Below are 285,126 nucleotides of genomic sequence, written 5' to 3'. Positions count from 1 at the left end.
AAACTGAATAATCTAAAGAGACCAGTCCGTGATTATTTTAATGAACCGATTGTAGGACCGAAGAGTAGCTATTTAGGTAACTAGCGAATCACTCGAACAAGTCAGGCGTTGTTGCAAATGAAATCAATTGTGCATTATATTTTTTCTTTTTCATTTTGTTAAGTAAAAATTGCGTTTCAAAGCTGTATGTTTCATATAAGCTTGTTTGTTTAACTTTTAAATGTTAACTTAATATATTAATAAATTTTGAAATATACAAGTAATTTTAAAGCTTTACAAAGCAGTGTGTAATTGCTTAATTTTAATTTCCTCATATATACAGTTTTTATTGACGGATTTAATTCAATAATATCTTTGAGCCTACGTAGACACTTCTCAATATGAAGTCTTGAAACTAATGGAATGTATTATAATTTGAAAAAACTGATTCATAATTATTACAAACATCAACAAAAAAAAAACAACCAAACAACAACAACAACAACAACAACAAAAACAATTTATTTTTCTACATATAAGCATGACCACATGAAATTTATATACATATCATTTCAAATTTCTGGTTAGTCCTCATTTGTTTACGAATGCTTATTTCACGTTTACATGAGAGAAAAATGCTAGAAAACTTTGGAATGAATATACAGAGAGTTGGGTTTGTCAAGTCATACAGTTACATACTACCACATCTTTCTCTCCAAACGTTTCTCTCCTGTGACGTCAAGACATTGTAGTTCTGTGTTGAAGGAACACTTGAAAAATATAAATTTACTGATTGAGATTTTCCTAAAATTCAGATTTTTGTCTTTTTAATACAACACATCGTACATTCTGTGTTTATGTAATTGAAAATTAGAGGCCAGGTTGACAGGATGTGTCATAAAACTGATTACACAGAAATGGCTAGACAAACTAATAGGTGCTAATTCTTTATTTAATCTATATTTTTTTTTACTTTGAAGTTTATCCATATAAAATTAATCAATAATATTGAATTTTTGTATTTAAAAAGCTCTATGTATTTACTCTTGAGAATAAAAGACATAATATATTTGTTACACTTGGAGTGAGTATCCTGAAATGATAAAAATAATAGAGTTACTAATTTCAATTTTCAGATGAGTGTACAACATATATATTTCACCACTATGTGAAAACAATAATATATGGGCATCCCACCTATAAGATAATCAGTTGCCCATCAAAAGGAAGGCACAAAATAATATCAGTCAAAATTCTTTTTATTCCAAACCTAATACTGATCCATATACTTATAAGTACCTTTTAATTTGGTTTATATCAAGTCATTGTTTTATTGTTTTCAATTTCATTTTGAGTACAAATTGGAAAGCCAAAATTTTGATTTTTTTGAACTTTTTAATTAACATTTGAATTTTCCTTTTTAAATTGAATAAATTAAAGCATTTGTATGCTTTGAAAGAAAAGCAATACATACAACCTTATTATGATTATATATTTAATGTATTTTTAACTAAATGATCCAGTATCCTGAACAACAATCCTAGATCAATTCTTACAAAGATTAACAAATTCAATATTCTAGTTACTCTTTTTATTAAAAAACCATTGAATGTAAAATTTCTTCACATTTTTGTGTAGTAAAATACTAACCACAACTCAATAACAATTCAGTAATCACCTCTTGTTCATGTCTAGGTGAACAATTAAAATGTACCACGGATACCACAACTATCTTTCAATCTGAAATGAGTTGAATATCAGAAATTACAGAGGTAAAATTCCAAGAGTTGTGCCAGGTATACCAGGTATTGGAGGTATACAGGGCAGTTATCAGACTACACTGAGAGCTGTACTGTATCTGGCAAATGTGTGGTTATACAAAAAAAACAACCAACTAGCATGCAAAGCTTTATGGAGGCTGAATGTTTTTAACACAGAAAATAAAGACCTAGTGCAATCACTGAGTGATAAACATCTTCCTTGTTGATCATAATCAGTCATAAAGCCCAATATATCAGTATTCTCTTGAAAAAATATTACTTAGTAAATACTCCTTCAATCCATAGACTTTGCACCCCGTTTGTATTGTTATATGAATAGTTTGAGTGACTAACAGACATAGTATATAGGGATTTAACCTTTTTCGGTTCAACCTACTTCCGGTGCAATTACTATATTCGGATGCTTTGTAACGAAGATCAGGGACTGCATGCGTGAATCATACCAATTCATCAACAAGGTCAGGTCAAGAGGTATTTACTGACATATTCAAATTAGCTCAACATTTCATATATAGTAAATAAATATTGCCATCATGATTGACTGACATCACTTAAAACGCATTCAATGTTCGATTCATGTCCTAATATTTATTTTAAACTCCAATAAAAGAACAGAACTATATAATAGTAAGCTATTTAGGAGACATTCTTCATTAAAATCAGATGATAATTAAATGCACGTCCAACAGTTTTGGGGAGCGTCTGGAAATTTCTGGAAAAATTCTTGGGATAGCGTGTATGACTTTTTTGGGAGAAATGATTTCGCTGTTGGAGTCATAGGTACGGTATCAGTAAACATATGCATGTATTAGTAGATTAACTTATCTATCTTTATTACCATATATACATGTAAATATGGATAATACATGTTGTCAGTTTAGTTTTAGAGTTTAGTTTTTTAAGAAAATAATGTTTTGTTCCAGGTTTTTTTTTCATTATTTTTTTATGTTTTTTCCTTAATAAGTGTTACACTTATACACAATATATTAAGTATTCGATAGAGGATTTGATTCGGAGCACTAGGGCTGTTCTTTCCTTATAATTTCTTTTTAAAAAATCTACTTTCTTTTTCTTTAAATCTTGATTTTTGGGAAAAGGATGTATGCCTGGCTCTGTTCACTGTGTCATAGTTTTCCTTTCCTCTTTCGACAAACCCGGACGTGACATTTTATGAGCAACTCGATGGGTGAAAATTAGAAGACGCTTAACCTACCAGTGCACCTGGTCCATGCTCCTTTTTTTTGAGTCCGATTCCTTCTGCGTGTTATTTCGGTAATTAATTTTCTTTGTTGTGTGTGTCTGTTTTCAGTGGCAGATCCATGGGCAGTGTGCAGGGGGTTGGCAACTCCTTTTCTATTGGAAAATGTGCCATTTTCACGGGTAAAACCCCGGCTAGCACCGCCTCTTTTCAAAAGTGTCTGGATCCGCACCTGTTTTCCATGTCTAGTCGTTATCATTGGAAAATATTCTTTTGATTTCCGCTGGAATCATGGTTACCTTGATAACTCTTAAATCTCTTTGCTTAGCGATTATTTAAACCTGAAGTCGCTTACATCAACCCCAGAATAGACAAATTGGGAAATCCGAAATGGTTTCGGAATTATACAGCCCTACTGGACAAAAACTGGTGAAAAAATAAACACACTCTTAAAACAAAACATCTAAAAGTTGGTGGTCTTCCAAAAAGATCATTATCGACGCTTAATTATTATGCATTCCTCATCGTGCCCATGCAAAAAACAAAACAATTTTTGCCGTGGTATTTACTAGAACTTAAGTAAGTCTTTATAAGAAAATCAGATTGGGGGGCATGTAAAAATAATCTTGCATTTCTAACTCAGAAATAGTTACAGACCACATAACCAGACTTAGTTTGTCATTCGGTAGTTGCTCTTTTCAGATAAAAAATATATATAGATTATGTGTAAACTGTCGCTCAGCAAGAGTTCTTGATTTGGTTGGTATATGTGAAAGATCTCCAGACCTTTATGCAAATATGAGCATTCCTCCGTAAAAATATTGTACATAGTCCCATAAAGCATCATTTAGTGGGTTTTTCTGCACTATGATATTAGCCTGAATTTTATATGGATCAGTGCTTAATGCTGTATTGATTTTATGTTGGTCTTAACAGGGGTTTTATGTTTTATTTATCTCTAAAATTTACAATTTTACTTTCAAATATGATTGATAACTCAATCTAAAACACAACAAAAAGTTTAAAGGTTAGTCTCTGTAAGAATCAGGCAGTGGGTGGAACATGGTATGAAAAAACCACCATTTGGAAAGTTTAATTTGACTATTTGCACCATCAGAATCAAGGAGGAAAGGCAAGATTTTCCATGTCACTTTGGTTTACTGATTTATAATTTCATAGAAATGCAATGAAAATGAACATTTCAAGGGCAGATAACTCTGTCAATAACCATCTTTGTTTAACATTCTATCGAAAAAAATCAATGTTTTTGTGTTTATTATCAGAATATATATTTGCATTTCATGTCATTTTTAGTAAATATTGGGAATACATTTCCGCATTTTACCTGTAATTGAACTGCGTAATATATAGATTTTTGACAAAAATATTTAAAAATATTTCTATGGCCTTACATTCTTATTTACATCGCAGGTAGAGGAATGCTTCGTTGAATCTTTGATAAAATACATATGGCAAAAGGCAAGTGTTCGAAATTGGCTGACTATATCCTCACTAGAATACTTAGTTACAAATGATGTTTAGTTTCCACATAGCATTGGTCAGCTTCAGCCCACAGAACCACTAAGGACCACTACTTCCTTCCTATGTCTTTATATATTGTTTCACCCACTGCCCGATTCTTACGAGACTGACACTTAAAATTTATATATATTTGTTGTGTTCTAGCGTGATTTGGTGTACGCACCTTATTCCTATCATGACGGTTATTTACCTATATCAATATATTAGAGTAACTCAAAATAGTATACTGTGCAAACAATTCGCATGTATCACTAATTGCTGCATGATTCTACTGTAGAATTGTATTAAGCTGGTAAATCTGTAACTTAACCATAGAAAAATCACGTCACATCCATCTAAGAAAAAGTCGTCCCTCTTAAAATATTTTGATTTTCAACAAAATCATGAGAAAGTATTTGAAAATCAAAGACTAAGTCTTCGTAAGTTGTTAATCGTAAAACATTCAATGCCACTGATTTAGGCTTGCCTTCAACATTCGAAATGGCAAGAATGCGATATGCTCTAAAATCGGGTAACTACCGCTTGAATCTTGGTTACCTTGATAAGATTATTCTTTCGTAACCGTGATGACCTGAATGTTTTTCTATCGAAACAACTGGTCGCAAGAAAGTGCAGGTAATGTTTTGATTCCACATGGTTTTATCATTTTTAAAGCAATCTTTGGGTCGCTTATGATACTGAACAGGGAACCAGATTTAAACTACTGACAATAGCTGTGTATAAATATATATTGGGCCCTGATAATGTATATGACCTATATAGATAATTGTTCCCAGCCCCTGTGTCTCAATCGAAAACTGGATAATGTTCAATGCTAACCGATCATTTTATCTTTTAATGTAAACTTCCCATTCTCATACCAGCAAAAAAACGTAGAACACATATGTATGATATTTAAGCACTTTAATATGGATTAATAATATATAATTATACAAATCACCTATGAATGTAAAGTACTGAAATTACGAGTACAAGAAATCGCTAACAATAACAGCGACTTAAAAATAAGTTAAGTACATTCTAAACAACATTGATTTGTCAATAGGAACATCCAATATATCAAAACTTCTGTCTTCTGTCAACAAATAATGACTAAAAAGATCAACGTTGGAAATCTTGTCACACTTTCTACTTTCCTTTATTTTCTTGTGTAACATCAGGGTATTGTTGAGACAGGGGAGTGAGACTGAATGACGTGAAGTGACGCTGGTAAGCTTTACTGGCTCGGAAATTATCATTAGTTCCATGGAGGCGGTCCAGGACTCCAAATATACCAAAGCAGTTATTGAACCTTGAAAAGAAAGTAAATTTGGTAAAAAGAACAGTTTAAAATCTGGAAGCAATACGATTCAATATAATTTTTACCACTATGATAACTTGACATAACAGATATGACAACAAAATGAACAAGACTAGCAAACAATATCAAATGACCATGGTAAATGGAGTACTTAGTGAGAACGCTCACATACCCCGCCCCTATTACGTTAGAGGAAGAGCTGGCTTTAATTCAGAGATTTTCATATGATGATGATGCCTAAAATAACATTAGTTTTGCCATATTTAACTGAATAACTAAATATATCTTAGTAAAACAATCAAGAAAACTAAATTAAAATGGGTGTAATTCCCAATCACTTCCTGGTATGAAGCACAACTATGTTTTGTAACCTAACTACATATATAAGTTCAATAAACTCTAAATGGTAGTTTCAGAGGAGTTGTGATGACTAGATGCTTCAGTAGTACATGTCATAAAACTATGTTATAATCATCGCAACTCCTGTGAAACAACCACTTAGATTTGTTTTGAACGTATGTATGCAGTTAGCATATTATACTAAGTTTCATCAAGTTCTAAAATGTTTGAGACAATGACAAAATAGTGATTGACGGAAGGACGGACACGGGTCAAACATTATACCATCCGCATCTTTGCTGCATGGGTAATAACAAGGTTTAAGAATTTTATCACAATTATTACATACATAAGAACTTCTCTGTTACCAAAGCTATGACTGTTTTATCATAATCTCTCGCTTTTTACCAATTAACATTTATATCATATTATCATTATTATATACTGATAAAACGTTACTGTTGGGGTCTATTCGAATCTACAGTAAAATACAAATGTACAAATGTCAATGCGAAAAACGCAGCCATAATATGAAAATAATAATGTGTATTTGAATTTCCTAATTCAGTGGCGGATCCAGGAGAGTTGGAATCCTCCGTTCGGTATATATTCATATTGTGCATTTTTTGCAATAATAATCAATAATAGACTAAAGTCCCCGTCACTCTTAATCCAACAGAGTATACAACAAACCGAAAAACAAGTAACCCAGTGCTATCTCAAATTCATAGTGTTTTAAATAAAAACTTTCAAAAAACTGTGCATTTTGTATGGGGTAAAAATTGACCAATAACATTGAAATCCTAAATATCCTTTCTTGTTTTGCAAACCCTCTTCTTAGGGCCCACCAAAGTAATCACAACCAGTAAAACTAAAAGAACTGTTTTACCTTAAATTTATGGAGATAATTCTGCATGGAGTTATATAAAGACTGAAAAAGACCTTACTTTTGATGATGGTAGTCATGTGCCTCAGGTGATGATAGAAATGGGAAGTGATAACCGCAGTGTGAGATGGTTGTTGATACTATGGCTATGGAATACCACAACCATGTTGTTGCGAGGTGAGATCCCATTATTACTGGTCCCATCAGAGGTGGCAGCAAATTACTCATACAATGCTCTACAGGGTGGCAATAAAAAGTCATCATCCCGATCGGGGCGGTCCATTCGTGATGCATTTTGTGGAATCGTTTGTAGAGATTGTTGCGATGCAGCAATCTGAAAAAAAAGGAAATAAATGGATCTATTTAAAACAACAGAAAGTTGATAACAAATATTCACATTTCAACATGAAAAGGGGCAATAACCCCTTCGGAATCAATAATTAAAAAACAGCAGAATTAACTTTGTATTTTATAATTGTGGTTTTAAAAATTTGAATATAAAAATTTTAAATATAAATTTTAAAACAATAACTTCATGTCGTGTTCAAAAAATATTAACTGCGATTAAAGGCCCTATTTTTTTAATACAACAACATTCTACCTTGATATACTGTCCTCAAAACTGAACAGTTTTTTTGCTAAAAAGAATAGATTCAAACTGTACGAGTTTTATTAATTTCTATTAGGTTAACTTAAAGAGGTAGACCTAGGGTAAGGGACACTACTCTTACAAATCATTGGAAAGTTTGTATTCAGCATTTTACATTAATCTCATGAAAGCATCAAAGTAACTTGGACTGATTTCATTCTGTTTCAAATAAAAGCTTGATAGGCTTTGGTGAAAATGAATATGAAGCAAACATATCACTGATTTCACGAGTTATGCCCGTTACCGTAGGTCTACCACCTTAAACGGCTATGGATAATCATTAAGGGAACAATATAGATAGTGTCATTTTGTGGTAAAATGATTACATGTGAGAATAATAAAATGCTATTTCCAACACTACACAGAATACGGTCAGCTCTAGTATAACCGTCTGGAATGTCGGCATCTCACCGCTGATGGGACATCCCCGCCATCTCATTACGTAATATCCAACCAAATTGACGAAGAAGGATACCACAAAACTATTGAAAATGACAATCTTCATACCTTTCTTCACCCTTTCTTTGTCAACCTATGATTTCAATGTAAACCAGAGTTACTAGTTTTTCAGTAAAGAAACTCATGGTACTTAAGATAAGAATTACAGTCAATGGTCCCTTTCCAAAAAATCAGAAAAAAAATAATTTCATTTACTATGCATATTATTAAAATATGCTAATCTCATTGGATAATCGGCTTTACAAGTGATGTTTTATGAGTCTGTGAAACACATCTACGAACTATTCATATAGGCCGCGCCCACAATTAAGTGGACTACTTTTATTGATCATTGTGCATTGCCTATTCTCTATGTATATCAAAAATATTATAGAAAGATATGAAATGTAATTGTTAGAATTTAATGTTTCATTTTTGACGTTCCATGGGCATGTAAAAGCGTTGTACGTAGAACATCATAGTTACTTTTTTTCTTAGATACAGAGGAAACCCATTTTTAAATGCTAATTGTGCTTAGATGGTAAGCATTGTAAGAATGTAACTTATGTCAATTTTATATTAGTACGTTTGTTTATCATCTCTGATCAATCTTTTTTTTTCGCTGAGGCTTAATTTTTGCACTGACTGGAAAGGCAAACTTGTCCCGGAGACTGTTTACTGACTCTGTCATGTGATTATTTTATATCTTACTGGTACATTTTTATCCTGTTGTATCTTATATTTCAGAAGGAAGCTGGGGTTTCTTGTTGTGTCCAAAATCAAAAGAAGAGCACCTGCTCCCCATGTTACAGCATTGATGAAAACTATTGTCCCTGTAAATATAAAGTTACACAAGGGTTACACGAGGAATGGACCATTCAGGTCAAAGTGTAGTCTTTTCTTTATGCTTTAAGAGGGTGTCCATACAAATAACAGGCAGTGGGTGGCACATGACAAATGTTTTCTATTTCATATCGCAAATGCATCCTTCCTTAAAGTTGACTGTTGGTAATGCATTAACTGCAGCGGATAAAAAGAAGTAAATTACATAGAAAGTATTGAAATTCATTTTGAGCAAAATTTGGTTACTTTCTAGGGAACTTTATAGTCATCTTCTGAGCCACCCATTGTCGATTTATAGAAATCTATTTACTATTTGACATACATATGATATAAACATTGCGTGAGATAAAATTTATCATGTGCCATCCACATCATAAGACTAGCCTGGTTTTTTACATGGACAGTCCCTTAAATACCAATATAAAGTTCAACCACTGCAAATGGTTTTGGTGACTCAAGGTGTAGAAAAAACCATCGAATCAACGATGTCGTTTTGATTTACATATACCATATACTTTCGTTACTACAGTTCTTTTTGCATACAGATCTATAATATTTTGTTTGAAAAAAAAACGATACATCCATCTCAAACTAAAATCAACCAAATCAAGAATGATAACTCTTACAAAGTGCCAATTTCATGTAAAATCTGTATTTTTTATATCAAAAGTAAAACCGTATAAAATAAACTAAGACGGGTTATGTGATGTGTATTTTTTTCAAAAAAAATAATCATGATAAAAGTGAGTTTGGAAGTTTTTTCGCCGTAATGAACTACCTCCCGTCAGATATTTTGTAAGAATTCTTCTTCAACTGATTAAAAATACTTTAGTAGATGTAAGAGACTATAGGTTAGGTTGGAGAATGAAATTAAATAGTAGACACGTTTGTGCTAACTGTGAGGTAGTCGGTGAGCACGCGTAGCGGGTGCACAATATTCACTTTCTACCCAAGCCCTTCCTCGCGGAAGTGTATATTGAGCATACTCATCAACTTACCACAAAAGGGTCTATTGCAAAGCAAGAAAGGGGAATCAATGTCACTAAAATCTGAGAGGAAATCAAAGAATATTTTCCCAGAATAACGACTAGAAAACAAACACATACAACAAAGAATATGAATATGAATTACCAAATCAACACGTACAAGGAAACAGAAGTAAATGAGCAACCCGAACTCCACAAAAACTGGGAGCATGGACACTAGGTGCACTGGTAGGCGTCCTCTGATTTTCTACAAACACTCGCCGAATTGCTCATAAAATGTCAAGTCTGAGTAAGAAGAAAGAGGAAAGGAAAATGGTAACACTATGAACAGAGCTTGGCATGCATTCTTAAAAAAATCAAGATTTTATGAACAAGAAATTACACTATTGAACACGATTTATGGAGGAGAAACCAAGCCCAGTGTTCCCATTAAAATCTTCTATTGAATACCTAATTCATATATTGAATGACGGTACTAATTTATTCATTGTGTGTAAGTGTGACGCTTATTATAGATAAAAACATAAAATAACACGTACATATGCAATAAACTTGAAATGAAATATATCCTTGTTCATAAAAAAACTAAATCCTAACACTTAACCGACTACAAGGATTATTTGTATTTGAGTTAAAAAAACTAAATCCTAACACTTAACCGACTACAAGGATTATTTGTATTTATAGACATACATATTAAAGACAGTTGAGTTTATCTACTAATATATGTAGATTGTTACTGATACGGTACCTATGACTCCAACAGCGAAATCATTTTCCCCAAACAAGCCATAAACGCTATCCCAAGAATTCTTCCAGAAATTTCCAGACGCTTCCCAAAACTGTTGTAAGTACCTATAATAAGTAAAGTCATGTCAAAATTTTAATCCTTAATGTGCTATTAATTAATACAGTGCAGTTTCAAAACCATAGTTTTAATGTGTAGAAAGTCTCGCTCATTCTCGCATTCAGCGAACGATAATTCGCCGATTGCAACATGGTGTTGCACTTTAAACAAAGATCCAATGGCCGTCCACGTGTGTTTTAACGAAACAGTTTTAGGGTGCACATTAAGCTCCGTCAATTATAGGCATAGCCTAGAATCATATCATTGGTATAAAAACAGATTTTTCATTCAAAATATTTGAATTTAGTAGTTTTCATTCAGAATTGTCAACTTTCCTTTCATCTGTGGCAACATCCCTTTGGCTCCCGCGTATGGAGTGTTCATATCACAACGCATACGTTATGCCAGAGCTTACCGAAACTACGCAGACTTTTTGTATCGCGCTAGAACTCTAACAAATAGGCTTCTGGAACAGGCTTATGTCGCTACAAGATTGAAGTCATCACTACAGAAGTTTTATGGTCATCATCATGAACTCGTGGATCGTTATGGTGTATCCAACAGCACCGTGAAAACTGATTTATTCAACGGGTCATAGTTTTCATTTCCTCGTTTGCCTACCCCGGACTTGACTTTTTTATGAGCAACTTGACGGGTGAAAAGCAGAGGACGCTTACCATACCGGTGCACCTGGTCCATGCTCCCATTTTTAATGGAGTCCGAGTTGCTCGTTTACTTTTGTTACTTTGTATGTATGATTTTAGTTACTTTATGTTCTTTGTTGTGTATGTCTGTTTTCCATGTCTGGTCTTTGTCCCTGGATTACATTCTTTTGATTACCTCTATAACCTTGGTTCCCTTGATTACTCTTTCTGCATGTCACTTAGCTCAAAACATTTATGTAGCTTTGTTATTGAAATTTCTATGGATATGATAATTGAGCATTTTGAATTTTAAAAAAATTATAATTTTGTTTTAGTCCTGCCTGTATCCATGCTACATACATATACGGTTTCCTTAGGGCTAACTTATACCTAATATGGCAATTCATTGATTATATAAGGGTACGTATTACAGACAGTAGTATAGTTTACTTCAGGAATAGAATTGCCTTCCCTTGACTGGATGTCATAATTATTGAAAAAAAAATACTGAATTGAAATTATTCAGGTTTCGTGTATACCTCCAAAATGCAAATAATAATACAATGAAAGACTTTGTACTTTACATGTTGCAAATAAAATTGTTGACACACAACAAAACTGTTCACTTCCGTTCAAGACTACATGGTGGATATATTGCAAATGTTTCGCTGTACCTGTGTTTTAGGGACAGCTGCAGCCTGCCCGTTGGTATGAGGGTTTCCTCGTCAGTCATTGAAGACCAATGGTTGAGCTTACAATTTGCACCTTGTACATTTATATACATATCAGTGTATAATTTCTTAACCTTACTTATTTTGGACTTACCTTGATTATGAAACGGATTAGTGTTCGGTAATTGTTTTTGTTACCCTTATTTCCTCATATATACTGGTTAGTAACGAACTTATTTGAATCAAATATTTGAACACCATCTAAGTCTACGTAGTAACATTTTAATACATAGTCTTAAAATTAATAAAATGTATAATTTAAAAAATAAAACAGATTCATAATCATTACAAACAACAAGAAAAAAAATCAAACAAAAACCAATACTGTATATTTTTTACATAAAGGCATGTACACCTGAAACCTCAAACATTTACTTGCTTTTTCTTTTTAATCTCAGTCACTTATATACTTGTAATTTTAAGTTAAATATTTCAACCTCCTCATTTATCTACGAATGCTTATTTCATGTTAACACTAAAGAGAAATGCTAAGAAATCCTTGGAACTTAATGTACAGATTTGTGCTCCACACGTTTCTCTCCTGAGAAGTCAGGAAATTTAAGATCTTTATTGAAGGAACGCTTTACGGATCTTCTGTAATACTTTTGCCCTTCTTACCTTCGAGTCAATCCAATACCTGAAAGACGTAGAACATTTTCCACCATTCTTCTTAATTAGTGAGCCTTTATCTTATCTGAAATAATACAGTTAATGTATTTTTTTTTAATATGCCTCATCCTTTTTATTGTGATCAGTATCTTTAATGACTATGTATGTACGCAAAAGTATTTAATATGGTGTAAAGTTAAAGATTTGACATCGCCTTAATACTTAAAAATTATAATAAGTTTATCGGAAGTCAATTTATGGGGTTACTTCAACCTACTTCTGTAGAAAGCAATCAATCTAAATTAGACTCTTTTTGAAGTTTCTATTTATCAAAATACACTGAAACCTGTCTACACCAAACTCTGAAAATCTCGCAAATCTGTCTACACCAAACAGTAAGTGTAGGTTTAAAAGAATTTTGAACCTGAATAAACCAAATACGTGTCTACACCGAACACGTGTCTACACCAAACACGTGTCTACACCAAACACGTCTCACAACCATACACAGGCAAATTTTAGACGCATGTTTAACGTACGTCTTGAAATGACGTATGTCAGACGTCTATCAAACGTACGTTTAACGTATGTTTTTTTTTCAGACGCATGGTAAACGCGTATCCAAAACGTATATCAGACATATGTTGTGCAAACATATGTTAAACGCATGTCAAAAACATGTCTACCGTATGGTGTACGCAGACATATGTTAAACGCATATCAGAAACATATGTTAAACGCATGTCAAAAACATGTCTACCGTATGGCGTACGCAGACATATGTTAAACGCATGTCAAAAACATGTCTACCGTATGGCGTACGCAGACATATGTTAAACGCATATCAAAAACATGTTAAACGCATGTCAAAACATGTCTATCGTATGGTGTACGCAGACATATGTTAAACGCATATCAAAAACACATGTTGGACATGTATTGAACATACTTATAGATGTTTAACACAGAATCAGTGAACTTTAAATTCAATTACTTGAAGTTTTGAAGAAAAAATAATTAATTTTACTGCATTTTCTCATTGTCATAAGGCAAAAAAAAATATGTCTGTTTCGGGTTTCCCGACCAACCCCAATACATTTTTTCTCTAAAATTGACAAAATCGGTAATTTATGCCAATTTCCGGTATAATACGGATCATTTCCGGTAAAACCGAAAGTACGTTAAAAACCAGGTCACAATAGCGTTTGAATAGGAGACTTTATTTATATCGCGTAAATCCAAGCGTCAATACAGTGTACTTATATTTTGTTCAAAATTCCTGCAAAAAATAAGTGTATTGTAATAAAACTAAGACATGATTAATAGGATTAAACTTTCTACTTAAAACCATAAACTTTCATGACTTAAACATGATGCTATTTTACAAATATAGGCTCAACTTTAGTCGAGAAAAAATAAAATGAAAAAAAAATAAATAAAATGAATATGTCGACCGACCTACCCTATTTTTGGGAGGAATATAACCCTAAACAGATATTTTTTTTTTGGCCTCATAGAATGACATTTAAAAAAAAAACAAATAGGATTAAGGGGATTGAGGTCTAGAAAAACAGCGTCAGGGGGCGATAAGCGATAGCACAAAAAAAAAGCCTGGGCCTAAACATTATTTTCACAACAACAAAAATTTAAGTCTCTAATGCTTAATAAGAAACACTAAGATGTCTATGCTTTCTGGTTATGGTCACTTTGGTATACCATTTCCATTTACAATAACATTAGATTAATAGTGCAGTGTAGATTGCATCCTGTGAGTTTCCGTTATTTGTTGAACTCTCATAAAAGATTGCAAAACCGTCTCTTTATTTGTTTACTTGTGAGAAATATTTGTTTTTTAACAAATTGTCAGAAAGTACTTTATTTGTTCTTCATAAGTTGAATAATTGATGTTTACCCAGGCAGGACCATATTAAAAGTCTAATACAACTTACAGGTTTTCCATGAATTGAGCAAAGTAATATCTAGATTATGATACAGAGCCCCAACAAAAAGAAATCATTCATCATTTATGCATATTAAAGATTTCTGTATCCTGGCTTTAATCTTTCTTAATCTGTTTTTTTTTTACGATTGTTTAAATAAACATTTGTGTGTCACATAATATACATTTGTAGTGTAGCCACTTTTGGGAATAAAAGATGAAGTCCCTATTTATGGTCTTTCAAATAAAAATAAAATAAAAATGATCAAAATTGTGGTTAATTCAGCATAAATCTATCCATGACAAATTAAGGAAAACTACTAGTTGTTGATATTATGCTATTAAAAAGAGCTACATTTTTGTATCATACATCGACATTCATTGTGGAATACAATTTTGATGAGCAGATTGACAAGAGGTGCTTCTGTCTTGAAAATGGCGATTTCTAATCTCCGTACATTTTAATCTTCATGTAAAGCACTAAAAGGTAAGCTGAGAGAAAATTACCAGCATAACTCTATGTTCTCGTTTGATGAACCATGATGGAATACAGAGATGTGATGTCAATATTGTCACCAGGCGCGTAGCTGCCGCTAGGCAAAAAAGCTTTTACCTGCACTTAATTTTGCCAATTTTTTATTATTTTTTTTATTATTATTTTTATAAAATACATCCAGGAGAGGCATAAATGATGCTCTAAAACGCTATCTCCGCGAGCTTCGGGGGGGGGGGGGCTTCACCACACTGGACCCCCTACCAGGGCTCCGTCCTGGACCTGCTGGGGCCTTAAGCGGCCCAGACCCCCTGCTGTAATTTTGCCTACACCTCAAGTTGACCTCAGCTACGCGCCTGGTCACTGTATACTTTCAAGCATTGATGGAGATTCTGTGTAATATCTGAGTACAAACTTGTGCCCAATTTCTAATTTTCAAGGTACGTAATCCGTACTCAGAAATGCACAGAAAGTGAAGGTTTCTCTGTTGTTATTTTTCTTTTTCTCTTTTCATATCCGGAGGGTCTCATTAATTGCCGACAAGAAATTGATTTAGCGAAAAGAAACTTGAATTAGCGACAAGAAACTTTGTCTTTATTTTTTGACATTCATTGTGAAACTATGATTTACATGATTCACAGTAAACACAAAGGTTTGTGCAATTTTTGCCACAATCCCCACAGGGAAACTGCCATTTTGATTCCCTTGCCCAAGGGGAAAATCCTGTACCAAAGGGTTTGTAATACCGATGGCATTATACAACTTCACTCCCTTGCACAAGGGGAAAACTCTTTACCAAAGGGTTTTTAATACCGATGACATTATACAACTTCACTCCCTTGCACAAGGGGAACCCTGTTCCTAAGGGTTTGGACTAACACCGATGGTATTAATCTCACAAAGTTTTTATTCCCTTGCCGAAGGGGAAGCCCTGCTCCTGAGGGTATCTATTTATTAACAATGATGGTATTAATGTCAGCGTAACAAATCGAAACCGTATGCAAATATATACGTAGCAAAGATTCTTACAAACGCACAGAGTCGTACTTTTGCAAGAACCAGAGTGCCTACTTTGGCTTTATGTTAAAGATGAGTAAAAAGTGTGGCTTCTTCAGCTTGGGTGTATTGAATGCATGTATAAGATAAGTTAAGTTTTGGTTTCAGTCAGCTTGGTAGAAAAACAAGTTCTGTGCTAGAAACCCTTTGAAAGTAAATGACTAAGAAAAACAACCACGCTTAGAACCATCAACAGTGTTTTTACCTTACTTAGTTTTCTGGTCTATGGCTTCATAAGATATGATGCTAAGAAAAACTTATTACGGCCAATATTATTTTTAATTTTTACATCAAAAGAATCAGTGTGGTTGATTCTGAAGATTACAACAACAATTCTAGCTACCAAAACTCTTGATTGTGAGATCAAAGGGTGAGTGGCTTCTTTTAGGTAATTAATATCATAATTACCGCAATTAACAATTTAACGACCCACGTGCAGAAGTCAGTGATTAACACCTTATTGACGGGCGCGTGGATGAATGTCACAACTTAATTAATCCGATTGGCTGATATGCGTAAATATACAAATCTATCAGAATTTAGAATGACCTAGAATCCTGACATATCTGCATTCTTTAAAAATGATTTCAAATATTTTTTTTTTAAAAACTCAAATCTTTGCAAATTACGTTGTTTTTTCACCCTTTTCATCAATTTATTTCTTTATTATATTTTAAAATGTCATTTAAAATGATATATTTGATTAATATTAGTTCTCGAAATTTTAAACCTTGTATGGCAAATGTTAACCAGAGACATTAATGTGTATTAATGTCTGTTTTTATCAACTTTGCATGTGCATTTTTTTTAAATATAACCAGGGATTTATAACTTCTTAAATTAAGGCTAGAAACCACTAATTCCACTTCCCATAGGCTTCTATGCAAATTTCACAATATTCAATGGCTTCTCTGGACTTCACCTTAACTTTAACCTGCAGAGGACTATATATCAGCATGATTCTACATGTGCCAGCTCACAATCCTCAGAATGGCATGTGGGGTTAGCAGACTTGCAGTGCAGTACTGGTCACCGGAAGTGAAGTTTCTATAAATAGCATGGGAAATCCCAGTGTTTTCACACGATAGGGGTATATTTAGAAATCATTATGGAGATTAGGCTTCACATCACAAGAAGCAAAATGCACCTATAAAATGTACAGAAATGTTTTTCCTTTCAGAAACTGTTTAAATTTTTTAAATAAGATGAGAACTTTTTTCACAGCACTATGAGGAACAGGGGTAATTTCTGCGTAGGACTATTTTTGCGTACGTTCCAAATGTTCATTGGTTGAATTGGTGTTCTGTAACCTAAAAATTATTTCTATTTTTTAACAGCAAATGGAAATTAAAATGCAAGGGAGATAACTGAAGCGATTGGTCATTTCGCCCCATTTGAAAAAAGATTTTCGTTGTTCTATTTTCCTAGACTGGGCGTTATTTGGTGTAAAACGTGATCTGATTCTGTTAAATATTTTCAAAGGAAAGTGAAATATGAATTCATGTATTCATATACTGGGAATCATGTTTGTAAAACTTCAATTTCTTTTCTGATTTTTTTTATCTTTACATGGACGACAGCAGTAGGGCCGAATCGTCCATTTTTAAATGCACGTGAGCGTATTATAATAACAGAAGACAGACTTATTTATGAAAAAATAACATATAATGAAGCTACCTGTTTGGATGCATACATTCCTGATATTTGAATTAGGCTCTAGTAATAGAATTAGATAAGTATTTTGCTTCTGTAAAGAATTTAAAGGCTTCTAATCAGTCATGTATGAGATTAGTTTACCCACAGATACATGTAGCATACGAACATCGCCCATTACAAGTATATTAAATGATGCAGGACAGCTCACAAAGGCCCATTACAAACTCTGCACATTGTTAATTCGGTACATAACGAACTCGGCATACTATATATTTACTATGTACACAAATTATATTATTATTAGAAAAAAACGCTGTTTTATTAAAAAAAAAAAAAACACGAAAGAAATATCAATTTGGTTTAAATAATTTTTAACGCAATAAGGAAACCAGAGAAACAAAGTTTTAATTAAAGTTGCTCTACTTCATTTCTACATTTTTCCAATATTTTCATATTTGAAAAAAAAAAGAAGAAAAGAAACAAATAAATCTAGCTATCAAGTGACATGTATCAACTGTTTATTTACCACCAGATATCCGTATACCTAGTTGTTATTTGTCAGGTAGATATCGGATGTAGAGCATTGTAAATATGTTATCATTCTGATAACACCAATAATTACCCATTGTTAGAAATTATTGATTTTCATTAATATTCACGCAGAGCAGTGACAATTTGCAAGGTGCTGGCAAATACCATGTCACGCACGTGAGTTGGTGCAGTTGTAATAAAGTGTAAAACGCCCCTTTGTATGATTTATGGCCTTTCGAGAATAAATTGCTCCAAACAATTTAGTATTGAATATTCAGAATTTTAAATTTAATCCTCATGCATACGTTATATTCGCTGTAAAACTTGTTTGAAAATGGAAGCCAAGGAAGAAGATGATCGCTGCATAGAGTGTTCTCGTCAGGTCAAGAAAAGACAACAAGCAGTTACATGTGACAGTTGTAATGGCTGGGTTCACAGAAAGTATACAGGTATTTCATATATATATAATTACAATTTTCATTCCCACTAAAACTAAAAAACAACACTCCACGTTCGAAAAAAAATGCCTAAAAGCGTTAAATAAGCTCTTTGAGTTTAATAGAGGGAAGAATGAGTAGTTGCATATTATTCAAAATATCTTGATACATGCAAGTGTATTACATTATTTTGATTTAATACAATGAATATTCAATTAATCATGAACATTTTAGTATTTGGTATTTGAATTCATTTTACCATGGTATAATGCCATCGATACTTTAGAGACAACTGTATATATAAACATTATCTCATGGTCATCTCTAACTTCTTTTTCATCAAAAAGTTTTGATAGTACTTAAATTCCTTTCGACTGATACAAATTCACACATTAAGCAAATATATGTTATTTTATTTTTCACTTTCTTCATTTTTATTTCATTGTATGATTTATTATAGGGTGGCAATTAATGGTGGAAAAGGTAACGTGAGTTTTTACATTCTTGTACCAGAACTTCAAAGAGAGGCGGACATTGTGCAATTGATTATCAGACTTGCGTCTGAAGTGCAGGTCTTGAGAGACCAGAGGAAGAGAGTCAAGGAAACTCAAGGACGCTACACGAGTATTGGATAGAATATACCAATGACGATAAATCTGTCATGCAACTGCTAAGAGACTGCAGCAGAATTTATGGCCCAGAAAACGACTGAGCACATTTAAAAAATGTAGGAGTTCACATGTACTGCATTACTGTGCATATCATTGAATTACACTAATCTCGTTGGATAATGGCTGATGTTGCTTGAGTTGTTAATGATATATTGTACAGTATTTTTTTGTTTTGTTTTGATTTTTTTTTTGGTGGGGGGGGGGGGTTATTAGCTCATTTGCATGTGAATTTTGGTACGAGTTCTACACAACATTTTGTTTTTTGGGGGATTGGCATGTTATGCAATTTTCTTTATTGTTGTATTGAATGTTTTAGAGTTTTGAATTTTGAAATAGTAGTACTTGGATAGTAATAATAATTCAATGAAAATTTGTACTTTCTTGTTGTCTCTCTTGACCTATCAGCAAAACCCTCCTCTCTGCTTGGTTTCAGACAATATAAATTTACAATGACTGTGTAACTAATTTAAATTTAAAACAACATAAAAAAAACGATCCACAGTTACCCCTAGAAGGTCTATGTCATACTCCCTGTCGACTATATTTCTACCCTTTAGTCAAAGCCAATCGATGTGTTAAATTGAATAGAAATACATGTAGAATACTCTTGGTCATCAGGGAAACTCTTTGTACTTGAAATAGATAAACATTACATAATTACAGGCACAGTATAGTAATTTATGTGTACTAAACTGTAAAATTGACATAAGTAAATAAAAAAACAAAAAACAAAAAAAAAAAGAAGAAGAAAAAAAACAGAAACCCTAAATTCTGAAATTGTACATGGAAAAAACAAGTTATCTTCTATCTAAAAACATTTTCACCCAACAAAGTTTGATTACCCATCATTTAGAAAAATATGAATTTATACCCACAGCATCTTTCTGTATCTGAACATTTTTTAATTGGACAAAACCATAATGAAAAACTTGCAGTTACAGCAGTCATCTACATGTCTACATTATTTTAGAATAAAAAAAAAAAATTAAAAAAAAACTATAAAAAAATAATTGCATTTACCATCTTCACTTGATCTGCTATTTAAGTTAAATACATATACCAAGTTTATACTGTGCCGAGTTTGTTTTGTGCCGAGATGTCCTGGATTCATATTCAACATTTAAACATCAAGATACGTGATAATACAAAACAATAACTTGTACAGAATAGCAACACACAAAAATTTGCTGTGGTGTGGCACCCCCCCCCCCCCCCCCCCATTTGGGATCATACATGTATACCTTATTTGATTTTGATCCTACTGGTTAGGCAAAAATTAATCGATTTTGCCATTTTTTGCAATTTTGCTAGGATGCCTGGGTATTATTTATCATTTCTTGTCAATTTTACACATGAAAATGAAAAATTTTCTGATAAAAAAGGAGGAGTGCCAACTCCTGGCCTTGCACCCCCCCTGGATCTGCTGTGTGGGCAGTCAACTTTGTTAATAGTCCCATACATACATGTGCATGTATGTTTAATTCATTTTCTGGTACTACAGCTCCAAAATAAGGAGCTTGAAATTTTTTATCAATTTTGTGTATATACCATATATGTACAAAAGGTATGTACTGTAGTTCTTTAGTTTTCAGACAGAGCCTCATACAGCTGTTTTTGATAAAATTTGTATTTACAATAGAGTAATACTTTTAAGTCTTTGAGGCTTTTCAGTTTTTATTAGAGCGCTTAATATTCTCAAACTAAAGTCTGGTAAAAACACTCCACAAATATTAACTTATATTTTAAAGCTGTATTTGTTCATGATTCTTTGTGGATAATTGTTTCTCCTTTGAGGATTTTAATAAAACACAGACTTGGAAGACACTTGGGTATTGATATAAAGAACCAGAAACCATCCAGAGGTGAGGAGAGTTCACTCCAGGTTTTTCTTGTATATTTCATTTCCTGCTGCTTCTTAAACTGTTCATTAAACATTTTTAATAGAATGTTATTTTATAGAAATTAATCTTCAGTACATTTGAAAACTAAAGGTACAAAATGTACATGTATATGTAAATTTATACAAGCTTTAAGTAATCACTTGCAACAAAGTTTTGACATGTAACATTTTTTTCTTTTCCATCTGTCTGGTAAAGTTTCACATTTAAAGTTATGTCACAAATGCTAAGAAAAATTTTTAAATTTTTTTTTTCTTTTTATATGCCCCTCTTTTAAGACCAGGTGTATTATGGTATACAATGTACCAGTGTCCGTTTGGCAGTCGTTCACACTTAGATCAATAAGTAAACAATGCTTTCACCAATTTTTGTGAAACTTTGGTGAAATGTTTCTTTTGATTGATGTGACCTGGTTTTAATTTATTTCCAATTTCTGGTTATTGAGTTAATTTGGACTTAATTCATTCAAAAATTGGGCAATTTTCTGTAGTCTTCAAACCTTCTCTGTAATCCAATGAAACTTTAGTGAATAGTATCTTTACATTGATGAAAGTTCTGTGATTTTAAGACTGAGTAATGGGACTAAATAAACAATGTTCCCAGGAGCCTGAATCTCTCACCTGATGAAATTTTTGCATTTCAAGTGCAAAAACTACAACCAAGGAGTTGTCCATCAATTTTGACTCAAAGAAAACTTTATTTTGACTTATCATTATGATCATTTTAGCAACTGAAAGTTTCATTCTATCTATCAAAATGAAATTTCAAGTTATTGGCTGAAAACTTTAAAATAAAATAAAAATGTTATTTTTCACCTTTCAAAGGCAGTAACTCTTACATGGAGTTGTCTGACAACTTTGATTCCTTGTAACTTTTGTAGATCTTATTTTAAGGATCATTTCAGCAATTGAAAGAATTTGGCTAAACCTAACAGTTTTGAAGATTTATGAGAAAAAAAACCTGTGACTGACCCCCTTGTTCTGTTTTTAGTAACAATTAACAGCAACCATGTTTTTCCACAGATCAAAAATCTGAATTATTACTTCAATTTGGTATCATAGTAAGCATGTTGTTAGCAATTTTTGTTTGGTTTCATATGGAGTGGGAATAAGGAATGAATCAGGATATACTTTACATCCTGGAAAATGTACATGTCACCTTATAAACATTAATTGTGTGTTTTTTTTTTTTTTTTTCACAAGACAGCTGGCGTATCATGCACTTGTGGAGCAGCTGTTAATTCTTTTTTTCGTTATGAGACTTTTTCATAAAAAGGTTGGGGGCAATTTACCATATTTGCGCCCCGTGCAGGTCCGGGTGTTAAAAGAATAGGCCTGCAGCAGCGCTAAGCTTGTCGTAAAAGGCGACTAAATAGTGCTCAGAAACCTAGCAGGGGGCTAGGCACTCTGCCCACAGAGCAACTGGGATGTGTGCCCCAGGTGGTGGAATGGGGTACCCCTGGCGTGTTACATGCTGGGGTTGTCAGGCTATAATACGGAAAACCTGATCGCAAACCATAGTGGTGCACCGTGTTGGGAAAGATGCCACGTTCCTCGCACGTTAAAGAACCCTGCTGTGGTATTCGATAGGAGTAGGAACCTTTCAGCTCCGCCACAGGAGGCTAAATTGCCCGACCTTACCCATCCCACCTTTTTCCAGTGGCAATCAAAATTTGTCGACCCTATTATCCTTCTGACCCATCCTTTTTTTTCATTTCATGTTCATTTTATCATCCATTTCATGTTCATTGTCTGAATATAGCTGAAATATTGCTGCTCGGATGTTAAACCCCAACAAACAAACAAACAAACCATATTTGCCCAAAAAAGGCTTCAAGTTTTTTTTTCTTGAAACTTTATTTCTCAGGCTATTAGTGAAAGCTCAGTTTTGATTTTTACATGTTTTTGATTTTACATTTTTGAATTATTGGACTGGAGTCACTGGATACATTCAAATATGGGTCAATTTCTCATTTAGGACTTTAAACTCGAAAAAACATTCACCAAATGCCATGACATTGTGAATTGTTTGGTTTTTTTATCTAGGTTTTTATTTTATGTTCCCGGTAGCCGAATGGACGGGGACATAAAAGTGCTTGTGTACATCGTGCATGCCCCTGTCCAGTCCCGCTAATGAATGCAACTTCTTGGATAGCGCTTGACAGTATGCCTCCTTAATTTTAGTGGGTGGTGACTCAATTCATTGGTGTGATCGGTCATGGCCATAACTTGGTCTTTGTAAGAGCAACTGCTCCTCAACCACTGAAGAGACTTTGATGTTGTTTTTAACTCACCTGGCCAAAGGCCATGTGAGTTATTGCCATCACTTGGCGTCTACCATCGTCGTTAACAATGATACAAAACTCTTCTCCTGTGAAACTACTTGATTAATTAGAACCAAACTTGGTATGAATGTTCTTTGGGGTATCCTGCATAGAACTGTAGTGGGGATTTTTGATTTGTCGAAAAACATGGCCGCCATTACTAAAAATAGAACATAGGGGTCAGACAGTAGTTTTTCACATATATCTCCTAAACTGTTAAGTTTAGCTGAATTCTGACTGGATAAAAGTATTCAGCATGATGAGATCTATCTGGTAAAATTTTGGTTTTCATCTGTTAAGCCATGTTGGAGTTATTGCCCTTTTTCAATGATTTTTGCTATTTTTAATGTTATTTCTTTCAAAAATCTTCTCCTCTGACACTAATTGACCAATTGAAACCAAACTTGTATGAATGTTCCTTGGGGTATACTGCATAGAACTGACGGGATTTTTGATTTGTCAAAAAACGTGGCCAACATCACTAAAAATAGAACACAGGGGTCAGACAGTAGTTTTTCACATATATCTCCAAAACCATTAGGTTTATCCAAATTCTTTCAATAGCTGAAATGATCCATATTATTAGGACTACAAAAGTCTTCTGACTCCTTGTTAGAGTTATTGCCCTTGAAAGGGAAAAATGACTTTTTTTTTAAGTATCATACATGTATGTTAATTTGCAAAAAGAAACACAGTTACTGTCGATGGACTGCAAAGAGAGGTAATCCAATTTAAGGGTTTAGGTCTCACTAACCACTTCTAAAGTTTCCATTTATTTACATGTTAAACAAGTAACTTTCAATGTTTCACTATGAATGTCCAGGACAAATAACATCTTAAAGTTGCATACCATTGCGTGCGAAGCTTGGAAAATAAGGCTTTCAAAATCATTATTCTAATGGTACAATGGCAGTAGAAATTCTTCACAAAATTTACTTAAATAAAAACTACTGAAATCAACATTTTTACCTTTTCTGATAGCATGGAGTCAAATTACTCACACATGTAAACAATATAAACAATATTCATACACTTTTTTAGAATTGATTGATTGATTGTGGGGGTTTAACACCCAAGCAGCAATATTTCAGCTATATTCAGGCGATGAACATGAAGTGGATGATAAAAATGAATATGAAATAATGATGAAATGAAAAATGGGATGGGACACAAGGATAATGGGGTCGACAAATTTTGATTGCCACCAGAAATAGGGAAAGGTGGATAGGGTCGGGCAGTTTAGCCTCCTGTGGCGGAGCCTTATGGTTCCTACATCAGGAGAATACCACAGTAGGGTTTTTTAACATGCAAGGAACGTGGCATCTTTCCTAACATGGTGCACCACTGTGGTTTGCGGACAGGTTTTCCGTATTATAGCCTGACAACCCCAGCATGTAACACGCCAGGGGTACTCCATTCCACCACCTGAGGAACACATCCCAGTTGCTCTGTGGGCAAAGCGCCCTAGCCCCCGGTTACGGTTCTGAGCACTATTTAGTCGCCTTTTACGACAAGCTTAGCGCTGCTGCAGGCCTATTCTTTTGACCTGCATGGGGCCACTTTTGTAGTAAATTATGAATATGATTATAAAGTACCGGTATATGTACACATTCTTAGCTTTATTTTGACTACTTTTGATCAGAATGCACTTACAATGCATATTTCTAGATTCAGTGGGGTTTTTTTTTGTACTATGCAGGGGAATGGCCATTTGACCCGAAAGTGGTTAGTGAGACCTTAACTTGTTAAAACTTCCGAAGTCCAACCAATCCTAAACTCCTTAAGAATCTTTTATTAAATTTTATTGGGAGGTAGGTACAATGTATTATATGTAGATGTACATGAAGGAATATAAAATTTACTGTTGGAGGACTCCAAAAGAGAGAAAATCCAACAGTGTTTTACTTTTGTCATTTGATATGAAGAGAATTTGTTCACAGTATTTCTAGTTTACAATGGTCTAATGTTCTTTAAATTCTAATTTTACTAAGTTTGCAAACTATTGTTAGTTGTTCTAATAATGATATTTGTGTCCCATGTATAATGAACTGTACACCAATAACCACTAGATATTTTTGTTTTTACAGGTACTGAAACCGACATGTTTGTGATTGGTTGCAGTTGATTCTGGTAAATCATTATGGGGAAATTCCTATGTCCTGGATTCTTTGCAAGCTATTTACCTGTGTGGTTATTACTAAGAAAGTCTGAAAGATTTCGCTGCTTTATCAAAATTTGGTAAAACTAAAGGGGATAAAACCAAGTTTTACAAAGTGTTTGGATCAACCAAGGAAGAACAGTCACAGATGAAGTCTCATCAAATTGTTTTCCAAATAGATTGAACAGTGTGGTTTATATTTACCAGACGCCTGTGATTTAAGCTGCAATACAAGAAGTTTACCATTTGTTTACAGCCTGCCTTGATTATTACTTGTGAATCATAGAAGATGAAGTTGGTTTTTGCCATGCAAGTACCAAATATTGTAAAATCAGAAATTACAAGTTAATTTCTATAAATGTAATGCATGTAGATATAGTGATTCACTGTTGTTCAATAGTGACAGACTGTCTGGGTACATATTGTACATGTAAAGCAATCATGTTTGTTTGCTCAATTATGCTGAAAAGGATTTTATTTTTGGGGGGTATAATGTTGGCCTTGTTTGAAAGAAATTAATGTCAGTATGTTTGTTAATTGAAAAGTTTACCTATCAAGAAATTTTTGCACCATTTATTTTTGTTAATACTAGAACAGTTAACATAATGAATATCTATTTTCATTTTTTTTCATTCATAATATTTGAGACCTTGTTATATGTATCTTTTGAAGTAGGCTTTTGATATTTTGCATGTGGGTAGATCACCTATAGACAATGTGTTGTTTACCATGGATATTGGCCTATGAACTTGAACTTTGACCTCAAGGTCAAATTCCTGTTGGTTTTTTTTTGGTGACAAACTTGTGTCGGGGCTGTAACTTCTTGTCTTTCCATTTGGGCTTTTGATATTAGTCATGTGGATTGATTGCTTAAAGATAATGTGTTATGTTCCATTGATAATGGTTTATGACCTTGAACTTCAACCTGGTGTTTTGATTAGCAAACTCATGTCCAGGCTATAACTTTTTTGTCTTTTAATGTGGGCTATATTGATAATTGGCATGTTGGTATAATGTTTTTGACCCATCTGTTAGTGCATCTTCAAATTTTTCACCATAAGTTCACCATGATAGATTACAGGTTAAGTTTGACTTTCAATCTGCTCCGATGATTTTTACCAAAATTACGGGCCTAACCCTTGGACTTAGCAAAATTCACAGAAATATAAGTTTCTAGACTTTTTTCCAAACCCTTGCAGATTTTGACATGATTTTTGGTTTATAAGTTCACAATGATAAGTGACCGGTCAAGTTTAGGTTTGGTTCCACTCCAATGATTTTACTAAAATTACAGTCTTGAACTTAGCTTAATTCACAGAAATAACCGTTTTTGGACCTTTTTCTATATGCTTGCAGATTATTACATGATTTTAGGTATATAAGTTTACCATGATAAGTTACAAGTCATGTAGACGTTTTGTTCTGCTACAGTAATATTTACTTTGGATTAACTAAAACTCAAAGAAATCACAGACTGGAGTTTGAAACTATCATTCTGAATAACAGAATTTACGGTAGTTAGAAGATAAAGTCAAAATCATTTTCAAAAATCTTTTAAATTTCATTTTGTTGCAATCTTTTCTAATGCCTAAAAAAACATTCTGATTCCTTTTTTCCAGGTCCTTTTACTACATGTACATGTATTTCTCTTTCAAACAAATTTACTTGAGTATCCAACATGGAGATGTGTGCAGAATGTGAGGGTGCTCACCAAGGTTCTTTGATTGCCATGGCAGGTCTCATAGAGGTGGAGTCCATCTCAATGATTCCTAGTTTCCATTAAAATTAGCATTAGAATGGAGAGGTTACTTTGTTCAATTGGCTTAAATAGCAATACAATTGGATACAAAACCATAACTTTGCCTCTATATCTGATAGATAAAATGTGAGGAGAGTAGTTTTTAATGGTTAATGATAGGATTTTTTAAAAAAAGAGTTCTCATATCTTCTATCAAAGAACAACCTACATGTATAATTTAGTACCTTATTAGTGAACAATGTATCCATATTAAACTAGCACCCTGCCCTTTTCAAATCCTAGCTAGAACACTGTAAAGGTAGTAAAGTTTAAGAATGTCAATTTGATGATAATACGATAAAATACTTTTAACAAAGGACAATTTGCATACAAATGAATATAAACATTACAGTGGTCAGGAAAGAATGTATTGAAATGGGTCATTTTCAGCATTTATTACAAATATTCAAATTGTATATGAGCCATTTATAAGCATTCTAAGTACAATCCTTTGATGGGTCATTTTCAGCTTCAATGGCCCCCTTCCTTTCCCTACCATTGGATAAATAATAGCAATTCAAAAAAAGAATTCATTTACCCCTATTATCTCACATGCGTTACATATCATGGACTCCATAATGTGTCAGATAGTCAATGAGGAATAAATAGCTAAAAATAGCAATTGAAGGGGGGAATCTTGACAAAAAATATGGAGTTATCTCCTCTTTACAATGTACATTAAAATATTTATTTTAAGTTTGCTTCGATTTAAAGTCTAAGAAACTTTTTTTTTCTGGGTTTATAAGGTGCATTATGCTGTAGATTTGAATTCCATCATTTTTGGTTGTAATTTGTATAAGGTTACAATTTATTTTGACTGGACTATCATTGTTTATGTGAAAATGTACGGATATCCATAATACTTTATGTGACACATTTGTATAATAGATCCTGTCTTGTACAATCCTGCATTTTTGTTTGTATTGAGATTGAAGCTTTTTCGATTCTGTTCGAAAAAAAACAACTTTATTGTGCATAAATTTTAATTGAATGTAAATGTACATTCAATTTTGCATGTTAGGTAAGACAGGATCTATTATGATTGTTTGTAGTTAATGAGCTAATACATGTATATGTACCAACAGTTTGTTATAAAGTCTTGTTGCTACACAAATATGTATAATATTATTATATGGTAGCGAAATTTAAAGGTTTCACTTTTATACTAAATGTACAAAAAATATGTATATGGTATCATACTGGATGTGACATTATTAATACATGTACATGTATATAGAATTGTAGGCAGATCCAGAGGGACAGAGTTTGCCAAAATGTAATATTTATTTAGTTGTAGATTGAAAAAATACTCAGATAGCAATTTACATTTTGAACAATTAATAAAATTTGATTTTAAGTGTAGTTTTAATAGCGCATACAAATTCATTTTCTGTTTTTTTGTTGAAGAAAGATTTTGAGCCCCAGGTAAGGGCCCTTTTGTTAATCATTGGATCTGCCATCAAGAACAGTCTGTTTAAAAGGTCTTGATAGAAATCATCACCATTTATATGTCTTGACCCTCAAAATTGCCTATTTCTCATTTGTAGAACATAAATTTATATACATGTATAGTTGATGTGCATCATGATCTGACACATGTCAATGGATAAGTTGCAGGTATTTGACATAAAACATATGTTCAAGTTATGTTAAACCTATGTTAAACGCAAATCAAAGGCTATACGATTAAGGCGTCTGACGCAAAACATGTTTACCATATGTCTGACATACGTTTAACACGTGTCTGTGACTATATGGTATAGGCATCCAACGCAAGACATATGTTAACTGTATGTCTGACACATGTTAACCTTGTTTTCTGATGCATGTCTGACATACGCGTTTAGAAACGGGAGTCAGACGTATGGCAGTCGACATATGTCTGACGTATGGTTAACGTATGTTTGACATGCGTCTGAATTTTGCCTGTGTAGTCGTGTCTAAACCGAACAAATTCTACCGTCCAACTGGGTTTGGTTTAGACAGGTTTCATTGTAATGGGAATTTAAACCTTTGAAAAACGAACATCTGAGGAAACCGCACCAATTTTCTAATGGAGGTTTGATTTAGACAGGTTTTACAGTACGAAATAACAAATCTTACAACTTTTACAATAAACAAGTGAATGTCTTTGTAACTGTTGAATGATAATGTTTTCTTCCAGCTGTGTAATGTCTTCCGATTTATCATTTAAACTTACATGAGGGGATTAAAAAAAACCTGTTCGGTGTAGGCAGATTTTCGGTATTTTTAGGTTCGGTTTCGACAGGTTTCGCTTTTTTTAGCGATTTTACTTGTACTGTTCCTATGCCTGTATAACAGCAATGTTTATCGGTGATCTGGTTTGTATTTCATTGAGGTACGATTTAAGGAAAGTATCAATTTGAGATTCTTTATGACACTGGACATTGGCGTACACTTGTGAAAGTAATTTGTAACTGCTGACATTACACCATCGCTTTACAAGAGCGGATGATTTGCAGATATGTCCGAAAAATATCTTATTTCTCTAATTCCGACATTTATAAAAAAAAAATATCTGGATATATATTTTTGAGAACGTATAACTAAGACTAAGATTTGCATAATTAAAATACCCATCCTACCACAAACGGAATAGTTTTGTCTATATCCTTCAAATTGAATATGATTACATTCGAACAAAAAGGTAAAAACAAGTATATGATAACAGTCACCATCAAAGTAATTCATGCAGTCAGAGATGGAAATTTTTCAACCAGATTGACACACAATGCATCTGACGAATTAAAATAATGTCAAAAATACACAAGCCTATATGTGCCACGTCTTCTTTTGTTGTTTCTACGTTTCGCAAGTTAAAAATAACGAGTTCCTATTCGGTTTATTCGGTCATTTAACGATCATGAAAAACAGTAATAATAAGTTATAACCATGACTTACTCACGTCGTTCGTCGAGTTACTAAGTCGTTCTCACGAGTTGTGAAGTCGTTTCCACGGATTACTCATGTCATTCCCACGAGTTGTGAAGTCGTTCCCACAAATAGTGAAGTATCGACATAAGTAGCTCGTGGGAACGACAAAGATACTCGTATGAACGACTTCAGAACCAGTTGGAACGACTTAGTAACTCGTGGGAACGATCTATGATAGGAAATGTATGACTGCCAATAAGAGTCATCCACCTACAGCCAAGCAACGAACAGTTAAACTTTTACATGTCACCTCACGGTCTTAAATGATGGTCAAAAAACCATGACATAAAGCAAGCTGTAAAAGTCCCCAAAATAAATTAACTAAACTATTCCAAAAGGTGACAATCGACCTAACTTACAGAAAAAACGGATAACAATGAACATAAAAATCAACGACAACCACTGCACTACAGTTCCTTGCCTGGTATATGCACATAAAGTAATTAGCGGGTTTAAACATGTTTGTGAGCACTCAACCCTCTCTCTAACCTGGAACAGTGGTGGGAAAAATACAACAACAAAACGAACTATAAAAACCCGTTGAATTCGGATTTAACTCGGAAGACCGACACATATACAAACACTTCAACAAATAGGACAAAAGACTACGAGCTTAATCTACCTCGAAGGAGTACTTGCTTTTTCTGTAAGCTAGTTCGACTTCACAATTCACGGAATGACTTCACAACTCGTGGGAATGTGTTAGTCACTCGTAGGTTTGACTGCACAGCTCGTGGGATCGACTTAGTAACTCGTTGGAACGACTTCGCAACTTCACAACTCGTGGGAATGACTTATTTATTTTTTTAATGATCATAAAATGACCTCATAGGTTGCTTAACCCAAATTATGATCTGCTCGCTGATGTCTTAAAATGCAACATTACATAAAAAAAATGATTTCTTTACACTTCATGCGATTTTAAACTACATTTATAGATTACGTGGCGGATAGATGAACACATAAACGAGTTGATAATGCTTTATGTAATCGTAACATATGTCGCATGAAAAGTAAATGCAAATTCATTTAGTGTAATAATGAGTATTAACACACCAGCTAGCAATTTTCGCTCCGTTTTGTTGAGTTGCAAGGCAACAACCCGTTATTTTTAACTCGTAAAACAAAAAAATAGCATACAAAGACATGGCTTATGTATAAACGCATAGTACGGAAGCTCATAAGTGTCATTTGTTTATTTTTAAGTCGTTATATGACCTAGTATCTCGTGATAAAGACTTAGTAACTCGTTATAACGACTTAGTATTTCGTTATATGGACTGAAAATCTCGTTATAACGATAAAACCAACTCGTTATAATGACCGAGTATCTCGTGGTAACGACTTCGTATTTCGTTACATTGACTGAGGATCTCGTTATAACATAGCTTACTCGTTATAACGACCAGGTATCTCGTGATAACCACCTAGTTACTCGTTATAACGATTTCGTATCCCGTTATAACGACTTCGTATCTCGTTATAGCAACTGAGGATTTCGTTATAACGACTAAGCTTACTCATTGACTATACTTATAGCTTATTATAATGACTTAGTATCTCGTTATAACGACTTACCTGAGTTCGTTATAACTAGTTTGTTATTCAAAAGTTTTTGTACTATGACAAACGAAAGTGGACAAATAGTTATTTTCTTTGAATGTATAAATAACAAATTTTGTGAAGATATTTAAATGATATTGAACGAGATGGAAATGTTTCTCGTTGGATATTGCTAAAACCCTTACTTAATGTTCGGCTTGCAAAACATCGTTTTTTTTTTTGTTTTTTTTTTTGCAATTTTAAGAAAAAAAAATAGACGAAAAATGATGAAGTTGAACAAATTCACTGATTTCTTGATACATTTAATAAGAAAGTACTCAAAATTCAAAAAGACAACTGAGTGCCATGTTGTTTTTCCTTTCTGCAAGAAAGTTTGATAGTGGTACCTTTGCAGGCATACCCTCAAACAAACAAACGGATTACATGTATCTTGTACACAGATTGTTCCGAAAACATTTTAACCCAACCTTTGGACCAAAATGAAGTTTATGGGATGATTTTGTTTTGTCTATTAAATCAAAAACGTAAGACTTGCAAACGTAAAATGTAAATATATTTTATGAAATTGGTAGGACGGTAGGCGAAACTAAAGACTCAAAATTATCTGCAACACCTTGAATTACAGCTTAAGATGAATCATTGGCACTTTATAGAGATTGGTAAAATGAATTTAATTGCTTTAGGTAATAGTTTCCATTGTTTAAGGATAAATGCATTAAAACAGTATTAGACATAAAAGATAAAGTAAGTTTGAGTAAACGTAATCTTACATAACCTTGAACATTTCATATACTCAGGCGTTATGAATACATGTATTCATATTTGTTCATTAAATATAATTAAGAGATTTCATTGGTAAATAAAGACAGGTCCGACAGCACGTGATACTGGGTTTTTAAGGGAGCTCAACCCGGCCCTGGTATCACTGTGTACGTTTAGGACAATAAAGAGTTACTCTAAAAACTTGATATCTTTATTTACCAGGTACGTGAACAATTTAAAATTGATATTTTATTTCTAACTTTTATAATTAGAATTTTAGAGGTAAATTTTTAGTTGAAGTTTCATTTAAAGCAACTAAGTAAATAATTCTTATTTATTAAAATAAATAAACGAAAAGTATATTAATCAAATAAATAAAAGTATATATAGTATTGAGCTTAAATTATTAGAAAAATATATTTTGATCACTGTGTACGTTTAGGACAACAAAGAGTAAAAACTTGATATCTTTATTTAGCAGGCCAGTATCGAAAACATGCAGTGTCCGATGGGCCAGGGACACAAAACAAAACTACAAGTATGCCAGACATAGCAGGAAAAAGTCACCACTCCACCAGACTATACCATGAACTAGTTTTTCCCAACAATTAAATGTCACTCCATTCGAAAAGTATAGTGACTGTCCATAATTACGCGTCAGACGGGGAGGCAGTCGGCATCTCGAGGAGCCATGCCATGCCCTCGACCTCTCCGTCCCGGCCACACTTTTTACGACATAACGCTCAGGCCAAAAGATTTTAGAAAATTGTAATTAATTATAGATATTGAAACAAAATTTAACTCGCTATCTCAGATTACCAGCCATCCCAATTAAGACATTATATGTTGTGAAGTGGCTCAAATTAAACGTAAATAAGAATAATGAATAAGTGAACAACAGTCACGTTTTAAAGGTAAAAAGGATTGATTGATTGATTGTTGGGGTTTAACGTCCGAGCAGCAATATTTCAGCTATATTCAGACGATGAACATGAAATGGATGACAAAATGAACATGAAATGATGATTAAATCAAAAAGGGATGGGACACAAGGGCAACAAGGTCGACAAATTTAGGTTGCCACTAGAAAAAGGGAGGGATGGGTAGGGTCGGGCAATTTAGCCTCCTGTGGCGGAGCGCAAAGGTTCCTACTCCTATCGAATACCACAGCAGGGTTCTTTAATTTGCGAGGGACGTGGCATCTTTCCCAACACGGAGCACCACTATGGTTTGCGGTCAGGTTTTCCGTATTATAGCCTGACAACCCCAGCATGTAACACGCCAGGGGTACCCCATTCCACCACCTGGGGCACACATCTCAGGTGCTCTGTGGGCAGAGCGCCTAGCTCCCGGCTAGGTTTCTGAGCACTATTTAGTCGCCTTTTACGACAAGCTTAGCGCTACTGCAGGCCTATTCTTTTGACACCCGGACCTGCACGGGGTAAGGTAAAAAGGAAAACATACCAATAAAATATAAATACAACGTTAAAAAATATACATGGACCTCGTCCTCGGTCAATATAATCTGAACAGTCCACAAATGATAAATATTTAAGAAAATAAATCACGGAAATTCCATTTTATCACTGTTTTACCATGGGCTGGCCATTTATGTCGGTCGCCTTGTTTTACCCCGAGCGACAGCGAGTGGTTAAATAACGACATTGAAAGCCAACCCGTGGTAAAACAATGATTAAATGGAGTTTCCGTGATTTATTTATTTCTATTGTAATAGGACTAGGCTAAAGAGCCTTGAAGCACCTCATATTAGAATTAAAAATCTTCTTTGTAGTATTATCAATTAATCATGACATTTGCCTCTTGTTAGAATTAGAAAGTAGAAACTTTAATTCAAACTTTAAATACACGTGAACCAAATTTAGCACATTTCCCCCCTTGATACGTTCTCTATATGATTTGACGGTTTTTGGCTAATCAGTGTAACCGGTATAATTCTTAGTGATTTTGATTTTCTATCTAAAGCCAGAAAGGCACACTTTTATGGGATATCGGAAACAAAACTTTAAAGTTTCTGAATTTTAGTAATTATTAAAGACCATAAAACAAATGCATTTTAGTGATGAAGATGCGAAACTATCTTGCTCTGTATGAAAAGTTCCACATGACGTGACTTCCTGTCAGAGTGAAATCAGACTCTCAGTGCTTCCAAGGTATCACATTATTTCGCACTGAATACCGTTGTTAGGACTGACTTCGTTCTCTATTTTGTGCCTTAACTCAAATCCTGGATCCGTCCCTGTACCCTGACTTATAAATCATACCAGTATTGACGATTATGAATTTGTGACTATAAAGTACCTATTAAAATCTCAACATTTAGTTTTAAAGAAGAGATATGCATTACTTACCGAAGTGTTAAATGGATCATGTATACTGTAAACACAGTAACCTCTAGTAAATTGTGTATTGTAAATTAATTTACAACACCATAAAACTGAAGAGAATAAATCTGCACTAGTTTATATTCGATGGTCAGTGGTTAACAGCTGATTTATTTGAGATGTCAAATAATGACCCGAGGTCAGAATGTAATATTTGGATAGCTAATCTACCTGTGATAACCTTACCTATGGTCACCTATGATATGCTTCGTATACGCTAGACATATAATACATAGTGTGCTTATATAACAGGGAAAGTATTTATGATATTTCTGATTCAGCCATTGATTTGTATAAGGTTTTCTTCTCGAGAGGGATGGGGTCTAGGATTTTATGTTGAGTTAGAAAGTTTAAATAATTTTGTTTTGTTTTGTTTTGTTTGTTCTGTTTTTGTTTTTGTTTTTGTTTTTTTTTTTAAATCTACATTAATAAGTAATGGGGTAAATTAATTCTTTTTCTAAAATGATCCCTCAATATAAAAATGGTTGCTGTACATTTTGGATGTACTTTCACCTTGCTTTACGTGAGTTTGCTTATTAAGCCAAGATACGCAAGAACCTGGAAGATCATCAGAGAAATCCTGTAGATAACTAGATAGGAGAAATGTTACAGATCCACACCGGTATGGAACCCATGAGTATTATTTTTTTCTTTATTATATTATTTGAAATTTGCTCTGGATGTTAGTACAATTACATGGATTCCTTTATGCTGCATGTTGCTGTAGGCGTAGATTAATTGTCTTGTTTAATTTATTAGGTAGCAGTCTTTGTAAGAATCATGCAAATTCTTTAAAATGTGATGTAGCCATAACAAAAGCTACCAATTTTTATGTTTGGTATTTAGTAGCGTTATGGGAACATATGATGAAATAAATAATTATTCATTCCAATATTGTCTGCTCTTCGGAGATAATTCACACTGAGTATCCAATACTTTCTATTATGTTTCAATGTTATTTTCAGAGTAAGCTCTCCTAATTGTGATTTCTACAGTACATTCTATGTATTTTTAATCTCCTTAGAACAAGGGCTGTATGAAAAACCACACGTTACCTTCTGTTTACTATACCATTTTCAACAAAATGTTAAAAATAAAAATATTTATGCGTTCAAACCATGAATCACATTTTGCTTCATTCTTATCTTGAGTGCTACTTAAAATTTAAACTTGCGACCACAAGTTGGAAAAGAAAAGCAAGCTCAGGCGGCTACCTAACGGCTCTGGGAAGAGCAGTAACAAACCCAGGTCAGACAAGTTAGAACTGGTTCAAATGGTACAGACCAAGTCTTAAAAGAGAGATACTCTCGAGTGGGATGGAGCAGCTAAAGTTGTGATGTCCTCAGTGCCAAGAAAAAAACGAAAGCGTCAGTTTAAACCAGTTCTGTCCAACGTTTGAGGTCTCCTGACCAACTCATCACGTTGTAAATTTTATTTGTCAGTTTACAAACTGTATACCAATATAAACTATTTGATCACATGTGTTTATCCTTATATTTACTATGTTTTAAGTAAATGGTTGCAACAAACTGTTTAAATGTTAATTGAGATAAATCTTGAATTATACATTTTCAGAATTCCAGTACTGTAAATATGACATCTAAGACTAAGTCGTACAGACAATAATAGTTAGCAATATTTTTGCCTCCTTTTAACGGAATTTCTTGATTATAATGAAATGATGAAAGTGGTAGCTACGCCAGCAAGTCAAGGTTGGTCAATGTATTCCAAGAGTAATCGAGGGAACCAAGGTTATAGCGGTAATCAAAAGAATCTAATCCAGGGACAAAGACCAGACATGAAAAACAGACATACACAACAAAGAACATAAAGTAAATAAAATCATACATAGAAAATAACAAAAGCAAATGAGCAACTCGGACTCCACTAAAAACAGGGAGCATGGTCCAGGTGCACCGGTAGGATCATCATCCTCTGCTTTTCTAGAAACACCCGCCGAGTTGCACATAAAAACTCAAGTCCATGGTAGACGAAAGAGGAAAGGAAAACTATGACACGTTGAACAAATCAGTTTTCATGGGGCAGAATGATGCACCGTAACGATCCACGAGTGCATGGTGACGACCATAACACTTCTGTAGTGATGACTTCAATCTTGTAGCAAAATAACCCTGTTCATAAGCCTATTAGAATTCTAGCGCGATACAAAACGTCTGCGTAGTTTCGGCAAGCTCTGGCATATCGTTTGAGTTGTGATATGAACACTCCATACGCAGGTGCTGAAGGGATGTTGCTACAGATGAAAAGAAAGTTGACAATTCTGAATGAAAAGTCACCACGTTTGTCGCAAAGTTTGGTCGATAGTTTTCCTTCACCATCGACTTCTAAGTGTAGGTCAAGATATGAGGCTGACTTCACAGTGTCTGTAGTATTCTTTATCTCAAGTTCTTTGGGGTACATGCGATGTATCAAATCCCCAAAATTAGGATTGTTTAAAGATAATACGTCATCTATGTAGCGGAAACTGAGATTAAAGGATCTAGCTAAACGATATTCTTCTTTCGGATCTGATCAGCTGTAAAGCCAGCGTCATAAGATTCAAGGAATAGGTCAACAAGTAGAGGAGCACAATTTGTTCCCATTGGAATGCCGACCGTTGGTTGAAAAAACGCGTCCACCATACTGGACAAAATCCAGCAAAGGTTTGTCTTAATATTTTCAGAGAAACCGGATGTTAGAAACAAAGGATGGTGCGATACGTGTGATTAAAGAAGGTAGACCTAGGGTAAGGGTCATAACTCCTGAAATCAGTGATATGTTTTATCATATATTCAATATCACGAAAGCGTATCCAGCTTTCATTTGAAACGGAATAAATCAATCTAAGTTACTTTTATGCTGACATGAGATTGACGTCAAATGCTGAATACAAATGTTCCAATGATTTGTAAGAGTTATGTCCCTTACCCCAGGTCTACCTCCTTAAATGATCTTGGAGATGGTTTGTAACACAAAACATTCTGGTTCCTTTTTTGAAAACGGTAATGTAAATAAACAACAAGACCACATGATGTTGTTTACGTGTACACAAAGAAACACAAGAAGATTTCTTTAATTCTAATTCTTTATAAAAGATACAAACATGAGCTATAAAAGTTACCATATAGCAATTTATTTCACAGCCGTCCAGCAGCAAGTGTAAATAAGGAAAACAATCAATATTTCAGTGACGGAGTCAACACCACTCCATCCCTCAATCGTTGGTAAATTTTGTTATTAATAATTGTGTGCATTGCTTCGGCAAAAATCAGCAATAGCTTGGTACACCCTTTTCAAAATCTCTGGCTCCGACCTACAGATAATGAATGAATATTTAAAGCCCAATACTTTTCTGTGAAACTGAAACAAGAACTTTGTCTGTCATTCTTAAGATAAAATAGTTTAAAATCAATCAACTGTTCACTATCTGCATCGTTTGATTTACCGTAGGTCAACCCCCAAAACACGTGACCGGAAGTAACATTTTCGAATATCAGTAATGCACCATAGTAATCTAGGTGTCATTCTACCTTTCCAAGCCCAATTATTTACTATTTTAAATCCTATCATTTTAAGGCTCGTTGTTAATGTAACATTATATCAGTACTGGCGGTTCGAGAAATGTCATTTAGCAATAAGTGACTCTCATTAAAATATTGGCATCTATAAAAGAATGGTAAAGTCAAAGTAGACAGATTGAGAAACCATTTCTTTCGTTTTGAAATTTAGCCAAATCCGGTTTGTACGTACATAATTTACACTGAATTGGCAAAATGAAATTTCTAGACTGTTGATGAATCATTCAGCTTTCAGATGGTACAAAGTGTATACACATAAATAAATGCTGACTTATAAGAATGAAATTTCTACTTTCTACAGTAACTTTTCTTCTTTCAAGAAAAATATATGTTGTTTATTGGTTTCCAAAATAGTGACACCTATATTGTCTAGTTTATGGGCAATCGTGTTCTGTGGCTAAAACCTGGAAGTTGCATCACCGGGAACATGAGGCATATTAATATCACCAAGACTTACACAAAGAGGATTCGGGTCACGGGGAGTGTAAGGAGGTGGAGGAGACGATGGAAGTCTTTGTACAGCATCGAAACCATTGTACGGAGGAGGGGCGGAAGGTTCAGAATATGAAGGCAGGAAAAAGTCACTCGGAAATACTGGGATCGGATTTTCGACCTGCGGCATGTTTGGCACATCCCCGGGACAGACACGATCTGTCCTAGATAAAGCTGTATGTATTCTTCTATGTCCGCTTCCCTGGTTACCTATACTATCTCTTCTATCACTTGAACTTCCGGATCTACAGGTGCATCGCCTTGACGATGCGCATACGCATATAAAAACAACAATTCCTGTTATTAGAACGAGGCCACCTATAATGGCGCCAACTATCACAGTAGTTAAAGAATGTTTTTTGCCTTTTCTGTCGTAGTCATCATCGTCATCTTTGGATGATGACTTAAAATCACCTGTAAATTGAAAACATGTGATATGTCAGTCAAACTTACTACATAACTTTTGTTATTGCATATCAGTAATACATTTTAACACCCTATTGGTATAACGTTGATCAGCTGATGTTTATAAATCCAAAGTATTGAAAGTAACCCTAAATACAAAATATTGGGCCCGCTACTTACTGGTGAGTCATTCCCCTTACAAAGACACACATGACTTTGGCATATTAATGTATGGTTCTCCATTGCAATAAACAGAACAGAAAATGACAGTAAGGACTATAATTTTTATTTTAAAAAATACGGACAGCCCGCGAGTTGCAATATGGACAAGAAAACTGATATTGAGCCTGACCTATGACTCAGACAGTATCATTTTTTTTGTCCATATCACTACCTTAATTTGGTCAGTCTGCATTTTGTAATATTGCCCTTACAATCATTAGCTATTCTGTAAATATTTAAGGCCATTCAGAAAAAAGTTGATGATATGCTGTTTAGAATTTAGTTTTATAATATAGATGGCAGTGACTTATCGAATGTTCACCTTGTTAAAAAATCCATAATTCTCACGCACTGAGAAATAAATTTAAAAAAATCACCCTCGGACTTCCTTCCGCCAAAATATCACAATCCGCCGATCACAAAATTTAAAATTTATGTTGAAAATAATTTGTTAAGAAAAACATATAATAAAAAGGATATAAAAGGATAATCAATTGGCTACGTGAATAACAAAAATTTTGTTACTCGTGCGATGAAAGTTTGAAGTTCCACACACTCGTTAAATATAGTAGGTGTTTACTTGAGCATATTTTGGTTATTCAACTATTCCAATTAATTATTTAATTATTATTCCTACTTGCCTCCTTGACTTTTGTTCTGTTGTGTTTTTTTCACAAAAGCCGAAAAAGGCGTTATTTTAACGATATCTTTTTTTTTTTAAATCGAAAAAAGTAAAAGATAAAAACAGTAGGCTTTTTATAAGTTGGGCAAAATAGAAAACTAAGATTTTCAAGATGGCCTAATTAACGAAATCGTATTTTCATTAATGCATGTGACCCCGTTTTGGCTTTTCTTTTGTCTCAGTGCGTCGCAAGTGATGCACAAATTGAACCCGTATCACCAGCAAATTCTCCGCATCAATTTTATTAACTCACCATTCATAATGTTATAATTTTTTTTTTAATTTTAATTGGCTTTTGGTTTTTCTTTGCTTGTTTGTTTGTTTTAGTTTTTTTTTAGTGTTTGATTTTGTTTTTGTTTATTTTATTATTTTTTTTAATTTTACATTTTTGTACTTAAAAGCATTGCAAATACTGCTAAAACAATACATAATTAAGTAGTAGTCTTTGTAGAAATCATGCAAAATCTGAAAAAAAGGCTACATATTTTTTATTTTTGTAAATTGAATTGTTTTATGGGTGCATATTATGAAATGTGTAATTAGTTATTCAGATCTGTCTGCTCTTAGGAGATAATCAACATTGAAAATCCAATAGATTCTATTGTATTTGAGTGTCATTTACAGATTATCTCCCTTAATTTTGAAATCTACAGTATATTCTATATAATTTTTATCTCCTATGAACACGGGTTATATGAAAAAAACTAAATGCTAATTTCTGTTCACTATGGCAACTTAAACAAAATATCAAAAATAAAAATGTGTAGGCTTTTCACCTATGAATCACATTTTGCATGATTCTTAGCTAGAGTGCTAGTTAAGCAAATCCTTAATTTAGCTGTTTGTTATTAACACAAGTAAGTATGCTTGATGTTTTTTTCACATTTTTTGGGCCAGGTTTGCCATCAATCTAATTAAAATTAGCCCTATACATTGTACCATCCAGTCACTACATGCAGTGACTGAATGGAACAGTTGATATGTCTATTTTATTAGATTTACAAGTCCTTGTTAATATCTGGATCCGCAACTTGAGATTGACCAACCAAGTGTATAAGATGGGCAAGTGTGATCTGCCAATCACGTTGTTGAAATCATGTCAAATTATGACTATTCATAAAAGGGAATAACAATATCGTCCCACGATCTACGGTGTCAGATCTAGAGCTTTCGACATAAGGACTTCAATCTTGAGGTAAAATTACCTAACTTCGAAAGCTTATCTAAGTTAGACACAGTACAGTACTGAAGTTCATAAAACTTCGGCAATCTCTTGAATTTTGTAAGAGATATGTGTAAAAATCTTGCTCTGCAGTAATAGAGAGTGTTCACAAATAAATGGAAAATTTACGATAAGGAATGAAAACTTAGCGCCCTTATCATGGAGCTTGATCGGGGCTTTGATAAAGTTGAAATAGGGAATTGTGTCATAGAAACAACAATTCCACCAAAATATAACACACAAAAATCAAGGGCGGTCTAAGTGCCTTCAATGAACAGTTTGTACCTTCATAGCCTGCTTTATATTCAAATTCGAATCCTTCACGATTTAATGTCCCATCCGATCTAAATTCGAGGTAAAGATGTTCGTCGTCACTGACGATCACTTTCTGAATATCACTCAGGCTCCCACAAAACTTCCCGATGAGGTCTTTTGGATCGTTATCTTTACCTATAAGAGAGAAAAAAATCAGTGATTACTTATAATCTTTCTTTTGATTTTAGATATTCTTGAAAGACCCAATGAGTATGTGTGACATTTACTTCCGTGAGGTAGTGCTAGGGTAAAACAAAATATTTTTTTTATTTATTTATAGTTGTTTTGAACATTTGTGGAAGTCCCGCCCATGCGAGTTCTGAAAGGGTAGTTAAGGTCAAGATTAATCACCATTAACATTAATTGTGTTTATGTGCACATTCTAAAAATAATGGAAAGTTAGTTGATCGCGAAAAATACTGTATTAACAGTATATAAACATCGCAAACGAATAATAATGTTCATTTTCACGACTTTTGTACTCATTGCAGGTATACTAGTTTCATGAAGGATATTTCTAAAAATGTTTTCTTTCAACAATCAAGCGGAAACAGGACAAGTGGGTGGAGACTATTGGACACTGGATAGATTGGCGGAGACTATAAGAGACTGAATAGGTGGTGGAGACTACATGTATTGGAGGCTGGATCGGTTGATGGAGACTATTATAGACTGAACAGATGGGTGGAGACTATTGGAGGCTGGATGGGTTGACAGAGACTATCAGAGGCTGAACATGTGGGTGGAGACTAGTTAGATTGGTGGAGACCATCAGAGACTATTGGAGGCTGCATAGATTTGCGGAGACTATCAGGACTGGACTGGAGGATGTAAAATATTGGAGACTGGACAGGTGAGTGTAGACTATCGGAGATTAGACAAGTGTGTGGAGATGATCAGAAACTGGACAAGTGTGCGAAGATGATTGGGGACTAGACAGTTGAAAAATAACTACATTGTACCGGAAGATAGATGGTGACTTAAAAAGTTGTAGAGACTGGATATTGGGGTAAGACGGGACAAGTGGGCGGAGAATATCGGGGTCACAGAGACTAAAGAGGTGGGTTAAGACTATCGATTACTTGACAGGTAGGTGACGACTATCGGATAATTGACAGGCGGGTGATGACTGTTGTTCATTGCTTGAAATATATGAATGATGTTTGATTGGAAACTTACCATCGAAAACTGTGAGACTATCATGAGAACAATCAGGATTCTTTTCCAACATAAATTTTTTAAATTCTATTTTCAGGACCTTATATGGAGGAGGTGCTACAAACAGCCAACATTTACGGTCCCCGCTGAAAAATTGAAGATAAACTAGTCAGAGTGGAATTCAGAATCGCATACCCAATAAGAACGTTTTTCTTTCGTTTTACAACCAAAAGCTGTTGAATTAAGATAAAGATCAATGAGTAATTTGCATGAAATATGTGTCGTATTACTGGGCGCCGATTATCCACATGCGATTAACAGTAACCACCTCGAAAATTCCGTTATACAGTAATTGTTTCTCAAGTTTTTGTATATATTGAATATATGAAGATACATTGCCCGTACAAAGGTGGACCTACGTACAAAAAAGATGGATTCATTTATGCACTGACCATCTGACCTATACTAGACTACTTTTTTGTTACTTAAATTGTTGGTAGTGTATTATAAATAAACGAGGAAAGTCTTAAGACTGAAATAGGGACAAATATAGTCTCAACATCGATCAAATAGAAAAAAACTTAGTTTCACCGCGCCGAAAATCTTTTTTGTGAAAATACTAATGACAAATACTAGCACTAAATACGAGAACATGCAAAAAAGGCGTCATGCTTTTGCGCAAATTTCTAAAACATATACATTATTTCATTTGCGCCACAAGGTTGTGTTTCATTTACACCAATTTGGATCATTTCATTTCTTTTGTGCTATTTTCCAGGTAACCGTTAGGTTTTTGCCTATACAAAACTGTGAGCCTCGGGTGTAAAAGTTGTATATGATCTCCAAGCTTAGAAATGTCAACATGGACATAATCCAATCTAAGGCATAAAAGGAGGAAATATTTGACGGCTTTTAAAGAAATTGTCAAACATTTTAAAACATGATGATAAATTGTATATGATGACTTCAAGATGAAAATGTTGTAAATACGATTTTAGTGTTTTAACCATTTTAACATTCTTAATTCCACCTCCCTATGGAATCAGGGGTAATAGATAATGCAAGCGAAGTTTTTACAAAAATTGATTTTTTTTACACACCACAAAACATGCGTCAATTTAAGTTTTGCACATGTTACTAAATTCAAATCTTTTTCATTATTTTTTTTGGGAAATTTCTTGTTAGTTCCATATATTGTAGAAAGAATCTTTGTACCTTAACATCGTATAAAGTCACGTGTCGTTAATTGTAATAATTTCACTCATAATACATGAAAGCCCGACTGAATTGCTTAGCATACCAAAACGCTCATCAAGTGCTTACCTGACATAGGTGGCATTCTTGGGGTATCTGAAAGTATGGTTATTTTTGTAAGCTGTCACGTAATCACACGTCATTCTTTTTGAACACATTACTGTAAAATAAACGTAGAAGTCAACAGAAGCCTTATTTTTATAGAAAAGGCTTTAGAAAAAATCCAGAACAATAAACACGACAACGCTTTTTTTTCATCCTTGGATAAACAAAAGCAACCTGAACTGCAAGTCTAAATATTTAATTATAATATGATTTTATACTTTGCCTATGAGGGACGGAGCTATTTGCACTCACAAAACAGTCGGCTTCGTTTATAATGTATCGCTTTGTTGTTATATCTCCACTAACAGCAAGAATACTTATAACAAACGCTGTACGTCTGCGTTTATTTAAAAGTTCAAACAACCACTTCCTTGTGTTACTGCATACATGTTGTACGTCACGTCCGAAATTGTAAATTACGTCAGATTGATTTTCGAGCCAATACATTAGACATATGGTAAGGAAAATAACTCTTGAAATCAGTGATATGTTTGTATTGTAAACAATGTCATCAAAGTCTTTAAAACATTCATTTGAAACAAAATGAAATCAAAGTTCCTTAGATACTTACATGGTTTTTATGTAAAATAGTTTACACAAACAAACTAATAGTCTATAAGAGTTAGTCCCCTTAACTTACATCTACCTGACGTACGTCCATCGACTAAAATGTGGTCAGGCCCATACAACTTACCCTTTTGAAATGCTATGCAAAGTAGAATAATGAAAATGGCTTCGGTTATGTCTGGTCCATCTCTTGCCATACCATCTGTAAAGACAAAAAAATACAAATATTATAAAACATGTTTAAACCTTACCTTGAATAATCTGAGCCCTGTCAAAATCAAAACCTATCTAAACCAGACAGTTCCCAAGGTCCCCTTTCAATCGTATATCAATTTAAGTACTTCATCGTCTAAGAATCAGGAAAAATGTGTATAAGGTGTGGCACATGAAGCAAAAATACAAAGAGATTTTATTGCATTATCCAAGTATTTATACCCCATAACCTCAAGAAATTACTGTCAAAGTGTTTGTAAAGTTTGCCTTTTTAAGATTTGATAGTTCAAATACAATTGACCGAACTTTTTCCTTATATAACAGTCAAAAAATATCTACATCTCCAATACTTCAGGATAAATTTAAAGATCTTTTCAGTTGTTTTCTAGATGTATTTGAGTATATATGAGGCTAAAAAAAACAATTGAGAAAATGATGTGCCACTCATTGCCTTATTCTTACAAAGAATGGTACTTAAATGTATTATTAACATTAGAAAAACCGAACACCCGTCTATACCTAACTTTGAATAATCCGAAAGTTAACCTGTCCAAACCAAATCATGAACAATTCAAAAACTTGTCTAAACCAGACACTTTTCAACGTCCCTTTATAAATGTAATTCAATTTAAATTTAATATCGACTTTGGTTAACAGAACACTTTTCTAAACCGAACCAGTTATGAAGTTTAAACGCGGTACGGTTAAGGAAGTTTCTACACTATCTGTAACACCGATAGCCTTTCAAAATAAAGTATTATTTGTTTTTTTTATCATAAATAGTCATCTAGTGAGACTAGGCTTACTTTTCTTCACATAAAAACATGTCTCCTTTTTAGAGTCATGTGTCAAATTGTCTGAAGTTTTAGTTACATGTGTCTTTCACCTTTCTCCCGCAAGGAGTTAACAACTGGTAAAGATATAAAGGGTGACCATGCAAAATCCGGGCTGTGGACTGCACATGACAAATTTTGTTTTCACAAAATTTTCATCCACGTTATATCACAAATGCATCCTTTCTCTAAGTTGGATGTAGGTTTTTTTATTAAATGCAACGGTTAAAGAGGGAAAAAAATACATAAAAAGCATAGTAATTCATTGAAAAGGGAGATAACTCTTTATTTTTGTACAACATTAATATTTGACATACATATAATACTGTATAAACATTATACTGAAACAGAAAAGTTCAGTGGGATCAAACTCACTCTGTGCCAAGAGTAATCAAGGGAACCAAGGTTATAGCGGTAATCAAAAGAATGTAAACCAGGGACAAAGACCAGACATGGAAAACAGACATACACAACAAAGAATATAAAGTAACTAAAATCATACATACAAAGTAACAAAAGCAAATGAGCAACTCGGACTCTACTAAAAAACTGGGAGCGTAGACAGATGCACCGGTAGGGTAAGCGTCCAACCGTATCATTGGATCTGGCTGATTTTTACAAGGACACTTGGATGATTGGGCAAAGGTCTGCGGTGGTATATATTCTGACCGGACAAAATGATGCTTCATTTAATATGAAAATAAAAGAAAATGTTAATTCTGTGATGTGCATTTCATGTTACTAACATTTTATGACCACCGCTGGATTAAGGTACATGCAGAAAAAAACATTGAAAGAAAGTCCTATATATTTTTTAACGAAATTCCTCACTTAATTTGGCTAGTTTATAACATCTACAAATATTGAAATGATAAAGATATGGAATGTTCAGTATTTATTCTACAATCAGATATGGACAGTGATTATATTATATTAAAATAATGTACTGAACAAGGATTCACAAAACGTGAATATGAAATATCAGGCCTGAATAAAATTGCTTAATCAATGCAAGATCGATTTCGTGTAACCTCTCTGGCCTTCACTGAAGGACGGTTCCTTCTCGGTTTAAAGAAAAACATTTGTCTCAATATTCAGATGTAGGACATTTTCGTGACAATTCTATCTAAAAATAAAAATAGCCCTTTAAAGTAGGATAAACCAAACCAGTATTTTAATTAAAAAGAAGTCACGCTTGACAAGTGCTTCGAGACTTCCTGGGTTTCAAATTATACATTTACATACTTGGTTATCTTTTGTACATGTATATTAAGTTTTGAAAATTTATGGCTAACAGAACGACAATCCAGTAGCGGATCTAGAGATGTTCCGGTATTTGAACATCCCCCTTTTTTTTATTTTTTGTAATATGTTCTTGCAGAACTGGGGCAAAATATTTTAATAAAATATAGACTGAACACCTTTTCGAAATCTCTGGATCCGCGCCTGAAATTAACTAGTAATTTACAGATTAAGTGGTAGATTTTACGTCCTAAAATCTGGCAGGTAATTCACAATTCATACAATTCAAAGAAAAAACCCTGATTTGTACTTGTTCGACATGCTGAATCCGATTTTTATATTGCTAAGTCACAGAGCTGGGTAATGTGTCCATACTATTTACTGTTTCCACCAAAGAGCAGACCATTCATGATTGCAGGCAGGTGCAGATCCAATATTTTATGAAGGGTGGGTGTAATTACGAAAATCAGTATAAAAGGAAACCAGATTATGACATGTTTAATGAATGAATATGATAAATTGTCATATTTATACAATATTTAGCGGATTACGATAGATTTTTGTTTTTTTCTTTGAAAAGTGGGGGCATACGCCATTACGCCCTCACCTGGACCCGGTAAAGGTAACAGAGAGTAATGCAAGTATCATTTAAGTTCATGTAAAGATTTTGACCTTAATAATAACCTTAATAACGACCTCGTTCCTAATTCTTAAGTCTCGTGATTTAAATGAAATAGTACACACGACTTACGCTAAACGGTTGGCAAGATTGTGACGCAAATTTAGTTCGTTTGGTGATGTGAAACTTTTGTATTCGATCCACTCCATTGAAAAAAAAGTAATTTACAAATATGATTAGTATATAATATGGCACCAAATTGAATTTTCACGATATTCTACCTTGACCCAAAAGTAGAACGCACTGTCTCGTATTTCATAAAATGTCACAAAATGATAGCCTGGAACCCCCTTCCAAAACTCTGAATCCGCTTCATGGTGTAGAATCTTGATAGTGTCTACAGTTTGGGATTATATCCAGTATTCTTACAAACGACTTTCTCAAGGGGTGTATTTGTATTCCACCGATTGGATAGAAGTTTTGTTGTATGAATACGTAATTTTTAGTCCGTGGGCCAAATTCTAGAAATTCAATAGAAATGTAATGTAAATTAGGAACAAAAATCTGTCTGTAGAGATTGCCAAAATACGTGCAACGAATTGGTTAAATTCAAATCCCAAATAAGCAACCGAACAAGAAAAATAATCAGGTACATGTATAGTACCACTTGTGTCTGACAAGTACAAGTACTGATTAACTACAATGAAATATACATGTCTTAACAGAACCCACTTTAGCCTTAAAGATTGGTTAGGTTTACCCGAGTTCAAAATACATACACACTGAAGTGAAAGGACTTTGAAAAATGTCTGTTTTCGGATTATTCAGGTTTCGGTTTAGACATGACTGGTTTTCGGATTATTCAAGTTTCGGTTTAGACATTACTGGTTTTGGATTATTCAGGTTTCGGTTTAGACAGGTATTCGGATTAGTAAGGTTTCGGTTTAGACAGGTTTCTTTGTATAACACAGTGCACGTCTATATAGCATGAACAATTAAAAAAAAACATTCTAGTTCGGTCTATTCCCTCCTTGAAAAATCCAAAACCTTGAGCTCCTGTTATTGATGTCCGTGTGTTTGTCGCTCCTAAATTTAACACACACAAACATAATAATATTTTATCCAAACTTAGTTTCTAGGTCAGGCCGGGTTTAATAAAGAATATCAAATGAAGATTTTCGTCAAATCCTTCCTCAACTTAAATTCGACCAATGAAACTCTTTAAGTTAAAGATATGAGGAAAACCTCAAGGGGAAAATCTCAGTTTAAGGTTTTTTTATGAAACCCAGAACCCTAATCACATGGTTTGTCGGACCATTAACGTTCGATACCAGTAAAAGAACCGGTACATGCAGGTATCACGCATATCATGCATAGTCCGGATGCATATATTTAATTTTACAGTACTTCAGATTTCAAGTGGTTCATTTTAAATAAAGTGTTTTAGTGAAAACTGTATGAGACAGTATACATATTTATGAGGCTTAGCCGACATGTTTAATATGAATTTGTACACTACTAAGACCAGTACCAAATACACAATGCAGAATAAAATACGGAGTGTTCATACCGACCTGTCGGAATCCGGATTGGACTCGACATTAAGGCTAAAAACCACTAATTCCACTTCCCATAGGCTTCTATGCTAATTTCACAATATTCAATGGCTTCTCTGGACTTTACCTTAACTTTAACCTGCAGAGGACTATATATCAGCATGATTCTACATATGTCAGCTCACAATCCTCAAAATGGCATGTGGGGTTAGCAGACTTGCAGTGCAGTACTGGTCACCGGAAGTGAAGTGTCTGTAAATAGCATGGGGAATCCCAGTGTTTTCACAAGATAGGGGTATATTTAGAAATCATTATGGAGATTAGGCTTCACATCACAAGAAGCAAAATGCACCTATAAAATGTACAGAAATGTTTTTCCTTTCAGAAACTGTTTAAATTTTTTAAATGAGATGAGAACTTTTTTCACAGCACTATGAGGAACAGGGGTAATTTCTGAGTAGGACTATTTTTGCGTACGTTCCAAATGCTCATTGGTTGAATTGGTGGTCTGTAACCTTAACTATCAATAAACATGTAACGAATTGCATAGGGTCATAGGACTGTTATCTCTGAAAGAGGCGGATCCAAATTTTTCGAGAAAAAAAAAAGATTTCAGGGGGATTCCAGATTCAACTGAAAAGGATGTTAAGCCATTATTTGATCATTTTGCCAAAATTTAGTATGAAATTTAAAAAAATTCCAACAAAAGAATCCCACCTATAGATCTGCTACTTAGCTTATCATCAATCAATGCAAGAAACTACTGTACCAAAAGCTGCTTGTAATTGACATCATTAAATGTTCGTAGGTAATAAGTTCATGATAGCAACTCATTTTTGCTTTAGGATGAGGTTCTCTTTCTCTCAATACAGTGACTTGGATTAAAAGGGTCCATGCATCACTGATCACATTCTAAACAGGGGCTTATCCCGGATTTTTATTATGGGGATACGTAATTACGAGATTCAGTATAAAGGGAAACCAAATTATGACATGTTTAATAATTGAATATGATAAATTGCTAAATTCAATACAATATTTCACAGATTACGTTTGTTTGTTTGTTTTTTATTTTTTATTTTCGGAAAAGGTGGGGGCATACGCCCATTACGCCCTCACCTGGACCCGCCCTACCAACTGACTATGTTCCTCTGAATTCAGTATTTTTCACAAAGGTTGTGAAATAATGGCCCTTTGATAAAAAATGAATATCACTGGTAACGCCAAAGCCAAAAATTTAACACCCATCATTGCATAAAAACTCAGATATTAGTCCAGATATGATTTGGTGAAAAGATTTATTGAGCGGAACCTTTTTAATCCGACGCCTAATTATTCCAGAATTTTACAAAACGTCACCTTTCGCATCCCTTGAAATAAGCAAGTTGTTGATTTTTAAACACATGTATTCAACAACCTGTCGTATCTTGGTTCATTAAAAAATGAAACTACTTTTCCATGCGAGTTACATCGAATTAATATGGGCAGTTTCCACTGGGGAATTGGAGACTACTAAGTACAGCATCTTGTTTGCAAGTTTGAACTCTCTCTCTCTCACCCCGTGCAGGTCCGGGTGTCAAAAGAATAGGCCCGCAGCAGCGCTAAGCTTTTCATAAAAGGCGACTAAATAGTGCTCAGAACCCTAGCCGGGGGCTAGGCGCTCTGCCCACAGAGCAACTGGGATTTTTTCCCCAGACGGTGGAATGGGGTACCCTTGGCGTGTTACATGCTGGGGTTGTCAGGCTATAATACGGAAAACCTGTGTTGCACCGTGTTGGGAAAGATGCCACGTTCCTCACACGTTAAAGACCTGCTGTGGTATTCGATAGGAGTAGGAACCTTGGTGCTCCGCCAAAGGAGGCTAATTTTCCCGACCCTACCCATCCTTCGCTATTTCTAGCGGCAATCAAACTTTCTCGACCCCATTATCCTTTTGTGTCATCCCATTTTACATTTCATCATCATCATTTCATGCACGTTTTATCATACATATCCTGTTCATCGCCTGAATATAGCTGAAATATTGCTGATCAGGCGTTAAACCCCAACAATCAATCAATCAATCAATCTCTCTGATTATGTTTTCTAGATCGTGGGAGGTGGGAGGTTCTGAACGTGTATACTGTGTTATGTGGGGCATTTTTATAATAAAATAATACAAAAAAAATTCAACCATGTATTGAACACCCTTTTTGACCAACAAACCTTCTGCTTTTCACTAAACAAGAAAAAGAATGTTTCATTGTTCCATAAAAGTCCCAGCGAGGGGAATGTAAATGCACGCAAAACATACACAACACTTGCCATGAAACACATACACAATATACCAGTATTGAATGAAGCCCCGGACAGGACATTTACAGGTGCACTATACTACTATCACGGTATGTTAGAAAGAAATAAATGGTATACAATCGAAATATGTATTCCTTTAATTAACGAAAATGTGCATCTTAAGCATACATACTAAACGCTTATAGCCCCATCTATGATTTAAGCAAAGCGCTGATCGTAGGTGAGCTATTAAAATGAAAAACAGTCGGGAGGACACATAGCCAAATGCCTTATGGTTGACATGGATGTCCTCTAAAAATCACCATTGTCACATAGACCCGGAAGATAAGTTTTAGACTTGAAAATTATTTTAAATATTACCTTAGCCACATTGATACTAAAAACCAGGTGAAAATTGTAAATAAGCCTTACCTGTACCATCTTTGATTTTCTAATTATCGATTTTCATCCCGAATATACAATTTTCCTTTGATCATAGCAACCAAATTATAAACAAAAGCCTTGACGAAGTCACACGTGTACAGAAATTGACCGTCTCTCCTTATTATTAAAACACCATGACATCATGTTAGTATATATATTATTTGTTTGAAAAGAATTTTTAAAGATCATATTTCTTCACGGGTGAATGCTTTTTGTGCAGTTTCAATAGTAGGATTTAAATGTTGAAATGATCAGAGGCTCACAATTGGGGACCAGTGTCGCGAATCAGTCAATTTATGAAATTGATCTTTTAAACGGTTATTTTCCGACGCAATCAATATAAACTCTTTGTTAATATTTTTTAGGTGTATACATACAGTTCGACAATTAGTTGTTTTTGTGTTATTTTAAGGAAGAGATTTGCCTTAAAAATCAGTAATATCCTGATTCATGCAGTAAAACGAAATCAAGTGTTTCTAAAAGTGGCCCATAAACTGAACCTTTACCTACATAAATTTCTACTGCAATATAACTGATCAGGGACATTACCATAAATGGTAGTGTCAAATAGAGAATTTAAAATAAAGTTCATTTTTTAGTTGCCATAACTGAAAGTAGAACTTTGAAATAAAAAGTCGTAATGTCGAACTTTCTAAGTCGACTTAATTGTGTCGCCATACTCAAAACATGTCCATCATAAGCCTTCGTAAGACCATTTCAATAGCTTTAAAAATGTGATACCTGATAGTTTCTGAGGAAGCATCTGAAGCTGTAAAATGGTGTTACACTAGCCAATAGTCTGGCTCTCCCTGTTATATTTAGAAGAGATGTATTCAGAGCAGTACCCCTAGTACCACTGAACGCTCTCTTTTTCCACGATGATCATGAAAATGATGGAAAACATACATAGAAAGTCAGATCTAAAAACTTGAATTTCGACTCACGTTTTCCCCTTTTTCGTGTATTGCTGTGATATGTGTTTATCAAATACTGATAAAGATATTACAGTAATTTAATACAGAAAATATTGTCATACTCTCTCTCAGAACTGGTTTTCAGTCAAATAAAAGACTCATGCCATAAGATGGTAACCAGTTGTGTATTTCTTGTTGTACATGGATAGACTAGTACAGAACTGTACAACCCTGAATGTGTTTAGACAATAACGGTGCAATGACTTGACAATTTTAATGTTGACATGTTGACAGGAAATGAACAAAAATACGGGAATTTTAAACCCCGACCTCCTGCACAGAGGGTATTTTCGCTTTCTCAAAGCTTTTCACCTCTGCTACATCCAGTGTTAAACCCCACCCTTTATGCAAATGAGTACAGTACACTGGAAACAGCTTCGCAGATTTGCGGAGGAGATTGCTAGAATCCCGCATGACAGGACAGGTCAACTTGTGGAAATAGCAACCAGTGAGATATTTTGGAAACGGAATTAGGTAACCAGGATACCACGCGGTTTTTCCAGTTGTTAGGTCACTGACATTTGCGTCGTGTAGATTACTTTTTCTTATTAAGCAATTTTCTCACCAAAGTTACACTCCAACCGCCATTAGTTTGCTTTTAAGACAACAGAGTGGGCGAAGCTGTGCGGTCTTTAATCTTGACACGTATGAGAGTTCTAAGAAGGTCAATGAGTATCAATGCTACATCAGTTTTCAAAGATTTCTGTGTAATCAAAACATTCATTGTCAAGTATAATAGATATGTTGTCGTACCTGCTGACAAAGTCTAAAACAACATTGTTCTTGTCTGCGAGACGCATAACATCCGAGGTAGACGCAGTAATAAGACCTATAATACTACCATACTCTCCAAAAAAGTGAAAAACCATAAATACGTTCTATCCTCTTTTGATCTCTTTACATAAGACGATGATATCGTGACCATATATAGGGTTCAAAAACTCTACAAGAATCCATATAAACAACGCTTTATAGCTGGTTTTGCAAAATTTACTACCAAAACCTCTTTCAAAACTACTTTCAATGAGGATCTACATTAAGTCTTACCACGACACTTGTTACTTCCGTAGTGGTATCAATTCAATGTGGATCATGAAAAAATAGAAATACCGTCTGGAAACCCTCAATGCTAGATACTATTATTATCACAATACAAAAAAATCAAGATTTTTCTACCCTTTATACTACTGTTCCCCATACTCAGTTGAATTCCCCGCTAAAAACATTATACATCGCTGTTACTTAAGCGATACACCTAGATACAAATATGTAGTACTTGTTAGAGATTCTTCATACTTTGTAAAAAAACGGTTAAATCATCTTCTATACCGAAGAAGATGTGGTCAAAATGTTGGAATTTGTTATCGACAACATATTTATCCAGTGTAGTGGGCGCGTTTTCAACAAACAGTCGGCATTCCAATGGGAACAAATTGTGCTCCGCTACTCGCTGACATTCCTTCACTCTGTAGGCCTGACTTTATAGCTCATCTGGTCCAAAAGAAGGAATATCGTTTAGCCAGGTCCTTTGATATCAGTTTCTGCTATTTAGATGAATTATTGTCTCTAGGCAAAGCCTAGTTCCATGGGTTTTATACTTCACATCTACCACAAATAACTTGAGATTAAGGATACTGCAAAAACTTCGTCAGCCTCATATCTTGACCTACACTTACAGATGGATTGTAAAGGAAAACACATAACAAAACTATGCGACACATGTTGTTACAAGATTGAAGTCATCACTACAGAAATTTTATGGTTGTCATCATGAACTCGTGGATTGTTACGTACGGCGTATCCATCTGCACCATGAGAACCGATCTGTCCACTGGAACATAGCCAATTTCCTTACCTCTTTTGTCTACCTTGGACTTGACATTTTATGAGAAACTCGGCGGTTGTTTCTAGAAAAGCAGATGACGCTTACCCTACCGGTGCATCTGGTCAATGCTTCCAGTTTTAAGTGGAGTTGCTCATTTTTTTTATGTTTCTTTGTATGTGTTATTTTTTTGTTTGTTTGTTGAATGTTCTTTATTGTGTGTCTGTTAACCCGGTCGGCTAATGTGTGTCCTTGTTGTGTGTTCTTTTGATTTCAGCTGGACTTCTTGTTCCCTAGATTACGCTTTTCTAAAACAAAAAAAAATCATTGCATTTGGTTTCAACGAAAAACAGTCGTTGAACATTTAAGGGTCACCCATTATAGCAAATTCTGAAAATTGGCCACTTGTCCGACTTGATTTATTTTTAACTGAAAATATTTATACATACAGGCTTTATGGGGAAACGAATGCAGAATGCATTCTTATATGTATACATTATTTATTCACATATTGCTAGAATATAGTTCATCATGAACTCGTGGATCGTTACGTACGGCGTATCCATCTGCACCATGAGAACCGATTTGTCCACCGGAACATAACCAGTTTCCTTACCTCTTTTGTCTACCTTGGACTTGACAATTTATAAGAAACTCGGCGGGTGTTTCTAGAAAAGCAAAATCAGCTTAATCAGACAGAACAAAATCTTCAGGGATATACTGATAAGTAATTTTAAAGAAAATAAAATCCCCCAATAGCCTTTAAGAATAGAATTGTTTCATCTGGTACGATTTGGAAAAGCTGGACGATGACTTACTGAATACACAGATTTATAATATAGATATTAGTGTTTTATCGAATGTTTCCAGTGTAATAAATTTTGATAATTCACAATGTAAAATAAATTCGGTAATTTCACTCTCCGACTTTCTCCCTCATAACGTCACAACTTTGATACCAATCCGCCAATCACAGAATTTAAAATGAAGGTTAAAAATATCGATAAATTAAAATCAGAAAATGCAGAAAATCTACATAACAAATAGGATAATCAATTGGTTATCATTAATAACCAAAATATGATCACTCGTGCCAAGAACGCTTGAGGATTTAACTCGTGTTCGGAACAAGTTGTTTAATCTATGCGTTCTTCGGCACTCGTGATGATATTTTGGTTATTCACTCTTTCAATTATCTTATTAGTAATAATGTAGCAAAATGTGTTGTCGACAGTTGATGTCTGTGTTAGCGGTAGAAGGTAGCCACATTGAGTTTGAATGTGGCTAATCAAATCTTGAAGATGGCCTATTCAAGTACATTGGACATTAACCGCAACTTTAATCTATGAGAGTGTGGCTTCTGTAATTGTTTTCATTATCACTAACACAGGATGTCCTAATGGAACTTTTTAAATCAGAATGTACATGACATTTTGTAGGTTATATGTAGTATGATGGTGTGAAGCGGCTTGTCAATTTGTAGTGTAGAACAAATCTATAGGAAGAACGACAACTGCTTTTTGTGATTACAAATGTCCTTCAAGGAAATATGTTGTCTCCCTTAGAGCACAATGTAACTTTAGATAGACGAACAACTGGGCATAGCATAAAACAGCATTGAATAGCAAACGGGCATGTCTGAGAACACACATAATAACTCAAATGTGGAAACAAAACGATATTTTTTGACAAAAAGTCTTACCCCAAGGGCCTGTGTTATACGATTGTAACATTAACTGATCAATGCTTAACAGTGATTCTATTTCACAGTATCTTTTTTGTCATTTTTGTGGGTTCAGGGACTTTACACACGCGGTGAAGAGATGTCAGGCGTCTTCTAGAAACACGGGGATTGTAGCACCAAAATGTAATAACAAAAATTTTAACTATTTGTCTTTAAGTGTACAAATATGTCGAACTTGAAGACCGCCTATGCATGTACATGTACACATAAAAATAGACTGACAAGAAGACACACAGATATGTTAGAATGGAGATTCTGTAATTCATATCCACACAGTTTTTACGGGCACTTGTGCACATTGAAATTCCCTACTACTAATGTGTTTCTTTGACGTCCTTGACTACTTTGTCGGGTCTCTTATAGCTTTGATGGTGATATAATTTAGTCGTTGGAAAATACACCATCTTATTCAAAACTCTTGGTAATTCTGGTTCATTATTTTCCAACAAAAAATGTAAAAATCATTTGTACTATAAGTTTCGAAGAGATTAGCGTGGTTTTAATCGAGTTACAGAATTTGGTTTTAGTGTAACTTACAAATTATAGTTTTAGTTGTCAAACCAAAACCGTTTTGCCAGGCTGGCCTTGTACGTATGCAACCAAGCCGCCGAAACTGAGTTGACGACGATCACCTGCGTTTTAACAATGAAATAATCAAAGAAGAGAAATAAAAGATAACAATAGAAAGTTCAAAAACAAAGCACACGATCTGAAAACAAATAAAAATGTTAAGATTAGATCAAACTCAATATAAAACCGATTCATCCGACTCGTTTAAACGAGGTATAGTTATACAAATGATCCTGGCAGGCGACATAGATTCCGAAACGTTATAAAATGGTGAAAAACAAATTAAATGAAAATAATTAAAGTATCAAATCATTTTTTTGCACATGCACATCATATAAATCGGATACAACGCATCAAAAACGATTTTTATCAGAAATTCAATATCACGAAGAAGCTTGTTCTCATCACAAATTGATTGTCGTCTGGTTGTCAAAATACACGCGGGAAACAGTTTGATACCCTGTCATTTATTTCATATAAAAGTTAACTATCGGTAGATGTTTTTGAAGATGAAACTAGGAGACTCCAATACGAACAAAAAGATACCTGTTCATGTGTAATGAGTTATAAATGGTGAAAAATTTAAATTACGAAAAGAGAAGGACATTTAGTTTTAATGAGAAATATAATATTTCACGGGTTTTGTGGACCGCATGGTTTATGGGTCCTCCGCACGGTAGATATTGGCTGTTAATGCAACCTTCCTCGTCACATCGTGGAATGTTCGATGTGGAGAATACATAATAGCGCATTTTACAACGAAAAAAGAGAACAGTTAATCTGAAAAAAGGGTATTTGTCAATTTGATTGTAATGTACACCTTTCTTTTTTGTTTGAATGGTATTTTGTAAAATTTAAGAACGTTGTTATCTAATAAAATACATTTGTAATTCTTTTAAATTTCAAAAATGAAGTATGATTTTTTTTTCTACAAAATGTAACTACATGCATAACCAAATGTAACTACATGCATAACAATAAATTTGATATATTCTACATCTATATGAACCCATTACGGAAAAAAATCTACACGAAAAAATGTTGATGAAACGGCTGCAACATTCTCGGAACGGAATGCAGCGTTGTACAATTATGGATTTAAACAATAAAGTTACTAGTGCAATTTCGCCCTTTCTCGGACAAATCCTGACAACTTCGAAAGAAAAAATGGCCAACTAACACCCCATTACTGTACACGCTTTTATCCCACTATGCAGAGGAAGATCAGAAAATGTGCATAAGACGGAGTTTCATAATATTATGCGTTTTGTTTCGATCCCGGACCTCATAGTCCGGATCCGTTAATGCTATGTATCCTGTTGTTAGGATTTTGTTCCGTTATTTCTGATATATCATTTACAAGTTACAATGGGAACATAAACGGTACTGTCACTGTTAAGATATATTTTTGCTGTGATATCGCAAAGGTAGCGATATTTACAGTGTCCGGATGCATATGGCATCATTGTTTACCTCGTATTTTCCCATGGCTGTATTCCTCAACCGTGTATCTGTTTACACTGATATGGTTTATCAGTGGTGGATCAAGCGGGGTGGAGGGAGTTGCTACCCTTCTTATTGGAAAATTTCTTTTTCATGTGTAAATTTGACAAAAATGCTAAATAATATCCCCTTTTTCTGAGGAAGCCCGGCTGGCACTCCTCCTTTTCAAAGTGTTCGGATCCGCCCATATATAAACTGGTGCATCTTAAAGCCTCGCCCATATCACGGCATGTTCTAAACGTTGATTCTCGAAATACATACATGTACATTGTACATGAAATTTGTGTAGGTATCTTCTCTACTGGATCCACTTACGTTTCTTTACAACAAATCCCAAGTCTACTACAAATAAGTCTGGAATGCGGTATTGGGGTATAGTATGGCGCCTAAATTTTAATCAATGCGAATTCAGCATACATGGAAGAGCTGCCATTCTAGACGTTATTGTCTAAAAATCCTAACATTGACACTTTATTTCTACTGGGAGTTAAAGATTTGATTAATTCATAAGTTTTTATGACATGAACAAGAATTGATTATCGAACTTAACAAATAACCATAATACTAAAAGTATTGATTTTTTGGAACAACAAGAGTTTGTATTTTGCAAAACAGTTCTTAACACTGAGTAAAATCTAATGTTTGAATGATTGATTGAGTTTATGTGTTAGAGGATGAGACACATTTTATCAATCAAGAAATGATTAACCCGGATCTTTAAACTGTCAAAAGGCGGGAAAATAGTAACACATTGAAAGAACCGGCCCTCGTCCAATCACCATAGTTAATCAACTTTAAGCCCCCGGGTAGTACTTCGATTTTTGACGGTCTGAGAATATTAGTCGAAGACAAGTGCACTACTGGGACGGACTGGAATCAGCATAGCCATCGGTCATTTATGACTATTATCCAGATTAGCTACATTTCCCTAAATGTAGTGCAGCTTGTTAAATATGTTGTAAGTGTTCTATGTTTAATTCGGCACGAGTATACCATTATCTTAGTGTGTTCGGACATTTTCATGCCAAAATAAACGAAATAAAGTATCGCTAAAACCAATGCTAACACTATGTGAATATTCCATACGTATGCATGTGGTACCTGATTTGTCCGTTCTCAGGATCTCCAACCTGCACAAGAATGGATTTCAGATTTGAATCACGATTTTAGCTGTGTTGCGCAAAACCTTAGATACAATATCTTACAAACATGCATCCAAACTAAATGTGTCGCGTTTTCTGGTTGACCTTTGACCCTCCTCTGCCTCTACGTGCTGCAGCGCTTGAAGTTGACTCTAGGTTATCCTCACACTGACTTTATAGCTGATTTTATCCAATAAAATTAACATCGTTTAGCCTAAACCTTTGATATAAGTTTCCGCCATACAGACATACAGATGACGTTTTGTCTTTATATTGATGAATTTTATTTAATTCAAATCTTTATTGCCAAACTAAGTTTTTGTTCAAGTAAAAAACAATCAAAGAATCAAGGATGTTATACGTATCATGTCCCTGGGTTACATTCTTTTGATTACCGCTATAACCTTGGTTCCCTTGATTACTCTATCACCTAAAATACCCTGAAATATCAAACAAACATGGTGACTTAATTAAGCTTATTGTTTCGTAACACTAACTTTTCATTCAGCTGTGGAAGCATCCTTTTAGCACACATACGTTTTGTCAGACCTTGCGGAAACTACGCGGACATTTTTTGTACCGTGCTTGACTTATTATAATTGGTTAGGCTTCCGGAACAATTGGTACAAGATAAAAGTCATCACTACAAAAGTTTTATGGGCGTCATCATGAATTGAGTATATCTAACTGAACTATAAGAACCGTGTCATAATTTTCGTATTTCGTCTATCCCGGACTTGACAAATTATGAGAAACTCGGCAGGTGTTTCTGGAAAAAGTAGAGAACGCTAACTTTACCGGTACACTTTGTCCATGCTCCCATCTATGTTACTAATTTACCTTTGTTTATATGGTTGTGTTCTTTTTTGTGCGTGTCTATTTTCTTTGTCTAGTTGTTATCTTTAGATTTTGTTCTTTTTTAATTACCGTACCGATTCTGGTTCCCTTGCTTTCACTTCGATCAAAGTTTCAGTTTAAGTCCACGCTTAGCCACCCCCCCCCTTTTCCAAAAATGTAACTACTACCTTTAAGATGGACAAACACTGTTTAAATCTAGTGTCCTGGACAAACATTTTCTTGTGTGGCAATATTTTTTCCGTCTGAAAATAACTGACCCTTAGTGTGTACCCTATAACATCCTCTGTAGCTAACTACTTAGTATAGCATTTGCAGGGGCAGATCCAGGATTTCAGATTAAGGGGGGCGTAAATAGAGTTTAGCGAAATTTTAGGTTATATTTGTAAAAAATGAGATTCGTGACAAAATAATGAGAAAAATACTTCTCAATTTTAGAGGCGCGTCCCGGGTGCGCCCGGTCTGATTTGACTTCACTTTTACTGGGAAACATATACATGTACTGTTGATATGACGGTGACCACTCCCTTATGATTGGAAACTGTCACAGCCAATACACAACTTCTTGTGGGCTAATGATACACTGGGAAGCAGTTTAAATAGTATTTAAACAACCGTAAATTTACACAAAATTTCTGCAAAGTTGGCAACGTATGACACACCTCCGAACTCTTATGTTTGAATTACATAATAACTATGTCTGAACTATTTATAAATACTTAAATAATAAATCGGTATTCTGTCGATTTGTGAGGAAAAAATATTATTTTTAATCTTATCAGTGACATTTATTGAAGATAAAATCGCGGTTAAACATTAGTTATTTCAAATACTTGTAAATTAATACCAAAAGTTGCTTTGAAGATGAAACGTTTTTTGGCACAAAACGTGTGAAACTTGATAATTTTATCATGAATTGAAAACTTATACAGCATGTAAAGGGAAAAAAAGACATTCAGAAGAGATGTTCAGATCATGTCGTTTTTAATCTTGTAAAAACAAATAAACAAAAATGTTCAAATCAAAATATTATCTTTGGATTAAAGTAATGAAGCATACAACCAAAAATAAAGCGCCACCACTATGAACAGAAATGACCCTTTACCAAGTTAAGCAAGTCGTGATCGACCTGTTTGGACCGAATTATAATGTGGACCAGTGCTGAAAGACTACGTTTTTTTTAAAATACATGTACATGTTTATGTTTTGGTGGTAAGTAAACTCTTCCAAGTATAGTCAGGGTCAAAAGCTAATGTCAACAAAGTTTGAAATTGCCAAAAAATGTCTACGACATGAATATGGAAATATGCTGGAAACTGGTAATACGCCTATTAATCCCGGCCAATAAATATTAAGTAGTGCTCCAGCTAAGAATCATGCAAAATATGATTTATGGTTGGAAAGCCTACATATTTTTATTTTTGATATTTTGTTTAAAATTCTTAAGTAAACAGACACCAACATGTGGTTTTTCATAAGAGATACAATTTATAAGGAATGTACTGTAGAATTCAAAATACAGTAGAAAACTAAGAGCAGACAGATTGGAATGACTGATTATACATCTCAGCATATAGACCTGTAAAGCAACTTATAACAAAAATAAAAAATATGTAGCTTTGTTGGGGTGTATCATATATTACAGAATTTGCATGATTCTTACAAAGACTGCTACTTAACTGGACAGTTAGATAGTTATATTATAGAAAATATCAATAACTGAAATACTAAGTGAAAAATCATGGTCATGATCTGAACAAGATCTAGAGTCTTACTTGTCTAAACCGAACCGTATGTGTCAATTCCCATTTATCTCACCCGTGTCAAACAGTCATGAAGGGGATATAACTGCTTGCACGGATTTCGTCGCACATGACCTTACTTCAATTACGGGAGCAACCATCTGAGTTTTATGTGTGTGTGTTTGGGGGTGGCTAGGATTAAGTTTGAAATAAAGGTCAGGACTATGATGTATAATTTTTTAGAAATTAGATGAACAATTCGGTATTTTAAATCCAGGACAGGCTAGAAAAAAATAAAAAGCCAAGTCAGATATTATACTTAAAAAATCCAGGACACAAAAAAAAACTACCTTCGCCCATAGAAATCAAATGGTTGCTCCCTGATGCTACTATTTACATGTAGAGGGTTAGTTCCTATCATGCTGTACCGCTTGAAGTACAGCTAGATTCTGGATTCATGCGCTAGGTTCTTTGAACCAAACCGTTAGTTTTTAAACACCTATCTTTCCCATGAGAGTTGCTCTGCGTTGTGTGTGAAAATGAAAAATAATTGCCGTCATTTAACTTTCATCAGGCAGTTTAATCAGCTAGTGTCACATATTCAGTTACACATAATTTGTTAGTAAGCACCATAATGTATCTGCTGCACACCTTATTTACTAGATTTTAAGTTGTATTGGCGCAAATAAACCTAAATTTCGTTTATCTATTTGACACTGAAATAGTTGTTTGCTGTTTGTTAAGTATAGTTTCGTGTAAGAGTCGGGCAGGTCCTATAAGACACAGCTAATTACTTATGTTCATAAAAAAGAATTACAGAATATTTGATTGTTGTATTCAAGGGTTATTATAACACTGGTCTACTATATAAAAAAAAACCCTTGTTGAAATGCATTCTATGTTACTTATAAAGAATTCTTATATACTTTTTTTATTTGTAAATACATGAAAGGTATTATCATTTTAGAATCGATTAAAGTGTCGTGTGTAAATTTTAATCCCTGTCATTTTTCATATCGATCCTGTCAAAAATATCCATATTCACTACACTATCTTGGTAAGACTTTATTTGTATCAAGTGTTATAAAAACAGTTTAAGTGTGTCACCACCTGCGTGATTCTTACATGGATGAGTACTTGTTTAATCACAAAGGAAGATCTTATTGAAGATCTTGATCTCTTTGAACGTTTGGAACAGTTGCCTTTGATGATGTTTTAAACAGCTCTCAGACTAATTAGTAAATAATGTAGTCAACATTATTTGAAAACAATGCGACCGAATAACACCTTAATTCACAACGGTGCAAATAAATATCGGAGTGAGTTCGAATGTGGAAGACCCGGTCTACGCCCCTTTTCTTTCCAAAAATTTAGAAAAATGTTTTTATGCAATTGTTCTCCATTTATCGGAATTATGAACTTAGTCCACGCAGTATCCATCCCTCATCTGAAATCCTGGTCAGATCCTGAACGTATGATTGGTACACTTATGCCACCAGGGAGATTTATCGCAAAATGTTTTTTTTTTTTTTTTTTTTATCTTATTCAAATAGTTTTTGTCTGGTTTTTGATATAATAATAATTCATATTCCGTCATGTACAGTTTTTACGTGCGTACTTCCCTTGGCTACTACGCATCGCTTCCGTTTCTTGATTGAAGAGGTCATCTACAAATAAACAACAATAAATATCTGTTAAACATTATTGAATCTACATACTTGGTCGGTATTTATACACAAATCTGTTATGTTACATGAAAAAAAACCATAAAAAAATCATTTTAATGGTCTTCATATAGTTGGACGTCAGATCGGGGTTGGGGTCAAAGGTTTTAAAGTGCCGTTTTTTAAATTCGTGCAAAATTAGAGCATAAATTGGCGAATTAAAGTCTAGAACCTGCCTTTTTTCCTGGTACCGCCTTTTCAAAGCCTCTTCCCGCACCCAGAGTCCTAATGCAACACGGTCAAATAAGGCACATACAAGAATTCCTACGTTATGGAATGGCTAAAAATATTCCACTTATATAGTAGGTGTGTGTGTGTGTAAATGAGCAACTTACTTAAGTTTGCAAAATCTAGAAAAGTAATTACTTTAAAGTGTCGTTATTAGACTTTTAAAATATAGGATTATGAACTTAATATTTCTATAAATCCCAAAACTCGTTCCATATTTTCTTGATAACTCAAGAAACAGATGTCCATTGAAGTTAAGTCGTGTAGCTTTAGTTCATAGAGAGCATTCCGTTAGAATGAAATCACACTGACAGGAGTCTACCCGAGAGATTAATAAATATGTTTTATTCTCCATTACCATTTAACACATACGGCACATACTCGACACCCGCCGGGGATCTACCCAGGGGATGAACAAAAAGACAATTTTCTGCATTACAAATTGACATTTATCATTTCCTACTGATGTATTGTTGTCACTCACACCGACCCGTACGTGTCAATAGCTTAAAACATTTGCCAGTGATGTGCACGTATTGTAAACGACCCGACGGAGATCAAAAGTCAATGTCTTGATTATTAAAGGTTTGCAGGTATACTTTAAGACCTCTCAAGTTAGTACAAAGTCAATGAAGATCTGTTTGCACCACAAGAAGGGTGAATGGAATGCCTCGGGATTGATCGGGTTAATTATAGGGTTTCCGTATCACATACCGCCATTAAAAAATTGCATCGAAGTGTACTGCACATCCGTTACACAACTGAATGAATTGCTGATATATAACAAGGATTTTTTGTGAGTCCATTAAGTACATGTACATAATGGTATATTTTTTCAACGAATGTTTAACTACTAGTAAATCATCTTACAAGCTTAGACAATGAATTCAGATTAAAACAGTGCCCCCCCCCCCCGTTCCCCCACAAACACACACTGTTGTGTACATGTATATTCTCTTTCATTAATAAGTTTTTAATTATTTCTCCACTCGGGATGTAAATATTAAGATTTTCAGTGTGCGAAATTTAATAGCGAGCATATTAAGTTTACCATTGAGAGTGGAGAAAATAGTTACAAATTAAGAACGGGCTAATGGAAAATCGGTTTCTCATAAAATTGGAAAACTGGGAAAACGGCTGGAAACCTTTCGAAGAAGTTCAGTCAACATCCATGGTTAAATATTCACTTGCATTCATTAATAGCTGGCTTAGAATGAAGAGCATATATTTGAAAATCTTTTTTTTAATAAGTCCATGAGAGATTTATTACACTGACGATTTGCCAAGCTGTGGTGGCGGATTTAAGGATAACGTTCCGGGGTTGAACCCATCCTCTGTTCTATATCATTCTGCAAATCTTGGACAAAATGAGCAAATGAGAGTCTTGACACCCTCCTTCCCCATATTTTCAAATTTCTGAATCGGAGCCACCCTTTTATAAACTGCTGAATCTCCGCCCTCCGCCTTGAGTTTAGTTTACTTTAACATGGGCCAATATTAACATTTAAAAGAACAACGGATTACTTAATCATAGAACCAAATGAATATAAAGCACACATATTTTAATACAGCAAATCGTATTCAGCCTTGTTTGACAACCGTCATTGTTCTCCAAGCGTTTTTATTACTGCTTTCTGAAAGTAGGAATAAAAACGCTTCGAGAACAATGACGTAGCCAGGTTTTCTGAATGGGGTGTTAAGGCTAAAAACCACTAATTCCACTTCCCATAGGCTTCTATGCTAATTTCACAATATTCAATGGCTTCTCTGGACTTTACCTTAACTTTAACCTGCAGATGACTATATATCAGCATGATTCTACATATGTCAGCTCACAATCCTCAGAATGGCATGTGGGGTTAGCAGACTTGCAGTGCAGTACTGGTCACCGGAAGTGAAGGGTCTATAAATAGCATGGGAAATCCCAGTGTTTTCACAAGATAGGGGTACATTTAAATATCATTATGGAGATTAGGCTTCACATCACAAGAAGCAAAATGCACCTATAAAATGTACAGAAATGTTTTTCCTTTCAGAAACTGTTTAAATTTTTTAAATGAAATGAGAACTTTTTTCACAGCACTATGAGGAACAGGGGTAATTTCTGCGTAGGACTATTTTTGTGAACGTTCCAAATGCTCATTGGTTGAATTGGTGGTCTGCAACCTAAAGAGTCACTTTTTGTCTTAGGAAAAATAAATAACTATACAGGTATCTTCCTACACACATACTGAATGCATTTGCAAAGTTTCAGTGAAATGTGACAAGCACTTTTTTAAATATTTGATTTTTAAATATAGGGTAAACAAGTTGTGCCAGCAAAAAAGTGAAAATATTCTACCATACTGAAATGCATTAAATATTTGCAAAGAACTTTTTCTGACTTTTCAAATAAAAAATATCAATCACAACTTGTTTTTTAACAATATTAATGAAGAAATAGTTTTAAAAGTAATTATTTTCTGAGAAATTGGTCTATTTTTAAAAATTTATTTCTGACATGCCTCCCCCTTTTTCTTGATCACATGTCAAAAATCCTAAATCTTTAAATTTTCACAAAAGGTGATATATTTGGCTTTAAATGTGTAAATACAGTGTTTTCACATTAAAACATGACCAGTAAAGGGCACCTAAAGCAAAAAAAGTGCTCAATAATGGATTTTCCATGTTGCCATAGGGGAATGCTTATATGGCCTTAACCGCAGTAATGAAAGTGAGTTTTTCCTCATTTCTAACCTAATTTTTGCTCAAATCTACACAAAACTTGATTTCAAGTGCTTATTACTACCATATTTAGGTAAATATAGCCCTCAAAGTTTAATATTTGATATTTTTACTAAATTTTCTACACTTTTTACAAGATAGGACATAAAAATCAGCCAAAAAGACCAATTTTCCATAATTTGGACCTATAACTTAAAAAAATGCATATTTTGAAGGATTTTTGTAGTGTATTCCTCTCATGGCAAAGTTAACAAGATCTTCAAGTAGTTTAAAGCTATTTCAAGAAACTTTTCATTTTGCCATGGCTTCAGCTTAAGGCTAAAAACCACTAATTCCACTTCCCATAGGCTTCTATGCTAATTTCACAATATTCAATGGCTTCTCTGGACTTTACCTTAACTTTAACCTGCAGATGACTATATATCAGCATGATTCTACATATGTCAGCTCACAATCCTCAGAATGGCATGTGGGGTTAGCAGACTTGCAGTGCAGTACTGGTCACCGGAAGTGAAGGGTCTATAAATAGCATGGGAAATCCCAGTGTTTTCACAAGATAGGGGTACATTTAAAAATCATTATGGAGATTAGGCTTCACATCACAAGAAGCAAAATGCACCTATAAAATGTACAGAAATGTTTTTCCTTTCAGAAACTTTTTAAATTTTTTAAATGAAATGAGAACTTTTTTCACAGCACTATGAGGAACAGGGGTAATTTCTGCCTAGGACTATTTTTGCGTACGTTCCAAATGCTCATTGGTTGAATTGGTGGTCTGCAACCTTAACTGGTCACTGATAAGCAATGTTACTTGGTCCTCTGGTATGATTACTCTTTAATTACAGGTTGGGAGGTAAATCAAAGTTCTTTTTTTCAAGAGAGGGGTACGATCGCACCCATCGCACCCCCTGGCTACGGCCTTGTTTTTATACTATCTTTCTAAAATTGGAATTACTTGGTTGAATCTATATAGCTTTCTTTCTCTACAGGAAGAGACCTACATGAAACCAGTTATAGACATATGTTTTTATTCACGCGCGCATGTGTAAATGTTCAAAATGCATGGGTCTGTTTTTCTCTCTATCAGTGGCAGATCCAGAACTTTAGGTAAGGGTGGCCAAAAAAAGCATGACAGGATCACTGGTAAGGATCACTTGCTATGGAGTTGGTCGGCACGTCCCCCAAGAAAATTTTGAAATATTAAACCTCAAATCCTGTATTCTGAGGGTATCTTGAACAATTTTTCAATAATTTTTTAAAATTGCAATTTTCTAAGGGGGCCAGGCCCCCGGGGTCCCCTGGATCCGCCACTGTCTATTATTTCCCATTGCTTTACTAAAACTTTTCCAGTGCAGGGTGAATGTCCGATATGAGAATGTTCGCGATTAACCTTCTCGAAACTGTCCGTTTGTACATAAAATGCCGAATTTTTACTGTCACTTGAGGAATTCCCCCAAGTAGCTTGATAAAAAACAAAGTACAATCCTCAGTATCAGAAATTTAATGGGTATTTTATTTCGTCTGAACGGTACCTGATAAAATTTTGTGGTCGGCAGATTCACGCTATCTCTCAAGTTTCTGATAAGTCTCATCCGCAGATCTAGTTACAAGATGTGAGGAGAAATTTTGTCGATAAATAATAATTGGGACCGGCTTTACATTCGTTTTTTTATAATCAAATTTTGTTATTATCAGTCGGATTTGTCACACTACATGTACACACTTATGTATTTGTAACGCTGATGTTTAGGAAGAAAATTTTAGTATGCATTATAAAATATTTCCAGCAAATGAATATGCATTCCTTAGGGACATTTCTTTCTCGTGTAGTTGCTCTTTCTTTCTCCTTGTTGTTCTATATATTTCGTTCTAATACCCAGTACTCTTGAAGAGTAATCGTAGAGTTTGAAGACTTTTTAAATTTCTTTTGTAAAATCGGGTACTTAACCATGCCAACGGTAGTACAGGAATCCTGGAATCCCGATTTGCATTTCGACCGCAGAAGAATCTCAAACTTAATCAAAGTCCTGATCTGGCTGAACATATGGGTTTGAGGAACCAATTTGGAGAATGGAGAGATTGGTGTGAAGAATTCTTTTAAGATCCTGAAGGTAGATTTTTCAGAGGTCTTAAAGATATTTTAAGGGTTTTGAAACGAGCGACAACCCTTATTATAATAACTCTTATATACACTTCAGAAGCCATGGTTGTGTTGATGCAGTTTGGTACTATATGTAATCGCATTGTAGAAAACTTTAAACACCTGTGGATCGTTGTGTAATTTGAAACGGCATATCTGTTGGATCTAAAGAAATATGTCATTGATAAGTTATACACGTGGTAAATAATTACAGGTGAACAAAATCGGGTTGGAGTGCAGCTTTAAATTGTTCCTGTATTGACTCAGGCGTCTGACTGGCAGCGGGAAATCATGAAATGTTATAAGATAAATTTCGAAGGTACTAGATTTGAAAAGAGGGGTGTACATTTTTACAATATTGGGAGCAAACGTCTGAACATTGCAGAGAAACCTGCTTCAGCAATGGAAACTATGAACAAATCTTTTATCTCGGTTACCGGTCCAACTTCCCTATACATTTTACTCCTCTTACAAGGTTTTCATCAATTTTTTTAAAAAGGGTGTCTACATCCTGACTGAAGTTCTTGTACTCTTACTTTCACTTTCACTTTTAAATACGACGTACCCTATACTCTTTTATTTCAATTTGCAAACAGGATCACAATTATTAAGTTTACCAATGGCCTAAGTGAGAAAAAAACAGTAATGTATTACTTGTTGTAATTCTTTCTTTGTTTTCGATTGTGTAGTAGAGCTAAGCATCAAGTAGTTTTTTTTTTCTCCAAGATGTTGATTTGCCAAAATTTTGGCTCGAGAAGTAACTCTTTTACCCTATCTGACCCCTAATTGGTCCTTCAATCGCTTCTTAATATAATCCAATATAATTTATGTTATGACGGGATTTTAAATGTGCATGGTAAATGCAACGCTACTCTTCGATCATGTTACATTTGTATACCTATTATATTCACAGCAACATGCCCCCAATGAATCCCTGTCCTTCCCAACAACCACCACCCCTCTTGCATAATTTCATGAACTCATGGTTATGTCGGTGACAAATTTTGTACTTTGAGCAGGGTCCGTCTTGGCAGATTATATGTCTGTGATGAATTTTAATTTATATATGTAGCACGTACCTTCAATTTTCACGATTTCAAGGCGACTCGACAGAGTATTAAAAAATCAAAATTACATTGCAATATCAAGAAATAAGGAAGTGGCATGTATATTGTCGAATAGTCAATAAATTTGTAATTTGTGAGTCTGACTTCATATAAGCAAAATGAGGTCCATGTCAGTCATATGCTCTCATCTGCGTTAAATACATTAATTGTTTGATTGTTTGTTTGTTTGTTTGTTTGTTTTTTTTTTTTGTGCATGGTTTTGTATGTATTATGTGTATTGCTTGGTCCCAACTGGCGTAATTTTGCATACATTAAGATTTTTATATGAACTTGACAATTTGTGAGGTCTTTGTAAGAAATGCATACAAATAGAGCTGTGAAATCATTGATAAAAATCTCAATTGTTTTTATCACAGTTATTTATTTACTTTACTTTTAAGGTTCAATAATTCGTACAATTATTTCCTGAAAAGAAATACACAATTGGCTCAAAACTTCAAATTCATCAATAGAGAGTAACCACAATAACCAACCATACGCACAATTCAAATTCTTACAAATTTAGTTATACACTGACTTTTCTTTAAAAAACATTCGTAAGCTTTTCCGAAAATAAATATACGTCATATCACTTTGTGTATTCGTTAATCACAACGTCACAACCGAGTGATTCCCACACAACCTAATATCCCCTCAGGAGATCAATATGGACTCGTCCATTGTAGAAAGCGTGCCGTTAAAAAATTAATTCCGAAGTACTGTACGGTGCATAAATGTTTCTTACGGGAGAAGTAACACCGAGATGATGTTTACATTTTAATGTGTGATAAATAGAAAATTTATTCTGGACGTCTGCAGGGCTGTAATTGTCGATATCGAAGAATGAGTTACTCGGGACATAAACAAAATAATCGATTTCTTTACTGATGTGCAGATTTTGTGTGTTACGTTCTATTTAAACAGTGTTGATGTGATTTTTGTACTACGGGACATAGATGTCTCGAAGTTTATTAACACATGCTTAAAATATTATGGGGGATATTTCATCCCCCAAGAGGAGGGATGTGTTTGAACGTTTAAGGCGACGAATCGATTTTTATAAAAGGCACCATAATAATACTTCGGCGAGATACGACAACAATATTAACTCTTTGTATGAACGCGAAAGACAAGAATCTTTACTGCTTAGGGATCGTTGGCTTCAAAGTAAAGCAAAGAAAGCTTCAAAATCTAAAAAGGATAGTTCTGCTGGGGAGCACAGGAATCTTGGACTAACGGTAAGTAATACAAAGAACCCATCAAATAGTTTTTGTGTGGTGACCTTTTTGTTGACATTTGATTGAATGGGATTGTCCAAAGTCACGTGTCTAAATGCTGCCCACTGACCAATCATAAAAACGCCAAAAGATCAAGAGTTGTCAAATTTTAATTAAGTTTGTTGTTACCTGAGGCAATAAATGTACACATCGTCACCTTGATACAGTCATGAAATCCGACTTGACCCATTTATGTAAATTGTGATAATTAAGACTTAATGTTTAATTTGTAATTAACATGTTGACCCCACTTGACATGATTCAGATTTCTCAATCAGCTGATAACGTGTTAATGGAATGTACCATTATTTCATTGTAATGTTCTTGTACACAAAGTAAACTCATTGTACACAAAGTGAACTACTGTACACACCGTGAACTACTTGTTGCAGACGTAATAAAAAATATTGACGTATTTCTTTGTTTATCATTTTCATCAGTACTTCCGACATAGGAAGACTTAAGTGCATAATTCTTAATTATGACTTAAATACATGTACATGTACCTGTAAAATTGTCAGCACTCATACATTCCTATTGCAATTGAAAATACACTTGAGACTTGTTAAAATGTACATAAATATGTGCAATTTACGTACAGTTAAAAATATGAAAAAGTGATGATGATAAATTATACGTACAAAAACAGTGCGAAAATAGTTTCAAATTTTCGAATGACCCAGAAATGATAAGGATTGAAGATACAAATGCACGTGTACATAATGTATTTTTTTAAACGTGATATTAAGTAAATTATTTTATATGTACATGTAGTTTTGTTTATATACTTGCATGTACATGTATATTTTATACTTTGTTTGAAGGAAATAATGTAAAATGTAACTCATTACTTGTATTACAAATGTATGCAAATGTGCAAAGTGTAATGAAATAATGTATTTTTAAAATGTATTGGACATTGTACACGATTAATGGTTATAAAAATTTGGTCACAATGTACAATATGTAAATTTTTGCACGAACATCGATATGGATACCTATCTTTTGAAAACACAGTAGGTTCTTCATGCTCTTATAACCAACTGTACATTTATTATAGGTACATGTAGATAATAATATTGCCTTTCTTTAGCATTCATGCATGTACATGTACATTTAGTTTAAGTTGTCCCAAACTCTTTTGGGATTTTTGGAAAGATTTTTGCATGTAGTTTAAGATGTCCCAAATTCTTTCTTTTTGTTCTGGAACCAAACAACTGCTTTTGAAGGCATTATTATGCATTGTACAGTGTACATTTGTACATGAACATGTTGTTTGTGGACAGTCAAGTAAATGATAAAGTATGGAAATACATTTATGTGTATATTTATTTTGTTACATAATGCATCTGATCCCCTCCCCATTGTTTCAGCAAGATAATTAGGACAGAGGGAAACAGTCTTGAAAAAGAGGGCACTTTAAATCCTAGCTAGGATTTGAAAATAGAGGGACGCAAGAAATAGGACAATTTAAGGTGTAGCATGTTTTTTTTTTTTACCAAAAAGGGACATTGATCTTAGTTTATTTAAGATTTATGTTTGCATTAAGTCAGAAATATCAATATACATGTACATATATATAATTAGTAATTATAAGGACATACACAATTTTACATGTATGTACATGCATTGTTTTGATAATGTTTGCAAAAATACTACATGTACATGTAATTACTTTACATATAACAAAACAATTAATGCAACATTTTAGTGTAAAAAAAGACCATAAACGTTTTTGAAATACTAGTCAATAAATTATTATAATTTAGGTTAAGGCCTACCCTATTTTCTTCTTCATAGCACATTTTATTGGTATTTTTAATGAATTGTCATTAAACTATCATTTTTTAGTGGAGCGCCATTTAAGTCAAGGAATCGTCTTATTGACTTTAGTGTCTAGATACATGTACATGTAGAAAATATTTTTTTATATAATGATTTTACCTACCTTACAACCCTATTGTAGCCTTGAACAGACATTTTTTTCTTGGCCTCATCAGAAGGACAGAAAGGCCCGGAGTTTTTTTTTTGTGTTTTTGGTGAACTGAGTTACTGCTTACCTACAAGGTACAATTTTAAGGCCATTTGGTACATGTACATGTATATCTGGAGTCCTTATAGTGGTACTAAAACAACTGGATAGAAAATTTGAGCAAGAATTCAAATAGTTTAATAACAGGTACATGTACAAATGTATATGTGCATGAACAATGTATGATACGAAAAGTCAGCATTTGGTTGTAAAATGTTCATAATAAAATCACTATCCCACAACTTGACAGCATGTACATACAATGACTAACCATTGTAAACATAAAACTACATTGTAAATCACCCCCTATTTTCCCGTTTCCTGTAAGTATACAGTATTCAACCACAACACGTTTTTTATGCACAAAAAATGTATGCACACGTTCAATGTACAAAATGTACTTGTAATTTGACATTGTAGTACACTTGGGAGAACTTCATTGTCCATATTTCCCCATAGTCATGAATTGTCTTGATCAAGAAGTTTTAGGATCCTTTGTTTCAACATTTTAGTAGATGCTTGGCACATAATGTGGAGTCTGAGTTGCTCATTCATTCTTGTTTCTCGGTAGTGTTATTTTTGTTGTTTCACGTTCTTTGTTGTGTAAGTTTTCACTGTCTAGCCTTTTTCCATGGCTGGAATATTGGTTTCCTTGATTACTCTTTCACTGAATGTTATATTGTAAGATCCTTGAAGTATTTGAGTGATATGCTTCAGTTACTGGCACGTGTATAGTATAATACTGATAAAAATGGTTTTGGATGTTTGTTGTTGTATTTTGTTTGTTTGTTTGTTTTTGTTTTTGTTTTTGTCTTTGTTTTTGTTTTTTGTTTAGTTTTGTTTTGTTTTTTTTTTGGGGGGGGGGGGTGTTGGGGTTACATGTACATGTACATTTGTACGTCTGTATTATTTAGGATATCTGTACACTGGAATTCTAATGATTTTTAGTACAGTTTATGTCATCACCGGAAGATTTTTTCCCTTGTTTTCGATTTTGTGTATGTTTTTATGGAGTTCTAAACACAAAGAGGGGTACAATGTATCTACAAATGTAAAAAAAAGAAGGGCAGGGGCGCTGACTGGTCGAAAAGGGTACCGCGCTAGTGATTTCCGATATTTTCTATATAAACTTTTCTATCTCAAGGGGGCTTGTAATCCCAGAATTCCTTTTGTCCGCCTATGATCATGTATTTTCGCACAGCTAGCTGTCAAAATCACAAATTAATATTCGTGTTAGTGATACTAGGTTCTTTAATGCTTAATAATATTACATGCACAAAACATGTACAAAACGTTTGTATGAATGGAACAAATTATTTCTCAATCTACAATCTCACAGTAGTTGATATACATTGTAATATTCTGGAAATTAACCTCTGCTATGGTAGTTTCTATTCGATAAATTACCCTCTACTGATGGAAAAAGATCGGAGAAAATGAAAGCCAAATTAGTTGAATTTTGATTAATTTTCTTGATTAATTCATTTTGTTCTGTCTTTTGTAGAAATTGCTCAAGAAGAAGATCGATAACAACCAGTCTGAGACACCTAACCTTGATACGAGTGCTTTTGATTTTGATGATTCGGATACTATCACAACACAAAAGACGGTAAAAAGCGGTTCTGGAGTTGATGTATCGGTCCATATTGTACAAGAAATTACCGGCGGAAACGCACAACAAGTACAAACAAACGTAGCCGTTAGCACGACCGTTAAAACTCACTTCGGCGGAGCACCTTCCGAGGCGAAAGGAAACGCCAGCGCTTCTACTAGCGTCGAAACAAATACAAGCACTAAAATTGAATGTAAACAAGAACCAAATGATGAACTCCCATGTGTAGATTCTAGTAATTCAGACATCAGTAATTCTGGTTCTGGTATTCTTGACCAAGAGGAACTGGAAGAAATATTGAAAACTATTGAAAGAGATGAAAGCAAACTGAGTGAGGAGATATTTAACGAATTAGAAGAATTTGACCGTATATATAGACTTAAAATATCCCAGGAGGATAGTAATGATTCCAGTATGTATGGCAGCATGACAGGAAGTTCCCCAGGCTTACATAAACAGCCACCGTTTGAAACCGGTAGTGCTGGTAATTCCGCTAATATGTTTGAAAGCCCACCGGCGAATCCTGTCAGAACTCCGCCTGTACCGTTCAGGCCCCCAGGAGCTATAACCACTATGACCGAAACTGGCCCAGCCGCTGAAACTTTAAAACAAATGGCGGCTCAACACCAAAGCAATCAACATCATCCAGCGGCTTTTGGATCGAAGCAATTTAGTTCTCATGATCCTTCGTATAATAACTACTCCCAAAATGTAGACCCATCAACCTATACTCACCAACAAAGCTACAACAACCAGCAAAATGTGCGAAATGGTTCGGTTTATCATGAAGGTAGTCCCGACATGTTTTCGGGAACCAAGCCTCTGACCCATTATCCAGGTGCAAACACGAACAATACACCGTCTTCACTGCAACAGTTGCAAAATCAAGTACAGTCGTTTACGCAAAGCCCTCAAATGGAGATAACCCAGTCACAGCACATGCAGGTCAATGATGGAGCACGCAGACTCCATATGTCTCAAACCCAGCATATGAACATGCGACAACCACCACAAAACATCTCAATGTCTCAACATCAGTCGTTTTCTATGCCGAACAATATGGCACAGAGACAGTCGCCGGGATACATGAATGAGCAAATGAAAATGCAACAAATGTATCAAGAGAAAATGAGACAGGATCAGAGACATCAGAGTATGCAAGCTGCTCAAATGCAGCATTTTATGCGACCACCACCGGAATATAAGATGCAGCAGCCTGCACCCGAAGGTTATCCAAACAATGGGGGCAGACAAAATCCATTACAAACCATGCAAGACATGGTAGAACAAACAAACAATATTCAAACGCCCGGATATGGTGGTATAAAAACGGAAGTTATGCCGAATGGAATGATGCAGCAGCAGTCGGCGCAAATGGCGGCTGTCATGCAGCGTAGCAACTCGACATCTGCGAGTGGCCCTGCGATGGGTCCAAATGATCCCAGTCAGGCGGGATATCATATGGCACATATGCAACGGCAGCAATCTTATCCTGGCTCTCAAATGGAGTCAGCTTTAGCTGCGCGACAGGGTCGACAAAATGGACATAATTATACTAGTGCTATTATGCGAAACCAAAGACCACCCAATGTGAACGTTGGACCCGATGGCCTAAATATATCCCAGCCTCGTTCACAAGAATGGCCTCGTCATATGATGCCCCAGCATACGGGCGTGCCTCGCCAACCGAGTCAAAGTATGATGTGTGCAAACAATTATTCAGGGACAACAGTCGCCAACGGAATGGCTGGTAATCAGCCCCGACCTATGCAGATGAGTGCTATCCAATCTCAAGCGGCCATGATGCAAAACAGTGCGCAAGCGCAACATATGATGATGCAACAACAAGGGATGCAGATGTCACAGCGCATGGCGATGGCAAACCAAAGCAACGCTAATTATAATCAGCGTCCCCAACAAGATGACTTCATGAACATTTTAGATAGTGCTTCGCAAGGTAGCAATTCAGACTTTATTGACAATATGGCCGCTCAAAGTAGTGGTGTTAGTAGCGATGCAGCATGGTTAGATGAAATTCTAAGTGGAAATCGGGACATGTGATAATCATCAACGACGGTGATATTCGTCACTAGAGTAGATTCGCCCATAGTTTTGTTTCTGTTTTGTTTAAATTTCTCTTGTAAGAATCTGTAAGGTTTTATTCTGACGTTTTTAGATTGTAAATGAAATACACTAGTACAAGTAAACGATTGTTCCCGAAAATCAAAAGTCGGTGTATTTTTTAGTTTCAATTTTAGAAATGATAATGTATAGTCTTTGGTTGTATAATTTGTACGTGAGCATCCGATAACGTGCCATAGAAATGCACCTTAAGTTATGTTCAAAAATACCATCGAAAGAGGTCTATTTATTTCACAACAAGCTCTGGGGGAAATCCATATATAACGTGGGATTTATTGCTGAACATGGCGTGAAAGTGGCAATTCTAAGTTTTGCCAAACAATATATATGTACAAGGAGGTGTGTAAATGTGAAACTTGTTATTGTTTCATTTCTCTGAAAAGAATCTCGAACGAGACCTACTTTTGGTGGTATTTCAAAACTTGTTGTATAATCCATTGTTGTAAGATTGTAGAAGTACTTAACGAAACCCGAGACTACCTCGAAAGATATCTCTGTGAAAAAGTTGCACAAGATAAAATGACCATTATCTTGAAAAACCTTCGTCAGGGAATTAAAATCAAATTGTTCGCGAAAGACTGATTAGAAAGTTGATTGTTTGATGGTTTAGGTACACAAAGGGAAATTATCGGGCGATTTGAAAATTTATTGGCGTGCTGAGTATAGAAGCAAGGGTCGCCCATCGGACCGTATCCGAATTACGTCAGTTAATGCAAGCATTGTGCTCGTGTGTGACACAAGCGCACTTTATCAAGTAGGGATGAGAGATGAGTTTGATTTGTTCATATTTCGTGAGTTCCTATGAGATAAGACACATACATGTACATGTACAATGCGTACATACGTACATATGAGAAATGCATTGTACGTTTTCCTTTTCGATGTATTTAATGCTGAAAAATTTTGTGATTTTGGTTGGAATTCCCATTTGCCCGATAATCTCCATTTATTGTATATTATCGCGAGTCATACATTTTACTTACATGTACATGTACAGTTATTTTGATCGTTCAAAAATGCAATTCCAGATTTATAAAAGTGTGAATTTGAGACCATTGATCTCTGACAATTTTATTCGTTTCTTGTATTTATTTTGACGAATTTTGCATTTTAATAACATTTTTTTTTGTAAAAACTGCATTTTATCATATGATGTATTTAATGAAATGATTTCACTTTTTATTTATGAGCATCTTATCATCTGTAAAAATCTACATTGTTATACATTTTATTATTATTTTGATGACGTCAAGATTTCTTACATTTTAAAGATGTTATAATATAAGTGATTTTTACGTCAGTTGGGAATACACATCTTCCCATATGCTACGGTACGCTTACAAGGTTAGGTGAGCATGTCGTAAGTGTAATTTAAATATCGAAAGTATCAGTAGAACTCGCTTGTTTAAATAACAACCGTGCCGAATTTAATTACAAGTTTTAAAGTCACCGACTCGGATGTTGAACTCTGTCACATGTATATGTACATTGTGGGGAGCTGTAACAGGATTTTATCATTTGCTTGGAGAGAGTTCCTTCCCTATTTAAAGTTATTTTTTATTATATTTTTTATATATTTTTAGACGATTGGATGATTTATGTGATTTGTTTTAACAAAATGGAACAACTGCTACTTTTAAGTGAATCAAAAATACTTACTGATGCAATCAAATGAAAGGAATGAAATCTTGAAAATTGGAAGTTTTAAAATGTACTTAAGATAAAGGTTAGCGTTTGAGTTGACGAACGTGGGTAGATGTTGTATTTACCTAAGGGGAGAGAGTTGATGTTAACCAGGAAGGGGATTGAAATTTACCACTGGACTAAGTAGGGGTAAATTTTACCAAAGATTGGGAGGGGGTTACCAGGGGGTGGGCTACACCAAACGAATACAGGGAGGGGTAAAGTGTATCTCAAAGTGTACTGATTGGGTGATAATTGTATTTAGTTTATTTCTTTGAATAATTTCTCAGATCATCTTTTGTACAGTCATTTAGATATTAATTGTTTATTTCCTGAGGGGAAAATCATAGATACATACATGTAATTGTTACATTTTAAGTTTTTATAATTAAAATATTTTACAATAGTACACGTGTTTGTAATGTATGAAGTACCTACTGTTTAATGTATCAGGAACTGAAGGTATACAGTGGCGCACCCAGGGGGTTGGAGTACCGCTCAGGGCCAGTTCCATACACTGAAAAGGAGGGATGCCCGCCGAGGTTCCTCTGAAAAAGGGAATGCTAGGACATTATTCGTCATTTTTGTTCAATTTTACACATGAAAATGACAAACTTTCCAATATAAAAGGAGGTAGTGCCAACCCCCTGCACCACCTCTAGATCCACCACTGCTGTTTTTGTTAAATTGTTTAAAAAATTTACTAAAGCGAGCAAATAAAGCCTTGGAACCCCTCTGGTATCCCCTTTTATTATCTGTGGATCCGCCCCTTGTTCGCAACAGAAAAGAACATCTCTTCATCAAACTTTGCTCTATGCAGTATGTGGTAAAAGCACTTGAGGTTTTATGTAAGCAAAGAAAATATATGCTTATGCATAAAACACTAAGCAATCGTTTGAATACTACTATAATAAAGATCTAATTCTAAGGAAACTCCGATTCGAAGGTCAAAAACCAAGTTGAACTTCTCAAATTAGCAGGATGTGTAATTCATATTATCAAAACATGTTCATTTCAACTGATGCGACATCGGTAAATGTATAACAATACAAGTCTGTTGTATGGCCGGGGACGATGCACAGGTCAATGAGACAACTGATAAATCCTTACTTCCTAATAACTGAACAAGTATTCCAGCAAATGTTTCAATACAAGAGTGCCTTATGGTCGATGACGGTGCACATGTTAATCGAAAACCAATTATCAAATTTTAACCAAGTTCCTCTAAGTTGACCCAAGCAGTAGATACAGAGTGCCCAAACACAAAGACCACTGGTCATCTTGTCACAATAGTTTAAAATAGCCATTGTCCGAAATGGTCATCACCTGCCCGTCAACATTAATCATTTCCAATCCGAAATGGTCTCAGTATTTATTTTACCCATTACAAAGAGCCAGACGTTTCTCGTTCTAAATAATCATAGTATTGATCTGGAGTCATTCTTAGAGACGCTTTTACAAATGACTAAATCGTTAAACGGCGTCTAATATTTTAAAGAGCATTATTAGTTACATTTATTGTGACGAGATTGGCTTTCTAGTTCTCTATCCCCTAAATGTTCAATATTTATACCACTTTGTTATATGCAATCTAGACAATAAAAACGTAGCTTGAAGACCAAAAATATAGGACATAGCGGACCGGGAGTGGCACCCTAATCAAATTGCAAGAAAGAGAATAGCGTTTTTTTTCATGTGTGTGTGTACATGTATAAATGTGTGCATTAAAATGTTTTTATCGAGAATTTGTTTTGGAACCCGTGGTTGGTGCCCACCCCTTTGGTGTAGGCGTGCCTCTGACTTGGCACAACAAAAAAAAAACTGGTACAAACTAGAGTTACCTGCATACAATACCGATTACTGCAGACGCTGAGCTAGAAAATTTGAAAGGGGGAGGCTATTATTTGCTCATATTTGTACGTCCAATAATGTTCAAACTTAAATAAAATGGGTTCCAGCCACAAGAAGCCTCTCCAATTCACCATTACTAGTATATTTTTATACCAAGAAAATAGTCCTTAATTTTAATTCTGTTCATACTAGCTTCTCTAATGAGTTGCTTCCTATCGACAGAGGCGAAGCTGAGGGGAAGCTCAAACGAATATTGAAAGTACTTACTAGAGCTAAGTACGAGTTGATTTGTATCTTAATAGCTAGCCAAAAATAAAATATGTAATTCATCTGCATGAAACTTTCCATATATGACACAATTCCCGTTAAAAAAATCAACAAAACAAACCGTCTATAGTCGGCGTCACATAAATAACATACTGTTAAAATTTGAATAAAAATATTTTCTACGACTTTATTGACACCTACCGTCGTTTAAATTGTCTTAAATGACTTGCTCATTCGTTTAGCCAAACGGCTTCTCCCTAAACATTGAATCGTTAAATTCCGGTCAGATTTTAATTCTAGGTGGCAATATTTACATTGTAAAAAGTCGGCCATGTTTACAGTGATCGGGTTGCTAGGAGATGTTGTTTACGTTTAAATGGTTTGTCCAAAAACCGAAGAACCCAGAATGCAATTCGGCGTTATTTCGGATATCTCGGATTTATTTTACGCGAACAACGTATAATACCGAGAAGTTGATCAAGCAGACGATTGTCACCGGAGTTCGACGGGAACTTACGCACTTCGTTTGTAAACAAATCGTCCCGTAAAAACCAACATGGCGGATATTAGTATGGGATTTTCCCGTAAGGATTTGTTACGCATGATTTAAGCTAATAAGCGACTTGTTTTTGAGAAGCTGTTTGGCTAAACGAATGAGCAAGTCATTTAAGACAATTTAAACGACGGTTGGTGTCAATAAAGTCGTAGAAAATATTTTTATTCAAATTTTAACAGTATGTTATTTATGTGACGCCGAGTATAGTTTATCTAAGGACTTTATTTCACTTGCAAATTTCGACTTTTGAAATTGTAATACTATGTGCATGTAAGTACAAGTACCACAACTTGGTTCAACTTGTCCTCGTTTTAGGACTTACGACAACACCTGTTCTGGAACAAAATTAGAAATGTACCTACCAAATGGTTTCCTTCCTTATGCAATTACTTATTTGACAATACTTTTGCATATGTGCAAAAAGTATTTATTTCCTTTAGTAGTATTTAACATGGCCACTTGTAAGTCAATATGCTCTTAATACCAACAGAATACATAGCTGAGAATATTCCTAAGGTCAGGCCAAATATGCTTGGTCAATTACGAACGAAAAGGCAAACAAATATTATAGGAAACCAATACAGGAAGTCGAGTAGGTACTGCCGACTGTATTACCTACCAAATTATTCCTTGAAACTGTGATTTGTGGTAAAATAATTGGTTTCCTGTAGATACTGTGTGAAATTTTCAAAGGTGGATCCAAATAATATGAATTTGAAAATTTATGGAAATATATAAAATGTAATGTATTTGTGTAAGTATATGCATGCATAAAAAGTGTTTAACAAAGTTTTTTTATGGGCCGTCCCCAGCACCCCTTTCGATGATTTTCTGGATCCGTCACTGTATTTGGAATGATAATGCATGCACAGAGAAAAAAAGTTGCCCGCTTTGTCGTGCACGGTAAAATCCCATAGAGCAGGAAATTGGTGTATAATAGTTAATGTTCCTCGGCTGCGCCTCAGTCCAATATGGCTAGCCTTGCATCAATAATTCAGATAATATGGATACCATGCGCAATTTTACTATAATATTAATATGCCATATTAGACTGGTCAGTCAATTATGGTAAAATTATATTATGCATATCACTATACATACCGTATTGGATTTGCCAGTTAATAATGGTATAACTATGCATATCAGTTTGCCGTATTGGACTGGTCAGCCAATAATGGTATAATTACGCATATCACTTTGCCGTATTGGACTGGTCAACCAATAATGGTATAATTATGCCTATCAATATGCTGTACTGGACTGGTCAGTCAATAATGGTATAATCATGTATATCAGTATGCCGTAAAGGAGTGGTAAGTCAATAAAGGTTTACCTGTGCAAGGTTTTTTTTTCATTCAGGAGATATTGGTCCTCGACCAGCAGTTTTGCCTCTGACCAATAGCTACGCCAATATAGAAATCGAACCTAATATTACTATACACGCTTTTAGGTGGATTAAGAGAGATGAGAGTGACAGTCATTGTAACTTTATACGATTGATTAATTGCCACTGAAAAGATGGACATTGTTAGATTATGATGACCCATTGTCTCTACCATTTGTCATTTGTATGTTAATCCATCCTCCAGGAAATTTGCATAGCTTTAGCATGATATTCTTCAATTTGAATATTGAAAATTTCACAATTTGAAAATAAAAATCGACGAAAACATGTTTTTCTGGTATCGAAGTGGTATTTTCAGGGGTCGAAATTAACGCTGGTCCGTTGGTCCGAGGCAAGTAAAATTCCAGTCGGACGAGTATGATTTTTCCACTAACTAGTCCGGTGGCTTTTTGAAAGACCGCCTTTTATGCTTGCAAATTTTAGAGTAGGATTGCTGGTATGTATGTCTTCTACAAGTATTAGGTACAAGCTTGTGTGATTATCTTCAATTTTGGGAAGTTATTACATGTATATTATCTGACAGAAACTATCAATCTCTTCCGTAGACATTGAACCGCTTCCTGATCTACTATGTATCACTCCGCTAGCTTATAGGCTGCGCTATACATCCACAAAGCATTACAAATCCGCGAAGCCGTTTCCGATGTAATGTACTAATTTACATAAAGGGGTGTGGTTTCAGACTGAGTCGCAGAGGTGTAGTGAATACACCATCTTCGAAGAAGGATAAGATACAATGTGACATTTTTGTAATCATAAGAAGGGGGTTATTAACAATTTTTCTAAAAAGGAGTTATTTAACCCAGAAATTAATAGAAAAGGGTGTCTCATGCCATCATTTGTTAATATTTGCCCTAATTTTGCACAAAATTAAAGAAAAAAATTTCCGAACAACCGGACACTTGAATTATGACATTATTTTACTATGTTTTTGATTTAAATTCAATACTTCATCGCCACTAAAGGATAAAAAATTAAAGGGCGGGCCAGTGGTTTAGAAAGGGGTTTCCAGAAAAAGGGATCTAGGACATTATTTGCTCAATTTTGCCAAATCTTTGCACGAAATTAACATTTTCCAACTAAAGAAGGTTTCAAACCCCGATATCCCCTGGTTCCGCAACTGAGGGCCAATGAAACAAAAATAAAGTTAGAAAAAATACTCTGCTTATTCCCTTGATCATACTTAATATAGCATACCTAATTTCATAAGTTGGGTAGTTTGAAAACCTAGAGAAAAAAAAAACGGGGACATTTGCGAAAATTTGCCTCCCGTTTCCTTTTAAGTGTTTACATAATTTATATTAGATGTGTATATCTATCAATGAAGATTACATCGCAATCAAATTTTGTCATATTTTCATACCTGCAAAATTAAGAAAAATGAAAGTCTGGCTTTTTAATAATAAAACACACACACACACACATACACACACACAATTTTAGAGGTTACGTGGCATTTACTACGCAAAGATGATAGTTATTCAATAATTACATCAATAAACAAAATAAATCTGGTTTCTAATTTCAGAATATCATGATGATAACAGCAATTTTATATCAAAAATGAAATGAAAACAAACCGAGATGCACGTGAAAGATAAAATTTCGAGAGCCTCCAAGCACGTGATTTTTTTTGTACAGGTGTAATCTTTTAACTACAAGAGAATATATGTATATGGAGAATGTACGAGCGTTGATTGATGTGTTGGAGACGAAGCTAATCAACTCGGAAGATTTAGACTTCTTGCCATGAACCGACCACACAGAAGTATACATACTGTCCACACAAATCTTAATAAGCACGTGCCATACTATCTTGCAATTTTGTTTAAAGATGGATCAAATCGTAAAGAGATTGCATACAATTGTACCAACTTTTGTACTTCGGATGTGACACGCAGACTGGTTAACAGAATCTATCCTTGTTCCCACAAAATGACTTCGTCTGTCAACGCTTTGATGCATACTTGCAAGAGAACATTAAAAAATCATTTGGTACATCAGACACTGTTGCATAGTCGATCAAACTGACCACCGATCGCATATTGATTATAAATCGGCTGGAAATCGATTGAGAAGCTGTATTATTCGAACAATTTCCTATTTTCCAGAGAATTAAGTGACATTTGTCACGTTGAATTAATCACCAAAAAAAAAAATACATTTCAATTTTCTAAATCTGATCACTAGTCGATCTCATTTCGAACAAAAATTACAGTAAAAATCGTATGTAAAGCTTTCTTGCTTTAATCGATAAGTTTTCGGAATGACCATTAGATTGTCGTTCGATTTGTTACCGATTTATGATCGATTAGTTTATACCAACCGCCAGTATTCAATTCCTACAACAAAACTAGACTATTGATCAGATAGGTCTAACAAACTGTCTTTCTAGTGGAACTTATTTAAACCCTACCGGTACATACCTGGTCCATGCTCCCAGCTTTTAGTGGAGCCCGGGTTGCTCTTTTACTTTTATTATTTTGTACGTGTTGTTTTGGTTGTTACGTATTCTTTGTTGTGTTTACTTTGTCTAGTCTTTAACCTTGGAATATATTCCTTTGATTGCCACTGGAATCTTGGTTCCCGTGATTACTCTTTTGATTATATAAATCAAAATCTATCTTTTACCAAATCTCTTTATAACGAAATTTTTAAAAAAAGTTTCGGTTTAGACATGTGTCCAGTTTACACAGTAAAAGTTCATTAAAACTTGTTCGAAGAATGTTTATTTAAGGAGGCAGCCTTATGGTAAGGGAAATAACTCTTGAAATCAGTGATATGTTTGTATTATATTCAATTTCACCAATGCCTATCAAGCTTTCATTTGAAACAGAATGAAATCAATCCAAATTACTTTGATGCTTACATGAAATTGATGTAAAATGCTGAATACAAACGTTCCAATGATTTGTAGGAGTTGTATCCCTCACCCTAGGTCTACCTCCTTAAATAGGGTTAAAGTTTATTGATGGTTCGGTTATGACAGGTTGCAATGTACCTCAAATTTTTGACCATATTTACAAACAGACGGACAAAATACACAAAAACAGCATTTGAATTTAAAAATTCGCCGCAGTGAAATAGTTCAAAGGTAAACTACGCAGAATTTTTCATGGGTGAATAATGTTTAATAATTTGAAGATTATTTCAATAAACGATCTGTCATTTGTGTTGTAAACAAGTTTGACGACTGCACTAAGTTCGCAGCTTGTGCAAAATCTCGTTGAGTGATGCGATGACAAATATTAAATGAATGAATTTTGGTTATGAAATCATATTGCCCTACATTTTGGACATTCGTTTAGAAACTGTTCCCATGAACTAATGATTAATTCGTATTAATTGCGCAAAAGATAGCCAGGGGAGCGTTTTATAAGTTGGGATTCCCTTTTGTTTGAAAATTTTGCTAATATTTTGTAAAATGTGGGGAAAAAAGATCATGATAGCCGTTGCCCCTTTCAATAAATATCTGAATCGGAACCCACATTTTATAAATGTCTGGATTGGTATCACTTATTAATATCAATTAATAATATCCAGATATGAATTCTTTCCGACTAACAGCTTTGTATATGTATCCTGTTGGTCAGTGATTGGCAAGGGTCGTGTTGACATTTGAAATTAAGGATAGGGGCACGGCTAAAACTGAGATCCAAATCAAACCAATAGCCCGACCGAAGAAGCAAACTTTTCATGGGATTGGGAAATGTCTTGGTCGGATTGGGTGGCAGGGATCAATAAAAACGTAAAACCATCATGTACAGTGAAAAAAAATCAATTTAAGCAATAAGTGCAAAGAGAGTTGATATGATTTTGTAACTCTTAATTAAAACAAAATGTTTACTAGACTCAACGCAATAAATATCCTTTGTTTTCTTCGTGTTATTCTCCTCCCCCTTTCCATTTCGTTCTGACAGAATAATATCCCGAAGCTACCCACCACGTGTTATAATCTATGGACATCACATATGTTCATGATGTCAAAATCAAAACAGGTGGCTTACAAATGAATGTATAATCGTATCTGGACAGCATTCACACCGACAATTCCAGTGACAAATTACTTACAATCATTGCTGACTTTTTATGAGCAAATCGTCGGGTGTTTCAAGAAAAGCAGAGGGCGCTTACTCTGCAAAAGCGGTTAATTCACCTGGTCCAAGCTCCCAGTTTTTAGTGGAGTCCGAGTTGTTCATTTACTTTTGTTGCTTTGTACGTATTATTTTAGTTATTTTATGTTCTTTGTTATGTGTGTCTGTTTTCCATGTCTGGTCTATGTCCCTGGATTACATTCTTTTGATTTCCGCTAGAATCTTGGTTCTCGATTACACTTGTTATAGACAGGTGTTCAAGATTCACGTATCACTCACAATTAACACTATTTTCCTACTAAAAGAGGGGTGTCCAAGTCTGGAACCCTTCCATTGGACCCACCTCTGTGTGGGGGAGGGCACTTTATTCTTCTAACTTTTCGTAATAGATTTAAAAACTCAAAACAATGTTATGATGGAGTGGAACTTGTTTGACAGTCTTTGGTCGAACTGAATATTAGGACACTAAAGATGATGTTTTGTTTCATAAAAATGTAGGGACTTTGTTCATACCAGTACATAATTACAAATTATAGAAGCACATGTATGGTGTGATGTCGGAACAAAATCAGTTTCTGGTATATTCGGGACTTTGATCCATTTAATACACGTCTAATGTATGCCATATATTATAAAAAAAATATTTGTTTCTCCCTTTTTTTTTTTTTTACAATTCCTTATTTTTGCTGTGGAGAATGATTTGATATGATATATGTACTTTGAACAGAAAAACTAAGTAGTTTTTCAATTATTTTCATTTATCCTTACTTTCACATCCACCAATATAAGCATTAAATGCTCAATTATACTGCGTTTTATCTGAGAACATTACAGCTACGATAAGCGGTATTTATATTCGGCAATTTCAATACAAATCCATTAGGCGTAATTCTTGTATTCAACAACTGTTAAAATGAGGACAATAAAAATATTAAATGTACACAACTCATATGAGAAAACTACAATTAAATGAATCATTGGGTTTTGTCGATTTGATTTTGTTACTTTACTAGAGTGTTCTTTTGTTCATATCTTAAGAGGTTTAAAAATCTACCTGATTCAAAGCGACAAACTTTAGTCAAAATCTCATGCTTTTCCTTCGATTTAAAAATCTAAAGAAAACTTAATTCAAAGTTAAATATAACAATAAGGATCTTAACTTCAGTATCTTTTGTCGTAGAATTCGATTTTGACGCCCACTTAATAGAATTTACTTAGAACTGAGCTAAAATTTTACTGTATAATGAAACAGTTATAGTGATACCAGTATAAACCGAACTTATATTAAATGTAAGTGTTTATAAGATGCAGGCAAAATGGGAAAAATCAGAAACATGTATGTCAAAATCTCCCCGATCTGACAATGTAATATCACCCTAGGATATTTTCTCTTTTTGAAAATACCCATTATTTGATCTCTGCATCACTGGATTTGCTCAGAATTTTTTTCAATAGAATGTTAGAAAAATGAGGTTTTTGACACAGTTATCTGCGCTTGAAATGCTCATTTTCAGTGCTTTTAATGAAATTGTAAGTCAATGGTCCAGCATGATATGGAAAATCTTGCCTGTTTTCCTTGATTCTGATTGTGAAAATATTCAAATTACGCTATCAAAATGATGTTTTTTTTATACCATGTCTCACCCACTGCCTGATTCTTACAGAGACTGACACTTAAGAACATTAAATTTGACTCGGTTTAAACAGGTGTTTGGTATACCAAGTTTTAAAATACACTAAAATTGATGGAAAGGAACTTTGAAAAGTGTCTGTTTTAGACAGGTTTTCGGATTATTCAGGGTTTGGTTCTGACACGTTTCCCTATATATTGTACATCAAATGGTTTGCTCAACGAGAAACAACATAATTTGTACAATACAAATACGCATGTGCAATATATATGTGCATAAACAGAAAATGTTGAATTCATTTTTTTACCATGTTTAGAAACAGTCATATCGTAAGAGTTTCCCGAGTTTTTAGATTCTTTATGCTACGATGGAGAAAGCCAAACAAATGTCAGTCATCTCATGAAGCAAGCTAAAACCTGCCTTGAAGACGGTCAGTTGTTTATAAATATGATACATTAAGTTTTAGAAATTGATTTGATCTAATCTCATGACGCTTTTTGACCTAGACGTATATCAAGCCTATTAGCTTTATAAATTATGGTTAATGTTAAAAATACTTGTTATCATTATATGATGGCACATAATTTTACGATTTAACTTTGCTTTCGCGATACATTGAAAAGTGGTCAAATATTGCGATTGTGTTATTTTTCATCTTCCATTTGTTTCCATTTTCGGGAAAGATTATTGGTTACAGTCGAACTATCTATCATTTGTATATTGTATCGACAAGTGAATGGGGTGTAAATCATGATTCTATAGCCTGTTGTCGTGGCCAGAGGCGGATCTAGTCACTTTGAAAAGGAGGGGTGCCAGCCGGGGTTCTTCAGAAAGGGGGCGGGGTGCCAAGACATGATTTGCCACTTTGTCAATTTTACACATAAAAATGACAATTTTTCCAATAAAAAGGGGTATCAACGCCATGCATCCTCCTGGATTCGCCACTGTCGAATCGGTATTAGCAATGCAGTACGACGAGCTTGGATAGGATGCGAAGTTAGTAATTCTACTGAAGATGTTGTCTAAGCGGGATTTCACTAATCATAGGTGTAGACGCAGATATATCTTATTAAACTCATGTATGACTCGTTTCCTGATTTATCTGGGTGCCCTGAAATTTTGTTAAATTTCTACTATTCACCATAGCAAACTCTTTTACCTGTTCGTTCTCATATTTTTCCATTTGTTAGGGGATACATACTAATTATCATCTAGTCCGTATTTTATCTGACCCTGCAACCCTCCTCTTTTTTATTTGGATATTGATACGTCGGGTTGAAGGTCGGAAGAAATGCGACTAGTTATCAGCGTCTTTGTTTTTTTTTCTCGCTCGGAAGACACGCCGGGTTCGACCTACAAACTTGTTACGGCACACTCTTTAAAGTCTTGTCTCACTTTCATACTTATTGTTTTTTTTTTTTATAAAGATAATCTATGGTTTAATATTTGATACAGTTAATCGAGATTATTACAGTACATTTTCCATATACTAGATACTGCAAGATTTTGGGACCAACACACGCAAGGACATTGGCCGAGTTCTAATATGGGTTAAGGAATTATTCAGGCTTTGACATGAAAAATGTTGTGTTATAGTCTCTTTAACATATATTTGTATCAAAGTCATGGAGTAGGAGAGCACGCGAGGTCTGGGTATGTATACACGCGCGGCCTTGGTATATGGAAGCACGATAAGCCTTGGTATATGTATGCACGCGAGACCTTGGAATGCACGAGAAATCTTGATACCAGTGTCGGAGGTTCCACGTCCTTGACTATTCTTACGAGTAACGAAGTTTCGCATGGACGTTAGTGTGCTATTGATATATCCCAATTTTCACATTTAGCCATGTGTTAAAAGCCTTCTCCGATTTGTATATGGCCCTTGTCATGCAAAGCGATTTAAATCCTACATGCAATTCGAAAGTTTAACGCACTGTACATAGTGACGACGTGAATAATATGATGATACATAGTATTAAAATTTGTCATCCTTCTAAAATGATTCATGTACCCCCATTTTTTTAAAATTTCCGTATACAATATAGTAACCACAGCTGTAATTGAATATATGTGTATGAATATATTATCATCTCTGGTATGGGGAACTGGGTGACAAGCACTGAAGTAATTTATTGTCTCCTTGCATACAAGTGAAGAATGATCGATGAATCAGTCCATTTATTCACTTGCGTCCCCGGCGGTCAACTCCACCGTCCGTCCGTCCGCCACACATTGTTTAAATTCTGTTTTTTTTTCATACGCACGCATAAAAATGCGGTCGTATATTGGTAAGGCGCAGTAACCACTAAAGGAAGGTTCCTATTTCATGTGGCATCTACCATTTTAAAATAAGGTGTTTTATTAAAACCAATGTTTATTTTTTGTATTTCTTCCGATTTTCATTATTCCTTTCTTATTGTGCTCCTTATCTTATTCTGGTTAACTAGTGTATCATCAGATTTGATGGGTTTTTGACCGTTTTCGAGTTATAAGGGGTCATAGCCCCCCCCCCCCCCCCACACACACACAAATATCGACATTTTTTTTTATCTTTCTTCCGACTTCAATTTTTGTTGTTGAATTCCTTATGGAAATACTTGCCTGCCCTTTTCAATCAGCTTTCGAGTTGTATGGGGTCATAGGGCCCACATCCCTTAAAATCGACTTTTGTATATTTAGTCCGATTTCAAAATTATTTTTTTATAAATTGATTATTGGATTCCATTTGAAAATCCCTGCCTATATTTTTCAATTAGATTTCAGATATCTCTTAAGATTTTCGAGTTATAAGGAGCCAAAAAGGCCACATCCTAAAAAATAAATTTTTTTTTATTTTTGGTCCAATGTTGAAAGTTTTTAGTTGATTTCAAATGTTGCAGTATAGTGTCCAAACCAGTTGTTATGTCCATAATGATTATAAGTCCCTATGCTTAAGTGTGTCCACACTTGCCCCAACTGTTCAGGGTTCAACCACTGTGGTTATATCATGATGTGCCCTGAGAAGCTTTTTTTATTTTTTAATTTGAATAGTTTTGCTTCGTAAATTTCAATTGGATGTCGCTAATAGTGTGTTCCTATTATATATTTGTGTTTTGTTCTTATTTTCTCAATTTGTAAATTTAAGAAGGTAGACCTGGGGTATGGGACACAACTCTTAAAAATCATTGGAACGTTTGTATTTAGCATTTTACATCAATATCATGTAAGCATCAAAGTAACCTGGACTGATTTCATTCGGTTTCAAATGAAAGCTTGAAAGGCTATGGTGAAATTGAATATGATACAAACATATCACTGACTTCATGAGTTATGTCCCTTACCCTAGGTCTATCTCCTTAAGACAAATGCATGTAAGATTGTTTTTCAATAGTTCACGAAGAGCCCACTTATAATTAAACAAAAAAAAAAGAGTATTTTTAAGGTCTTTGAAATCTGAATGGCATTCACTTTTTTGTAACATTTGAATTATCAATTTACATTAGGATTCCTGTAGGTTTCCAAATAGTTGCTAAATGCTGTTTTGTCTTTTTAAAGTTTTTTTGCTTCCACTTTTTCTGTTGACTTTCGGGTTTTGGATTTAACTATAGGTATCCTTGATCGCATTCTTTAATTTTAAAGAAAGGTTATTGAATCCGTTCAACAGTTTATTTTATTTTGTGAAACACGTAGTTGTCACATTATTCTATTTTAACGAGAAGAGAGTTTGTTTAGGTGATTCCAAATCACATATCCGTGACGAAATTATTTTCCTTACCAATTTTCCTTTCCTCCTTCGTCTAACCAGTATTGATAATTTATAAGCACTTCGGCGGGTGTTTAGAAAAAAGCAGAGGACGCTTACCTTACCGGCTCACCTGGCCCATACTCCCAGTTTTTGTGGATTTTTTAGTAGATTTCAAATTGCCCATTTACTTCTTTGTTGAGTGTGTCTATTTCCCTGTCTAGTCTTTATCCTTAGATTATATTCTTTTGGTTCCCTTGACTGTCCTTACTATCAGAGTTATAAAAAGGTTCATTCGGTGTGGAACTTTTGACTGAAAAAAAGTTCATATTGAATGCTAATACATTCCATGTCTCTATTCATTGGCAAACACATATCGCCTTACGAATATCATACATTTAATGATTGTTACATATAGGACGATATTAAGTGTTATTTTACGCTCGATAACGGCTGTTTAGACGGCAATTTTCATATCAAAGCTTTTCCGGACGCATTCGTCAACGTCATTTAAGTTCTTGTCATAAATCATCATAGCAACCAACGCAAAAGCGTCACTCTGAACCAGATTATATCAATAATAAATTCTAGCCATTTTCGATTACCGATATTCCATGTCGTCTTGTAAATAATAAATTGAATTATGATTTATACTAGTATGAACTAATTTAAACACAACTATCGGCACGAAGTTTATGGTGACCAAGATGACGTCGCTCTCGACTGTGCATTTTTTATTGCAACGGTTATTTGTTACTGCGGAGTCTGTTGTAATAAATTTTGTTTACATTGTTGTCACCTTTTCATATGATACTTTGCTGATTGTATAAAAATGGTTTTGCTGGGGGAAATTGGTTAAATTACTTAGTTTCATCGCTGTTTAAAATTATCTGCGAAGAAATACCGAAACGTCAGCAGGGGATAATTCAAATACGCCAAAAGCCAAGTATATTGATGAAATGGGAACACAGTAAACAAAGATATCTACATACACAATGTAAAAAACCGGAAGTGACATCAGGCGCATCGGAAAGGTAAGCATTTCCTACTCCACCCTGTCATACTGCAAGTGAGGATTATCCGGTAATAGTCTAGCAACAATAATGCAGCTCCCCAACACTTGTCACAAAGAAATCCTATCAAAAACAATGCACAATGTTTGTATGTAAAATTTTGTAAAGCATAATCAAGGGAACCAAGACTCTAGCGGAAAACAAAAGAATAAAGACTAGACGGGTAAAACGGGCACACACAACAAAGAAGATGAAATAACCAAATAACTTGTACGAAAAAACCAAAAGTAAATGGGTCACTAGGACTCCACTAAAACAGAAAGCATGAACCAGGTGCACAGGTAGGGTAAGCGTCCACTGCTTTTTTAGAAACACCGTCCAAATTATTAAAAAAAAAGAGTAGTCCGAGGTAGACGAAAATGGAAAGGATGGCACAGTGAACAAATTAGTTCATGATGACGACCATAAAACGTCTGTATCTTGTAGAAAAATAACCCTGTTCCAGAAGCATTGTTGTAAATACTCGCGGTACTAGGAGTCTTCGTAGTTACGGCAAGCTCTGGCATAACGTATGAGAACTCTATATGCATGTGCTGAAGGGGTGTTGCCACAGATGAAATGAAAGTTGGCAATACGGAATGGAAAGTCATTTCGTTCGTCGCATAGTCACGAGTTTTCCTTTACCATCGTTCTCTAAGTGTAGGTCAACCTTACAGTATTGGAAACATTTAGTTGACGTAACTGGTTATTCGTTTTTTTTTAAATGTTGACGCTTTATATATCCTGTTAATACTAAAAAGATGAAAGATTCACTGAATTCCGATGTAAGTATTCTGTTTAAGAATCAATAAAATGTGCATAAGGTATGGCACATGAAGAAAAAAAGACACCGAGATTTTATGGCATTTTTCAAGTACTAGTATTTATATACCTTAACCTCCAGAAACAACAGTCAAAGTGTTTGTAAAGTTTGCCTTATTAAGGAGGTAGACCTAGGGTAAGGGAAATAACTCTCGGTATCAGTGATATTTTTGTATCATATTCAATTTTACTAAGCCTATCAACCTTCCATTTGAAACGGAATGAAATCAGTCCAAGTTAGTATTTTGATGCTTACATGGGATTGGTGTAAAAAGCTGAATACAAACCTTCTAATGATTTGTAAGAGTTCTTTCCCTTACCTTAGGTCTACCTTAATGAGAAATTGATGGGTCATATTTAGTTGAAATGCACTATGGAAAAATGACGGGAAAATTTTCCTGCACTTATTTCTTATACAAGCAGTCAAAAATATCTACGTCACAGATGCTTCATGATAAATTAAAATAGGTTTCAGTTGTTTTCTAGATGTATTGAATATATTTGAATAAAAAAGACCAAATGGAGAATTATGATGTGCCAAGCATTGCCTGATTCTTACACAGAATGGTACTTTACTCCTTAAAATATATATGAAAAGTTTTAATGATTATACGAGTCAATAACAACCAAACATGAAGGACAAATTATAGCACCATCTGGAATCGAGATACCATTTATTGACCAGGAAAGTACTAGTGGTCAGTCTATCATCAAAATAACATATACAATATCTGTGTGGTCAGTCGTTTCAAATACACAGATATGGGCAACTGACAAATTTCTGTCTAAAATAACATTCAATGAATGCAGCAACAGTTATAAAATTACAGACAACCACACGTATTCTGATAATCATTCAATATATTATCAAAGAGAATGCAGCATTTTGATTTCTAAGCGGCAAGGTTACGATGTGGGTGTGGGTCTGGAAGCGTTTCCCCACTATAATTGTCTTGGAAGTACGTCTACGGAAGAGTGATGGCATGTCATGGCTTTTGTTAGAATTTTCCGGACAACCGGAAGCCCCTGCATAGGAAAATATCTAATCAATCTCTCGTCTTTGAAAAGTAATTCATAACTCTGATTTTTGGTTTCGTTGGGCACCGTAAACAGGGAAGCTGAAGAATAGCGCCTGTATAAATCACTGATGGACATGACTATGTCAAACTAATGATAACATATGGAAACCTTCATAACAGCTTTGTTGAATAAAGTATATTTTAAGGGGGCATGATTAGGTTGCTTATTTTAGTTTCATGTTTCTCTCTTCACAAATCTTTTCTTCTTCAGAAATTCATTAAATGATCATTAGTTTTGTTGAAATTGAATAACTTATTTTACAACTGTAATTATATTTATTTTCCTGATTGTTTAGTTTCCGTCGATTGCTGAATGCTCTCTGTTGTTGCTGTTTTGGCCATAAATTTTTAATTTTGAACTTCTGTTTTCCGTCTGTTTTCGCATACATTACATTTTTCATTCAGAATGTTTCTTAATTTTACTTTTGTTATCTGACTTAGAAATTCAATGTTTTAAATTGGTTTTCTGTTTTCAGTTTTTTCTAAAGTTTGTTTTTTAGCCAGTGTTTTTGTTAACTGCCTTTGATATTTCAAAAGCTTTAATCGCCTTTTTCTTCGTGTTTATTTTAATAAATAAAACATACTTTTGACAAACAGGCAAAGTTGCGCCACGTGATTCGCACACAAATTTCACGTGATCCACCTGAATTGAGCCAATAAAATTTGTAACGGAATTCACCGACGTGATTCGAGCCTGGACGTGAAAGCATGTGAACTTTATACACGCGGTTCATGTTATTATTAATAAGTGAATTTTACGTGAAAAATACGTTAAATTCATTTGAAGCTCGATTTAAAATTTTACGTGCGCAATATAAGCTTGTGTAGATAGAAACTGCATTCACGCATCCTCATCTCAATTTTATGAAAAACAGCTGTGTCACCGATAAAAAGCTTGACGTGTAAGTCACATAAAAAAATAACGGGCAGATTAAAATAACTAAGAATATTAAAAATCCTTGGTAGTTTCTAAATTACATGTGATATTCCCCTAATATATCCCTTTAAACTTACAACAAGATAACAAAATACAGACATTTCGAAAAGACATTTTTCACGAAAGTCAAACCATATATTTTAATCAAATTTGTAAGTCTGGCTTTAAAAGGCATTTTTTTACTGTCAGCTCGAAACAAAAGAAAAGAAGCCATCGATTTGCCGTAATAAGCTTGATTTACCAATGACTGATACATAGAAGCTTGTCCTTGTAAACATGATCAACCGATTTTTTAAAATAAGGTAAAGTACAGTATCCTATTTAAAATACACTCAAGAATGAAGGAAATTAAAGAGTAATCAAGAGAACCAAGGTTCGAAAGGTGATCAAACACTACTCAAGGGAACAAAATTTCGAGCGGTAATCAATGAGTCATCAAAGGAACAAAAATTCCTGCGGTAATCAAAGAATAATGAAGGAAAACAAGATTCTTGCGGCAATCAATGAGTCATCAAGGGAACCAAGATTCCGGCGGAAATCAAGGAGTAATTAAGGGAACTAAGATTCGAGTGGATCAAGGGAACCAATAATCTCACGGTATTCAAAAATTAATCAAGGGGACGAGATTCTACCGGAAATCAAAATGTAATCAAGGGAACTAAGATTCTAGTGGTAATCAAAAGAATGTATTCCAAAGATAAAGAATAAATAGGGAAAATGGACAAACACAACAAAGAACAAATATCAACCAAAATAATATATTCTACCCCGGACTTGACTTTTTATGAGCAACACGGCGGATGTTTCTAGAGGGGCAGAGGACGCTTACCCTACCGGTGCGCCTGGTCCATGCTCCCAGTTTTTACTGGAGTCCGAGTTGCGCATTTGCTTTTGTTATTTTGCATGTGTGATTTTAGTTACTTTGTGTTCTTTGTTGTGTGTGTCTGTTTTCCATGTCTGGTCTTTGTCCCTGGATCACATTCTTTTGATTACCGCTATAACCTTTGTTCCCTTGATTACTCTTTCAAAGAAGAAAAAGTAGAATATGTGTCCTATGCTTTCCTAGAAATATCTGCCGAATAGTTCATGAAATGTCACGTCCATTTATACGAAGGAGAAGATAAAAGAATGATAAATGTCGAACTTTCCAAAAACCTTTTTTTAGAAGTTACTTCTGTAATAAAATACTACATATTAGATAAGGTAAACATCTAAGGCTTGAAAATGATGAAATTTGTCAAAATATTTTGAAGTCGCCTTCTCTCGCTAATATTTCAACCCTTTTTGTCACTTCAGGTCATCAGAAAATCAGTACATTTTTGTCTTCACCTTTTAAACTCTTTTATAATTATGTATTGGTTACCAATTCACTAAAATGGTAAATCAGATGAATTGAGTACATTATTAGGATTAATATTACAAAAATATTGACTAATTGCCCTCTGGAAGATTCATAACGGATACAGCTCTAACAAAGTATTGGAGCGTTTGTATTCAGCATTTTACATCAATCTCTTGTAAGCATCAAAGTAACTTGGATTGATTTCATTCAGTTTCATATGAAAGCTTAATATGCTTTGGTGAAATTTAATGTCATACAAACATATTACTGATTTCAAGAGTTATGTCCCTACTCTAGGTCTACCTGCTTATATGAATTTCTGAAGGGCAAATGTATATAAGTTGATCAAATCCCTTTGATATCTGGAGGGAGAAGGAATCCACCCAAAAGTCCGGATTTATATAATATAACATTTAATGTTCATTGTAGATGAACTTAATTTTAGAACTTGTCGATTGATTGCAAAACTGTAGTTTTACGACGGAATCAACCAATGGTCGCTCGTTCTCCTACATGACGCCAGCTTGGCAGAAACGTTAATTATAATTCTAGACCTTAATTAATTGATTGGTTAATTGATTAATTGATTGATTGTAGTTAAACGATCGAGTAACCAATCGTCGCTCTTTCTCCTACATGTCGCCTGCTTATATAGCAGAAAAGCAATAACTGTAAATTTTAAAGTCTAAGTTATGGCTCGAACCCACGATTTTCCAGTACTCCAAGTAAGCACCCCCATCACTAAACCACAGAGGAGGTCTACGACCGTCAGAAAATTCTACGTATCAATTCATACTGTTGTTAATGAGTGTCAAAAACCCCTCATCCAATAAAATACGGAATAATCCTATAGTTCGTACTTTACATGATGAAACCTTAGTCTTTATATTGATTATCTTACCTTTCCGTGGATGTTTTGTCAATATTTGCTGTCTGCATGATGCCTACACGCAAAGATTTGAGACTAAATTGAAAATTAGATGTTCAACAAAGACATAACTATGGCAAAGCATGATACATGAAATTCAAAATGTGCTAACAGTGGATTAATAGGTCTGGCTTTAATGAACAATTTCAGTTGTCAGTTGATTTAAGATTTTGACAGCATGTACTTATGAGCACGACTAGGGAGGTGAAAAGTTCAGAATGATGTTAACACAATACTTGTAACTGAAAACAACAAAATTTGTACCGCATCTAAATAACTTCCGTTTTCAAACCCATTATCGTGTCGATCGCTCTTAGCTCTTTGAAAAACAGACTTGTCTACGTGAATTTATAATTGACGTATCATGGACAAGATGGTTTGTGTTGTGGGGCCTTATTGCAATATTCATATTTCACGAGTTACAAATTTGTAACCTCCTCTGGAACATTTGGTCGATTGACAATGTAATTTTAATTTTTGCGGGATTTTGAGATTTATTTAGTACTTTTAAAAATTCCATGATTATGCCACTTTTGTTTATTGCAATTTTAAGAAAGTAACTTTTTCGCAATAATTTCTAAATTTAAATTATTAACAATCAAGTATTATCACGGGAACCAAAATTTGAGCGGAAATTAAAATAATATTCCTAAGATAAAGACTAGAGTGGTAAAATATATACATAACAAAGAACATAAAACAACCAAAATAATACGAACAAAGAAAAAGTATATGAGCAATCCGGGGTTCACTAAAAACAGGCAGCATGGATCAGGTGCACCGGTAGGATAAGCGTCATCTGCTAGCCGAGTTGCAAATAAAATGTCACGTTGGGGCTATATACTAAAGAGAAAACGAAAACTATGACACGGTGTAGAAACCGGTTTCATCTACAAAAAATCTAATTTATCTTGATTATTTCTGGCTTTCTAATGTGAAACAAAAAGGCGTAACATTGTTCAAATAATTTAACTTGTTTTTATGAAATAATTTTAGTCTATGTGTGGTATGCCTGTAATCTCCACAGTTTGTACCTACGGATATGTGGTTTGGTAGTATGATAAAAAATGATAATTATTCCGTATCATAATAAGATACGTGTAACAAACCCACATAGAATCCTACAGATAATAAAAAAATAACTACACGAAATGAACCAAAAGGTTTAAAATCGACGTTCCAATGACATTTTGAAAAAAAAGTTGAGTTCAAGTGATGTCTAAATTAATAAACCTTGATAACAAAACAACAAAAACAATGATAACAATAATAATAATGATACATGTAACAAGAAAACTTATTATTATAATTATTTAAAATGATGATACAGACAAATAACCTTTGTGTTTTTCACAATTCAAGCGAATTCGTCTTCCAGCTGCTTTAATTGTATGATCTAATCGCTGCTACAATATTAATCTGACTGATGCTGCATGATATACGACATTGCTACTAGAATAATGAGTTATGAGTTTTAATCAAGTTACATTCTCCAATAGAAAGTGATAATTTCTCTTTACGAGTGTAGAGAGCAAGTGCTTTGATTAATCGCTGCTGAGAAAGAAATTTGTTGACGAATGAGAGCAGTCATATCAAAAGATTCTAATGCATTTCTAGATGACTGCTATCATAGTGGTTGTCAAATTTAACTAAATTATTGCAACATTTGAGAACAAATTAAGAAGGGATATAACAATTGTTTCTAATATTTACGCCTGCCTAGATCTTTCGAATGTGTATCTGTCTTATTTAAAGTATAGTTTGTGCTTTAAATATGTGCTTCTTATTTTTTGTTGCGATATATTGTTAAACGTGGCATTATCACCACGACCCGATACAAAAATGTTAAAAATACTTGGCAGACAAAAACAGCAGAATGAAAGATATACTAGTATTTCCTTTAAAAAATGGTTATTCTTTGAAACCACGAACTATACAAATGATATTTAATTTTTAATAGAAATTTCATTGATATTGTAATAACAAAATAATCATAAATCGAGAGAGGAGATATCATATACTAGTAATATAAACTGGCAAAATATGAAAGTAAACTGTGAAAAGGAAACCAACCACTATGTGCCAGACTGGTACGTGCACTTCAAAGTGAAGTGATGGGTTAAACCAGATTTACGGACCGACTGGTACGTGCACTTCAAAGTGAAGTGATGGGTTAGACCAGATTTACGGACCGACTGGTACGTGCACTTCAAAGTGAAGTGATGGGTTAAACCAGATTTATGGATAGCCTAATCGATACCCCGCTTCCTTGGTGACTATAAGAATTCTGGTGTATGTTTGTGTTGAGCACACAAAGAGTCAATTGAGAAGTGGGCGAAACTGCATACTAATCTGTTGCAATGGATAGGATGCATTTTATTTGTTAAGAGGAAGAGCATGTTTTTTATCCAGAAGAAAACACGGCAATGTATTAATTGATCAGTAGTCAGAATTGAACACAGATGAAGCCTGCGTCGGGAGTTAAAGAAAGATGCAGGGAAGTTTAAAATAATTTTGACAGGTTAATAGACAAACAGACAAACAGTTAAACGGAGTGATTGGTATATTCTCTCCTTTGTCGAATAAACAGTACCCAACAAATACATTCCTGTTCATTTGTGACATCTGCTAAACCCCTATTATTTATTCTTAAAATGAACATCTATTTCATTTAGTGTGTAGTCGTGTAATGAACAAGCATAGATTCATGTCAAGTACAAGTGTAGGGTCAAGCCATTCACTAGTGTATAGTTATGGAATGCACTAGTGTACAATCGTGTCAAATCATAGTATTGGGTCAAGTCATTCTCTAGTGCACTCTGCCATGTACTATTGATATTTGCTAGTGTCATGCTGTGGTTTAACGTGGTATCATGTACTTTAGTTCAGTAGTGTCATTCGCTAGTGTAGAGTCCTGTCATTTACATGTGTATAGTCGTGTCATCCACTAGAGTACAGTCGTGTCATTTACATGTGTACTGGTGTTTAGTCGTGTCATTAACTAGTGTGCGATCGTGTCATTCATTAGCGTACAGTTATTTCATTCAATAGTGTGCAGTCGTGTCATTTACTAGTGTATGCCAAAATGAAAATCATTATTTGAATAGTTCTAGCTATTCCGTTTAATTAATTGTATTCTAAATCATTACTTTATTTTTATAATTGCAGTTTGAAAATGAATGTCTGCAAAAGATAACAATTAAGTATGAAATCAAATAAGAGTCCAGCTGAATGGCCTTATAGCCAGTGCGTTATCGACCCTATAGCTCCGTATAATTGATATTCTTGTTTTTTGCCTTTAATAAGCAATATCACTTTTTCAATATTATGCAAGGTTGTCAGTTTCATAACAGATGAAATCAGTTGATGTTTAAAACAAATGATTTCTTTAATTAGATTGATATTCTGAACCAGAGAGGCGGATAAACAAAATGATTTCTAAGAGATATGGTTCTTAAATATCACGATATTTATTGTTTTATGTTCATAATCAATTTTGGCTCGTTTTATTAACCATGATGTATTATTTTCTTGTATTGCATAATAAAAATCTAATTTGATCGTTGAGGGTCTAAATAGAGAAGCTAAATATGATATGTTTTGAGTGATGGAATACAAGAAGACCGTGGCTGCACTCTGAGTACAACTGTTTCGTTTATTTAATTTGAAAGGTTTTTGCGTTCATCGATTTTTGAAAACAGTTAATATGTCATGTATATAATTTTGTTACATGGCATTGAAAGAAAAGTAAAAAGTAACTGATCATAATGTTGGGAAATATAATAAATGGATCTTCGCTGGAATTTTTTCTTTCCATTCTGTATTGTAAAATTATTTCATACCTCTTTCATCATATCTCATGTCTAGCATCATCCGTATTTTCAGCCGTGTTTTTCTGTAATGATACAGAATTAAACAACCACCGCTTTAAGTGTATATTTCTGTTTAACCGGAAATATTGAACCGTAATGGAAGGGGGAGGTTTAGTGCGCTATAAAACCTAGTTCATATCGCAACTATAGTAACGACCATTGCGGGTCATGGCGTGATTTCCTGCTTTCATATTTTTACCATGATATTGCCATTTGTGATACGGACTTTTCCTTTTGTCTATGTATTGCTTAGATTTATCAGTGCGGTAATTTTGTTGTTACCGTTTAAAAACTTCACGGTGATGGATTTTACTTCCTATTTCGATACCATTGGTTTTGAATAATTGCATGCAATTTACTTTCGGATTTAGATCTTCATATGCATTTGGTTCCTCCTTGAACCTATAGTCGAATTATAGGAATTGACACCAACAGCAATAAAATGAATGACATTTTATATAGCAAGCACTGGTTCGATCCTATTGCTGTTCGACCACAATGCTCCCGATTTTTTTTCACAAGCAAAATTATCTGCAAAATTTGGCTTGTACGATCTATATTTCATCCCCCAAAGGTCGTGCAACTTCTATTCGACAAAATGTCATTCATGCATTCAACATATATCGAAATTGAAATGTAATTGAATTAATTTAATTATAATATTTTGATAAATTTAAAATAAGGTATTGTTTGTTAAAGAATGCACATTATCCAATGAAGAACATGCTTTTTGTTCTTTGTTTTGCTTTGTTTTTTTTTTTTTTTGGCCAATTGCAGCCTGCTCTGTGGTGTGACGGTTTCCTCGTCTACAGCTCACATTTTTCATCCCGGTGGGGTTGTTGTCGCTTTGGAATAATTTCATTCTCGTTATATTTTGTTTTAAATATTTAAAGTTATTTATTCATATTCAGTATGGTGAACTAACAAGCTGAGAATCACACTGAGCTCCCAACAATGCACTAATGTTTTGGGAAAACGTTCACCAATGTAAATGTAATTTGTAATATGTTCAAAGCATTGTTAAAGCACTATTTTTATGTGACATTTCTAATGTATTTCTTTAATACAATATTTAATAAACTAATAGATGCAGCAACTCGACGGGTGTTTCTAGAAAAGCAGAGGACGCCTACCCTACCGGTGCACCTGGTCCATATTCCCAGTTTTTAGTCCGAGTTGCTCATTTGCTTTTGTTACTTTGTATGTATGATTTTAGTTACTTTATGTTCTTTGTTGTGTATGTCTGTTTTCAATGTCTGGTCTTTGTGCCTGGATTGCATTCTTTTGATTATCGCTATAACCTTGGTTCCCTTGATTACTCTTTAATATTTATGACAAAATAATATAGGCCTTTTATGTTAATATAGAAATTCAATATTCAGGACTCGAATTACGATTCAAACAAAAAATAAATATTAAATAGTTTTTGATGCAAAACAGACATGAGATAGACAATTGAAAGTTAATGTGTATTTTCATAAAATGTACATAATTATTATGTATGCAGATTTAACTTGATAATATTTTATTGACTAAACATTCCAACATTCACGACACTATTAACAAATGAATATGTTATGACTTTTACCATTGTAATATTTGTATGAACACCTGGTTTTAATGACTTGATCATTTGGTTTACAATCTTAACAAACATGGTGGACACCAACCGTTGACGTTTATAGCTGTCCTAGTGTTGTGTGACTAATACTTCTGTCTGTTTTGTCATTTTTCACAGTTTGTGATGTCGTAGATCATCAAAATTATTAAAATGCTGATAAAAGTACTTTAGCTAAATATGTTTGAATATTTTTGATGGTATATGTATGTATGTATGTATCAGGTTTGGTAATTATTGAAACGCATATTCGATTTATAAATGTTCTGTATAATCAAAGAAAAGCTATAAAAATCTTTAACATAACAATATGGAAGATCATAATGACAAAAAAAACACATATCAAGTTCACCGTCCCTAAGAATCCAACTACTCATTTATCCTGGGAATAAAGTTCATAATTAGTTAGATCTGGCAGACGTTTACCGTTCATCAATCACGGAACTTCATAGGTTTGTGGATGTTTGATATGATTTTGTCCGTAGCATAATTTCTTTTTGTATTTTTCGTTGTCACATGAAGCCAGTAAAATTTTGTAGTATTCCTTTATACCTAAATTTCAGTAATATAGCATGCTTGCATGCATAGATATGTCCTGAATGTTGTGAGTGTAGTATTTATACAACGAGCAATATTGTTTACCAATATCTATACAATAACACTTTGTGTTTACAAAAACTTTTTTGGGGGGTCAAAATGCCTTTTTGATATCAATTGGTTGCTTTATCTGTGGTTGTATTATGGTGCTTTAGGGACAGATTATTTTCTTCTCGAGTGGGGTTAGGAAACTAAGATTTTATGTTAAATTAGAAAATAATTTAATTATTTCAGCAGACGTAGTCAATATTTTTATTTGAAAATCTTCATTGTGAAGTAATGGGGAAATATTGAAACATTTTTTTTTGCCCATGGCTGAGTAAAAAAAATGCTCAAATTTGGAACATTTTTGTTTAAAATAATTACACCCAACTCCCACCCCTCAGTATAAAAATGGTTGGTGCCTTACAACAATTTTATTGTATGCTGATATGTGGTTAATAATACAGTGCGACGGTGTTATACTATACAATAAGTTTGCTATTAATTCATTAACGTTCTTTCTTGTTATAGTTTTATCATTATGATTTGTGTTTAGGTTCATTTGCATATGCAAAACAATTACAATGAATAAAAAGATTCGCTGTCTTTTTCATCACTCATGTACATGCTATGTATTTAAATGTTTCATGCGTAATAGATATATTTCATTTTGATGTGTTTGTTGAACAGTTGATTAAGTAATTGGTGGTTTACAAGTTACTTTTTCTCCAATTTAGTGTTTGAAAATATGTTATGTATACCTATTACAATATATATACCTTCACAAGATACTTTACGCTTCAGAAACCATGGTAACGGCTAATGATAAATACGGAAGTGTTGTCCATTTTAAAGGAATGTCGATTTTATCTTTTTTTCTCCTGACATCTAACATCTTGTCAGACTTATTTACCAGACGGAAGATTCAGAGCTAAATCAATGTAGACACCAAATTACATTGGCGGGAGAAAACAGTTTAAAACGACGGACAGAAAACTAAGTACCGAAATTACTTGTTTATAAAATATATCAGCAAGTTGACCCTCTGTGACCTCTAATCAGAGGACCAGACTAATTGGACGGAACGAGCGAAGATAGGTAAACATGGAACAGAAATGGAAATGAATTGAAAATCAAAGAACCGATCAATCTCCAACGTGTGAAATTAGAATCAGTTTCTTAATTTCCCCGAGGGTTTTAGATAATATAACCAATAACCACAATTGAGATGATCGTGCTAATAACCGCAGTCTAAAGTAATGGCGAGTTTGATGTTGACAAGCGTATACTTTTGGTTTGAACTTTAATTCTTGGTTTAAAAGGACATTACTTCTAATTTTCTATGTAAATCCTTTAACATTTAAGGCTGAATATACCGAAGTTATTTGCAATTAGTGAATATACTGACATAGAAACAAAAGACAAATAAGAAACTCTATCGTTTTTTCATAAATATTCCCAAATTTAAAATTCACAGCATGAATTGAGTAATGATTCTCAAAGAAGCCGTTGCAACTTCTTTTGAACATTTTATTGTCATTTTGATTAGTTAACATATAATGAACAATTTGGCTTTTAAGGCATTGCTATTTTTATAATAATTTAAGTCTTCTTTCAAACTAATATGATGTCTTGTTTTATTTGGTAATAATGTGAACTAATGTTGAATTTATTTGAAATTAATTTATAACATTACATATAATCCTCACATATGGCACTTCTACCTTTTTAGACCTTTCCTGGTATGTTTTAAATTTTGACTTTATACAGTCATCCCTGACAACGTGGTTGTAATTGAAGTGCCAGTCTCTGTAAGAATCAGGCAGTGGGTGAGACATGGTTATAAAAAAACCATCATTTTGATAGAGTACTTTGACTATTTCTACCATCAGAGTCAAGGACAAAAGGTGATATTTTCCATATCATGTCGGTGCATTGAGTTATAATTTCATTGAAATGCACTGAAAATGAACATTACAAGGGCAGTTACTCTGTCAAAAACCTCATGCCGAGATCAAATAAGGGTCTTTTCAAAGAGAGAATGCATCCTTGAGTGAAATTATATTGTCAGATTGGTGGGGTTTTGACATGCATGTTTCTGATTTTTTCCCAATTTGCCTGTTTCTTACAAACACTGTACACTTTAAAATTGTGTAATTGAATGACGCAAAATACGTCACAAGAAAATATAGCATTGTGACGTCATAAGTTATGCCCAACTTTTGTGAAATTATTTGCGTTATAATATATGTTTTTTTAATGGGAAAATTATCTGTCTATGCAGGCTTGTAATACATACGGAAGTGACAATACTGAGGTTAGAAACGAGGGGAGATACTTGGACACAGCATTGCCAGTGGCACCAAAAGGGCAAGACACGAAGCCATGAAAACACAGTTCTGGATACACAGTGGCGTATCCAGGGGACCTCCGGGGGCACGGGCCTCCTGAGAAATATCGCCACTGATGCAGACAAAACAAGTCGAAAATACAACTTAATTGAAAAGTACACACAGATGAACGAACATTGATAACTCCAACAAATAAATTATAAACTCTGGTAGGGTTACCTGTTTTTAACAATATATCCATCTTGTAAAATTGGGTTTAGTAATCGAAAGATACGATTTTTTCGATGTTCCTGTGTTTAATGTTGTTTTGGGGCCAGCTGTAGCCTGCCCTGTAGATTGAGGGTTTCCTCGTCATTCACTGAAGACTTATGTGTGGCCTTGAGCGACAGCTCGACATTTTTCATCCCGTTGAGGTTATTGTCTTTTCGACATATTCATCATATCCATTCTCGTTATTATATTATATATACTTTCTGTGTCGAAATTTCATGCACAAATTATATCAGCGATTTATGTAAATGCTTTTACGAAATTGAGTGCTGGAATCTGTAATAAATAAAAAAATAATTATGCTCAGAAAAAAAAACACTTACGAATTTGACAATATGATAGATAGGTTATAGTCTCTATTGACGACGACTTGATACTGTGAAAGTACTACATTGTATTATTCGTGGGGTACCAACTCTCGTCTATTTCGTAAGTTAGGTTTATCACAAAATTTGATTCCCAACGAAAAGGGGTATTTACTCTTTGAATTGTATGACAGGATCATCAAAAACCACGAATTCAAGAATCCACGAACTTGTGCTGTTCCCCGAAACCACGAACATTGATACCCACGTATATAAGTACTTTCACAGTGGTCAAGTGTCAGAGCATGCAGAAAAATGAGTTCAAAGTCACAAAAAAAAAATGATAGTGGAAAAGTTATATACTCCCTTTTATTATGAAATTGCAGTGCATTTCATATAATGTTGACACTTACTGACACTAAACAGAAATGAATGGCATTTCTGCATTTCAGAATAAGATTTCATGGAAAGACTTGTGTGTGTTTTTTACCATGATTTACTACTCTCTGATTCTTACAGAGAATAGTACTTACATTATAGATCTTTGTGAGATTGATTGATTGATTGTAGTTTTTTAATCCCGTTTCAGCGACCAGGGCCATATCACGGCAAGAACATTTAATGAAATGAAAATCTATTTGTCAGAGAATCCATTTTTGACGATAATCTTTAAATGTTCATGCATTGCACTATACTAGCATTATTATGTCTTCAATCTAAAACCAACATTTCTTTGTAATTTACTGTAACATTATTTACAGTCATGTTAAAAAAACTGACTCAGTAAAACTATAATTGTTGCTTTCATCTTCCGTTAACCATATAGATCATTTCATTATACTGTATAATCTAAAATTGAGGACACATTTGTTTAATAGGAAAATGATTAATTATATGTAAAAAATTACAACTATGCTGAATGGACAATTAATTTTCGCGCCGTTATAAATTTGTCCAATTTGTATGTGTCTTTTTTCGTTTGTTTATGTGAACACGAAAACACTAATTGTCTCTTAAAAATGGAGCCCATAATTCAAGAATGAAATATGTAAGAAGCTTTTGGCTAAATGATACATTGAAACTTTATCCTTTGTAGAAAAAAAACTGTACGTAAAATGATGACAAAGTTGTTCGTAATTTTGTTTTTATTAACAAAAATGTAGAATTAGAGTATTCATTCTATTCATCTAAGCATAGATGAAGTGATAAAAAATCAATAACAAACGCAGGCTTATTATAAAAGACGCTAACTAACATAAGCAGGGACGGATTCAGGCAGGGCCGTGGCGTGCGTGCGCCCCTGCCCCCTAAAATTTGCAATTAAAACGTGGATTGTCGGTTTAATACCGTTTCTCCTTCTTTTAATCCGCACTCGGGTTGTCAGGGGTAGATTTATGCGCTTAATTTCTCGCTACATTTACCACAAAAGATATCTGACTACATTGCACCCACTCAAGAAGAATATTTCAAAAAAATTAACTGTGCGCCTCCTAATCTAAAATCCCGGATTCGCCCCTGGTAAGTCTATGATTTTGATTGAGTAAAAGTGATATTGCTGTTGTACATGAAACATAAACTTATATATGAATTAACCAACACATTTTAACATTTGATCGAGTAATATTTTGATAATGATATATAATAATGATGATGCTTTAAACAGAGGACGCTTACCCTACCGGTGCACCTGATCCATGCTCCTAGTTTTTAGTGGAGTCGCTCATTTGCTTTTGTTACTTTGTATGTATGATTTTAGTTACTTTATGTTCTTTGTTGTGTATGTCTGTTTTCCATGTCTGGTGTTACTAAAATCATACATACAAAGTAACAAAAGCAAATGAGCAACTCGGACTCCACTAAAAACTGAGAGTATGGACCAGGTGCACCGGTAGGGTAAGCGTCCTCTGCTTTTCTAGAAACACCCGCCGAGTTACTCATAAAAAGTCAAGTCCGGGGTAGACAAACGAGGAAAGGAAAACTATGACCCGTTGAATAAATCAGTTTTCATGGTGCAGATGGATACACCATAACGATCCACGAGTTCATGATGACGACAATAAAACTTCTGTAGTGATGACGTCAATCTTGTAGCAACATAACCCTGTCCCAGAAGCCTATTTGTTAGAGTTCTAGTGCGATACAAAAAGTCTGTGTAGTTTCGGCAAGCTCTGGCATAACGTATGAGTTGTGATATGAACACTCCATACGCAGGTGATGAAGGGATGTTGCCAAAGATGAAAGGAAAGTTAACAATTCTGAATGAAAAGTCATCACGTTTGTCATAAAGTTTGGTCAATAGTTTTCCTTTACCATCGATTTCTAAGTGTAGGTCAAGATATGAGGCTGACCTTACAGTGTCTGTAGTATCCTTTATCTCAAGTTCTTTGGGATAGATGCGATGTATCAAATCCCCGAAATTAGGATTGTTTAAAGATAATATGTTATCTTTATAGCGGAAACTGATATTAAGAGATCTAGCCAAACATTATTCTTTCTTTCGGATCAAATCAGCTATAAAGTCAGCCTCATAAAAGTGAAGGAATAGGTCAGCAAGTAAAGGAGCACAATTTGTTCCCATTGGAATGCCGACCATTTGTTGAAAAACACGTCCACCACACTGGACAAATATGTTGTCGATTAAAAATTCCAGCATTTTGTAAACATCTTCCTCTGTATATTTGGAAGACGATTTGGAATTATTTCTTACAAAGTATGAGGAATCTCTACCAAGAACTATATATGTGTATCTAGGTGTATCTTTTTTTTTTTGAAAAACAACGATGTATAATGTCGGGATTTTAACTGAGTATGGGGAATAGAAGTATACAGTGTTGAAAAATCATAGGTTTTGATGCAATTATATTCAGATAATAGTCTTGAACTGATTGTCTCCAAAAGATCTTTCGAATTTTTCAGGATCCGCATTGAATTAATACCACTACAGGAGTAACAAGTGTTGTGGTAGGACTGCAGACCCTCTTTGACAGTTGTGAGTATAGAAGTTAAAAGTTTTGAAAGAGGTTTGGTGGTACATTTTGCAGATCCAGCTATGAAACGTTGTTTGTATGTATTCTTGTGGAGTTTAGGAATCCAGTCCATAGACGGTAAATCACAATCATCGTCCTTGGTAGAGACCAAAAGAGGATAGCACAGATTTATGGTTTTCAACAATCTCTTCTTTGGAGAGTGTGGTAGCAGTATAGGTCTTATCACTGCTATTATTTTCTACGTCTACCTCTGATAATAAACATTTGATGTAAATGTTGTTTTGGGCTTTGTCTGCTGGTACGACAACATATTTGTCTTGTATAGTAGACAATGTTTTTGCTACATCGGGGTCTTTGAAAACTGATGTAGCTTTGGTACTCATTGACCTACTTAAAACTTTCATTCGTTTCAAAATTAAAGACCTCACGGCCTTTAACCACTCTGACAGAGAATCAATGTCTTCTTGTTCTCATTTTATCCATTTTCTTGCATAGTCCTCGACGGCATCCATAAGAACTTTAAAGTTATAATTCCAATTTATGGAGCGTGGTTCACGGTACTTGGGACCTTTAGAAAGGATATTACGCACAGATTCGTTTTCGATGATGGTTAAATCGCCCGTAACGATGTGACCAGAAGGACCATATTTGAATGGAGAGTTTTTGCAAGAACAGTCAGGTGGTTTAGCCTTGAAGTCCTCAATCTCGAGGTTCTGCAGTAGCCTTTTATAATTGAAAATTTTGGATGGAATGGGTGAAGTATAGGAATATGTAATAATTGGTATGGATTTGTCTTTGAAATATGGGGGAATTTTGTTGGTGACGTTTTTGTGATGGATGATGTTAGCCAAATTAATTGCATCTATACCTTTGTTGACAAAAGGTAGTGGAAGAAATGATCGTTTTTCTTCATCTTGACTTTTCGCACAAACTGGTTTAAAGAGTCTGTGGAAACCAATATCCAAAATGATGGCAACAAGTATGTATAATGATGAGGTGGGGTCAGAAACAGGAGTGTCAAGACTTGTTTTGTAAAGGGAGTGTAGTAGAGTGAGAGGTATAGAATAAAGTTTGGTTCTAATGTGATGAAGTCCAAAAGGTTTTTGTATGAAAGGGAGGAGACCATCTATGGAGACATCATGTAACTTAGGTGACGTATAGTGGCGATGGTCATGACTCCTTTCCCGTCTTGGATTTTTGTCAAATAAATTCATCACATTTATGCTATTGTTATATGGCTTTAAAGGTTTCCTATACTTTTGATTTTGTCATTGCATCCATAAGGTATTGCAGTATCTAGTCTGAGTATCCAGTACTCCTCTCTTTCCCTGCGATAGTTTTTACTTAGAACGGGACTGTTTATAAAATACGAACTTTCATAGAGAGGATTGAATGATCTTGTTGATTAAAATGTTTAAAAACTGTCGGGAATTTGCTGGTGTAAATTCCCGAACGATGATCGCACATTCTTTTGTTTAATCGTTCTTGTGTTTCTCCGACATATACTAAACCACATAAGTTGCATTCTAATCCATATATTAAGTTCGTTGGTTTGCTACTTAAAAAGCCATCGTGACTTCTTGTATGGAGGGTTTTGTTTGTAAGGGAACTGGAGAAGTAAGAGTCGGTTATAAGAATGTTGCATGTTTTGCAATTTTTTTTAATACCACACTTTGATATGGTACAATGCGGTTCGTCATCGTTGTAGTCAAATATATCATTAAAGTGATGGAACATGGTTTGATAATTTTCAAATAGTCAGAATTTTTGTACTGGAATATATGGTCTGCAGACTGAACGTGTGATTGGGTACTTTCGGTTGAATTGGTCGGGGCACTTTCCATACCAGATGTTAGTGAGCTAAGATTCCCATCTGGGGACACCACATTCTTACAAGACAACAGAGTGTCCGATCTACTGTCAGGTTCGGACCTTTTTATACTGGGCGACGTCCGAGCTAGTATTTCTTATATTCCTCTTGTTTAATTCATGTTTTATGCACCAATATTTAGTTGAATTGTCGCTCATTGCTTATGTTCTCCGCACTGAAGTAAGACCTGTCTATACCTGTTGAATCCGGAAAACAACAGTGGTATTGAGACTAATCACATTTTCCGACCGATTTTCATTTCTAATATGAAGTATTAATGTCCTTAAAATTTCAGAGGTCTCAATAACTGAAAAGATTATCGATAATAATTGTTTAAAAAGGAAATAGAGGAAAACCGGGTTTCGAATATAATCAAGGGATAACGACGAATACAATAAAGAGAAATAAAAATGCACATTGAAACAAAAGTTAAAGGGCTACACGGACTGCACCGGCAGAGATAAAAATTATTTTCTATACTCGAGATGGTATAAGTTAGCTTTGCACGGTGAGCACAGAGAGAGGAAAAATTCATACAAAAACCGTTTTCTTTAAAATTTCTTTTTAAAATTTGTAAAAAAAAAAAAAAAAAAAAACTTGGAAAATATCAAAAAGAGAAAAATCTCTGTTCCATGTGAACCCTCGGTAAAATTTACAAAAAGAACGCTTTGAGTAATTTTCCTATATTCGTGTAGAAAGTTTAAATTCATTTTTTCACAACTTGTGTGGTTTCGTTAAACATCAAACAATTTATTTCGTACAATGCACATTTTTCCTTTAATTGTTTTGTAGTAGACAAAATCAAATAAAAGTTTCATTCTTAACCGTTAATGATGCATAAAACCATTATTAAATAATTTAGGAAATTTAAACGGATAGTTCCGTGTTCTCCACCACGTGTCAACCTAGATATTAAATTACTGAAATGGTACGTTATATTCACATAATTACATCGTTGCATCATGGGTTATTAGGTCTACCTTGTGCTGTAGGTTTGTTGCAAAAAATTTAAAAAAGAGACATACGATTGTGTCAAAGAATGCTATTTTATGTTCTGTCCGCTAGAGTTTATGGCGAATAGAAAATATGTCGTAATTGTTTTTAATGACCTTGTTTATATTTTACCAGATCTTACGGAATTATCCGTCCTCTTATTTCATTATTGCTTGTGTTTTATTAGTCTAAATCTTTTTTTTAAAATGACAATATAGTGTTAAGTTAGGTTTAGAAGTAGATGTAGGGTCACATAAACATGCTTATTTTTAAATATATTTGACAGAATTTGCCAAATGCAATGGAAAACTTGAAATTGCATACATGCAGTACGGAAGCCGCTGATATTAATGTCAATTATTTGGGGATATTCTTCAGTCTTGTCAAACATTTTTTCTCAATTTGATAGTAAAATCGACAGAGATAAAGGGATAATACATTGTACCATCGGACGTTAAGGTCTGTTTAAGAATATAATTATGTGCGAGACCAGAAAGGGCTATTAAAACGTTAATACCCCAAATAGTTGGCAAACACACTGTCATCCGTAATTCGAAAGTAAAAAAAAATAAAGACACAGAAACCGTGAGACAGGTGGCCTACAAGAAAAGGGCATCGAGAACGGAAAGGGGTCAGACCACGATTATATTTCAGATATTAATTCTAACGTTCGTGAGTTTTAGGAAAGAACATGTGTGAAGATTAACGATCGGGTTATCTTTCACGACTTTGAGATTTTCAAGTCTTCTTCACGGGTGAAAGATAACTCGATCTTTGCATGATCTTCAACGAGTATAAGTACCTTTTTCTTCCGTGAAAACATATATTTTGATCGATTCTCCTAGACTGCACCACCATTTCTGGAAACATATTATATAATAGTAGTGATGTCACATTCGTTTTGAATGTGTCTATGACGCTGCCACTTTTAAGATGTTTCATCGATTATGAAGCGAGTTAAGACGAGCGCGCGTGACCTCATCTTTTTCGGAAGAAAACGCCCGTCTTTACCGATACTGAAGAAAAATTGTAGTACTCCACATTTTTGTTTTTCAATAGTCATCCTTCGAAATTGTAATATGTGTCCATAACACACAAAAAGATTTAGACCACTAAGGCGGTGATCGGTAGAGTTAATGGATCAGTATACATTTTCTGTTTATTAAAAATAGATCATGCCATGTCTGGTGGTATACGGGTGAAAAGGTTACCGGATAGACCCATAATTTCAGGTTAAGGGCGTAAATAGAATTTAAGGTTGAGCGAAGCGAGACAAAACATATTTGGGGGGAAAATTTGTTTAAATTCAAAATTTTATTAATGCAAAAAAAAAAACTTAATTCTAGGAAAGGGGCGTACACGGGGTCCATCCCAATGAATCTGTGTCTTTATACGATTTATGCTGAATTTGATCTTCTGTAGATAAAATGACTTTTTAGTTGCTGTAAATTCTTATCTTATTTCTTATTTTCGTGATCACTCCGAGCAACTCAAAGTATGTATTAAGTCAAGTGTTAAGAATATCAACAGACAAAGTAACCATAGTAACCAGTGATTGGGATTATTTTCACTTTCTTTTTGGCGCCAAAATTTTAAATTTCAAACAAGTATTGTATCATTTCAATTTTTTATATTTTTTCGGGTATTGTTGGTTTTTTTTTTTTTTTTTTTTTTTTTTTATTAATTCTGAATTTGCGGTCGTTTACAATGATTGAAAAACATGTAAAAAGAAATCAGTTGCGTTCTATCACTGTCACGGCAGATGTTTACAGTGACCAGATTGTTGTACCTATAATTCAACTGAATATCTATAATTTACCGTCGCCGGGAGTTAATATCTTAGAAATCCTTCTGATGAATGTAATATGTTTAGAGGAAAATGAATGGAAAATTGCCGGTGTCTATTAATTAACGGAAGGCGCCCGGTTTCGATATTAAAGAAGGAAATTGTCATTTTTCACACTGAGGAGATATGGCTGTGTTTCTATCACGACATTAACGAGAACTAATCATTTATCTAAAGAATTGTCATTTGTTAGGAATAACTAAAGTAATGGGACAAAGATAATGAGTATTCCAGCAGTTGTGTTAAGACCGAATTATATTACAGGGAATTTCATCCACCGTAGAAAAAAGTTCTATACACGTTTGGTATGAAATTTAAGGCTTCTGTATGAATAAACAGGTATATTTTAAAATCTTCAGTGACCCATCTTATTGCATATGATATCTGCAGGTAATATCTATCTTATGAAACATATTGTCTATCGTACTATCTCGTATACGTAACTTTTAGGCCTTATTAGAAATGGATTTACATAGCATCGGTATCCTTGCGGTGACGTCACCATGCCATTTACACTGTTTTAAATTTGTTTTTTTTTTTCGTGAATATTTTGATGTAGTTGTTGTTTTGTTTCATTTATCGTTTCGTGTGTTTTTGTTTGTTTCTTTTTGTTTCTTTTTGTTTTTTGTGTGTGTGTTTATTGTTTTCGTTTTGTTTTTGTTTTTTTTTGCATTTTATATATGTTTGTTTTGTTGTTTTTTTGTCTGTTAAGTTTAGTTTTTATTGTTTCTTTTGAAGAAAATGTCCTTTTCTTCAATATTTCGTTGAGGTTTTCCTTTTTCTTACCATTCTTTTTATTTTTTTCTTATTGAAAAAATCGACATAATGGACAAAATACTGAAACAAATACAAGCTCGATTCACCGCTTACACAGACTTGAAATTTAAATATTTATCCCCTGCAACTATCAAAGCTCAAATCAGGCGGAAGGTAAAGGGACCATGGCAGCGCACATGACGGATACTTGTATACTAACTATTATTACGTAAAGAGAGAGTGGTCAACCTAGTAAGCTTCTTGAACAGTCTTTCGTGGCTAAGAATATTAATTACGTGTGCTTCGTTGATGTCATGATAAAAGTAATGTGGGAGACTTTCATAAAAGGACATTTTGATAAATATGGACATATATTTAAACAAGGCAATTAAACAGAAAATATTTATTATTAAAAATGATAGCTTGCATAGACAGGTGTTAATTTATATGACTCATTACAAACAACCCTTTTTACTTTAAACGAAGCACGACTTGTCAAAATTTTCTGATCCGAGACGCTGAGAGATAGATTAAGTGTACTTTATTCATCATGGTAGTTTCTCCATTAGACGAATTGTTTATCAACATTTTGAAAGAAACGTCGTGGTTATTTATGTGAAACTAAGTTATTCGACAGAATCAAAAGCTCGTACTTCACCCGGCAAAAACAAACAAAACAAAACAAAACAAAACGGGTCGTTCGAAGTCTAAAATAATCGAAATAAATAAATTATTCCTACAGAATTGTAATTTCGTTGTGTGATTGTTTCAAGATCTCAATTCCCGGATATTTTATCAAACAGGCTTTGACTATTTTTATGATATTTTTGTTAGGAGACTTACTAAAACTATAGAAAATACAAAAGACATCACAACAACGAAAACAATAAACAAAGATCGGATATCAAATAGGGAAAGTCGTGGGCAAACATATAAACTGAGAGTACAAACAGCAAGAAAGCCAAAAATAGAAATAAATAAAGATATCCAGCACAGACACATTTTTTTTTATAAACCAAGGATGAGCTCAGCCCCGGAACTGTATGAAGTGATCTGTTCCTGTTTCTTGAACAGAACAAGATACCCGCTGAGCTGTCCGATGAAGGTCATTTCCGGTAAAGAGGAAGACAATCTATACTCTTAGTCTGAAATGTCCTGTTGACTATATACGATCTAATATTTCATCAAGATTGTACCGGCTAGCATAGTAATCTGAACATCGAAATTTACTAGAAAAAACAAACTTTCTATGATGGGTACATTCTGCCACTTATTGACTACTGTCTGGAGTGGTTGTGGCTCTGAAGGATTCGACAAAGTTCTTAAACTCCAAAAACGGGCATTCCGCCTCATTCTAGATGCTGAAACTTTTTCTCCATCAGAACCCCTGTTCAAACAATTAGGGATCATGAAAGTAGAAGCAAAGATTAAATATCACAAATAACTATAAATCTTTAAATCTTTCAATGGGGAAGTACCAAGTTACAAATCAGAAAAGTTAAATTATGTTTCAGGTAGCAAACCTTATTCACTAAGAAATGCTGAAAAGGAAACTTGATAATCCCAAAAATTAAAACTGGACTTTTCAGAGATGCATTCATATATTCTGGGTCTGTCTTGTTGAATAAATTACCTAAATATTTACGTAATCAAGCCACTGATAACTCATTCAAAATCGATATAAAGAAATACCTTAAGACTTCTGAATAGAGTATCATAAAAGAGATCTAGAAAATCGGTGCTGTTTACACTGTTTTAATGTTCTATAATGTATTATCTTAAAGTGCTTTGTTATTGTCAAATCAGCTTTTATTTGTGTTTTTTAGTAGTTTTAGCTCTGTGTGTGAGGACTTCAGGGAAGATTAGCTGATAAACTGTGTAACCCTCTTGAAATAATATCATTATATTATTATTATTATTATTATTATTATTACTATTATTATTATTATGACAAATGTGTAGTTAATTAGTCATTTTGGAATCATGTAGTCCATAACGATCAACTAATTCATGATGACATCCGTGATGAAAACTTTTGCACAATCACTTCAGTCTTTGGACAATGTATAATTCTTGTTTCTATTTGAGCCTCTTGGCCCTTGCAAGAAGATCTGCAGTGACCACAATTTCTTACAAAATGTTTAAGCCGTGAATTGTATGAACACTACACGCTGGGACAATAATTAATACAATGTTTCGCAGAGCGCAGCATAATACGACCGCAACACGTCAAACTACTACAACTTAAAAGGTTGGAATTCCGTTCCTCCATACCCCAACCTCTTACTTCCGAGTGCCATATTGCATAATGCTCGTTCCGCCGTTCCTTGAAACCGGAAGAATTATAGTAAACTATTTTACATTTAAAACGTTTTGTACAATTTCTTTACCATTACACGGGAGAAGGTGACTTAATTAAAGAAAAACAATGACCTACCTGATGAGAAAATCCAGCAATCCTGGAAATCCTCTGTAAAAGCAGTTAAAAAGAACTTCATATTTGGTTTTTACCTTTTTGAGTCTGTAATTCCGGTTGATAAAATTATGGATTTTAAAATTTGCGAAACGAACATATCAAATTAACCAACGAATTGCCTTTACCAACTTTAAGTTCGTTTTGTCAAAAATATATTGTATTCCGTAAAATTAGTGACCTAATTCAAAATTGCTGGCCATTTTGACAACTGTCTTCATTACAAATGTTTTCTAGGTATTTAACAAATATTTAGAATTTTTATCGTTCGATTTCCGGTAGGTTAAACTTCTTTTATGTAAATAAAAGACATAAAGTATTTTAAAACACATGTTTGGATAGTCAACATTTACGGTGCCTTTCAACATGTCAGATGCTACAGGTTAGGATGGCACCAAGTCAGAAAATAGCTTGCCAGACAACCTCTAGCATTGTTGGAGTAGTCGAACACTGATTGGGGCAAGTATGGACATAAAATTAGTTTTTGACACACTTAAGCGTAGGGACTAACAGTTCACTATGGACACAACAACTGGGTTGGACACAGTAACACAAAATTTGAAATTCAATCAAAATTTTCTAAATTCGACCAAAAGTTAAAGAGTTCCTTTTTTGGGGGGAGTGTCCTCTTTGACTCATATATAAGGAAATCATTTTTTTTTAAGATATCTGAAATTTGATTGGAAAACGCAGAGATTTTCATAAAGAATCAACAACAAAATATCAAAATCCGACTAAAAATTAAAAAGTCGATTTTTTTGTGGTGTGTGGCTCCTTTGACCCCTAGTAACTCGAAAATGGTAAGAGATATCTGAAAGCTCATAGGCAGGGATTTTCAAAAGGAATCAAATAAAAGAACTGAATTGCGAAATCGGACCAACAATAAGAAAGTTGAATATTTGAAAGTTTTGGGCGTGTCCCAATTTTGTTTATACCCCTTTAACTCCAAAACGGTAAAAGAAAATCCTATCCTGCAAGCAAATTTGAAAACAAAATTTCAAAAGGAACTGCTCGTTTTTCAACAAACGGTCGGCATTCCAATGGGAACAAATTGTGCTCCTTTACTAGCTGACCTATTCCTTCACTCTTATGAGGCTGACTTTATAGCTGATCTGATCAGAAAGAAAGAATATTGTTTGGCTAGATCCTTCAGTCTCAGTTTCCGCTATATAGATGACGTGTTATCTTTAAACAATCCTAATTTCGGGGATTTGATACATCGCATCTACCAAAAAGAACTTGAGATAAAAGATACTACAGACACTGTGAAGTCAGCCTCATATCTTGACCTACACTTAGAAATCGATGGTAAAGGAAAACTATTGACCAAACTTTATGACAAACGTGATGACTTTTCATTCAGAATTGTCAACTTTCCTTTCATCTGTGGCAACATCCCTTCAGCTCCTGCGTATGGAGTGTTCATATCACAACTCATACGTTACGCCACAGCTTGCCGAAACTACGCAGACTTTTTGTATCGCGCTAGAACTCTAACAAATAGGCTTCTGGAACAGGGTTATGTTGCTACAAGATTGAAGTCATCACTACAGAAGTTTTATGGTCGTCATCATGAACTCGTGGATCGTTATGGTGTATCCATCAGCACCATGAAAACTGATTTATTCAACGGGTCATAGTTTTCCTTTCCTCGTTTGTCTACCCCGGACTTGACTTTTTATGAGCAACTCGGCGGGTGTTTCTAGAAAAGCAGAGGACGCTTACCCTACCGGTGCACCTGGTCCATGCCCCCAGTTTTTAGTGGAGTCCGAGTTGCTCATTTACTTTTGTTACTTTGAATGTATGATTTTAGTTACTTTATGTTCTTTGTTGTGTATATCTGTTTTTCATGTCTGGTCTTTGTCCCTGGATTACATTCTTTTGATTACCGCTATAACATTGGTTCCCTTGATTACTCCTTCTTGACATCTGAATCGACAATAAGCTTCTCCTATCATTTCTAATAATAACAGCCATTCCCCTTACAGCACAATTTTTCCAAAATGTGGCAAAAACGTAGACTAGGAACAATGTGTTTTCAAAAGGATCTATATATCCACATGGAAATGCATTTCCGAATCTAAGTAACCGCGTATGTTTTCAGTTTTTCTCTTTAGTTCTGCATCACTTGGACGTTTTATACTACGAGATATTTGAAGATTATTTGTAACATTAAAAATTACACTGAAGAAATTTTTTGACGAAACACCCGGACGAAATATTTTGCTGTATTGAAATCATTAGTGCATCTAAAAACTTGATTTTTTACTTTGAGAGTGAAGTTGAAGGTAACAAAAGTAGATGACTATTTTTTCTATATATCTTCGGATTCCCAATGATCAATCGTCTTTTGTGCCGTGCATTCAATATGAATAAGGCATTAGCCTTAGTGCGAGCGAAGCATTTGGTAGGTTCCCTCCTATTTCATGTGGATTTATGTCATTCACCGGTAACATCTTTGTCATATTTAATTTTGGATATTTTCATGTCTAGCGGCTGGCAAAAGATATTCATTTTTTTTACTGGTCAAACAGTTTTCTGGTTCAGCAAAGAATGCCTGGTTTAATCACAACTGTAAATAAGTTTTTGGAAAATGTCAGAGGAGTTCCAAACAAATAACTTGTATGTCTTTGAAACAATTTGTTTAGTGGGTGTTAGACTACATTTCGTCAATATTTGAAGCTTCACTACATGTAATGTGTATGGAGATGTAGTATTTTGCTTTGATGAAAGTTTCTCGATTGTGATCAATATTTGAATAATTATATGAATTTCTACACATTAAAAAGCAAGCTTTCGTCACAAAATAAATTAAAAGTGTATGATAATCTGTACATTTCAAATCAAATAACTTATAAATGTACATCTTTGAAACAGTTTGTTTGGGCAGTGATTATGACAATACATGTACAGTACACCCAGAAAGGGAGGATTTTATTTTGGTGTCCAGTGGATCACAGAGTTTAACTGAGTCCACTCCTAAAGTCCTTCAAGTGATTTCTCATATCTGGGAGTATTTTATTGTCTTTTTGGAGTATTTCGGAGTCACTCCAAGTATTTTATTACCTTGTGTATTGTAACCATATTCACCTGAAGGGTAAGACAGAATGTAGGTGGTACTTCAAAGGATAATCTGGGAAATAAAAAAAACTGGGAGTATTTTATTTCCTTTTGGAGGAAGTACACCAAGATCACTTCGGGATTTTTATGGTATTTTTGGGGAATTTCTTCCTGGAGTAATTTCGAAAAGTGACACCAAAATGGAAGTTTGCGAATCTATACTCTCTGGGTGTACTGTATTTGAAAGCTTCAATAGATACTGATGAAGCATTTTGCTTTGATGAAAGTTTCTCAAGTGATCAATATGATTAATTTTTAGATGAATATATTGTATCTTTTCATGTACATTTAAGATGGAGCTTTTGCTTACTTATTGAATTAGACTACATGTACATTTACATGTATGTACCAATGGCACTGTTAAAGCTGTCAACTGTAGTGTTTCGTACTTTAGCTTCAGAAGGTACAGTAAATGTAGGTTCATAGTAACTGGGAAATGCAGGGTCAGAGTTAAACAATATTATTTAAGTCTTGACTAAATACTCACAAAAGGCTTGAAAAAACCGCTGATGACGGCCTATTTGAAAAAAATTTCCTGATCATTGGGTTCCATTGAATAATTGTTTGTTGAGGGGAAAATAAAGTTTGTGTATTATTTTGTTTGGATGTTTGTCTAAAGAAATTTAAATCCAGGAACTAAAGATGAAACAAAGCAAAACTGAGATTGAAACAATAGCAGCATGTGCATGTTTTTGTACATGTATTCTGTAGTAAATATTAGGAGAATGGATATGATGAATGTGTCAAAGAGACAACCCCACCCCCCCCCCCCCCCCCACACCAGGAAGAAAAATGTCAGCTCAATGCCACCTTTGGGTCTTCAAAGAACAAAGAGGAGACCCTCACATGACTTGACATGTAGTGTAAACTGAACATGAAAAGGAAACAAGACATACAGAAGCCAGATGTTCCTGACTTGGACTGGCACAAAAAAATATGACAGGGTTAAAGTACATGTACATGCATGTTACAGAAAGTGTATATGTGTACATGTACACATTTGTAAATGAAAATAGTTGCTGTTTATCCAAAACACCACTTGTGATAAATAGCGAAAACTATATCAGGGATCAACACTAACAGTAATCAGGTAGTCCTTAACCACCTTAATTTTTGGAGAGGTCTACCTGAAAAAGTTTCATGGTTGTACTATGGGCTATCTAAATTTTGCCTTCTTTTTCTTAAGATCTGAGACCAGAACAGTCATTACAATCTGCAGACTACCTGTTTTACCTCTGAAGTAGTCCTGTTGACTACCAAACAAATGAAGTAAGTGTCAAACCCTGCATATGTAAATTAGATTTATAGAAAAAACATTTATTTATTCCCATTTCATTTTCTTTTGTACTTTGTTCTTAGGTACAGTTTGTATTGGAAAGATGTTTCCTAAATGTAATCAAGACAGACAACTGTAATTAGGTAAATTTTTGTTTATGTGTACATGTATGTATTTCTGCAGTTTCATGATGTAGAATGGCAAAAGTCTAAGTTTGAGATTTTTTGAATGTACACTGGTTGGAGTTAAAAAATCCTGTCCTAACGGACCATTTCAGATTGTGATCACATGGCTTGTAATGAGAATGTTCAAATTGATACAGTTTTTTTCAGAATTTTGATTAAAATTGGTGTCATTAAAGTACATTTGTGATGCTTTATATTGTGATTGTATATCTTTGCATTTTATTCCATCCTAGATGCATTCATGATATTAGCTGGTTCAAAATACACAGTGACTGTCTGTGAACATCCTAAGATTCCCATTTCATCACCAAAACTAACGACTAAGTTAATTATGATAATGTTTTTAGATATTATTCATAAAATAAATTCTTCAATTATTTAATTTAAACAAGTTCTAGAAAATTGTATTTGCCGGCCAAGTAGTGTGGTCTATGGGCTGAGTGGTCATGAACTGAGATTCCACTAGTTACCATTAACAGCCAAATGTGCCACATATGATAATCATATGGTGCTCGATTCATATGATAATCATATGACAATCATATGATATTTAACATATGATAGTCATATGATTATCATATGATTCCCATATGGTAATTTGGGCTTAAAAACATATGACAATCATGTTTGTGAAAAACATATGATTATCATATGGTGCTTGATTTATATGATAATCATATGTTGCCAACCAAATGATTCCCATGTGTGGCACATGAAAAAGAATGGTACAGAACATATGTGTACATCCTGAGCTGATTTAGATTTTAGGGGACATGACTTAAAATTTCAATAGAAAGTATTTGAGTTTTTAATTATAAATATTTCTTCTTTTTTTTCAAATAAAATTTATTTACAAAATTTGCATGACTTCTTGTTACGAGTAGTAAATTAGGGACCTCAAAAAAAAATTCTGAGACTACAATGTATCTAGGAAACTTTTGTTTTGTTTTTTTTCTAAGGGGGCTTCTTTTTACAGAAGAAGCTAAAAGCTATTCTTTGTTGTGTATGTCTGTTTTCCATGTCTGGTCTTTGTCCCTGGATTACATTCTTTTGTTTACTGCTATAACCTTGGTTCCCTTGATTACTCTTAACTACTGAAATAAGTCACCAGAAACATCAAGATTGTGTGTAATCTTTAAAAAAAAATGTTATAGTACATTTATTCAATTCTACTGTTTTTCAAATAATAATTACAAGTGTTTTTGTAGACAGAAAAATGGCATCAAACAATGGGATTGAGCAGAAAGACATAGATTTGTTGGAGGACAGTGGGTATACAGAAGAGTCATCTCAACTTCCTCCTGTTAATAACATTAAAACACAGGTATCTAAAATGCAATGTCCACATCTTCAATTTTTGGATGATGAAACTAATGAACATACTATTATCAATAACAATGTTGATAATTATGGAAGTAGTTGTGAAAACTGTGAAGAACCTCAGCACATCATGAGTTCTATTATTCAAAAAGACGTGGAGTTTATCTCAAGGGAGATAACCAGTACTGATATGAGTGTTGAAAACAATGCTGACAGTGATTCAGAGGAACTAGTTAATGGAAATTTTCAAATTCATCAGATTGAAAATAGCGATGAGGACTTGTTTTGTTCTTCTCCTATAATTTGTCTTCCAAGAGAGCTGGTCTTGAAAATATTTGCCTACATATCTCAAGAGGAACTATGTAGTAGGGTATCATGTGTATGTAAACTATGGTATGATTTAGCATTTGATCCTGTTTTATGGAAAATAATAGATTTACACAATTACAAAGATATTCCATCAGTTAATTTATGTAGACTCATAGCAAGGGCAACAAATTTAAGAACGCTAATACTACATGGTAGAGAGACTATTTCAGAAAGTGAAGTTACAGTATTTTCTGACTTTCTTTCTCATCTTCAACATTTAGATTTAGGATTTTGTCAAAACTTTAACAGTGTAATGTTAGGAATCATTGTTCATAAATGTCCAATGCTGGAAAGTATAAATGTTGAAGGTGACACAAGCTTTAAACCTGGAAGTTTACAAGTTCTAAGTCGATGTAAGCATTTAAAAGACATGAATTTTTCACACACTGTACTAGATAATGGAGATCTTTACTGGTTGGCCAAACAGTTAGACTGTATAAGATGCATCAATATAGATGGAATATCTTGGATAGAAGAAAGGTATATTGTTCTTCTTATTGTATGAATTGCTTACTACATTCACCCCACTTTGAGTGGGGGTATAAAAGTGAAAGATGTGTCTGTCCTTCCTTCCTTCTTTCACATTTTTACTTCTTTCTTTCCTTTCGCAATGCAAAGTAGTAACTCCCATCTTTTATCCATTACTCCTCCTACACCATTGAACGGAATTTAATGAAACATTCACAGATTCTTTACCATTGTGCATCTTCTATTTTATATTTTGATCCAGATCAATTTTGAGGTCAAGAGATGAATGTTAACAAATGGGCTAATGGTGATAAGCATTGTTAATAGTTTTCTAGTTTCTAATTTCTGCTGGCTGCTGCCAATTTAAAATGATACATCAACCAAAGTGATAGTTTTGAATATTATTATCATTATATCTATCTGTAGAGGTGGATTTTGCTCTTTGGTAGAATCAAATACCATTCTCAGCTACACTGTCGGTGTGTTCATCAAGTTCTTCTTAAGCTCAGTTGGTTTAGCATTATCTTACATTGTCTAGGATGGGCTCAATTTCTGGCTGCTACTGTCTGGAATTTTGTTGAGTGGACCATACTCTACTGTTACTATTCCATTAAAAGTGTCTTAGATTTTGCTATAATGTCATATTTTTTTATGAAATAAAAAAATTGGTATTATAATTGGGAAACTTTGTAAACTTTGACACCATATCACGGGTCACAACATATGATGTACAGATGGACGTATATAAACTATATTGCATGTATTATTCAGAAGATATGGCCCCTTTACACTTCAAAATTTGCAATGTAGGTACATGTATGTACATGTAAGATTACCAAATTAAATTACCTTAGTTAAGGACTGAAATAAACTATAGCTATTTGAAATGGACTGATAAGAAATACAATGCAAATCTAGCTACATGTAGACTACAGAGTGACTTAGGTCAATTACTGGAACAATTATATCATGACATTGGCTCCTTAGTATTCAGACTTTAATGAAAGTGTCAAAAAATGACATGGGTGTTCTGTTGTAATGAAATAGGACATATTGGTTTAATGTGCACAAAACCTGTAGGGCAGAGAACTACTTAAATTACTTGAAAACTGGCTGAGTACATGTAGATTTGTATTGAAATACAGTTTAAGTATCACTTTATTTCAAATTGCTATAATCTTGCATGTATCTGTACCACTATCTGTATTGTGTTTTTTAGGCCAGTAACATATTTAGCGGAGCAGCATTTTGAGCATTTACAAGAACTGTCTATAGATGGAGCTGAGATCTCGGATGAGTGTTACAAGGCTATTGGGAACTGTACAAAACTTACATCCTTTGAATCATCATTCTGTGAACTTATAACAGATAAAAGTCTAACATACTTGCAGGTGTGTAATATTTTAATATCTTGTCTATTGAGGGATATTTTGTGGTATACATAAACAATGTTTTCTCCAGAATTTTTTATTGGATGGAAGTAAAAAAATTACAAGTTACTGCCTTTTATAATAAAGGATTAAACACAGTTTTTGCACAATTTTTCAATTTGTAAAATAGGACCATTCACTCACAAAGCAAATAAAAGTAAGGAGGACTTTTTTTGTGTCTGGTTTGTGAAGAGGGGAAATTATTGCAAAAACAGACATAAGGAGGTAGACCTAGGGTAAGGGACATAACTCTTGAAATCAATGATATACTTGTATCATATTCAACTTCTCCAAAGCCTATCAAGCTTTCATTTGTAACAGAATAAAATCAGTCCAAGTTACTTCAATGCTTGCATGAGATTGATGTAAAATGCTGAATACAAACGTTCCAATGATTTGAAACAGTCCTGTCCATTACCCTAGGTCAACCTCCTTAAATGGTTTTGCTTTTCATTATCAGAATCTACACAAACTGAGAAATTTACGACTACGTAAAGGAACTGACTTGACCACTGCTGGGTTGATTGGCTTGTTTTCATCATCTGCTATGTCAAACTTGATATCGCTAGATCTGTCGGAATGTACAGGATGTGAAGATAGCTGTGTCCAGCAAATAACTAAATGGTAGTAACATACTTACTGTACTTTTCAACCTATAACATCTATAAGTTGAATTGTTGTTTTCTTTTTACAAAAACAACAAAAAGATCATAGATAAGTTTAATTCGCCAGATAAGTTGAGGATCAGACATGCATCTGAAGTTATTGGTAATAAGTGTTGGAGATACAATATAGTTGAGTGTTTTCACATTACTTTTTGAATCTGGTTCCCTTTTTATCTTTTTCACAGCATATTTCTCTGCTGATGACAACTATGAAGTATAAATCAAATTAATTTTTCTTTTGAACCTTTACAGCCTGTAGTAAAACGTACATGTCTCTTGACAAAAAAATACTGAAGCATCAGCAGTTGGATAATTCAAATACTGTGGCCCTTTTCACAAAAAAATCGTAAATGCAAAATTAGTCATAACTTATGATGTCAAAATACTTTGATTTTTTATGATGTCATGACTTACAACTAATTTTACACTTGCGATATTTTGTGAAAAGGACTGCTGGAGTAACAGTAACAATTCTCCAACTGACTCTGTTATGGCCTTTTTGTCTTCAGTTTTAAAAACTTTTTTGATGTAGGAACCTTCATGTAACTTGTTTTCATGGCAGGTACAAGGTGAGCTCTTGAGGTTGGAATCTTCCTTTCCCTTTTGTATTTTTCCTGAAAGTGAGAAACAGAAAGGGGGGGGCATTTGAACTTCTAAAACTTGGCTATCTTACAATTCAAATGAGTACATGAATATTCAGAGTGGTGCCTTCCTTGTGAGTGGAAGAGGAAATGTGATTTTTTTTTAAATCCTGTTGCAAGGGGTAGACTACTACCTATGGAAATGAACTATGAATTGAAGCTGAAAAAGTCCCAAAAGTAATAAAAGGTTCACTTAGCCTTAATAATTAACGAGTTTACAGTCTTTGAATTTAAACACAAACTTTTGAATTATTGATATAACTTTGTTGAAATTATTAGATTACTTGAAGTAGGAGAAAATACACTGATCATGAATAAATGATTTTCCAGCTGTGGTAAGAATTTGAGAGCCCTTTCATTATGTTGGTGCTGGAATATTACAGATTTAGGAGCAACCTCTATTGTTGACCATTGTAGGTAAGAACAATGGATATAAAAAACAACTTGAGGAGGTAGATCTAGAATAAAGGGCATAACTCTTACAAATCATTGGTACGTTTGTGTAAACCATTTTTCATCAATCTCATATAAGCATCTTAAGTAACTTAAATCAATTTCATTCTGTTTCCAATAAATGCTTGACAGACTTTTATGAAATTGAATATGATACAAACATGTATTTGATTTCAAGAGTTATGCCCTTAAGCCTTGATCTACCTCATAACTTGTATTGACATTGAAGGACTTGATGTTGAAAGTTCAGGTCATGATTTGTGAGCAAACTTATAGAATGTGTTTATTCGAATTATTGATCAAATTAGTGGGGTCTGCTATGGGACTGAAACAAAAGTTAAAATTTAGAGAAATAACTCTAATGACTAAACATTGCAATACAGTTTTATAACTTATTCATATTCCTAACTCCAGTCATTTGCTGATAGAAATGAATATTAAACTTAAGTACTTAAAATCTATACCTATGTGATTACCTACTGTTAGGGAGGAACCTTTTTTTTGGGGGGGTCAACCGTCTTAATTTAAAATTAAAATGCAGGACAATGATGTATGGTTAAATATTCATGAACAATTGGGTAAAGTAAAGACAGGATGCAAGTGGTAGAGAAAAAAAATCAGGATCTGGTTTGAAAAGAAAAAATCTAGGACAGGTTACAATGAAAAACAGTAAGATCAGAAATGATACTGAAAAAAAAAACAGGACACTAAATTTGATTCTTGCTCAACCACCCCCCTTCTAGAAATCAAATGGTGGTTCCCCAAACATGGAATTATTTGCGTGGGGTTCATTTTGGCTGATTTTTTGTTCAGAATATTTTGCAAAAATAACACATATTTGACACTTTCCTTGATTAATTGTTTTAGACTTTAAGATGTCAGTTTACCATTATTTGACTATCTGTGTTGTAATCACTGGAGCTAGTGATACTGAAAACATATATACTTGTATACTGAAAACATATATACGAGTATACTGATTTAAAATGAAGTTCTATTCTGTGATTATACAATTCTCTTTGTTTGTCCAAATTCCATTCGTTCATGGATTTCATTACAACATCAAAGTTTTAAATGGAAATTTTAACATGAAATTTGCAGTTTGAATTCATGATTTGATTCGATATTGAAAATTACAGAAATTGGTACCCCCACCAAAACTAATGGTAGTTTTTCAACAATTTATGTTGTTTATATGCACAAGTAAAACATTTATGTCAAATCTGACGAAAATTTTTGCTTTTAGAAATGTAATGAAACTGGACCTTACAGGTATTGATAAGATCTATGGAGAGTGTTTTGGTCGTGTCCCTACAGAAATGCCCCATCTACAACTACTGGACCTCAAGCAATGTAATAGGGTAGGTCCATCATCAGTAGGGGTCCTTTCCATTATGCAGTACCCAAGGGGGAAACAAGTTTATCTGTACTTTAAGTAAAGTTGATAGAATTTCATCTTTATTAAACAATTTGCCTTGTATAAGAGTTTATGTGGAGTTAGTCTTCACTCAAATTACATATGAACTTTTCACACAAAAGTCATTGGATGTGATGTTGGTTTCATGTGTAGTTTGTGAGATTTCATGTGAAGCTAAAACACATGGACTTGATATGAAATATTTCTGTACCATCTTTCAATACATGTAGTTTTAATTGTACATTTGTTTGCACGTACTAATTTTCATGATTTTAACATTTACATTTTTTTTAAACCTAGCTCATTCCTTAACTAAATTCATAGTGTGACTTGTAGCATTTTAGAATTTATGTAAAATGACTGATAATCTGTTCATGTAAATTTGAGAATTTCCAGTAGAAGAAATCCAATATAATACGGTATTAAATTCATCTTAAATTTAAGATAATAAATAAACAGATCGTATTTTGTTAAAAACAAAACAAATGTAAAATAATAGTAATAAATTAATGTATAACTTTATTACATTTAGTAAGTATGTGTAAACATTGGCAAACGAAACAACAGAATTCTGTATAATATATTTACAGCTCAGTGGTCTTGTGATGGGATCATCGGTTTAATGGATCTGTTTGACGGATCTATGACTGATCAGAAACTGATCAGTGTTGTGTGATAGATGACCGATGGCTATTTTAGATGCACGGATCGGTACATGTTCTGTAATTCATGCATTTTCATGAAATTGATTACACTTCCAAATTTTGTATAGTTACTATATTCCACTACATGTATGTGAACATTTGGTAGCAAACAATGAAAATCCTTAAATAGAACTAAAATATGTAGGGCTTGGTTTCTTGGTTTTGTTGGTTTAATGAAGAGAAATATTGAAGATGTTCATTCGAATTAAAGAAATTAAAATTTCAAGGAATATTTAGTTCAACATGCTTTAGCTGTCACATAATCTTTTCATACATCATACCCTTATGTTCTATGTTATTCAATTAACAAGTGGAAAGGGAAAAAATTTTAAGATCAGCTGCAATGAAACTTCCATGATTGACCATAAATTTTCATAGAAAATTGCTATACTTGACATTTTTGGGGACACTAGAAATTAAGAAGAAGCAAATGTCTTTTTTTGGGGGAAGGTTTGAACAAAACTTCATCTGACCAAAAAGCCAACAAATTACAACCAGTGGCCTTAGGTACATTTGAAATACTGCATAATGGAAAGCACTCTTTATTTGCATGTATTTACAGAGAACTGAAGGCTTTGAAACTTCAGGGAATTAAGCAGATGGTAGGGGACTGCTTTGCTAGAATTCCAGAAAATCTCCCATATCTACAAAGTTTAGATCTTAGCCATTGCAACAGGGTAGGTGGTAAATTACTAGTTTGACATGCCCAGTAGTCCTCTACTGGTGTTGTCGAAAGGGACTAAAGGTTTACACTTCACATGCTTCATCAGTCTATCATCAGAAGAGGTACAAGATAGGGTCTGTTTGAATGATCAGAATGTCTGGTCCTAAAAGGCAAGAAATTTAAGTTAAACAACATTATTTTATAGATAGCAGTGTCGTATCGAATGTTCTCAGTGTAATAAATTTCGATAATTCACACTGTGAAATAAATTTGGTAATTTCACTCTCGCACTTTCTCCCACCAAAACGTCACAACTTTGATATCAATCCGCCAATTGCAAAATCTTAAATCCATGTTGAAAATATTGAAAAATTATGAAGGAAATCTATATAATAAATAGGATAATCAATTGGTTATCGTGAATAACCAAAATATAATCACTTGTGCCAAGAATGTGTGAAGGAATAACTCCTGCGCGGAACTTGGACTCGTCAAATCTAAGCGTTCTTCGTGATAATATTTTGTTATTCTTTCTATCCAATTAATTATCCTATTAGTTATAGATTATTATCTGGTCTGTTGATCACACATGATTTCTGAAAATTTTCTTACATTTGCAAATAATGAGATGTACATGAATGAAGTATGTTTATTGATTAACTTAACATTTGGTAAGGTTTCAGTGATATTTGACCAAATTACAGGCCATGGACTTACCATAGTAAATTCATGAACATGACATCTTTTTGGACATTTATTCCTGAACTATTGATGTTGTGATTTTTTTGGTGACAAAATTTGGAGTCTTGGTCTATTAAAGTAAATGCAGATGCTGAGCTGAAAACTTAGTTAATGCAAATGTTCTGCTTGGCAGAGAAGCAGTGACTACCAAGTTTAAAGTGGCAAGGCTGGGGAATGAGCTTATGACTTCCAGCACTCAAGGCGAGCTTGCTACCCTGAGACCACCGAGGTGGTCTTTGTAATAAAATTAGTGCCAATTCAATGGAATGATAAACATTTAGTTAAGTAGAGATGCAAGCGAAACAATTTCAATTATTATTGTGGAATCCTGTAAAAACTGTTTGAAAGTCTAATGAGCTCTAAAATTATGTGATATTTATTTTAGATTAAAGATGAGCTGATAGAATCTGTGGTAAGAGAGAAAAGAGATCTGGTTGCCATTAACTACTATGGGGAGGAATTGGAATATGGAGCTTCATAATCAAACATACCCATAAGAACATCAGACAGACCTACTCTTGAGTTGCACAATCTAACATGCCCTCTGTTTACTGAGTTTACAAAAATTTAATGAACAAGTTTGCATGAAGAATAATGCATGGTAGAATCTATTTCATATGCTGTATCATCCTGTGATATCTATATCATCGAGTATCTGTGGTCTGAGGTCTGAATTTGATAGAGGGTGATACAGTATGTGATACAGAATTTGCCGTTTACACTATCTTAAATAGTTTAAATAGTGGAGACCCCATGATGAAAATGATATAGAATTCCAAGTATGGATGCAATAAAGTTTAGCCTTGTCATTCAGGGATGTGATATGTGGCAAAGATTTTTGACTCATGAGATATTTAAAACTGCTGTATTAACTACCACATATATGATACATAGAGAATAATACATGGAAAAATCTGCGTCACATGCTGTATAATCCTGAGATATCTATAACCAGCACAAGATCCTCTGGCTCAAGGGCCAATATGGTTGGATGGTGACAATGGCATGTGATACAGATTTTGCCATGTAATATACACTTGAACATGTGTTGCTATAGCAGAGACAATTATAGAGAATTTTCATTAGGAATGTGATAAAATTTAGCCATGTGATACAAGAGTGTGATAAAGAGTCTGACATCACAATGTGTAATTGGTCAAACAATTTGATTTATGGAGGTAGACTCAGGGTAAGGGACATAACTCTTGAAATCAGTGATATGCTTGTCTTATTCAATGTCACCTGAGCATATCAAGCTTTCATTTGAAACAGAATGAAATCAGTCTAAGTTATTTTGATGCTTACATGAGATTGATGTAAAATGCTAAATACAAACGTCCCAATAATATTTGTAAGAGTTGTGTCCCTTACCCTAGATCTACCTCTTTAAGATACCGAGTGTTTACTACTACATATATATATATATCGTGTATGATACAAAAATAAATATTACACACCATTATTTTCACTGTAAATTTAAAAAGATGTATATGACTAATTTACAGTAGAATATCCAATGCATATATTGTTTCAAGAGAAGTAGCTATTGGTATAATATTACAGTTGAGGTCTTTAAGAAGGTAGATCTAGGGTAAGGGACACAACTCATAGAAATCATTGGAATGTTTGTATTCAGCATTTTACATCAATATCATGTAAGCATCAAAGTAACCTGGACTGATTTCATTCGGTTTCAAATGAAAGCTTGTCAGGCTATAGTGAAATTGAATATGATACAAACATATCACTGACTTCATTAGTTATGTCCCTTACCCTAGGTTTATTTCCATTAATGTTTACATTTATTTATTTCTGTTGTTTTTCGCTTTTTTTTCTTTTTTTTCTTTTTGGTGAAGGACAATTCATACTTAAAGAGGATGATCATTTGTTTTTTAAAAATAAAAATTTTGAAATTTGAATTTTTAAAAATTACTCTAATCCAAACATTGTGCTTTTATATATTCGAAAATTAATGATTTGATTTGATATAAGTGAGAAATAAATATTTTAACCTTTACAAAATATTTTAAGCTAGCCCCCATATCAAATGGGTGTTCCCTTACATTTAATAAGATTGTCCATATTTTTAAAGGACCTTGACATTAAAGCAACATCAATTTGATTATTCAAGTTCAAAATTTATGTTGTATTTTATTTTTTTATTTTTTGGCATTAAAAAAAACTCTATACAACCGCAACAAATTTGCTTGGTTTTGGTGCTATAAATTTAGTGTTGGTTGGTCGTTCTGTATAAAATTTAGCAAAGTTTTCGTTGTACCTGTGTATAATGTTATTTTGGGACCAGCTGCAGCCTGCTGTGGTATGAGGGCTTCCATGTCATTAATAGAAAACCTAACAGGTGGCCTTGGGCTGACATTTTCATCCTGATGGGGTTGTTGTCTTGTTGACATATACACCATAGTATACCTATTTTGGTTATATTTAAACCACATAAGGAACGTAGGCATTTAAGTTTGGGGTTATGACCTCAACTGTTTTGCATTAACAGCCAAAACAAGCATTCAGGATTTTGATTTGATTTATGAACTGTTTAGTAGTGAGGGGCCAGACACATGCATTTACTTGAAGTCTGGACAGTAAGTTGAGTTTCAATAAATGAATGTCTTTTTGAAATTGTACCACAAGATGACACCAGATGAAGGCTTGGATTTATTTTGGGTGTTGTGACTTGATCTATATTAGGAGTTAAGGACCAGAAGTAAACACTTTCTTGGTGTCTGAATGATACCTTGTATAAAAACGAAATGGATCTTATTTGAAGTATGATTCCGGTAAAAGAATGTTGGGATTGCTTTTTGATGCTGTGAATGGAATTATTTAGGAATTGAGGGCCAAAAGGGGGCAGTTTGATTCTGGTCAAATTATTATCCTGTGTCAATGTCTAATAGGTTCGAAGTACCAATTGTCAATGTTCAACTTCTTCAGTCGTATCATGCTGGGCCTTGCATAGAATGTTATTGAAAAACCTTTCAAAGCGAGAAAAAAGTTTTTAAATCCAAGCTGGCAATTGTTAACAAATTTCAAAATTTAAGTTTGTGAAGTAAAAGCAAAGAAATATATTTCGTGAATGACTGTATATCAGTTGTGAATAGCAGCAAGTCCATTTCGACTGCACAAATGGAACGGTTGCAGCATGAAAACATTATCTGGTCTTGTGTAAATTTTGATTTTCGTGTTTACTTCGAATCATGACACTAAAACAATTAGTAAAACCTGTCTAAACCGAACCCTGAATAATCCGAAAACCTGTCTAAAACAGACGCTCTACATCAATTTAAATATGTTTTGAATCTTGGTAAACCAAACACCTGTCAATAGGGTATGTAAGTCTCGTTCTAGTTTCATTTTCTTGACCGGAATTATCGGCGTAGAACGTATTGAAAACCGAAGACCGATCTGCATTTTATTGTCTACTTCCGGGTACTTGAAACTCTGTATAGCAGTGCAAAATCTTCTATTTTATGGGTTTTTTTTAATACCTTTATCTTGTAGAAATAGATATTTGTCATGTTTTATCGATATTTTTTACACAAAAAGATGTATTGCCTTTAACAGTGAGCTCAACGTTATATAAATGAAAAATCTCCATGCTTATGAATAGTAGACTAGGACCCATTCTCGTGAAATCACGGGGTCGCATGACGAGACTTACATACCCTATACGAACCAACTTCAAAAGTCAAAGAGGTGTTCGGTTTAGACAGGTTTCACTGAATTCATTTATTTATTTGTTTACGATTCATCTGTTGTTTTTTTAATATTCCTATGAATCATTTAACATTGACTTTCTTTGTCTGTGATATTAAATATTATTTTTTTTCGAAATATGTGCTGTTCATTTTTTAATGACACTGGTTAACATATTCTGTCATACGGTAAGAAAATTCGGTAACCGGATTTTTCGAAGGAAAAAATGGGGGTAGCCCTGCGGACGGATGACTGACCAAATAAATTGAAAAGTATTCTGAAATCTGTGTACGTTTTTCCTGTGACACGATGAATCTTTTTTTTTCAAATATTGCTTTTTCTGTTGCGAAAAAAAATACGCGTCCTTGCAATAACCTAAAAAAACATTTGGCAGATCATTTTCAAAATGGATATATTGTTTCTTGTGACAAAATGAAGGAAAGTGTGATTTTTATGAATATTGCTTTTGTCTCTTCCGACTTGCAGCCATCTTTGTTGCTAAAAAGGAACTTTGACCCTTGTCCGTGTAATATGGACGGAACGTCAGCGGCCTTCCTTTTATGTAGATGTAAGACAGAACTTTGATTGGCTAAATCAGTATTCTGACGGAAGTAGACGATTGCACATGTGCGGAGGCATTGTTTTGTCTTCGTCCGTCGTAGGCATAGCTTATAATCATATTAACTTGAAAATCATTTGGTGGATTATTTTCATATTTGGATGTGTTATTTCATGTGATGAAATGAAGGCGTTTTTTTTTTTTTTGTTTGTTGGGGTTTAACGTCCGAGCAGCAATATTTCAGCTATATTCAGACGATGAACATGATATGATGATAAAATGAACATGAACTGATGAAATGGAAAAGGGATGGAACACAAGGGCAATGGGGTCGACAAATTTTGATTGCCACTGGAAATAGGGAGAGGTGGGTAGGGTCGGGCAATTTTGCCTCCTGTGGCGGAGCCCTAAGGTTCCTACTCCGGGAGAATACCACAGTAGGATTCTCTAACGTGCGGGGAACGTGGCATCTTTCCCAACACGGTGCACCACTATGGTTTGCGGTCAGGTTTTCCGTATTATAGCCGGACAACCCCAGCATGTAACACGCCAGGGGACCCCATTCCACCACATGGGGCACACATCCAGTTGCTCTGTGGGCAAAGCGCCCTTGCCCCCGCTAGGGTTCTGAGCACTATTTAGTCGGCTTTTACGACAAGCTTAGCGCGCTGCTGCAGGCCTATTCTTTTAACACCCGGACCTGCACGGGGCAAATGAAGGCGTAGATCGACATTGCTTTTGTTGTTTTTACTAGACTGCCTTTTTTTTGTAACAAACACAGAGACTTTCACTGTTATCGTGTTTGAGTTGCAACTAATTAATCATTCACAATTGTAATTTCTATGCAGGGGAATTATGGTTTGCTGTCAAGTTTGATAGCCCATTTTTTTATTTGTCAAAAATCATGAAAATTAATTGAGAAAAAAACTTTCAAATAATTTTTTGAAAAACGTGAATTTGCATAGAGACAAAGGGAAAATGTTGCAAGAAACCGAATACTTTTGGCAAGTCTCTGTCAAACACGGAAATTTCACAAAAAATGATGCACGCGATTTTTAAAATTTTCTTCTATACATATGACAGATGATTTTTATTCGGATGCCTATGAACATTGATTATTACATCTCTTAGTTATTCAGAAAATATTTTGCTGCATACCTCTAGTACATAAATTGAAGAAAAGTGATTAAAAATAGATATAACAGATAGAATTTTTACGTGATTTGGAATTCAATCAAAGTAACTTTTTTTAGTACGAAGTTATAATTTTTTTAAAATTCAAAATGCTCAATTATCATATCCATAGAAATTTCAATAACAAAGCTACATAAATGTTTTGAGCTAAGTGACATGCAGAAAGATTAATCAATGGAACCATAGTTATAGCGGAAATCAAAAGAATGTTATCCAGGGACAAAGACCAGACATGGAAAACAGACAAACACGACAAAGAACATACAGTAACTAAAATAATACATACAAAGTAACAAAAGTAAATGAGCAACTCGGGCTCAATCAAAAACCATGTGCACCGGTAGGGTAAGCGTCATTATGAATCTATAAATCTATTCGAAAGTGAAATTATTGGGATAAGATGATATGCATAAACCATACAAGCCTTTAGTTTTACTTTAAGTAAAGTTTTTATTCTCACAAATAAAATTCATTGTGTTACTGCATGACCAGTCATACCATGAAAAGGTTTGGTCACCATTGTTATATTTGTATAGAACACAGTCACTGCTACCGCTATTTCCGCCTTTGTCGTCTGGTTGACCCTCTTCCCAGTTTGTGAACTTCATTTCCGCTCCCGAGACCCATTTAAAATGCTCCTCAATATCTCGGTCGTGTAATCCTATCCACCATTGCGTTATTCCTTCTGCTACTGAAATGTTAAGTAGCAGTTTATTTATTTTTTTAATTAGTGAGGAGGTGATTTATGCATGTCAACAGCCCACCAAAAATCACTTTAATATTGATGTCTAATTCAAAAACAGTTTCAGAGTAATCAAGGGAACCAAGATTCTAGCGGAAATCAAAAGAATATAATCAGGGACAAAGACCAGACATGGACAACGGACAATAAAGAACATAAAGTAACTGAAATAATACATACAGAGTAACAAAAGTAAAAGAGCAACCCGGCCTCCACTCAAAACTGGGAGGATGGACCAGGTGCACCGGTAGGGTAAGCGTCCTTTGCTTTTACAGAAACACCCGCTGAGATGCTCATAAAAAGTCAAGTCCAAGATAGACGAAAGAAAGAAGGAAAAATATGACACGTCGAACAAATCAGTTTTCATGGTGCAGATGGATACACTGTAACGATCTACGAGTTGATGATGACGACCATAATACTTTTGTTGTGATGACTTCAATCTTGTAGCAACATAAGCCTGTTCCAGAATCCTAATTGTAAGAATCTAGCGCAACACAAAAAGTCTGCGTAGTTACGGCAAGCTCTGGCATAACGTATTAATTGTGATATGAAAACTCCAAACGCTGGTGCTGAAGGGATGTTGCCACAGATGAAAGGATAGACCACAGACCGCACAACCAGTCTCATTTGTTATTCGGTTGTTGAAATTTTGATATAAGAACTCGATAGGTTGTGTATGAAACGGGCACTATGCAAGAGTTACCGTTCTTTGATTTCGATTGATTTGGTTGATATCAGTGGGATATGAAAATAAAAATCTTCTAAATATAGAGAAAAGAGTATCGTTATGTATAAATAAAGCATTTGTAGAAATAGAAAGCACTGATTGTTCGGCTTTTTTTCTGCACCATGAATCATCTCTACCATTTATATATTTTATAGTATGCTGGTACTAAAATGATGCAGATATTAAAGTAAGAGGTCGAATGTATTCAAACTAGAGAGTCATTATCGATAAGGGTGATAATAAAATTATCGACCTGATAAAATATAGAAAAGGAATAATTTAAAAGGGAAGTCGGTATAAAAAAAAATGGCAATAACAGGGCAAAAAACTGTAATGGCCCTGACTTGGTACAGCCATTGTACAGGCATTTCAAAATGAAAGGTTGGTTAAACCAGGTTTTATAGCGCGCTTAACCTCCTGCTTTCGTTCAGACGTGAGACGACTTGTCTACGGTTCAAGCTTTCCAACATTTAAACTACCGTACTTTCACGACGTGATTTGCATGGGTCTTTGCTGTTAGAATGAAATTGTATAGGTCACTTCGACGTCTAGAACAGAAGTAACCTTTGTGATTTGGAAAGGAACAATGCAACGAAAAACTAACACACATAGTTTTTTCCTGGCAGTTTCGCAATCTCGTATTAGAAAACCACCGATTTTAAACTGAAAAAAGCGACACTAAAAAAGATTAACACAAAAATTAAACGAAATTGCGAATACAAAATAAACCACGATTCGAAAAACATTCATTTTTTCATAGAAGTTCAGGAATGTTACTGGAAGTTGCGGATGCCATTTAAGATCAAAATTTCCCACAAAAATGCCCTAGTTATTGAACTACTATGGCGTATATAGTATCTTGAAATATTGTAATGAAGGCTTTTTAAGTGAAACGAGTGCTTTTTATCAAGCAAGGTTTGTAAATATTCAAATACCAGTCCACATAAAATTCAGACACTGCCAATAGTTAAGTTATTCATGGTCAAGAAAAACCCACCAAACAAACATTGTTTTTTTTGCATTCAGATCTGCACTTCTAGAAAATCATACATTTATCTCGAACTAAAATCAACCAAATCAAACCAAATCAAGGACGATAATTTTTGCAAAGTGCAAATTTCATGCACAATCTGTATAATTTTTTTTCAAAAGCGCAACAACCAAATGGAAAACTAAGTTACTGTTTCTGGATAAGAAATAAAGCTGAATTTGGTAGGTTTTTGACATGCATGAATCACCTTCTGCCTGTTTTTTTGAAAGACTTGTACTTAAGTAAACAAGTTTTTGCTACTAACTAGATTATCTTTTGAAACACAAAGTATATCGAATTTGTGATATTAAGGCTGGTATTTAGAAACCACTGGGTCGATGCTAATGTTGGTGGACCATAGTTCCTCGAGGGTATTCACCAACCCAGTAGTAGGAGCAGTGTGACTCCTTGAAACACATGTACAGCAAACCGAAATTTGCAATTTTACATGTATATTACTTTATTCATTTATTCATTTTTTTGTATTCTTGCTATTTTTGAGGACATAATATTGATTTTAGGTGCCTTACCTTGCAATTCCTTAAGTTTTGGAAGGAATATGGCTTCTTTGACTAAAGATTCTACTGTGAAAAGATGACTCGAGTTTCCTTCACAGTATGCCTTTGCTTTATCCCAAGTAAGTCTAGTTTTAAAAAACCGAATGCAAACATCTATTTCCCAACTGTATTCATACACGGTGTTTCTGCAGGCCTTTTTATCTACGATATTTATAAACGTTCCTAATTTATATGACGAAATTTGTCTAGAAATTTCGTTTGTTTGTTTTGTTTTGTTTGTTTTTGTGTTTTTTTCTTCAGTTATTTAAGATTAAAGGACGATTGCATCTGTCCAAAATATTTAATACACGTACCAAGTACCTTCGTTTAAAACTCCTAATGAATGAAATTGCAAATTATTCTCATTAATTTATTTTTTTAATATTTGTCTTTTCTTCATTTAATCTCTTTTCAATTCTAAAATATTGAGTTAATAGATACATGATTTAAAACACAGGGCGATGATTGATAACAATTAACAAGGTCGATGTAATATACTAGCAGACATAAAGATACTGTGATTAAGGAGGTAGACCTATGGTAAGGGACATAACTCGTGAAATCAGTGATATGTTTGTATTATATTCAATTTCACCAAAGCCTCTCAATCAAGCCTTCACTTGAAGCAGAATAAAATGAATCCAAGTTAATTAGATGCTTACATAGGATTGATGTAAATGCTGAATACAAACGTTCCATTGATTTGTAAGAGCTGTGTCCCTTATCCTAGGTGTGCCTCCTTAAATTTTTATTTTTTTATTTTTTTGCAGTTGCTAATTTTCGTTGATCCTGTCACGTGATCATATTTATATATTAATTTTTCCTTATAAGGAAAAAAAGTTTGTTAGTGGTTAAATATTTTTGTTCTTTTTCATTTCACTTTTATATGTTTTCAGTTATTGAACTGAAATATTTGCATTCTTACTTTTATGTATGTATACTGCTCCTAAATCCTTCGTTTTCATAACATCTCCTGTCTGTGTTTCATCAATCCCTGTGCAGTCTAAAGTGGTTTTGTTAAAATACAACAAGTTACAGTTCATCGACTTGATACACATCGAAACACATTCGGACAGGCTTCGAAGACGAATTTCAAAATCTGTAGTGCAAATATGAAAAACATTATTACTTTTATATCATATATACATTAGTCGTACACGTAAATGCATCTTATTGCGAATAACACAAAAGATTTGTACAATACTTATACCTTTAATGCAATGGAAATAATGATTATAGCTATTGAATAATCATTATAGCTCGCGGTTGAAATAAACCAAATGGAAATAGTAAAGACCACTGGATTAAGTTTTGTTATGACATCATTCTGGCTTAAATTTGACAATATTTACGACGTCAAAGTACTCGTATTTAAAATATTTCTTATAATCAAGGATTGGTAACACTCGCTATCTAAAATTTTCTGTCTCGGGCTACTGTCGTGATTCTAGAAATTAACGTTGATTTTCAATGACAACGTTACATCAAGTTAATTCCGATAATCAGATTAACGTTATATTTGTACGTCCCGACGGGATATCACATTTAGCCTTTTTGAGTTTGCAGTGATATTATCTGTATCGACCACCTTTTTAAAAATCTGTGTACTGTGAAATCGAAACCTAAATGATCTAAACCTAAACTAGAAAATCTATAACAAAACACATTTTAACACCTCTTTCTATCAGTAAAAGGAGGTAGACATAGGGTAAGGGACATAACTCATGAAATCAATGATATGTTTGTATCACATTCAATTTCACTAAAGTCTTTCAAGCTTTCGTCTGAAACAGAATGAAATCCGTTCAAGTTACTTTGATGCATAAATGAGATTGATGTAAAATGCTGAATACAAACGTTCCCATGATTTGTAAGAGCTGTGTCCCTTACCGTAGGTCTACCTCCTTAAATGTAGTTTTAACTTTGGTAAACCAATTACCTGTCTAAACCGAATAAAGTTTAAGTCCAAAGGCGGTTCGGTTTAGATTTGTTCAACGGTATCATAGTTTTCCTTTCCTCTTTCGGTACCGTTTACTTGACTTTTTATGAGCAACTCGATGGGTGTTTCTAGAAAAGTAGAGGTCGCTATCCTACCGGTGCACATGGTCCATGCTCCCAGTTTTTAGTGAATTCCGAGTTGCTCATTTACATTTTTTACTTTATGTGTATTAGGTTTTGTTATTTAATGTTCTTCGTTGTGTGTGTCTGATTCCATGTCTGGTCTTTGTTCCTGGATTACATTCTTTTGATTTCCGCTAGAATCTTCGTTCCCTTGATTACTCTTTCACTGTATTGAATACTTATACCTTTTACGCCTTTCACCAGAACTCCGTCCAAAATGTCTATACGAGTCATTCGACCTCTGTTTAACAGACGACCTGCAGTTGATAAATGAAATAAATTAACTGAAGGAAAACTGCATTGAGTATTCTTAATCAACGAACTGATAAACTCTAGCTAATAGTCACAATGATACTCAAAATGATATTCCATTAGAAATGGCAACATCAGGATGAAAACCGAAAACTTGAAAATCGTTGTTCCTGACTTGGTTCCGATATGGTAGGTTAAACCAGGTTTAGCGTCAATCCTCCCGCTTCCATTACGGTTAATTATTTCCTGTATATTTCAACACTATAGTATCATATATTTTATCCAAAGAAAAACAACATAAAATCCAATTCAGCTACCCCTAAGCCATAAGGGAGAAATCACAACTTTTTAGCATTGACATACACACACATACACATCCATAGTTCAAATTTAGACTATAATGTATATCCTTGGAGTTTGCCTTCGACAATTTGCATGGAAATTATCAAAGTTATTAAAATCAACGTGAACAGCGTATAACCTTAAACCATGCCATAAAAATTAAGAATTTCAAAATTATTTTAGAAAGACAACAATTTATACGGGTCATTCCTTTTAATTTTAAGAATTTTAGTATCAAATTTAACCAGTAGATCATAAAATAGTTGATGACGTCAAAGTCACATAAAATTTGGTCTATTAGATAAGGTAAGTCTTTTTATCCAATCAGAAAGCGTTTTAGTTTTGAAATTAAATAAAATGATAATAATTATGACATTGTGCAACTAATTTTTCCTTTATTAAACTTACCTGTAGATACGAATAATAAGAAAAGGAACACACTAATCTTTTGCAGTTTCATGTCTATTGAATGTTACTTCATTTAGATGCAAACCTCAAAGCAGCCCGAGTTGCACACCGTTGACGTTTCCTTCAAATATGCTGCATTCGGAATGGTAAATGTAGTGCAGGCATGGAAGATACCAATGTTACGGGGATTGATTAGGATGTACTATTTATTTCTAAATCATTTCCGTACGTAAATGTAGTAAATGTAGATAATCTTATAAAGGTTGCGTTAGTCTAAAGTTAATGAATAATATATCAAATAAAATTCATTAATCCGATTGCACCTTTTTTTGTCGGTTCATGTATATTTTGTGTTTTTTTTGTAAATCAGATTTAGAGTTGGGTAAACTCTATTTTATCTCGTGTATTGTATATTCAGATATTGATGGTCCCGTGCAGGTCCGGGTGTCAAAAGAATAGGCCTGCAGCAGCAGCGCTAAACTTGTCATAAAAGGCGACTAAATAGTACTCAAAAACCTAGCCGGGGGTTAGGCGCTCTGCCCACAGAACAACTGGGTTGTGTGCTCCAGGTGGTAGAATGGGGTACCCCTGTCGTGTTACATGCTGGGTTTGTCAGGCTATAATACCAAAAAACCATTGTGATGCACTGTGTTGTGACAGATGCCACGTTCCTCACACGATAAAGAACCCTGCTGTGGTATTCGAAAGGAGTAGGAATATTTGCGCTTCGCCACAGGAGGCAAAATTGCCCGACCCTACCCATCCCTCCCTTTTATCTTGTGGCAAACATAATTTGTCGACCCTATTATCCTTGGGTTCCATCCCTTTTTTTTTTTCATTTCACCATCATCATTGCATGTTCATTTTATCATCCCTTTCATGTTCATCCGTGAATATAGCTGAAATATTGCTGCTCGGGCGTTAAACCCCAACATATTGTTGCGTGCATAAATTATTGCTATTTAGATATTTCAGTCAACAATGCATTTCCAATTGAAGCGATTTTGGAAAACACACATTAGTTACGTTAAAACAAATAACGATATTTAAATTATTGTAGTTTTAAGCCAAGCACACATTTCGCAATAAAAACATCGCAAAACTTCTGATTCTACTTTTCTTTTGATATTAACTTATAATTTATAATTTGAGCAATGGACGAATCACTTCATTTATTGAAGATGTACGTCAATTGGCAGATCAATCTATCATGCATTTCAGTATATGATGATTATATCATTCGAACAGAACACGCTTTGATCTATACCCAATGTTGAGCCAGAATCAATGTACTCTCTGAAACACGTGTACGGCATTCCGAAATTTGCAATTTTTATATGACCGGTATTTGTTTATAAAACAAAAGACAATTTTTGATTATAATTCATTCCATGATTTATGATAACATTACCATTTTGGTGCATGTGATTAAACAGATGAAATGCATAGATCAAATTTCTTTGTTCTCCTGTTAATTCAATGGAGATTATAATGATACCGGAATTGATTACAATATTTGCATATTCATTTTTTCTATATAGGAAGTTGTTGTACATTTTTATTTTAAAGACGTAGAAAATTCTTCAAAATATTTTCTCTGAGATGTATGTTATAGTATAATCAAAGTAGTCATCAAACATACTTCAAGAAAGATTAAAATAATATATAATCGGATGGACTTTAATATTATCTTCTGATAGACGCGAAAAATGTTCGCTAGAAGTTGCAACTTCAACAGTATATTATGTAATGCTTTCCTCAGTTATTGCGGCTAATTAACTTTTGTTGGTTTAGTCAGGGATGCAAATAAACTTAAAACACAACCTAGGGAAATATTCTGATGAAACGTATATCATAAAGTAGGTAACAAATATAATACTCTTTAAACTAAAAAAAAGTCATAAAAATGCTTGCAAGTAAACATTCTAAATTGAAACATTAGTGGGTGCGTCATTAAATATAGAATTCGACTCACATGAAGAAAAATTTCTTAATCGACAAGCTAAACTTGTAGATTCTGTTTTTTTTATTTTTCAATTCGAAAACTTAGGTGCCAGTCGTCATTTGTTTCATGGTGGAAATTTGTCTGTTTATAACATCTACAGTTGATAAGGAAGAACAACATAAGAAACGCCACAACTTCGCTTTCGACCAATGAAATTTTGTAGACAATGCGATATAATCCGTCAAATAATTACCCTTTTCTATTTCGGCCAATCACCGCCTGAGAATTCGAATCTCTCTAGAAGCGGGAAATATTTTTTTCACACTGGTCAAGAAGTTTGAAAGTCGATTTAAATTTGGAGAAACCGACAGCTGCACATGTTCAGTTTTCCTGTTTTTTTTTTTATTAAGGTCATGTCCGAGTTATCTAACTTTCATATTTTCCTTTGTTCTCTCTGTTTTCGTTTGAATGTATTCGTACATTTCTAGCATTTTGTACACGTAAATTGGATTTTGATTTCTTATTTGGATAAGGTTGTAACATTAGTTTGTTATCGATTTTGCATTTTCACTCTAGTGTACAGCATTTTCAAATAATTCCATATTTGTTCTGACTGTAATTACATTTATTTCATCTCGTTTAATCCACAGCTGAATTACTTTGGCCAGACAAAATAGAAAACAATAAAGTGACGCATCTTGGTTTAAAAAAACCTTATGATGGTAAAATAATAAATTCCTTGCCCCTAGTTTATATTTCCAGTGTTATTGTGCAACTCGGACTCCACTAAAAACTGGGAGCATGGACCAGTTGCACCGGCAAAACGACGCTTTAAAAGATAAAAAAAAAACACAAAAATGCTGACTCGAGCAGTTTAGTAAATGATGCGAAACAAATATTTTTAAAAAGTATTTGTTTCTAATCATCTTCAAGTCATACAAAACCATTGCGACGAACGATGTTTAAAACGCACTTGGTCTTATCTTTGTTAAAAATGTGTGATTCAATTATTGTAATGTATCTTTATTTTTCTTTTCGACAAGTTTATTTGCTCTACTTTACTGTTCACTATTAATCGTTATGTAAAATAATGTCATGGTCTTTTTCATCAAAAATAGAATCTATCAAACCAAAAATCTGTACAGAAATCAAAAAGTTGTACATACAAATAAAAGGCAGGGTAAATGTGTACGGTATATGTTGGTCAATATTAGTCAATAATGTGTCTTTGCGTCTTTATTTGACTTTTTGGTTTAACATCGTTTTGTTACAATGGGTTTTATGAAGGTGTGTTTACATTTGTCTAAGACCTTTTTGTGATCTCTGTAAGCATTTACTATTTTTAAGGGTGATACAATGGAGCATTTGTTGCGTTTCACCATATACGTTCATTTTTCTATGTTCATGTATTGTCTTTCTAGAACTCAGACACCAATCTTGCTAAATCATGACAATCCAACATGTGTCTATTTACCTGTAAAACCTTTTTTTTCTCATGACAATAGAATGAAATGCTGTCTTTGTTAAAACTTTATTGGAAATATGAGAAATAATAATAACAAAAAACAATGCTTTAGTATAAAAACGACAACACCAGGCACAGACTGTACAACACAAAGGAATAATGAAGTACACCCAGAAAACAAACAAGCATTATGAAACCTGCAACAACCCAGTCTTGAACTTAGGTGTACTGGAAGGGTAGAAAGTTCCTGATACTTGCAAGACACCCACCATGCTCTCGTTGACGTTCAAGTCCTTTGAGTGGGAGGGACATCTATGACATTTGGAGGTCGCTACAATACTATGGTTCAAACCCGAATGATCTGGATGTCCTACCTCACTATTTAGGATTTAAGATTTAAGACCAAATATTTTAAAAACACTGTACTTTTACAGTATTTTGCATGACCTAAAACAAAGTGTTTACTAATTAACTGTTCGTGTCAATTCATACTTAACTGTACAGCTTTGATTTGTATCGGAAGAAAAGCACAGACTGTTAAATATCATTTATTATTTCTCAAACTGCGTAAAAACAAGAAAACATATAAATAACAGAATAATAAGATAGTTTTCGATGAACGAAATTACTTCTTCGTCTTTCCGTATTGGTTTATTTAAAATCTCGATTCTCACACACATAATACAGTGAGTCACGGCAAACTCTATCATACCAAGCGAAGCCAGTCCCGTCTAATGTACGGAACGTATATGTTACGCAGTCTGCATTTCTCCCCATGTCGCAATCATCATCTGGTTGATTATCATTCCAATTTTCGTACAACATTACCGACCCTGAAACCCATGTGAAATTTCCCTCCATAAATTGATCACTCAGACCAATCCACCACCGATCTTCATTGTGTATAACTGAAAGCAAATCTCGATTAGGAACGAAAAATCTTCATTTTCATGGTAATGGGTACTTCGATTTTTTTTTATAAAGGTAAATAACCAAAACACAGAAATCTGTTCCCTGAAGATGAAACATCTAAGCTACAATGAGATATACACACGATTAATTTTTATGATGAACAACAACTTGTTGAAATAAATTACATAGGTTCGATATAAATTATTTCGATGTCATGAAATAGTTACAGCTTCCAAAACACCAGCACAGGTGAACAGCATGTACCTTTTTATTGCTTTATTTATCTGCGGTATTATATCATGTTGCTTCTGAGTCACATTGCATAGAACTGTGGTTATGACCTTTCCATTCGACGCCAGGAAAAAAGTACAAATTCATCAAAGCGTTTGTGTTTTCTGAGAACCTTTTATGACAAAATATTAAATGAATCTTAGACACGATTTTAACCAGATACAAGCAAGTTATTCTGCAATACATTTCACATGAAATTCCGGCAAACTAAGCCTAAATATCACGTACAATTATCATATGGATATCGTGTAAGTGAATCTCATATGAAATCACACAAACCTTTTTTTGTTGAATTCATGTGTAAATATGAAATAAAGCTTTGTACCATAAATTTTAAAGAAACTGTTTACCTGTGCAGATAAGCATAACTTACGTCTGGCAGTCTCAAGTCTTGGTAAAAATATAGTATCTTTAATTAGGGTTTCAGATGCAAAAAGATGTCCACCATCATTGTTACATTTCAACTCAGATGCTGTCCAAGTCGCTGGTGTTTCGCTAAACGCCACACATACATCAATTTCCCACCAATACTCATATTCGTTAGTCCTACAAATTCTTTGTGCTGTAATAATTTGAGATTAATTAGGGATAATTGTATTGTACTTGAAATTTGGGGGTCGTCCATCGAGGATTCGACAGTTACTTATGGAGTTTTCTGATGACGCAAAAGATCTAGATTGACAACGAAATGTCTTCAAATACAATACGATTATCTCCATTCTAATAAAATGTAAAACAAACTATAAAATGTTTGAAATAACTCTGGGCATGCGTTGAAGCATTGCGACAAACAATCGTGAAATTGACGTCCTGAAATTTACGATGTTTTTAAATGAAATTCCTCGTCAATGCGTATATTGCAGTAGAATTGTTAGTAATGAGCTGACAAAGAGTGGAACAGATTATTGAATGTCACAAAATTTTTTTTGATGAAATTGGAATCATACTTTGATTATTGGTTGTCTACCTTATGTAAATTACAATTCCGCTCAGTTTTTACTTTCGCGAATCAATTATCAAAATCATTTAGAGTGTACAGGAAATCAGTGTAATTAAAAAAAGTTAATGATGTACGGAAAAGTGCATGAATATTGTGGAAAATTATGATGAGTAGAAATTTATGCACATACGTTCTTAATTATTCCTTTTATCGTAAAGTGAAGCTTAAAAACGGATGAAAATGCTGCTATGTAATAGATTCGTTTTAAAATACAGATACATATATGTTAGGGCAATATTTCATCTTAATGTTTGATTGCTTCTGAGGTGAATGTCCTTGTAAAGCAGATGATGGCTACCCTACATGTGCACTTAGTCCATGCCACCATTTTTCAGTGAAGTCCTTGTCCCACATTTACATGTACTTCTGTTTCTATGTATGTATTACTTTAGTATTTCATGTTCTTTGTGTCCGACAAACAAATGCCCACTGAGTACAATTCTGTTTCTCTTATTCCTAAGATTGCGTCTTTTCCACTGAAACCAGTTTATTACCTTATTAAGCCTCTCATTAGAATGACACCAAAGGACAAGCTATGTATACGTGTAGCATGACTCACAGATGAAAAACAATATCTCGACTTTCATTTTTTGTGGTAAACTTAAGAAGGTATCCAAACATTTAATAAATAATCTTAATGAACTAAACAGTGGTTTTGGACAAAATTTCGTACCCAGGTAGAAATGTTTTTCTGTAACAAATGAAGTTTCAGACTTTGGAAGAATCGGACAGCGGGTGAAACAATTGCACGAAAAAACACCATTTTGAAAGTTTAATTCGACTATTTGCACTGTCGGAACAAGAGAAAATACATGATTTTCTATATCATTTTGGAACGTGGATACTAATTTCATAGTAATGCTGCAATGATAATAAATATTTAAAGGGCAGATAACTCTGTCAGAAAACTAACATTCTATTCAACAATTTCAGAGCTAACCCATTGATACAGTGATCAATAATTGTCTTTTCAACTAGAGAAAACATCTATGAGTGAAATCATATTGCCAAATCGGTGGGGTTTTGATATGCATGTTTCTGATTTTTCGCATTCTTACAAAAAATTACACTTGAATTAAAACGGGAAAATGACATGAATAATCCAGGGAAGAAGACTTAACAAAGAGAACATACAAGAAACTATAGAAATAATTGAATTTTAATAAAAGGATATACAAAGAAGATGCAAAAAACATAATTGGGCTACCAATTAAATCTTGATACCTAAGTTAAGAATGGTACATGGTACAAAAAACCGAGAACTAAGAAAAAACTTTATTGATAGCTAATTCAGATAAAGGTAATTAAAAATTACGGAACTCAAAATCATAGATGGGGAAGAGAGACATTCAAATAAATAGGCAAAATCATGGATAAACGGGAACATAAAAGTAGACCCGACGTTCTGACTTGGAACAGGCATTTCATAGTAAAATGGTAGGTTCAATCAGATTTTATGAATGGCCCAACCGTCTATGTTCTTAGTGACTATACGACCGCAGGTGTAAATTTGTGTTGTTGACACTGGTATGCCTCATGTCACGTTCGAAATTTTATTCAAGATGAAAACTACGACTATAACAATGAATTTTTTTTCGAAAATCTAAATATGTTCGCAAGGTGGAAATCGATTCCTGTTCGTGTTTTTCAAGGAAAAAATCGAAAAATTATCTGATAAAAAGCGAAACAAAATTGGATTACTCGTACTTAACCCAGAGGAAAAACTGCGCCAATCCACTCACAAAAACATTATCCTATCAAGATTATATCGAAGACTATTCTGTGAGTGAGGAACGAATAATCACAGATTTTTTTTGTTTTTCACTACAAAAATCGTCTGGTCTAACACTGAGTTGTACACAATGTTTTTTTAGCACCTTACGTTCATATCTTACCTTTAGACTTGTATAAGTCTCCCATTGTCTCGGTTTTGACCAGCTCTTGCGCAAGACTTTCATGCACACCAGTGCAGATTGAAACTGATTGATTAAAGTACAAAAAGTCACAGGACAAAGATTTTGTACATATTATTACACATTCGAGAAGGCTTCGAACATTTATTTCAAAATCTGAAGATAAACGAAAGTAAAAATGGTTTGATGTTTTATTTTTGTTATTGATTTCTATGTATGTCATGCATTTCTGTTTGGTATAGCTATAAAGTGGACAGTGTTGTATTTCAAATGGAACAAAGACCTTTGAACTGTTGAAAGGTAATTCTATAACCATTTAGTAGGCAATTTCTTATTGCTTTTGATTTAAAGAAATATTTTGTAGTTTTCGTTGATTAAATGACTCATCTTGATTGAATATTTCAAATATTGGAAAGTTTTGCGGAGGTGTGTGTAAATGTTGCTAAATATTGTAAATCAACCATTTTCGACTGATCGTAAGTAAGTACTGTGTATAAAAAAGAAAGACTTCGTTTATCTCTGAAAAAAATATATCTATTGCACTAGTACTATAACATCGATACAACAATACACAATGTATGGTTATAAAATACACATGTCCATGCTTTGTATGTTAACATTAGTCTTTCATACCCACAATTCGTCTAATTGATGGTTGATGCACGTTGAATGTCTCAATTTTGTCCGTGTCGTAAAGAGAATGACTGAATATATTTTTGCCCAATTACATTTGCCTGGTACATGTTAAATGAATCCACAAGTATCAGTCACAAGTTTAGCAATGGATCAGATAAGCTCATAGAAAGTGATAAAGAAATCGTGAAACTGAATGATTTATTTAGAAAATAACACAAATTATTGTTGGATTTTATTTACAATATTTAAGAAGCTGTCGTTATAAGAATCATGAAAAATCTGAAAAATGTGATACACTCCAACAAAAAACGCTACTTATTTTTATTTTTGAAATTAAGTTGTTTTTGGGTCTATATCGTGAAATGTGTGTTTATTCATTCCAATCTGTCTACTCTTGAAATAATCAACATTTAAAATCCAATAGATTCTATTGTATTTGAGTGTCATTTATCTCCCTTAATTTTGAAATCTACAGTAAATACTATATTATTTTTATCTCCTACGAACACAAGTTATATGAAAAACCGAATGTTAATTTCTGTTTACTATGCAAATTTAAACAATATATCAAAAATTAAAATATGTAGGCTATTCACCCATGAATCACATTTTGCATTACTCTTAGCTGGAGTATTACTTAAATACATAAAGAAGAATGTGAATTACCTATACCGCCCTGCACTGGAACGCAGTCCAAAACTTTTAATCTTTCCATGCGCACTGTTATCGATACATGACCTTTATGAACAAAATATATTTTAATGCAACATCATTATAAGTGCATCAGTCTGCAATTTTTTCCACACCTAAAATTTATTTATTTTGATGTTTTGATAAATTAATCAGTAGCACAACTTACAAACATATTAAAACTGCATTTTTTGTTAATGACGTACATTTTTCTAGATAGATGTATATATTTTAGTGTCCTCGTCTAATTAACTTCTTAATTGAGACAATATTATTTTATATGTAAACAACATAATTCAACAATTTTAAAGATTCCAAATAATGCATAAAATTTACGTGTATTTTATCATTGTTCATCGTATAATTCTATGAAACAAGTACAGAGTCCTTTTTAAGTCGGTGTCGATTTCATTATACCAATGATAAAAAAAAGAACACGTGTAGAGAACCCCAACAGATGCTTTACTGTATAACCTAAATAGGGTATGTAAGTCTCGTCACGTGACTCCGTGATTTCATGAGAATGGGTCCTCATCTCCCATTCATATGCATAGAGATTCGTCATTAACATAGCATTGAGTTCATTGTTAAAAGCAAAATATATCTTTGTGAAAAATATTGATAAAAAATGACAAATATCTAGTTCTACAGAATAAAAATGTTAAGAAAAGCATAGAAATAGAAGATTTTGCATAGTGATACAGCGTTTTCATTTCCCGGAAGTGAACAATTAAATGCAGACCGGCCTTCAGATTTCAATACGTTCTACATGTCAAATTCCGGAAGGAAAACTGAAACTATAACGAGACTTACAAACCCTATACAAAATAGTGAAAACTTTCAGAATATACAAAGTAGTAAACACTCCTTTAAGAAAACTCTGAAAGGTCCCGACAACAAATGTAAGGTAACGAAACAAAGACACACTGATGACCAACATCTTCTGCCTGTTGACATGCACATGTCTGTGGTGGGGTTAAACCTTAAACTTGTTTTATAAGGCCTTAACAATTTCCTTTAATGTAAGCATTAAAATGAACTAAAGCAACAAACAGATGCACCATAAAATTCGCTCAATTTTATGCTCGTTTATCTCCACGGAATACCTGGAGGGAATTATTAGACAATTTTAGTGACATAAAATGTATAAGTTTAACTGACCTATTATCATCATATCTTATAGAACATTGAAAAAATAAATGTATTAAATTTATAGAAAAGAAGAAAAAAGTTTGAAAAATACAAACCTCAGTCAATTCTACAATTCATTTATGCATCCTTCACAAAACACAAAAAATAACTTCCTGGTAACTACATCATATTAAACCTACCTTTGATGATGATTAATAATATGAAGAACAGATATATTTTTCTCAGCACCATATCATTCCGTGTAGCTTTCAAGTCCTTGTTTGTTTCTAATCACGTGATTTGTATTTTCCGTCATCTGATTGCATATGCATCAATTCATTTTCTCTGCAAATTACCAGCTCAGGCGTAAGTTAAATGTATGTAATGAGAACGAAAAGTTCATTTTATATGATTGTAGATAAGTTGAGAAAAAAACAAAACAAAACAAAAAAAAAAAAAAAAAAAAAAAACAGACAGTGACTGATCACATATTAACCAGTCTTAGTTTTTCATTTGGTTGTTGCGCTTTTGAGAAAAAAATATAGATTGTACATGGATTTGCACTATGCAACAGCTGTCGTTCTCGATTTGGCTACATTTGATTGATTTTAGTGAGCGATGAATGTACGATTTTTTAAGTGATTTTAAGTGCAGATCTGAATGCAAAAAAAAGCTTATCGTTATGTGAAAATATAGCATATGTGGACTGAAAAACCATCGTTTGTTTGGTGGGTTTTCTTCATCATGAACCATTTTATCATTGACAGTTTCTAAATGTTTTATGGACTGGTACTTGAAAGAAATAAAGAATTTGCACAATGATATAATATGCTCACATACCTTTATTCCCAACTTTAGTACTAATCCATATGGTGCAGAAAAACCCAAACATTTTCAATATATACACTTTATTTTATAAAACTATTGTCCACTAAAATCAACCAAATCAAACAAAATCAAGAATGACAACTCTTGCAAAGTACCAATCTCATGTAAAGTCTATATAATTTTTATTTGAAAAGCGCAACCACCAAATGAAAAACAAAGATAAGACCGGGTATGTGACAAAGAGATAAAACTAAATTCGGTGTTTTTTACATGCATCCATCACATCCTGACTGATTTTTATAAAGACTGCTAGTTACATCAACCGAACCAAGGTTGAACGTTTTTACAAAAAGTCAACTTCATGTTAAATCTATATATTTTCTTTTATTTTCACAAGTGCAACAACAGAATGTAAAAGTAAGACTGGCTAAGTGATCTGTAATTGTTTCTGATAGTTTCAGGATAGTTTTAAACATTACTTCCTTGTTTGTACTACACAGAATAGACATACCGGTGCAGAGGAAGCGTTTGACCATGTGTACATATTTATTTAAATCAAGAAAACACCAAACAAAACCAAAACAACTGGAAAAACTTATATGTTATAACTATTTGTAAAATGGTATAATAAAACCTTCTAAACCGAACCCGAATAAACCAAAAACCTGTATAATGCATACACTTTTAAATGTTCAGTTTTATCATTTTAAATATTTTGGACACATTTTGACAGATCGTGAGTCTAAAACGAACGTATTAAGTAGCCTTCCAGGTAAGAATTATGCAAAATGAGATTCATGCCTGAAAAGCCTACACATTTGTTTTATTTTTGATATTTTGTTTTATAATTTTTTATAAACAGAAATTAACAAATGGCTTTTCATATAACCCTTGTTTTTTGGAGATAACAATTATAAAGAATGTACTGCAGAATTCAAAATGAAGGGAGAAAACTCTGTAAATGACACTGAAATAGAATAGAAACTGTTGGATTTTCAATGTGAATTATCTCTTAAGAGCAGACAGATTGGAATAAATAATTATATATTTCATCATATAGACCTTTAAAGCAACTCAATAACAAAACTAAAAATGTACAGCCTTTTTGGGGTGCACCACATTTTACAGAATATGCACGATTCTTATAAAGACTGCTACTTAAAACTCAAGGACGAGGTTAACACTGATTTCAGTGTATTGCTTAAACAAGAACGCTTACAAGAAATTATAGATGAGGATTGTTTACTCTCACTATTTTTTTTCTACATTCGCAACGCCAATAATCAATACTTCTCTAGAAATGCATTTAATCAACAATTTTACAAATTATGGTAAATTCCATGTTTTGTTTGTATTATTTTTTACAATTTAGTCCTGTACCAGAAATGGTCACCTTTTGATCTATTAAAATTCAACTATTTACATTTTGTTGTGGATGATTTTATTTGAACAAATACTGTAATTAAATTTAGTAAGGAACATATAGTATTGACAGAGTAATACAAGGATAAGACCAGACAGGATAAACAGATACATACATCAAAGAACATTACATAACCAGAATAACAAGTACAATGAAACAAAAGTAAATAAAGGACTCGAACGCCACTAAAAACTTGGAGCACTGACAAGTTGCACCGGTAGTCTAAGCGTCCTGAACTGCGTCTTGTCTTTTCTATGATTCATTTTATAATTGTTGTAATAAAATGAATCATACAAGGACAAGACTATAATCACCAGTAAGTAACAGACTTCAATAGATATAAACAGCATGAAAAATGAGATGAGGCTGAACAACATAGGAAGATAAATGTAGTTACAAAAATAACATAAAATAGATTTTTGCCACTGAGAAATAATGTGATTCTTTTTATCAAAAATGAAGACGTTTGATTTGAATTAATATAACGTAGTAGATTTTGCATAGGTCCATTTTTTGTATTCTTTGCATTAAATATTGATTAACTTTTCACATTAAAATATTTTGTGTGTTCAATGAAACACACCAGGATTGTCTCTCTTTCAACATAAAGAAACCATTCAGGAGAAAATCACACATTCATCTCTTACTAAAATAACAGAGGACGCATACCCTACCGGTGCACCTGGTTTTTAGTGGAGTACGAGTTGCTCATTTTCTTTTGTTACTTTGTATGTTATATTTTGTTTTTTATGCTTTTTGTTGTGTGTCTGTTTTCCATGTTTGGTCTTTGTCTTTGGTCTTTGTCTTTGATTTCCACCAGAATGTTGGTTTCCTTGATCCTTGATAACTCTTACTACAATTAACCACATCAAGCCAAGACAAGAACGATAACTCTTGCAAAGTGCAATTCATACACAATCTTGTATTTTTATTTCTCGCTAGTGCAACAACAGAATGACAAACTAAGGTCTGCAACTGCTTCTAAATTAAGGAGGTAGACCTAGGTTAAGGGACACAATTGTTACAAATCATTGTAACGTTTGTATTCACAACTTTACATCAATCATATGTAAGCATCAGAATAACTCGGACTGATTTCATTCTGTTTCAAAGTAAAGCAATGTTTTTGGTGAAATTGAATATGATACAAACATATCACTGATTGAAAGAGTTATTTCCCTTACCCTAGGTCTATCTCCTTGAAATAAAAAAAAAATTGAATTCGACGGGTTAATTGATAAACACTGTAAATAATTGCGCAGGTTAAAGTGAATGATTATCAACATTAAGCGACCAGATCATATTAAATAGATTTTATAAAGTTGCCCTCTCTCAAACAAGGAAATTATTCTCAACGACTCTACATAAAGGTGAAACTACAGCTACAATTTAATAGTAAATATGCTTTATTTCACAAAGATTTATTCATATTTGACAATATAAAAAGTTTATTCTGTTATATTTTTTTATTTATTTTATTTTCTCAATATTTTAATTTATTCTTTTTGAACGAACCAAATACATGACGTAGGTTTAGCATGACTGGCTGGTACAAACTAATGAATGATTCATTCAAATCACTGAACATGTAAAATTGGAATTATTGGAGACTTTAAAAAATCAACTATAAAATTTCAAACCTAATTTACGTCTAACACCAATTTGTCTCTTTTAGCATGAATGGTATTTATAAAATCAACAGGCAAACAGAACATATACAACAAATTAGAAATTATCGGAACTTTTTCCAGTATTTCCTTCAATTTTTTTAACATTTTTTGTGTTTATTAGTGGTTATGTTTTTACTTCTTTCTGGATTTGTTCCGTTCTAGAAGTGAGAGTTTTACCGCGCTATAAAATCTGTTTAACCCAGCATTTATATCGGAAATGCCTGAAGGAAATCAGGACCTTTGCGGTGATTTCCAACTTTTCGATTTTGCTTTGATATTGCAATTTTTTATACGGATTTTGCTTTGTTTTCCCTTAGGTTTATTAGTTTGGTAATTTTGTTATTACCTTTCATTGTTATAGCTTTTGTTTTCTTGTATCGTCTTTGTTTTGTGTTGTTGATTTGGTTTTTCCGTTTTATTATAAATATGAGATTTATATATTCATAAGAAAATTCAAAAATTATCTGAATAAAACAAAAGTGTATTGATATCCGATTCAGCAATAACACAGATCTTTTGTCAAGCTCATGTAGTGCACGTTTTACTCGACAAAAGCATACATACTGTATGATTAGTTTAACAGAATGAGTGAAAAAAAGAGTACAAAGTCGAAAGAAAAATTGGGACATGCATAAGTATGTATTTATGTTTGTAGGGGAATTTTGAGTTTTTATTCCAAGAATGAAATTAATTAACTTATGATGGATTTTGCTGATAAAAATGATTAACAATCATTTCTTTTTCAAACAAAATCTGTATTTTCGCACACAAAGTATGGGTGTGTATCGCCACATATGACGTCGTACCATAAGAAAGACTGCTTCATCGTACTGTAAAAGTAGAGTACACAGTCTGCGTTAGAATTTACAGGATTTGTACCGCTTTGATCGTCGGGTTGGCCATTTTTCCAATTTTGATATGTCACGTTTAGGCCAGAAACCCAGACAAAGTGGCTTTCAACAGCCTTATCGGTCAATCCTATCCACCAACGAGACTTGCTATACTGGTCTGAAATATTAAGAAAAAACTTCGGCTTTGAAGATATTAGTAAGTAATCAAGTCATAGTTTATAAAATGCACTGAGTTTACAAAACATAATTAAAGGTATACCACCATTCAAAGGTACCCGGACTTGACATTTTATGAGCAACTCGGCGGGTGTTTCTAGAAAAGCAGGGGACGCTTACCCTACCGGTGCACCTGGTCCATGCTCCCAGTTTTTAGTGGAGTCCGAGTTGCTCATTTGCTTTTGTTACTTTGTATGTATGATTTTAGTTACTTTATGTTCTTTGTTGTGTACGTTTGTTTTCCATGTCTGGTCTTTGTCCCTGGATTACATTCTTTTGATTATCGCTATAACCTTGGTTCCCTTGATTACTCTTCCAAGGGAAAAAAACTAGATGATGAATATCCCTAAAATTACGAATAAATCAAATCATGTATTCTTTAAAAAGTGTCTGAAATATTCTTTTTTATATTGTTTTGATCTTCATGCTGTGGTCTAACAAAAGAACAAGAACTTTACTATACACGAATGCATTTTATCTATCTTACTTTGGAATCTTTATTCAGTATTTAAACGACTATGAAATAAATATGAACAAAAATAAGAATTTAAAACGTGTGTAGCCCTTTTTCCAAAATGTTTTATTTTCTTTTTGTTTTTGATGTTTTGGTTTTGGGTTTTATTTAGTTTGTCTTTGTTTATTTGTCTGTTTTGCTTTTGCTTTTTTTATTTTTGTGACTTGTGTGCGTGTTTATTATTTTTTTTTTTTGGCTTGTTTTTAATTGTTTTAATTGTTTGTAAAGCAATCTTGGTACATATGTTATATTTAAAAAAAAAAAAACCGCTTACTCCTATGTCATAAATAGACAAGATAGACAAAACAATACAACAAAACTATCATTAATATTTCCTCTGTTAAAGAGTCTGTTCAGATCACTTGTATACTTACAGTTTAATTCTAAAGGTTAGAGTTTTAATTCATTTTATTCCACCGGATTATTTCAATAAACTTCATCAATGCTCACCTTTTGCTTCGGTAAGTAGGCGGAGAAAAACTACCTCCTTCAATCGTGTTTCAGCAGTAACGAGGTTTCCTGTGTCTTTGCTACATCTTTCATAAGCAGCATCCCAAGTCGCCTTTACATTGTAAAAACGAATACATTTATCGATTTCCCATATATATCTATACCCAGCATGATTGCATTTCTTCCGTACTGAAAATTAATTGGTGTGTATTTGTGAATAATTTAATTTCAGAAGTTACACACTTTCTAATTCGATAAAGAAAAACATTCTGTCATCACATAAACAAAATTTTGTATAAGAAAGAATAATCAAGGGAACCAAGGTTATAGCGGTAATCAAAAGAATGTAATCCAGGGACAAAGTCCAGATGATTTTGACATCATCTACCTTTTACAACGGTTTACTCGTTAAATTTTGATACTAAAGTTAAATCATAATGAATGATTGCTTTATTTTTTTCTGTATATTTGGAAAAATTCCTAAATTACCGTGGTGCACACTTGCAAATAACAAGCTTCGCAGGTTGTATGGTGTGCACCACCACCGCGTGATTGGGGTTATTTCTTAAAAATAAAGCAGCCATTCCTTAAATAAAACATATAACAAAAATTGTCCATCATTTGGGTTCTCCATGAAATAAAAATATTATGATTAAGTAGTGAATAAGTCATACTAGATACTAAAAAATAATAAATAAAACATTTGATGGTGTTTTTCAAGACCTTGTTACTGCTGGGAGAAATTTTGTCTGAAAAGAACGGATACAGTCAAACGTAACAAATGCAGAAGCGTATAACCTAACAGGAAATACTTTTAGAGATCACCAAAAGTTCTTCAATAGGTGTAAACATACCTTTAAGTAAGCTATGGAAGGACCCTACAACAATGTAATAACTGAACGATGGCAATTTTTTAAAAGCAAGCAAAAAGACACATCAATTACCGACATCTACTGACTGGACATCCGTATGAAATCTGTGGTGGGATTAGACTAGTTAAAGAAGGCCTTAATCATCCCCTCTAATTAAAGATAAAAATGAATTGAAACAACAACCATTCTTTCAATAATACATTCAATTCTCTCCATGGAATACCTCAACACAAACCATATAGACAATTGGATATCTACTTGTAGAACGCTCGCAATTCATGAAAGCTAGCTCAGAACATATTAAAGAATGACAATACCATTAAAGCTCCCATCTTTAATTTTAGTTGACTTTAATTTTTATATTATAAATTTTTCTTACCACTGCAGCAATATCCCTTCATTTCCTGCATATGGTGTTTATATCTCACACTTGAATCGCTACGCTAGAGCAGGTACTAACTACTCTGATTTCCTTGATCGTCATAAATATCTGCGTAACAGACTCCTGAATCAGGGATACGAGGAAATACGCATTAAAAGGTCTCTTACAAAGTTCTTTTTTGGATATCAGTCCTTGGTTGATAAACACCCAGTTTCTTCTAAAACAATGAGTAACGATTGTCTTTTTTTGTCCTTTTTAATCACCACTGGTATAGTCAGGCCGCAGTGGAAGAGGAAGGTTTAGCGCGCTGTAAAACCTAGATTTAACCCATCATTTCGTCTGAAGTGCCTGTAACAAGTCAGGACCATTGCGGTACCAACTGCTCCGGTGGTGTAATATCTATATTGCCAGATTTATTTTGGACATGTTTATGAATCGAATTAGTGTTCGATAATTTTGTTGTTACCCTTATCATTAGAAATAGTCAGTCACTACAATTACAGCTGGCTGGATTTGGTGTAATAACTAGTTCTAGTTAGGTAAGATTCGATGTAGTGCAATACTCAAAAATACATTAGTTTTTTTTAACTAGGGACGCCATTAGGGGTTGAATATCTCTATTTGTGAAAACAATGTTCAAAGAATAGACAATAATTTGAAAATTTAATCCTTTACCAATAAATCTATCAAGTGCTGTCGAAATACTCATTGGATTTTGTTTGAACGAATGTGTTTTATAGACTATTTCCGTAATCAAGGGAACCAAGGTTATAGCGGTAATCAAACGCATGTAATCATTCATTTTAGATTCATTTTGAAAAGAAAAATTTCTCATTCTCAATTTTGTGTTATATATCTTTTTAAATGGAAATTTAAAATTTTCCTCTTTGAAGTTTAAGGGTAATCAAGGAACCAAGGTTATAGCGGTAATCAAAAGAATGTAATCCAGGGACAAAGACCAGACATGGAAAACAGACATGCACAACAAAGAACATAAAAGTAACTAAAATCATACACACAAAGTAACAAAAGTAAATGAGCAACTCGGACTCCACTAAAAACTGGGAGCATGGACCAGGTGCACCGGTATGGTAAGCGTCCTCTGCTTTTCTAGAAACACCCGCCGAGTTGCTCATAAAAAGTCAAGTCCGGGGTAAACAAACGAGGAAAGGAAAACTATGATCCGTTGAATAAATCAGTTTTCATGGTGCAGATGGATACAGCATAACGGTCCACGGAGTTTATAATGACGACCATAAACTTCTGCAGTGATGACTTCCATCTTGTAGCAACATAACCCTGTTCCAGCAGCCTATTTGTTAGAGTTCTAGCGCGATACAAAAAGTCTGCGTAGTTTCGTCAAGCTCTGGCATGACGTATGAGTTGTGATATGAACACTCCATACGCAGGTGCTGAAGGGATGTTGTCACAGATGAAAGGAAAGTTTTGAATGAAAAGTCATCACGTTTGTCGTAAAGTTTGGTCAATAGTTTTCCTTTACCAACGATTTCTAAGTGTAGGTCAAGATATGAGACTGACTTCACAGTGTCTGTAGTATCATTTATCTCAAGTTCTCTGGGGTGGATGCGATGTATCAAATCCCCGAAATTGGGATTGTTTGAAGATAGTACGTCATCTATATAGCGGAAACTGAGATTAAAGGATCTAGCTAAACGATATTCTTTCTTTCTGATCAAATCAGCTATAAAGTCAGCCTCATACGAGTGAAGGAAAAGGTCAGCAAGTAGAGGAGCACAATTTGTTCCCATTGGAACAAAAAACTGAGTAGGCAATTCCATTTTTAAGTAAGAACCTGCAAGTGTTATTATATATTTGTATCTAAATTTCATAACGGTGAAAAAAACTTAATAAATGTTTTTATAACTTCGTGATATCGATATCCCTGGTGCAAAAGCTTTTCTGTAAAGAATTTAATTGCGTTCATTAACATTTGACACTTTATTACAAATACGAGCAAAACGGACCATTTGTGAAATATGAATACCACAAGAGGGTGCTGCATGAATATCACCATCTAGGAATGAGGAATCAACAAGAGTAAAATCAAAATAATCTCTTTTGTCATTAATTTTAGTTGGAAGGTTTCCATTTTATAATGTAATAACTAAATCAAGAAAAGGTGTACTAGTATTGTTGAATTTAGTCAGTTTTAGTTCTTTTGTGTAGATATCTTGAACATTGTTTTCGAAATTAGGATTACTTACGGCAAAATATCATCAAGTTATTCAAAATTATTATAGAATTCATGTAACAGATCATGTTTTGAAGTATCTTTAATAAAGAGTTTAGCCATGAAATGCGATTCATAGCAGAAAAGAAAGAGAGGAGCACAGTTTGTCACTATTGAAGTACTAACAACATGTCTGTATAGAGTACTACCAAGTCGAATAAAAATATTGTCAATTAAAAAACACAAAAAGCATTGATCATATCCAAATATGTCCAATTGATGTATTTATCCCGTCTGCAATCATTGAAAAATGCATCGTAGTCTTTACAAGAGATTAATTGAGAACCAGATTTATCAAATTTTATCATAATTAAACACGACACTTTTCCTTCAATAAGTTCATATAGCAGCGCTGCATAAAGTGTAGAAAAGTCGTTACTATCAACAGAATCATAGAAACCTTGAACGTAATGAAGTCGATTAATACTTAAAAAAAAATTTAACACTCCAAAAATAGTTTACACCGTTATTTTCGTGGCATTTATTGTAATAATTTGGAAATAAAGTTTTAAAAAGTGTTTAAAGTACGGTTAATAATTTACAAATATCAGGAATACAATTTCAAAGTTGATCAAAGAATTATTTCTTAAGTATGGTAACCACGATATTTTATTTTTTTATTAAATATTTTTTTTAAATATTTCATTTTTTTTAAATCATCATTTCTTTTCCCATTGGTATACATTCTTCGTAGAAAATATTCTATAAAATTACACTTTGGACGCTTCGTTTATTTACAATTTTGCTAAATAGTAGCTATCAATGAGCAAAACCTCCGCTGATATGTGTTTGCTAGATACAAATTAAAATAAAAGCTATATCTGAAAACCATAACAGTTCCAATAGCAACTGTAATTCGCTGAAAAAAAACATCCAAGACGTTTTGTGTTCCTAATTTATTCCTTTTATGGATCTGCTAAACAAAGTGAAGTCTATTTTCAAAATTAAAAGGTTCGGCGAAAAAAGTAAATCATTTCTACTGAAATTCCAGCAGGTAACTCTAAACTGTTGTTGTGACTTGAGTCCAATTCCCTTGCTTGTACTTTAGAGCAAATAAATATGTTTAAACTAAGTATCTCAACGTCATAATACATTGTTTATACTCTTATTTTCTTGTATACAGCAGCAGATTAATTATTGTGTGTTTATCTGATTCCAAAACTACCAGACTCTTATGTATAGCTTTAATTCAAATACTGTAAACCCGAAAATTTTCGTGCCGTCTTTTTTTTTCGCGATTTCTGTGATCAGTCTACTTTCGCACAGCTAGAATTTTGGTTACCTTGATTACTCTTTAAATCAGAAATATTTTTCCCAAATTATACGTTCTTCCATAGAAATATTCAATAGTCTTGTTTTTGCGCTACAGCTCTTACCGGGAAATCTTATTTCTTTGAGGAAAGTAATAGACGTTAACTTACATTTTGGTTTGTATGCTCTTCCAAGATCGGTCGTTTTGATAGGTTCTATGGTATATTGTTCATGCAGTCCAGTACAGATGTTTGACCGCTGGGTGAAGTAGAATATATCACAGGCCGATGACCTCGAACACATCGCCAGGCATTCGGGAAGGCTGCGCACACTTAAACTAAAATCTGAGAAGCACACATTAAAATACGTGAAAAAAAGTACTTACATTTTGCTGTAAACGTGCATCAAGACTTGTCTGACCCCGAAGTATCAGATTTTATATATCATATCTATCAACATTTCAAAATGGCAAAAACACTGAGGCTTCATTCCTTGTACTGTACATGGTAGAACCTTACGATGATGAATTTTGCTTCCTATTTCGATAGTCTTGTTCTGAGTACTTCTTGTGTATTATTAAGGTTTGGATTTAAATCTTCCTATGTATTTGATTCTGGCGCTGCTGAAGAGAGGCTACTCCATTAAAGTTGTAACCGAATTGCTCATTTGCTTTTGTTGCTTTGTGTGTATGATTTTAGTTACTTTGTGTTCTTTGTTGCGTATGTCTGTTTTCCATTTCTGGTCTTTGTTCCTGGATTGTATTCTTTTGACTACCGCTGTAACCTTGGTTCCCTTGATTACTCTTAAACTCATGTACAGCATATCGAAATTTGCATTGTATATATGATTGACTTTTTATACATTGCATCTACCCCCCAAAGAACAAAGACAAAGGATACTACACACACTGTGAAGTCAGCTTCATATCTTGACCTTACACTTAGATCGATGATAAAGGAAAACTATTGACTAAACTTTACGACAAACGTGATGACTTTTCATTCAGAATTGTCAGCTTTCCTTTCATCTGTGGCAACATCCCTTCAGCACCTGCGTATGGAGTTTTCATAACACAACTAATACGTTATGTCAGAGCTTGCCGAAACTAAGCGGACTTTTTGTATCGCGCTTGACTTCTTACAATTTGGCTTCTTGAAGAGCGTTATGTTGGTACAAGATTGAAGTCATCACTACAGAAGTTTTATGGTCGTCATCATGAACTCATGGATCGTTACGATGAATCCATCTGCGCCATGAAAACTGATTAGTTCAACGTGTCATGGTTTTCTTGTCCTCTTTCGTCTACCCCGGACTTGACTTTTTATGGTCAACTTAGCGGGTGTTATATATCTTTATTATAAGCCGAAAATGAATCAATCCGCTGGCCAAATTGTTTCATTCATCAGGCTTAGACCTATAGTTAGATATCAATTCAGAACAATAACTCCTTTTAGAGTTTTAGGACTAACAGTTGTAACGATAAGGTAATATTGGAAACTAAAACCAGTCCCACAATATTTTAAAATTGGATCTGACACGAATCATTACAAATTCTCCCACATAGTGCCTTAAACTAAAAATACTAAGACGTTCTGCCCCCGTGCAGGTCCGGGTGTAACAAGAATCGGCCTGCAGCAGCGCTAAGCTTGTCGTAAAAGGCGACTAAATAGTGCCCAGAACCCTAGGCGGGGGCTAGGGCGCTCTACCCACAGAGCAACTGGGATGTGTGCCACAGGTGGTGGAATGGGGTACCCCTAGCGTGTTACATGCTGGGGTTGTCAGGCTATAATACGGAAAACCTGACCGCAAACCATAGTGGTGGACCGTGTTGGGAAAGATGCCTCGTTCCTCGCACGTTAAAGAACCTTACTGTGGTATTCTCCCAGAGTAGGAACCATAGGGCTCCGCTACAGGAGGCTAAATTGCCCGACCCTACCCACCTCTCCCTATTTCCAGTGGCGATCAAAATTTGTCGACCCCATTGTCCTTGTGTCCCATTCCTTTTTCATTTCATCATTTCTTGTTCATTTTATCATTAATTTCATGTTCATCGTCTGAATATAGCTGAAATATTGCTGCTCGGACGTTAAACCCCAACAAACAAACAAACAAACTAAGAAGTTCTGATAGGTAGGAAATAATGAGCTCATTTGAGCTTCGGAATATTATTTAAAATTGTGAAAGTGTATTAATTTACTTAATCTCAGAAATTTACTGTAATTAAATTAGGACAAGTTCGTTGATTTACCTATCTCTCCATGCACCGGAACACCATCTATCAATTCAAGTCTTTCAGCCTTCATATGAACCATACAGTGTCCTTCAAAGAGTGAAAACATTCTAAAACAACAGAGTAGATGTAAAATATGGATTCTGGTTTCATAACCTTTTGTTATGAACCAGATGCACTTATATGTCCCGTCTGTTCCTTTTTCTATGGAGAAAATAAAACAGTATTTTTGGAAGTTAAAATATGGACATGAAACCGAATATATAGACAATAAAAATTTATTGTCTTCGAATAAAGGCAATATACAGACGAGGCTTAAAATCGGGGTAAAACCCGAGGCTCTCCGAGCGTTTTTAGATTCTTGCCGAATTTGCATATCGTTTAATTACTAGTCAATATACTGTTAATATCTTCATAATTCTGGTCATTTTTTAATCAAGTTATAATTTAATAAGACGTTTTTAAGTCGCTAATATTGACTTCTTGCACACTCGTAATTTCAGTACTTTATATTCGCATATGATTTGCATTATTATACATTTATACTCCACGTAAGCGGCAGAACTGTACCGCCACAGCGTCATAATGGTAGCTTCATACGAGATAAAAATGTACCTCTTAAATATCATATACATGTGTTCTACGTGTGTTTGTTGCTTGTATGAGGAATTTACATGAAATGATCGGTTCGCATTGAACATTACCCAGTTTCCGATTCAGGAACAGTGGCTCGTTACAAGACTATAAGGGTCACATACATAAGCAGGACTTCGATATCTATGAATATTCATTGACAGTTGTTTAATCTGGTTCCTAATCTGGTTCCCTGGTCAATATCATAAGCGACCCAATCTCTACAACGTACCTCTTTTAAAAATATCATACATATGCTTTTTTTTCTTTGCTTGTATGAGAACGGGAAGTTTACATATATATTATCAGGACCCCGATATCCAGATGTAGCCATTGGTAACTGAAAACATTCGGGTCATCACGGTTACGAAAGAGTACGAAATCATATCAAGGGAACCAAGATTTTAGCGGAGGTCAACCGATTTTGGAGCATATCGCATTCGTGCCATTTCGGATGTCGAAAAATAAGTCAAAATCAGTGACAGAGAATATTTGACGATAAGCGACTTTGAAGATTTCAGTCTTTGATTTTTACATTTCTTCCCTACTTGCAATTGTGGCTCCCCGATAGTAACGCTACGATAAACAGGTAGGTCATGCAACTCGGTGGGTCCAAAGTATTATATACTGTCAGTGACCGTATATTACCAGTGAATATACAGTCTACACATATTGGTTGTTCAAATAGAACGATTGCAATATATTTTTTTATATGCTCTAACAACTTACTTGTTCGAACTTAAAGGCTATCCTTTTGCTACGTTAAACCTTTGAAAAATGGTAACCTACAACAACTGTTAGGACTAAATACGAATATACTTTAAACTTATCCTTCTTTATTCCAATAATACATTAATATGAATAGTTATGTATAACAAATAACCACGGGGACAAAGATTCTATAAATTAAAAGAATGTAACCCAGGAACATAAACCTGATATGGAAAACAGACACACACAACAAGGAAATAGATAAACAACAAAAAATACGTAAAAAGTAACAAAAGTCAATGAGCAATTCGGACTCCACTAAAAACTAGGAGTGTGGACCAGATGCACCAGTAGGGTAACCATAGAATTCAACGTGAACTTATTGAACAAGTAATATTTAGAAACATGTATTCTTGAATGTCATGAATTACTCATCATTAAAGACCGTGTAGTGACCTGTACGAGCTTAATTGTTTGTTACTTGATTAATGGTGGATATCCACATTGACAATCGTACCACATCTCATAATTTATATGGATATACGAATTTCTGTAAATTAGGGAGTGAGAAACACGATTTGTATATCTTTTATGTTAAACACATATGTTAGAACAGGACAAGAAGTGAATTGTTTTTAAGTTCACTAGTATTGAATACTTATTTTTTTTCATAACATAAATGCATCTTTAATCAATATAACGAGAATGGATATGGTGAATATGTCATAGAAATAACAACCCAACGGGGATAAATATCAGCTAAAGGCCACCCATGGATCTCTAATCTTCAATCAAGTTCTCTTTGAAATTTACTTTGATATTAACTATTCACATTAACTGTACACCTGTAATTAGTATGTAGTAATCATATAATTTATAATTTATTTTATTTAAAAATGCATTATAAAAATGCGTTGTGTTGCGTTGTAAAATCGATTTTATATAGAGTTTACTTAAATCTAGAAAATCATTATTTTAAATGCTTTTTATAGAACATTAGTATGAATTATTTTTCTTTAGTTACTCATATAATTCAAATTTGTTTATATTGAGTCTTGTTAAACATAAATGTGATGAATTTATTTGACAAAAATCCAAGACGGGAAAGTCATGGCCATCGCCACTATACGTCACCTAAGTTACATGATGTCTCCATAGATGGTCTCCTTCCTTTCATACAAAAACCCCTTGGACTTCATCACATTAGAACCAAACTTTATTCTATACCTCTCACTCTACTACACTCCCTTTACAAAACAAGTCTTGACACTCCTGTTTCTGACCCCACCTCATCATTATACAGAATTGTTGCCATCATTTTGGATATTGGTTTCCACAGACTCTTTAAACCAGTTTGTGTGAAAAGTCAAGATAAAGAAATACGATCATTTCTTCCACTACCGTTTGTCAACAAAGGTATAGATGCAATTAATTTGGCTAACATACTCCATCACAAAAACGTTACCAACAAAATTCCCCCATATTTCAAAGACAAATCCATACCAATTATTTCATATTCCTATACTTTATCCATCGCATCCAAAATTTTCAATTATAAAAGGCTATTGCAGAACCTCGAGATTGAGGACTTCAAGGATTAACCACCTGACTGTTCTTGCAAAACCTCTCCATTCAAATACGGTCCTTCTGGTCACGTCGTTACGGGATATTTAACCATTATCGAAAACGAATCTCTGCGTAATATCCTTTCTTAAGGTCCCAAGTACCGTGAACCATGCTCCATAAATTGGAATTATGACTTTAAAGTTCTTATGGATGCCGTCGAGGACTATGCAAGAAAATGGATAAAACGAGAACAAGAAGACATTGATTCTCTGTCAGAGTGGTTGAAGGCCGTGAGGTCTTTAATTTTGAAACGAATAAAAGTTTTAAGTAGGTCAATGAGTGCCAAGGCTACATCAGTTTTCAAAGACCTCGATGTAGCAAAAACATTGTCTACTATACATGATAAATATGTTGTCGTACCAGCAGACAAAGCCCAAAACAACATTGTTTTTGTCTGCAAAACGTTTTATATCCAATGTTTATTATCAGAGGTAGACGTAGAAAGTAATAGCAGTGATAAGACCTACACTGCTACCACTCTCTCCAAAGAAGAGATTGTGGAAAACCATAAATCTGTGCTATCCTCTTTTGGTCTCTCTACCAAGGACGATGATTGTGATTTACCGTCTATGTACTGGATTCCTAAACTTCACAAGAATCCATACAAACAACGTTTCATAGCTGGATCTGCAAAATGTATCACCAAACCTCTTTCAAAACTTTTAACTTCTATACTTACAACTGACAAAGAGGGTCTGCAGTCCTACCACAACACTTGTTAGTCCCGTAGTGGTATTAATTCAATGTGGATCCTGAAAAATTCGAAAGATCTTTTGGAGACAATCAGTTCCAGACTATTATCTGAATATAATAGCATTAAAACCTATGATTTTTCAACACTGTATACTTCTATTCCCCATACTTAGTTAAAATCCCGACTTAAAAACATTATACATCGTTGTTTTCCCAAAAAAGATGGTACACCTAGATACAAATACATAGTTCTTGGTAGAGATTCCTCATACTTTGTAAGAAATAATTCCAAATCGTCTTCCAAATATACAGGGGAAGATGTTTACAAAATGCTGGAATTTTTAATTGACAACATATTTGTCCAGTGTGGTAGACTTGTTTTTCAACAAACAGTCGGCATTCCAATGGGAACAAATTGTGCTCCTTTACTTGCTGACCTATTCCTTCACTCTTATGAGGCTGACTTTATAGCTGATCTAATCAGAAAGAAAGAATATCGTTTGGCTAGATCCTTGAATCTCAGTTTCCGCTATATAGATGACGTGTTATCTTTAAACAATCCTAATTTCGGGAATTTGATACATCGCATCTACCCAAAAGAACTTGAGATAAAGGATACTACAGACACTGTGAAGTCAGCCTCATATCTTGACCTACACTTAGAAATCGATGGTAAAGGAAAACTATTGACCAAACTTTACGACAAACGTGATGACTTTTCATTCAGAATTGTCAACTTTCCTTTCATCTGTGGCAACATCCCTTCAGCTCCTGCGTATGGAGTGTTCATATCACAACTCATACGTTATGCCAGAGCTTGCCGAAACTACGCAGACTTTTTGTATCGCGCTAGAACTCTAACAAATAGGCTGCTGGAACAGGGTTATGTTGCTACAAGATTGAAGTCATCACTACAGAAGTTTTATGGTCGTTATCATGAACTCGTGGATCGTTATGGTGTATCCATCAGCACCATGAAAACTGATTTATTCAACAGGTCATAGTTTTCCTTCCCTCGTTTGTCTATCCCGGACTTAACTTTTTATGAGCAACTCGGCGGGTGTTTCTAGAAAAGCAGAGGACGCTTACCCTACCGGTGCACCTGGTCCATGCTCCCAGTTTTTAGTGGAGTCTGAGTTGCTCATTTACTTTTGTTACTTTGTACGTATGATTTTAGTTACTTTATGTTCTTTGTTGTGTATATCTGTTTTGCATGTCTGGTCTTTGTCCCTGGATTACATTCTTTTGATTACCGCTATAACCTTGGTTCCCTTGATTACCTTTGATTTCCATTTAAAAAGATATATAACACAAAATTGAGAATTAGAAATATTTTTCTTTACAAAATGAATCTAATAATTTAGATTTTCATTAGTAACGGCGACACATATAATATTATTCCAAAGTATTTAATATGAAGTTTCTGTTTTTGATTGTAAACACTAAAAAACAACTATACTTTAGCCAGGATCCATATTGTGCTTTATTAAAGCCATAGTGTTTTGTGCAACTTCAAATTGTGATAATCAAAACCCTATGATAATATATACAAATGGAAGTGAGAAATATTCTTGACTGTTAAATGTTATAAAAGTCTCAAACAGATAAATAGTTAGGATAAAGTTCATTGGGTTTTAGAAAATTGAAGTAAATGATTACTAAATACTTTAAATGTAAAATGCATTTTCCTACCTTCAATTATTGTTAACATTAAAATCAGTTCAGATATGTGATTCAACATCTTTTTCATGCAAGGAGTTAACGTCGTATGCTCGTGAAAAAAATCTGTTAAATCAATGTTTTCTAATTGCTTAAACTCTCATCCTTCAATTGTATAAATTGATTAGTCGCGATAGAAGATGAAGCATACAAATAAAACTGGAACATAACTATCAATACATTATCTAATATAGATACATTGTGCAGTGGAAAGTCAATATAATGCATTATATTCATACGAAAATAGGGAATGGGCTGAACAAAGCATTTCAGAGTAGAAGAAAATAAAAAAAATAGCTGACAGAATATTAGCGTACACGACTTCTTGTCCTTTTACGACACAATTTTAACTTCATTTTAAAATAAGTACAATAATTCTTGCTATCCACGAACTTCTGAATACATAAGATAAAGCAATCTATAAATACTTAATTTCTAAGCACATTAATGAATATGAATGATTTACATTTTGTCATACTATATTGTACTTCTCGTGCATTGTTAATTGAACGCAAATATTCTAGATGATTCGCCCTTTATTCAGTATCGTTTGGTAAAAAAGTTTTATACAGAAAATAGCAGAGAATGGCAAAAAATGTTTTTTCCTGTCTACACGATAATTGCATTAAGTATAATTTAGTTATTGTGTTTTATCCTTTCCTTGTAATTAAAGCATGTACCAACATTGTTTGATGCTACACAATATGACTACGTTGAAACTGAAACGAATATCATATTTCAAAATGAATAATGAGATTAAGACTTTAAATTCGGAAGTAGCAATTCTGAGGAATTTCAAGGGACAGGACAAATAACTTAACCGGTGGTAACAATTTGAAGATTAAGTATTCGCTACACAGAACTACACAAAAACGCAAATACTCCAGCTCTTTTTTTTATGTTTCATCCTGAAAACATTTGTTTTGTTTATTTATGGAAAGTAAATAACTATAAGAATCAGGCATCATTGGACTACTTCTACCATCAGAGTCAATAAAAAAAGACAAGATGTTGGTAACTTGGGATATAATTTCATTGAACTGCACTGAAAATGGGCAGAACACTTGATATTCTAACATTCTACTGAAAAGTTTCTGAGTTAATCCAGTGATGCGGAGATCAAATAATGGTCTTGTCCAATAGAGAAAGCATCCTTGAGTGAAATCAAATTATCAGATTGGTGATATTTTCACATACATGCTTCTGATTTATTTTTTTGTTTTTTTGTTTGCCTGATTCTTAAAAAAACTTAAACTTAAAAACAAATCGTAACGGATTTGAGTATTATTCGATTGTAAAAAGTAGTTTTTATAATTCATTTGTGCATAGAAATATGCCAGCATTTTTGTTTTAAAACAACATCAGATATATTGCCAATCTACTGCGTTGTATACTTCTAATGTAAACAAAATTGATTTTTTTTTCTTTTCAAAAATTAATTTCCGTTGTTACACTATTTTAATTAATTAATTCAAATCAAATACAATAAATAAATCTTATATTGAAAGATACATATCTGCTTTCAACAACTAATATTATTTAGTAGCTTTTAAAAAGATCACTGCATAGAAAATTGGAAATAGATGCCTTTAAGTCAATCCGGTAGTAAAAGGACTTCTATGACAAAACTTTGTCATACATCTAAGACAGGTGAGTTTATCTGGAAATGTTACGATGTTTTCATTTGGAACCAAGTATGTAATTATATGTCAGTAAAAATTTTAAAAGCACATTTTTCCCAACTTTATTACTGTACGTATATCAAAAATCTTGATTAATTTGTGTCTCATTTTACTTCTGAGATTTTTACAGTACGTTGATCGAATTCAAGCAGCACATACCACTTAAGTCTCCTCCTTTTGCTCAAGCAAATGACGGTCGCCTGTTACTTTCCAGTATCAGTATAAGCAACTCATCAGCAATTTTACCACATCTCTCTCTCTCTCTCTCTTTTTAAATCCAAACGTAAGATAAGCATTGGCTAACCATTCACCAAACTTTAGTTGAATCTAAATATTTTAGGTAAGAAAAATGATAGTGAATTTGAAATAGAGAGGTAATTCGTGATTATAGTGTATGTCGGACTGTCCACTCGTCTGCCCAGTTTTCTCTACATCAACGTATTCAATAAACATATCTTTTAGGTAGCCATGTTTTATAAAAATATAAAGCAATTTATTGTCGTGAAATAATATATCGAGAGATTTAATGTCCAGAAAACATGCATGTTGTCTTATTGGTTAATATCTTTCACGTTTAGCCTATTGTTTGGAATTTTCACGTAATTGAACATGTTTCATGTGTCCTCGTTGAGGCCAGTGATTCTTTTTATTTTGACATATTTGAATAACATGCTTACCCTTCCGGAGCATCTGATGTCACTCACGGTTTTTGTGGGAGTTCATATTACTAGTGTTAGTCTTGCTGTGGCATCTTGTTTCTCTTACCTTCAGTTTTTATGTTTAATCTTTTTTAAATTCGGTTTGCCACATTGTGTATGTAGATCATCTCTGTTTCATGTGTTCACGTTCAGGCCATGTTTTTGGATTTTGACGTCTTTGAATCATCCCACTGCTGACGCTTTGGTATTTTATGCCGATAACTAAATCCCGGACAAACGATTAAAACTCCTTGTTGCTTTTGTATTATTTCACTTCATAAAGTACATATGATTACATTAAAAGTTCGCGTTCGTATTATCGAATAGTTTAAAACTGTATTCATGATTTCAATATTGTATTAAACAGCCTTAGGATTCCATATCAATCGTCTGAAAAAATAACGCTCATTTGTTTGACAAAACAAATACCTATGCAAACATGTGCTACATTTTTATTTACCAAGAGAATTCATATATAATACTTCATAATAAATAAAAAAGCACCAAGTTGACAAACTGCCTTCTTCGAAAGAAAACATAACAATTAACATTACAGGTTAGAGTTTTTCAATGTAACAACAATATAGCACTAAAATTTATGTGTACAGGGCCTGGTTTTATAAAGAATAACAAATTGAAATTTTCCTCAAATCATTTTGACCAATCAAATCACTTGAAATCGAAGATACGAGGAAACACGAGTATTTGCGGAAAATCTTAACTTGAGATTTTGTTTATGAAACTCAGGCCTGAGTGACTATCCTTTCCTCTATTGGACCAACATAGATATTGAAAGACACAATGTTACCTAATAATTGTTCAAATAATATTCATTTATATCATAAATATCACCCTTTATTTATTGTGTGTAAATAACGAATATCCATTTCGTGATCCGATTTATCAAAAAAGACAAACCTATCTATAGTATATTGATTTAATTGACCGAGAGTAGAAATATCACTTTTGAGCATTTTTAATGATCACCCAAAGCTATGACGGTTAACTGATTTCCATTACCTTTAAAAAAAATACTGTAAACGTTGAATTTTTTTTTTGCGGCAGTTTTATTATCGCTATTTTCACTATTTTTGCGGTAAGACCTCTTACGAGAAAAATTAAACTGTCTTTGAAGAACATTTAAGCTGTGCGGAAGGAGACTGATCCCAGAAACCGCTAAAAAAAACGGTGCAAAAATTTCCCGGTTAACAGTACTGAAATTGAAAAAAAAGTAGGTCCACCTTGCATACATGATCGACGCAATTATTATAGTACTTACGCAGTTACTTAGTACAAACAACATTTACATACACCACTTCGAACATGTACGGCCATAGAATAGCCAAATAGCACAAAGGAACAGTTGTCTCCCTTTGGTAGAATAAGTCACTTAACAAATAACAACATTAGCCCCCTTTGCATATGATCGCCACAATAATAGCCACTTGGCACAATAAAGTCAACAAAATAAATTAATTCATTTTGATTATGTTCGTGATGATAAGGCACTGACCATCCTCTTCATTAGTTCTGACTTATACTGATTCCATGTTTCTGATGTGTAAAGGGAAGTTCTGGCTTCATCTGGAGACATATATTCTCGATGCTGAAAACAAATAGTTATTATGATTATAGCTCATCTCGAGTCATATATTACCGATGCTGAAAAAAGAGTTATGATTATTATTGAATCTTTTACTAACATGTTTTTTTACAAATAAATTCAAGGTCATGTTTGCAAGAAAAATCAGACGTGGAATTCATTTTTGCCATATAATAACATGCTGAGAAAGGAGTACTAGCTCTACCTTAATACAGATTAGGACAAAACAATTCACCTTCCAGGTACACATCTATTTGTTATAAATCATACAGAATTATATAATAACTCGTCATTTTTCACAACAATAAACTATAATAATCAGCATTTGTCAAGAATATTTTGACGCCAATGACTTTAATAAACGCGTTTAGACATAAACTAGACCACAATACTGGTTCAAAGCGATTATACAGACCTTAAACCGTATAGCGGGAATATTTCGCCCGGTTGAGGGAATCGTTAAAATGAAAGGTCGCCAAATTAAGGTACAGATATTTCACATTTATCTCACGTAGAACGTATTTATTGACTGAAAAAATAATGAAGACCGCGAAAATTTAATACCGCATTTCAGATTTTCACTATAGGTTTTGTGGGTTTTTGTTTATTTTTCACTATAAAGAGTCGGGCGTCACACTTTAAATGGGTGTCCATCGTTAGAAAGAAAGTTGAAAAGGTTTGTTGTCGATTTTAAAGAAATTAAGTTAGTACTTTATTACTACTTATTCCACTAGTCAAATCTTACCATTGTTTCTACTCTCAACATAGTATTATTCTTAGCATGTAACAAAAAGAATCTCTTGCTTATTCTGATAACCTCTGCACCATCACTGACCAATGATACACCTTTAGGTTCTGATGCCAACGTTGGATGGAGGTGTTCTAATCCCTGAAAACAAATCATTCCAGTAAATACACATTTTGCAATAGTAGAAGCAACAATAGTCAGAAATGAATTAATGAATTCAAACATGTAGTAATAAAAAACCAACACCCTATGCACAAACTGATACAACAATACATTCAGGGAAAAGTTATGTTCGAGATACAGCTTGCATGGGTTTTACTAAGTATGGACGATACTGCACTGGGGAAAAATCAATTACGCTAATAGTTTGTAGTAAGGGGAACAATCCATAGAAAAAATCAGTAATTTTATTACAAATAAAATTTTAAAATCATTTCCTTGTAGACATTTACAAGTTTTCATAAAATGTCGATGAGAGAGGGAGACATTGTTCCATTTTCGATAGTCAACAAAATTGATGATGGTGCATTCTGCATTTATCAAAATATAAAAAGATTTTTACAGCTTTCATCCATTTTACGAGGCAACTTTGAACAAGATGATGTCTGTCCTGAGAACCGATCAATTATTTAGAGTTGGCTTTATTAAGAAATATACATATTCCTACCTCTTCCTCTACATGATCTGGTAAACCTTGAAATTTTCTGGATACTGAATCCAAACCCTGTTAGATTGGTACAGGAAAGGTAAAATTGATTAAAAGGTGAAAGTTGTTATGGATTAAAATCAGGCAAAATATGAACTACTGTGACAAGGCAAAATATGAAATTGAAAAGTGAAAAATTGAAAATGTGAGTTAGGACATATCTAATGTGCTCTCATTAGAAAAAAATAAAACGTACGGAAAGTTAAATTCATACATTTGTTGTTCAAGTGAATAGACTCTATACGTTACTATAATAATTTGGTAAGTGGACTATTTCACTCGCAGTGTTAGAAATGGCCAAGTGTTCAACTAAATTTCACTTTTCCTTCACAATATTATCAATTTATTCTCAGCTTTTAGGATTACTTATAGAGAGATACCACTGAACAAAATAGTTCAGCGACTACATATTTTTACCAATGATTTTAGCTGGAAATAGGTATATGACGATCCATACAATAAGAATGGTTTAAATCAGACAGGGTGTGATTCATGTATGTCAAAAAGCCACCTAAAATCAGACATGAGGTGATTCATGCATGTCAAAAATGCCAGCTAAATTCAGGCAAGAGGTGATTCATGCATGTCAAAGCATCGTTCGCTCGGTGGGGTTTTCTATACTATGAATCACCTCTATTATTGGCAGTGTCTGAATATTAGATGGACTGGTACTTATATTGTATGAATACTGCATTAGTAACAAACATATGAAATAAAAAAAAATAAACATTCCAGCATACTGTACTTTGACATTATTGCATTATTGCATTCTTTTTATTATTGCAATAATTAGATACGTGTTAATATGGTCACAAATGCAATAACAAAATTTGCAATATCGATGTATTGATACTACAGAAGCGTGATATTTTTCATATGGCAAATTTAAAAATTGGTTTTTAGTCTTAAGTGAAATATCGTATTAATAAATTCACACCAATAAATACTCGAGTTACAGTTTTCAAAATACTTACAAAAATGTCTCCTCTTCTAAGCACGTCTAATTGTAGGTATGTTTTTCTCAACTGTGAATCTCTTTTTTGTTTATTGCAGTATACGGAATCGAAATCTGTTTTCTCCCTCGTAAGATAAGTTCCGTGTGGTTTAAATGTATTGTCTTTAATGTCTAGTTTCGTTGTGTTTGTATTTGTCTGTGGTTCTACTATAATTGGAGGAAATAGTTTTTCTTTCTTATCCTCAATATGGATCGAAACCTAAAATTAAAAGTATTTAATGAAGATGTTTCTAACTACCAACATTTCTCTCTCTCTCCTCTCTATTTTGCTATTAAACTATATTACAGACAGCCTTAAGACATTTAAATTCCATTCGTTAAAATATTGTGAATATATCTCCAAAACGTAGTTAAAGCCAACTGTCACAAGAAATTGCAAAATTAGCCAACACTGAGCGCAGAATGTCTTGGTGAAAATGTAAGTGAAATGGTTCTGACTTGGTACAGGTATTGCTGATATCAATAGTTGGTACAGGTATTGCTGACATCAGTGGTTGCTACAGGTATTGCTGATATCAATGGTTGGTAAAGGTATTGCTGATATCAATGGTTGGTTATCATGTTTAATAGCGTCCCATGGTAGCAAAAGAATTCATGTATGCCAGTGCGACATGCTGTAGGTAACAAATGCTTAACTCGCGCAAATGGGGTGGTACAGAGAAATAAATAAACTGACATTAATTTGGTACATACATTTTCATCTATTGTTGGTGGTTTCTTGTCTTCTGTGTCAGGTGCAGTCCTTTCCTCTGAAACTATATGTAACTTTTACATTAGGTTTTTAGAAAGTTTGGTAAGATCAAGAAATGTTAGTGCCTATACATAAGCGATTCAATGTCTTTGCAAATATGTTATCAAAAGTCTTATCATATTCTATGAAAAAACTGATTGAAAAAAGGTATGTCTCATCAAACATGAAGAGCAAGCTTTTGGGAAATATAGAATTTTAAGGAGGTAGACCTGGGGTAAGGGGCACAACTCTTGAAATCAGTGATATGTTTGAATCAATTCAATTTCACCTAAGCCTTTCAAGCTTTCAATTGAAACGGAATGAAATCAATCCAAGTGACTTTGATGCTTACATGAGATTGATATAGAGCCTGAATACAAACGTTCCAATGATTTTAAAGAGTTGTGTCCCTTACCTTAGGTCTACCTCCTTAATCTATTAATCAATTATTTTATATACCTTTAACAGATTTCGGTTTCTTTGTCCGTTTTGATTTTTTCTTGAGAAGAGCTGGGTCTGCTGATACAGGTTTTTTCGCTAGCTGTGTAATGGAAGGTCTATGACGTTTTGTAATCTAAAATGTTATTTTAAGTGAATGATAAAATGCGGATTAGTCTTTGGATTTCAATACAAAGGAAATTCCAGTAACGAAAATGGAACTAGAACGAGACTAACTTACCCTTTTTATAAATTTTATGTCAAAGTACAAATAATTAAAGGTCTACTTTTTTTATTTTTCAGTAAAGGAAAAGGAAATAGCAAGTGTGTTATCTTACAAAATGGGCATTTTTATTCTTTAGTTCATTTGTAATTACTTTTCAAAATAAATCGGAAAAGGTGAAAATTCTGCAATACTGTTTATTCATTGCCGTTTTGTCAAGAATAAAATGTAATTTTTGTTTCTTGTTACCACTTGTGACAAACCCAAAACTCAAACTGTGACGTAAGTAAATGCATTCAATAAAGAACCTAACTGGTTTTTTTTTACTCTTGGTGCCATATACAACACTATATTGGTATATCATATCCTGTTTTGTAGTGTATAACTTTTATAAATAATTCCAACATAAACTTTGTTAAAAAAAAATCTAAAATTAAATGAATAATTCAGAAAATTTTCTAAACACTGACATTAATTGAAGTGTAATGCACACAACAGACGAAATGTTACAACTATCCATTTTAATTGCAAAAATTAGTGTTCTTTCCACTCTATTACATTATAGAAATAGTGCATACAATTCATGATTTCACTCAGTGAGTCCACTCAAAACTCAAATCCCAAGTATATCTTACTCCAATAATAACACCCATAGATTCAGCGAAAGAATTACATCTTGAAAAAGAAAACCCAGGAGGTCTCGGGGAATCCTCTCTAGCATCATCCAACACCTACAAATCATTATTAATGAATAAGACAGAGGTACCTGTGGCTCTTCAGATACCCTTGATACCATGAAGAGTCTCCCAAAGACGAATAGACGAGTTTGGCTGTCACTTTGATTGTCACCGTCAACGGTAATTTCATTTCTGGGATAAGGGAGTATGCCGATTGTGTCATGTGACTTGTATCACAACCAGACCAATAAATCAGCCATTCGCTTTGTCAGTCACAAAAAAAATATGTTTCTGAATTAAAAACCTTCATAAGCAAAGATTGGCCAACACATCATTATATTTGGGAGCCATATAGACAAATATTGACAAATATACTACAATCTGTCGGAAACACCTTCGACAACAAATATAGGTATTATTTTTCTTACTTTGTCATTATTAACAAATCGACGCTTTTAAATAGGACCTAGCCACACGGGATGGTAATGACATATTATCAAAACAACCTGTAGAAATTACGGAAGGAATTATTATTTTTAAGTTCTCCCGCCGTATTTGTATTCCAAAAAAGTATAATAAAGTAATCAAATCAAGATATCAACCATTTACAAAAAAAAGTAAGATAATTATTTCAAAACTTTATTTTGGAAAATCTTCAGACCTTTTGAGAAATGTACAAATGTATTGATCACAAGTTAAATTTGTTCGACTTTGCTTGGTCCAAATAATCCAATTAAAGAATAATTTTATTCGTTTCTTGACTTTCTCCCACAGAAAGTAGGTTCATTTTATGGCATTATCATTATTTGTTACCAAGCATTGTTTTAAGTACAATGTATAAATACCAACGTATTCTTGCAAGGGATATCTATAAATAGCCTGCCTGACCTACCTCTGGTAATGTGAATGTATTACTTCTTAATGCCTTCATTTTCCTTTGAGAAATTAGGTTTCCAAACATAGCTGAAATAAACCAATACATTGTTTACTCTTCATAGACAATTAAATGTCACATAATTTAAAATGACAAGAATGTTTTCATTAAAATTCATATTATTTCCAAATGGCCCTTTCAATGATAATTGTTTTTCATTTGATTGTTTCCCTTGTGAAGTTGTATGGCATACTTCATCATTATTTAAAAATAATAAGGAGCAACTCATCATTTGATTCACTCTTGTTTTCCTTATCTTCAGTTTATATGAGTAATCTAATTTCGTTACGTTGTGTAAGTAGATTGTCTTTGTTTCCTATGTTTGGATTTTGACGTATTTCAATTATCCCACTTCTGGTATTTATAGGCGATATCTAAGATTATTTTCATCGCCTTTTCCGGACATTTTGTAATTTACATCCCCTATCTCAAAGCTTAAATTACACCTCTGCTACACCAAATACTAAACCTCGTCTCTTTATGCTAATTATTATTACACATCTTAATAGCTTTTGTGATTAGTGCATGTACAGATATTTTTTCCATTCTGCATAATAGAGTTAAGATATGTACTTGTTCTAGAACCGGTAGTGAAGCCTGTGTAGTGGAAATTGCTTCGCACAGATAGGAACGAGTAGCAATAGTCCATTGAATAACGAATGACCAATTCGTAATTTATTAACACCAAAAATCTTACCATTGGCATGGCTAGAACCTCTGACACACCCTAGATCCTCTGTGGAACCTTTAAACATCTTATTATCATGTTCTGTATTTACAACGTTCTGTGATCTAACAACTTTTACTTTTCCCTGCAAAATAAAAATATAGTTTGTCAGTGCATAATATTTAGTAGTTTGTTTAGCTGGAAAATGAAAGTACAATTTGCTACTGCATAATGCTAACTAGTTCGTGTAGAGACAATGGTCATGAATAATGTATGAAACCGGCGTAAATGAATACCTGTGAAGATATGAATGTTTTTGACTAACTTCGACTTGAACCTGACATGTAGTTATAAGTTTACATTGTGTTTAAAAGAGTAATCAACGGAACCTAAATCCGAGCGTTAATCAAAATAATGTATTCCACGTATAAAGACTAGCCACACACAACAAAGAACATTTATAAGTGGATATCTCATTTTGTCTGTATAGTGTATGTTGAGATATCTCCACTGCAGATTTTATGCATCTGTGAACAGTCAGAAGATGTTGGTCATTAATGTGTCTTTGTGTCGTTACATTACTTTTTAGTTTTATTTTAAAGAACTGTCATCGTGGACTTTCACTGTCGGGGCCTTTCAGAGCTTACTTAAAAGTGTGTTTACACTTGTTGAAGATCTTTTAGTGATCTCTGAAAGTAATTACAATTTTGTATTTAGGTTAAGTAGTGAATTAATTAAATAACTAAAATAACGCGTAAAAAGAAACGAACGTAAATGAACGACCTGGACCCCACTTAAAACTAGGAGCATGGACCAGATGCACAGGTAGGGTAAGCTTTTAGTCCCGGTACATCGATAAATACACACAAGCATCAATATTCTTAGTCTACTATTTTGGATTTACTGGTTAGTCATGCTTTTGATTTTAAATATGTCAGAACCGAATTATTTACTTCAATTTCTGATGAAAAACTTCCAATTAAGTTATGAACGAACATTGATAGCTTTTGAAGAAAAAGACATACCGACTTGACAATAAATAACCATGGCGTTCTGTTTGAATCATCACATATAAGTACGTTTTGCCTGAAAACAAATTACAAATAGTTGCATTCAGATATTGAACATACTCTATTACATTAAATTAACATCTTTGTGTTTGTATCTAAATATTCAAGAAATTAAAAAAACAAACCATGAAATTTAACAATTATCACAATTCTAAACCAATTTATTACGGATTTCTCCAGTTTATCTTCTTTATTTATTTTTCCAGGTTTACTACAATAAAACATGAACTTTAACACCCGTTTAAGATATTACTTCAGGCGTCAATTACACCAAAAAGTTGTAAGTGTAAAATTGATCGTAAGGTGTGAGTAACAAAGCTACTTTCTGTTATGACGTCATTATTTACGATCAACTTTACACTTACGACTTTTTGTGAAATTGATGCTTGAAGTTTTATTGATTTGTTTATCCAATATTGATAACTGCTCAATCGTTCTAAAACTTATAATTTTGGTACTAGATATGCCGTCCGCCAAATTTACCACGTCTGTAATTCGTATTCTACTTCAGAAATAATTACGGAAACTCCATTTTATAATTGTTTTACAATGGGCTAGGTATTTCTGCAGAACATTTTTTACCCCGTGCGATAGTGATAACCACTACAAATAGCCTGCCCGTGGTTAAACAATGATAAAAGTTTTTGTGTTTATTTGGATTTTGTAGGACTAGTTTCCTCATATCTTTAAAAGACGTAGCCTAAGTTCTGCACAAAATGGAGCAAAATTATGTTTTGACGTCGGAAAAAAATATCTGTGACGTAAGAAATAAGACTGGCGCACGACTATGACGTTGGTTATATGTTTATCTAAGTTTTGCCATGGCTGTGGTCTAAAGGCTTTCGGAGAACGTCATATTGGAGTGAAATATATACATACCCGTAATAAGAGAGATCTATGACATCTGTTGTATCTATAAATACTTCTACTGGAAATTCCATAAACAATTCTAGTGTTCTGAAATACCGGTATACAAATACATTGGCTGTTTTTGTTACTTATTATCAGGAGTTATCGTCCTTTTAATAGTTCTGTTACAATAACTGACGTTAAACATACATAAAAAAGATAATTTAAAATACCGATTACTTATGCAACTTTTTTTAATATTTTTTTTTCTTAACTTCTGTTTATTAATTAATGTATTAGTTACTAATATTGATGAGACATGATTCTTTACACATTACAGGACAGCATTATTTATTAGATTTGGACATAAAAATAAATAACTTACCTTAAAAATTCGATTGGAGGTCCCTGTGTTTTATTTCTAAGTCGTAAGAAGTCCTGAAAAATATTCACACCTTATACACATTTTGTCTGATTCCTAGATAGAGAAGTAATTACAGTTATTTTTCATTGTATGATTTGGGCTTCGAAAGTTGCTCTTATGGTGTTCTATTCGGTACCATGTACCCTCGGCATTGCTACTACTTCTATACGTTCTGTTTTAAAAGGCTATTTGACATAACAATATTTTTATATCTAATAATTTTTGTACAAGCAAAAAGAAACGACGTGAAGAAATGTAAAACTCCATTAAAACACTTGCAAATCTTGGTATATGACAAAGAAAATTTAGAAACAACGTGAATAGAAAATTTAACACCCCATTTATACACAGCCATATATCGTTCATATGAAATTCATGTGAACTTCACATGAAATTAACGTGATTTTCACGTGAAAATCTCTTCACATGAACTTCATATGAACAGTTGATATTAACTTCAAGTAAAGGCTCGATTCAACCGAATTTCTCCTGAACTTTATCACAATTATTTTATCAAAATAACGTGAAATTCGTACAAAAGCCATGTGAAATGATTTGGCTTGTGAAATGATTTGGCACGTAAAATGATGTGAAATGATTTGGCATGTGAAATGATGTGAAATGATTTGGCTTGTGAAATGATTCGGCTTTTGAAATCATTAAAACCGTTTTTCCTGCATTCGATTTGTTATGTAACAAGAATATTCGATTTTGTAGTATTTTCACGCCTAACTCATTACATCTGGAATTTGTTACATCAACCTGCTATAAAAATATCTTTGAGCATGATAGACTTACATCTCTCTGGATGATGAGGACTTCTACTTGACCTCGTGAAACAAGGTGGTGATCTCGAGGAATATTCTTTTCTAACTCTTCAACCTTAAACATATTTCAGATTGTAACATTAAATATAATACAACATAATATTTAGTGTTCTATAAGAGTAAATACGATATCGGTAAGTTTTTATCAAAAACACACATTACAACTTTAACCAATGACAATATTAAACCATCAGTACCTATATATCAAAATAGATATCATTCGTATATAGCAAAAATGTTCCCTATGATATAACGGACCACCATTTTTTGGTTTCCAGAAACAAAGTTTTCAGAAATCATTTTTTTAATGTGTTTATTTAAATAGGGAAGGGTATCAAATCCAATTATAAATGAAGTGTTTAGCAACAGAAAATTTTACAGATGAACCTATTTATTCGGACTCGTCAAAATTCTGCAATATCCAAGTTATGACTTTAATTTTCATGTTCGGAAATTGACATTTTGATTCTACAGGCCCTATAAATGTTTCTCTTTAGGAATATGTTTGCAAACGTCAAATATACCAGATTTCATTGATGTGCCCTTCATTTAAAACAGTACAAAAAATTCTAGAAACATCAATATGTTCATTGTTTTAAAGCATGATGTTGAATATTTTAAGTAAAAACAAAACCACAGGGCTATTAAATATTCATTTGGAGATACACTTTTAATTAATGTTGGTTCCTATTAATTTCATGGAACATGCAAAACGAAGAAATATTTATTGATTTACGTTTTCTCAATTGTTTTATCGTATCCAATTTAACATTATATGTTGTTTACCTTTCAATTTGTCTATAACAACCATTAATTCAGACAATAATGTTACAATTTTATCATTTAAAAGGTGGTACAATAAAAATGTATTTGGTGGACCCTAAAACATATTTCATATTTTTGAACCTGTCAACGGCATTAAATGAAAATCAAGGTCATCAGGATTCGAACGGTAATCAAAGAATAAAATTCAAGGTTTACAACTAGAAATAGACACACAGTGCAAAGAAATGAAATAAACAAAATAACACAACATAAAAAAAGTAAATGAGCAACCCGACTACCCTAAGAAATAGGTAACAACAAAATTACCGATCAAATCCATAATCAAGTCTAGACCAAAACAAACCTAGCAAAATAGATGTTACACCACTGCAGCAGCTGATACCGCAATGATCCTGACTTGGTACAAGCATTTCAAACGAAATATTTGGTTAAATCTAGGTTTTACAGCTCGCTAAACCCCCCTCTTTCATTGCGGTGTGAATATTCTGGTGGTGATTAAATAGTATTTCCATGCTGTTGTGTCATAATCGGTAAACCAGTGGTCATATCAGAACAAACAACAATTCACAAATAAGCAACCGTTACTCATTATTTTTGAAGAAACTGATTATTTCTCAAACAAGGACAGATATTGTGCAGATAGATACACCATAAAATTTTGAGTAATTGTTGATTTACTGTCCTAACATCCTATTGAAGTTGAAAAGATTTAACAAGGTTGGTTCACATTTTGTTGAAGCTAGCTGAAAGGCACTTCTTATTTTACAAAAGAATACAGATCAAAGATCTATGCTTTAGTATGTGTAAGTCGATGTTTGATTGTCAATTAAAATAATTTGAGATAAATACTGTAATCTGATTGGTTAAAATAATTTTGTTATATCTCAATGGATAAAAAATATTGACACGCCCCTATTCCATTAAATTCAGGGCAACTTTTCTCGTGTTTAAAGATAAAATATGTTTTAAACTATGATACAAATTTTGTCTTTTAAAAAATAATATAAATTTTCCATGTGCATATTGTTTATTGCGCGAAGTGCAACAAACAAAATATGCACATGACAAATCATAGCCAATTCTTAATTAAAGTGATATTTTAAACCAAAACCAGAAATTTATTACAAACAGGCATGATTGACATATCCTGTAAGCCGTTCGAATGAGACCATCCTGGAAAGACTCTCATACACATTGGCATTGTTTGGAAAAGAGAGTTATTGTTAACAAACCCAGTATTTTATATTTTATTATTTCTATACACAGATTTAAGTTCTAAAACTGAATATCATGCAATGTGTTACATGCTCTCTTAATGTTGAAGCTCACAACTAGTAATTCAATATTTTATGTTTATTTTTACAAAATATTTCTATTTTACTTACATCCGTGGTTGTTCCTTTTTCTACATATCCCTCATTCCTAGATACAGTTCCTGATGACAATCGGTACTCCTTCACCTTCTGAACTGAAATTAAAAAAACAATTGGGCGTTATGAAACATAAAGTAATACCTCGCCACGTAATGGTGAAAAGGGGTGGCAACTATTCAAAATGGCGTAACTCAAAAAACACCTTTTTGCATTTTAATCATAATTGAACGTAACCTGTATTTTATGTTACTAAACAACAATGCAAAGTTTCAAGAATCATTGATCCGTTTTCATATCATCTGGTAACCATCGGGGCGGACAGACGAACGGACAGACACGCACATAATAACTCGTCACTTCGGTGTAAGGTACATGTAAAATCACACATGTATATATACATGATTTTTCTTAAGGCCTATATGATAAATTTACATGTAATATATCCACTTCTATTCTAATATTCCTAAGAGTTATGTGAGATACAGCAGGTTTTTCATCTTAATCAGAACTTACTAATACGTAATTAAGTTAATTTTACAATAAAGCTGAATAACCCAGATATAATATATTTTTATTGAACAACAAAATAAAGTAACAAAATTAAATACATATTACCCCAATACACACATATATATGTGAATGATTTGAAGTATTTTTCATCTACATTGTTATACATTTGAATAGAAATGATTCAATTCACTTAGTTTAAAGTTACATCCTGTATATTTCACTTGCTGTGACTGTTACAAAATGGGACTCATTATAATGAAATGTCCACGGCTTCCATCAAGAAAGAGATATAAACCAGAGGAACAAAAAGGTAAAAATCGAATGTTAGGAATTGATACTTCAGAAAATGCTGCAACACTATTTTATTTCAACTAATTGAAATTAATGACATAAGGAAATAATAAAAATATCAATTAATTGACCAATTAAGTTCATTCATGATCATTAGTTACACATTAATATCTCATAAAATTGTCACAATTCCCGTTCGTGCAAACAGTAAACTTTATTTTCGATATTTTTATACCAGTGATCATAAAAATTGTCAAACCGACTAATGATATAATCAAGAAAAGCCACAGTCATACTTGATAATGGAACAAAATTGCAAACATAAAAAATGTAATTTTCTTTTTATCTCGAGTCGATTTTTTCTGCATTTTACAAGTATGAAATACTAGATATTTCATGAAGTCCGTTGGATGCTTACAATATCCCTATGTACTATTAATATTTCTTTTTTACGTTTTTACGGGTTTAAGGTTAAAACATGTGGAGATAATGTATAGGCAGTGCCATAGTGTGTTACCTTTTCCCGTTAAAATATAGTAAAATCTTTCGGGTTCTCTTTCTTGGTAGGAAATGAGTCTGTTCCCATCATACCTAAACAGATATATGTGTAAAAGAAAGTTATAGAGACGTATATGAAAACATTATTACAGATAAATGTAAATACAATATTACATGTACCGAACTCATGATCGTTTATCGGGAAGCGAGATAAATTTCAGTAAAAGAACTTGTAAAATAAAGAATAAACCGGATGAATAAAATTAGCCAATACTTTTCGGGCTGGGAACAGGAATTTCAAAAATTTTCATTTATAAGTCAAACATCCGGCATCTATAATAGCCATGGGAGTTGTTGGTGATAGTGTTGCACAAGGACATTTTGTTTTGTAGCATATATATTTTTTTTTTCAAATCTTAATGATTCATATTAATGTTACATGTAGTAGATGGAACAAAAGTGAGACGTGTGCCAACTTTTTCAATACTGCGGCAAGTAGGAAAAATTCGTTTTTATAACATCATAAGTATCATTAAGATGCGTAATCTTGATTAAGAACAATTAAAAAGAAACGGTCTGTTTAGTTGGTCTTTGTGCATCGCATATGCAACAGTTGAAATGAATTGGTATTAAAAAGTACATCTATTTTGAAGATCATTCCATAAAAAACGGACACTGAAAATATTTTTGCTTAACTACATGTATAGTGATGTCTCTATACAGATCTGAATTTTGAAGAAAGAAAACAATTCATTTATATCAGAACCAACCAAATCAAGAACGATAACTCTACCAAAGTGCCAATTTTGTAAATAAACTACAAAGAATGTATATAATTGTTATCTCAAAAGCACAACAGCCAAATGAAATTTATGCTGGTTATGTGGTCTGTAACTGTTTCTGAACAAGAAATAAAAGTAAAAAAAACTTTTGGAGTTTTGACATGCATGAATCCTGTCTGATGTTTAAAAAGGCCGATACTTAAATACCTTTCATATGCTAAGATTCTTGCTAATTCAGTTTCAGACTCGGCTGGAAATAAATTCCTAAAAGCTTTAGTAGCTCGCAGCACCCATGCCACCTGTAATTAAACAAAATACTTCAAGAACCTTTTCAGTTTAAGATATAATTACCTTCTCCAATGCTCTACATCAATGTGAGAAGGCACAATTATTAAATATAATACGAACAGTCATAACAAAACCTAGTATTATGATTGAGATTATTTAAATGCTTTAATCGTCGATTAAATAAAGAAACAAATCAAGACTAAAATTCAATTAAAAAAGACGAATAATAAAATTGGTACTTTTATAATGTATTCATAATAGTGGTAGCACAAACCTTTTTAATGTCTCTTTCCGTTCTGTATTCAGGCGCTGTCGTCAACGCTAACTGCATATCGAACCCAAGCTGTTGAAGAAAACGAATTTCTAAAGTACGAGAGACATCAAAGAGAGCTACACCTGTTACAAATGCCATTTGCTTGCCATTCCAAAGCACCTGATTTAACTCATGTATTTTTAGGGAATTCATATTGAAAGTACTTTATTTTGTGTATGTCATGTTTATTATTTTCAGCTTTGTATTTCTAGCTATATTTCATTCTCCTGTATAGTACGTTGTGTATGTAGATCGTCTCTGTTTCTTGTTTTCATGTTTTGGTGATGTATCTGGATTTTGATGTCGCTGAGTTGTCTTTCTGCTTGGAAAATTCGATACTGTTTGTCGGTATTACTATCTGTCAAGGCATGATTGCCTGGGATGGTGTGTGTAGAAAAGCAAAACTACCTGTCAATTTATAATAGTCTAGGGTAGTGTGTGTAGATACTTTTTATTTTATTTAATCAATATAGCTTGCTTAATTGGTTGTGTATTTTCTATCACATACACCATAATATTTTTATTTCATTCCACTTGAAAAAAAAAAACATGTGGTCGCTTTTTGTTGTTGTTGTTCATCTCTCGGTTTGAAACAATACACATGTGTTTAATTATTTAATATATTTAACATTTGTAATTCTATTCTTACACTAGATCTGGTGTTATCTCTCTCCTCTTCTTTATCTATTGATTTTTTCATTCTCTTCAATGTGGCTGCAGTGTTGGGCTTTTCTTCTCTGTAATATCTAAAATAAATTCAAATGAGTATTTTTAGAAATGCTTTTTTGGCATTTTTTTTTTTTTGGAGGGGGGGAGGTGGGTTTATCGGATGGCCCTTTAGTTTTGATTTACGTATGGACAACCCATGGTCAGGGGTTGGTTACTAATAACTTATTAATCTGTATATCAAGTACCAATCAATATAAAATTTATGCACTGCCATAAGTGAGAAAACCCACCGGACAAACCGTGCTTTTTCGATCTCCAAACATCATATTGTTACGTTGCTATAGTCCTGTCTGTATACAGAACTGTACTTTTGGAAAAAAAAACTATACCTTCATCTTTCTATGAAATCAACCAAATGAAGAAAGGTAACGCTTGCAAAGTGCATATTTAATATACGTTTTACATATTTTGTGCATACAGACTAACGATTGGATTGTTTCTGAATTAGAAATAATAAAATTAAAAAATAAAATAAATTAGTAACTTTTATGGGTTTTTTATCTGCTGCCTAATATTTATAAAGACTGATACTTCAAATATCGATAGTATAACACCATTTTGAACGACAATATAGTTAATCTGTATGGCTAGTTGACCAAGTAAGGTCTGTTGGCTTTTGCTTTACAGGATGCAGCTACTGGTCATCGCTTTATGTAATAAAAATTGGTTTCTATTGACGATAATGGGTATAGTGAGGAATGTTGTATTCCAATTAAATTTTTTATCTTATATAGAACATTGTTGTATTCCGCCAATTTATAATTGTTGTACTCAGTAATCTGCGGTCGTTGTTACATTGTTATCGTCATTATAATTTGGTTTGTTTTGTGAGAGTTGGTAGTTACCTTTAATGCCAACTTTTCCAGTTGACTCTCCAACGGTATGGGGATTGGGGTATATATCACAAGAAAAAACATTTTGTTCTGCTTGAAACTTACAAACTACACTGTTGAAATATGTCAAAGTGTTGAAACATGTAATAAACAAATATAATATAGATTTTTTTCATATCACACCCAAAAACACCTCCCTCGAGCTAAATCTCAGCTTAATCCCGGTATTAGTGTTTCGGGGTTGATATGGAAAAACAATAAGATATTTAATTCATACATAAACCGATTCAAAATATGATCAGATATTTCCTCTGTTAACTTACTTTCTTCGTGGATGGCAAGCATTTATCATCATAACTATCTTTCTGTAGGCTTCTTGAACCTGATGGTGATAAAAAGTTGATAGTTATTGCAACTGTGGAAAGGTTTATCATTATTATTTTATATTTAATAATCACTTTGTTGATGCCACGGCTGGTGGACCAAAGGTCCCCGAGAGTACACATCAAACCATGCAGTAATCAGACTTTTCTGACCCCTAATTATATCAAATTGTATTTATCATATATATCAAAATTTGCAGTAAACAAAACACCGAGTCCTCCATTCCATGTATTGCACATGATAGAACTTCTCGATGATGGATTTGACTTTCTATTTCTATAGTTTTGGTTTAGAGTACTTCATATATATATATATATATATATATATATATATATATGTTTGAAACACGAAATTTGCAATATATATATATAAAAGGGTCTGAAAAATTCCAAACGATGTTAGAACTGTCAAATTTACGAAGGAAATTTTTGGTCGTTCCCTCCGCGGGACTCGGACTCGTACCGCTGTGACATCAATGGCAACACTGCCTGCACAAAGTCCAGCGCCCTAGACCACTCGGCCAGCTAGGCTATATAAAAATATAGCTTTCGCTGGCCGGGTCATTCCTCCTCGTAGGATTAATCTAGGGTTGTAACTTAGTACACGATGTATGGTAGTACGGGACAGTTCATCTAGGTGTTATTATATAGGATAGAGAATCAAATTAATGATGCATGTCATAACAAATCAATATTATACAACGTCTCAGAATGTGACGACTCTATTCGCTACACTGCTCCGTCGAATCAAATTGATACATGGAAGATAACATAAACTTACACAAGGGTCTGAAAAATTCCCAACGATATTAAAACTGTCAAATTTGCTTCGCAAATTTTTGGTCGTTACCACTCGGCCAGCTAGGCTATATGAAAATATAGCTTTCGCTGGCCGGGTCATTCCTCCTCGTAGGATTAATCTATGGCTGTAACTTAGTACAAGATGTATAGTAGTACGGGACAGTTAGTGCAGGCGGTGTTGCCATAGATGTCACAGCGGTACGAGTTCGAGTCCCGCGGAGGGAACGACCAAAAATTTGCATCGCAAATTTGACAGTTCTAACATCGTTGGGAATTTATATATATGATTGGTATTTTTATATTGAATTAAACTTTAAACACTGAAGCCTTACGTCTATCGCCAATTTTATATTTATGGAAGAAAAAATGTATCAATATATATGTATTTTATGTCATCTATATATTGAACCGACATAGCGACAGACACCTGACGTATCGTTAAGGTTTATCATACTAGTCCGATACGTGTACTGTCTACGACACTCGAATCATTTAAATGATTTTTTGGAGCTGGGGATCGAACGCCCAATGTGTACTAATCGAAGTGAACTTTTTGATTAGACCTATGCAGAGGCTAAAAATGTACCGATCATATTTCGGGTGACTGACGATTTTTTGATGAAGGAAAGAGCTATCAAATACACGTGAAGTTTCACTTGATAGTCCTTTAACTATGCAGCGTCATCGTGAAACAATATGACCTTTAATTCAGGACAGCTAGTAGATGGGTGCAGAATTACCACAAAGAAAACGAACCAATATGAATAATCGCATGAATAATAAAGTGGTTTGTTGTTGTACTTATGACCATTCATAAGGGAAAGTTCTTTTGAAAATGAAGGCATTTATGGAAAATTGCACTTTAGTTACTAAGGTTGAAATCGGTGAATGTTCTGAGGGAACTTAAAAAACTACTTACAAGTACTAGCCAAAATGATAAATGTGCATACGAAATAATCTGACCGAAGAAGTGGTGTTTAAAATATTGAATTATATGTTGTAGAGTAGGGCGAAAGTAAATTCATTTCAGACGTCTGTAGACACGCGCTCATTATGTGAAGCATGTTTGCAGAAAATAAATAAACATGCCGAGATATATATCCAAGCATGTGTTTAGCAGAAAGAAAAACTGTACATGCAGTTATACGGTAAGCTGACTTACTCATTTTGTGTAAACCCGCGCCTGACTCTGATGTCGGTCATTACATGCAACTTTAAATGGTCAAACACTATGCTATATTCATATATGAAAATGGGAGTATAAAAGGCTTATTGTAAGAATAACTAGATTAAAATGCATATTATTGTACTAACCTTAAATGGTATTGATTTTAAATTACATATAATGCATTTAATATTTCAATAATATTTCAATAATATTTTTTTACGGATCTGAATGCCTATCAAAATGCATTTATATGAGCATGTTATTGAAATAACGACAAAAGAATGTAGATCAATATTCGCTTGAAGTTTTTGTGTTTTCGTGTTTGTGAATAAATTTTGTACTTTAAAGTCACATTTCCGATTAATTCATTGATAAACTCTTGGCTTTGTTTTATTTGAATTTTAATCCACTCTTGTTTGATGAAAGACAATATAACGGATATACGGTAATGCCGATAATAACGGGATGGTTAAAACCATGTTTACAAGTCAGAATAAGGCGTGCGATGATCAGGTGGTCGGATTTAAGCCAGATTGTGTCTGCATCATCGTTTTAGTTTATTCGAAAAATGCCAATAGATATCAAGATGATCAAGGAAAAAGCAGAATCAAAAGCCGGAAAATCAGAAATGCTATCAGGTGCTTAAACGGAATCAGATATAATACAACATACAATTCTTTCTCATTAAAAAAATTTATATAACTTATATAAATATACTTGTATAATCGAACAACATCGTATTCCACAATCACGTGATTAGGGTTAAGGGCTGTACAACCATTTCCGTGGAGCCCTGATATGCTATTGTTCGGCACAAAACTTAATATTATTTTCTCAAAAAGGGGAAGGATGGCAGTCCTTGATAAACCCTATTACCATTTTATTCTGTCCATCGAGAAATACCTTACAACAGATTCCCAAAAGATCGGAACCCGTGTTATAGAACGAGGCTTAGGTAGCAACTATCTGATTGTTTCCGAGACAAACGATCATTTTTTTCGCGGCAGGCCGAAAACAATACTTTTCCCCAAACATATTGTAAAATCTGTTAAAAGCTGAGAGTAAAATTTTTTCACATTCCCTTCGAACTTTGTTTTCACAAATAATGGGAACAATTAAAAGCCCCCCCCCCCCCCATCCCCAGAAAATGAAATAACAAATTTAAAAAAATATAAAGATGAGCATATAGAATTATATTGCATATTGAGTATGATTAATGAAATACTCTATTGGAGAGCACGTTTTCAGTAGATTTTATCATAAAATACAAATTCATCTAATGCGTGTGTACTTCATTCTCGATGTGTCAAATTACGATTAACAACACTTTATATTATATTAATTTAGCTATGTCTAAATGCGTGTTTTCCTATAAACCAAGTAGGTTTTTCCCCTGGTCAACCGATTCATCATATCAATTTTCATCAGAATGGACCTTCAATTTGGCGATTTAAATAATCTTTAAATTGTCATATTGAGGTCAGCATGGAAAAATCCTTTTGCACGAATGTTAGTAAGACAAGGACCATTTTCTTGTCGAGGAGGGCCTGGGATTTTATGTTGTTAGTAGATATATTTCGGGCGATCGCGATATTATTTTTTTTTTTTTTCTTTATCAGCCGGAGTTTGTAAATTTATTTTTCTCTTATTTGAAAATCTACATTGTTAAGTAATGGGGCAAATATTGAATCATATTTTTATGTCCATGGCAGAGTAAAAAAAAATACCCGCCCCTCCCCCCCCCCCGTATAAAAATAGCCAGTGTCTAAGAGAAAACGTAACCAAAATTTCAATACCCGCGTCATCACAGCATTTCAACTATCGCAATCCCGAGTTCTGTGTTTAGCTTATCTTCTCCTTCATTGTTGTTGAAGAATAATCAATGGATACAAGATTCGAGGGGAAATCAAAAGAATATAATCCAAAGATAAAGGCAAGAAAGGGAAAATAGTCACACACAACTAAGAACATTAAGTGACAGTCAAAATGATACATACGAAGAAATTAAAGTAAATGACCACAACTCGGACTCCAAGAAAAAATGGGAGCATGGGCCAGGTGCACTGGTAGGGTAAGTGTCTGCTCTATTTTAAGAAATGCTCACTGAGTTGCTCATAAAATGTAGCGTCATGGGTAGACAAAAGAGAAAGGAAAAACTATGACACGGTGATCAAATTAGTTATCATTGTGTATATGGATACACAATAACGATCAACGAGTTCATGATGACGACCATAAAACATCTGATGACTTCAATCTTGTAGCAACGGACCCCTGTTGTGAAAGCCTAATTTTAAGAAGTCTAGTCTTCTCGACTTTTTTTAGTAATTGCCATTCGATTATTAGATATCACCATGTCTTGCCAATGTTATTTAGAGGGAAGACCTAGGTGAGTTTGTGGCAAGTAATGGTTTTATTCGTGTTACACGAAAAGTTTGCCAAAATTTCAAAACAATAATTACGTTTAATCTTAGGTATGTGCAATGTAGACAAAACCACTGTTTTAAGTTATATGGCCATCCTAAAGTAATAATGATATATTTATGGTTCGTTCGTTCTGTATTGACTCAGCACCTGAGCACTTTGATTTTATAGTTTGTACTTTTCTTTTTCTTTGCGTGAGAGAATAATGAACGGTTGCAAGACTGACACGTTATTTACAATACAAAAGTGCAGAAGAACATTCTATTGCATTTGATTGTTCACGGCCGATTAATAAGCATGCACGGATAGACATTATCTGCTGTATAATTATTGGCGCGAAAATTGCAGTCAGTCACAAAGGATTTGGGGAAAGGGGTGGAAACGCTAAGAAGTTTGAGAAATATCAATATTAAACTTAACTTGTGTAATTTTTATGAAGGTGTTTATTAAGTGTCAGTATCTATAGGAATCAGTAAATGGGTTAAATATTGCATGAAATAACCCCATTTCATTCCAATGTAAGGCAAATAAACATTTCAAGGGCAATAACTCTGTCAAAAAAACCTCAATTTTCTAACATTTTGATGAAAAAATTCCAAGGCGATACAAAGATTAAACAATGTTATTTTTTTTACAGAGGAGACTCACTTGAGTGAAAGTGTATTGTCATTTTCAGATTGGTTGGTTTTCGCATGCTCGTTTCAGATTTTGCCTGATTCTTACAACGAATTGTATTTAAGTACTATAATTACCTTTCCTTTCGTGTCTAACGGTCCTTGTGTTCTGTACTTAGTCTGGAAAGTCTCTGTATCCATGTTTGCTACTTTCTGAAATAAAAACGATTGTTGATTGCAATTTTACGCCATACTTCCTTTATCTAACCGTATTATTGGAATTCCTTTATAGATATAATTTCCATTTTAAAAGATAAAACCGTACGTTTTTGCTTAAAGCAACTTCATTAATGGTAACAAGGCAGATTTAATTCACCTTTTTATCAAATTCAAAGCTTAGTCTCTACATGTCATCTTTTAAAAAACACATTTCATATTTAGATTAAATTGCAACTTCAGATTTAAATGGGGAACATAACTTGTAATTAAGACCAAACAAAAACCCATCTAACAGTTTATAAACTGTGCAATTATAGTGAGTTATGTACACACTTGAAAGTGAATTTAAAAATCGAAATTGCCTTCAAAGGATCAGAATGTAAAAGAATGTGGCTCAATATTGCTATCTCATAGTGTTTGATGTAAATATATTGAAGATTTCATTCCAAAGTGGTATATATTTCATATTGGAATATAAATTGAGAAATAGTCTATAAAAAAGTCAGAGGCGGATACAGGAATAAATAAAATTTAAGGGGGTTCCGATGGAGAAGTATATAAAAGAGGGGAACTCCGGACTGCCGTTTGCTTATTAATGACTAAATTTTGTCCAAAAGAGCAAAACTTTTTTTTAATTATCTATAAATCTAAGTTAATCAGACACCAAATTAGTGGGGATTGAGGCTTTTTTTTTTAGTTCCCATTCCCATCCTTTCCTTCTTCGAAAAGAAAATGGTATGTACCTTAAAATAACGTTCACATCGACATAAATTTTTTTATGATATTGGGGAATATACCAATATATCAAATTCCCGTACAGTTCCATGATTACACACGTCTGCTCAACGACTTCCGATCACATGACAAAATATCGGTGTAAGTAGGTGAACCTCACCCGAAATGCAGTGTCAAAATATTTGATTTGAAGAGTCATTCTGATACGATTCGAAATAAAAATATACTTTAATCTTGAAAGTATATTTATCATTCGACTTAGATAAATCAAACATTTGTTTGACACTTTGGAATTGTTTGTTATGGGATACGGTCTATAGAGCTGCATATGAACCTTTTATCCTCATAAATAACAATTGATTTTCGTAATTGTCAGGACTTTATTAGAATACTTTTTGACCTCTTGAATTTCTAATGTCGTAGGGTTATTTTAAGTGTAGCAGACATGACCCAGTACTACTGAAACCGACTATTTTAGTTTTACTAAAAAGAAATGGTATGATTTCTTCAGTCATTTTAAGATAAGTTTTATGGCGTCACTATTAGGAATTTTAAAGTTTATTCGTCATTTAATTAGGAAAAGATATCACCTAAAAATAATTATGTACTTATGAAGATGAGGAATCGGGCATGTCCAGCTAAGGATGCTTTATTTTAGCTACAGCTCGTGAGTTTTTCTTACAAAATAGTCAGTATGCATATTCTTAAATGCAAAATATGCCTTACGCTCGAAAAGTTCCATTGATTGTAAAGAACAAACTGGAAATCACTTGAGTCCCATCCTCCCTCTTTAGATCAGTCAGCGCACCCTCCCCTTTTGAGAATTTCTGGATCCACCACTGATTCAAAAATACGTCGGCCTTTCTACACCTTGCATGGTTGATATGATACCCTTTCTAAATCCACGAAGTCCGTGTTCATGCAGTGCTTCCCGCCGTTTAGCTTATGGGGTTCACATACTACATGCGCACGAATGAGCGCTCTTGCGCTCATTGTCAAATAGGAGGACAATGGATATTTCAACCTTTATTTGACCTTCCTGTAAGTAAGAAATTACGATTTTTAATTTCAATAAGTTGTTGTGGTTTAACAGTGAAATTTAAATTAGTTTGTTTAAGTAAATTGCAGTTGAATAGAAGAGCAAACTGGTGGGTCGTATATTTGACCAAAGTTTACTTTAAAAGCTGCTTAAAACTCTTCAAGCTTTACTTTATTGCTTGTAATCTACGTCAAGTTACTGTGCTTAATCACAGATAAAAGGCCGATGCATGTCATAAATAAATGAAAAGTAAATACTAACTTACGGGAACGTGCACGTAGCTATCATTGGCCATGGGACAGAAAACGAACAGGGGAGGAAACCCGAATGCTATTTCCGCTAAAGCGGTGTCGTTCGTCCGTAAATAAAACTGCATGTAAATGAATAAAATAAAAGAATTAAACACTAAAATAGAAAACAGTCGTTGCGTCTGTTTGATTAATTTCTTTACAGACAAACATAGACATAACTTCAATATTTAGAAGCCAAGTTCATTATAATATGTAAATATTTGTTTGTGTATACATACATATAAGTAAAGAAGTTGGTTCGGTAAGGGCAAAATTTGGCCAGAAAACAAAACCTACATGAAGAATTTTTTTTGTTTTTTCTCTAGCTCTTTAATGTGTTTTATAGTTGATATGATTGATTTATGGTAAAATTGAGTTTGGGAAAATCGGTTAAAAAAAGCTGGAAAACACCAAATTTTGTGCAGTTTTTCACTCTTTTAATAATTGCCACATGTGTTGACTCTCGTGCTTCATATATTTTGTGTATAATTGTCAGTTACAACTCGTGTAAAAATATTTGAGTCTAAAGATGTGTGGCCACTTCCGTTCCATACAAAAACCATCTTAAAATTGCAGAAATGTTAAAAGTTAAAGGTTTTTGTAAATGTTACATAAATGCATACTGTTATTTCTGGAATAACGTCATCAATCTGGTCAAAAACATCTCATATTCAGTGTTTGTGACCATTTTACAATACTAATACTACCTAGAAAACAGCTTTTATAAAATTTTCAAAATTGCCCAAATTATGAAGCCAAAAGGGGTCCTTACCGAACATTCTCCTTTGAAATGGTCAAAAATACATACGTTTTAATTTTTTTCATAATAAAAATATCTAGCGTATACTCAAGTAGTACGGAGGAGAAGATCAGGCGCGGGTCAAAGGACGGGTGTGCCGGGGTATGACATCCCCTCCCCCATTATTTTTGCCTGAAACCTTGAATTTGTGCAAATTCTATTCCTCAAAATGTTTAAAGGGCATTTAATTTCTATTTTAGTACCCCCCCCCCAACATCCCAACCTGAAACTTTAATCCGCTCCTGACACTGTCATTCGAACTCACAGAAACTTAGGAAATATTAGGGAATATAAAAAGAGTGTTTACAAGACAATAAATACAATTTTAAAATATCCATAAATGAAAGCTTGGGTGTATAATCATACATTGTTTTTTTTTTTCTTATAAAACGCTAATTTTAGAAAATCCTCTTTCAGAAACGTTTTAACTGCATTTCAAGAAAAATATGAAAAACACAGTGGCCAGCAATGCAAACAGTGTTGTAACTTCAATTACGCAAGTGCACCAGTGCATCAAGTGCATACGTATATCGAAGGTCACAACATGGCACCGATCAATAAAATAATTCGAACGGAAGTGACTAGCACAGAAAGGCTAAAGAGTTGAAGGTGGCGATCGTATAACTTTGGGGTACTTCTTGTTTATAGACGTCTACTAAGGTTGAAAATCTCATGAAACCTCCAGAAACATACAAAGTTTACTTTTCATTGCAAATTAAATAAAAAACACTCGCAAAATATAGAAGCTTACATGGATCCCAGCATTATCTCGTTGACCCGTTAATTTTGTGTGAATTTGGGGGGGGGGGGAATGACACTCTGAACCCTTGCCCTTTATAATTAAATAGATCGGACCTCCCTTTAAAATTCTGGGTTAACTTCTGTGTTTTTTCCTCTTATATTTATGGCGACCATTATTTAAATCCAAATGATTGAATAATATAAATGTTATATAGATGAGGTAATATAAACTGATCTTTAAATGATTTGATTCATTATTTCTCAAAACAAATAAGGATTACCCGGGTCTTCAACTTTTGACCTTTCTTAGTCAGTGAAATTCATTTTTGACCTTTGATCTTTTAAAGGGCATATACAGGCCTACTCGACTTCCTATTTCATGGATAACGTATTCCAAAAATAATATTTTCTTCTTTTCTTTTATGTAATATTTTTGGTCTTAACATACAAATTCTAGGCCACAATGTGGAATAAGACCTCAAACATCTTTTTGACATATTTTTGTTTCAACTTTATAGAAGAAATAATTTTTAAATTTTAAAGGCCTAACAAATATAGCTACTCGAAAATTTTAAAGTCGATATAGACATTTAATCAAATATTTGATTCAAGAGTTTAAAAATTCACTCTTAAAAGTTAAATTATTTTGTATAATATTTATAACGTTTAAAAAGACTCTCCTAAATTATAAATGCATTGTACGTTTGGTTGTTGTCAAGATGGATATATGTTCTACAAACAAATTAATATTCAGAATATTTATGGGACTTTCTTTACTAACCACTTTAAAAAAATATTTTTGATCTTGTTGAATATGTTAAGTCAATCTATGAAGATGGTTTAGTGAGATTTCTTACATATGAAAGTTTATTTGGGTCATTTTAATGCAAGGGAAAAAATAAACAAGTCGTGGCCACAACTTTATAACTCGTGACCACGACTAAGTAACTCGGTGCCACTTGTTTATTTTTTCCCCTTGCATTAAAATGACCCAACTAAGCTTTCACAATTACATTAAATACAGACATAAAAAAAACAAATGAAATCGTATATACAATATATTCTATATTATTTATATTAACTGAACTTTAAAGTGGAGACGAATATCAAATTTACCATTTTATTTTGTCTTGTAACGTTAATGTCCAAATGAAGAGTGAGCGTCCCCCTTTCAATGATGAAGTGTACTAACAAAATTACCGAACTGATGAACTGTAGGCAATATCAAAATAAACAGTCAAAAAGGAAAGTCCGTATAACAAATGGCAATATCAAGGGAAAAGCGTTAAGTTGGAAACCATCCCAATTGTCCTGACTTGGTACAGGAATTTCCGATGGAAATGGTGTTTTACACCAGGCTTCCGGTATATTACAATATCTTTTGTCTGACAAAAAAAAAAACAAACAAAAAACAAACAAACAAACAAAACAAACGCCACATAACTTGGCATTACTTTCCTTCTTTCTGCAGAAATCTACGACACAATTCACCGGACAGAAGCTTTCGTTTTCCCCGCACTATATCAAAGTGTAATTTGACTATTTGCTCCACCAGAACCAAGAAAAGGGCAAGATTTGTCGTATCATTTTGGTAAATTGCGTTGTAATGCCATTGAAATGCACTCAAAATAAACACTTCAAGGGCAGATAACTAAGTCAAAAGCCTCATTTTTTTCTAACATTCTATTGAAAAGTTTCTGAACAAATGCAGTGACCAAATAGTACATCATGCATGTTATTTTTTTCAAATATAGAAAAACCATCCTTGAGTGATCGAAATTACATTGTCAGATCGGTGGGTTTTTGATATGCATGTTCTGATTTTTTCCCATTTCGCCTGATTCTTACAAAGACTTACATCAAACGCCAATCATAAAATATCAAATATTTTTTTACTCCAAAACGATCTCGGCTCAACAACCTCTAGATGACATTGACCAACCGATTTAAGGTTGAAATAGAATAGCAGATTTCAGCGTGTTGTTTTTTAATCAATCGCCATCTATCATAAGTCTTACGTGCCATTACAGAAATAAAATAAGCTTTATAAATCTTATTCAGTCGTTCATTTATACCTTTTTCTTCAAATTTATCGTCTGAACAATAAAAAATAACATGAATCAATCAATGTTCCTTATTTCATCCGGCATACACCGAGTCACCCCTTATTCGACACGCTATAAGAACGTTTCTATATAATATAGACTCTAATCTGTTTAGTAAAGAGTTATGCTACCAAGATTTACCAGAGTATTCTGTTTAAATAGTTAATCGGATTATGAATATTATCAATGATTAATTACTGTAGTACTTCTTTATTAAATCCGATCGCAATTAAATTTTTTTATTCGTAGATTGACATCTGTAATACAACGGTACATTGAAAGTTTCTAGTTCATGTAAAGATATGGAATAAAACAGATTAGCATCATTGTAACGTAAGAAAGGATTATAAAATGAATGCATTACGGTGTTACACAGTGTCGTCACTGTAACAGGCAAATAGCTTTTAGCTTTTATCGGTCTCTTTTTCTGGAGAATAAATTTATCTCCTCGGTGCAAGAGCACGTTCTTTTTGATATCTTTAGAAGCTCTAAGAGTCGATCATTAGAAAACCAAGGACGACAATTGATTCCTGTGATCAGAATGTGTCGTTTCGAAGCACTTAGTCCAATGAAACAACCAATTAACCAGCCACCCCCATGTATTGGACGATTGTTGTATTGAATACAATCGTATTTGCTTGTCGCTGAAAGGCATGTTTACAAACTCGCCAACAAATGCGTTGTGATCAGAGTAGGCCTACTTTTGAACACGAATTTTTATACAAGAATCAGTTTGCCTTACTTTGTTGTATACGTAAACATTGAAGCCATATTTTTTAGAAAGGTGGTGGTTATAAGATTTTTTTCAAATTTCAATTTAAGGATATATCATTCAGAATTAATATAAAATGGATTGAATAGCAACCTATATACATATATCCTCTTCATTCAGAAAACATACATACATATGCTATATATGAGCTCACAGGCCACCTTTAAAACAAGGTCACCATAATTATGCTCATCTCTAGGGTGTATCATTGATTAAGCCTACGCAATGGAGATCTTCTATTTACACATGAAAAACCGTTATTTAACACCACTGAAAAAAACACTAAAATACCTTAATTCAATAGCGAAATTTGTCTTCGGCAATTATGTAAATTTGTTTTTCAGATTTTAGAATTAATAAGCCGTAAAGGATATGATCGAAGCCACTTAAAGTAGAAAAAAATACAGTAAATGCTATCTTATTTTAACTGGAATATCAATTGAAAGATTGTCATTAAGAAAAAAAAGTGGGATATGAATATTTGAAATTCATTCCCAAGTAATTCTTTACATTACACAGTAAATTGAAACGGCAAAGCTTTATTAGAGGTCTTTTTGTTGTTTTAGACCATATTGATAAAGTATGCACAGTTAAAAATGAGATGGTATTACTAACAAATATAATTCGACTTCAGCTGCATTTTATCTATTTATTTTTTATTATATTTTTTTCCTCTTGCTGTGCTAAAGTGAGCATGAAATTGTATGAAACTAAAAGTAAATTTGTGAAACTAAAAAATTAAATTCTCAATAAACAGAGTAAAAATTCGAATAAATCTTAAAGACCAAAGATGAGCTTTTTACTTTCATGACACCCACTTTTACATACAAGGTTTCTACATGCATAAACGTGTTTTTGTTAAATATGAGGGCGTAGGTCAGAGTTTTTCGTTAAGTTTTTTCTGAACTTCTACCGCTACTTGGTAGCACATGCACTCAAATTGATCATGTCAAAAAAAACTGAATGCTGTTGTCATCTTTAGGTTATCAAATGTCACAAACTTATAGAAGACTACTTACTGCTATCAATTCTTTTTGGCTTGGATCAAGGTTATTGAAGTAATCCCCTAACTCAGCGCTCGGCTTGAGCATTCGTTTAACCTCCGTCAGTCTGTCCGTTATCGGTGCCCTGGCCTCTTGACCAGGTTTGGGAATTTGTAACTTTTTACTCTTTTTCTCAAAATTATCCAAATTTTTCTGCAAGTTTTCATGTAAAATCCAATTATGTTCCATTTCATATTTTCCTAAATGGTGTAATTTCGTTTTCGCAGTTTCGTTGTCATCGTCGAAATTCGTGAGATAGTCGAATTGGTCACCAACGTCGTCGCTGGAACCGTTGTTTCTCGACAAGTCATTACGGTCCGGCGTTGAAACGACTGTCGCACTTGCATCACGAGCGTCAACGTCGAGAACCAAATCACAGTTCGGTTCAATTTCCGGAAGTAAAAGCGACAATCTTTCACCGCAGTCCTCCCCGGCCACAGACTTTTTCTTTCCCTCTAAAGTCGTATCACATTTTGGCAAATGTTCCAATGATTTTCCGAGATTTTTCGTAAATTCGTACTGCGTTACGGACCTGGGTAAATTTACATTACTATGGTACAGACGAGTCAAACCATTTTTAGCCGGAGCAGGCATCATAACCACTAATTATCCAAAATTCACAATACAAACGGAATACTCCTCGGCAAAAACTTCATGTACAAAAAATGTATGAAAATTCCTCAAAAAAAAGTTAAATATGTTTTATCCAAATATTCATAACTCTTTGATTGGAAACACAAACTTGACATAAATAAAAATGACAGAAATTAATCCCGAATCAAAATGACAATCCTGTTTCAATAAATGAAATTCTAAATAAACATTTCTCTGTATCAAATCAACAAACGAAATCCTTTTAATTATTCAATATACACAATGGATTTAATGATTGGCTAAAACGCGTTCTGTTTTCACGACGGGTAAGGATTAAAAATTGTTCGATAGCTAATTTTCTCTCAATTTAAACCTGCATTTTCACCAGGTAGATAACGATATTCTACCCCCTTTTACCTGTATCAAGAAATTAATCAGTTATTTATTATAGTCCAATTTTATTTCTTTTACAATTTACACTCCATTTGACGATTATCACTGAAAGGCGACTGCTCGTTAAAATATTTATTATTTACCTTTACCAAGGCCGTAGTTCGGAGAAGATATGTTGTGTCCCACCCCTAATAGTTTAATTATATGTAATGGAAAACTTACTGTGTCGAAGCCAACAAATGTTAGTAATATGATCATGCAGGCCCGCTGACGGCTCGTCGAATTCATCTGCTATTCATCACCGAACTCCATAGACCCCCCCCCCAAAAAAAAAAAAAAACAAAAACAAAAACAAAAACAAAAAACAAAAAAAAACCGTAAAAAAAGGCGAATGAGTTGGTCTATTAACTACAAAAAAAATTAGGATATAATTATACTGTACAACCAAGTACCAAGAAAGATACTCATTTTTGTTGATTAAAGTGCAATCAGACTTAACATGAACTAAATCTTGTGGAAAATTAAGATAGATTTTTCACATGGCAAAATAGTCAGATCCAACATTATCAGTCTTATTTAGTATTCCAACAAATACCCTGCCAGTCGAATCTGGTCTAAGATGTGTAAATTGGTCATATTCCACTGCAGTTTATGTTGTGAATATTATCTTTTATTTTAGCTTTCAGACGCTCAAAAACTAACATCAAACATAAAATTGTATTTAGTCATAATGTCGTTATAGTACACAAAAAAAAAAAACTCTTTACAAAGAGAACGCATCCCCCCCAAAAGAATTCTAAATAATGTTTGATGGTTATTTCCATCGCTTGTCGACCACGGGTTGGCATATTTGAGATCTTTGTTTCTTCGTAAGCTATGAAAATTGTTTTAAAATCAAATGAGGAATGTGTCTATTTCAAATGTCCTTTAAACAAATGTTTCACTATTTTCCTGTGGTCGATGCAACGGGAACTTTTTCTACTCTCTTGAAGACTGTCCAATTACATGCAGAATGAATCTCCTATCGGATTCTGATGGGGTCAAACGCATCGTTTAGGAACCCATGTATGGATTTAAAAAGTTACATCGGAAGGAGTGCGTATATCCATCTTTGATATCAGTTTCATACCAAGAAACAATATAATGCGCTTTTAAATGAATTGTTTGTTGACATGAGGACAAATCAACATCAATTATGGATAAAGAACTATACTTTTGAACTTTTGAGTTGACAGTGGCAGATCCAGAGAATTTCCTTTTTGGAAAATGTGTCATTTACATGTGTAGAATAGACAAAAAATGGCAATGTCCAAACACCCCCTTTTCCTGAGGTACCTCGGCTGGCACCCCCTTTTAAAAGTGTCTGGATCCGGCCCTGGTTGACGACAGCTACATTCATTGTACATGTATATCACTCCCCCTTTTTTTAAAGGAGCAGAAGACTCGTATATACTTGAGAAAATGAATACATGTAGTTTAAAAATATCCTTAGTTCAGAACAGAGAAAATTTAAAGAAAATCTAACATTTGTACCAACTCACCCAAACAAAAAATAGCTTTCGACAGTAACAAGTCTACCACTTCAACAGAACCTTCATATTAGGTATATTAACTCCCTGATTGAAATTACCCTCTTACGTGAATATTAAAAGCAGTGTTATCAGCTTTTATGCAAATTTGAAATAGTTTTCTGTGTTTTATCAACAGATGCATTAAAATGTAATAAAGTTTAAATTGTCTACCAAATCCCTTTTGTTAAACCTCTCCATAGTATCTTAACTTATGTATGTATCCGTGGACGGTGCGGAAATCTTCACAACCAAATAAAATGGTGTTTGACTGGGAAGGCTGTGGGGGTCGTTAGGACGCATTATAAAACATTTTCCTTAACAATATTTAGTTTTGTTGTCACTGTTTCCCAAATTGATATATGCGGGATAGGAAATCATTATTAAAAACATCCATGAAATGTTCAAAACCATATTCAACACTCAATTGTTATTGAATTCAATAAAGATCATGCAAAGAATTTTTAATATACTGCGACACCCACCGAGTCTCAACTAAAATTAGCACATCCGTTGTTCCAAGAGAAAAGGATAAACGAACGATAATTTCATTAAATTGGTGCGACCCCAGACACCATTATTTATTTGAAGTATAGAAGAATGTTTACTTATATGTACATATAGGATAGACTTAAAATATGTTGGAAAAACATTGTAGACTCGTACAGAAAGGGCCTTTGATTATTAAACTTTAAGGTAGCAAATTTTATGTTGCAATAAAACAAAACTTCGAGACTGTTAAATTAAGTATATAAAAGGAACGGAAGTCTGTCAGAGCAATTTTTTTTATTTGAAACATTTCAGTTTATAAAAAATGAATTGTCTCCCTTACACCACTTGTATTCCTGTAGCACGTGTACATTTTTTGTTCTCTGAATTAAATCAAACTGTCTGTCCCCATCCAAAATAGTTTATTGGGGAACACTCATTCTCTTCTAACTATTAATAAAAGACTATTCTTATTGAATAAAATGTTTCTCACAAGATATAGGTCCAAATATGAGTTAACATTTTTAGAGAAATAGAAATAAGACATTTCCACAAGACACTGATCTACCAACAATAGATCTATAACACGAAGTGGGTGTAAACCAAGACCAGTGACAGCTCTACAGCACAAATCATTATGCTGAAGCTTCAAACCAGATTTCACAATATTACTTTTAACTTCATAGACCAAATTTATGGACAGACAAGTAAGAGGTACATGCAAATATATTACCTTACTGTCTAATATTGAAAACCTCAACTTTTTTTTTCAGATTCAAGTACCATTTCATAGTGTAAATATGAATTGCCTCCAGCATTTATTTCAATTTCCATGAGAGATAAGTCTCCAAAGATTTGCAAAGCACCATCCCCTTTGATTTGCTCTAGAGATTGATGGCAGTAACCTTTTGTATACATCACATCCAAATCTAGCGAAAGATCCAAGCATTTCCAGGTTACTGCATCTCGTTTGTGTGAAGCAAAAAAAAAACAAAACAAAACAAATTAACAGCTATATCAAATTGCTAACATCAGTAAGGGCTGAAAAAAAAATAAAACACAACAAGCCTTTTTTTGTAATATTTATAATAAATAAGATATTAAGGTATAAATATATGGAGCAACTGTAGAGATTCGAAAGCACTATACAACATTCCTTAAACAAAAACTTCTCTCAAGAAATTTCAATTCCTTGTAAAACTTGAACACTCGTAATAATAACACACCTAATCAGAAAATAAAGGGGGGGAAGTAAAATATTTAAATGCAAAGTCGAAGGGGTAAACATTTCATTAGAACAAATAAATGCCTCCTAAATATATATCGCAGATCTTACAAACAGAACCTCAATTTGAAAATTTCAGACATAACAAATAATTGCATCTGTTTAGTATAGCATTTTTTTCATATTTACAATAATATTTAAGAATTTCTACCATCACTGCATGGCACTTAATCTTAAATATGCATAGTCTTCACTAGGTCTTTTTATGGGGGAAAAAAAGTTTCAGGTCAGTCCTGAACTTTAATCAGGATCAGAAGTTCAATCAAAAAAACATTAATAGTGGACTGTAAACTTTTAAAGGAAAGACCTCTATGAAGACTGTGCATTTTGCATTATTCTTTCTCATCTATAACATATTCAGAAGTCTTTTCAAAATGAGATCATAACAAAGTCCCAAAACTGATAAAAACAGACAATCCACAATATCACTCAAGACCCACACATCAGACAGTCATCTTTGTTCTTCAGCGAGCACACCATGGCAGCCATATTGTTTTCCTGTTGTTCTTTCGGCTCGGTCTTATTTCCTGTTTTGCTGGACTGTTGCAGTTTTTTCTTGTCCACTGTGAACTGTATGGCCTGGGCAGCCGGTTTTGTTCTGAGGTAATACATCCCCGTCTTGCAACCCTACAATAAATGATTAAAATTGCTTTCTCCCATTCCAAGCTGGTGATAAAAAAATCCACACAACTTTTTAAAAGAAGAGTTTTTATCAATACTGTGAAAGTTCTTTAGTTTTGTGGATTAGGGAAAAAAAAAGTTTGTGGATTCATCAACTAATCAATGGGATTCTTCTTTTTTGTTGGGAACCAAATTTTGTTTTTTGGTTTACCCATGAAAACCATGAAAATCGGTACCCAACAAACTAAAAAAAATCTAGATTTTAACATCTTGAGTGGAGATATAATGTAAACTATTCAGTCCTGGAGAATCTATATGTAAAGGTGGACATTAATCAAATTGAGTAATTCAGCCACATTCTCAGTATAAACCCTAATTGAGACCTTCCATAAGATTAGGTGATAATACAGCTCTGCCAAATGTTTCCAACAAAAAGGTCCATGTTTACAGTGGAAGATGAATAAAGACTCGGTTTATTCAACATTTCATAACAACATCTGATGTTGAACTCTTAAAAATACTCTCTGTAAAGAATTTCAATATTCATATTTGAATGGTCTTGTAATCTTTAGCATGTTTTGAAAAAGGCTTAAATTGTTCTCAGAAAAAAATATTACACAAAAATAAATTTTCTTTTGTTCTAAAAGGAGTATTTAGGAGTGATTCCAAAGGAATTCTTGTTTTTACTGGACATCTGACCAGTAATCATGATATATACAGTATAAAATTTGCCAAATTGTTATCAGACAGAACAGAATTTGACTGGATATTACCTTTGGTCTGATCGACCTTCACTGATTTAGAATAAGACCCTCTATAAACCTACCAATTTCCAAGCATAGAAGTGCATGCTGGTTAGTTTTCCATAGTTGGGTTCAGCGATGTGGATATTTAATGACTGACTCTGGTCAATGAATGCTCCTCTGTCAGCAGACATTTTAATCACGGTCTTCTGAGATATCTCCCATACTGTCTTGTATAGTTGTTTTAATTGATCTGGTATCTCATCAATGTTCTGAAAACACAAATTTTATATCAAACAGTGTTCTAGGATTCCACTTTCCCATCACCTGAGGCAAGTGGAATCTCGTTGTGGGAAAGCTGTATATTATATCCTACTTTCCCTTTGGCAAATAGAAGACATTAATTTTTGATGGATTTGTGTGGAAAGTAGATTTAAACTGTTTGAAAGTAAATAATTATTTGGAATTTTTCCATGAAAACCTGAAATTTTCAAAAATCTTAGAACACTATCAAAGATAGGCCAACTAAATTAAATAGCTAGATTTTCGTCCAGGAGTTTCCAAAAAAAAAATAAAAATCAGTTTTTAATTCCTTACTTGAATAGAACCATTATGAGCAATAATCTTGTTTTTCATGTCCTCATCCCACAAACCAAGCTCTGTCAGATCCTTCAACAAGTGATGATTCACAACCTAAAGGATACATATACATATAAAAGTGTTTTATATTTAAATTGACTCGTTTTCTTAATTCCATGAATGATTTTACAAGGATATCAAACAAAGCAGTTGTTAAAATTGGAAATAAATAAACAGTTAAAAAAAGAATCCTAATGGTAAAATCCAGATTTAAGTTAGCAGAATTCTGCTAAAAAGTGAAAAAAAAAAAAATCATTCCTGTAATTCCCATAGAAAGCACAATAGTTTTTCAGGGATGATCTTAAAAGCTGACAAAAAAATTGAGGGTATGGACTGTTCCAATAAAACATGAGGGACGAGGGAAGGCACTTTTATTTTTTTGTATATGGGTGGGTGTTCATATCTCTTGACAAAATATAAAGTTTAATATAAAACATAAAAGAACTTCTATGGGTGCTCCCCTTATGAAAAAGTGCCTTCCCAGAGTATCTCATATTCTTAAATGGAATAGCCCTAAAAATACAGTTAAATGGTTAGATCAGGTTTGGAAAAAGTTGAATTCTAAAAGCAGGAAGAAATCAGCTGTTTTTTTTTTCAGGTAAGACGGTTCAATCCTGTTTTCTGTTGATCCAAAAAGCCATATCAGGCTTTTGATCAATTGATGCACAATACACAAATAAAGAGCAACAACTTCAGGGTATGATACCCCATTTTGCTTTTAACTTGAAAATGTAAAATCAGAAATTAATTCCTTTTTAAATCAGACAGAAACATTTCACAAACATTTAATCAAAGTAGGTTTTAAGAGTTTTTGAGTTATTGTGCAGTGTTAACAGCCTCAGTATTAAAAAGACACATGGCAACAATATCCTGAATAAGGATTCATATTGCAATGCAATGAAAAAAATTGTGATATTTTTTTTCTTTCTTAATCTATGGAATTCAAGCTCCTGTTTCAGAAGATAACAAACCTGGAATTCACCAGACAAGACTCTTCTGCTGTAGATATTACTAGTATAAGCCTCAATAGACTCATTGTTACCAAGGATCTGTGCTGTTGATGCTGTTGGCATTGGTGCTAAAAGTAAACTGTTTCTAATTCCATGCCTAAAAAAAAAAAATAAAAAATTTCAATGAGTGTTAATTAACTGAGTAATTAATTGAACAGTGTTTTAAGTATTATCCAACTAATTTTTCACATCAAGCAGTGTTCCAGGATTCCACTTCCCAACCAACCAAGGCAAGTATAGTTTTGGTGTGGGAAAGTTACTTATTATGTTCCACTTACCCATTAGCAAGTAGAATTTGAATTTCTGGAAGGATTTGTAAAGTATGGAAAGCAGACTTTAATTGTGGGCAAGTTAATTTTCATTTGAAGTTATCCCATGGAAACCAAGTACATACCAACACAGATCAAGTAGCATTTTGTTTCATCAAGCACATGAAAGGCATGCTAATATTTACACGACTGTTATTTAAGATCATAAACATTTATATGTTGAACTGTATTACACCTGCACATGCTCCTTTTTCACTAAGAATAACGATGGTTATAGGATGAATGAGAAGTAGCACACATAGTTATGCTAAGCACACCCCTACTCGTACACAGAGTTGATATTTAAAAGCACCAAAACAACCTACAAAAACCTTAATAAAGCTACACAGAAACTCAGAAGGCACCTCTATCACACTTTGATGGGGAGTTGTTATTTAAGATAGTTAACCCTAACAATGAAAATAATTGTTTGCAAGGTGGGGTCAAATAAAAAGATTCTCCCGACCCCCACATACATTTATTTCTGGAATAACCTTTAGTGATATTCAGTCTAATATAACACATTTTGACTGCAGTTGAGGGTGATACACAAGGTCACCACACTCAGAAAAGAATATCACCCTCGACTCTGTCTTGAGCAATATTCTTCTCAAGTAGTAGGAACAACATACTTAGCAATCTTAGCTCTCAGACCATTCCAATCATTTATTCCTGTATCTTTAACATTCCACATGTCATGTTGGAGAAGCTGTCAAAGAAAAAAAGAATTAAGGTAGGTTATTTATTCATATGAATGTGTACGGTCTACATACACAAGTGTGTGTGTGTGTTGGGGTTTAACACCCGAGCAGCAATATTTCAGCTATATTCAGGCGATGAACATGAAGTGGGTGAAAAATGAACATGAAATGATGATGAAATGAAAAATGGGATGGGACACGAGGGTAATGGGGTTGACAAATTTTGATTGCCACTGGAAATAGGGAGAGGTGGGTAGGGTCGGGCAATTTAGCCTCCTGTGGCGGAGCCCTATGGTTTCTTCTCCAGGAGAATACCACAGTAGGGTTTTTTAACGTGCGAGGAACAAGGCATCTTTCCCAACACTGTGCACCGCTATGGTTTGCAGTCAGGTTTTCAGTATTATAGCCTGACAACCCCAGCATGTAAACACACCAGGGGTATCCCATTCCACCACCTGGGGCACACAACCCAGTTGCTCTGTAGGCAGAGCGCCCTAGCCCCTGGCTAGGGTTCTGAGCACTATTTAGTCGTCTTTTACGACAAGCTCAGCACTGCTGCAAGCTTATTCTATTGCCACCCAGACCTGCACGGGGCTACATACACAAGAGATACTGTGCAATGCTATAAAAAAATTAATGACCAAAAAAAAAACACCTTCAGAATACACTTGTAAATGACTTACATTTTCACACAACAAAAATGGCAATGAACATTTCAATATCTGACAACATTGACAGTATCTACAGCTATTTCAGCAACATATTAAAAATCTTATTTCATCTATTATCGCTTACAGCCAAGATTGATATGATTTGGAAACATTTGTAGGGCTGGACAATAAATTTTTACCAAAACATCGCATTTCCTTCCAATGGAAAGGAACTCCAATTTATCTACTCTTGGATATTCACTAACATAAAATTGGAATAAGACAAAAAAAATCACTACTCAAATGATGATTGTGAATACTTACTCCTTTACGGATAGGATAACCTTCACTATTCAAACAATGATTGTGATTACTTACTCCTTTACTAACGGGAGAACCTTCATACGTTTCATAAGGCCCATTCTTCTCTGCTAATTCACAGCTAGCTTCTAATGCAGCAAAGTAAATAGTGTCAAAGATTTCTCTGTTCAGTTTCTGGGCTTCCTCGCTCTCAAATGGGAATCTCATAAGGATAAATGCATCAGCAAGCCCCTGCACGCCAATACCAATTGGTCTGTGTCTGAAGTTTGATCTCTTGGCCTGTAATGGAAAAGAGGAATCTGTATTGCAGTATAACGGCAATCACAGTGAATTGATAACAAAAATTCCAATAGCCAAATTCAGCTAAATACAGTGAAAATGCATGGTAAAGCCTCACATTTTTTGGTGTTTTAAAGCCTCATCTCTATACTGGGTTTCACGTCAAAGCAGGCCATTATCGTTAAAAAGTTTTTGGGTTTTTTTTTAGTTCTGAAGAGTGAGTGGACGGATCGCAGTGTACAATGATAAAATGACCAGCATATGAGATGAAGCATGAAACATGGAGTTCATAATATCATTTTGGGGTAAAATTAAAATATCCCATTGATTTCTCTTTCCACAATGTTTATAATGTGTAGAGTGTACAAACATTTTATTTAACCATGTTTGATTAGTTATGCCTTTAAGTTTTGATGAATGAACAATTATTTTCTCAGTGAAAGCTTGCACTAAAACTTACAGTGATGAAATCTTCAAATATCTCCGCCATTATATATTTTGACAGTAACTTGTTATACTCCCCATAACAATTTTGAACTTGGTGGTGTAGACACATAAAAATAGCTTTCTATTCAGAATCTGCAGGGAAAATATGTACAAAATAACAAAGAATGGAAGAATCCATCAAGGTTTATAACTCTGAATCTTAAATCTACCAAACTCAGATATTCAGTGTTCTAGGATTTTTTTTAATTTTAGGATTCCACAGGGAACCTAAACATAAAGATATACTTTCCCAAACTTGAAGTTAGCTTTTTTTTAATATAACCAAGCATTTCAAAAATTTTAATTTTTTACTTGCCAAAGGGGAAAGTGGAACAATATGAACAACTGTCCCACACCTATATTACCCTAGCCCAGGGTGACGGGAAAGTGGAATCCTAGAACACTGTGATATGGGATGGTAGATGATACTAACCTCAGGTACTGGGTAGTAGTTGATATCAATGATCTTGTTCAGGTTTCTCACAATCACCTTAGTAACCATCTTCAGTTTGGCAAAGTCATATGTCTTGTCAGGTTTGACATACATATTGAGTGCAATGGATGCTAGATTACAAACAGCCACCTAGAATAATACATTAAATGCACAAATTGTCAGTATTTGAATTTGCAATATTGTGAAAGTATTAATATTCGATGGATACCAATTTTCGTGGATTTCGTACACCTCGAATTTTGGTTCCCAAACGAAAAGAAAATATTTCATTCATTTGTATGAAAGAGTAGTCAAATCCATGAAATTTGATCATTTTCCACTAAACCACAAAAATTGGTACCAACAAATAAAAATACTTTCACAGTACCATGTACATGTATCACTATTATTTTTGCAGAGTTTGTAATGTTTAACTTCCTTTTTTCATAAAACAAAGTAGACAGTTTTGTAAACTGAAAAGCTGTTCCAATTAAGTGTTATGGTAGGAGGCTAAAAGCATCTAAACACAATACAGCTTTGTCTTTGAATTTTTTTTATTTTTGGAAAGGGAGACAGGCGGAATATTGACGCACACCCTTACACCCTCATTTTTAGATGCTCTTCAAGGAGAGTTTAAAAAAATGTGATCCATTGCAAGTGACATTCAGTTAGGTAACAGTTGTTGGAATTTTTTCCTGAATAAAAATGAGATACTCTACTGAATTTTATTCACCAGTAAGTATGCTGATGAACAACATCACTTTGGGAATCAAATTATTTCTATGATAGGTTTAATATAAGTTACATATAAACTCAAAACAGCACTATTTTGTTTAATCTTGGAAGGTTGGGCTACTATCTAGCCAAGGTATTTTCATTAATTTTGTCACTGTAAAACTTGTTCAGTTGGTCTCAAACTTTAAAAAAAAGGAAAAATTCAAATGGTGAATTTTTGGCAGAACCACATAAGAGAACTCGAAATATTACCCTTGGGTGTCTAAGACTTCTCTGTTTTGCACTCAAAGCAGTATTAGAAAGTTTAATACGTCATCCTCGCCAACACTCTCAGAACATATATTACTACCTGTATATACAATGCTTTACCTCATCCTTACTACTATATTACACAATCTCAGAACATATATTACTACCTGTATATACATTGCTTTACCTCATCCTTGCTACTATATTCCACAATCTCTGTACATAGATTACTACATTTAATGGTGCCCAGATTCTGTTGGTTGGACTTCCTGTTACAGTGGTCCTTATATAACATGTATGGTGTTCCAGTCTCGGTCTGGGCCTCAATGACGGCATACCATATCTGTTGGGCCTTGACAGTCTTTCGTCCACGTCCTTCTTTTTCATATCTGTAAATAGTTAAAGTAGAAAATCAGAAAATAGCAAAATTCAAATTTTTGCTTTACACGACATCATGATAATGTTGTTTAAAAGGATGGTCTGGTAACATCTGTGATTTTTCAAAATAATTATTTTCCTTTTTTAAGAAAAGAGAGCTTTATTAATATTTTCATGAATTTCAAGTGTAAAGAAAATACATTATAAGATTATCTAGAATGTCCATAAATATAGACTGCAAAATAGTATTTGAACTGAAGTAAATGTGATTAAAATGAAAAAAAAAAAGCAAACAAAAAATATTCTATCTATCAAGCAGAAGCTGTCAAATATCCCACAACAACACCCAAAATTTTAAATATTAGTAACCTTTTCTTTACATACACACTAACATTAAGTAAAACATTAAATTCATGATGTCTTAAGCTTGAATGTAAGCAAGTCCTAGCAGCTACTTATTTTTTTTTCATACTTTGTGTACAGTTCCTCAAACTCCTCTCCCCAGCAGTCCATCAGACCAGGGCACTCATGAGGACACATCAGGGTCCAGTCTCCATTACTCTCCACCCTCTTCATAAACAGGTCTGGTATCCAGAGAGCATAAAACAGGTCTCTGGCACGCTGTTCTTCTTTTCCTGTGTTTTTCTTACAGTCTAAGAAATCATAGATGTCAGCATGCCAGGGTTCCAAATACACAGCAAAAGCACCTGGTCTCTGCCAAAAAAAAAAAAACAACATTTTAAAGTATTTAAATCTATTGCATAGATGCCAACCCCTTAATGATACAATCAGTAAAAAAAAAAATTTAGATGTCCATAATTTGGCACGTTAGTCAGTAATCATCATAAAAACTGAAATTGACACCTTGAATTAGTCATGTAAGAAAACATATTTTGTTAGAATGCACTATTGGCACTGTGCTATAATTTAGGAAGGCCAAAAACGCTGTGCTATGCCAGTAAGCACTCTGCTATTTAAAAATTATGGGGAGAACACCGTTCCTTCCCATCTTTTATTTCTAATTGGATTATAATTCACATTTCATTCTGCAAACATTAGAAGATCCATCTTGTTCAGACGTGTATTAAAGTATTTATTTCTGCCATATTCTACTATGTAGAGAGTCCATGTATCTATATTTTTAAGGAATGTGGTGATTATATTATGTTTAATAGATAGAACTTCTTTAGGCCAGCATTTTGAGCCCTCATTTACTGAAATCGAACAAAGGGTTGCCAAGTTATGACATTTTTAAAATCCCAAAATTATTCCCCCTTTTTTCCACTCGCAATGAAATCAGAAAATGACTTTAAGCCATTTTTTGAAGGCAAATACTGAAGCCATTATTGAAATGACATCATTCAACATTTATTTTCTCAAAGAATGGAGTCTTTTTATTGAAATTACTATGTATCATGATCCAACCTTTTCCGCTTTTAGGAATATAACCAAGCCAAGTACTACAGCAAGTCTGTTTTGACGGGGTCAAAACAGCCTCCATGACCATTTTTCCCCTGCCAAAAAATAAAAATGCTTACTACAAACTTGTTTCTTGGCTCAATTCATAAGAGAACTACAAGAATTCTTCAAGATAGAAGTGTTAATAATCAATCCAAACATAAAATTTAAGATTGATCAACTACTTTATATCCCACTTCTACCATTTCAACCTGTATTGGCAAAATGGCACTATAGTATCTGTAGTTCAGTGCAACCAATTCAGTATAAAGACTAATAACCCATGTCACTTAATGTATCATATCTTAAAAAGTAGTAGATATGATCAAGAAAATTGGCATGCATTGTCGTTATAGAGTAAGCAAAATTTTTATTTTGGTTTTGAGTGTCGTCATGGAGAAATGGCAGCCATTTTGAATCAAGATAGCCACCAAATTATGACAACAGTTGGTTTCTTTCACTTAGTCCAGATTTTTAAGCTAGTCCTTTCATGTTTTGTTATTTCCTGTATTATGACATTATTTATTTGTGTACTGTAGTATATTACATGAGAGACGAAAGGAAAGGCAGCCATTTTGAATAAAAATGGCCGCTGCTCTCGTTGATATCCATTTCGCAACCGAAAAGTTTATTTTCAGCAATAACTTTCTTAAAAATCAACCTATTTTTACAATCTTGGTATCATTGTAATCGTCTCATTCTTATCTTTCTTTCTAAAACTACATGTTTAACTTTAAATTGAATGTTGTAAAAGTACATGTACATGTATAGATTTGATAAATCAAGGATTTTTATAATAGACACTATAAAAATCCTAAGATAAGTGAGGAACTTTTAAATGGTAAGTTTCAAACTGGTTATTTTTTTTTTAATGTTTACTTCTTGTTTTATCCAATGCTTCAGATGCTTTCATGTAAAATTGACCAAGTTTTGTAAGGTTACTGACTGAATTGATTTAAAATAGTTATATCAAAATATCATGATTCTGCCATAATAGCTTTACACTATAATCATATATGTTATTTCGGTAAGCAACTGTATTAGTGCAATGTAAGTGGTTCTCTTTTGTGTGTATGTGAAGTTTTTACATCTTCAGGCAGTAATAAGCAGAGCGAAATGTTGATTTTACTTCATTTATTGTTTTTCTTGATCAAGACAATATTTAAATATAACTGCCATCATGATCATACAGTGAGTCAAGACAAACCAAATCTAATGAAAATTAAATATAAAAATCTATTTAAATATCAGTTAGTAAGAATATCTGTTGTAATTGCAAGAAATAATTACAAGAAAAATCAGTGTACACATGTAAGAATGTAAATACAACATGACAAGATAAACAATTGAGTCAATGCAGTACGTTTGCAGTGAAACTGACTGTATGTTTTTTAAATGGTGTGATATTTTAATAGAAAAGATATTTAATTTTCAAAATACTTATCTGATGAAACCACTAGAACAGTTATGTCAAGATATGAAAAATATCTAATTTTTTTAGGTGTCTTAATTAAGAATAATACATGCATTTTATGATAGCAGATATGATGCATGAGGTCAATTTCACTACAACATAACTTATGATTTTCCTATAAAAAACAGCAATTACATCTATATGGAAAGTCCAAGGATTCTCTACAATAAAAGATCATTAATTTAGTATGTGTACTAGATGCTATAAATAGATAAAAATTGGTAAAATCATTGTACTACTGAAAGTATAACAGATATTAATTGTCTTGAATAAGTGTACATGTCATACACAAAGACCTAGGAAAAATATTCATCATAATACTTTTTATATTCAGAACAAATAGATTCAAACTGTGTTAAAAACCAGGTTCTACCACTGGTGTCCTTGGGGTTGATCTAAAAATCTGAATAAAAGATAAAAAAAATTTCAACAGCACTAATGTCATCTTTGTTGGGCCATTTGAAGACATTTTTCTTGAGGTTAGACATTGACCAGCAACATCAACCTGAAACTAAAACATTACAAAACTGTGAAATTAGTGTTACAATATATACCATTCAGCATGTAATTATACCCTAACTCTTGGCAATATTTATTTGTGTATCCTCATCTACATGAAATATGCATGTCCTCCATAACATGTGCTTTCACTTCAAGTGGGCCAGCGACAATGTTACAAAAATGAATCTGATGTCCAGCAGCAGGTAGCAATCCACATTTGAAGATCCAAAATTGTCTTGCGAACTCATTAGTATCATAAAGGAATTAAGAATTGACATCAGTTAACTGAAAGAAACAAGGGACCACAAAGAACCAGGCTCAACAAGCAAAAAGATTCAATTAGTAGTCAAAAATGTTGTCAAAAATACAATTCTACTTAAACTTTAATGAATTATTATTTAAAAGCTAATTTAAAAAGTAAAATTTACAAACTGCTCTCAAATTCATATTGCTCAATAATTCTAAAATGACTCTATCTAGATTATAGCATTCTGTACATTTTATTTTCAAATAAATCTTATCAATAAAAAGATTGACTAAAGAACTAACCGGAATAGTTTCTGTCTGTCAGTAGTTGATATATCTCCCCCTTGGTGATCCCATTTGCCAACAAGTACTCATTAGTAATATTGTCCAATTGAGTACTTGTTGATACATCCTTTAACAATTCTCCAAGTGTAATACATGTAGTTCTTGACTCAACAGTGGCTAATAAAATAATTACAGATCAATGACAGTTTGTTTATAACAATTAGTATAACTCACAATATTCATTAACCATAGCCAGCAAATTGAATTATATAATAATATATCAAAACACCACAGACTGTTCAGAATATAGTAGTTGAAAAAATTAAATACATGTACATGCACTAAAATGTACAAGTAACAACTAAGGACGGAATTACTTTCCCTATCAAAATGGTAAACACTTACTTAATACTGCTTGAATATTTAAAGAGCATTGATAATGTTGGAAAAAAGTAAACAAGCAACCCCCTTTTCCTAAATGTCGTATTCGGTAGTAAATCAATCAGATTCATAGCAGAAGAGAAAAATAGAGATCTTAAATCCCATTATTCTTTAAATAATAAATTATCATTGACGTAAATCCTATGTAGAAACTCCAAATTTACTTACAAGCACAGTACGAATCGATAACGGATTCCGTTAGGTCAGGGTCAGCCATGACGGTAAAAGTGTCTCGAACGCTCTATAGCTGCCTATTCCAACGCTTAAAATAAATATGTTCCTGATTACAAATCGAGAGCAAAGACAATTAAATTTAAAGAAAAAAACTTGAAAGACTTGAATATGCATGTCGTTAAGCCGTACTCCGTATATTTACCTTATTTTCTCTTCGAAGTATTGAAAACAAAATTTCAAGGTCGATTTGGGAAGTGTATCGGAAACGACTTCCATTCTAAAGATATTTAAATCCTAAGCTCTCATTGGGTGTTATTTTTATTTCAGTATGACGTCAGGAACATATTTATTTTTAAGTTTGAAAAACGTATACTCCGCTGAAAAAACGTGCCGCGCGACGTTAAATCTGTATTGGTACCGTTACAAAAATGACGATAATTTATCCCCGTTCCGAGAACTATAAACAACAAGACTTATATTCACTACAAAAAGTATTTTATTAAATATTTATTCATAAAAAAAGTCATAGCTGATGTAACCTCCGAAATAGAAGGACTTTGGTAACGTAAATACTAAGTCAAATTCTTTACCAGAAAACAAAATGGCGGCCATATATGGTCGCATTGGCATCTCTATACTATGTAAAATCTAAACAAGACATATTAATATAAGTCCAATCTAAATGAAATTTTGTATGCTGTTGACTTTCTCACAACTTCAGGTAGGTAGGGAAGTAGATAAATCCCCCTCCCCCTAAAAAGGTCCAAGACGACCTTATTTTAAATGAGATGAGCTTAAGTCAAGAACTAAATGGTTTTTTTTTTAAAGATAAACAACAAACCAAGATCTTTTAAAGGATGGCATTCAACCATAATAAAAAAATTCCTAGATTCTCATCCTTACCTGATCTGATTTTTCACGCCTGCTTTTTAGCAGCACAAGTGTCAGTTACTGTAGGGAATAAATTGCCCCTCCCCCGCCCAATTTTTAAAATACAAGTATAGTTACCTTATTACCACCCTGGTCGACATATCTGGCTGTATTGTTGTACACACGTAACATAGGCAACAATCCATTGGAAATACCATTGGTCTGTGAAATCAAGTTTTTATTATATCAAAGGTTTTTTAACAGATGATTTAATACCACATTTATTTATACACAAAATTGAGAATATTTAATCCCAGACGGCTCTTCTACTTAAGATGGAAACTGAAATAAAGAATTATCTCAATTTAAAATTAAATAAGAAACTGCATTGATTACTTTCTACGCATCACTTGAAGACCACATTGCTATTTACGCAGAAATTGAAAATCAGGATGCTCTAAAGCCTTTTTACACAGAAATAGAGAATTAGAAAATTGCCTCGAGACCTATTAACACAAAGGTTGAGAATCAGGATGCCCTGATGCCTATTTATACAGAAACTGATCATCAACATGCTCGACTGCTATTCTTTTCAAGGCTGAAATCCTGTTTTATACCTACCCCAGCAATATAACTGCCAGTTGCTCTGATATTGTGGATATTCAGACCTATTCCTCCAGCAGACTTTGAGATAAGAGCACACTGCTTCAGTGTATCATAAATTCCTTCAATACTATCAGAGTGCATGGTCAACAGGAAACAGCTAAAATGATGAAAACAATCTGATAAGCAAAGTTAATCTTTTTAAATGGAACACTGCTGCATTTGTAAATCTGACCTGTTGGGTAGCTTTTTCTCAATTATTTTAAAGCATAAAATGATCATTTCTAAATTTCCTAAAATGATCAAATTGCCAGTCTTTGACAGAAAACTTCAGAAAATGTCTTGACATTCATATCCTTTGACATCATAAAAATACTGCTGTCCATATTCAATATCAGTCTTTGGGGTCAAATAGTCAAAGAATCAATGCTGTCTAAATGTCAGATAATTATCAAAAGTGCTCAAGTTTTACAGGTTTCAATTATTCCATGCAAATTTCCTTCTTGTAGCAGATGATGTCTCAATTGCAAAATATTCACAATCTCTCATAAAAAATTTACATGAATGTCACAATCTGAATGAAGTCAGAAGATCCAACAGCTTCATAAACAGTTTGGTCAAGTAACTCGCCTTGGTTTTTTTTTTGACCAGTGGTAGATTTCACAAAAATGTGTAAGATAGTAATTAGTATTCAGACATCATTACTTACTTACAATTTTAGGCTTACCACCATTTGTGAAATTGACCAATCAAACCAGACAAGTGCTATAAATACTCATCAAAATTTTACATAATCTTGTTACCTGGACAGCTGGGGTCTGCATGTTCCAGCATTGAACAATGTGGGTGATGCATGAGTAAACCACTTCTCTGACAGCAGGTTGTAAGTCTGTAAAATATCACTGACTTAATGAAGGCAACAAACAGCAGAGTATATTTATTTGATTTGTTGGTGGCAGGTGAGAGCTACAGATAAATACTTTCAAAAGAAGTCGTCAACTGGCAAAATTGGAAGGCTACTCTATATTCAAAAATGGGTGAACTCTAGCAAAATTTGCATCAGTCTACCTGCTAAATTTTCTTTTTTTCCCCCTCTACTTTAAATACTTCTGATGTCCCCAACTTTGCTATTCAATGTCAAAATGTATGAATACCATGAAACGACACACATGTATATATATATATATATACACTAAATAAAAGATGATATTCTGATAATATGTATGCAAAGTTTGGTGTACAAAGCACATTTATAAGATACTGAGAAAAATTATACTTCAGTCAAGTTCAACTTCAAATTGCCTTAATGTGAGTTCCAATTCTGGCTCCCACAATGAAAGCACACATTTTCTTGGCAATAATATATATGTTAACAGTACTCACCTCTATTGCAGCATCAATGTCACTCTCGTGTATACCAACAGCAACTCTCATCAACATGTGTTGTGGCCTCTCAGCAACTGTAAAAATGTTACACAATACTTAATCAGCTATTTCAATACCTGTTAACCCTTCCATACTAGGGCGGAGGAGATTCCCAAAAAATCAATGGAAAATTCAGTATCTCGCACATAAAAAAGTCAAATTTATGGAAGGCTTTTGATTAAAATTACTTTACAGTCTGTGAAAACTACTTAGATAATTGCATTTTTCTGTAATATATAATAACTTCACTACCGTAATACCTGCTGTGTATGAAACTAGAATCAAGCAGGGTTAAAGAATAAAAGTGTGCATGAAAGGTTACCAACCGAAATATGCTGTATTCACTAAGACATCAAGATGAATTTATGGTGGGTTTTAACAAAATATATCAATACAGTATATACACAAACAAAAGGTATTTCCTATTATTTCATCCCTTTATGGTGCATAGTTAAATGATTTATTTCAATTACATTCATTTACTTACCTTTATTGCTAATTTTGAGCAAGTATGACCTCTCCAATGTTTTGAATCCAAAATAGTTGTAGCTAAAGTCTCGGTCATAAATCAGTGCTGAGTTCAATTTCTGGGTAAAATGAAGAGAAAAAGAATGTTTATGCTTGTACAAATTTCATATGATATTCTTTGAGTTTTGTCTGGTGTTATCAGTAATGTTCCCTTAGTCTTGTCTGAATTATAAATATGTCTTGTCGATGACATATTTAAGTTAAATTTCACTGTCAGTTTCAGTTTCTCAAAGATTTCAGCTTTTATTGGATGTGCACCCCTTTAAAAGATGAAACTGTATATAAGTGCACCCCCATTTCACAATTGCTGGCAACAGCACTGGAGTTTTATCTAAAATTAGCTAAATCAGGCTGAAATATACGGCAGTCGAAAATGGACTTCTACAATCTGTGCCAAAAACCTTTCCAAGTACTAGGTGGATCATTCAAGTAGTTTTTCTCAAAAACTCTACGTTGGCGAGTGGTGGTTTTCCACAATGAAGTTGATTTGCAAAAAAGTATTTCTAATGCAATGAAAATAAAAATATGTGTAGGTCAAATTTCACAAATACCAGAAGCAAAACAGCAGAATTGTCATGTTCTAAACTTACGTCAGCATTTCTCAGTATAATCTCATGAATTTCTTTGGAAATCATTGGTGAGTGCTTCTTAGTTTTTGGGTTGACCCACTTGTAAAGATCATCCATGACATCTGAAAATAGAAATAAGGTTAGCATAGTATTACATGCTAAGAAAAGGTGGAAGATTATTAACCCGTAAGTATTTTATAAGCAATATATGACAAAAGAAGCTTAATTGTTGATTCCGAAGGCTTCCGTTCAATTTTTCATTTTTTTCCATTTGGAATTTAGCATCTATCCAGTACTCCTTTTTATGTCTGACTAAGGTCCAAGTTGAAGTTCAATGACCATATGTGGAATATATTAACTTACCACTGAAGACTTTCTTGGTTTCTTTATGGAGATTAGAGACAGCTATTCTAGCAGCAAGCTGGGCATAGTCTGGATGTTTAGTTGTCATGGTGGCCGCAGTCTCAGCAGCAAGGTTATCCAGTTCAATTGTGGTGACACCGGGGTACAGCCCATTGATGACCTTCAGGGTTATGGCAGCCTACAAACAATAAATTGTTATCAAAATGTACATGCACCTTTTAAAACTTGTAATCATGGTAATAATTATAGATAAACAAATAGCCCACTTAATATTACTCATATTATTTGCCAGAGATCTTTCATTGGACGATATCAATTGAGGCACGATAAAAAAGGGGCAATACTTGTGAAAGAAGTACATGTATCTGAACAGGCTGTCGTGTAGTTTAACATTATGAAATAAGAGTGATATCGAGTACAATGCAAATCTATCCAAGTTACCGAGTGAATTAAATAGCTTTCTAGGTAGAAATCTGCCTTACATTATGCAAAAAATAATTTAAAAAAAAGAGAAAAATCCCAGCCTACCGACTTTTTTGCCTTGGAAACAGACATATATCTTTTATGGCCTTATACCAATGTGTCCTACTTTAAATTAGTACTGAACACCTGAGAGATTTTGGGACAATAAAGTTTGAATAGTTGTCAATTACCTGGCCAATCATGACAAAAATAATCATAATTGATAGCAACATGTACACGTATTAAGTTTTAAATTCTGTGGTAAATTTTCGTTTTCTTTATACTTACTGGATCTACAAAATCACTATTCAACCCATAACACAGTTTCTGGATTCGAGAGGTAATCTTGTCAAACATAACCTTCTCCTGTCGGCCATCTTCAAATAATTGAAATATATTTATATAAGTATTTATAGAAATATATTTACATGTACATTGTTGTATAATTTTAGGACCAATCATTTCAAAAAGGCAATTCTTATTCACAATCTGTGATTATACTGATCAGCAAATTGTACAGCAAAAATATGATATCTGTGAGCCAAATCCTAATAGCGAGCACCGCAAAGCGGTGTGAGCTCTACCATTATTATGTGTACTTTCTACATTTCCCTTCAGGTTCCCCAATATACTAAGGGAAAAAAAGTCATGTCCCGGAAGTAACAAAAAGTGATTGTCCTTACAGAGAAAATTCATCATTTCCTTCAATCAAACAAATAAAGAAAATAATAGGTTAGGATTACGTTTCAGTAAAAATAAATTCATCTTTTCAAGTTTTCAAGTCTTTTTCTAATTTGTTTTACTTATTTAAGGAAGTGAATATTATGTTTATAAAAACTTCGGAAAACATGTGGATGTACGTATGTGTATCTCTGCCGTTTCACTGTTGCTGTTGTCAAGAACCTAACCCGCCTCGGAAAAAAAATTAACTCTGATTACATTATCAAAATCAAAGCGTAGCTTTTCTAAGATAGGAAAGGCAATAATATTCTTGTTCGGAATATTCAGTGTCGTCTGAATTTTGTTTACATCACATGATATGTGTAAAATATTCCCACCATCCGTGGAGAACTGTAATATATCCGGTATCTGTACAGAATGATCTGACAGGCCAAAACTGAAATGGATATTGCTAGAGATGCCCTTAAGGGATAAAAAATGTAAAATATTGTGAAGTGCTATAAAGTTATTGACCATTTTGAGAGCGAGGGGAAAGGGGGTATGCTCATGGAGTTGGTATTTTGGGGAAAAACATTGTTCAAGTTATTCATTTATTGAAAAACAAATATCCCCCATTAATTAACACGTCAGATTTTCTAATAGAAATATTAATTTTGCTTGCTGCTAAAATATAAATAAAAATATTGCACTGGTGAAGCAAACATTTTCATCCAGGTCGACCCCAACCCCCCCCTTTGTATTGTCCCTTATTATTTTTACGAGTCTAGCACAGACGGTATACATATGTATGGTAAAGCTCACGGTGCTCGCTTATTTAGGCAATGCCTACCCCATATTAAGTTTTCATTTTAGTGATAACCCTACAAGGGAAAAGGAGCTTACCAGGTTTGTAGTAGGAAGTGTGATTTAAATAACCAGTTAACAGACTTCAAGTCTTTGCTACAGGTTTATTTCTTAAGCTGAATTGGTTTGTCTCTGGCTTTTCACCAAGTAGTCTAGGGTTCGAACCTTGGTGGTGAAGGTACAATGTATATATTTGTGAGTCAAATTATGCTTTTATATTATATCTACCAAAATTTTAAGTACATGTACATAATCTAAGTTCAGTAAGTACATAACATTATTGTTATTAATTAGCATGGCACTGCATTAATGTCTCCATATTCTAGCACCATGCTGCAGTCAAATGAAATTTTACAATTGGCCTCCAGCAGGCAAAGCCTAACTTTCAAGTTTTATATTAAATTCATTATTTTCTGACTAATTTACATTTCAACAATACATGTATTCCTGTTGTGTGGTACCCATTTATGACCATTATACAATATCACACAAGTTGAGCAGGTGGGAAATTAAATTATGGTAAACTGCCACCTCCCCGTTAGGAGCACTACCTCCCATACCATGTTTCTCCATTGTAAAAAGTAAAAGCTTTCTATAGATGAGGGGTAATACTCCAAACGGGGTGGGGGGTTGTAACCCGTTTTTTCAGATGTTGTTCCCAACATAAGATTAAGTTGATAAATTGCATGCATGCCGGGCCTTTCTGGCCCTGTAAATGTTGTGGGCAGATAACACAGTAAATTCCTGGATGATTGGTTCTTTCAATTAGTTTTCGTCAGTATACGTCAGTTTTGATCACCAGAATGGAAAACGGATACAAATTATTTTGCCGGGATTATGCCATAAACCAGACATTAATATCCGACAGGGCTAAAAAAAATGCGTTATTTGTTAGTTTCAAATACTATACAGTCACGTGTTGTATTCTTAGGTCAAGCAACTTTACTAACCTCTTTTGTTCACAAACATTTTCGTTTGTTAACTTTGCTAGAAAAGTCAGTAATGGAGTAACACCCTTTGTCTTCTGTGGGCGCCTATCAAAATTTCCCGCTAATTTGTACCAGGGGAGGGCCTAAAACACGGAATAGATAAAAATGCGGAAAAGATTTTGAGGTCATTAAAGATCCTCAATCTAAAAAGTGCTTTATCTAGAGTCAAATTCTAAAAAGATTCTGTAAGATATTTATAATATATATCTACTAATTTAAAGTTATTCACAAAAATATGTTGTCATGGTACAAATCGGTTGACCGGAAGGGTCAATGTATGAAATCTGACAAAGACAAAAACAAAAACAAAAATCTGTCGTAATCTACTAAATTTTGAACTGAATATGGCAATTTATCATATTCATTCATTAAACATGTCATGAGCTGGTTTCCCTTTATACAGATTCTCGTAATTACGCATCATGGGTCCACCCCTGATGAGGTAAAAATTTGGCGATGCCGGGTGCAGGGGCGGATTCAGGCGGGGGCGTGGCGGACGTGCGCCCCCTAAAATTTGCAAAGCATGGGTTATCAGGCTTAGATTTAGGCGGCTTTAGGTTGAAACTTTAATTTCTCGCTAATTTTACCACAAAAGATATCTACATTGCACTCACTCTAGAAGAATATTTAAAATAATTAACCTAAAATAATTTTCGCCTCGCTCCGCTCGGCGCAAATTTTAACTGTGCACCCCCCAATCTAAAATCTGAATCCGCCCCTGGCCGGGTATACTGAACACCCTACCTTATATAGCTTAGTACGCGACTCAATTAATGTTTATAGCACCTGTAGCTAGAACTGATTATATGGTCGTATATCAACATAAGAGCAATGTTCATATATATCAAGTAAATCTTATTTAACTTATGGTTGTTCTCTCTTCGCATTTTGCTTGTTGTCTTTAAAAAAGTGTTTCCTCTAAACAATAAAGATGTTTTCAAGGGGTGGATTCGGGGTTTTAGATTAGGGGGCGGGGCCGCACAGTTAAAGTTTCGCGAAAATTTTTTTGAGGCTAAATTTTTGAAATATTCTTCTAGAGTGGATGCAATGTAGATATCTTTTGTGGTAAAATTAGCAAGAAATTCAAGTTTCAACCTAAAACCGCCTACATCTACACCTGACAACCCATGCTTTGCAAATTTTAGAGGGGCGCAAAATTTTTTTGCCCGTCATGCACCCACCAGAATCCGCCCCTGGTTTTCATTATTCAGTTGTAATGTTTATTTTCCAGGAATTCCAGAAATCAGTATCGACCTTTTCAAGACCAGTCCTAAACATATGTGACGAAAACATATGAAAAACATGGAAACATATGTTTCAATTCTTTCTGTGTACATATCATTGAAGAAGTGTTGGCGATATTTTGGGAAGGTTGGAATAAATACTTATACAGGGGTTTGGAGATACGAAGTTTAAGGGGCGAGAATCGGAGGTTGAAGAGGAGGGGACGGTGGTGGAGGGACGTGGAACGTTGGTTGAAGGTTGTCGAATATTTTTCCACACTCGATAGTTAAATTCTAAAATCAACCCACCCGCCGAAAATCGTGCGTTGAAATCTAAAATTTAACTATCTCGAGTGAAATATATATATTCTGAATTTTATCGTGCGTATTTGGTTGCCTAGCTACACATTATTGTTGTTTTTTAGTTACCACAACTTCTTTTAAAGGATCATCCTGTGCTCTGAGCTCTTCTAAAAATCGATATAGGATTTCTAGGAAAGCGCATTAGTTGTGAGACAAACAATTCCTCACGCTGGAGCCGCAGGAAATTACTGAATAGAAAAAAAATACATTCTAGTGTTAGCCAGGGTCAAATTTAAAACCTTTGCATGATGGAAATAAGAATTTATTGTTTTACATGTTGCCGTCTAAAATCAATCATTTTTGAAAATCAGGCATATTTACATGCTGCAATGTTCCCTATGTTATTGATATTTTGTTACAAAAGTTAGATGTTGTGTCGTTTGCACCTCCCAATTTAGGGAAAACCAGGGTTATATCAATAGAGGAGATTTTGTAAAGCATGAAAACACAAGACTTAATTTAAGTATACACCAATTGAACATTACCATAATTATGATCTATCATATTTATAAATTCGCAGAAATATGTAAACAAATGTCCCTTGTTTTATTACAAAATGTATATTGTTTCATTGAATAACTGACAAATCTACCTAGAAATACAATTCTCTTGCGGCAAGAATTCAAGAAAGGAAACTAAATAAATTTGATCAAAACTTGAGGCATTAAGTTTTTGATGATATAAAATGATTTCGACAATATAAAATTTCAAATTACTGCTTGTACCCATTTAGCAAACATAAATTCTAGTTAGTCTTTTTTTTTTCAATCATGTAGCTCGGTCCCTCATTTGAGTTCCTCCTAAAGCACAAGTCGATCACCCTGGCTCCTATTGTAGAACCACCTTGGTCATCAAATTATATTCTTTAATTTTAGCAAACAAAAACAAAATGAAACAACACAATATCAATTGTGACCTATATGTGATTTTCGCATACTAAGGATTATTAAATAAACGTGTGTCTGTTAAATTTGTATTCACTACATGTTTTAACTGAGAGTTTAAAGTGTCTGCTTCCGCTTGTATTTCCATGTACTATATATGATAAACTTCCTCGGATGGTTCATCATGCTATATAATATAATGATTTTTGACTATATGCTCGATGTTTTCCTAAAAAGGTAAAGAGGCTTAAAGTGGCTTGGAAGAGGTTCAGTGGCAGATCAAAGTAAGGGACGGGATCTGGGTGTTAAACCCCCTCTTTTATTGAACAAAATAGATAATTCTGGTACATTTTGGCATACATGAATATACAAACTAATAGCCTGAAACTGCCTTTTTAAAGTTCTGGATCAAAAACCCCTTTTTATATAAATTTATTGGTCTGCAGAATGTATAAACAGCTGACACCATCAATCGCTACTTTTTAAAATTCCATCCAAACTGTGTGACTTCATCCGGTGATACACATATACCCCTCAATCAAGTGAAAACAGTCATTATTACTGAAATAAATATCAAAATAATATTAACGTTACATATTACTTAATCAACAACTTTTAGTGATTATACTAGATAATTTAATTGTGACAACCAAGCATGCAGACGCACCACAGACATGCATATATTTTAAAAATCATTATGTACGCCAACTCTTCAAGTAGGGATTCTTTGAAATTATAAGGAAGATAAATTATAGATGACATGTATACTTGCACGATTGATGCTAATAAAATATTGAAGGTACTTGATTTCATTACTCCATCACATAAAAATGCCGAAAATCGAGCTCGTGACAAGTCGAACTGGATTTACCGAAAACGTATAACCACGTGATCAGAGGATGACGATAAATAAAGAACGTACCCTGAGCACACGTTCAACTATTATTTCAGTTGATCAAGAGATCCAAAATATTCAAATAACTTTATTGCACTTGACCCATATGCATTTGGCCAAAAGATACATCATCAGTGTACTTCATGATCAAAATTTTAATCTTTTCCCTTTATTTCTAACGTAGACCCTTTTGTGCTAATGTTGGGGTAGTCGACACACTTCCGCAAGGAAATCCCAAGCCCTACCTCACGGAAGTGAATATTGAGCATGCTCACCAATTTAGCATAAAAGGGTCTATTGAATTTTCTCTAGACTTGCTTGTGCCTTATGATATATTATTTTCTTATATATGTGTATAATTTGTATTTGATGACTTCGTGAGTATTAATTAATTCATTAGTGTCTGATCCATTTCGTTAAACATTTGTGTACTATACAAATGAAATAACCGAACTCAGTTTTTCCATGTCTGGTCTTTGTCCCTGAATTACATTCTTTTGATTTCCGGTAGAACCATGGTTCCCTTGATTATTCTATAACAGAAGCGTTTATGTATTCGGACAAAAAGTATCTGAAGCATTGCATTGTCAATTCCTGTACTTTAAAATATCAATCCGAGTTCCAATACATGCAGGACAATCATAGCTCTATATCCAGATTAATTGTCTGTCCAACTTTTTATACACTGTCAGTTTACTATGAAATGGGATTTTTTCTCTCCTATACATGTAGTTGTCCAATTCGCTCTTGATTTTATCGTCATCCACATATCTAAAGTGCCACGTGCGGATCCGGGTGTCAAAAGAATAGACCCACAGCGCTAAGCTTGTCGTAAAAGGCGACTAAATAGTGCTCAGAACGTTAGCCGGGAGCTAGGGCGCTTTGGCCACAGAGCAACTGGGTCGTGTGCTCCAGGTGGTGGAATTGGGTACCCCTGGCGTGTTACATGCTGGGGTCGTCAGGCTATAATACGGAAAAACTGATCGCAAACCATAGTGGTGCACCGTGTTGGGAAAGATGCCACGTTGCTTGTACGTTAAAGAACCCTGCTGCACGTGATATTCGATAGGAGTAGAAACTTTTGCGCTCCACCAAAAAGAAGCCTAAATTACCCGACCTTACCCACCCCACCCTATTTCTAGTTGCAATCAAAATATAGCTGAAATATTGCTGCTCGGGCGTGAAACCCCAGCAATCAATCAATCCTACATAAAGTTTGTCTATCATTTAGCTACTTTCAGTTATTCTCGATTTGTTACACTGGCTCGTTCAATCAGTTTTACATGGTTACAATGGTTTCCTCTCTCAACATGTCAACCACTTTGAATTAATGTCAGAACCTTGACAATACTAAAAACACGGAACAAACGATGCTTTTCAACACACACACGCACGCACACACACACTATAAGCTGCAGTTGCATACGTACAGATCTGTATTTTGAGGAAACCCTTATGGCTACATAGATCTATTACCTGAAAACGATAACTTTTGTGAAGGGCCTATCGATATATTTTTTATTTCCGAAGTTCAGAAACCGAATGAACATTAAGACTGGTCATGTGGTCTCAAATTATTTTTGAATGCCAAATAAAAGTGAATTTGTGTTTTTTTTTGGATACATCAATGCACGGTGACGGACCAAAGAGGCTTCGCGAATTACATCAGGACTGTCTAATCAGTACTACATGTATGTAACGACTGCTCGTACTTAAAATAGACTTCGCTTCATAAAAATGTACTTGACTCCAGCAGGTTGGAACTGAATGAGGTACACAAACGAGAATATATTAATTCATTCGTTCGCCATTCAGCGGCTTGAATTTTACTTTTCAAAAGATAAAAACAATAGGGTTAATCGAAATTCAGGAAGTGAAGTCCAATGTTTCCAGACATAATTTCCGGTAAGGTTTACATACGCTTCGGAAAAGATACACTTAACAATTGTTGTAAAGTTGCATTTTTCAGTTGATACAACGAGTTTTCTTTTTCCGCAAAGAAACTCAATTCAATTCATAAGGAAGAAATGTGTTATACAAATACATGTACGTGTAACTGAGACACGAGTATTTAAGGTCATAAGGTCATACTTGTATATGATAGGCCTTACAACCGTTGACCCCGTGAATATTTCCTGTGTAGTATGAAATGGTGTTTTTTCGTAAACTAAAATGGGTTTAATGGGAAATAACCGTCAGACAATAGTTATTAAGTAAATGTATGCTAAAATACGAGGGGAGGGGTGGATTGGGATTTAGACTCTAGGTCATTTGTTCATTTTTGCCCAGATTTTGCACAACTCAAACTAAATAGGGGGTTCCAAGCCCGCCATGATCCCCTCCTCTGGATCCACCACTTAAGTCTATAGTGTTCAATATACACGGTACACTGTATTATAACAAGGTCCTATTAAAAACCTTTTACAAAGTACATCTATCATCGAATTACATTGCACCGCGGACATTCATGACGCACGATCACGAGTAGTCGTAATGTAATTTTTTGAGACAAAAACTGATTTCAGTGTAAAATTATTTTTCTCAAGGCACATGAAGTTAGATTGACATGTTTTATGATAGATGTTATTATAGTTCATCGTATAAAATGATACATATTTAAAACTTTCCTTATAGATCTGTTTGCACTTTTTAATAACTTGTACACTTTTTAAAAAAATTCTAAATCAGGTAATGCGTTATTGAATATATTACTTGGCATGGCCGGATCCAGAGGTTTTGAACGGACGGGGTTTAGAAAAATGGGGGAGGAGTTCTATGCTATTATTTGCTCATTTTCCACGAAATTAAGAAAAAAAATCCAAAAAGGGGACCCCTTTATCCCACAATGCTTTGAAATATTTGAACAAGGTATAGGAAAACTGAAGCCTGATGCCTCACAGAAAACAGAAATCAATAAACTGAATTTATAGTAGAAAAGGCGTTTAAGCTCTTAAGAATACAGATGTATTTTGGAAGGGGATGTGTTGATACAATTTATGCCAGAATATGATAGGGTAGTCCTGCTTAATTAGCAGTGGCGGTTCTAGAAATTCTTTAAAGGGGATGCTAACTGACTTTAAGGATGACATTTTCATTGACTTTAACTTACAGTATATAATCAACAAAACTTTTCGAGCATAATGGAAAAAAGGGGGGTTGGCGCGCCCCTAGGTTCCTTCAATGTTTAGAACCTTAACGCATTATAAATAATCACTTTTATTATATCTCAATAGAATAATTTATATACTTTTGAAACATGGGGAAATGCCAAGTAAAAAAAACAACGACGGTAGATAAAAACATAAATGTATGAATGTGGTAGCTGATTTGAGAACAGATACATTTAGCTTGGGATTGAATAAGTATTATATGTTATGTGCCCAACTCAAGAAAACAAAAAAGATTAATTGTAGTGAAACATACTCTATTGAAAAGAATCGTAATGAAGTGTTTAGGTGAAGTTAGTTTAATATAAGGGACACTTCGGCTGAAATTTAAAGTTCTGAGTGCATTTAAGGTTGTGGTAAAGAGAACTTACGATATCATTTTCTGACTGAAAAGATAAGACATTAAATACATGTTTCTTTATCATTCTGATGATTTTTGTCCGGCTAAGATAAAATTCACACTAGCTCTTTCGGAATTCTTTGTGGGATTTACAACAATCAGCTGTGCAATGCGGAACCAGGGGGATAAAATTTGTGATAGCGATTATGATCAATACCCAAATCATGATTCATCAATAGAATTTATCATCACAATGCCTCATCAGAAAATAGTGCGTCCAGACGCGGATGAATCTCACCAGGAAGACACTCCCAACATACAAGTTTCACTTCACTGCTTGTTTGACAGCCGAGGAAAGCAGACGTACTCTAAAGTAAGGTCGCTTTTATTTATTTTTGTTCTTAAATTTCTGAATTTAATTCGTAATTTAAGCAGGTAAGTTTATTCAATTCTATTAAACGTGCTTCCGCTAAGTTTTAAGGAAAGGGAATTAATTGTAAGTTTTACAGTTGTTTTTAATGTGAGCTTTTTATGCAATAAAGATCTCGTCTTGTTTTGCAGCAGAAACCATGTCTGACAAACCAGATTTAGAAGAAGTAACAAAATTCGACAAATCAAAATTGAAAAAGACCGAAACACAAGAGAAAAATACATTGCCGACCAAAGAAAGTGAGTATTAATTGTTGTACGACTGTATTTCGTTTGTACGCTTGAATAACCATCTTTGACTCTGCACGATATTTTTCGCTTAACCCGTGTTACGTGAAGATATTCAATTATCTTTTATTCCAAGTCTCTACAGAGGGGTTATGTTAACGATATGATTATAATCCATAAATAATATACTCTGGAAGTTATAAATCTGTAAAGTAAACTAAAATTTTATGAGGAAGTGCTCGTAGGGAAGTAATTATTTTATCTTCTTTTAAAAGTAGGACGGGAATTTACATGTATTATACTATTATGCATGGATGGATTATTTTGGGCTATTCAGGTTTTATGATGTGTTAAATAAATAGATGAGATGTTATTTCCTGTGAAAATGTGAATTTCAAGGACAGACCAGGCCTAGTCTTTCAGGTCTGTATGTCCTTTTTCATGTGTTAAATCCCGACCTCGCCCCGAGTTTAACCCCTCATTTTTCTATCGATCTTCATCATGAATTAAAAGCTAATCTGGGATTTTCCAAGACAACAAAAAGGCATTTACGGATTGGCTAATTGTGGGTAACACTGCAATATCAAATGACAGATATTAATAATAATCAAGATTTCTACATGTTTTTGATCGATTTGGGAATGCGGATTAATTATATCGTCTGCAAGCGTCTGATGTCGTCTGCTACAAACCGACAGATGTTTTCCTGTGACTCACATATAATGAATTCCTTTCTCTACATACGTAACACTTGTAGTTGTTGAATATGACTTATGACCCCACATATTTCCTTTAGAATTACATCACTTTGTGGTTTTAATTAATATAAAGTTGTGTGCACTATGCTAGACGAATATTTAACGCAATTTTGCCCCAGGATTTGTTCTTTGCTAACTTGCTACGCTGCATGTATTATCGGAAATGTCATACAATAAAAGTGCAGATCCGGAGTTTCTGAAGGGCGCGTTTGTTAGGAAGTTCGATATATCCTTTATACAAGAATAGATAAACGACTGAATATCCCGTTCGCTTGCTTGAAAAAACATCGGGGAAAAATAGTCTCAGTTTTTTATGGACGGAAAGGGGAGTGCATAATAAGTTTTGTTTTGCTAGTGGGGTAGTGAGAGCATGTATTATCTTGGGGGGTGGGGGTGGTGGTGGATAGGGTACATGGGTATTCGTTTCAAATTTTGACCCAAGTTAATCACCACCTGGGGAGCAAGGCTATGATAATTGGTATCGGATGATATCCAGATTCTGTAAATTTAGAATCATGTAACTGATTACTTAGCGCCGTTTTACAACATGTTAAGGTCATGTCCTGACAGCAGGGGTGATTAATTAACATTATTTTATCAGTTAATGATAAGCAGGAATGACGGATTAACTTGATACCATTTTTGATAACCCTCGTTAAAGGACGCGCTCTTAGTGTTTTAAGTGCCTCAATGACCGACAAACTGCAACCCCTTCACATAAAAGTCTATACAGCGGTGAATTCCAATTTCCGAAAAGGAGCTCACCCCACTGATTTTCGATAAAAAACCAACCAAATTTGTTAGCATAAGGATTGACTGCCCCCCCCCCTCCCCCCTTGAACGATACAAAATACTTAAAAAGTCCCCCGATAAAAAAATATGCGGAATGTAGAGATTAGAAAATAGATATTATCCTCTTGCCCCTTTGAACTCAGGGAAGAGAGGCTTACAAAGATCTTCAATAACAAAAAAAAAACGATGAGTGAACCATCTTTTTAAACAACAACTTAGATTTATGAATAAAGACGCGTTTTAATCAACATAGTGTATTCAGCAATCGATCATCCCGGGCTATGACTCAATCTATATGGAATTTTACTTTGTCTGCCTCTGTAGCAGACGAACTCGATGTTTTCTCATTATATCAGATTTCTATTTCCATGAGTCAGGTTTTATCATTTACTTTAAAGTCTTATCATCTCTGGATATCAAAAGATATCATATCTCTTGACAGTTTCAGTTTCTAATGCTTCTGATGTTACAAAGTGAAGAGCTGGGATTATTGACACGATGGGGAAAGAGCGAATTTGATAAAAATAAGTTTACCGATTTACTGCATTGACCTCTTGGTTGACCTCCATGTGTGGTTGTATGCATTTGGAGGAGTGGCAAGGGGCGTGCATGTAGTGTATTATGGAGCTTCAACAAACGTAGTATTTCCTCGTTTCAACCTAATGTGTCGGTTAATTATACAAAATGTTACAGGATGGGTAGTGCTTGTCTGTTTTTGCATAATTTATGTACGTGTAATAATCTTACAATGTTTTAGTACGGCTACCTGTAACCTGTTTGCTCAAATAATATTGCTGTTTGTTAAATGTAGCGCATATCCATATTAAACAATGGAAATCGCTTGACCTTTACGTAAATTAAACTGGAATAGTTCAAATCCGGGAAAAAGTAGTATAAACCATCAAAATTAAAAGTGGGGATTTAATCAATAGAGAAGGGAAAGTACATTTTTTTTCATTGAGTTGTAACGTTGTCAATGTGTAAAACTAGGAGATCAACCGACAACAAGTATTCGTTTACGGAAGAAACATGTTTGATTACATTTAATGAAGATGATATGTATGTCAGTTTTAAATGAGAGTGAAACTTCAGTAATCATTATCATCCGGTAGTCTAGTGTTGTAAACACATACTCGGAAACCCGGGGATGTCTCTGTCACCCACGGGTTCACGCTACATGTGGATACATGGGCGGGGGGTTTCCGATGATGATGCAACCCCTGGATAACCAAACATGTAGATATATGTAGTAAAGTTAAAATGGCCTTCCTCAATAATTGCTTTCAAACATAATGGCATGCATCATGCCTACTGTTAAATGATAAACAAAAACAAATAGTGTAAGTTGTTATGTGGTTTTATTAACCGTAAATACGAGTACTTGAATACTAAGTTAAATGAAGTCACATGTAGAATTTACAAAATAAATCGTGTTGAAAAAGATAACATCAATTGTGCCAGCTTTTTACTTGTTTGCTATTCTTAAAGTATTTAATAATTGTTGTCAATCTGTGCATATTCAGGTGGGAAAATGCGGTACAGGATATTTTACTGAATGTGTATATCATATTCTTTTATGTGGATTTTTTAGCTGCATGCAACACGTAGCTCATTCAACTGATATATTTCCATATTCATATAAAATTTTGTCCACATTAAGGTTTCATTACATGCTGGACCACTTAATAGCCATAGTCAGTTGTAGATTTAATACACAGCAATTAATCCGTTTTAAATATTTACGATGCTGACCCACCATTATCTTTCGGCATTGATCCAGACTCGGGATTTTTAAAGAGTAAATCCCCAGGGTGATATCTATTAGCAAACCATTAAAATACGTTTACGAGACAAATGATGTACATGTTTTGGATACAATGAGGAATTTGAACATTTTGAAAACATCTGTATGTACATGTAGTTAGAAAGATTTCCTTTACGCGAAGCTCGATGAGTGGCAGCATGTTTGAAATTCGTTAGAGATATGCCAAGATTGAATGATGGCTCTTGCATGTCAATCTCGTCGCTGACAGCTCACAAACGTCTCTTTATAGAATGATGGAAGGCATCATGTTCATTCTTGGCAATGACACAGGTGCACTGCTTACAATAGCAAGATATTTCGAGGATCTCCAAAGGGGATCCGATCCAGAAATTTATAAACAAAACATGGGGTTCCAGGCTATAATTTGTATCCGAACAAAACACCCTCTATCCCAAGGATCTGCCACAGATTTTTTTTGTAAAATTAAAGTTTAACAATTTCAGTGATATTGTGAAAGGCTTTGTCGTTTGGAGTAGAGATATGTGCAGACTCGTGTTAGTAACGTGATCATTTTTATTGATAATGGTATCGTTATCAGAGCGAGCATGAGTGTTGCAAAAAAAAAGAAAGAGAGAGAGAGAGAGAAAAAAAAAGAGAACATGAATCCATCTTGCATGAGAACACAATTTTAAATGTTTTGGTTTATTTCGACGCAGGTTTTATACATTATAAACAAATACCCAACTGTATATTGATGATGTGTTATGATGCATTCATGGAAAAAGCATTGCCATATAGGCGATTTCTAAAAAAAAACATTTAAGAGTATTCGATTATTTTATGAATTTTCATGATTGTGTTTGTATCATCCACTCGCGACAAGTTTTAAAGAATATTGTTGCAACGCCTACGGGGGTCACAACCCCCTTTTCTTTACAATTTTTATCATTTCATTCATATTTGGGAAGAAATCCACGAAAAAGTCTAGAACCTGCTTTTCAAAATAACGTTCGTTCGATTCAAAACGCGCACCAAAATAAAATTTTTAAACAGGTCATGAGCAAAATTGAAAATATGAAAACCTATTTCTAAAGTCAGATTACTAGATAATGAAATTTTCGATGTACCCACATTCCGAAAAGTGTTTTTTGCTTGAAGATACGGACCACTGATGTATTTGTATATGATTGCCTATTGTAAACCATATTTTTTTCTTTTCCAGCAATAGACGAAGAAAAGAAAGGCTAGAGATGCAGCTAGGCTACAGCATGTAGGAGGCCTTTTTCATTCCATCCGCCCTGTGTTCAAAACCAAACAGGGACTCAAATTTGACATTATAGTCTCCAAAGATGCTCATTTTGTGTATGAATTCCATTTTTATATAATTTTTACTTCATGCAACTCATTTACATTTGTATGTCAAAGTTAACGGGGTACTATGTAGTTAAATTTCATTTTGCTTTTACGTTTATGTGAAGCGTGAACTGTTTATGTATGGCTGGCTTTGAAAGGATACGTCAGATCGGTTTAATGAAGGGGCGACTTGATTTTTCTCAGCTGTAGTACTCCGGTTCTATTATTTCTTATAAGTGCTTTGATCATTAAAGTATACCATTTTGTATCTTTAGTTTATACTTCATACATAATAAGAACAAGAACAATTTAAAACAAAAAATATAATGGTGATAGCTGAATTTGAAAGAAATCCAGGATGAAAAATCAAATCAGTGCATATTAAGGAGATAGACCTTGGGTAAGGAACACAACTCGTACATTGGAACGGTTGTATTCATTATTTTACATCAATTTCATGTAAGCATTAAAGTAACTTGGATTGATTTCATTCTGTTTCAAATGAAAGCTTGATAGTCTTTGGTGAAATTGAATATGATACAAACATATTACTGGTTTCAATTGTTATTTCTCTTAACTATTAAATAAATGTAAAATATACGTACGCCACCCTCAAGTGTATCAATAATACCTCAAACAAAAGAAAACAAACAAAACAAGAACAAAAAGCAACCAAAAAGCCGATGTAACTGCTGAAGAAAAGTCTTGAAGTATTAAATATAGATGGATGCAAGAAAGTCTGTATTGGCTTTAAGTTTACCATATAAAATTCAAACAGATATGTATGAGGAAGTGCCAAAGTCAGAAAACTTCAAATTTTTTAAAAGAATTGCTAAAGAAAACTGAAAAAAGACGATAATAGGCAAATCGGTTATATCACGTGCCACCAAGTTTAGATTTTTATGGAATGGTACTAAAGTGATCCACATGATATTCAAACACTGCCAAACAATACTTTTTTATACAACAATAAAATTGCGGTCGTATAATGGCACTGTTGTCTGCGTCCATAGACGCTTGGTTTTAGTTCACTTCTGAATCTTTACAAAATTTTAAAACAAGGTTTTTAACCACAAAAGGATGGTTAGTATTGATTTTGGGTTATGACCCCAACAACATTTTGTAGAATATAACTATGTAACTCCAGTTAAAACGTATGGAAGTCTATAATAATTCCATAATATTCTATACTACAAAGGTCAGACTGGGGTTGATTTTGGGGGTTAAGTCTTTTTTTATGAACCGTTTAGGAATCGGGACCAGAAACAAAGCATCGACGTGACGTCATACAAAACCTTGACTATTGTGCAACAATTTCAAAGAGACCCATGCATTTACCATGCAATGGACAAAGTTTTGTCTAAGCATCACGACAATGCATAAGGAATCTTGCTCCTGAAGGAAGGTTGGAAGTGACTTTTGGGGTTGTAATGGGAATCAGTTTGGAACAATGGCCACTTCGATTGGTAGAATTTTTATCATATGTCAAATGTCTAATTACAATCAAAATTCAAATCTGCATCTAGTTAGAATGGAATGTCCATAACGCAACTGTTCAGGATTCAACCTCTGTGGTCGTATCAAGCTGTGCCATGCGAAACATTTTATTCAGTCCATGATTACATAACGATAGCCCTTTCTGTACAGAGATCTGTATTAATTAGAAACCATACATTATTATCCCAAAAATCAACCAAATAAAGAATGATAACTCTTTTAATGTGCCAATTTCATGTATTTTATACAAAAGTTCAACCGAATGATGATCTCAGACGCGTGTTATTTGGTCATTCATGGTTTCTGAATTAGGGCTTTTTATATGCATGGGCCACCTTTTGTTTGATATATATATAAACTGCTGTTACGTTGAACCTAAAATCGTTATTGTAACAGTATTAATATACATGCGTACATTCGTTAAATCAATAATCGATTTATAAGGCGAAGAAGCAAAACGGAAGTAGTGATGAGTTACCAGTATCCATGGTAACAACGCCGCGTCTTGTATCCTTTTGCAAAGGAAATATTTAATTGGAGTCGAACTAATCGGAACAGACAAGCAATTCCGGAAACATTAAAAGACAACCATCCAAATAGACATACGTAACACGCTAAACCATAACCCACTTGTTCCGTCTATTAATTGTGTAAAAAAAAAAACAGTTATAACGGGGAGAGCATATAATATTAAATCTTAGTATTAAATTAAGTAAACATAAAAACTAAAAAGTATCGATACTGACGACTGAATCCCCATTCGGAACTACACGGTCATTTTCGCTACGTATATACATCAAATGATAGCGTGCTCGGATTGTACAAGGTGTTTCTTTTACAGCAAATTGAAATAGAGTGGCATTGATTTCAATACAAATCTATAGCTACATAGGCTACTTAGTAATTGAACTAGCTCTCTACCAAACAATCAACATACAATTCCATTTAGTGGTGTAGGAGAAGTAACGGAGAAGATATGTATGGTCCCACAATGCCGTAACGGAGAGATGAACATACGGAAGGACGGACATTACTATCACCTCCACTTTGCCGACGCTGCGTCCCTATTAAATAATCAGGTGAGCATACAAAATAGTATTACTTCAAATACTTCAAATTTAGAAACAAATTCATATAATGATATTTTGAGTACTAACCCCCCCCCCCAAAAAAAAAAATCCCAGTCCCAAAAGGGTTGTGTATTCTTGAGTTTAATTGACAAGGTATTTTCTGACTGGCACAAAACATCATCAGTGTTTTGTACCTACATTTTGCAATAACTGTATTTTTCATTATGCACTCCTTGTGAGTGGACTATGAATCCCATTCTAATATGCTTGAAATCATCGTAGTCATATTTGGGGTCCAAAGTCCAAAGTACATTCCATGTTTTGGGCGAAGTCCCAATTACAATTTTACTTTTTGGTAAAGTCCAAATTCCACGAAATTTGAAGTACGACTGTTTTGAAATGTTAAGTCCATGGACTTGTGTGCCTAAGTCTAAAGTACACTCTAAAAATAACCAAAATCCCAAGTCCAAAGAGAGGGTGATACCCTCCATATTCTTAGACATCATCAGGAATAAAAACAGAATTATTAAATTGTTACACGAAATTAAGGTTTAAAGACTTTACATATTGGATAATTGCAGCCTTTTGTAATAGGCCGTGACTATTTTGCCGGATCCGGCAAAATAGCTAATATAATGTTACTTGGCTATTTTGCCATAATATTTACCAAAAAATACAAGAATTCATACATACAAAACTTTAAAAACATGAAAGTGGTTATAAAACTGGAGATGTGATGCAGAATATTTTTTTTTATAAAATTTCATAAAATTTTGAATGAAAAGTAGTGAAACATTTACACATAAATTAAAGTATAATAGGAATTCTAATCATTAGAAATTTAAAGATTTTCTGTCATAAAAAAAATTAAATACGTTGAAATTTTGCATTAAAATTTCTAAAATTTTACACATAAATTAAAGTAGAAATTCTAATATTTAAAAATTGACACATTTCTTTACATAAAAGATAAATTTTTAATAAGTTGAAATTAAGGTTGAATGATTGATTGTTGGGGTTTAACAACCCGAGCAGCAATTTCAGCTTTAGCCATGCGATGAACACAAAATGGATGAGAAAATGAACATGAAATGATGATGAAAGTGAAAAAAGGAAGGGATACAATAATAATGTGGTCGACAAATTTTAATTGCCACTAGAATTAAGTGGCAATTGCTTAATACATGTAGGTGTACAAGAAAAATGCTGCCATTCCAAGCATGAACTGCACTTTTAGTCCGAATTTCCTCTGACCTTGCAACCCTTCTCTTTTTATTTGGATTTTGAACCCGACATATCAATATCCAAATAAAAAAGAGGAGGGTTACAGGATCAGAGGAAATTTGTACTGCTGCACTTTATGCTCTTTTCTATATTATCTGCATATTTTCGTCACAAGTTTAATTTACATATTTATATCATTTACATAGAATGATCCGATTTCTGCTTTAAAATGTTATACTTCTTTTAAAATCATATAAAGAAATTGAAATGTCCTCAATATATACCTTATATACATGTATATAGTCAGTAAGAAGCTTGCATACACAATTTTAAACAATATACAATATACTAACAGAATATTATCATTAATCAAAATTTTAGTGATGTCCGGCATAATAGCCTCAGACGCTGTTTTGCCGGATCCGACAAAATAGTCTCCCAGGCTATTTTACCGGATCCGGCAAAATAGCGGCTAAAAACCACTAATTCCACTTCCCATAGGCTTCTATGCTAATTTCACAATATTCAATGGCTTCTCTGGACTTTACCTTAACTTTAACCTGCAGATGACTATATATCAGCATGATTCTACATATGTCAGCTCACAATCCTCAGAATGGCATGTGGGGTTAGCAGACTTGCAGTGCAGTACTGGTCACCGGAAGTGAAGGGTCTATAAATAGCATGGGAAATCCCAGTGTTTTCACAAGATAGGGGTATATTTAAAAATCATTATGGAGATTAGGCTTCACATCACAAGAAGCAAAATGCACCTATAAAATGTACAGAAATGTTTTTCCTTTCAGAAACTCTTTAAATTTTTAAAATAAGATGAGAACTTTTTTCACAGCACTAAGAGGAACAGGGGTAATTTCTGCGTAGGACTATTTTTGCGTACGTTCCAAATGCTCATTGGTTGAATTGGTGGTCTGTAACCTAGCCTCCCATGCTATTTTGCCGGATCCGGCAAAATAGCCACTGCCTTTGAAATAAGGTGATGAAACATGTTCGGTAATGACTCAAGTCTTTTAGAACGACCCAAATAAATTTTTACCGGTAGAGGTCACTTACACGAAATGTAACCTCAGAAAAAAAGAACTCCTTGTCTCGAATGTACACAATCGAAATCTAACAAGGCTTTAAAAGTTAGTTTAACAAGATTTGTTTGTATGAATTAACAACTTTACTTATTCATTTGACTTAGATGTTTAAACATACAAATACATATTGGTGCAAACCACCGTTTCGCAATATGGCTTGATATGTTTGATATCTGAATAATATGTTATTACTTGTCGCCTTCCATTTTCGAGCGATCATGTGTGAGCGGTAGAAGGTAGCCAAATCCTAGATGAGCTTGAATGTTGCCAATTAAATTTTGTGAATGGCCTATTAAAATACATTGGACATTAACCACATCATTTGTCTACACCCTTATTTCTAGAATAGTGTGGCTAATGAAAAATTTCTACTACTGCTAACACAGCTATAAAGTTATATTCAAGATGCTATGAATACAAAAAAAAATATTTAGATTCAATACAATTAGTAACAGGCAACAAGATTATGTCGGTATGTCAGGTAAAAATGCATACCTGTTAACCTTTTGATCAGTTCATCTGGGAGTGGGACTGGGAGATTCTCCTCCCATTGACAAGTGTCATGTAAGAGATTTTTAATGTATAAAACCAATAATTTAATATTTTTCATGGAAAATTAAAACCCTCCCACTAATCTTATAAATTTTTATGTGGGAGATTATTATAAATTTTTCATTGGTTTGTTGAAGTCTTCTCCCTGATGTGGGAGGGTTAACAGAAGTTGAAATATACATTGATGTAATAATGTGTGCTGTTTCCAAAAAATGTGTCATAACTATAGTGGCAATGGCTCGATGTGATTATAACCAGAAAGTAAAGAAATTGGAAAGATTTTGTACATATTCTTAACCTATCACCCCTTTTGTGAGAACATAAACAATGCATTTAGCATAATCTACTTTGAAGAAAAAATGAGTGCAATTTAAATCTATCCCAAAAAGCAGTTTCATCTTTTGAAGTTGAAATTACAATGCTAATTAAGAAAATTTCTTCTAGTTTTATTTCCCTTACTGGAATTTCCAATGTAGAACGTAGTGAAATCCGAAGACAGATCTGCAATTTATTGTTTACTTCCGGGATCTTGAAATGCTGTATTACATAGCAAAATCTTCTATTTAATGCTTTTTCTTAACACTTTTATCATGTAAAAAATATAAATTTGTCATTTTTTATCTGCATTTTTACACTATAAGATGTTTTGCTTTTAATACTGAACTTTGTAAATGATGAATCTCAATGAATTTGAATGGTAGAATAGGGCCCATTCTTGTGAAACCACAGAATCACATGATAAGAGTTACATACCCTATGCTCCCAAACAAAAAAAAAACATAAGATCATGTCACCAGTTAGTCCAAGAGCTACTTGGTCCATTGAAATTTTGATTTGACATTTTACATGTTTATTCTTGATATTAGGGTTTGGAGGAATTTTGAGATAATTTGCCAAAAAAAAACCCCTCTTTCCAACATCTTGCATTTTGTTTTTATTCGATAGTACATTGTATATCAAATCATTTATTTTATTTCTTCAGTATTTAGTTCCCTTTTGGCAGCATTTTAAGCAATTTTAAATATATTGCAGGTTGTTATTTAAGAATGCAGAGATAGAATGGCTTCTTTGAGACATGGGAAGGATAAACAGTGAGTACATATTTTAAGTTTTAAATCTTTGATGAATGATTTTTGACAGACATGTACATTCCTACAGGTTGCAAAATGATTAAATATATAATACTTTGAAAGAACTTTAATACGCGAGTGCCAATTTTTGTAGTTTTGGGAAACAAATGTCAGTTCATATATTCACGTATTTGAGGATTTGTGAAAATGCTCAATTGCTGAAATCTACACCAGTAATATGAAGTTGATTTGATTGTTAATTTATCCCAACTAATATCCAGCAATTTAGACAATTTCCTAGTGTGTGGTATTAACGGTTGACAAATAAAACATGTGAAAAGATAATCAGAAAATCGTAAAAAAATAAATGCTTATTTTTGATTAATATTTACTAACTGTCCTGTAATGCATTAAGATTTGATGACCAGAAACACATCTCGTCCCTATTTGGACAACACTGAGAAAGAATTTAGTTCTTTCACAGCCAGTACACCAAAGAAAATGAGATCATTCCGTATGCAATGGCTGAATTAGTGGAAGAAGGTGAACAAACACGTGTAATCTGTACATGGTGCAAGAAATCTATTCACTACTCGATGTTCACTACCATTGGCAGTACAAACTGATGAGTCAATGCCTTTACAAGACACAATATATAAATGTGTACATTGTATTTGGCTTGTTGAAATTAAATTGTTAGTACAATGTATTAAAAATATTTATAACTGCTTTTAGTTCTTCAAATAAGCTATTGTACATGTACATACATAAGACCCTTCACTTTTCTTGGGACCCTCTGAACCCATCACAGGACTTGTCATTTTTGGGGCCAGGGATTTCTGGGACTGACTATTTTTTGAGTGGAGTGAGAACCCTGAATTATATATGGTATATGTAATTTCAAAGGACAGTTAATACATTAATTGACAAATATGTATCTTACATGCAAAAATAACTAGTTTGTTATCCCTGAATTAAAATATATTTCTCAAAACCCAAAATTACGATTTCTAATAGGCACCACTCTGTTGGATAAATTCCATGTATATATATGTTCAGCCTTAAGAATTGAATTAAGAATTTTTTGTCTATTTTACTTTACCCAGCTTGAATCACTTAAAACAAGAGAGTAAGAAGCTTCACGCAGAAGTCGAGGCCCTTGAAGATGCATTATTACTTCACCAAAGATACAGACAAGAAGATGACTCAAGTGTACGAGGAATTTTAAGGTAATAATCTGTCACTGAATAAGTAAAATCTTGTTTTGACAGTGCAACACTAATCTTCTATTGCCATTTCTGGTGTGTTTCGTGAGAAGTTTCAAAGGTGTTAAACCTTAATGATTTGTAAATGACACTCCCACTAACTTAACTTCTCTCCTTCGAGAGAATAAAATGTGCGAGGGTAGACAGAAACAAAAAGGGAAGCTAGGATAATCTTAAACGCATAATTTTTTTTTCTTGGCCTTGAATTATATTGAATCTGCTGCAAATGTGCTTTCCTCAAACATAATCTCTATCATATAATTTTTTGGATTTTTTCTTTTTTCTTCTATTTTTTGATACTTGTACAGTTTAGATAAAAATTTTAATCTGAACTGAAAGTACATAACTCAATCAGAATACAGTTTTGATACTGTACCATAGAAAAAAACATATATGGTAAAATGCTACAAATGCACCAATGCATAACCTAAATACAAAATAGTAAATACTTTCAGAGATCACCAAGTATAAACACACCTTTAAGTAAGCTCTTAAGGACCCCAATAACGAAAGTAATAAAATCACCAGTAACAGAATGGTGACACTTTTGTAGAATTAAACTATAAAGTCAAATGGCAACACAAACACACATTTTGCAGTTTCATGGGTGCTAACGGATCTTTCTAAATTGTTTTCAGTACATACGTGTATACAGTTATTGTAAATATAAAAGTTTTAAAAAATGTAACTGAACCTACCTTAAGATGGTATGAGAATTAAATCCCTGATTATATTGTTCCATTAAGTTTACACATGTTGATTCTCTGTGTCTTTTTTCGAACTTTGTTTTTGTTTCATCTATAGAAAGGAAATTGGAGGTTCGAGATGGCAACATGGAGGACAAGGAAAACTGAAGTCGTACAAAAATTCAAAAGACCTGGAAGATCCAGATAAGTCATCATTGTCAAAGACGAGAAGACGGAGAAATCGACAGGATGAGCATCAGAGTCAGTTAAATACAACTTCTTCTATGCCTAGTGCTGCAGCTTCAAATCAAAATGACTTAGTTTCAAAACCTCTCAAAGGTTCATCTAATAATAAAGTCGTAAATAGTGCATTGAATTCAGAAGCTAAAATTAAGGGGGTGAATCAGGGAACCAATAAAGTTAAGGAGAAAAAAGATCAGTACAAAGATACAAGTAAGAAAAATGACTTAAAAGTAGATTCTAAGTTTGATGAAGTAGACAGGGTGACAGCTTTGAAAAATAAAGTGCTAAAAAGAGCAAGTGCTGGTGTTATTCCTAGAAATCCAAAGCAGCCAACAACCAATGGTAATAGACCAATTATAATGGCTACTGAGGTGAAAGAGTTTACCAAGAATAGCCCGCTACATGTACCTCGTCAAGATTCTTTCCCGAAAAATCATTTGTCTGAAGATGATGAAACTTTACAACATGTAAAGTTTTCAGAAAGTACCAGGAAGAACTTCAATGATGAAGATAATTACAAAAAAGAAGAAAGACTTGGAAATAAACCACCTACTAGTAAGTCAAAACAGACAAACATAAAACCGTCTCAAGCATTAGAACGAAGTCGGGACAATGAAGTGTTTAAAATTTTGTCTCTGCCAAGTAATTCACAGACTAGTCAAACATCAAAGAACTTCCTGCATGATAGTAGTCACTCACAAGAAGAACAAAAATCTTCTCCAAAAATGGCAAAATGTGATCCACTTGTGAGAAATTGGATTAAAAGCCTTGGATTGTTGGAAGAAGAGAAGTACTTGAATTTATTCGCTGACAATGAAATAGACATGGCAGAAATTTCACAGCTGACTGCTTTACAGTTGAATGAAATGGGAATTACAGCATTTGGTGCTCTTAATAAGATTCTTCGTGGCATAAAAAACCTCAGGAAGGATAGTCATCCTGAAAGTCAAAAATCAAGCGATGCCAATTCATCTAGTCGTGATTCCAATAAAATTTTGAATACTTCTCTCGATGGCCGACAGTCAAAGACTATGGAATCTTTAAATAAAAGTTTGACTTTTGAGGAGCGTTTGAATGATATTAATCAGTATAGGACTAGTTTAAGACGATCAAGGAGTTTTGCAAGTTCAGCATCGAAAGCACTGTACTCTTCAAGTAATGTACGTTCGTCTCTAGATGACTGGTCTATGAGTGGTAAGAAGGAGGAGCCAATAAAATCTGCTGATAGTGGGATTAGCCTTACTAGATCTGATGATAGCAGGAAGAATGATTTTTCAAAAACTTCTGAAAATGACAAGATGAAAGTGACTTATGATTCTACAAATGTAAGCTCTAATGTTACATGTACAACTTTAGCAAGCAAACAAGCATCCATAGAGAATAAAAAATGTGAAAAAGAAAACCTGTCTGACAGGGTAGAAAAGAAAATAAAAAGCTTAAGAACAAGATCAAGTTCACCGGCGAGACCAGCTAGCAGTCCAACAAAAAGGAGAACAAAGCAACCTGAGAAAACTCAGGACGGAACTCAGAAAAGGAAAGTTGACCATGAGAAAGATGGAAGTGACAAGACAGTGAAGAAAAAGTCTTTAGACAGACAAAACAGTGCCAGTGTAAAGGCAAAGAAAGGACCAGTATTGTGGCCCAGAGCTAAATCTGCTCAACAGGCTGACAAAAAGGCCAAGGAAGGTATGGGGTCAACCATTTCATTTTTTTGGGTGGGTTTACAAGAATCAAGTTTTTTTTTACCCTGATTTTTTTTATGCAATCCTTGTGGTCATTTGTAATGAAAGTGACAAGAAATGTACTTACAATCTTATTAAAATTAGATATTTCACTTGCTGCTCAATTATTGATATGTTGCAACTCACTCACTTTTTGTGACGTACAGTACAGAAAGAGACATGCTGTGACTGAACACCAACATAGTGGTGTACCACTTTTAGAGTGGTTCTCAATATCTTTTTCTATAAGAGATTTTTTTTTACTTTCTTTTGTATTGTGAGTGGTAAGCTCTACCACTTTAGATGCAGAAAAAATATAAAAATGTGTTCAAAGACTAAAAAAAATATTTATTGCCACTCTAAAAGTGGTACACCACCATGTCAGTGATCAGACATGGTACTGTTTGTCTCTGTCTGTACTGTGCATGTAGTGATTTAAAAAAAAAACAAGTGAGAGATAGTGATACCTTTAGAATTTTATATGGTATCTTTTCAGTAAGAATGATTTTATCATTTCTCATGTTTCTCACGAGAAGAAAATCAGAAGGACATTTTTTATCTCTTTTCTGAAATTTCTCTTTTGATGATTCAATGGAAAGTTATAGGCATGTAGCCTTTCAGAACTTGAATTACTTCTTAAAAATGAATTTATAACCATGAAGTGTGATATTTACTTTCTAAGGAGCATTTTTATGATAAGCCATTTAATCTTTGTAATCTTTAAACAGTGCATTGATTGGTAGTTTATAAGTTTTTAGACACAATTCCTATCTTAATCTTTTACACAGGGAAAAGAAAAAATACAAAAATCGCTATTGTAATGTTACTGATGTAATGCATTAGGCATGTATAAAACTAATTTTAGAATAGTTTCTAGTGCTATTTTCTGTAAGAATCAGGCAGTGGGTGAATCGTGGTGGAAAAAACACAAGTCTTTCCATGAAATCTTATTTAAAATGCTACATATACAAAATGTATCTGAAGTGCAGAAATGGCTTTCATTTCTGTTTGCAGTGTCAGTAGTTTAAGGTATAAATTATATATGAAATGTATTGCAGTTGCATCGTCAATGGGAGATAACTCTAATTTTCCCTATCATCATGATCATTCTACTGTAACTTTGAATTCTCTTTTCTGCATTCTCTGACACTTTTAAAATGAATGATTTGTCAATTCACCTTCAACAGACCATAAAATATGTGCCAATATTATCAAATTTGTGTGTGTGTGTTTTTCAGAGCATGATTCATTATTTTTTCAATTTTGCCTAGTTCTTACAGATTCTAGCACTTAATATAATGATTTGTTGTTACAGCCGTAGCGGCAGCAGCAAAGAAATTCAATGAAAAACAGAAACAGCTGACTGAAAAGGAAGACAAATTTATCAAGGCACAGAAATTAAAGAAAGCACAGAGAGATGAGATGGCTGCTAGACATGAATTAAGACTTCAGGTTCTTTTTTTATTCTCTTAGGGTTCATCATTGCTTTTCGACAAGTATGGTCTCAAGTTCATCACTAATTTCCCTCTGACTACAGACGAACCTGTGTATCTAGAAAATTTTTAAGGCATAGCATCCCTTAGATATGAAGAAGTTACATCAAGTTTATGTCAAATTATATAAAAAAATGACCTTTTTCAGGGTTAATTTTTTGCAATTCTGCAGAGAGTGCAAAAATAAACAGAGATTCACTTGATATAGGCCTCTCATTTACATAGTTAAAATCACCTATTGTGTATAGGACAGTTGGCTATTGTCCTTCTATTGACCAGCATGTCAATGTGAATAGAGTTTACCTTTAATACATCGGGAACATCCCAAAACATTATCCAGACTTAGTTCATTTTTGGGCTTCTCTGCAGAATTGATCAAATTAAAACACAAAAGTCAGCCTGTTTTTGATATGATTTTGTATAAAATAAATGCAGCTTTCTCATATCTAGTGAATGCTATGACTGAAAATTCTTCTAGATACACAGGTTTGTCTGTAGTCAGAGGAAAATTAGTGTTGAAATTGAAGCCATATTTGTCGAAAGGTAATGATGAACTGTAAGAAGAGTAGACTATGCAAAAAATTGTGCACATGATTAAGATCCCTCAACCTTTTTTTCAAATTTTATTAGGTTTTTAGGGACAATCTAATGTAAATACATGTACTTGAATTATGCTGATTGAAATTCTAAGAATAAGTACATGTATCAAGTTCAAGATCAGGCTGTTTTGGACATTCATATCCATGGATACACGATTATGACATTTCATTGGTTTCTTCTGTATCCGTTGATATTCTAAAACTTACAAAGATGGTTGAAATGCCTTCAATACAGAGCTGGAACAGGTGTCTGCACAGTTAAAACCATGATTAACTTAATGGTGTTACAGTTGAATGATTTTATATCTAAAATTCAAAATTTTAGATGAGATTTGATGCTTTTGTATGTTTAGTTCCATAAATTATGTAACAGTGATGATAGTTTGATTTTTATTGTTTACTAAACCATAATCTTGTTTTGTCAACTTAACAAATATCTGGTAATTCTGAGCATGCTTCAATAAGTTGTAAGGAGGCGTGAATAAAAAAAATGTTTCAATTGATAACTTTTTTAAAAACTTACATTCAATGTATTTTGAGTATTTTCACAATCCCTTTTTTACTGACAAATTTTTTTGAATAAAATTAAAAGTAAAGAGTCTACTCGGCTTGATTTTTCCTTAGCATTTTAACAAACTATCTTTGAATTGAGCCTTGCTCTACTTTCATTATACAGTGGATGTGACGTTGCATGAAAACATAGGCCATGTGGACATTGATTCCACAATTGTACATGTATATTATACAAATTACCGTAGTTGATATTGTTCTTTTTATAGTTGCACTCTGTGGTGCATATCCTATTTTACAATTTATACTCTTAATTTTTAGGGTGGTTGGGCCATCTGTGTCCTATCAGCCATTATGAAATACCATCTGACTGATAGACATGTCAAGCAAAAATTCAGTGGGTCATACAGAAATTTTGGAAGTTTTTGACTGCTTATCAAGGAGAAAATGGTCAAATTTGGGTGTTGGTCAGACAAGTTGGAAATCTATTTTGTTAAGATTGTCATATGCACATATTTTTTTCTATTTACAAAAAATAAAATGTTTTTAATTACCAGAATGGGTCAGATTATGGTTCACAAGAACACCTGTTGGATGAGGAAGATTATGAGATGGAACACCCAGACTTATCAGATTTAGAACGGGATATTAATAACCTGATATCTGTCACAGTACTTGACAGGAACTACAAATCTGATTGTAAGTTAATCTTGCAAGAGAAATGGGGGAGGTGGTTAAGCCATTACAGGACTACTTCAAGGGGTCAGATGTATAAGAACTTAGCTATGAAATTTGTGACTCCAAATATAATTTTTCATAGAGCACTTGTATTGTAGTGGACTAAATCTGCTAAAAGCAAAATAAACCAGGAATAATTAACAACCATTAACATTTATTGATATGTTTTCTATGCCTTTTATCTTCTAAAATGCACATTTTAGCCCCTGATAAAAAGAAATCAGTCAGGTTTAGAATGAAGCATCACTTATTAGATACTGTTTAATTAAAGTAAACAATAAAACATGGACAAAAATAGAACATAAACAAAACAAAAGAAAAACAGTTGATAATTGATTAGATGTGGTATTACCTAATCATAAATATCCCACTCAAAGAGTTGACGGTATATTAAAATTACCTTGTCCGTCTCTCATTCTGTTCGTCTGTTTGTCTGTCTGTCTTAAATTTGTCACAATTATCTCAGCTTATGTTTGTTGCTGTTCAATATCAACTTCCTGTTTCTTGGGACTTGCCATTTTTCACAAAATGGAATGATAAACAAAATTTTCGTCATAAAATTCTCAGCTCCAAATGGATGGATTGATTTCAAATTTGGTGTTTGGCTTTTTATAGCTGGGGAATGCATTGTAAGTAAATGGAGGTATAACTAGCAGGACCGCTCATGTGTGCAACTTCATATTTATTATGTCTCTCTTCTATTTATAGACAAGGAAGAAAAAAGAGTTGTAGATGATCAGTCAGTAGAGAGAGCTAGACCTCAAACCGCTGGATATGTCAGACAAAGCATTCATAATCCTGTCTACTTAGACGCTGACTTTTCGGGTATGTTCTGGCCAACTAAGGCATTAAAAGTGTGAAAAAAATATTTTGAATTTTGTACTATAGACTTAAAAACATATTTTTGTATGTGGACGCTTACCCTACCGGTGCACCTGGTCCATGCTCCCAGTTTTTAGTGGAGTCCGAGTTGCTCATTTGCTTTTGTTACTTTGTATGTATGATTTTAGTTACTTTATGTTCTTTGTTGTGTTTGTCTGTTTTCCATGTCTGGTCTTTGTCCCTGGATTACATTCTTTTGATTACTGCTAGAACCTTGGTTCCCTTGATTACTCTTTTGTACAGACAAGTTGTTAAAAATCTGTTGCAGTTCTGCAAAATTTAATAATCTATTGATTAATGTAATTGATACCAATTTTGGTAACTTCGGAGCTAAAATTGGTAAAAAACTGAATGAAGTATAGTACATGTGTTAATTTCTTTTTGTTTTCTCAATAGACCCTTTTATGTTATGTCAAAGTGCATGTTCAAAATACACATCTGTGAGGGAGGACTTAGGTTGTACAAAATAATTTTTTTTGTATATTATCCTCGTCATTCATTAAAGACCAATAGATGGCCTTGGGCTGACATTTTCATCGTGTTGTCTCTTTGACATATTCACCATACCTATTCTCATTATATTGTACATGGAGCATGATCATCGGCTATCTCACAGTTAGCACAAAACGGTCTATATAATCCAGTGTAAACAACCTAACCAATAAATAGGTCCATATCTCAAGTCAGACTGAAAATTTTACCACCAATTACCATATTCATTAAACCTTAGTCATAAGACGATATGTAAGAGTTTTACAGTTGGTTGGGTTTACTACAGATACAGTTTTTGTCTTGCCTGCTTCAAAAGTTGTGGAAAGCGAGGTATTGCTTTTCCAGCATCAGCATCCAAGTTACAATTTTATTATAAGTTATCTGAGTAGGTCAGTTTAATATGAACAATTCTGCAACCATAAGGAGGTAGACCTAGGGTAAGGGAAATAACTCTTGAAATCAGTGATATGTTTGTATCATTTTCAATTTCACCAAAGCCTATCAAGCTCTTGTTTGAAATAGAATCAAATCAGTCCAAGTAACTTTGATGTTTGCATGAGATTGATGTAAAATGCTGAGTACAAACGTTCCAATAATTTGTAAGAGTTGTGTCCCTTACCCTAGATCTACTTCCTTAATTTTATTTTGTATGAAGTTGCATTAACATCACTATATCACAATTTTTTATCTGTTTCATGCATATACCCCTTTAGTCATGGTCTATTGTCTTTGATGTTTCTTTTTTAAGTTATATGATTAGGTCAATTTTACATGAACTACTCATGCTAGGCCATTGGTTTTAAGTGTATAGTTGCGTTAGTGTCATTACATTACATTACACTCCCTTATCTGTTTCATGCATATTCTCTTACACTCACTCTCAAATATTATTAAGTAAGACAGATCTATGTGATTATTATTCTATAGGTGGATTTATTTTTCTGATGTATAATTTGACACAAAAATCATCTACTTTATTCATTTTTAAGTATTGACAGAATGCAAAGTGTTGGAAAATGTCTAAACTTGAAATAGTAAAGAGTTACCATAAGCCTTAAATGTACATTTACTGAAACTTTCGGTCATTTGTTTGGACCAAAATGTTTTAAAATACTGGTTTATAAATCTGCTTTCTCTCGGTGTTGAAAAAAAAAATGTTCTCATCATTAGTGACTTTTTTGTTCTCAGAGTTCAATTGGCTTAGAAATGGATTGTCTTGGACTCCATCTTGAATTGCCTTGGTTGCCATAGTAGTTATATTTCAGTTAAATGAGATAATTTTGGTGTTTTCTTACCTTAAATAAGAATTATGAAGGGACTTGGGAAGATTTGAAGTGAAAAAAAAAACCTTTGAAATCATCTGGTTTCTTTTGTTTGGAATGTTTGCGTTTCTGTGATGTCAACATGTTTTCTACGAATTGGAATCATAAAATTTTGCATGCTTTTCATTTTTGGGTATTTTTGACATTTTTAGGGCATTAGGGAAACAGAATCTACACCCAAAGCTTGTTGATTATGAATTTCTCACATCTCGTAAAATAAATTTTATAGTTTTAATAGCTCAGCAAGCCTCATGATCAAAACTATAAAATTTATTTCAATCGATGTGAGAAATTCCATAATCAACTCGTTATTGTTGTAGATTCTATATATTAAACATAGCCCTTGTATTGGTTATGTCTATGTTAATTTATCGCAAAATTTTTCAAGGTCCAGAGTACTTATTAAGGGTTGACAGTGCAGACTGTGAAACTACCTTTTCATAATTTTGTCATTTTTTTTAAAAGTAAATAGCTGCATATCTATAGATCAGATCATTTTTTTAATTTTCAGATATCAGACCTAACAGTAGACATGAAGTCTCTAGACGTAATGAAGTGAAAACAATTGAGGCACAGGTAAGATATCTTTCAAGGGAGTTTTATTTAAAAATTGTAAAATTTATTACATTAAATTGTACTTTATGCACACTTTGTATGTTAATAACAAAATTTTAGCCCTATATTCCAGTGACGGATTTACCTAGGGGTAACCTCCCCTTCTCATCTGGCATCTTTAAAATATTATCATTACTAAAATAAATTGAATTACATGTGTCATATAATTTCATCTTATATTGTGCAACTATGGGTGAAACCAGTTAACACCCAATGTATGTATCTTTTCAAATAGGCATCAGTTGATTTATTTCACATGATCGTCTCCTCTGCTCTTGTGTTCATATCAAGCAGCACTGTGCAGGTCATTTTATTCTCTAAATTTGTGAGAAATGAATACATAGTGTTAAATAAAAATTAGAGAAACTTTTTCTCCATTTTATAATTTTTAAACAAATTGAACATTTCATAAGAAATTAACAGTCTAATAAAATTAGACCAGGTTATCTGAACAGAAAGTAGAATGGAGTGTTGTTAGATCATACATGCAGTGACTGAATGGAACAATTGATAGGTCTAATTAAGAATTGGCTATGATGAAAATTTTGTCTATTGAAAAATAACATAAATTTTCCATGTGCATATTGTTTATTGCGTGAAGTGCAATAAACAAAATATGCACATGGAAAATTTATGTTATTTTTCAATAGGCAAAATTTTTATCATAGGCAATTCATATAAATTAATTTTAAAACTTATTTTTATGTTAAACATGAGAAAAGTAGCTCTGAATTTAACTGAATATGGGTGTGTCAATATTTTATTTATCCATTGAGATATAACAAAATTTTTTTAACCAATCAGATTACAATATTTATCTCAAATTAATTAATTTTTAATTAGATTAAAGAAAGAAGCTTCTTCTTAATGTTGTTCAGTACTTGTCCATTTAAGATTGAGGCTCTTCAAAGTAAGGCTTTATCAGGAGAGATGGTTACTATGGATCTGGTTAAAGACTTACAGCTTAGATTGGAGGAACTAGAACACAAGATAAAGGATTCTAAACCTCCAAAGCTCAGACCAAGACGCTCTGATCATAGAGTTTCCAAGAAAGGAAAGGATACCATCACTGTAGAGACAGACTTTAAAGTTGATGCTAGACTTGTTAGGTAAAAGAATTTCTTTCATATTCAGTTATAGAATATTTACAACATTTCTTTAATTACAATTATATTCAGGTATCTCTGACTTTTTTTCTAATCATTCAAATTTATAAAATTTACTACAACTCAGTATTTTATTAAAAAACCTTCAGTTTTTGAAGGGAAAATCTGATTCGCCTTCAGCCATTTCATAATAAAAATGTTTTATCTACTCTAGATAGAAACCTTTAGATTTGAGCATGCTTTCTTGTTTAAAATCAAAATTAATATGTACAAAACTACTGTGAAAGTGCTATTGTTCGTGGGTACCAATTTTCATGGTTTTCTTGGGTAGGCCAAGCCATGAAATTTGGTTACCAACAAAAAGGAGATTTCCATTGATGTGTATACTAAAATCCTCAAAACCATGAATTCAAGAATCCACAAACTTTTGAGTCTTCATTTATCTGCGAAAAATGGTATCCAAGAATTAAAGTACTTTTACAGTATTTTAATGACACCTACTTGATGGAGAATTTACCAGTATTTTGAATAACAATTAAGGAGGTAGACCTAGGGTAAGGGACATAACTCTTGAAATCAGTGATATGCTTGTATCATATTCAATTTCACCAAAGCCCATCAAGCATTAATATGAAATAGAATGAAATCAGTCCAAGTTACTTTGATGCTTGCATGAAATTGATGTAAAATGCTGAATACAAACATTCCAGTGATTTTTAAGAGTTGTGCCCTTACCCTAGGTCTACCTCCTTAAGTCAATGAAAAACATTAATGTTAGAAAAAACTACTTTAAATTGAGTGCAGAATATTGTCTTAGGCTTTGCAATTTTCAAGTAAAAAATCTTAATCTAACAAAAATGTAAAAGTTCCATTTGTAGTTTCCAAGTATTATAGTGGAGATATTGTTATCTTTACTCAGCCAAAAGCTTGCTTACAAGATTCAATATTTCTATAAACATAGGTCGCCAATCGAGGGAGGAAGTGGTGATCCATTGAGGTCTATAGAGATTGACAGTGATGACATCATGTATGATTATACAGGTATTATATCGTGTGATATACTGATTGATAGTGATGACATCATGTGTGACTATACAGGTATTATATAGTATGATGTACTAATTGATAGTGATGACATTATTTCTGATTACACAGGTATTATACCGTATGTTAATTGATTGATAGTGATGACACCATGTATGATTATACAAGTATTATATCGTATTTTAACTGATTGATAGTGATGACACCATGTATGATTATACAAGTATTATATCGTATTTTAACTGATCGATAGTGATGACATCATGTGTGATTATACAGGTATTGTATCGTATGATATACTGATTGATAGTGATGACATTATGTGTGATTATACAGATGTGGCATGTTATTATATACTTAAGGAGGTAGACTTAGGTTAAGGGACATAACTGTTGAAATCAGTGATATGTTTGTATCATGTTCAATTTCACCAAAGCCTCTTAAGCTTTCCTTTGAAACAGAATGAAATCAGTCCAAGTTACTTTGATGCTTACATGAGATTGATGTAAAATGGTGAATACAAACGCTTGAATGATTTGTAAGAGTTGTGTCCCTTACCCTAGGTCTACCACCTTAAAAAGAGGGCAGGATCTAATTATTCAGCTTGGAAGGTTCAAGTTCACATTTTCTTGTAAGGTTTGCTTGATGAGGAGACTTCGTTTTAAATCATATTGAAAAGTGTTTGAGATACATGGAACAATGGCAATTTTGAAGTCAAGACCTAAACTATCACAGTGCAAGATTTGATTTTTTCTTGAGAGGATAAAATCTGATTATTCTGATCATTGAATACTGTGACCTGAATTTTTTTTTTACCATATTGAACAAAGGATACTATTCTTTGCTTTAAAAAAAAATACATAGTAAGTATTGAAATGCCAGTAAGCACTGTTTATTAAGAGAACTGCTCTAGAAAGCCTTATTTCAAAGAGGTTGACCTAGGGTAAGGGACATAACTCTTGAAATCAGTAATATGTTTGTATCATATTCAATTTCACCCAAGCCTTTCAAGCTTTCCTTTGAAGCAGAATGAAATCAGTCGCAGTTACTTTGATGGTTTCATGAAATTGATGTAAAATAGTGAATACAAACATTCCAATGATTTGTAAGATTTGTGTCCCTTACCCTTGGTCTTCCTCCTTAATTAAAATGCTAATATTGATGATAATTTTTAGATCTGATCGGAGAGGGAACTTTCTGTAAGGTATATCATGGTGTTTGTATCGGGAAGGAAGTAGCCATCAAACAGCTAAAAATACCACTAACATCACATGACAAGAACTACTTTGCAGCCGAGGTTTGTACTTATTTTGAATCTTTTGATGGATCATATTTGCAGACAGTCTGTGCGTCTGTTCACTTGTCATTTTACCTTCAGGGCTAGGGTTAATGTAAGCGTTAAAAATCTGATGCAAAATTGATGTCAATGAATAAAATTTCTGTATGTACACCTTGTACAGTCGAACTTAAACTCGCTAGAACTCGTAATTTAAAGGCCTGATTTTAATGATAGGATTAAATAAAATAAATGTTACGCTTCAGTCCATGTAATTTATGGGATGACCAACATGTCCATATATTGAAATATGACTCTCAGCATCATGAACTATTTGCTAAATAACACTGTGCATGTTTTTGGTTCTAATGCTGCTAATGAGAGATTACTCCTTGAAACAAGTGTACAGCATACTGAAATTTACAACATTTTTGTGATTGATATTTCTGTATTTATTATATAGATGGCAGTGATTTATTGAATGTTACTTTTGTAAAAAAAATTGATATTTCACACTGTTAAATAAATTCTGTAATTTCACTCTCAGACTTTCTCCCCCCAAAACATCACAGAACGTCACAACATGAATATCAATGTGCAGTTTACAAAATTTAAAATTCATGTTGAAAATTCTTTCGAATAATGGAAAATATCTATTCTATAAATAGGATTATAACTGGATATTGTGAATATCAAAATATTATCACTCCTGCCAAAAATGCATAAAGATTTAGCTCGTGCACAGAACAAGTTCTGCACACCACATATTAAAAATAAGCATTCTTCGGTACTTTTGATCATATTTTGGTTATTTGCTCTTTCCTATTAATTATCCTATTATTTTTTGTGATAGTCCAAAGAGTTTTTATAACAATTATCAAACTATTTTGTAGGTCAGTCTGTTGAAGGAGCTACACCATCCAAGAGTTGTACAGCTACTAGGTGTCTGTACCAGTGACAAGTATCCTGTCATGGTTCTAGAGTTCATGGCTAGAGGAAGTCTTTATTATTATCTACATGATCCGAAATGGTATGTCATAAACTTATTGCCATGTTTAGGTCACTGGAAGACAGTTTGTGGTTTGGTTTTAAGGAGGTAGACCTAGGGTAAGGGATATAACACTTACTAATCATTGGAATGTTTAAACTCACCAATTTACATCAATCTCATGAAAGCATCGAAGTAACTCAGACTGATTTCATTTTGTTTCAAAGGAAAGCTTGAGAATCTTCGGTGATTTTGAATATGGTACAAACATATCACTGATTTCAAGAGTTATGTCCCTTACCCTAGGTCTACCTCCTTAAATAAACATCATGTTTTATAATCTAAGCATATTTTGATTTTTTTCAAAAATAAAGTTGTTAGCAAACAAAAACATGGATACTAAAATACAATGTAATGTATGTATTAAAAAGTAGGGTATTGTACAAAAAATATATAGCCTTTATGAGGCTTAGAGTCAGGGTAAATGTGAGGCTTTGTAGAGCATTTTCCACATCCTGTACATAGTAGGCATTCACATATGTAGATAATTTCCAAAAATGGCCCCTTTTGCCAAAATAAGAAGAAGAATCAGAGCTGTATGTATACCATTATATTGGCTTTCACCTGCAATGGAAAAACAATAAAGTTATTTGATAACAGTTCATCCTTATTGTGTCCTGCTGAGTTTATTTCATGTTTTATCAAGGATTTTAAACTAAAGACACAGGGAATTCTGTCATATGAATCTCAGGATATAATCAGTGGCTTAAGTAACAGGAAAACATATACATATATACAATTACAGCACAGCTGTATTCAGCATTGTATTTCCATATGAAGTCAATGATTATAGAATGAAATGCTTTATCATAAACTGATTTGTCCTGCTGGAATTATACATATTTAAAATAATTTGATGACACAAATTTTCTATCGTTGAAATATTTTATTTGTCATTATTAAACATTTTTAATACAAGTTAAGCTGCTGTTGACCCATGTTTTCTTTTATTTCTAGTGCATCGATGGACCATGCTGAGTATTATGGAGTATCACATGACATTGCTCTTGGGATGAACTACCTCCATCAACACAAACCACAAGTCCTACACCTTGACCTCAAGTCTATGAATGTCTTACTAGACAGTAGTGGCAGAGCTAAAGTGGCTGACTTTGGCTTTTCAAAGTTCAGGTAATTTTATACTGCTACTTCAGAAAAACTGTAAACATTGATTCTATGGAATTCATTTGCAAGCATCATACATGTACTATATCAGTGCTCAAAAGATACTGTGATCTGAGGGGTGTTTCTGCTACATGTATTTGAAACATGATTTCGAATCATGTGAATCATAAGAATCCATTGATTCAAATTGAAATCATAACCCAAGACTTCTTTTCATGGTCAGCCATATTTAAAATTATTTCATTGGAACATTACAGTTTTTTAATGTTTATAACATGATTAGGATTCACAGAATTGGGATTCTAAAACATGTTTTAGATCCACCTAAAAGAAATACACATCTCTTACATCTTCTCTGTCAGTTATGCTGCACATTAGATAAAAACCAATTAGTGTCAATTCATTATAAATCAGCTGTTTGTTTATGCTCTTATTCTGGAAACAAAACATCTGCCAATGAGTATTAAATTAACCATATGGAAATCTTGCTTTTCATATTGATGGAAGGGAGATAACTCATTTTTCATTAAGGTAGTTCTACCCTGTTATACTTTTGATAATGATATGTATCCTAACAATTTGAAATATTATTTTGACAAATTTGTATTATGTAATCTTGCCATCAAATTAAATATGTGTGTAGATTTTCAATTCTTGTGTTCTTCCGTCCATGAAACAACCATATGCACGAAGTAAATCTTCTGGTAAGTTCACATTTATTGAAGCCATTATTTCTGTCATGTCAACATGTTTTCTTATTACACTATAGGCATGATGCTGACATGAGGGCTTCAAAAGCTTCAAGAAAGAAAGGCACTGGTGGCTCCCCCAAGTGGATGGCACCAGAACTACTTGAGACAGGGGAGATAACAGCCAAAGCAGACGTCTACAGTTTTGGAATTATTTTATGGGAGATGCTTACAAGATGTCATCCTTATGATGGCTGTTCTGTGTTTCAAGTAAGATGTCTTGCATAATTGATATGCAGAAAGATATTTGATTAAAGTCATTTAAAGGATTTGTAACCAAGTATTTACTACATTTTTTTGTACCATATTGATATGGATATTTGCCCTCAGCAAAACTGCTTTCAAATTATGCTTAGTTTCCCAAAATTACTAGAGTTGCACAGTTTTCCTTCTTTACTTACAATGACGGTTGAGTCTTTAAACATAAAATCAGTGCAATTTATTTTCAGCACTTATTTTATTTACTTATTGCATTCACCTTATCTGTCCGTCTGTCTGTTACACTTTTCTGTAACAGATTTCTCAGCTTCTATTGGAGAAATGCTTAGATATTTGGTATATTACTTTTGCGTGATAACATGTACAGTGCCTTTTCTGTCCAGGTTCCTCAATCTTCTACTTCCTGTTTAATGTACAACTTAAATGTGGTTGAGTTTGGGTATTCTTAGCACACTATATCATGCAACATTTTGTTTTTAATAGCCACAATCTGTATGAAACACTAAAAGAAATTAAAAAAAAAATCACAAATGATTTTTTTGTGACACGAAACTTACTTCCATAAATCTGAGTTTGAAAATATGTATGTTTAGATTCTAGAGAGAGTACGTTTAAACAAGAGACCAGAGATACCATCCAGCTGTCCACCGGACCTTTCAGATTTGATACAGAGATGTTGGCACCAGAACCCTGCCAGGAGACCACCATTTAAGGTAACAATACTGTAAACTTGTGACATGCTATCTTAACTAATAAATTTTGTTCTCTGTATTAAAACTCTTGGACAAAACATTTTCTCAAAAGTAAAAATAAAATGGACTTTTCTAGGTGGTAATATCAGAGGAGTTTACTGTCTATGAATTTGGGCACGGATTGTGAATCTATCCTTTGTACCTATATGAAAATCACGGATTTACAGACTAAAGTTCGCATGTTGAAAATCTCAATTGGAGAAAAATTTATACTACTTATTACTTAAGGAGAGAGAATCTCTAACTATTAATGGCCAGTATTTCAGTCAGCCCCTACTCAATGTACTACTTGTACAGACGGTATATTTGCTATTTTACATCTTTATGCCTCTAACATACTTAGTACTAACCCACAACTCCATATGCAAATTAGTAAGTGCAGTGGAAACAACTTCACCGATTTGTAATGAGTAGTGCTATGTCTTGTGATTTTTTTACATCCTGTTTGGCAGTCTATAAATATAAGCTAGCAGAGTAATATGCAGTAAATCAGGAACTCATTATAGGTCTTCTGTCTGTAGTTGATAGCCTCAGTCAGAGAGAATATTTCTGTGATTTAGGATTTCCATATCTGTCCCCTGGAGCAAATGAAATTTTAGTGAGAGAAAGTCATCACAGTGGCAGATCCAGAGGATGGTGTAGGGTTTTGGCACCCCCCTTTTTTTAATTGGATAATTTGTCATTGTCATATCTAGAATTGACAGAAACTGGCAAATAATGTCCTAGCACCCTCCTTTTCCTAGGAACCTTGCCAGGCGCCCCCTTTTCAAAGTGTCAATTTATTTTTAGCAAGTAGATATGAATGAAAGGAAATAACAAAATGACTGAACTGAAAAAATCTAGGCAGTAGTCGTAAGGAAAGTCTGTATGACAAATGGCAACATTTAAAAAAAAAAAAAAAATATATGGAAAGTGTCCTGATTATAGAAAAGTTAATTTTCATGGGTTGATTTACAATGGAAACCTAAAGTATCAAAATTTCTAAAACACTGTTTTTTTACAGTACATGTACTACCTTTGATTTCAGGATATTATATCACAGTTGGACAAACTTGCTTTCCCTCCAGATTGGAGAGCTCTTTTTAAAGAAGCTGGAGTTCCCAGTGAGGCATTAGAGGATGTCCAATCAGCAAGGACAATCATTAGCCTAGTCAATAACACTCTAGATCTCGAAAATGTTAAGTCTATGATGGAAGATATCAAACACTCAGATGATGCTATCATGGAATCACATGATCTAACCAAGAAGTCACATGACTTTACGAGAAGGTCACATGATTCTAGCCAATTGAAGCACTTTTCTGAAATGCCTGTTTCTGAAACATCAAGTGTGTTTGTTCAGACAAGGAATCCACAAAGAGACTACAAATCTAGTCTTAAATGGTCACATGATCAGAATTTTGAGATGAGAAACGAAAATTCATCAAATTCAAATGTGAGGTCTTCAGTGGATTTGGCATCCTCGGAGAAGAACATATCAGAAACATCTAGAACAGAAGATAAACATGCTCAAGTTGAAGACACTACTACAGAATATTTGAATTATCTAAAGGCATCTTGTGACATACTTTCTCCTACAATAAGGAGTCCAAGTACAAGGAAGCAATCTCAGCTTCATGAATTAATTTCTTCAGAGTTAAACAAGCCTGAAGATGTAGGAGCTGTTATCGAGACATATTCTAGTATTCCTCCTTCCACCTCTGACTTTAATTCATCATCGTCTATCAGAACATCTCTAACAAAAACAGAGATGTCAGACAAAAAAGAACGTGAAATGAAACAGGAAGCGCTGGAAAAAGAAATTAAAGAAACCAAAGCAGAACTAGAGAAACAATTAAAGAAAGATCTGCAGACTAATACTGATTCTTCAAAAGAAATGAAGAAGGAGACATTGGAAAAGGAAATTAAAACCAAAGCAGAATTAGAGAGAAAACTTAAGAAAGATTTGCGGACTAGAACTGATTTGTCAAAAGAAACAAATCAAGAGGCATTGGAAAAAGAAATTAAAACGACCAAAATAGAACTACAGGAAAAACTAAAGAAAGATCTGCAGACTAAAACTGATACATTTGAAGTTACCACACCAAAATCTGTTCGAAATTCTACTCCAGCTTTACCTAATTTGCTTCAGGAAGAAATAAAAAAGGTTAAGACAAAGAATGAAAATATACCACAGGGTTTGAAACCAGATCAATCTAAACCAGCAGAAATACCTCCGCCAACATCATCATATCAGGAAAAACAAGAAGAGGAAAAGATCGCAACAAAACTAAAATCAAGTGCTGATGAAAACAAATCTTTTGACATGAGAAAGTCTCAAGATTTACTGTTAAAAGAAATGCTTAACTCAAAAGCTTATTCTAGAAGAGATATTTGTACTAGTCAGTCAGCTGATCAAAGTAGACCGAAAAGTTCAGAGGTCAGAAAGTCACATGACAACAAGATAGTGGAGAATGAGAGAAGAAAGGAAAAGCCTGAAATTCTTTCAAAATCCTTTGATTCAAGCAAAATATTATCTGAGAAAGCAAGTAAGAAGGATAAAACTTTTAATAGCAAATTATCTGATACACTTTCCAACAGTGGTAGAAATTCTGAGAAGAGTAAAACTGATGTAAAGCAGAAGACTGATTTAAAACAATCAACAAACACTGAGAACAAGGAAAAGGTCATTGTGGATGGGGACAGGGATAATTCTAAATCAGCTTTCAAAAATGATCAGAAAATTATTTTAAATGTAAAAGATTCTAAAAGTACTACTTCTAAACCAAAAGTGCCAAATGTTGCTGTGGTTGATTCAGCATCAAAAGCTGTAGATAAATCTGAAGATAAACTTCAACCAAATGATAGGAAAATGAGGACTAGTCTGTCTGGAAATGTACTCAATGAAATCAAAACTTTACATACAAAATTAAGAAGTGAAAAAACTGGAAATGTTCAAGAGATTAAGTCACTGCATTCAAAACTTAGGACTGGAAAGGTTGAGAAAACAAAGGAAGAGGTCACTAAGCCAGAGGTTAAAGTTCAAGAAGGTAAAAGAGATAACAAATCCTGTGTGAAATTTGAGAAGGACTCAGTTGAAGTTTTGGATTTTAAAGATGATTTTGATAAAATTTTGGACATGGGATATGATCTTGATTCCTACTCTGTAGATAGTCTAGATTTAAATGACAGTATAACGGATGACATTGATCCAGATATTGTATCAAGTAGAAGTGCCAAGAGTAACAAGGAGAGTTCTAAAAAGGGAGATAAATCTCAAGCAAATTCAAATGAAAATCAAAATGCTAGTGCTGTGCCTTTGCCAGAGACTCAAAATACGGGTAAAATTGCAAAAGACTTGCCTAATTTGAGATTGTCTCTTAATATGGAGATTGCAAATTTTTCATTAAACAAACACAAAGCAAAGAAACCAAAATCTAAAGAAGATAAAAATAATGAACAAGGGATGAAATCCAAGAAACCTGATAAGGAAGAATTAAGTAATGGTGGGAAGCCTAAGAAAAGAGACAAGTCTAAAACAGTAAAAGATGTTCCATTGGTTGACAAGAGTGCTGAACCAAAGACAAATTCAAAGGAAATAAGGGATTCTCCAAGAACTAAACTACCAGGTAAAAGTATAGAGGCATGGGTGGAAGAAAGGCCGGTGGTTGATAGTTCAAGAGAAAAGCAACGTAAAGTATCAACCTCTAGTTTGCCTCAACGTCCTCCTCCCATTGTAATACCAGATGAACCTTATATCCCACCTGCCCCTCCTCTTCCTGTGGTGAGTGATATTACTAAACCTTCCTTAATCCATGAAAGTTCAACAGGGGAGACAATTAAAAAGGATATTGAAGTCTCTGAAGGGGAGACAACTCATAATGAGAAAAAGGGACAAGTTGTTTCAGGAGAGACAAAAAGTAAGAATGTCTGTAAAGGGGACAAATCTAACTCCAAAAAAGTAAAAATGGACATTCCAGAGGCCAAAGTTTCAAGTAAGGAGGCACAAATCTCAAATCTAAGCACACAATCAGAGGGTGATGGACAGTTAGTTTTGAAATCTGCAGATCTTAGGGACCAGAAAGAAGTGCTGCAGTCTATATCAAAGCCTCATCCGAACCAGCTTCAAGATCTTTCACAAATCAACAAGCAGGCTTATTCTTCCATTGCTGAAATTCTTAAAAGGGTAGGTTTAGTTGTTGTAACTTAAGCTTAAAGTTTTCAAATTTTATTTTTGTGGCATGCAAAGTTTTGCTAGTTCTTATACAAATTAATTCATTTTTTTTTTCATTTCACATAATTCTTCTTCGAATTAAAATAATGCAGTTTTTTTTTCTAGTTTTTTAGTTTTTATTTTTCATTACTTTTCACACACCTAATCATAAGTTTGTTACCTACATGTATTTCCATTAAAAGGCTGCATGGACAGACTTCAGAAGGGTAAGATAAAAGTGTGCTTGACTCAAAATTCTAATCACCAGATGGTCTTGACAAAGTCTAATGCTTTTGCTTGTAGTTAAACAGATACATGTTTTTCAGGAAGGTATTTTGTTTTCGTGAAAAATCAGTATTAGAATTGTGTTTAATACTTTGAGTGGGCACTTAATAATATAAGTATGACAAATATGTCCTTGTAACATTTATATTTCCCAAAGGATACCCCTTACGTCATTTTCATTATGCTTAAATTGTATTATCTCCCTTTGAAATTCTGTTGAACCTATCTATATATTCCTGTCTGTTTTGTTTTATCTTGTGTTAAAACTTGAAGTTTAACTTCTCAAATAGATTCAGGGGCAGATCCAGGAATTAATATGGGATGGTGGGGGGGGGGGTGTCTAAAAATAGTTCGTTTGTTTGTTTGTTGGTGTTAAACGCCCGAGCAGCAATATTTCAGCTATATTCAGGCGATGAACATGAAGTGGATAATAAATGAACATGAAATGATGATGAAATGAAAAATGGGATGGGACACAAGGACAACAGGGTCGACAAATTTTGATTGCCACTGGAAATAGGGGGAGGTGGGTAGGGTCGGGCAATTTAGCCTCCTGTGGCGGAGCCCTATGGTTCCTACTCCAGGAGAATACCACAGTATGGTTTTTTAACATGCGAGGAACATGGCATGTAAACACACCAGGGATACCCCATTCCACCACCTGGGGCACACATCCCAGTTGCTCTGGGCAGAGTGCCATAGCCCCCGGCTAAGGTTCTGAGCACTATTTAGTTGCCTTTTATGAGAAGCTTAGCGCTGCTGCAGGCCTATTCTTGTAACACCCGGACCTCTAAAAATAGAAGTAAAGGTAGGGAGAAGTAAGGCAAAAACATTTTCGGAGTAGAATTCATGTAAACAAACAAAAATGTTCCTATTATTAGGTGGTGAGGTAGGGAGGGAGCATATTCCCAGCATGCTTGTCTTTGGATCTGCTCCTGGAAGGACTAGTCTTTCTGTATCATAAAGTTATGGTACCCATTTTTATGGGGGCCTACACCTAGCACACATTTCTTTTGAACTGTGCCTGAGATTTCAAAAAGAAGAGTGTGAGTGCTAATTTTTTTTTAATGCAAGCAAGGGGACATAATTCAATTTAATCAGTTATCTACTTGTAAAGCTAGTTTGTCTTTCTTTAATCTCACCAACAATATTCAAGTTTATAAATGATAGTAACGCATCACTGTAATACATCCAATACACAATTTTCACCTGACATCCTGTAAATGTACATATATTTAAAGAACACATACTGACATTTTAGATATGTGTTTGTACCATACAGATATTTAGAATATGTTAAAGTACCTTGCATTGTATAAAAGGATCTTTACTGCTCTTGTTAAGCCATTTTTGTAAGACTTTCGGACTCCACTGGTTTTATGCATTGCATAGCACTCTTCTTTTCACAATTTCATCAAATTTAACAAACTTTAAAATCTCGTTTGTGAAGTTTTTTTGTATGAAATCCTTGTTATTTTGTCTGGGTTTTTAATAGATAAAAGATGGAACTTGTGGAAAATCAGGAGAAATCCTTTTCCTGCCAAAATTTCAAATGCTTATTTCTCCAAAAGAACCACACTGACCCATCATTTGTTTTTATATGCCTGTCTAAGACGGGATGTATTATGGTATACTTATGGTATGTCCATCCGTCCATCGTCCAAACTTCGGACAATAACTCAAAAACACTTTCACCAACTTTTATAAGACTTTGGTGTGTTGTTCATATCTGTTGACTTAAGCTCCCTTTCAATTTTTATAAATTTCTGATTTTTCGTTTCTGTGTATTGAAGTTTTACTCTTTAAAAAAAAAGGCGGAAACAGCCTTGGAAATTTTATTTGTTGAAAAATCGTTGAAAATGGATAATTTTGTAAAATGATTGACTAATAAATATAAAGATATAACAAGATAGAAATGTAAGGGTGAAAATCTAGACAACAAACTAAAAAGCCTTGATATTGCCAAATTTTTTGTGCATTTTTTATTTACTTTTTTTTTAGGGGGGGAGAGTATTTGACAGGGCTCACAGTATTTTTAGTAAATCATATAAATTCATTAAAAGCATAAGGACAAGTCAAAAGGGCAATGGACGTATCATGTGCTTTAAGTGCAGCTCTTTATTACTTGTATTTTTCTAGCATGATCTTAAAAGATTGCACAGCCTTTTGAAATCCTTGTTTTTCCGTAATAGAGCAGTGAACATCCTTAAATAAGGAACTTTTTTCCTACCCCAGTACACTGTACAACCTGGCATTGAATAAAAAATGTCCACTTAATTCTGATGAAAGAAAGAATTGCTCTTTCTAGAATATTCTAGCATGATTTGAAACAACAAAATTACAGGATAAATGAGCTGTAAATGATAGTCATACAGTAGAAACAAGAATATTTTTTTTAAATGTTAAAAAAAATAAATAAAAAACCAAATTGATATTAAGGTGTTAGAATTGAAACCTTTAGAAGATTAGAAGTTGACAGTTTAACTTAACTTAAGAATCAGTTTCTTAGCCTTGTTACTAGTATAAGTTTTAATTCACACGTTCCTTTTTCAGGCTGTATTCAACAGAAGAGAAGCCATGGGTGAAGATAGCCCCTCCCCCTCTGTGGCCAGTAGTTGGTCATTTGTTGATGATTAGTACAGACATACAGACAGCCCATTATTGCAGCTTACAGTTGTGCCAACATTGCCTTGTAATCTGAAGATTTTGTGTTTGAAGTCCTCAGAAGATTGGTTATGTTTTGTTGATGATAAAAAATGAAACCTTAGGGCTGCAGCCTTTGAAATTAGTGCAAATGTTTCTTTGTCATCAGATCTGCTGGAGATTTCAGTGGCTAGATGAAATCATTTGTGACTAATATTTTACACAGCATTTCACTTGTTCAGACAATCACCTGCCTTTACCATGAAACAAATCTTTCATGTCTGAAAAAGTTTGGTCATATGAGATTATTTGTAAAATCTCTGCATGATTCTTAGGTGTGTTCACACCTAATCAATTTTTAGTACCATTCTATTTAAGAATCAGGCAGTGGGTTGCACATTTTTTTTTCTAAATCTGGTCTTTTTTGCCTTAAATATATTCAATACATCTAGAAAATAATTGAAAAGCTATTTGAATTTGTTTTGAAGCATTATGACATTGATATTCTTGACTGCTTGTTTAGGGGAAAAGTGCAGGGAAATTTTTCAGCCATTTTTCTGTAGTGCATTTTAACTAACTTCGATCAAATCTAAAAAAAAAAGCAGACATTACAAACACTCTGATGGCTTTTTTTGGAGGTTATATGGTATAAATATTTGGATAATGCAATAAAATTTGTTTTTATTCTTCATGTGCCAAAACTTATATGCATTTTGCCTGATTCTTAGATTGGGAAGTACATAATTGGTTGATTTTTGTCTAATAAATAATATTTATTGTAATTTACTCTGCCTGCCATATTATGCTAAAGTGCTTTTAAAGTGACTCAATTTGGTGTTTTATCATCCTTTTAATTGTATGTAATTTACATTTATTGAAATAGCTATGAAATAAATGGAAAGCTTATTTGAAGTTCATTTCTCCAATCAATGATGATATTTACTGGTAATACTTCTATGATTGAAATATTTTGTGTTTAGATAATAGTCTTTATTAGGCTTTCAAAGCAATAATAACCAGATTTGCATTTACTTTTGACTGCTTAGTAGGGGTGTATTCAGAAATTGATTAAAAGGAGGAGGACCAGTCTATCATTTTCTCTTTTTTGCATAAATTGTGCACTAAATTACTGTGAAAGTAAAAGTACTGTTGTTCATGGGGTAATCATTTTCGTGGTTTTGGTAGGTGGGTTAAACCACGACTTTGTGCGAGTCTGCCCCTGAATTTGGAGGATCAACAGGTATGATAAGATTATTTTTAATGGTAGTAATTTTGTAATTTATACACAGTATTTATTTGTATTTATTTATTTATTTATTTAGTTGTCTTCTTGTGAGTAATTAAAATGTCAAGAGCCTGGCTCCGTGAACATATTTTATTACAATTTTTTCACTTTTATTGGAGTTAGGCTCTGAAGTCTATCTGTGATATTTGTATATTTATATTACATATAATTCTCTGATGATGTAAGGTAAATTTATGATAACTTGGTTGTAACTTATTGATATAAAACATATCATATTTTTGTCAACACATTCCAGGTAAGTATATGTACCAATCACAGCTTTAGGAGAAGGTCATATGTCAAAGGTCAATATCAAATGATCTTATTTTTATTTCAAAGCATTGTGAATTTTCATAAACTAAAATTCTTTCATTGTTTTTTTTTATTTGGTATTTTTTTTTATATAAGTTCTGATGAAAATCTGTCATTCAATTATTTTTCAATGTCAAGGTCTCTGGGTTCAATTTTAATCTTATATTTTTTTTATTAACACTTGAATTCTTTAGTGGATTTTTTGCAGGTACTTAGTCCTTTTGATACTATTTACAAGGTTATGGATCAAAGGTCAAGGTCATTAGATTTTTAATTTACATATGGATGGCACTCTTTTATTGACCATTTTGAAAGTTTATTTCTGGTCTATTTAAAACTATTCTTGAAATTATTAGTAAATAGGCAATCTAATTAAGTACCAGTCCACATAAAACTGCCGATGGTTAAGTGATTCATGGTCTAGAAAAACCCACCAAACAAATGATGCATTTTAAGTCTACATATACTTTACTTTCACATTTAACAATGTTCTTTTCTGCATTCAGATCTGCAGTTTTTTTGGAAAATCTTACATTTATCTCCCACTGAAATCAACCAAATGAAGCCAAATCAAGAAGGATAACTCTTGCATAGTGCAAATATCACATACAATCTCTATAATTTTTTTCTCATAAGCGCAACAACCAAATGAAAAACTATGACTGATTATGTGACCAGTTACTGTTTCTGAACAAGAAATAAAACTGAATTTGGTGGGTTTTTGACATGCATGAATCACCTCCTTTCTGATTTTTAGAAAGACTGCTACTGAAAGTTAGATCTACTACTGTTCCGCTTAGTCACTGTGTGTAACAACAATTTTACATTATCCTCTGTTCAGATGAACTTTCCAAATCCTCAGGTTTTTGCCTTTAATTAATCCTTTCACTACCATGATAACTGAAATCTGATTGGCTCATCAGAAGAGTCATCTGAACATAAAATAGAATACAATGATACTTGCCTCTGCATGAATTGACTAAATGGAAAAGTAAGTAGGTCTATTTTTAATTAGATATGTAATTATAAATAGAGAACTGAAATTTTCATTTACAAAATTGTAGATAGTATTTACAGCTTTGAAAAAAAACATTTTTGGGTGATAATGGTTTTATGGCATGTAATTCATTTTGCTTGATTTTGCAGTTTCTGTCTATGCTTGCACACTAAGTATTTCATGTGAGGATAGGGAGATGTGATTATGAGTTTATCTGTTATTAACACTACATTTTCAACAGTTTGAGAGCATTATTTTTTCATCATCCTAGTTTTGTACTACTAATAAAGCCTTCGGCCATTTCAAGCTTCTTTGAATACTTCTTTTCTTGAGCTTATTTCAATATTTTTATAAGTTTTTTTTTTAATTTTAATTTAGATTTCAGTAAATCAATTTAAAAAAACTTTTTTTTTTTTTTTACATTTTCTTAAAACCTAAAAATCTAGTAGCTCTAGCTGCAGACTTGAAAATGTTTTATAAGTTGAACCTAAAAAGAAAACAATCTTAATTTCCTGTTTTCAGAAAATGCTTAAAATACTGATAATGTTTAGGAGTTGGCCTTCTTCACTTGTTTGGTTATATCAAGAAATTTTCTTATAGAACTCATTTTTTGTTGTTGTTTTTGGTGCCAATTTTTGGTATGTTTTAGCAAATAAATAATTTAGATAGTTTTCTGCTTTTTGCTTTAAGTTTTCTGAGTCAAGTTCACAAGTTTTATTTTTTCGTGAGAGAAGAAGAGAAATGTCAGCCCTATTTTTAAGACATAGTGCTTAAATTTAGCAGCCTGTGCGAGAAAATCCTCATCATGACGATGCAGTTTTATCAAGGCAGTTAGTTTTGATGATCAATAACGTTAGAGTAACGTTGATTTCATGTTTAACTACATCATCACCAATTATGAACATTGATTCAATGTCGAGTGCCCACTGGGTAAAAAAATAAGAATTTGACAACTACAATGTACATGAAGAGTAATAAAGAATAATGACAAAAGAAAAAAAAAACAAAACAAAAACAAGACTTTGAAAACGTGATATCTTAACAGCAAGAGTATGTCTACTCATCGGGTTAACGATTAGCAAGTAGTATCATGTCAGCATACACAAAAAATACCGGTCGAACGATATTTCAATAACATTTATAGAACATTCTACTAAATAAGATAACTTGTAAATCTTAAAGATTCACAAACAACAGGGAAATGTGGGGTCAAGTGATTATTTCCGTAAATTAGTTATGTCACTTTTACGACACCATATGGCCACAGGCAATACGAAAGTAAATAAAAACAATGATACAAACCAAAGTATCCCCTTTTACAGTCAAGCTTAGGTCATTAGCTTTTTTTGAGTTTCAAATTATTATTTTCACTCGAGTTGAGCAAGCATATTTTCGTAATAATCACATGAAGTGAATTTCACGTAAAATTATGCAATTTCGTATTAAAGGTAAATGCACTTTTCAGATGAAGCATTTTGCTCACAATTTACATGTAAACTACGATGGGATTTATCACAAATGCTTGGAATCTTATCACCAAATCCTGGCTATAGCTCTAAAATACGAGTTACACTCTAACTCGAATAATCCAGTCCGTTTCTCTTCTACTCTCTTAATGGAGTTATCGTAGGGAATGTAATATAACGACTGGATTATTCGGGTTAGTTAAACTCAAGAGGAGCTTCTCTCCTACTGAACACTTCTCAATAGGTGTAGTGGTGGGACCCCTTTTGTTTGAAAATTTTGATTTTTTAGCGAACAATTTGGGCAGAAAAAAGCAAATAATGCCCTGGAACCAACCCTTTCAAAATCCCCATATAAACCCCCTGAAGAACGAAGCTCCTTTTGATATTTTAGTGCTACATTGTATATACATCATTCAAGCTATTGTGATTCCATATATCTTCAAATACTTAACAAATTTCTATGTCTGTCTGATTCCAAAAAGGAATCGGGGCGAATCCAGAAAAAGGGAGAGTTCTAATCTATAAACTCATATAAGGGGGGAGGTCCTGACCATCTGTCCATTTTAATTGCCAAATTTGACCAAATTTCCCAAAAAGCGGTTTCAACCATCAAACCTCCCTGAATCAGCCATTGGGAATAATGGAAAGTCATGACACCTTTTAAAACGAAATACAGCGAACTTGTGTCCAGTTGCTGCAGAAGTCTTTTGAAATAAGCATTTGGTGCATTTATTCATCAACTTTTAATTATTCTACGGCATCTGAGCTTTACATCTACCTTAACTTCCAATTAGGCTTCTGGAACAGGGTTATGTTGCTACAAGATTGAAGTCTTCACTATATAAGTTTCATATTCGTCATCATGAATTCGTGGATCGTTACTGTGTATCAATCTGCACCATGAAAACTGATTTGTTCAACGTGTCATAGTTTTCCTTTCCTCTTTCGTCTACCCCGGACTTGACTTTTTATGAGCAATTCGACGGGTGTTTCTACAATAGCAGAGGACGCTTACCACACCGGTGCACCTGGTCCATGCTCCCAGTTTTTAGTGGAGTCCGAGTTGCTCATTTACTTTTGTTACTTAGTATGTATTATTTTAGTTACTTTATGTTCTTTGTCGTGTTCGGCTGTTTTTCATGTCTGGTCTTTGTCCCTGGATTACATTCTTTTGATTTCCGCTAGAATCTTGGTTCCCTTAAATACGCTTCCAGTTTCAGAAATCATTCTTCTTTTCAAGTACTACCAGCCTATATAGCCTTCTCTCCACAGGCATTTGGTACATGTATGTCGATTTCAATAAAAAGACATAGAAAAATACGACTTTACCTAAGATTAACGAATCCGAGAGACAAAATAGCTGTTGAAGACAAGGAGGAAGTGGATGACCTCAATGACGGAATCAGAAATCCAGAAAAAAATGAAGGTGCTGAGAAGAGGTCCGTTCAGTGATTTTCTGATTTTTATATAACTAATCCAAAATTTTCGAAAAAGGGGGGTGGATCTGCATATGCACCGGTGTCCCCATGTGAATGTATTACACCTGTGAATATTTAAGTGTAGAAATGTAGTGACAGGAAAAAAGTCCAGGTGATTAGAACAAAGACATTTAATAAATATTGCGTGATCTGACTCATACTTCATATACATGTATAATTAAGTGGCATCTAGAAGTGGTTTTTATGTTATTTAAGGATTTCGATGCTTTAAATACCTCTTCAAACAAATAATTATGTAAATCCAAACTTTCTTCTGTGCTTAGTCTATTTAGCAAAAATAAGTTTTATTACTTCTTACACCATTGGAAATTGTAAATTCAAGCACACAAAGATTTTGAACTTCATAAATGAAAAGTTTATGAAAGGGAAATAAGTAACATTTTTATTGTCTTACGTGGTCAAGTATGACAAAATGATCTCTATTAAAACAAAAAGCGAAAGCGGAAACAATGAATAAGGGTGTTTGCATCAGTAATGACAAGAGTCCATTGATATTGATGGCGAATTGTTCTAATGATTCGAATGATTATGAAGAACCAACCCGCTTAAGAACTAGCGAACCGCACATCTACGAAGATAGACTTGTTCATAATTCGCATATCTATATTGAATGTACCGGTAGCTCAAATTCAAACAACCGCAATGACTGTGACTACATTTGTCCAAGGAATGACTATAATGACATAATTTTTTACCGTGATCCCATCACTGCCCGGGAGCCATCGAGAAATAAATTGAAAGCGAGGTTACTCGTGATCTTATCATTTTTCTGTGGAATAGTTCTTGGAACCAGCGTTACTGTCGCGATTTTGCTGAGTTTACATCAGAAATGTCAACACCAATCACCGGAGACAAAATTTGAATCACCACCAGGTAAGAATTTTCTTATACTATTGGATTATTAAACGGATATTTTCACATTAATCCTGTTTCAAGTCAAAGTACAGTCGTATTAGGTTGATGTCAACTGTAATGGTCATAGGTGCAACCCAGGGCCAATACAGGTGATCGAAATCCAATATGACTGTACAAGGACATAACTACTAAGGTGGTTTTTAACGTCCTTGACTGCCCTATCGGGTCTCGCACGCACGGACGAGGACATTATACAGGATTCATTTTAAAATGCCCATTTTATGACACCTTCATTAAGTGATGTGTTTAAGGAGGTAGTCCTAGGGTAAGGGACACGACTCTTTCAAATCATTGGAACATTTGTATTCACCATTTTACATTTATCACATATAAGTATCAGAATAACTTGGACTGATTTCATTCTGATTCAAAGGAAAGCTTGAAAGGCTTTGGTGAAATTGACTATGATACAAACATATCACTGATTTCAAGAATTATCTCTCTTATTCTAGGTCTACCTCCTTAAATACTGTAAAGAGAGTCGATTTTGCGAAAAAAAATTCTGGTCTTTATACAAAATTCTCCTATTAATGATATGAATTTCAGTGGTTTTTATACAGATTTACTGGTCTTTATATGGATTTTAGTTAATCTACCGGTAGTTGAAATTCTGTATAAAGACCAACTAAAATTCATATTAAGACCAGTAAATTCTGAATATTGACCCCAGAAATTCATGTTAGGACCAGTAAATTCTGTATAAAGACTAGTATTTTTTTCGCAAACAAAACAAAACAAAACAAAAACAAAAACAAAAAACAATTGAAAGATGATTCTCTATAAACCGGTCAGTTGCTATTGTGTTTTTGAAGTACTCCTCCGTCTAAGAATCAGGCAAACTGTGTATAAGGTGTGGCACATAAAGAAAAAATACACAGATATTTTATTGCAATATCCAAGTATTTATACCTCATAACCTCAAGAAATTACTATCAAAGTGTTTGTAAAGTTTGCGTTTTTAAGATATTGATAGGTCAAATTTAGTAGAAATGTACTATGAAAAATGGTGGGAAAATTTTCCCGAAGTTTTTCCTTATATAAGCAGTCAAAAAATATCTACGTCACCAATGCTTCAGGAAAAATTTAAATAGCTTAATAGTTGTTTTCTAGATGTATTTGAATATGTTTGAGGCAAAAAAGATAAAATTGAGAATATATGATGTGCCACCCCTTGCCTGAAATTAAAAATACCAGTTTTATATATTGTAAATTTCGATATGCTGTACACGTGTTTCAAGCAGTACAATGTAACCTCTCATAGGCAGCATTAAAATCGAATATTTAGGAAGATCATAATCAAAATATTAGTTGTACACAAGGAGTACTCAAAACCAAAACAATGGAAAGAGGAAGCCAAATCCATCACCGAAAGGTTCTACCATATGCAAAAGAAGGTATGAAGCCTCGGTGTTTTACATATTTTTAAATTTGGAATACTGCAATATTTCATAAATAGGGTAGATAAAATATGATATAATTCGGGGTCAGAGAAGTCTTACTACTGGGGTGGTGAATACCCTCGAGGACCTCAGGTCCACCAGCAGCGGTATTGACCCAGTGGTTCTTCAATACACAAAATACCTTAAAAACACATTATTCAATAAATACTTGTACAAGTAAGTAAGACGTCAAATAATAAACTTGTACAAACTTTGAAATAACAACAACACAAACGGTTGTCAAAAAGCAAACATTCGAATATAATTTTTGAGTTAAGATATGAAAACTCCATAGGCAGGAGTGTGGCACAAATGAATGGAAAATTAACAATATGGCATTGTCACTTATCCATATAAATTTTGTTTTATCCAGGTAATAAAACTTTCAATACATCAGAAGAGTACAGTTTCCGGGTGCTACGATGTGAAATTGGTGATGCGCCGTTCAAGGACCATTTCATTAACTTCTCGGTCAAAGCATGCTCCGACGCGTACCTCGTATTGACTTCAGAGTATGACGACTCCGGCCCGTTAGTAGAAATTGCTCTTGGAATCAACGGTGACACTCGCTCTGCTATCCGAACAGAGAAGGGCGGCGAAAACAAAGTGGAATATGTTTCGCCCCAAATATTGAATTGTAGACTTTTTCAAAGGTTCTGGATTAACTGGCAGTCAAATAAAATTGAAGTAGGAATAGACGTGTTTGACAAATCTAACATTTTCTTGACCTTTGTGGATGACAGGGATTTAAATTTTGTTAATATAGGCATAAGTACTGGAATTGGCTCTAGAGGGGAATGGCTCTTTACAAAGGCATAACAGGCAAATAAATAAAAAAAAATATAAGTAATTGACATGGATTAAAGGAAAGAACCATGTATTTTGAAAGTGCTGCAGTAGCATTTTGCTATTATTATTTCATTAACATCCGTATTTATGACTGATTGAGCTTGAAATGAACAATATGGTAGCTCCAATGCAGCTATAAACACGCTTTCAAGCAGACAAGACATAACCATTTTTCTGGGACAAGATAAAGTATCGCGGAAATATTGTGACAGATCAAGCAATTCAGAACCGGGACTTACCAACTGAAAGACATTCAAACATTTTCTCAATAAAGTAGATTTATTATTTCCTTGAACTAAATGAATGTTTACATTTTGTCAAAGTTGATTATTTATGGAGTTGATACTGATATGGAAATTAGTTTTAAAAACTTTTTGAAGTTTTGAAGACTGAGACTGAGTTTATATTGGCACGAGCCATTTGACTGTCCAGAGAGGTCTTTGTTATTTAATTAGGGAAGGATTTTGTCCTCGATCATGTAATCATTACAAGTAAAACTATTTTTTATCTGTTTTTTTTTTCTATAAACAACATGGGGGTCAGAATATATTTTTCACTCCAGAAGCGGGCTCAAATTATATTTTCACAAACTGACAAAAATCAAGGCCAGTAAATTTCTAGAAAAAAACAATCCCATAGCCCTACAGAAAATTAAATGGCCTTGCCTTAATATGCCCCCCACCCCCACAACACGAAGTCCGAAAATATATTTTGTTTATTCGAACCTAACCTGGCGCAAAAATTGGGCACCATTTGAAGTTTAAGAAATCCAAGATGGCTGCCAATGTCAAACTGTTTTTTTTTTAAATTCGTCAGATAATACAAAAAATGTAGAAAGTTCATACTTGGCTTAACAACAGGTCATTACATGGGTTATCGAATGACCACATTGGAATTTAAAAAAAAGACCGGGCCATCATTCTAAGATGGCCGCCGGTCAAAAAGTAAAAAAGAATATTAAAAAATCATCGCGGCGTAGAAAATGAATTTAAATGTTCCTGTGGTAACTGAGAAGCTAGAAGGAAATCTTATCTAGTTTTCTTTATGAAATTTGTTATTTACGCAGGCCGTGTCATCTTTATGTATTTTATTACAAAATCTGTCTACAAATATATAATGTTGAGCATAACACTTGATACACGTTCTTTGCCATTCGTTCATTGATTTTGGTTTTATAAGGCCAAAAAAAAAAAATGTCTGTTTAGGGTTACATTCCTCCCAAAAATAGGGTAGGTCGGTCGGCATTTTAATTTTTTTTTTCATTTTATTTTTTCTCGACTATAGTTGAGCCTATATTTGTAAAATAGCATCATGTTTAAGTCATGAAAGTGTATGGTTTTAAGTAGAAAGTTTAATTTTTAACATACACACCTATTAATAGTATAAGTACACTGTATTTACGCTTGGATTTACTTGATATAAATAAGTCTCCTATTCAAACGCTATTGTGACCTGGTTTTTAACGTACTTTCGGTTTTACCGAAAATGATCCGTATTATACCGGAAATTGGCGGAAATTATCAATTTTGTCAATTTTGAAGAAAAAATGTATAAGGGTCGGTCGGGAAACCCGAAACAGACATAATTTTTTTTGGCCTAAGCCATCATAGATAGAAAATAACTACTATCAGCCCAAATTTGTCCGGAGCGAAAGTGGGCAGATATTGTTGTCCTCTTTCAGTTAGGGAAATAAAGCGAATTCAGGTAAGTTAGGAAAAGTGAAGGTAGTCCAGAAGAATTAATGTTCCCGGCTATTATTGAATCATATTACTTATTTCGCAAAATGAACAAAACTTCACCAAAAAAGAGAGGGGTCCTGGATCCACCACTACAACCAATATACCAATATTATCGCCGGAATGAATGACAGTTGCAAGACAGATAACACATCAGTGTCATGAACCCGGATATTATACGCTCCCGAAGGGAGCGTAAATGGCTGTATTATCAACTGGGGACATGTATACTTATGGGCAGAAAAGTCATCAATATCCGGTTTGTGCATGTAAATTCAGGAACTTAAAAACAGTACAATGGCAGCTTGATTTTCGTACACTTCGAAAAATGTGATTGATAACAGAACCAGTCTCAGTAGCGTTTTTGGTTAAGTTCAAAACATATCATATTTTTTCCAAGATATGAATGGTCAAAACAGTCAACAGAAGACGCTCCAATGTTTACGAAAATACCATTACCCATAATACCGTACGATTGCCAAAACGACCCAAAGACATTTCGGACCACAACAATCGAACCAATAACCGTGACTTGCGCAATAATGTATATCTGTTATGGTTGTATTATCAACTTGGTTCTGTATACTTATGGCAAGAAAAACATCAATATCCGGTTCGTACCTGCATTTTCTGTAGCTAAAAAAACAGCATAATGGCAGCTTCATTTGCGCATACTTGTATGTGTGCGATGGAGAACCAAACCAGTCTCGGAAAATATTTGCTAGTTTCGATAATTAAATAAAAATCGAATCATAGCTTTTCCAAGATAGGGTTGGCCTTACAGTCAGCAGTATGACTTAACGTAATCAATATTACCCATAATTCTAGGTTAATAAAAATTGCGAAACGAAAATGAATCAAAACGAAACGAAAATAATCGATATAAGAAAGAATCGAAACGAATCAATTAAATAAAATGAATTTATTCGTTATAAAAACATAATTTAACTGTACAAAATGAAACAGATTGAAGCGAAACTAAATGCAATAAAGAAATCTTTTAAGACATTTAATTTTTCATGAAATATTGATTTTATAAAAATATTAATAATAATTTATTGATCTATTCATCAGCATTTATGATTATAAATGATATATTTATCATGCACTTTAATTTAGTTATTGCTAGCTAGATATTAAAAAAAGCATTTCAAATCAATTCCATCTTCCTCAATGAAGGGATCGGTGCATGATGTCTAGTAAACATGAAATATGCGGAAAATACCTCTTTTGTCAAGATCGAGTTAATAATTTTCAATCTTTGAACTTTATCCATCAATGTTTACAAAAAATGTATATTGATAGTATTCTAAAATAAAAAAAGAGTTTAATTTGAAGATAATGGAATTGCACAGAGAATTACTCTCTCTCTATATATATATATATCTATCTATCTATTTTTGTGTGTATATATATATATGTGTGTGTGTGTGTGTGTGTGTGTGTGTGTGTGTGTGTGTGTGTGTGTGTGTGTGTGTATATATATGTGTGTGTGTGGGTGTGTATATCTTCTATCTGCATGTTGTACATGTTGCCTTGTATCAGGGGCGGATCCAGGATTTTAGATTAGTTGGGGGAGCGCACATTAAAAAATTTTTGAGGTTAAATTTGGAAATATTCTTCTACAGTGGGTGAAATGTGGATAGCTTGTGTGGTAAAATTAGGGAGAA

The 285,126-nt window shown here is 33.6% G+C and overlaps 10 protein-coding genes and 3 long non-coding RNA genes across 20 annotated transcripts; 5 read left to right on the top strand and 8 right to left on the bottom strand.

Moving 5' to 3' along the window:
- Positions 1-5,386: 5,386 nt before the first annotated feature.
- LOC148605808 (fatty acid hydroxylase domain-containing protein 2-like) lies at positions 5,387-18,133 on the bottom strand. Its single transcript, XM_088549369.1, has 7 exons — positions 18,058-18,133; positions 12,782-12,857; positions 10,693-10,796; positions 8,824-8,945; positions 8,001-8,206; positions 7,087-7,359; positions 5,387-5,791 (listed from the first exon to the last, which is right to left on the bottom strand). The coding sequence occupies exons 2-7, from the start codon at positions 12,826-12,828 to the stop codon at positions 5,629-5,631; spliced, it is 915 nt and encodes a 304-aa protein (XP_088405495.1). The 5' UTR covers positions 12,829-12,857; positions 18,058-18,133; the 3' UTR covers positions 5,387-5,628.
- Positions 18,134-38,471: 20,338 nt separating this feature from the next.
- Positions 38,472-52,765, bottom strand: LOC148605807 (uncharacterized). The gene is made up of 6 exons (XM_088549131.1): positions 52,584-52,765; positions 45,542-45,616; positions 44,812-44,902; positions 43,510-43,634; positions 42,301-42,465; positions 38,472-39,898 (listed from the first exon to the last, which is right to left on the bottom strand). Exons 2-6 carry the CDS (start codon positions 45,609-45,611, stop codon positions 39,390-39,392), a joined length of 960 nt encoding a protein of 319 aa, XP_088405257.1. The 5' UTR covers positions 45,612-45,616; positions 52,584-52,765; the 3' UTR covers positions 38,472-39,389.
- An 18,798-nt stretch (positions 52,766-71,563) lies between these two features.
- On the top strand, positions 71,564-80,021 carry LOC148605806 (uncharacterized). Its single transcript, XM_088548905.1, has 2 exons — positions 71,564-72,107; positions 75,683-80,021. Exons 1-2 carry the CDS (start codon positions 71,862-71,864, stop codon positions 77,849-77,851), a joined length of 2,415 nt encoding a protein of 804 aa, XP_088405031.1. The 5' UTR covers positions 71,564-71,861; the 3' UTR covers positions 77,852-80,021.
- Positions 80,022-121,375: 41,354 nt separating this feature from the next.
- LOC148605805 (F-box and leucine-rich repeat protein 13-like) lies at positions 121,376-136,522 on the top strand. 5 transcript variants are annotated; one of them, XM_088549118.1, is made up of 9 exons: positions 121,376-121,511; positions 123,530-123,612; positions 123,703-123,762; positions 125,013-125,973; positions 127,181-127,352; positions 127,852-128,015; positions 129,028-129,114; positions 130,397-130,511; positions 133,062-136,522. In XM_088549118.1, the coding sequence occupies exons 4-9, from the start codon at positions 125,021-125,023 to the stop codon at positions 133,155-133,157; spliced, it is 1,587 nt and encodes a 528-aa protein (XP_088405244.1). In that variant the 5' UTR covers positions 121,376-121,511; positions 123,530-123,612; positions 123,703-123,762; positions 125,013-125,020; the 3' UTR covers positions 133,158-136,522. The 5 variants fall into 5 exon arrangements, 4 of the variants coding, with proteins under 4 accessions (XP_088405244.1, XP_088405245.1, XP_088405246.1 ...); XR_015915959.1 differs by lacking the exon at positions 123,530-123,612 and adding an exon at positions 131,834-131,948 and having other exon boundaries at positions 121,405-121,511; XM_088549119.1 differs by lacking the exon at positions 123,703-123,762.
- Positions 136,523-138,567: 2,045 nt separating this feature from the next.
- On the bottom strand, positions 138,568-142,294 carry LOC148605804 (perlucin-like). Its single transcript, XM_088550358.1, has 3 exons — positions 142,122-142,294; positions 141,170-141,358; positions 138,568-138,828 (listed from the first exon to the last, which is right to left on the bottom strand). The coding sequence occupies exons 1-3, from the start codon at positions 142,252-142,254 to the stop codon at positions 138,575-138,577; spliced, it is 576 nt and encodes a 191-aa protein (XP_088406484.1). The 5' UTR covers positions 142,255-142,294; the 3' UTR covers positions 138,568-138,574.
- Positions 142,295-156,625: 14,331 nt separating this feature from the next.
- Positions 156,626-172,762, bottom strand: LOC148605803 (uncharacterized). Its single transcript, XM_088548955.1, has 5 exons — positions 172,596-172,762; positions 167,259-167,330; positions 165,181-165,354; positions 160,255-160,443; positions 156,626-159,231 (listed from the first exon to the last, which is right to left on the bottom strand). The coding sequence occupies exons 1-5, from the start codon at positions 172,651-172,653 to the stop codon at positions 158,966-158,968; spliced, it is 759 nt and encodes a 252-aa protein (XP_088405081.1). The 5' UTR covers positions 172,654-172,762; the 3' UTR covers positions 156,626-158,965.
- Positions 172,763-175,438: 2,676 nt separating this feature from the next.
- On the bottom strand, positions 175,439-206,550 carry LOC148605802 (uncharacterized). 3 transcript variants are annotated; one of them, XM_088549068.1, is made up of 21 exons: positions 205,426-206,550; positions 199,965-200,069; positions 197,845-197,919; positions 192,640-192,698; positions 191,404-191,500; positions 190,716-190,784; positions 190,361-190,452; positions 189,391-189,464; positions 188,085-188,167; positions 185,885-185,968; positions 185,048-185,100; positions 184,693-184,770; positions 183,769-183,829; positions 182,774-182,888; positions 182,035-182,105; positions 180,264-180,378; positions 179,768-179,829; positions 179,034-179,273; positions 178,021-178,077; positions 177,351-177,494; positions 175,439-176,608 (listed from the first exon to the last, which is right to left on the bottom strand). In XM_088549068.1, the coding sequence occupies exons 1-21, from the start codon at positions 206,044-206,046 to the stop codon at positions 176,489-176,491; spliced, it is 2,475 nt and encodes an 824-aa protein (XP_088405194.1). In that variant the 5' UTR covers positions 206,047-206,550; the 3' UTR covers positions 175,439-176,488. The 3 variants fall into 3 exon arrangements, with proteins under 3 accessions (XP_088405194.1, XP_088405195.1, XP_088405196.1); XM_088549069.1 differs by lacking the exon at positions 199,965-200,069 and having other exon boundaries at positions 205,426-206,543; XM_088549070.1 differs by lacking the exons at positions 199,965-200,069; positions 205,426-206,550 and adding an exon at positions 199,387-199,561.
- A 3,012-nt stretch (positions 206,551-209,562) lies between these two features.
- Positions 209,563-229,337, bottom strand: LOC148605800 (ribonucleoside-diphosphate reductase large subunit-like). Its single transcript, XM_088549632.1, has 18 exons — positions 229,205-229,337; positions 227,019-227,107; positions 226,269-226,446; positions 225,927-226,027; positions 225,296-225,395; positions 224,767-224,843; positions 224,187-224,272; positions 223,402-223,543; positions 222,919-223,002; positions 217,804-218,045; positions 217,141-217,342; positions 215,970-216,119; positions 214,829-215,050; positions 213,732-213,808; positions 212,753-212,888; positions 211,740-211,835; positions 211,226-211,414; positions 209,563-210,405 (listed from the first exon to the last, which is right to left on the bottom strand). Exons 1-18 carry the CDS (start codon positions 229,221-229,223, stop codon positions 210,208-210,210), a joined length of 2,388 nt encoding a protein of 795 aa, XP_088405758.1. The 5' UTR covers positions 229,224-229,337; the 3' UTR covers positions 209,563-210,207.
- On the bottom strand, positions 219,828-221,996 carry LOC148605801 (uncharacterized). The gene is made up of 3 exons (XR_015916177.1): positions 221,905-221,996; positions 221,314-221,472; positions 219,828-221,049 (listed from the first exon to the last, which is right to left on the bottom strand). It is a non-coding gene; the product is annotated as an uncharacterized LOC148605801 (long non-coding RNA).
- A 6,932-nt stretch (positions 229,338-236,269) lies between the features above and the next one.
- Positions 236,270-241,708, top strand: LOC148605799 (uncharacterized). Its single transcript, XR_015915955.1, has 3 exons — positions 236,270-236,488; positions 236,677-236,784; positions 241,310-241,708. It is a non-coding gene; the product is annotated as an uncharacterized LOC148605799 (long non-coding RNA).
- A 4,588-nt stretch (positions 241,709-246,296) lies between these two features.
- Positions 246,297-276,221, top strand: LOC148605797 (uncharacterized). 2 transcript variants are annotated; one of them, XM_088548572.1, is made up of 18 exons: positions 246,297-246,376; positions 247,916-247,974; positions 249,060-249,182; positions 250,023-251,833; positions 253,184-253,320; positions 255,028-255,169; positions 255,917-256,033; positions 258,416-258,480; positions 259,414-259,628; positions 260,587-260,666; positions 261,845-261,966; positions 262,839-262,975; positions 263,951-264,124; positions 264,888-265,077; positions 265,680-265,799; positions 266,866-270,003; positions 270,234-270,257; positions 272,869-276,221. In XM_088548572.1, exons 2-18 carry the CDS (start codon positions 247,943-247,945, stop codon positions 272,950-272,952), a joined length of 6,711 nt encoding a protein of 2,236 aa, XP_088404698.1. In that variant the 5' UTR covers positions 246,297-246,376; positions 247,916-247,942; the 3' UTR covers positions 272,953-276,221. The 2 variants fall into 2 exon arrangements, with proteins under 2 accessions (XP_088404698.1, XP_088404700.1); XM_088548574.1 differs by lacking the exon at positions 270,234-270,257.
- Positions 263,216-269,627, bottom strand: LOC148605798 (uncharacterized). Its single transcript, XR_015915879.1, has 3 exons — positions 269,523-269,627; positions 266,189-266,416; positions 263,216-263,557 (listed from the first exon to the last, which is right to left on the bottom strand). It is a non-coding gene; the product is annotated as an uncharacterized LOC148605798 (long non-coding RNA).
- Positions 276,222-278,782: 2,561 nt separating the features above from the next.
- On the top strand, positions 278,783-282,822 carry LOC148605796 (uncharacterized). Its single transcript, XM_088550433.1, has 2 exons — positions 278,783-279,390; positions 281,245-282,822. The coding sequence occupies exons 1-2, from the start codon at positions 278,967-278,969 to the stop codon at positions 281,688-281,690; spliced, it is 870 nt and encodes a 289-aa protein (XP_088406559.1). The 5' UTR covers positions 278,783-278,966; the 3' UTR covers positions 281,691-282,822.
- Positions 282,823-285,126: the final 2,304 nt, after the last annotated feature.

The sequence above is a fragment of the Perna viridis genome, chromosome 10 (assembly GCF_037379345.1).
Source record: "Perna viridis isolate PV_CMFRI_1.1 ecotype Kerala chromosome 10, ASM3737934v1, whole genome shotgun sequence".
Taxonomy (NCBI): Eukaryota; Metazoa; Mollusca; class Bivalvia; order Mytilida; family Mytilidae; genus Perna; species Perna viridis.
This window is presented reverse-complemented; position numbering and strand designations above follow the sequence as displayed.

Bases quoted from the DNA above. Each gene is read 5' to 3' on its own strand.
- LOC148605808 (XM_088549369.1), bottom strand. From the start codon at position 12,828: ATGGTGGAAAATGTTCTACGTCTTTCAGGTATTGGATTGACTCGAAG. The intron at 8,946-10,692 runs GTACCGTATCAG...TTATATTTACAG, and splicing joins TTTCGCTGTTGGAGTCATAG to GGACAATAGTTTTCATCAAT. The intron at 7,360-8,000 runs GTAATCATTTTA...CTTTTTTTTCAG, and splicing joins GCATTTTATTATTCTCACAT to ATTGCTGCATCGCAACAATC.
- LOC148605807 (XM_088549131.1), bottom strand. From the start codon at position 45,611: ATGGCAAGAGATGGACCAGACATAACCGAAGCCATTTTCATTATTCTA. The intron at 44,903-45,541 runs GTAAGTTGTATG...TTTATTTTACAG, and splicing joins TTGCATAGCATTTCAAAAGG to TAATGTGTTCAAAAAGAATG. The intron at 39,899-42,300 runs GTACAAACTGTT...TTCAATTTACAG, and splicing joins ATATAAAGCAGGCTATGAAG to GTGATTTTAAGTCATCATCC.
- LOC148605806 (XM_088548905.1), top strand. From the start codon at position 71,862: ATGGGGGATATTTCATCCCCCAAGAGGAGGGATGTGTTTGAACGTTTA. The intron at 72,108-75,682 runs GTAAGTAATACA...TGTCTTTTGTAG, and splicing joins ACAGGAATCTTGGACTAACG to AAATTGCTCAAGAAGAAGAT.
- LOC148605805 (XM_088549119.1), top strand. From the start codon at position 125,021: ATGGCATCAAACAATGGGATTGAGCAGAAAGACATAGATTTGTTGGAG. The intron at 128,016-129,027 runs GTAGTAACATAC...ATGATTTTCCAG, and splicing joins GTCCAGCAAATAACTAAATG to CTGTGGTAAGAATTTGAGAG. The intron at 130,512-133,061 runs GTAGGTCCATCA...TATTTATTTTAG, and splicing joins ACCTCAAGCAATGTAATAGG to ATTAAAGATGAGCTGATAGA.
- LOC148605804 (XM_088550358.1), bottom strand. From the start codon at position 142,254: ATGTGTATCAAGTCGATGAACTGTAACTTGTTGTATTTTAACAAAACC. The intron at 141,359-142,121 runs GTAAGAATGCAA...TAAATATCGTAG, and splicing joins AGCAGTATACATACATAAAA to ATAAAAAGGCCTGCAGAAAC. The intron at 138,829-141,169 runs GTAAGGCACCTA...TTAACATTTCAG, and splicing joins AAAACTTAAGGAATTGCAAG to TAGCAGAAGGAATAACGCAA.
- LOC148605803 (XM_088548955.1), bottom strand. From the start codon at position 172,653: ATGAAAAAGATGTTGAATCACATATCTGAACTGATTTTAATGTTAACA. The intron at 165,355-167,258 runs GTAAATCAACGA...TGTGCTTCTCAG, and splicing joins TCCGGTGCATGGAGAGATAG to ATTTTAGTTTAAGTGTGCGC. The intron at 160,444-165,180 runs GTAAGTTAACGT...ATTAATTTTCAG, and splicing joins AAGAGCATACAAACCAAAAT to TACGGAAGAAATGCAATCAT.
- LOC148605802 (XM_088549068.1), bottom strand. From the start codon at position 206,046: ATGATGCCTGCTCCGGCTAAAAATGGTTTGACTCGTCTGTACCATAGT. The intron at 178,078-179,033 runs GTAAGTATTTTG...CCAATCTAACAG, and splicing joins TTAGAAGAGGAGACATTTTT to GGTTTGGATTCAGTATCCAG. The intron at 176,609-177,350 runs GTAAGATTTGAC...ATTTGTTTTCAG, and splicing joins TGTTGAGAGTAGAAACAATG to CATCGAGAATATATGTCTCC.
- LOC148605800 (XM_088549632.1), bottom strand. The intron at 225,396-225,926 runs GTAAGTTTAGAA...CATTTTACCCAG, and splicing joins TTATACTGAGAAATGCTGAC to AAATTGAACTCAGCACTGAT. The intron at 216,120-217,140 runs GTAAAGCAATGT...GTATTATTCTAG, and splicing joins AATATAGTAGCAAGGATGAG to GTGGCTGTTTGTAATCTAGC.
- LOC148605797 (XM_088548572.1), top strand. From the start codon at position 247,943: ATGGCTTCTTTGAGACATGGGAAGGATAAACA. The intron at 247,975-249,059 runs GTGAGTACATAT...TACTTTACCCAG, and splicing joins AGACATGGGAAGGATAAACA to CTTGAATCACTTAAAACAAG. The intron at 255,170-255,916 runs GTAAGTTAATCT...TTCTATTTATAG, and splicing joins CAGGAACTACAAATCTGATT to ACAAGGAAGAAAAAAGAGTT.
- LOC148605796 (XM_088550433.1), top strand. From the start codon at position 278,967: ATGAATAAGGGTGTTTGCATCAGTAATGACAAGAGTCCATTGATATTG. The intron at 279,391-281,244 runs GTAAGAATTTTC...TGTTTTATCCAG, and splicing joins AAAATTTGAATCACCACCAG to GTAATAAAACTTTCAATACA.